This window comes from Uloborus diversus, chromosome 1 (genome assembly GCF_026930045.1).
Source record: "Uloborus diversus isolate 005 chromosome 1, Udiv.v.3.1, whole genome shotgun sequence".
Classification (NCBI taxonomy): domain Eukaryota; kingdom Metazoa; phylum Arthropoda; class Arachnida; order Araneae; family Uloboridae; genus Uloborus; species Uloborus diversus.
In genome coordinates this window covers 114,239,761-114,450,492 of record NC_072731.1, presented here as the reverse complement: position 1 = coordinate 114,450,492, position 210,732 = coordinate 114,239,761, and the positions used below count along the sequence as shown (strand labels likewise).

At 34.7% G+C, this 210,732-nt stretch overlaps 2 protein-coding genes across 4 annotated transcripts; both read left to right on the top strand.

Annotated features, from left to right (window-relative positions):
* Positions 1–16,812: 16,812 nt before the first annotated feature.
* On the top strand, positions 16,813–127,973 carry LOC129217366 (Na(+)/citrate cotransporter-like). Of its 3 annotated transcripts, XM_054851656.1 has the most exons (13): positions 16,813–16,944; positions 20,289–20,438; positions 20,896–21,011; positions 52,296–52,444; positions 65,868–65,946; positions 71,109–71,246; positions 75,177–75,296; positions 75,374–75,448; positions 81,633–81,740; positions 97,660–97,837; positions 103,494–103,655; positions 106,866–107,003; positions 127,750–127,973. In XM_054851656.1, exons 1-13 carry the CDS (start codon positions 16,831–16,833, stop codon positions 127,948–127,950), a joined length of 1,728 nt encoding a protein of 575 aa, XP_054707631.1. In that variant the 5' UTR covers positions 16,813–16,830; the 3' UTR covers positions 127,951–127,973. The 3 variants fall into 3 exon arrangements, with proteins under 3 accessions (XP_054707631.1, XP_054707647.1, XP_054707639.1); XM_054851672.1 differs by lacking the exon at positions 71,109–71,246; XM_054851664.1 differs by lacking the exon at positions 81,633–81,740.
* A 13,444-nt stretch (positions 127,974–141,417) lies between these two features.
* On the top strand, positions 141,418–195,886 carry LOC129217346 (Na(+)/citrate cotransporter-like). The gene is made up of 13 exons (XM_054851633.1): positions 141,418–141,544; positions 160,469–160,618; positions 170,001–170,116; positions 174,128–174,276; positions 175,187–175,265; positions 180,084–180,221; positions 181,090–181,209; positions 181,283–181,363; positions 183,208–183,315; positions 184,689–184,866; positions 189,575–189,736; positions 191,096–191,233; positions 195,075–195,886. Exons 1-13 carry the CDS (start codon positions 141,431–141,433, stop codon positions 195,273–195,275), a joined length of 1,734 nt encoding a protein of 577 aa, XP_054707608.1. The 5' UTR covers positions 141,418–141,430; the 3' UTR covers positions 195,276–195,886.
* Positions 195,887–210,732: the final 14,846 nt, after the last annotated feature.

The following is a 210,732-nucleotide window of genomic DNA, read 5'->3' as shown; positions in this document are numbered from 1 at the left end:
AAAGTAGTGCGGAAAACGAAAAAGATCGAAGTAGTATAACATTTTCTTCTTGTACTAAGCTGATTGTTAGTATATGCAGTATTAGTAAAATCGAAGTAAGCAATGTAGGGCCCACGAGAGACTATGTGAGCCTAGTTGGAAACTAGGGCCCCGGCTCGGAATTAGAGTAATATAAATTTTATGTTTTACGGAGGAGGGAGCCTGCCGACCAAATTCACAAGGGGTCATCTTTGGCTTTCGGCGGCACTAAAGCAATTAACAAAAAACTTCTAAAATACTGAATTCGTGATAAAATAGTTTGCAAGATATACACGTGAGTTACAAAAGTTTATCTCAAGTAATGCGTTACAGAAACGTGATAACCATGATTTTTACATTTTTAATACAGAGTGTAGCTAGGAGCTGCTTTTTTCAACGTGATAACCATGATTTTTACATTTTTAATACAGAGTGTAGCTAGGAGCTGCTTTTTTCACATTTTGGCCTTTCCCTTCTACCCTCGCATTTGTTGATAATTTCAAAATTCAAGGTTTGTAACGACATTTTTCTAAGTTTTTCAGGTTTTCAAGCGCTTGAAAATGAAATTTATTTTTTCAAGTAGCACTTTTCATTGTCTTGGGAACGATTCATGCAGGTTTTTGAGAGTCCCTGTGCTCGACGCTGAAGTGGGGGGGGGAGGGGTGAAATGGGTGAATTTTACGGAAATGAAAAATGACATTCCAAAACGGGTGCTGTTTTCAAAACATTTGGCTGAGAATTCTAATTGTATAAATCCTTGAAAAAGTAGTTAACCTCTGGTGGTAAATGAAATAAATATTAGACACACGTGTTCATAGACTTGATCTAGACGTTTCTGTCAGCCAAGTGGGATAAGAAAAAACAACAGAAATAACAGGCATAAAAGACTTGACTTTCTTTAATAAAGTTCATTTGATATACTGCCACACGAAATCAGAGATATATGAGTGGTAGATAAAATGATGGACACTTGCGGTTAAATCATGCACGCATAAATCAGAATCGGGAAAGATATCGGATGGAAGCCAGGCAACAAACTGAAATAAGGTTCGAACGGGATGTGTTAGATTGCTCTTGTAGCCCAATAAATTTAGTATTTTTTGCACCACAAATTTATAATTAAGAAATATTTTCAGAATTAGTTCCTCATAGCATGTAAATTCTAAAAAGTCCCCTAAGATCCCATGTGAGCTTTCATCCAAAGTGGCGGACCAAAGATGGCCGCCTAATACTTTTTGTTTTCCTTATAACTTGGTCAAAAATTAAGATTTTTCAGTTCTAAAAAAACCTGCATGCTCTAAAAATAATTCTGTTTCGATAAATACCCTAAAATAACCAATAAAAAAGTTCAAACAATTGTTTTGACTTAAAAAGCTAAAATTTCTATTTTATACGTAATATGCAGCAGAACAAAAAAAGCTACTAAAATAAAGAATTTTTTATGGTATTCTTTTCAAAATATGAACTGCAAAATGATTGATACATTCCATTTATTGAATAATCAAGTAGTTTTTATTCCATTTCTGAAAGAAATCTTGCTATTTCTAGCTTTTTAATGAGAATATGATAAGAGAAGAAAAGTGACCATGAATTTTCAAAACAGTTGCAGAATATCATTTATTTAGTACTTTAAAAACTGACATACAATATCTTTTCGAAAAGCATGTAAAATATGTAAAGAGAAGATAGTAATGTCGGTAAAAATATAGAGAAAAAAAAGCATCAACATTCAATATCATCATCCTCATCTTCGAAAAACTGTGCACAGAAGTTGAATTTTTACATGTTTCAAATAAGCAATGCATGCAAAACTTGGAACATTAAAGGTCTGCGTTTTCATTGGTATCTAGATCACAGTCTCACATAAATACTGTTGATTTGTAGTCACAAAACATTAAATGCGGAATTCCTTTGTAAGCTTCGGGAAGTGACAAAAGCGTTGTGAACAGTTCACCTCCTTTCATAACATATCCCCATTTAATTGGATTCATGTTTTTCTTAAGCCACTGTTATACTATTGGATAAACACAAAATGGATGCTGTGAAGCAACAACACTTGTGGGTGGAAGAGTTGCCAAGCTTTAAATTTTGAAGAAAGAATTTTGGTTACTTAATTATTATAGCGGTTGTATCTTAAGATATCTAGAGAATTAAGTGTTATTCCCACCAAAAAGATGTTTCAGCAACACTTCTACAATTTGGATAACCTTTTCTGGATGGATCAAGCTGAAAAAATTACTGTGAGATCAGAGAAAGCAGTTTGAGATTTTCCTTTAGCAACTTGAAAGCTTAAGATTTACCCTTTCTGAATATAGCTGACGTGGAGTCGGAGTCACATCCTGATGCTGCGTGAAGCAAAAGAAGAGGATCCTTGAAGGGACCCAAGACTTCTTGTGCTTTCAAGATATTGTACCATTTTTCTTTGTATTAAATTGGTTTGGGGGTAAAGAATACAGTGATGTTCCAGACATACCTCTTTTACTTAGAATCGAGAGCAGATCTTTATCAGTGCCTATTACTGCGACTGGTCTGGAGCTGTTCTGGCATGTTTTTATCGTAACTGAGCAATTTAATACATTGGCTTTGTTGTACAATACTTCTACAACAGTCATTCTTCCTAATCGGGAGTATTCCATCATAATTTGAATTAATCTCGATTTTTTCTCAGAATTCCGCAAAAAGTTAGTTTATAAAGTCGTTCCCACTACATTTTCTTCAAAAAGCAGTAGTCTCAGACATTTTCGACATCACTCTTCTTTGTTTCTTCCCAATGTTAATTAGTAATGCATCAGCGTATCCATTAAAAACCACTGCTTCACAACTTATGCTTGCGGTGTATTTCATGTGCTTCTGCTTTGTTAAAATATTTTAAAAGTTAAACTGCGATTTACAATGTTAAAATCAATGTTTTGCTTCCTGATTTTAACAACAACAGAACTGCTGCTAAAATTCTGCTACGAGTATAATTTTGCATGTCAATGGAAACTTGGATAAGAATTCTGCTGAAGAAAATAACTAGGGCTCGACCGATGGCATTTTTTGGCCGATGGGCCGATGCCGATTGTTGGCCGATTGTTCAAAGACGGCCGATGGCCGATTGTTTTCCTCCAAATGGCCGATTGCCGATGGCCGATGCCGTTGGCCGATGGCAAAAAAAAAAAAAATTAACAGAAATAAATTGATAAGACTGTCAGGGATTTAAAGGATCATTGATTCATTTCACTTTACTTCCTTTCTACGAATAAGGAATTGTAATCATAAAAAAAATCAGATTTCGACCTAAATTTCTATTTTACAATCACCCAGTTTACACTTCACAAGTTTTTTCGCCACATCTGTACTTGCACATGTACCTAAGAACATGTAGATGACCGAAATATTCATTTTGAACGCCTCCTTAGCTAATTATCGCAATTTCTCTTGTGATGTCTTCATGCGCGTAAACTAGTGTCACTCAAAAACGTTATGAAATAGTAAGTTGAAAACTCATACGTACGTAGTGTGATCTAAAAGTTCGAGGACAAGTTGTATAAAACCTTACCCTGGATAGTTCACATCACTGAAGTACAGCTATCTACAAAATAGTCACCTTGAACGACTCTGCACTGCCAACGTACGTATAGCTTTTAGAAGGACACCTTGAAGACATTTATCGCAAACTCCTGCAAGGCATCTTGCGCTGTTGCTTTAACTTCATCGTGGGGATGAAGGCGACTTTCATGTTGAGGATGCACGGTTCGATTGGTCAATACTCTGATATAACAAACAAATACCATAACGTTTCGTCGGACTCAGCTCCGTGTGACTTTTACCTGTTCCCAGCAAAAAAAAAAAACGTTTGCATGAACGCCGCTTTTTTACCCTACTTTCCCAGAAAAGTCAGAAAAAGAAGAAAAAAGCATTAAAGAAGGTTTAATGCATCTTAAAAATATCGCGAAAAACAAAAAAAAAAAAAGGTCAAAAATAAATAAAATAATTAAATAGATATCGAAAAATTAAAAATTGGAAAGTAGGGCATTGAGATGGGGGAAAATATCTGTCGGTCTGTCTCCCCCCCCCCCTTAATAACTTTTGAATGAATTGTCCGATTCGAATAAACTTTTTCTTGTTCGAAAGATCTCGGCGAGGACACCTCATTCCCAGATTTCGCTTTTTGATTTGAACTATTTTGTGTTCAATTTTGAACAGTTCAAAAAAAAATTAACATTAGCGCCTACGGGGAAATCGAAGGCAATTCCGAACTGTGAGGCGAATTTGCTTCAAACAAACTTTGTAGGAAAAAGCGTTTGATGAAAAACTTGTATATAAAATATCTTTTTGATTTGAACAGTTTTCCGTTCAATTTTGAACAGTTCAAATTCCTTAACATTAGTGCCTACGGGGAAACTGAAAGTCAATGTAGATTCCGTACTTGAAGGCGGATTTTTTTCAAGAAATTTTGTTAGAAATAGCTCTTGACGCCAAACTCCAGATCCCGACTCCGAGAATTTAGGGGCACCTGACTCCGAATCCGATTCCTGTGCCCGACTATTAATCGGACTCCTACTCTGACTTTGTAGCTTTGGCAAAAATTTATACACGGAGGGCAAATGACTGACTCCGACTCTTGGATATTCGTCTCCGACTCCTTTATCCCACAATGAGATTGACTCCGACTCCGACTCCGCAGTTATGGTTTTAACTGTGAAATAATTATTGTTGATATGACTTGTTTTTATTTTCTCGCTTACGTTTTAGTTTAGGTATTCAGTTTTCGGTGAATAAACTCGAAGTCATTTATGTTTCTACATAAAGATATGCGCAGACGATTTTTTATTTATTTATTTATTTTTTTATTTATTTTTTTTTTTTTTGACAATGAAAAGTATTTTTTAAGTTGACATTTTATTGTTTTATTTATTTTGGTAAGTGCATTAATTCATTTAAAAAAATATTTTTGGCAACAGGGGAAAAAGAAACGATTTTTTTTTTTGATATGGTGTATTTATTTTAATTATTATTATTATTATTATTATTTTTTTTTTTTTTGGTTTTGAAAGCTGTTAAAGATATTTTTTTTAATGGAAAAAAGTGTATTATCTGCTTTGTTTAAAAGGTGCTGCTATTTTATTTGTTCGATTTTTTTTTCTTTTTTTTACGCATCTAATTTTTTTAGATGAGTGAGGAATATTTTATTCCAAGAAATCAGCTTAAAATATTAAAAAAATATGTTTGAAACAATTTGCGATTTTAGCTATTTTTGAGAATATTGATCAGGTACTAGAAAGTAGTATAGGTATACGGGAAAGTATGCTCGTATAGTTCTAGACAGAACTTCTTGTTCTGTCAGGAGGAGATAAAGCAGCATCACAGAAGGTAGCGAAAAATGACTTCCAGGAGTGTTTCCAAAAGTTATATGAACACTGGCAGAAGTACATAGTCCCTCAAACTGACCTTTTGAAGGTGGATGTGCTTCGGGAATGTGAACTATTCTGTAGAAGGTTTTATATAGCTTGTCCCCCGAACTTTTGTATCGTACCACATACAATCTGTAGTTATGCTTCTCCTTTTCAGACTGCTGTATGATGGAAAACGAAGAACAACAGCCAAAAAAAAAAAAAAAAAAAAAGACTATTTAATAAATAGTAGTTTTTTTTTCTTAATTGAACATATAACTAAGATTTCAGTAATATCTTAATAACGTATGGATTTAGGTACACTAAACATAGTTAAAAAACATTAAATTATGTTGTTTAATCATTCAAAAAAGAAATTAAGAATAAAACTATGAAACCGTCAACAAATTACGCAATTCAAGTGTAAAGATTGCACGTAGACATTTTTTAGTCATCAAGTTAAACAAAAAAGGTAACAGATAAATTACAATATTAAATCATAATAGGAATATTTTTATACTTATTTAAAATTTATGAATAGAAAAGTTTGCATTTTTGATAAAAGCTATAACAGTGATAAATTTTGCGGAAAAAATAAATAGCCATGAAAAAAGCGAGGTTTTTAAAACGCAGCTACAATAAAGAAATTCAATATTTGCACCAAGTTAATAACTGAATACATATACTACTTGATGTGATGTTTGCACACGCAGTATTAAACAATTTGATTGTTTAATCTTTTCTGAAGCACTACAAACAAGTTCTAATTGAATTTTTCAATTTAACAATAATTTTCTGATATTTGAAAAATTGCATAATAGAGAGCCCTTAAAACTTTTCTATAACATCTTATAAAAAATATGATAAAAACTTATTCATTCATTTTATATAAATACATAAAAATAGTTACTTACAACAGAAAAAAAATCGATCGCTAATAATGGTGCAAAAAAGATGGCGCATTGCGAAATATAGGTGAAACAAGGATAAGAAATACGCAAAATGAAATTTCTTGACCAAAATAAATAATCGCCAAATATTTAAGAAATGCTTGAAACGACGAGGGTGGGTTAGGGGGTCACCCTCTGATTGTGGAGTAACTCACAACATTAAACTTCGCGCGCGGCTCCAACTTTGGCCTCATTTTTTACTACCGATACCACCAATGCCTCGGAAGAGTTTTTGAATCTACTTCAGCACTTCTGAAGAAAAAATTCAAAAGTCCCTTTGATTTCCGAATTAAGTCACCATTCAAAACGTCTTTAATCAATTTCTTACATAAATGCTCTAAATTCTTCCTAAACAATAGAAATAGCTTGAAAAAAAATCTCTAATTCTATGAATGGTGTTAGTTTTAAACAACTCAGAAGTATAACTAGAGTTTAATTTCAGAAATTGAGGGAGTGGGAGGAGGGGCACTCAAGTGTGCTCAAGTACAAAAAATAGTCGTAAAAAATAGACTATTTTTTGCATTAATAATCATAAACATTGATCAGAAAACCCCTTTTAAAACTTGCACCCGAGTTTGATTTGACGTGCAGTGGCAGATTTAAAATATAGCAAATCTTGCAATTGCACGAGAGGCCCCGTAACCATAGGGGCACTTTAGGAGTTACAAAAATGGTTCTTATGATAAATGTTTTACAACTTCTGTGATAGAGAAATAGATCCCCAAGATGTATTTTAACGGGTCTTAAACTTGTCGCTCAGCAGAAGCGATACAGAAAAGACTGCATTACTGTGATTCATATTACAAATATCGAAAAATTAAAAATTACCATCAGCTCAACGGGAATCTAACAAAATGAAACAAAACCGGTTTCGCCATCTCATATTTGTTTCCATAGTCTCCAATTCGGCAATATATCACCAAATGATCGTCAATTTGAGACGCTATATTAATTTTGTATTGAAATAAGTAATTAATAGCCACAGAAAATGAATAAATAGGCTTTTTAGAACACCCGATGGAAAACAAAAAGGGAAGTGCACAACTGGAACGTACATACACCCCACATTTATGCCTTCTACAGCTTACCAATTTTGAGTTATAACTATAAGAGATACATACGTACATCTAGCCGAAAGAAATAACGCAATGATTAACTTGTTTGGTAACCTGAATGCAGTATTAAAAACTCTTTCAGCGGTGACTAAAATAGAAATTCATACTGAAGTTTAAGTAAACAATTTTATATGAAAACAATAACTCAATTTACTTTGTATAAAAAAGTAAAACAGCAAAGGTCCTTTTTTTTCCCTAAAACATCGGCCAATTCCATCGGCTTTTTGATGTTTTTTAAGGCCGATGGGCCGATGTTTCCTGCAAGTTAGCATCGGCTGCCGATGCCGATGACGATGACTTAATTGTTGAACCATCGGCGCCGATGCATCGGCCAGGCCGATGCATCGGTCGAGTCCTAAAAATAACCCCATTTAAACAATATTTTTCGAGCCAGATTTGAGCCCAAATCCTTACTCTTATTAGAACGCTGCTTTATCCGACGGATCCAATGTGTGTCCTCGCTCTCGGTTGTGAAGTAATGTGCAATAAAAGCAGGAAAAAAAAAAACAGCTTTTTTGACAAAAAAAAGGAAAAAACATAAAAGCAATATTCAGACCGTGGACTCAATTTTCGTCATTAGCAGATACCATAAACTTTAAAATAAGGAGTAAATCATGGAATGTGATATAGGAATAAATACGATCTCGTGTAGCGACAGAAAAACAGGCTAGAGGAATCATATATAAGATGTTCAATAATATTATCAGGGTATATCCGAGTGCTCTTCCCAGAAATATTTTATCAGAATCCAAGCCATAAATGCGAAATTTTAGACAGTGCTTGGAGATATCAGAGTAAGAAAAGATTCGGGGACCTCAGGAACTTACTCAAAGTCCTAAAAATGGAATTTTAGGTGATGCTTAAGGAGGGGGCAGGGCTGTTTTTCGTGAGTTTGTGCACGGGCGTACTCCTAGATGTTTCTTGAAATCAAAGTCCTTGCGTAATTCTAGACCATTTTTGATGGCGATAGGAGAAGACGCAGGGTTCGGAGACTTTTTCAAAGTTAAAGTTTCAAAATTGCGCTTCTAGGCTAGGTTTGATAGCTAAGTTAAAGGGATTAAGTTCGGAACCACTCTTCCTCTTCCTTTTTTAACAATGTCTCCATCTTTTTTATTTGATTAAATTATTGATAAAAATGTTCTGAGAAACTCTACATTAGCTTTTCTTTTCCAAAATTATTTGACTGCTTTGATTTTCCCATAATGAAACTTTTAATTTCCAGCCTTATATATTTTTATTTGTTTAAAATACTAGCGTTTGAAAAACTTTCAACATTTGGAATTTATATGGTTCTCTTTTCAGCGATACTTGTTCACTTCCTTGTGTTTTAAATGTCATCCCTCCTGAATATCACTGTGAAATTCTTGTTTAATTTCGCTTTTTATATTTAAACACTACTGGTGTGACTAGTCATGACATTTTTAAAGTCTCGCCTACTCTATTTCAACTTTTTCTCTGTTTGAAGCGTGTTTTGGCGGCACATACATTTTTCCTTGCTTAACTGCGCTTTCCACTATATTTTTATTTAAGAAAAAAAAAAAAAACAAGATAGAAGCGTAATTATGTCAGCGGCCCCTATGAAGTTTTATTTCTTCACCAATTCATTTTTTATTTGAATGAAGCTTGGTTAAAAAAAATCTTCGAAACATTTGTTTCAGCGGCCGTTAGTTTGGTAAATCATAATGCCTTGCTTGCCATGGATGTTCCTAAATAATATTAAAGATTGCATTTGCTTTCAAAATTTCGCCGAAAAAAAACCCTTTTTGAAACTTTTATTTCATTTGTTCACTTATTATTTCTATTCAATTTTCTTAAGATCGTGAAAGTTTCCTTTCTGTTCTTTTTTTTTTTTAATCATGAAATTGATGAGGCATTAAAATTGAATCCTTGTTTCTCTTATTACTCTATGAATTTCAGTGACTAAAAGTAGTACTTTGACTGAAGGAAACAACCCCATTGATAAAAGTTTGCTGAATGAGGTTTCAATCAATAGTGTTTTGTAATTAACTTCGAATTTATATCATCCCAGAAGATGTAGGTAAGCGGGGGACGGGGGTGATCTAAAGCCAGAGTTAATACCCTCCTCCTTCTCCTGCCTGTGAACCCTCGAAATTATGCGCCTTTTTTTTTTTTTTTTTTTTTTGTGCCTTCTATTTTTTTTTTCTTTGCGTTCACAAACTTGTGCAATTATCGCTCTTTTTTTTTTTTTCTTTAAACTCGCAAACCTGAAACACGCGTGGGGACAGGGGGACAATTATGACACCCCGATATTTTAGAAACATACTGAAATTAGGCATTTTTGCTCGCATTGTGTTGTTTTTTCCCAAAAAAAAACCTTTGCTCCCCCCCCCCCCCGCAAAATTTTTAAATTTCGGGCCTGTTCCCAATCGTACATTTTTAATTAAATTCTAGTATTCGTTGTAAAATATACACTATATTACGAGTGAAAGGACTGGCAATTGTTAACGTAAATTCCTATCTCCCTATAATCCCCATCAGGGTCAAAAGGGGCAATGAATGACCCTCTCAAGTTTTGAGAAATGAATGTATTTACAGACGGGGGAGCGTGTTTTTTTTTTTTTGCTATTCCATATAATTTATAGAGCAGAAATAATTTGCATGTAAGTGAGCATGTAAAATTAGAAATGAGGGCTGCTTGCCATATATCATCAATCTTAGAACTGTTGTAACCAAAAAGGAAACCCCAGGCTATATTCAATAAAAAGTTTGAAAATTATTTGCAAAGCTTTCAAATAAATAAATAAATAAATAAATAAATAAATAAAGGAAATAAAAAAATATATTAAAAATTACTCATTAATATTTAAAAAAATCATTATCTGTTTTCTGTGCGAAGTTTAAATTTTTTATTGCGCGTAATTTTTGATATGATATTTAAATAACAATAAGAAATGCCACCTTTGTAATACTATGTTTATTCAGCAATTTTTCTCTTCATTCCTTCTTCTTTTGAAATTAAAATCTTTGTCAAATGACACACACCCGATAATGAGGCTATAAATCACGTATTCAGATACCAAAGCGTCAACATGAAAGAATGGAAACAAAAATAGGGGAGCCCAGTGGCGCCCTCTTTGTTGCCATGGGTTTCAGCGATTGCCACGGCCCGTAAGTATTCAGTGGGGCCATGATTGAAACAATCACTTATCTGCTTCCCAAACGCTGTCATAAAATATTATCTAATTAATGAAATTACTGCATTTTAAGTGATGCAACAATGAAATAATGCCCTCTCGCAAGCTACCGCACGAGTTTCATTGTTGGTGACGTCAGTGATGCTGGGCTATATTTGGAAAAAAGGCAGAGACAGCAAGGAATAATAAATGATCTTAAGGTCAAAATGATAGGCAGAATACAGAGCGAGAACTGCGTCGGCTCAGTAGGATGTAGGACCACCGCGGACAGCGATACACGAAGAATGCGGATGGTGTCCAGAGGGATGGCTCTCCATTCCCTTTCAACCATTTGCCACAGTTCGTCTTCTGAACGAGGCAGGGACCGAGTCTGCAAACGCCGTCCAATCACATCCCACACAGATTCGATTGGTGACAGGTCAGGAGAGTATGGTGGCCAGGGAAGCATCTGTGTGCCTTGGAGAGCATGTTGGTAGATGTAAGCACTGTTCGGTCGGGCATTATCCTGCTGAAAAATTGCATTAGGTAGCCCTTGAAGGTAAGGGATTGCCACCGGCCGCAGCACATTATCCAAGTATCGTTGGGCCGTCATAGTGCCCTGAATATGAACTAGAGTTGATATGGAATTGTGCGCAATTGCGCCCCAAACCATTGTGAAATGATTCTGGTTGGCACGGGAAGATTCAGGATATCTGGCACCTGCTGCAGAATCGAGGAACATTGTGGGTCTGCTACAGCTTGTCGGTGGATGCGTCGATCCACGCGTTCTGACGTCTCTCTGGCTGCCCCCTGCAGCCCTCAATCTTACCACATTTCATTGTTCCAACCATCTTCGGCACAGCCGATGCACCGTGCTCTCATCCATGTGGGTATCAGCTGCGATTTGACGTACGGACCAACCTCCCCTTCTTAGTCCGATCACCATACCCTTCGTAAAATCGTCTATCTGCTGGAAGTGCCTTCGTTGACGGCGGCCTGGCATTCTCTCGTGTTACACGTATCCTTCAAGACAAAAACCAAATTTCTTCGATAATTCTCTAGTCAGAAATAACGACACGAATATTACCCATTCTGCAAGTTCCTTCCCTTATATCTTACTTCACGTGCTTCGGAGAGCTGCGCATTTCACATCATTTACATAACTCAGTGATGTACGTCTACTCTAAAATTTGCATTAATTTCTGAACACTCCTTCTTGTTGTTGTATTTTCAATGTCGTGCAGTGTATGTATGAGGATTGATGATTGATTCTTTCGACTAGATTTCTACAGAATAAATCAAGGGGTTCACAGAAGGAAATTTGAAAATTGGAGAGCCATGAGCCTTTTGCGAAGGGTGCCACGGTTGAATTGTTTCACAGTGATAAATCGTTTACGCTACGATAAAATAATCAACAAGTTTTGTAGGGCTCGACCGATGGCATTTTTTGGCCGATGGGCCGATGCCGATTGTTGGCCGATTGTTCAAAGATGGCCGATGGCCGATTGTTTTCCTCCAAATGGCCGATTGCCGATGGCCGATGGCCGATGCCGTTGGCCGATGGCAAAAAAAAAAAAAAAAATCAAACAGAAATAAATTGATAAAATTGCCAGGGATTTAAAGGATCATTGATTCCTTTCACTTTACTTCCTTTCAACGAATAAGGAATTGTAATCACAAAAAAAGAAAAAAAAATCAGATTTTGACCTAAATTTCTATTTTACGATCACACAATTTAAACTTCACAAGTTTTTTCGGCACATCTGTACATGCATATGTACCTAAGAACATGTAGATGACCGAAATATCCATTTTGAACGCCTTCTCAGCTAATTATCGCAAATTCTCTTGTGATGTCTTCATGCGCGTAATATTACGTCACTCAAAAACGTTATGAAATAGTAAGTTAAAAACTCATACGTACGTAGTATGATCTAAAAGTTAGAGGACAAGTTGTATAAAACCTTGAAAAGTTCACATTACCGAAGCACATCTATCTACAAAATAGTCACCTTGGACGACTATGCACTTCTGCCAACGTTCGTATAGCTTTTAGAAATAATCCTGGATGACATTTTTCGCAACCTCCTGTAAAGCCTCTTGCGCTGCTGCTTTAACTTCAACGTGGGGAAGAAGGCGACTTTCATGCTGAGGATGCACGGTTCGATTGGTCAGTACTCTGATATGACAAACAATTAACATAACGTTTCGTCGGACTTAGCTCCGAGTGACTTTTACCTGTTCTCAGCAAAAAAAAAAAAAAAACATTTGCATGGACGCCGCTTTCTTCCGTCAGGAGAAGATAAAGCAGCATCATAGAAGGTAGCGAAAAATGGCTTCCAGGAGAGTTTCCAAAAGTTATATGAACACTGGCAGAAGTACATAGTCCCTCAAGGTAACCTTTTGAAGGTGGATGTGCTTCTGTAATGTGAACTATTCTAGTTAAGGTTTTATACAGCTTGTCCCCGAACTTTTGGATCGTACTACGTACAATCTGTATAGGGTGTAGTTATGCTTCTCCTTTTTTGACTGCTGTATGATGAAAGAGAAAGAACAACAGTCAAAAAAAAAAAAAAAAAAATAAGAAAGAAAGAAAAAAGGAAAAAAAAAACAAAGAGACTGTTTAATAACCAATTGATTTGTTTTTTGTTTTTTTTAATTGAACATATAACTAAGATTTCAATAATATTGTAATGATGTATGGATTTAGGTCCACTAAACATAGTTTAAAAACATTAAATTATGTTGTTAAATCATTCAAAAGAAAAATTAAGAATAAAACTATGAAACCGTCAACAAATTACGCAATTAAATTGGAAAGATTGCACGTAGGCATTTTTTAGTCATCAAATTAACCAAATAAGGTAATATATAAATTACAATACTAAATCATAATAGGAATTTTTATACTTATTTAAAATTTATGAACAGAAAATTTTGCATTTTTCAAAAAATTAAAACAGTGAAAAATTTTGCTGGAAAAAAAATAGCCAAGAAAAGAGCGAGGCTCTTAAAATGCAGCTACAATAAACAAACTCAATATTTACACCAAGTTAATAACTGAATATATATACTACTTGATCTGATGTTGGCACACATAATACTGAACAATTTGATTATTTAATCTTTTATGAAGCTTTACAAACAAGTTCAAATTAAATTGTTCAATTTAACAATATTTTTTTGAAATTTTAAAAATTGCATAATAGAAAATCCTTGAAACTTTTGTATAAAAAACGAAAATAACTTATTCATTGATTTTATATAAATGCATAAAAATAGTTTCTTACCACAGAAAAAAAATCAATCGCTATAACAAAAAAGATGGCGCATTACAAAATGGGGGGGGGGGGAGGTCACCCTCTGATTTTGCAGTAACTCACACTTCGGCCCCAACCTCGGCCTAATTTGTTTAGTACAGAACCGCTAAAATCAACCCCTCGGAAGAGTTTATGAATCTATTTCAGCACTTCCGAAAAAAAAAATTCAAAAATCCCTTTCTTTTTCCGAATTATATCACCTTTCAAAACGTCTTTAATCGATTTCTTACATTAATGCTCTAAATTCTGTCTAAACAATAGATAAAGTTTGAAAAAAAAAATCTCTAATTTTATGAATGGTGTTAGTTTTAAACAACTCGAAAGTACAACTAGAGTTTAATTTCAGAAATTGAGGGAGTGGGAGGAGGGGCACGCAAGTGTTCTCGGAAATTTAAAAAATAGTCGTAAAAAATAGAAATCAAAATAATCATAAACATTGAGAATAAACCCTTTCAAAAGTGGCACCCAAGTTTGTTTTGACGTGCAGTGGCGGATTTAAAATACAGCAAATGTTGCAATTGCACGAGAGGCCCCATAACCATAGGGGCACCGTAGGAGTTACAAAAATGCAAATGATAAATGTTTTACAACTTCTGTGATAGAGAAATAGGGACCCAAAATGTATTTCGACAGGCCCCAAACTTGTAATTCCGCCGAAGCAATACAGAAAAAGACTGCATTACTGTGATTTATATTACAAATATCGAAAAATTAAAAATTACCGTCGGCTCAACGGGAATCTAACAAAATGACACAAAAACCGGTTTCGCCATCTCATATTTGTTTCCATGATCTCCGATTCGGCAATATATCACCAAATGACGGCAATATATCACCAATATATCACCAAATCAGTCTGAGACGCTATATTAGTTTTGCATTGAAATAAGTAATTAATAGCCACAAAAAATGAGTAAACAGGCTTTTCACAACACCCGATCGAAAACAAAAAGGGAAGTGCACAACTGGAACGTACGCACACCCCACATGCGAAAACTTATCCTTCTACAGTTTACTATTTTGGAGATACATACTTATGAGAGATACATACATCCAGCAGCAAGAAACAACGCAATAATTAACTTGTTTGGTACCAGAATGCGGTATTAAAAACTCTTTCAGGGGTGACTAAAATAGAAATCCATACTGAAATTTAGTAAACAATTTTATATGAAAACAACCTTTACTTTGTATTAAAAGGCAAAACATCATAAGTCTTTTTTTTTTCAAAAACATCGACCAATTCCATCGGCTTTTCGATGTTTTTAAGGGGTGTTTTATGGGCCGATGTTTGATGCAATTTAGCATCGGCCGCCGATGCTAATGCCGATGGCTCAATTGTTGAACCATCGGCGCCGATGCATCGGTCGAGTCCTAAAATTTTGATCAAATCACACTTGTATTAATGGCTAACAACAAAACGAACAAAATCATTACAAAAACCTCAAAAATTGCATTATTATTACCTTTTTTTTTTCCACCTGAAGCAGGTTTTTCGACCTTTTTTGTTCTTCATGAGGAAAGAAGAGCAAAACAACCTATGTGATTTATATACAAGGTGTCCATAACTAAACAACACTATTTTAAAGTTGTCTAGCTACGAAACTGAATAGCAAAACTTCAAATTTCCAGACTACTTATTCCCATATTTAAGATTGATAAGACATTAAAATATCACTGCGGTATGCACTGTAAATAATCTTTGTGATAGCTGTACGAGTGAAAATTGTTCATAACATCTATAATTTTACTATAGGCATACTTTAAACATTTTATTTTTTCTATTTATATGATTCTTTTTACCTGATTTAGAAAATCACCAGTCACAATAGGACGGATGCTAATTTCTTCTCCATTTCTATTCCTGTGAGGACTCTCCTCTTCTCTATTTGGTGGCGCTATTTTCGCGCCTTCTCTAAGTGTAGTAACTTCTATGCTGTGCTTCCTGAACGCAGAGCAGCGCCATGTTTAATACTGTAAATACGTGTATATTCCAATAAAGTTAATTGGTGCTTCTATCATAAGTCTGCTATTAAGTAACATTGTCGCTGCAATTATATGACGATCCATTCCATTCCATTCTGTATAAACAAGAAACCAAACGAATAGGGCCCTATTCGCAACTTCAATAAACTACAGAGGGCGCTGCAGCAACTGTCTAATGACGGATGAAAAAGGTAACAAACAAATGCCGTAACTTATAACTTGCTTTGACGCTTAGTGAACGGCAGTAATTTTTCATAGTGTTTGTGGGAAGCTTTCTTTTTTATTCTTCTGAAATTACATTACACTATAAACTGTCTGAAACCTGTAATTTACCCCAAAGAAAACACGTGGAATGGAATGCTTTACCCTTTTCTTTAGTATTGTTTATCACCGCAAAGTAGCGTATTCGAGGTCTGGAGTTGCAAATCCCAATTCGCGATTGCTAAAAACATAACTGGAATTCAAAACGTCAAAATTCAAATGAATGCCATTGACTGGATGTTGGATTTTTTTTTTTTTTTTTTTTTTTTTTGTTTTTTAAATTTATTTCTTTTATTTTTATTTGAGGAAATGAAAAATAGCGCTCCAAAACAGGTGCTATTTTGAAACAATGTTGCTGAGAATTCTAAATGTATCATTAAGTAAAAAATAAGGTGAAGTCTGGTGGTAAATAAAAGAAATAATAAGCATAAAAGAATTTCTTTAATAAAATTCATTTGATAAACTGCCACACGAAATCAGAGAAACATGAAAGAAAGATAAAGACGGCCCGCTTGCGTTAAATCATTCGCACATAAATCAGACGCGGAAAAGATATGGGAGGAGGCAACTTACCTGAAATAAAGTTCAAATGCGATGTGTAGACTTTTGCTCTTGTGTACGTTTTCTGTCTTGCGCATTTCGGTGGAGACAAGTTGAATCGTTTGCTCGCGATGTCCTGCCGCTGCCTCCGATTCTGCCGCAGGATAAACGCCAGGCTCTGTATCTATGTCCTGAGCATCCTCCTCCCGTTTGTCCTGTCTCCTTTAGCGGCCTCGGCTCACAAGGCAAGTTAGTTTCACTTCATTCCGTGTCTCCCGTTTCGAAAGTATACAAATAATAATAATAATAATAATAATAATAATAATAATAATAATAAATAAAATATCGCGAACGTTTCCATGCACTTTTTTTTTCTTTAAAAAAACGGGAAAATAGATTTAAGTAGAGTATAACTTCGATTTAACGATACCCGATTTAACGATTTTTTCAATTTTATGATACATTTCACGGGTCCGAATTTAACTGCACTGCACGCATATGCTCCTCGATTTAAAGATATCCTTAATTTAACAAAACTTTTTCCAGCCTCTTGGCAATCGTTGAATCGGAGTTATACTGTATGTTGATGAAGGGGTGAACTAAATGGTCCGTATGAGTAAAGAGAGGTACAGCAGAATCCAGATATCTTCACACGAAGAACCTGTTGCGTACCCATTCCAGTAAAAACTCGTCCACTTTTCGTTCCGCATTTGGTCGAGTTTCCCGGACTGTATTGCACCTTAATAGTAAGCCCGTAGAAATAAATACACTTCTGTTCGTGAAAATTGCAACACCATGAAGGAAGCATCGTAGTTGAATGAAATTTAATACACAGTTGAGTGGTAATGGTACAAATAAATGATTACATTTTCAAACCAAACAAGCAAAAAAAAAAGAGATGGAAATTAGTATTTTGTGTGGCCTTCACGCGCCGCTATAAGAGCTGCTACATGACTAGGCATGGAGTGAAACAAAGTTTAAATATATCTGCCTGCGGAAGAGTATTCAATATTGTTTGCATGCGCAACCAAAGTTCGTCTGTCGAAGCAACAGGACGAGGATCACGAGCGGGACGCCGCCCAACAAAATCCCACACATGCTCAATCGGTGACATATCCGGGGAATATGCAGGCCAAGGAAGAAGCTGTACCTGCTGCGAATCAAGGTCGGATTTGACACTCCTGGCGACATGTGGACGGGCATTATCCTGTGGAACACAGCTCCTGGCAATCCTTGCAGGAAAGGAATAGCTTCGGGCTGTAAAATTTCGTTTATGGGGTACTGTTCAAATTGCCCATAATTCGTAGCAATTGTGATCGTCCATGATATGCTATGGCACCCTAGACCATAATTCTGGGTGTTCGTCCACTGTTTCGTTTGATAATGCACTCCGGAATGTGCCGTTCACCGGCATAGCGCCTGACACGAATTCGGCCATCATGGTGTCACAATTGTAGCGGGATTCGTCAGAAAAGACTACCTGCTGCCAACCAGCACGCCAGTTCCTATGCAAATTGGTCCATTGTAGCCGCAAGCGGTGATGTTTTGCGTGAGAGGAATCCTGTATAAAGGAATCCTTACGCGCAGCACACGCAGCAGCAGATGTCTCCGAATTGATTAAGCACGCAATGAAACACCTGTAGCTGTTGACCACTGTGCTGCGAATTGTTTAGAAGAAGCTGTGCGGTCTGTCAGCGCCATTCGCACCAGGTGTCCGTCATCGCGAGCTGACTTCACATTTCGGGGTCCACTCCTGGATTTCCGAGCTGTTCGACCCTCGTCCGTCCACTGCTTCCAAACACGCATGATTGTGCTGCTCTTACGCTGCACACGAGCGGCTACTGCATGATAAGACAATCCAGCTTCACGAAGGACGACGATTCTGCCCCGTTCAAACTCCGAAATTTGCTAAAATTTCGCTTTCCTTCGTTGAAGAGCATAGTAAAGATTCAGTTAACGTTTACTCTAGCATATAATCACCGATAATCGTACACGCCTCGCTTCAGGCGTCTATTTACATTTGGTTCGACCTGGCGTTCAGAGGGCGCTGCTCAGCATACGCACACGCTACCGGTCTGCAATTCTCATCATTTGCATATCATGCCCTACTTTACATTTCATGCAATTTTCAGCTCAATCTCGTAAGTCCTTCGTGGTGTTGCAATTTTCACAAACAGGTGTGTAAAATGCCGACAAGAGTCATTTATGATTACAGAAATTGCCCCGCTCATAGAAGCTGTATCATTTGTTCTCATTGAGGATTGGCTCACAATAAAAAATCAATTGCCCTGTCCAGTTCAGCCTTTTAGTTCAGATCAACTCTGTACTCCAGAACCAGACTAGCGTAAGTCCAAAAATCGTGATTTTCCGTTTATTAGTGCATGTATGTAGAATCCTATTCCGCATCGAGCCAATTGAACGTATTCCTAAAAAGAATCCTTTCTTATAATTTCCCATTGTCAAAAGAGCGCGAGTTCAATCCGTGGTATGCACCAAGCGACCGTTTTTCCGCTCTCTTGTCCTGTAGCAATTTTGTGACTTACGATAGTCTGACTCTGAGGTACAGAACTGTCAAATCAGTGATTCCTAAACTGTGTGCCGTGACCATCCGGGGTACCGCGAAGTTTTAGCAATAGTGAAATTCTGCAATAATTTAACAACTAATTTGAAACGTATTAATTGTAAAACGTTTGTAATATTTCGTGGATCCTCAGCATTATAAATAGAAGGGGGCCAGATTGACAGAAGGGTCACAAGATCCAGGCGAGCCATCGAAGATCATCCACGTATGCTAATGGTGACTAGTGCACGTTAAAACTGTAGTGGTCCAAGTCCTCAAGTTCCCATTCCAAACCAATCGCTGTGGAGATAATGGATAAGGGTTGGCTCGGCTTCTAGTCTAGATAAAAAATACGGAACTGTCTTCAAAGTCCTATCTAACCGGTAAAACCCCGTTGTGGTAGGCGTGGAGGACCTTTAGTTTCTCTATGTATTAAAAAAAAAAAACCCTTCAAAGAAACTGTCAAACTCTATCTGTGGCGGACTTGTAACCAAGCGACCCCATAATACAGACTTGAAATTTGGCATAGAATTACTTCGAGCTCGGGGGTTTGCGCCGCGGAGTTTTTATTTTTCATTTCGACTTATTTTGTAATTTTTTTTAAAGCTAGAATCTCACACATCATGTTTTCCTTGTAAGTGAACCTGTCTTATGGAACCTCTTCCTTATAAAAAAAATTTCCAGGACGGGGGAGAAGAGGAGAGATTTTGTTAGAACTTGGGCTGTGAACAACGTTCTTCGTGATAATAAATAAAAGTTCTGTCAAAAAAAAAAAAAAAACTCCTGTAAATAGAACTTTAACTTTGTTGTACACATTTACTATAGTAAACAAATATACGTAAATACAACCAGTTACTTTATGATTTCTTCAAAATACAGAAACCCCAACCATTGTGGTACAACATTCAAGAAAACAACTGCATCATAATAGTTTCTGAACTTTTTATATTTTCCATCACTAGAAGGTTTTCTATTCGCAAACGAGTTCTCGCTGTATTTTTGCTAAGTAGCTAAATGTTTTCATTTCAGGAATCAAAATGCAGTTATGTTACGATTCTGGTTGCTTCTTATTGGCTGTTGGAGCCGGTTCCGGTAGCAGTCACAGCCCTACTTCCTGTCGTCCTATTCCCCCTTCTTGGAGTTGCCAGCTCGGCACAAGTATGCTCAAATTACATGAAGGTAAGTCTTGACATCGATACAGTTATGACGACAAAGCAGCCCGAGTCGATGAGATGTAACTGGATATTTTCTTAAAAATCAAGTTTTTTTGTACCACTGAAGTTTGAGGATGCTTCATTAAGTATTTTCCTAGGTACCCATGAAAAGTCAAGATACAATTCAATCCTTCTCGCAGAATGTTCTATCTATCCAGCCTACTCGGTAACTAGAGACCCGTCTATTGGGGGGGTAATGGCTCGGAAACGGAGTAGTATAAATTTGACAAGTTTTATGATGGGGAATGGGGCCTGGCGACCAAACTTGACACTGGGTAACGACTTGGCTCTTGATGACCCTGTATTTATCTTCCTAAAAATGATATGTTAATTACAAATAAAAATATTTAATTTCCAGACGCAAGTTTTTGTTCCTCATATTGAAAATAAAATTAATAAATGTTTACTCTTTTATTTTGAAGGAACCTTTTTTGATGTTTATTGGGGGCTTCATTGTTGCTATTGCTGTTGAAGAGTGCAAGCTACATGAAAGAATAGCCTTAAAAGTGCTGTTATTGATTGGAACAGAAATTAAATGGTACGTTTGAAAATATTCTGAATGGTTTTATAAAATGGTTCATTTATTCGTACTAAAGTTCAAACCCAGTAAAAGTAAAAAACCCAGTAGTCGAAAATCGACCATAATCATAACTGAAACTTTGTGGAAAACGTATATAGTCCAGTCATATTATACAAAAAAAAGGGGGGGGGGGCTAAAATCGCAAAGCATGATGTAGTTCTGATTTTTTAATATGTTGTTTGGGTCAGTTAGGCTAGTGTAAATCTAAGTTTGCGGTTTTGACTTTTTTTTTTAGTATTTCCTTTTTAACTCCTAAACTATCAGCCTTTTGATACTAAATGTGAGTATCCGTTTTAAAGCACATTAAGTTTTGAACAATTTAAGCTCAAATGGCGTTCTGTACGACTAATAGTTTAGGAGATATCGTACTTCAAAAATTGGCCATTTTTGGCGAAAAATGGAAAAAAATATGCTTTGATCACATTCCACGCCAAATATGGACATGAACTCCAACTCTAATTGAAAAAAATTGGGTACATTGTTACAGAATATTTAATTGGTTTTTATTTAAGCGAAAAGAGAAGTCTGTAGATTCTAATGCGTGTTTATATAAATAAGTGTGCTGGCAAAACACGGAGGTTATAGAAAACTTAAATAGGTCAATAATTGACAGTCCTAGGCAAGTAACGCAAGCATTCCATCCCCTACGTATGTATGGCTTTAACATTGATGAATTTTCGGCCGTATTTCATTTTCAACTTGAAAGTTACCTACCGAGTTTTATTTTGAATGGAGAATAATTTTGTTATCCGACGAATTTGTGATGAGATTTAATTATCCCAAGATGGACGAGCAGAGAAACAAAGAATAAATGAAAATGAAAGTTTACTCATTCTTTTTGCAAAAGCAAATGAAACTGTCCAAGTTCATCATATCAAACGTAAAGCTTTAGCGGGAAACCCAGAATGAAAAATGTACCTCCTGTACACTTTAAGCGCAATATTGTCGAAAGTTTATACTTATTGAAAAAATCAATCAAGCAGAAAGTATGGAAAATAAGGATGCACCTAGAAATTTTAACCAAAATGCTTCCACTTTTTCACTTAGCAAGTCTCGATTTCTACGCAAAAAATGCTCGCCTTCATTTACAAGTGATATGAACAAAAGGAATTCAAAGGATTTTTATGTACACTTTAAGAAACTTCACGGTTATTTTCGCTTAGTTTGTGAGCATACTTGTGTAATGAATAAACTGGTTCTAATGAAACTAAAGGAGAGCCTGAAAGAACTAACCTATAGTTGTAACACATTAAACAATTCAGCAGTAGGGTGGGTCGAAAAAAGGATATTTTCGAGAAGCAACTTCTAATAGCGAAAAAAAGTTGTGTACTGCTATCCTAAACATGGGAAAAATAATTAAAAAAATTTGTATTTGTGTCTTCAGATCACGCATTGGCAGCAAAGTTTGAAAAAAAGGTAAAAAATGGTCAATTTTCAAATATTTTTATAAAAATCCAAATGATCAAAATTTTTGTTCTAATTCCGTTTAAATGCTTCCTTTTAATAGTTTTGTTAATATATCTTTGAAAATATTTACAATCCTTTACAGTTTTTAGTTCACGCGTAAACCGCAAAGTTACGTGAAATCAACCAAAAACCGACGTTTTTAGCATTCTTTGTATATTGCAGTATTTCTTCTTTTAGATCCCAGTTATGTATTTTTTTTTACTGTAAATGTGCGCTATACAGTTCTTTGCTGGAACTACAATTATATTGCGTTGCATTAATAACTCAGAACCCGACTTATTGAGAAGACTTGTACATTTGTAAAGTAGCTTTCATAATAACTATATGATTGTAAACACATTTCTACGTTTCGATCAAGGTGTGAAGTTGGACTTAGGACTCAGTTTTGGCACCGATGTTTGAAAAATATAAAGGTTTTCATATAAATCCATCTCTTCCGTCAAATACCTTAAATGAATTTCTGCAGATTCACTGAACACACACAAGCCATTCCACTGTCAGTGTGTGATATGGGAATTTTAAGAATACATACATAAGCAAACGTATGGTTTCTAGAAAGAATAAAATATCCTTACTTTTCAAACCATCGCTGAAGGGGATAAAGTAAGCACGTTGACCTGTCTACTAACTGCTGTAGTTCGAAGCTTCAAATCGTAATATTAAAAGAAGAAATTCCCTTATCGCTTTAGAAGTGTCTCTTGATTGGTAGTCTTTTGCGCTGTATAGATACCCTACTATAATTCAACTCCTTTACATTTCGCCTTTTGTGCATTGCCATGACCAATAACAATCTCTCAAAAATAACAAAGCAAGCATTTCTTTGAATCACCGGATCCACGATGTTTGGAAGATTACCACACAACTGACTTGTAGATTTTGCAAGTTTAAATAAGTGTAAAGGTCCATGTTTTACGGAAGTTTATTTACGAGTGCTTTCATTCCATTAGTAGATTAGTTTAAACAGAGCCGTGTCCAAGGGGAGGGTTTTAGGGGTTAAACCCCTCCCATTGAAATAAAAAAATCAATGAATCATTAAACGATTTTCTAAAATGTATTTTAAGTTTTAATTAATTTTAGAGTTAAACTCTGATACAGTATTCACCCTCTTTAATATTTCCCCATGTTTAACAATTACCATTTTCCTCAATTGTAGGATTCCCAAGCCTCTTCGCTTCTAAGTGCTTGAAAAAATGGAATGGCTGGAGAGTCCGGCAATGCTGTAAGAATGCAGGGGAAAATTATTTAAAAAAATATTAGACAATGACGTAGCCCCCCCTCCCCCCCCCCCCAAAAATAGGGGCAGGGAAAATGGTTACTTTGCTTACTGTTAGGTTTTTTTATGGTACACCTTTAGTGTTGGATGAATTAGTCGTTTCACACATTAGAAAAATGTTTCTATGCGAAACAGCAATTTCTTTTAAATAAAATTTTTATTTTCATTAAATTCCTGTTCAATGTTATTTGATGGAAAAACAAAAGAAAAAAAAAGAAAGAAAGAAACTAGCATTAGGTGGCATAAAAGAAATATGTGATTTTACAAAATGTTCAACTGTACAAATAAGATTTCATTTTAAAAAAAAACGTATAAAAGAAAAAAAAAAGCCTTGTTATCGAACTAAAATGAACTATTCAACACGCGTAGTTAGTTTTCCTTTAACAACGTAAGTTACAAACGTAAAAAGTTTCAACCCCTTCCTTTATGAAATCCTGGACACGGGCCTGAGTTTAAATATTATACAGCCCCAACACTCCGTTACCAAACGTTAACGAAAGTTAATGACTAAAACGTCTTAGTTTTTTTTTTTTTTTTTTTTGTGGGAGCGAGACTTAAGTCACATTTTCCTTTCTGTATTACATTTACAATATTCATCAAATACTTTTGCTCGCTTTTTAAGTCAGCTTTCAAAATTTCGATTTCTTCCGACCGAGTTCTTTCTAAGTTAATATTATTTAATTTTACTAAAACAGTTGATGCTTTACCAATAAATCAGTGAATGTTCCTCTTTGCACTCCGGCTGTGTGGAATAGGTTATTAAACTGGCTGGTGAGTCGGTAGGTAGGATGTTTTGGGATGAGACAAGGTATGGAATAATGTGAAAACCTTTACGCTCGCGATCCTCAATGCAAAAATTGTGTCACAAGTTCTACTTCAAACCTTGATCGAAACGTAGAAACTCGTTTAACACCAAATAGTTATTACAGTTTTAAGTTACTTTACAAATGTATGAGTCCTGTCAATAACCATTCTTCTTATGGGAACCGCAGGTTGGAACACCAAGTGAAATCACCAACTTGGGGTGGATTCTGGGTTGTTAATGCAACATAATATAAATGCAGTTCCAGCAAAGAGCTGCGTAGCGCACATTTACAGTAAAAACTACATAACTGGGATCTAAAAGAAGAAACACTGCAAAATACAAAATAAACTATAAACGTAGATTTTTGGTTGGTTTCACGTAACTTTGCTGCTTATACGCGAACTAAAAACTGTAAAGGAATATAAATATTTTCAAAGATATACAAAAGACTATTGAAAGGAAGCATTTAAACGGAATTAGAACAAAAATTTTGAATATTTGGATTTTTATAAAAATGTTTGAAAATTGACCGTCTTTTACCTTTTTTTTTCGAACTTTGCTGCTAATGCGCGATCTGAAGACATAAATATTAATTTTATTTATTCTTTCCCCCATGCTTAGGATGGCAATACACAACTTTTTTTTGCTATTAGAAGTTGCTTCTCGATAATTTTCTTTTTTCGGCCCACCCTATTCAGCAGTGTGCTTTTTAGGTGAGTTTAATGAATTATGTTCATTTAAAACTTTATTGGAAAACCTGGAACGACTCAGGGATGTTTTTACTGTCTTCGGATGCATCAGAACAATTGCGCGCTAACGCAATATGAATATGTACAATTTCTCAACTTCAGAGTGCTCCTGAGGAAACGCTTTTCCAAATCGTGTAATAAGCGACACCTCAATGACGAGTTGCTCCCTAGGTTTGGGCTTGAGGACATTGAAGATATAAACAACTAGAGAAACTGATTGAAACATTATCCGAACCGCCATCGAAAAAAGTACATCTCAACAGATCGTAATCGATGATGAAAAGGATGTGGATCTCCTTTTTTTTTTCTTTTCTTTTCTTTTTTTGTTGCTTTTGTCTCAAACAGACAAAAAATTTTCTTCGAGAAAAGTGCCAAAGTCCAGTTAATTTGTATTCAGTTTTATACATTTTTTTTCAACCGAGGAGAAATGGAATAACTTTTAGATTCGTACTTTTTCTTCACGCAGTTAGTGGATGAGATACCACATCTTCCCATGTCTGGCAAAGAAAAGAAAAACTGCGCAGGGTTTTTCAAACGAACTGGTATAAGGTTGACCAGGCCACCATAGCTTTCCTTCCTGAAGTGAGTTCCGACGCTTTAGCCGAAGCTGTAGAGATGGAGCCAAGGCCGTATCCAGAAATTTTTTTCGGGAGGGGCCCGGATTAGCACATTGCCCTAACACACACACACACACACACATATAGTATATATAGACACTACAAACGCATAAAATTGTTAACATAGAAGACTTTTTGTCTCGATTTTAATGATTCCACTGTTTGGACGTAGTTATTTTAATTTCTTATTATTTTTCTTATTCACCTTGTAGTGGTAAGGACAACAGTAGATTGTCCCTTTCAGTGTTGCCAGATGGTCAAATCCAGATTTCCCCAATTCCCTTCCAACTTTTCCCCAAAAAGCGATGTTTTCTATCAAAATTCCCCAAATTCTAAAATTATTTTTCCCCTAATATTTTCATAAAATGAATCGACTTCCCGTAATATTTTTGTCTCTCTGAAATTTTTTTTTCTTCCCCAAATAGCCAAATTTTCTTACAAAATTCCCCAACTCCCCCCCCCCATTTTCGCTTTTTTTTTCTGTCTTAATCTTTACTTTTCTTTACTAATAATAAAGCTGAAAGTCTCTCTGTCTGGATCTCTGTGACTTGCATAGCGCCTAGACCGTTCGGCCGATTTTCATGAAATTTGGCAAAGAATTAGTTTGTAGCATGGGGGTGTGCACCTTTAAGCGATTTTTCAAAAATTCGAATTTGTTCTTTTTATCTTCCAATTTTAAGAACATTTTCCCGAGCAAAATTATTATAAGATGGACAAAAAATTACCAAGTTATCATAAGGTGTAACAGTAACGTGGGCAAGCCAATTGGTGAGAAATTCATCATGCATTATTTTGTAAATATACAGGGGAAACAAAAGACCTTTTAATTTTCTACTACGGGCAAAGCCGTGCGGTGCCACCAGTCATAAATACAAGCGCCTGACCGAGAGATAAGAAATAACCAAAAATTTTTTTTCTACTCGCATTTTGTACTCTACTTCTGTATGTACATTTAAACTATGATTTTTGTATATATTTATCTATGAACGTTCTTCATCACTTATTTTTACCTGTTTCACGTATCAAATAGTTACTCACGCAGAACACTAATGCGAATTCTGTAGCATAATATTCCACATAATACGAAATGCGAATTCCATAAAGTTGAGCAAATCTTAATCAATGCTGTTTGATACAAACAATGTAACTACTACTTCTTGACACGAATTTAAATACGAAAAAAACTCTTTTTTCCCCCGAGGTTTTTTTCCCCCAGCTTTTCCCCAAGAAAAAAATTTTTCCCCGAAGAATTCCCCTCAAAATCCATTTCCCCAAAATTTCCCCAGAGAGCACCAGATTTCCCAAAAGGGGAAATTTCCCCCAATCTGGCAACACTGGTCCCCTTTAAGTCGGTTGTAGAACATCCATAGTTTCAGGGGTTCCGGGGGTTTTCCCCCGAGAAATTTTCGAAAAAAAGAAATCTGTATTTTGAGGCCTTATATTAGGTAAAAAACTAGGCAAACAAAGTCTTTTAAAAGTCATACATTCTTTTGCAAATCAAGATCAAACAAAATAAAAATTGCTTGCTCTACAAATCATGGAACTTATGGACAGAGAGGAAAAACGAGAGGAGAAAAGAGAAGCACTTCGTCATATGCGCATATCGGTTTTTAGTGAAGTTTGTTTTTGATCACTCCCCCTAACCCCATTTTTTCCCCTTAAATGCCCTACAGTATGAAAATTGTACAAAATAGTTTAAAAGAAATGGTGTAGACATTCAGAAAATAAGAATGGAAGAGTAATATTCTGGCCATTTGGACAATTCATACTTTATTTTCTTGATAAGATACAAAATTGAAGAACTTTTCCAGGAATTTCAAAAACTTAAATAATTTTCAAAGACTATCGAACAGTTGAAATTACTTGAAGCTCTTTATTTACACTTTTCAAAAGTTGATTGCACAGTCTTACAAAATGATTATAACTTTGTAAGACACACCCGTTTTAAGTTAAAATTAAATGCCACGAAATATTTCTCGAAACAAACTTTTTTTTTTCAATCAGAAGTAGTGCAGAAAATGAAAGAGAGTATTGTAAGTGTTATTTTTTTCTCATACTAAAAGTATTAACAGTATGCAGTAGAAGTAAGAAAAAAAAAACAAGCAATAACAAAAGAACTTCCATGATACTGAATTCGGCATTAAATAAATGCAAGACAAGAAAAATATCAGTCACAAAAATGATCTTGAAAATTATGCTACAAAAACACGAGAATCGTGATTTTTGCTTTTTTACTCAGGATGTATCAAAAAGCTAGCTGAATTTGGCACGTCTTGGTCACAAGATACTCGCCTAATCGGAAACTAGGGGCCCAGCCTTTGGGTAGTCCCCGGCTCGAAATCAGTACAGTGTAAGTTTAATAAGAGTTTTAGGGGGAGGAGGGCAGGGTCGTGCACAGAGGGGAGAAGGGACACCTGTTGGCCCGGGCCCGAGCTTAAATGGGGCCCAATATTTTTAAACCTAGGGTTGAAAATATGTGGGTAAACAATATGGAGGGGGCCCGAAAAAGCATTTGTGACAGCCCCAAAATTTCTGTGCACGCCCCTGGAGGAGGAAGACCCCCCCCCCCCCTTACGAAGAGCCTGCTTTAACCTTGGACTGCCCTGAATTGAATTGGGAAAGAGAGCAGGAAGTCCTAATTAAAGGTCTAAATTTCAAGTGTGCCTTGCAGCTAATGAGAACTAGAACTGCTTTTTCTGTATTTCTGCAAAATATTATTTTGAATAGTAGCAAAATTAAGAATTAAAAAAAACTTTGTTCTTTTCTGACATTAGGAATTTAAAAAAAAAGAAAACCTTCTTCTGTTTTACGGTACAAAACATTTCGGGTTTCGGGGGGGGGGGGCGGGCCCGTCAGCCCCCCCCCCTGGATGGAGCTGGTTGCTCTGTATGGAAATGAGGCATCCCCCGATATTCTGCGACAATATTCAGTTCCACCTGTTCCTCAAAGCTGCATGTAATGCATCTGTGAACCGCCTTTGCCAGTCTTCAGCCAAAGCAGTAGCTTTATTCCATTCGTATCACAGGTACCGACAAGTAAAAAAATGTTTGGCAGAGGAGAAGGATGCCACAGAGCGGAGTTGGTCGAAGATCCACATAAATCTTCCAGACTTTGTGGACGGTTATATAATGCTCCTAGATGTCCTCGATTCTGCGGAAAACCTATTAAAAAGCAAATCCTTTAGGAATTTGCAAAAGAAATCAATAAAACCCCATCTTTTAGGCGAATTGCAAATACTTTATTTTATCAATTATATTATACTTTATTTTCTTAGTTTACTTCTCACAGAATACAGAACTAGAACTCCCACGTTGTTTAGACGACCTTAAAGTACTGCCAGACTGCCCCGGACATGAAAAAAATCAATAAAAAAAAAAAAACTTGGGAATGTTTTTAGTGTCTTAATTTTGCTCTTACAGAATAAAGAAATATCACTTCCAGACTGTTTGGATGGCTATAAAACAACTAACTCCCTACGGCCTCGAACTTGTGAAAAACCAACCAAAAAACCCGTTGTTTTGGCATTAAAAAAATCATTCAAAACACCCATTCTTTAGGCTACTTGCAATTACTTCAGTGTCTTATTTTAACTTTTACAGAACGAAGAAATAGTACTCCCTGACTGCTTGGATTATTACAAAACACGCCCATACGGCCTTGAATTTCTGAAAAATCAACCAAAAACCCTAACCTTTTGTCACCCTTGTTATTATTTTAGTGCTTTATTTTATCTCTTACAGATTAAAGAAATTCTCTTTCAGACTGATTGAAAGGTTATTAAACACCCCCATGCGGCTTAGCGAGTTTGCGAAAAAAAATAGCACTTGCGAATTTCTCAGTTTATCTGTAACAAAAGGCAGAAATTGCACTTCCAGACGGTTTGAACGGTTATGAAACACTACCAAACAGTCCCGAGTTATCGAAAAATAAACCGAAACCTTCGAGTAATTGTAGTTTTTCAATTTAACTTTTACAGAATACAGACATTGCACGCCTATGCTGTTTGGCGGTTGTAAGACATACCACATTAACACTAATATGCTTTTAATTATATACACAAAAAATATGTTTTATGATCTCATAAATATTTAGACTACATTCATTGATTAATGTTAAAAATTTGTATAACAGTTCAAGACGCATGTGACTGCTTTAAATTTGACCTGACACGAGTAAAGGTGTTTAGGAATCAAAAATGTCCTTTTCGTTGATGTCTTGTACAATAAAAGTGTGACGATGCCGGCCCGCTGGAACTCCGATGGTTTACTGAGCGTTTTGCAACAATTTATTTCTTCCATCATTCATATTTCTGATCACCCAAAAATTGTTTTGTATTCTGTAAGAGCTAAAGTAAGAAACTCTCCAATGTCTCCAACTTACCTAGACAAGACTTACCTACAACAAGACTTTTTTTTTTTTTTCCCGAGTGATTTTTTTTTTTTTTTTTTTGTAAGTGTTCAGAGGATGTTTTTTTCGAGCCATTATGGGTATGGGGGGAGGGTATGTTTTAAGCACCCAAATAGTCTGCTTGTAAGAGCGAAAATAAGACACTAAAATAAGTTCAATGGGGTTTTTCAAAGATTTTTGCAAGTTCGAGGCGGTTTGGGAGTACTTTACATCCGATCAAATAGTCAGAGAGTGCAATTTCTGCATTCTGTAAGAGCTAAACTGAGAAACTAAAATATTTCCAATTTGCCTGAAGCATGGATTTTTATTTATTTATTTATTTATTTTTGTTGTAAGTGTCCAAAGTATGGGGTTTTTTTTTTTTTTTTGGTTGATTTTTTGGAAGTTCGAGGGGGGGCCGCATGGGGGTGTTTTATAATCATTCAAACAGACAGGAAATGCTATTTCTATCTTCTGTAAGACTTAAAATAAGGAACTGAAATAAATGCAAGGAGCCTAAAGAATGGGTTTTTTGAATGATTTTTTAAAAATCCAAACGGACGGGTTTTTGGTTGGTTTTAGAGAAGTTCGAGATCGTAGAGAGTCGTTTTATAGCCATCCAAACAATCTGGGAGTGATATTTCTGCATTCTGTAAGAGCGAAAATAAGACACTAAAAACATTCTCAAGTTTTTTTTGTTTTTTTTTTAATTGATTTTTTTCATGTCCGGGACAGTCTGGCAATACTTTAAGGCCGTCTAAACAACGTGGGAGTTCTAGTTCTGTATTCTGTAAGAAGTAAACTAAGGAACTAAAATATTTTCAATTCGCCTAAAGGATTGGTTTTTTGATTGATTTTTGCAAGTGCCAAAAGGTCTGGTTTTGTCGGTGATTTTTCGAAAGTTTAAGGCAGTCTGGAAGTATTTTTGAACCGTCCAAACTGTCTGGGAGTCCAATTTTCGCATTCTGTAAGAACAAAACAGATAAAATAAAGTATTTTCAATTTGCTAAAGGATGAGTTTCTTGATTGATTTTTTTGCAAATGCATAAAGGATTCGTTTTTAAATTTGGTTTTCGCAAGTTAGAGGACGTCTGGGAGCAATTTATAATTGTTCAAACAGTTTGGGAGTGGAATTTCTGCATTGTGTGGGAGCTAAATTGGTGAAATAAAGTATTAGCAATTTGCTTAAATGGTGGGGGTTTTATTGAGTTTTTTTTGCTAATTTCTAAAAGATTTGCTTTTTAAAGGTTTTTCGAAAGTTCGAGGACATCTAGGAGCATTATAAAACCGTTCACACAGTCTGGGAACGTTACATATGTATTTTCTAAGAGCTAAACTGATAACATAAAGTGTTTCCATTTTGCTGAAAAGATGTTTATTTTTGCCCTCATCAGGATCCAAAATCAGAGATTTAAACAGTTCCAAGGTGCATAGAGGATAGATTGTTTTCGCTACTACGTAACTTCAACTAGCCGCGTAGTAGCAAAATAACTGCAAACGGCCTTGCAGACTCTCGATTCCAGATTCCCGAACATTCAAATAGTTCAATTTTTCCAGTTTCTAAGTACCTAAAATACCTTCCCAAAATATGTCACCAGCTCTTGAGCTATTAAGTGGAGTTAATTTTTAAGATATGTTTCACGATTACGTTCATAAAGCTAACAGTTTCAACCTTTTGAAATCATTTTGTTTTTTTCTTTTGTCCATATCTCTCTTATTCTAATGGAAAGTGCTTTGTTCTGAAAATCTTTTGTTAAAAAATATTATCTATTCAGAATCAAACTCGGTAGATAACCTTCCAGTCGAAAAACGAAATACAGCCGAAAATTCATCAAAGTGAAAGGCATAGATAAGTAGGGAAGGAAAGTCTGCGTTACCCGCTTACGACGGTCAGCTATTGGCCTATTTAATTTTTTTTTATATAACCGCACTGTTTTAACAGCGTACATAGCTTATATAGATGCACATTAAAGTCTTATTATATCATTTTTTGCCCCCCTTTTTTTTAGAATAGGATCTTCCACATTGTCTTGAAAAGTGTTTTGTCTCATTTCTTCAAAAATCGAATTTTCCGATTAAGTGTTTGTTTTGCGATTGTAAAAGAACTATTGAGTCTACAGACTTCGTTTTTTGGCATAAATGAAAGCCAATTAAATGTACTGTAACACTGTAACATTATGTCCAGTTTTTTTCAATTAGAGTGGGAATTGATGTCTATGTTTGGCGTGGAATGTGATCAAATCATATTTTTTCATTTTTCGCCAAAAATGGACACTCTTTGAAGTACGATATCTCCTATTAGTCATACAGAACACTACTTTAGCTTAAATTGTTCAAAATTTAATGTGTTTTAAAACGGGTTATCACATTTAGTATCAAAAGTTGTATAGTTTAGAAGTTAGAAAGGAAAAACTAAAAAAAGTCAAAACTGCAAACTTAGTTTTACATTACCCTAACTAACTACTAATCCCAACAACATATTAAAAAATCAGAGCTACATCACACTTTGCGATTTTAATGTCTAATATAACTGGACTAATATGAATTTTCATCGTTCCAATATTTTTATTTCTACTGTTATACATTTATTCATTGCACATCCAGGATCAAGCTTTTTTTTTTTTAATGTACTACTTTCAATACAAAACAGTATTTTTTTTTTTTTTTTTTCAATTTTGCTTTTTGTATGTTATTCTCAAAATTTAAGATTGAAAAGGGATAATTTCGACATTCGGGAAATTGGCGCAGTAGTAAAATTCTTGTCGTGAATAATTTTATTTTGGTTTCCCTGTTGCATTGTGGTAGCCCTATGCAAAAAGATACACAGGGAATCGTATTTCCAAGGCTTTCACTGGATACGCGTCTTATCAGGCTCAGTTATTTCTCAAAAGATCAAAGGCGCCGACTTGCCCACAAGAGAGCGCTGTAGTATAACCGGGGAAACTTTGTTTACATTAGTAAACCAATTATTTCTGCAGTTAAAAGTGATGTTTTTTTTAATCTTTGAAGTAAAAGTTCATCCCTGAAGCACATTATGTCTTATTGAATAAAAGTGAATGAATACCATTTGCACTTTTCGGCATTACGACTAAAATTTTTTAAGATATTTAATGTAAGTAAACTTCGAGAAGGGTTCAAATATTACTCTTCCTCCGAATTGAAAAAAAAAAAAAAATGTCTAGGAAGGAACTCTTGTAGTTTATAAGATATGCTATAGCTTTATTGCATATTTAAAGGAGGTATTTAATGGCGCAATCGTTAAGATTTCGACAATATTCGTTTTATTCTGACAATATCGGTAAGAATCCAATGCATTTTCTCTTACGATATTTTTCCTTTATAGGTATGTCTAAGGCCCATATATATATACGAGCCAGCGCATCAGCTTAAGATCAGCCATTTTGGATCGGAGCGCGTGTTTGAGTGGTTGCCTTTTCTGGCGAGTAATCGCGTTTGGTGATTGTTCACGCGAGCGATTATTAACGGCACGTTAATTGTTTATTAAATAAAGTATTACTTTCAGCAAATTTGGCGAAACCCAAAACTTTGCTATGGTAACAGCAGCGCAACAATGAAAAATCCGATCTAAAATGGCTAAACTTAAGCTGATGCGTCGGCCTGTCTATATAGCGGCTCTAGGTATGTCACTTCGCTTGGTGAGTTGTTTTCTCTCTAACTTGGCGAAAACTGAAAAATTACACTTACATCATCGCCGGCGAAATTCGAAAAATTAGGTTTACATCGCCATTATGTTTGCTTATCTTTTCCAATTTTACAAATTTAGAGATACTTTTAATTTATGACTCGGTCTATTCAGTCAGCTGATTATGTAACATAATAATGGAGAATTTAAAATGAATTTGGCGAAATATTTTAACAAGATTTTCATATTATTTAAGCGTTTGTTATTTATGTGGTGGATATAATTTTACTTTGTATTAATTAAAGATCCACAAAAAAAGACAAAATAATGTATAATTTTCTAAATAAATTAATTAGGCCATCAAAAAGCATCCAAAGCTTTATTCGGAACTCCAGCGCACGAATACGCTACCTTGCGGTGATTTACAAAACTGCAAATGAAACTAAAACATTGCCACGTTGCGTTCCACGTGTGTCTGTTGACGTAAACACAGGCAGTTTGTTCTGAGTATTTATTAACGCAATCGATGTGTCTTAGTTTGCTTTCAGCTACAGAAATTAATTCGTCCCTTAGTAGTATTCTCGAGCTCCTCAAAATAATGTTAGTTTTCATTATTTCCTTAATAATTGGTGAAAGCGAAAATTCTGGATTAACAAACTTGGATAACGTTATACAAGGTAAAAAATTTTATTGTTTTGTATGAATTTGTAAGAATATGGGTTTTTTTTTTAATCTTAAATTAATTAAACTTACCATATTTTACAGCAGCATTTAGTTGGAATGGACAGTATGCAAAATATTTTCTTGAATATATTATCGTAGAATAAAATGAATAACCGAGAAAGAATTTACTTTATTCCTTTTATTCTCAGCTGAAAGGTTTCGCCAAATTTGTTCAGGGTTATAGTTTTAGTATAGTGCGAGCAAAGTAGCCTTGGCGAGATTTCGCGTTTTTAGTTAAACCATTTTTAATTTTTATCATGAGTGGAATAAAATGGTAGTAAGATTACAGAATTCGATAAGTGAAAAGAAATAATGGTCAATCAACTGAAAAGAAAACTACCACCATATATCCGTGAGAATTTTGTTGATGATTTGCATAACATGACACAATTAAATCGTAACTCAGAAATTATAAAAATCGAAACAGAAAATTTTTAAATTAACCGATTCGGGAATTTGAGAGAAATAACTCAGCTACAAATGGAAAATAATAAGCGCTAGCCAAGCAAGGCAAAAAAGTATCATCTTCTTTCGATAACAATTTGTAATGTCATATTGAATTTTCTAGCATTAATTGTTATTCTTGTCGGGCCACAATTATTATTTAGTTTTATCAAGAATTGATAAATATCGAATTCAACACCGTGGAAATAGCTGCTTAGAACTACGAACTACGTAGTTTGCATTAATCTTTGACGTTTAGTAATGCTTCTTGAATTCTCATTTCTTTCTACGTAGGCCAGAATATCCATAAGACTTTGAAAATTAATTTAAAAAGAATAAAGCGAAAAAATCATACGTACGAACAAAAATCACAACACTTTTAGCATTTTCTTCGTTACCATGTGCGTTTGTTTTAGTTTTTAAGTCCGCCATTAGACAGTGGCTTCAGTGCCCCCTATAGTTCGTTGGAGTTGCGAATTACACATATTTTTATTGCATACGTATTTATTGAAAGTTAAAATAATCCTCCCAAATGACAATAAAAGTTTCAGTAAAAGGTAAAATAATTCGCTAAGAAACTAGATTAGACAACAATAAAAGCTCCATTTTATTGAAATAAAAAGACCAAACATGGCGACAACAATTAAAATGAAAAATAATCGCCAAGATAAAAAAAAAAAAATATCTATACATAATCCATTGGCGTCACAAAATTTGGCAACATTTCATTTCCTGCCTTTTAATATTCACATTAAAATCTGGGGGGAATTATCTGGACGTGGAACATGCCAACTTGTCGAAACCTTTTTCTATTGCTAATTGCTACCGCCATTGTATGGTCTTCTAGCATTTTGATTGAACTTTCATTGTTTTTAAATTAATTGATATTACTTGGCTGATTATTTTTCAATTTAACGAGTCTCGTCGAATAAGTTATTTTGCTTAAAATGTTTACACTAAATTTTAAACATCAACAGCATTGTTGTCTTGTCGACAACGTTTGACTATTTTGGCAAAATATTTTAAAACGCGCTAAATGTTTCACGTCTGTTAACTCCTCCATTTATTTTTACAACACAACGATGTTCTTTTTTTCATTAAATTTCCTCATAATGCTTAAGTATTTGAATACCATTTATATTTTTAACGGTTTTTCATTTATTTATTATTGTTGTTGTTATTGTTATTTCGTTTCATTTATTTTTTAAAAAAGCAAAAGTTTAATTCCAACAAAATTTTGAGGGAAATTTTTAACCGTTTTTCTAAATACTGAAAAGTAGGTTTATAAAAATCTTTTATGAAAAGTTGCCATCTTTTGATTTTTTGAAATTTTTATTGGCATGTTTTCCCTGGTGAATTCATTATTGGTTCAACTTAAAACTTTTTTTTTTTTACCTTTAAATGATTTAAATTTCTTGTTTTTTAACATTCAACGTATTCCTTTATGATATGAATTGTAATGCATTCTGATCATAAGGACATATACTATCAGTTTTATACCAAATCAGTTAACCAAAATTTTACTAACACACATTTCCAAACAGCGGTAGAATTACGGTAACCGGGTCGCGGTGATAAATATTTCATTCTGGCAACCCGCTACCTTACCTTGGCGACGAAGCAATTTTGGTAACCCTACACCAAAGCTGATTTGCTATTCGTTTGGCCAATCAACCATTTCAGAATTCACCTTTACAAAATTGTAATTTATTTGTCCAATAAATCTTTTTTTTTTAATTCCATAGAATAATATTTTAAATTTTCTCAAAGATGATTTTTTTCCGAAAATTGGCAACATATTGTATTTTTTCAAATTTTAGATCTTCGAAACATTTTATAAAATTTTACATCGCAAAATGTTTGTCACTTTCAACTCTTTTAAGTTACAGATTTAAAAATGAGTTATTCATACCTTTTGGATACGTTTTTGGAATGTGTTCGCAGTAGGTTATTTCCTTCATGTTTTATTTTTCTATCTTAAATTTAAAATTTATTAATTATCGTAATCACTTATTCAGTAAGTTAGAATTACAATTTTAGTTATGATAACGTTCTCCGAATGGAAATTTTGATGTGATTTAACTTATTTAGTAGATTGTTTTAAGTCTTAATTAAACAGTAAGTATATTTAATGGTTTTTTCTCAGATTATTTCCTACTAATGTCGTATTTTATTCAACTTTTATTGTTGTGAAATTTCAGTAAAAATTTATGTTTCATTTTAATGCTCCTTAAGAAATTAAACATGTTGATAGAAAGTGTAACACCATACAGTGGCTCCCAAAAGTGTTCGTACACTTTAAAATTTTTTAGTAAAAGCAAAATAACGCAAAACGGAATTCGAATATGAAGTCCAATATTTTTTCACATCATTCCTATGTCATTCTAAATAAAACCCTATAGTTTTTTCAAAATACTGACGGATCTTCTTTTTGAAATGGGTCAAAAAACGAAGAGACAGAAAAATAATATGCCACAAAAGTCATCGTACACTCAAATATTTTCGAATAAATTCATGATTAAAATTATGATACATGTCGTTCTTTTTGTTATTATTTTTGCATTGTGTTAACCCTTAAGAGTTATTTGGCTTTAATTTTTTGTTTATTTATTCCTTAATATTGTGCTTATTGCTTTAAAATGGCTGGTATTCGTAAAAAAAACCAGAAACACCATTCGAAATTTGAATTTTTTTCCCTACAGTGGAGGTAAATTGGTTTGAAATGTCTGTAAATTAAATTACTCGATTCTATAGTAAAGTACTTGATAAAATGCTTTAAAAAAAAAGAATCGGACCGAAAGCAAGGCAATAAAAGGTCAACCGGCAAAGTTGACAGAGCATGATCGGAGATTTACAGTTAAAAAATTTATGAAAAATACACATTTGAGTGCTGTAACAGTTTCTACAGAATTTAATGAAAAAACTTACATTTAATTTTCATCTAAAATTGTTCGCTAAGTTCTCTGATTGACTGGATTAAATGGGAACTCTTCCCGCAGAAATTTCTTGTTCGGCCGAAAAACGAAAGCTTACGCTTTTTGTCGCAAAATAAATGATAAATAAGCTCCAAAGCGTTTTGGAATAACGTCTTACTTACAGATGAAATTAAATTCAACATTTTTGGTTAAATTGTTGTATAATTGTCAATGGAAGAAAAAATGAGGAACTTGATCTTCAGAACTTAGTTGGATCAGTTTATCAGAACGGTGAAGGGGTTCTTGTGCGAGTGTGCATATCAGCATCAGGACTTGGTAGTTTGAATTTTTTGATGAAATAATAAATTATGTTGTTCATTTAAATATTTTAAAAACCAATTTTAAACTCTTAGCCAAAAATTTGGTTATCGGAAACTACTTTATTTTTTATCAAGATAGCGATAAGAAGCATACGGTTTTCAACGTTTGCGTCTACTGCCTCAAAAATTGTCCAAAATTTTAGAGAATACCCCTTTAATCTCCAGATTTGAACTCAATGTAGCATATTTAGAGATTTCCTGAGGCTAGATTACGAAAATACGGCTGTGAAACGAAAATAGAGCTAGAAACAGTAACACTCGAAGTGTGGTTGAACATTTACTCAGAAATTACGCAAAAAAAAGAAAGAATGAAATCTATTCCCAGACGTTTAAAAGGTGTTGTTGATACTGCATGATACTCAAATAATAACTTACTAAAAAGTTAAATTATTCAATAATACATAGAAATTTTTTAAAGTGTACGAAGACTTTTGTGAGATAAAATTTCCGGCACTTTTTGGTTTTTGATTTAAAAAAAATTAAGTTTAAATATTTTTTAAAAAAATTTCATGTAGTTTTGTTGAAAATTGATCATAGATCTTATAATTAAATACCTATACCGAAATAATAATTCCAACCAATGGATAGGGTCCTATTTCATTGAAAGTCGTAGGTGTACGAACACTTTTGGGAGCCACTGTATACACGTCATGAACCTTTTCGTTCACATATATCATAATATTTTATTTCCTTTCCTACAGAAAAAAAAAATGAGTTCAATATTACTGCAATGGGAACGTAAAGAGCAGTATCAGCAAATTTTTATTAATTTTTTTTTTTTTTTTTTTTTTGCATTTCCGTCATGGGTTGTACTTTAGCTTTCTTGTACAAACTTGCTTATGCTTTCCATTGAAAAAACAAAAGGATCAAATTCCATCATTTCGCTATTGTTAGTGCAAAACCCTAAACACGTTTCTTTTTTATGCTTCAAATATTCATCTCTGTAGATACTCCGCTTTATCTTCCCACGTTTTAGTTAACATCTTGAAAAAAGTTACCTCTCATTTGTCTTTTCCACAACCATTATTTCAAAGTAAGAAAAATAATATAATTCTGTTAAAAGAATTCGCAACTCCAACGAACTGTAGGGGGCACTGAAGTCACTGTCTAATGGCGGAATTGAAAACTAAAACAAACGCACATGGTAACGAAGAAAATACTAAAAGTGTTGTGATTTTTGTTCGTACGTATGATTTTTTCGCTTTATTCTTTTTAAATTAATTTTCAAAGTCTTGTGGATATTCTGGCCCACGTAGAAAGAAATGAGAATTCAAGAAGCATTACTAAACGTCAAAGATTAATGCAAACTACGTAGTTCGTAAGATAAATAAATACCTTTGTGCTGAATAGTAAAGTCAGAACAAACAACGTAAGTAGAAGCACAAATTTGTAAATTACAGCAGACACGTGTTTCGGCGTTACAGGGAACGCCTTTTTCAATGCAAAAAATAAAGCTCATTATTTTTTGCATTGAAAAAGGCGTTCCCTGTAACGCCGAAACACGTGTCTGCTGTAATTTACAAATTTGTGCTTCTACTTACGTTGTTTGTTCTGACTTTACGTAGTTCGTAGTTCTAAGCAGCTATTTCCATGATGTTGAATTCGATATTTATCAATTCTTGATAAAACTAAATAATAATTGTGGCCTGACAAGAACAACAATTAATGCTAGAAAATTCAATATGACATTACAAATTATTATCGAAAGAAGATGATACTTCTTTGCCTTGCTTGGCTAGCGCTTATTTTTTTTCCATTTGTAGCTGAGTTATTTCTCTCGAATTCCCGAATCGGTTCATTTAAAAATTTTCTGTTTCGATTTTTCTAATTTCTGAGTTACGATTTAATTGTGTCATGTTATGCAAATCATCAACAAAATTTTTACGGATATATGGTGGTAGTTTTCTTTTCAGTTGATTGACCATTATTTCTTTTCAGTTGATTGACCATTATTTCTTTTCACTTATCGAATTCTGTAATCTTACTACCTTTTTATTCCACTCATGATAAAAATTAAAAATGGTTTAACTAAAAACGCGAAATCTCGCCAAGGCTACTTTGCTCGCACAATACCAAAACTATAACCCTAAACAAATTTGGCGAAACCTTTCAGCTGAGAATAAAAGGAATAATGTAAATTCTTTCTAGGTTAAACATTTTTCATTTTGTTCTACGATAATAAATCCAAGAAAATATTTTGCATACTGTCCATTCCAACTAAATGCTGCTGTAAAATATGATTAGTTAAATTAATTTAAGATTAAAAAAAACTCATATTCTTACAAATTCATACAAAACAATAAAAAATTTTACCTGGTATAACGTTATCCAATTTTGTTAATCCAGAGTTTTCTTGTTTACGCGTCCACCATTTAATACTTTTTTGAAAGAAATAAGGAAAACTAACATTATTTTGAGAAGCTCGAGAATACTCTTAAGTGACGAATTAATTTCTGTAGCTGAAAGCAAACTAAGACACATCGATTGCGTTAATAAATACTCAGAACAAACTGCCTGTGTTTACGTCAACAGACACACATGGAACTAAAACGTGGCAATGTTTTAGTTCCATCGGCAGTTTTGTAAATCACCGCAAGGTAGCGTATTCGAGCGCTGGAGTTCCGAATAGGCTTGGTCATTTGTTTCTTTCCTTATTTTGCAATATTTTAAAAGGAAAAAAGAATTTTACTACTTTTTTTTTTCTTTACGATTGCAATCAGAGAAAGAAAAAGGTTAATAAACAGTTGTAGTTACCAAGGTGATAGTTTGAACAATCCGAAGTTCCGCCCCTTCTCTTTGGGTGAACTCTCATTGGATGATTTCTTTTGTTTACATTGCAGTACTTTGTTTACATTGAGTCGTAGGTGCGAAATTTGGCAGTTTTTGAAAAAATACGCCAACGCTACCCGGTTACCGTAATTCTACCCCTAATTGTATATATTAAGGCTTTAAAGTTACATTTCTCAAAAAATTTTGAAAATGTTTCATTGCAAAAAGGGGGATATTTCGATAATTGGGAACCTGGCACGGTCATCTTATTTTTGGCGTAACTAATTTTATTTTGGTAACCCTGCTGATTCATGGTAACCCTATGTGAATAGATGTGTCTGGTCTCTTTGTTTAGATTTGCAAAGAAAAATACCTCTCGCGCACGCGCTAGAGCCAAAATTTGACGCCAATGAAGAAAGATCGCCAGATTCCCAATTATCGAAATATCCCCGCAAAAAGTAGAATAAGTTATCAAACTTTTTCTATTAAAATAAGAACTTTTTCCATTAAATTAGAGAAACATCTTCCTCAGCTTATATTCATAAGATTTTGTTTTAAAACTTATCATTATTACTTTTTCTTTTTGAAAACATGATTTCATATTTCTTTACTTTTTGCCTGAAATATCTTTTCAGACATTTTTCTTGAGGAGGAAAAACTCCACCTTTAAATTAAATTTAACACTTCAGAACTCAATTTTGAATTCTCACTTTAAAAATAAAACAACCTGATTTGTATATAAATAATAATTACTACAAACTTCAACAGATGTCACTGAAGTTTGAACGGGTTTTTTGTTTGATTGATTGATTTCAGACTACAACGTTTATTGAAATGACAGAGCCTGATAGAAACACGTATCAAGTGAAGCCTTGGTATTTCCCAACTAGGAAAAACATTTCTCTCGCAGAGATTGGTGTCAAAAATATAACGCCAATGGATAAAGAGCGCCAATTTCCCAATTATCAAAATCTTCCAGAATGAAATGGTTCAGCAAAAACCTGTTAATGCTTCAAAATTCTGTCTAAACAATATTTATAACAAATTTACTATGACTGAGTAAGTTGCCTTGACCTTCGCCGTAAGAAATATAAAATTTCAAACTATTAAATTAACAAACTCTATTTGCAGCAACTCGTAATTTTGTTGATTCGAATACACTGGATGTCACACTATTCGAACAATTTTTTAAAAAGTTCGACTTTGTGATTGGTTTTTGGCTAAGGGCTGTCCTTATCAGAATGTCACAGTTTTTTTCAACATGTTGGATCCCCTCCCACCCTTTTTCGAAAAGTGTCACACTTCACCATATCCTCTTTGTCTAATGCACGCTGTTTTTTGTGAATATATTCGTAGTTAAAAAAAAGCGTGATGTCACATTTTCTTGTCTCCCATTGTGTGTCGCCCTTGATATTTCTTCCCTCTCCCTTGTCACAAACTGTAAAAATTTCACGAACGCCTCTCCCCTTTTAAAGCGTGACATCGTTTGTGGATATCCCCTTATAGCAAATGCAGATAACTGTGAGAATGCTGAGAACTGAGAACTATGCTCTTTGAAATTGAAGACTTGTCCCAAAAAAATGTTAAATTAACTCTTGGAATCAAAATTTTTTTCTTTATAACAGGTCCTGATAATACTTCACGGTTAATCGTTTGCGATGTAAGCAATAGATTAAATTTTAAGTCGCGAAAACATAATCAAAAGAGAAATATTTTACATGCTCAGGAATAGTCACAAGCATTAATAATTAAAACGAATGCAAGAATTTTATTCCAATTCAAAAGATTTTTAAAAAATGAACTTTCACTTACTTTAAATTGCTTTCAGTTGTTTTTCTAGTCAATTAAGGTCCTCCGAATTTCTGAACGTATAAGGGGGGGGGGACGTCGAGGGATCTTAGGGGGTGATTTCTACTAACTTTTGCAACCATACCAAGTTGAAGCATTGACATGAATTTGTCATCTAGGAAGAGCAATTTAAAAAATCAATTAAAACTTTACGTTTCACGCTACTTATGACTCGCATAAACAATGAAAAAGAAGCAAATTTAAAAATTATGAGTTTTGCTAATTAAAAAATTTAATATGAGCACCACACTACTTCCTTCTACGTTTATTAAAAAATAATTCGAAAACAAAGGACGATATTGGAATAAAATAAAAGTTATGTTTATTGTGAAACCCATAGAAATCATGTACAGAAACTTGGAAACTAGTAACAAAAATTGCCCATAGGTGGCGATGCACGCTGTAACTGTAATAAAAGTCCCCATAAATAGTGCTGCTAAGGGTTTGGACTATAGTGCCTAGAAGGGGTAGTGTTGTGATCGAAGCGGAAACCGTAGCACCAAAACGGAGGAAACAACTAGGTGGCGCTGATGTCCCCGTCGGCGTCAGAACTACGCCATTCCTCGCATCGTAGCATCGTTATTTATTTTGTAGATTTACAACAAATCTTATCAATCAGGGAAAAAACAATACAAAATGTTTATTCGGAAAATATATTTCACCTAATATATTGATAAACTGAGATAAAATTTAAAAAAAATGCTGTTAATGAAAAACTTTTGATACATAATTTCTGTTTTCGTTGTGTGCGTCTTTCATCATTTTCGGTGTATCAACAAAACAAAAATAGTTATGATATTTCCAATTTATTTTTGTTAAAATTTGGCAAAGATGTTTTCTCTTTTTTTTTTTTTTTTGCAATTTGTTTTTATGAAACTCACTCCAAAAAAAAAATAATAATAATAAATGCTAAAAATATAACTTCATAATTCGGAAAGCTCGAAAGTGTTCACAATTTTTTAAGCATGCAGTTCCTTTAATTCCATTAGTGAATTCAAGATGAAAAAACAGAACAATATTAATAATGTAGTTATAGTAATACATATCTATATCTACAAATTAGTTTTTTGAGAATTAATGCTTCAAAATGTTTTCAGGCAAAAAATTTAGAAAATTAATAATAAGGAACCTATATTTTGATTTATATAGCAGTTATTCAGTTTTGCTCCTTTTTTCTTTTAACATCAAGCATAAAGCATAAGTTAATTTTGGATAGCTTATTAAAGAACATAGTTACCTGGAAATTTAAAACAATATACACAGAAAATGAAACTACACTTTCTGCAGCAAATGCATTAATACACTAATTTGATGTAATGAAAATTAAGTAATTGATTTTATTTTTGAAGTTCATTGTAGTCATAACATTTGATTTGAAATAAATGAAAGGATCATCTATAATTGAAACTGAAAATATTTTAACCACTGTGAAAAAAAAAAAAAAAAATTTGATAAATGAAACAAATATTCTTATCTTAAATGCTTTATTAAGACAACATGAAACATTTTCAAAAGGAACAATAAAACAATTAAAAGGAAGGCATAAATTCACCCTGCTCAACCCAATGAAATATGCATAACAAAGCTTTAAAATGAAATGAACTACGACACTTGACTTTAATATTACTTAGACTCAGGGGCGTGCTTAGAATTTTAGCAGCCCTGAGCAAAATTTGTTTCAATAGTCGATAAACAATCATTTCTGTTATCTATTTATTCTCTCATAAAACATAACATATTTCATTATCATACACTACAACCCACTGTAGTGTATCACCCAGCTGTATAAGTTAGTTCGAGATTTTAAAAAGTAATTACAAAGTTAATGTAAAAAAATATGACCAAAATATGGTTGCAAAGAAAATTTTTGGAATCCGAAAGAGGTTTAATTGACTTGAAACGAAAAAAGTATCATCCTTTGGAGTACAAAAAAGCGTAACTTTGTTTTTATTACTTTTGTATCCACTCGTACAACCAGGAACAAAGCATGTCCTATCGCTTTTCTTCTTTTTATTATTTGTAGCCATGAAGAAGCAAATATTAGTTCTGAAACAACAGTGCTTTCCGCAACAATAACGATTTTAAACACTTTGTTCAGGATCAACAATGGGAATTCAAGATAAATAAACAACGCCGGCGAGAGCTCGCGCGCCCTCTCGCGGTTGCCTCTTTTTAAGTGCGATATTTTTAACATTAGCTCAATGGCCGATCGCAACACTACCCCTTCTAGGCACTATAGTTTGGACGATTATTTCTAGCGTAAATGCAAGAAGCTCTGAAAAGTTTAGTTACACTGCAATACTGCTGAAACGCCCAACCGCTTCGCAGCAGTATTTATGGGGATTTATATTGCAATTTCAGTGTACAGCGGCATCTGTTGACCATTTTTTGTTACTAATTTCCAAGTTTCTGTTCATGATTTTTATGGGTTTCACAAAAACGTATCGTTTATTTTATTCCAATATCGTCCTTTGCTTTCGAGATATTTAATTCTGTTATCAGGGAGTCCTTCGTTGGACACTCTGCATAAACATACAAAATCCGCTCTCTCTCTCTCTTTATAATATAGTATACCGGGTGATAGGACCAACTTCAAAAATGAATAATTCGAAAACGAAAAAGGATGAAAAGATGCGGTTTGCACTAAACGAATGGAAAGGAAGCCGGGTTTTGTTTAGCAACGAAACAAAAATAATTCTGGTAGTCGAAGCTAATATGCATCGAAATGCTGTCCATAGTTGAGAAAGCCCGTTTAGCTAAACTGTATTATAGGAACTATTACAAAATAAGAGCTATAGTGCCATCTGTTGGTCGAAAACAGAACAATTTTTGTTTCGTTGCCACAGAAAACCCGACTTCTTTTCGATTCGTTTAGTGCAAACCGAATCTTTTTATCATCATTTGTTTTCGAATTATTCATTTATAAAGATGGTCCTGATTTTTGGATCACCCTGTAAATTAGGATTAGTAATATAATTATCATTTTATCCATTATTGTTTACTTTTTTTACATCAACTTTGTTATTTGTTTCCACAGTTTCAAAAAAAAAAATGTCCATTTTGTGAAAAGGACAAAAATTTTTTTTTTCTTGTTTCATTTTTATTATTATGTACTATCACTGCTGGTGTTGTTGTTTAAAGTTCGCTTTCTGTTTATTCGAAGTATTTCTCTCTGTTTCAATGAACTATTGACTGCACAATTTTTTTTTTTTTTTTTTTTGAACTTGTCACACCCATTTAACTTTATATAAATAACCTATACATCTGCTTCAAATTCCTTTTCATATTTCTCATGTTACATCTAATAATAATTTTACATTGCAAAAAAAATAATAAAAAAAATGCTGTTATAGGTACATAGATCCATTTCAGATTATGCAGGATATTTCACATCAATTATCTTAATATATAAAATTGGAGTTTGGTAAATTTGTTCCCTAAGTTCTCAGAAACTACCCGGCAGATTTGGCTGAAACTTTCACCGTTTGTTCTTTTTGGTACTGGGGAGGTTTGTAGATCAGTTCGATAAAAATCCGATTGATAGTTCTTTTTTTATTCTAATTTGTCCAAATTTTCGCATAAATGCCCCAATATGACGGTTAAAAAATACGTGCACATGTTAAAATTATGTGTCCATCGAAAGCGCTTATTTTTCTGCTAAAGATGGCATCTGTTAGAAAGTTCTAAGTTGTATGAAAAACGAGTTATGGGCTTTTTTTGTTCCATGTTCGAAGGCTTTCCTCAACCCAATTCATTATTTAGTGTATCATCTCAACTCCCAGTTCATAGTTAGAATTGTTGAATGTTTTTGTGTTTCGTCTGACTGTTTGGGCTTTTCTCAATCAAATCTTAAAGTAACGTTTTTTCCCCAAGATTGGCTAATAATAACTAGATTTGGTTGATTATTTTTCATTTAAACGGAGCTTTAGTGTAATTAATGGTTTTTTTTTTAATTATTTGTGCTGATTGGATTTTTTAATCATTATCCAATCTAACAGCAGAAACCTCGCCAAAATTTATGCAGAAAGATTTCAGTAGCGGATGCATTTGGCAGTTTTTTCAACTGTCACGGTTTTTGAAGTCAAAGACTACGTAATAATGTTTGTCAGCTTTCACCATGTAAACAAAATATCGTCAATCAAAGAATCTTTAAAAAATTTTTTTACTGTAAAATAATCCAGCAACTAAATTAGGCAAATCCGTAAACAACACAAAAACTTCCATTAATGTGACTTTGTGCACAAATTCAAACCATCGCCAAATTTTACTACTTATTTTGGAAACATTACGGATGAAATTGTTTAGCGCCATTTTATGGTGACCAAAAGTATCTTAGCATATGGCGACAATATCTCTTTAACAAAAATTAGTAACATACCGTTTTACAAAGTAAGGAGGGAGAGCATTATCCAAGGTATCCCAAAACGATTTCCACAATAATTGAAATTTTCCAAAATAACTAAAGCAAGTTTAAGGGGATCACGGGCACGCGGCTACATTTTTTTTAAAACAGTTCGTTCTTCAATAGATATACAGAGAAGGTAAGACTCAATGTAAAAAAAAAAAGTATTAACTGATAAATCTTTTTAAACATGTGAAGTTTAATTTCATATTTCGAGAATTCTTCAAATTTGTATACACTTAAATTTTGTGTTTTCGTTTCTAAATGAATACTATTTTGCTCTTTTTACTTACTGCTACTTTAGTTTTATAAGTAAGGAAGAAGCTAGATTTTAAGTCACGTCAAAAGGGTGTAATTTAAGTTCTTTCACTTAAAACAGAAAACAAATACAAGTAACGATTGTTTCTGATAATTATTGCTAACCCAGGCAACGCCGGGTATTTTTGCTAGTAGCATTTAAAAGACAATAACTCCAGTAGTTACGGTTGCAATTAACGGAGATAATAAATATTCCATAAGTTTTTTTGTCTTCAGTTATAACCTTAAAAAAATTGAAAGTCCGCGATTGGATGGACATCTGTTTGTTACACAATAAAAGGGGCCCAATTTAATGCATTTTTAATTTAAAAAATAAATGAAGCTTTGTATAATCATTCTAAAAATTGCAACTATTGAAAACTTTAACTTCCAAATTGAATTTCTAAGGTTGTATGCATCTTAGGATGTTTACAATAAAGTACGGAGTGAAAATTTCTTAAAAGAAAAAAATATTTTAATCTCTGTTTAGGAATTTGTTCTCCCTTTTGCATGGAGGGTAAAAGCACGAATCGGAGTCGGAGACGGAGTCGGTGGTTTTAAAATCCCGGAGTTGGAGTCGGAGTCGATCATTTTCCCTTCTACTCCGCAGCCCTGATGCATATGTGTGTGCATGCTCGAATTTTATCATTCGGTAAAATTGGGATTTCATTCGGCAAATTGAAAACTTTCCCCTTCCCAAAAATATTAGTTCTCTCCCCACCATTTCACATAAATTCAATAAGACCAATAATATTTTCAATTCGTTAATAAATATAAGAAATGTGTGTTCTTGAACCAAATGAGAATAAACATTTTTCAGTTTCGTTTGTATTTATTCTTTTTTTCAAAACAGCTTTAATTTTAATAGAATTTATTCCAAACCACTAGGAGAATGTACAACAAACATAATTTACACATTTAATAAAAGAAAGAAACCCTAGATTTTTTTAAAAGAAAATTTGAAGCCTTAAAAAAAATTGTATCATACAAGGAAAGCAAAGCAAATACAAAAACCATTGCTAACCTGAAATTGGCTAAAAAAACACGACCGTTTACGTATAGGCAAAATAAAAGTGTACTATATATTCGCTAATTAAGGCCTCCCAGTATTTTGTTCAAATAAAACTTTTTTATGCTTATATTATTTATTGTGATATGAATACATATTTGGCCTAAGAAAAACGATACACTTCAAACTATACATGATAAAATGTCGCCCCTCTCCGAAAAAAAAAAAAAATGGAATCATCCGACGTAGAACGTCTGCCACCACCGCTCCGTGGTATATAAATTGTGAATATAAGTCTTAAGCTAACTCAATGAATCGGAATAAAATAGCACGCCACGGGTGAAATCCCCCCCCCCCTTTTTTTTCTTTGAGAATTAAGGATTATATTATTTTCCCCTCTAGCTCTTTTTCTTGCGATATATTTTTTACATCTATTTTTTTTATAAAAACAATATTCTATATTATGATCAATTGTTAAATAATCATAGTGTAAGACGTGACACCGCCAACTAGATTTAAAATAAAAGAAAAGAAAAATGTTAAACCAACCGTGAAATAAACACGAAATCATTAATTACCATTAAAAGTCCCATTGAAATATCAAATAAGAAAAATAGGAGGAAATATGGCGACGACTTTTCTATTTTCGCTGAAGTAAATAGAAAAGAATCACTAAATCAAAAGACGTTCTTGTCGGTAATGTACCCAGAATTGTACGTTCACAAGTTAGAAAAGGAGATTTTTTTTTCATAAACGTTCGTCAGTGTGGCTCTTCAATAGGAGGTCACTGAGATTTCCCAAAAATTTTCTTATTCGGAAAATTTTGACTGCCGATTCAAAATATTTGAAGACAATTTTGCAATATTACAGTTATTGTTTACCTTCTACAGGATATCATTTTTGAGCTATGCGAAATCCGTACATACGCACATACATACGTACACACAGACGTCACGAGAAGACTCGTGGTAACTAACTCGGGGATTGTCAAAACAGACATTTTGGGGGTCCATACGTTCTAAAGTACATATTTACATGCGGTTGGGCCGAGAAAACCACTCAACATTCATTCGGGTGTGAGCAAAGTGGAAATTTAGGGCGAAATTTGAGAGGATTTTTTTTTTTTTTTTTTTTTGATTACATTATTTCCTTCACTACGTAAAAAGAAATAAAAACGCTTTCAATTCTTTTTTTTTCTAGTGATGTAGGTGGTTGGTGCTTCGAAACTTTGTGGAAAACTCGTTTGTGGTTTTTTTTTCCCCTGCGGGCTTTCCAATAGTATCAAACCGAAAAAATTGGACCATCCGTCCGCGTAGTAAGAGTCATTTAGGATGAAAATGTGTTTTAATTTATATCTCCGTTAATCGGCATTTGTTTTCAAAAATTTTAATTGATAACACTAAAGCTCAGCAACAGCTAGGATAGACCGTGGCACGTTTACGCAGCGCCCTTTTTTGAAAACAGGTTACAACTGGAGAGCCAGCAGTCATAACAGATTGAAGCTGCTCCCTAGCAAATATCCTCACAAGTTTTTGAGCATCATTCGAGTTTCGGTCGAGCATGCAGAAAGAATAATCTGTTTTCTACCAAGTCGAGAAAATTTTGAGTTGAACGTTTTGTAGCTTATTGTGAATAAATAATACTTAGTTAAGAAAGAAAAAATATATAAAAATTAGCAGAATTTTATCCTTCATTGAGAATTGTGTTTGTATGAACTAAAGGGCTTATTAAATATTTTTGCACGTTAAAAATAAATCCAAACTTGGAGACGGGACAAGTTTACGCGTTGACGTTTGAGCACCTTTATACGCACGTTCTTACTGTGTCTTACTTCTAAACGTGAACTGACGCTTTTTTTGCGCCAAACTATCTCAAAACTTTTTAGAATTTTCAGGCTATTTAGTTTTGAAAATCACCATTTAATTTTTAATTGAGTTACAAATTCGTATCTTATAGCTTACAATCATGTAGTGCTGTCTTCATGCTCATTAAGCTTTTACTTTATACACTATTCAGTCTGCAATAAATTTGCTTTATTTTAACGATGGTAAGACATTATGTTCAAAAAACTACCAGAACCAAGTTAGGTGTCAAAATAAATATGCGCAAACGTGCCCCGTGTCCGTGGCACGTTTACGTCGTAACCGACTTGGACGCAAAAATAATTTTTTTAACGGTTAAAAACACAAACTGAGCAGCAACCGAATATACCAATTTCGACTCCATTAACTGCTTCATAAAACCTCATTGTCTAAAATTTCCTAAGTTAAAACATAAAATTTAAGAAATTCATTGAAAAAATCAGCGTAAACGTGTCTCGATCTACCCTACTGAACAAAAATAGAATGAAGAAAATCGGTTGAGAAACAGAGGAGAAAATGATTTTGAAAGAATTCCCTGCACACACACACACACATATATAAAAAATAAGGTTGAGCAGTCAAGTGATGACTTTTTTGACATCCACTTTTGTTTTTCATGATCCATTACTGAAACGACACTTTTTTGAAGTGAAGGATGATGTAGTTTTTGGATGACAGACATATTCATGAAGCTCTATCATTTTTCTTGGCAGCGAAACGAATCTATTGTTCTAAAATTTGTAATCGGTATAAACAACCAAGCTACGCTAAAGTTGGTAGTAAAATTCGCAAAACATTTAATCTAATGGCTTCTAAATTTTTTATTCTTGCGCCCCCACCCCCCCTTTCATGCAAAATTTGCATTGTTTCTCCCGTTCAATTTCTGTAGCAATCTGATTTCATAATTGCTAGCCTTGTGCAGCGCCACCGAGAACCAAAGGTCTTGCCAGTTTGGTCGCCGCACCTCCTCTCCCCACAACACTTATAAAACATATACTACACCGATTCCCAGCCAGGCCCCGGTAGACTAAGCTAATTCCCAGCTAACTACAATGAACGATGATCAAAAACATTTGTTGTTTTATGTGACAAAAGATACAGAACTTCGCACAAAAATATTTATTTGTTAATATCAATCGTATTTGAAAGTCAAAAATTACAATTATTATTTCAAGTTTCAAAAGCAATCTAAAAAAGAAAATGTAATTGTTATGATTGGACACAGCTAACCCAATATTATTGGTTGAACGACGACTGGACTTATTTCTAGTGTTTGACTTTGAAAACTCTCAATTATAAAACAAGAAGGGTTTTTTTTTTCTAATTAAATTTACCTTTATATGTACTTCTGTCAAGCAGAAAAAGCTGTTTGGATTGCATATATTTTTTAATGCTTAACCCTTTACATGTTCCCAGAAACACAGAGCTGTTAAGAAATCCTATTTTTTTTCATTAAAAAAAATAATAAATTTTTCCATTTTTTTCCAATTTTTCCCGAAAAAAAACGGTAAAAAAACCGGTTTTTTCCCACCACTTTAAAATTTCCGGAAATTTTACATCTCTACGTAGGAATAAGAGATTGAGAAACACTCACCTATATCAATTTAGTGTGTGTACAAATTTGAGATCTATAATATTTTTTTTTACTCGCAGGCTATTGCTCGGATTCATGTTAACAACTATGTTCCTGTCAATGTGGTTAAATAACTTAGCAACAACACTGTTGATGGTGCCAATCGTTGAAGCGGTTATTGGGGAAATTGATATCAAGAACGACCACCTAGCTTTTAGTGATAATAACGGTGACTATGCAATTCTTATGATTCATATCGAAATTTATAATCTATCTATGCCCCTACCCCATCTATATACATACAGTTTCCGATCATGGTAACATGTAGCCCAGAAACTTCGGAGATTTCAAAGATCCTAACTCCATTTATGTGTTCTGTACTTTGATGTTCATTTACAAAATGCAAACACAAAAGAGTAAGCTAGGCATTGGTTCCATAAAAAAAATCATTTATAATAGTAATATTGCTGAAAATATCACATTTCTCATTAAGAAAGAGGAAGACAGGCCCGCAAAATCTCCAATAGAATAAGGAAGTAATTCAATATTTTCAACAGTCCCTCTAAAAATTTCCCATCAGAATAAAACAACAGTTCAAAAATAAACTCAAGAGTTTCTTAAAACCACTATTAGAATAAGGACAACAGTCCCTTGAATTCACTTTTAGAATGGGAGACAAATCTTTAAAACTCCATGTAGACAAGGTTACCTAAGATTTCTATTAGAGTCAAGGACAACTAGCTTAAAATACGCACGTAATCGCGCATGCAGTCCTGTAACGTAAATAATTTGAAAATTTCATTTTTGTAAGTCAAATGTAAAACAAGAATCTTGTGTATTTTATTAGTATAGCTGTGTGCTGATGTCAATTAAGGCAAGCTCTGTGAAAAATGGTTTTTGAGCATGTATCCAAATTAGTTTAGAATTCACGATTTGCATAGAGGAAAATCGAAATTTCGATCGATATAAAAAAATTAAATATTCAAGAATCTCTTCTCAAAATTACAGAATCAATGTCCACATTTTGCTCAAAAATGTAATAATTAAGAAAAATTTGAAAAAAAAAAAAAGATTCGACTTCAAAACTGCAGATCGACGTTGCTTAAAAAAATTAAAAGTAATTTTATTAAAATATACCATCGACAACACTGTTAAAATGTATTTTTTGAAGTTGGCGTAAAAGGAAAAGAAAATTCATGTGGAACCATACTTCGTTCATATTTTCCCACTCAAAGTTAAGAGCGAAATATTTATACCGTTACACAAATATGCTGTCATCAATGTATGTATGCGAGTAACATTGAAGCACCTGGGCCCGTTTAAATTTATAATGGGATTGTTTCCTTCAGTCAAAAGTACTACTTTTCGTCACTGAATGAGCAAAAACAATAAGATGGACCCAGAAAATACTTTCATTTTCTCATCATTTAATTTTTAATTAATTCTTTAAATGTCCGATTTTTCAAGCAAGACGTGGTCTTTATGACGTCACAAATGATGTACTTTAGTCAGTGGCGCACCCACGGGGGAAGGGGGGCTAAGGGGCTTAAGCCCCTCCCAGAAGCATGAAGACGAACTCCCTTGACCAAAGAAAGATAAAAATTACGTTTTTTTTTCTCTTGAATTCTGGAAATTTACCAAGAGAGAGCACACAATCCGAAACCCCCATCCTAATTTCATCAAAGGTAAGTTTAATTTTTACCGGATAAGAACTGCCAAATTCCTAACGTCACGAAAAATTGGTTGAAAACCGCGCGTTATGAAAGACTTCGATTTTGAATATTTTTCTAGCGTTGAACTCTTTCTCTTTACTAATATCACCAATGCTAACCTACAATTGCGTTTTTCCTTATTCATTTCTAAAACATTTCCAGAGAGGGTTCTGAACCTTTACATTCACCTAGAATTGCTAAAGATAGCCTAAAGTTGTATGATAAAACCTCAACTTCAGAAATTTTCAGGGGAGATCCCAACCCATTCTGGTAATCGAAGTTACTGAAAAGTAGACAACGAGAGAGAGATTTTGAAAGCAATTTAGCAATTTGTCTAGGGGAAGGTCTTCCCCCCCCCCTTCCCACCTCTTATCTTCCCTTAACTTCCCAAAAATTTCGTTTTCAAAGCTTGAGAAGCATTTTCGGGACAGTTCTCTCGAAACGCACACCTCCATCTGTTCTTTGATGTCACTAAGCACTTCCCTAAAATTGCGTTTTTTGGGACTTGTAATGCATTGTAGACTTGGTTCCCCCCCCCCGGGGGAAGGCCTTTTGAAACTTTATTGATTTTGCCTTTCACTTCACTTTTCGTAGTTTCTTGTGAAACTTCTAGCCCCTCCCAGAAAAAAGACATGAGTGCGCCCCTGACTTTGGTGCATTCCACTGGCGCCCTGAATGTTTACGCTTCTATCACATTTCCAGGTTATGATAATTCAGAAGCGAATTAAATATTGAGCTCTGCGCTTGCTATCAACCATATCGTTGCCACTACATATCAGTAAAGAAGAGAATTAAATATTGCGCTCTGCGCTAATGGCATCAAGTGAATGGCATTTCATCACTTGTGATGTCATGTGCGAAAGCGTAAAAAATGAAACTGAATCTGCGTATCAATAAAAATAATTTTTAAAAAATACTTAACTTTATCAAATTATTTTAAAAATGGTTAAATTCTATGTTTTTAAGCATGCTCTTTAAAAAAAAAAAAAAAAAAAAAACTTTTAAAATTTCGGAAACTACTCCATTGTAGCTGAATTATGGCTACGAATAATTTATCAATCGTTTTTGCACCAACTTCAAAGATTATGTTGTTGGCTCTGTATCTTGAAAACTGGAAATAATCGAAACTTTTTACGGTGTTTTTCGTGAGTGTTACCTACCGAGTTTGACTTTTTAGACAATATTTTTGAACAAATGACTTAAAAAACTTCCTATTAGAATAAGAGAGATCTGAACAAAAGAAAGAAAACAGAATGATTTCAAAAGGGGGAAACTGTTAACATGTTAGTTTATCATGAAAACGTATCCTAAAAATTATCTTCACTTAATGTCTTGGTTTTTATGAAGTCCTTCATGGGTACGATCGTGCTCCTGAATTGAAAAAAAGGAGGTAGTGACGGGCCGATTTTTTTCATTTTATTATTTTTCTTTTTTTTTTTTCATTTTTGTCGATTAGAATGGCAAAGATGTTGTCAGAAATATCTTCAAATGGCAGATTGCACAAATCTGAGCAGCTAAGACCAGCTCTGCAACAAACAGCATACTTCCACATATGCCTTCATTCACAAACATGAGAGAAATCTGAAAAGGACGGGTGAGGCTGGTTCGTTTAATGTTGTGATTGGAGGTGACGAACTAATTTCAAGATTTAAGTTGGTCTCCTCCGCCAACCGTTTGTTTTCTCGACGGTTCCTTAAATACGAATGGGGGGCCTCCGTGGCTCTGTGGTAGAAGCTTCGTCTTCTAAGCCGGAGGTTGTGAGTTCAATTCCCGCCGGTGCCCTGGGGGTTATTTCCCACTCTTGTATTGTACATCCTTCTTGCGTATGCCCGGAGGCAAGGCGCCTGGCACGCAGTCCTCTATGTATGTGAAGCAGTTAAGCTTCTAAATAAATAAATAAAATACGAATGGAATGAAACTACTCTTTTGGTTAAAGACTAGGACTGGGCGATATACCGTCATATATCGATATATATCTACTACCGCAATAACGATGTTTAGATTTCTATCCGTCCGATATATCGTTTGAAAAGAAAATACGAGACTTAATTTCGGAGAAATTAAAATACTGACTAAAAATACATAATCTTGCATAGCTCTGTGTGATGGGTGAGTGTTTAAAATTTGATATTTTCTGCATTCTTCAAACAGTTATTTAATTTTTGATTATAGTAAAAGAGAAAAATTCACAAAACCGCCGAAGGTAAATGTGGGCCCTGTCAGTTTGGTCTACGGATTTCCTCCCCCTTTAAAGTTTTCAAAACTTATACTACTACCATTCAGAACGGGGTCCTTCCAATGACCCGCGCTCTCTTTCTGACAAAGCTGAAGCTGACATGGCCTCTCCTAGGCCCATAGAAGTGAACGTGCATCGGTTAAGAAAGCATCCTAATGCAACAATTAAAAATTAATCAATTGAGGTATCCACAAGATTCATAGTTCAAATTAAACATAAACCATTGATATTGCGCTGAATAAAGTGTTTAAGGAAAATACTGAAGAAAATTATTTTTTATTTATTTTTTTTAATGAAAAACGAAATCTCACTAGAGGGAGCGCAACTCATCTTTTTCAGTTCAGAACGAATATAACTTTAATTCCGAAATAACGAGGTAAAATATTAACGGCCTTCATAGCACACGGCACCATTGAAACGATCTGACGAAATCTCACTTCGCTGGCAACCCCGAATAGAACGAAACTGAAACTTCTTAATTTCGCCAGGCACTCGGCGCATACGAGTTGACGGAACTTCTGGGATGCATGCGCGAAAATAGGGTTTTTATGTAAGCTCTACGCAATAACGGATTTGAAGCCATAATTATTGTAGCAAAGCGAATCCGAGCATACTTACGGTTTTACGTTACTGTTGCAGTTTATTGCAGCTCTTATGTTTGGTATTTTTTGGCTTCAGTTTAATAGTCGTTATCAAATACCGGAATTGAAAACGTGAAGAAATTTTCGTATTCGTTTTCCGGTGAAATTGCTTGTGAAATAATGACATTGATGAGATAATTGATTTACCGAAGATTATGGATTTTGGATTGAATCTGATGAAGAAAAATTAATTGCATTTTTAAAATAAATGTTAAAATATGTGTGTATCGTTAAAAAACAATAGTTTCAAATGTAATATATATTTTAATTAAGCAAATGACGATGTTATTAATGCAAATTCACAGTTTACGTCAGATTTTTGCCAAATATGGCAGAGAGGTCCTTTGATGCTCAAAAATTCACATTGGGCAGTTTTCGTTCGCAATCGAAACCCCCTCCCCCTCCCACCGGGGATTTCCTTTGACAAATCCTCAGTTTTCGTCGGATCTTTGCCAAATTTGGCACAGCGGTTTTTTTTATGCTTAAGAATTTTCATAGGGAGTTTTTCGCTTACCTATGAGGGAGGGAGGGGTGCGAAAACACCCCACGGAGGTTTTCCTTATGCAAGTCCAGTTTACGACGGACTTCTGCAAAATTTTGCATAGAGATTCCTTGATACTCAAGAATTCACATATAGGGCAGTTTTCGTTCGCGATCCGACCTTCCCCTCCCTCCCACGGGATTTCTTTATACAAATCCAATTTTCGTCGGATCTTTGCCAAATTTGGCACAGCGGTTCTTTGATTGTCAGGAATTGTCATAGGGGTTTTCGCCTACCTATGAGGGAAGAGGGGAGGGGGAAAATACATCCCACGAGGGCTTTTCCTTATGCAAATCCAGTTTTCGTCGGATTTTTTTCCCAAACATGGCGCAGTTGTCCTTTGATGCTCAGGAATTCCCATAAGTTTTCTTTCATCAAAATGGGGTGTATGGGGACCACCTTGGGTGGTTTTACTAGAAAATCCAAAATGATTACGAAAAAATCCAATGATGCCTAAATTTAAATTTTGAGTCACAAAATTGTGCTTTCTATACATTGACGGGAAATGTTTGCTACTTTTTTCCCCCTTCTTTTTTAATCCTGATTGCTAAACATGTGTCACTAGACGAAACTTCTATTTTCGAGGTAGACCGTGCAAAGTCGGGTAATGCAGCTAGTGATATATAAATTAAAGGTATATTTTATAGTTTTGTGTGCTTAATGGGTGTATGGTGTGATAGTTTCCGAAATTTAGATCTGCATTCTTTAAGGATTTGTTATTAGTATTTTACTTAATGTTACTCAACTAAGAAGTAAAAAGTCTTAAAGCAAGAGCTATTAAATGACGAAAAATAAATTATTTAAGACGTCAATATGAAATATAGTTCAAAGTGCATTCAAATTATTGAGACTGCTCAAATTGAAAGATTTAGACAAAATATTGAATTGAATATTTAAAACTTTTTCGTTGCAAAGTACTTTTGTCATGCATTGATCTATGCCATTTGCACGCACTCACCCCCCCCCCCCCAAGAAATTTTGAGTTAGAGAAATAATTGCATTTATTATATTTGGAAATGTTTTTTGTTGTTTTTCGATATAATATGCTCTGAACCTTTGCAGTCCCCCCCCCCCCCTCTCCAAGAATATATCGATATATCGAAAATATCAATGTTGGAGAGCGATATATCGCGGAATTAAAATTCTGATACGCCCAGTCCTATTAAAGACTAAAAAAGAAGGTTCACAGTTGCATTAAATGCTACTTTGACGAACAGGTGGAACTGAATACTGTCGAGGAATATCGGTGGATACCTCATTTCCATACAGAGTAACTAGCTTTGCTGTATATAAGTGGACCATCTGCACAGATTCGGCTTAAGCTTCGTGACTGATTTCAGGAAGTAAAAGTGTGAAGTGGGGGAGTGTGGTCAACCTAACACCAGTTCGTTTGAAAAACACCGCACTTTTTTTTTTTAGCCAGACATGGGAAGATGTGGTATCACATCCTCTAACTGCGTCAAGAAAGAGTACTAAGAGCTATTCTATTTTTCTTCGGTTGAAAAAAAGAATTATAAAGCTGAATATAAATTAACCGGAATTTGGCATTTTTATGGAAGGAAATATTTTGAATGCTTGAGACAAAAACAGCAAAAAAAAAAAAAAAAAAAAAAAAACAAGTAGATCCACAGCCTCTCCATCAACGATCTGTTGAGATGTACCTTATTGGATGGCGGTTCGGATAATGTTGTAATCTGGTTCTTTTTTTTTTCTTTTTTCAATGCCTTCAAGTCCAAACCTAGGGAGCAACTCGTTATTGGTTTGTCATTTATTACATGATTTGGAAAACCGTTTCTTCTGGAGCACTCTGATGCTGAGAAGTCAAATATAATCATATTGCTCTAGCTCGCAGTTGTTCTGTAGTATCCAAAGATAGTACAATCGCCCCAGAGTCATTCCATTTCTTCAATAAAGTTTAACATGAACACAATTCATTAAACTCACTGAAAAAGCACGCAGCTGAATTGTTTAATGTGTTACAACTAGGGATTAGTTCTTTCAGGCTATCCATTTGGTTCATTAGACAAACATGCTCACAAACAAGGCAAACATTTATTGATTCACAAATACCGTGATGTTTCTTTCAGTGTACATAAAAAAATATTTTGAATACATTCCTTCAGATCTGTTGTAAATATAGATAAGCATTTTTTTGCTTGGAAAATCGAGACCTGCTGTTAAAAAAAAATATATAAGGAAGCATTTTTGATTAATGTTTCCAGGTGTATCCTTATTTTCCATTCTTTCTGCTTGAATGATTTTTCTATAAGTATAGTCATTCCATAATATTGCACATAAAGTGTACAAGGAGGCCTTTTCATTGTAGTTTTCCCGCTGAAGCTTTACGTTTCATACGATGAAATTCGACAGTTTCATTTTCTTCGGCAAAAAGAATGAGTGAACTCACATTTTCATTTTTTCTTTGTTTCTCTGCTCGCCCGCCTTCGGATAATTGACTCTCAATACAAATTCGTCTGACATCAAAAATATTCTCCATTCAAAATAAAACTCGGTAGGTTACTTTCCAGTCGAAAAATGGAATGCAGCCGAAAATTCATCAATGTGAAAGGTATAGATACGTAGGCAAAGGAATGCTTGCGTTACCTGCATAAGGCTGTCAACTATTGGCCTATTTTTTTCTTCTTAGTAACCGGCGTGTCCCCCCCCCCCCCAACAGAGATAACTTATTTAAATACACTATGTCGACATGGTGAGTATTAAAAGTGACATCTATGGCAAAACATCGATGGTATTGATACATCGACCAAAAAACATCGGTGTTTCCAGACATCGATCTTTTTAACAGTGTATGACATACATTTTTGAATATACTACACTAATTTAAGCAATACGAAAGAATACGTACCTGACGAATATATTGAAAATACTGAACCTCAAATCATGAATATAATTATATAAGAATAATTTCGCAACATCTTGGTATTATAGTAGAACAAAAATTGATAATAAGACAAGCACCGATTCATACAAACTAGTTATAGTAATAAGGAAATATTTTCAAATTGAATAAAACTAAAAGTAAATTTACATCAAAAAAGAATCTAAGAAAAAATGTATCGTAGCACTTACCGTCAGTTGAATGATGATAAAAAGTTGTGCTAATTATTTTAAAAATACAAAATTAATTCTAACAATTATTTTTAAGAGCTAGAAATATGTGTTATACTGTTAGTTAATAATTAAACACAAATTGTAAGTAATGGAGGGACGACTTGTTGGGGGAAATCGATAAGTAACCCCGAATATCGGCGTTGACAGTTTGGAGAATTAATTTTAAATTGAAAAAAAAAAAAAAAAAAAAAAAAACGTCTTCAAAAACACCAAGGAACTAAAAAGAAAAAAAAAAAAAAACCTATTACACTTACATACTACTTACATACTATTTCTTACCCAAACTAGAAATGAAATTTATTTTACTATTCCAGTACAAAAATCAAATAAACACCCAATTATGAAATAAAGACTGATTTTAATTACTATACGATGAATTATTTTCAATACCGAACTAATTATATATGATCTCTTATTTTTAGTAACCTTTTGAGGTCGGTTCCTCCTATAAACTACTACCTAACGTAACTGAGAGCCCACTGAATCCTGAATTAAACACTAATTTAACTAAACACGAAATTAGTCTTTAAAACTAAACCTACTCAGTAAGTAGTAGTTTAAAAGAGGCCCCGACTTCAAAAGGTTATTAAAAATAAGAGATCGTATATAATTAGTTCGGTATTGAAAATAATTCATCGTATAGTAATTAAAATCAGTGTTTATTTCATAATTGGGTGTTTAGTTTAGTTGTTTTAATACTGGAATTGTAAAGTAAGTTTCATTTCTAGTTTTGGGTAGGAAATAGTATGTAAGTGTAATCGGTTATTTATTTTCTTTTTAGTTCCTTGGTGTTTTCTGAAGGCAGTTTTTTTTTATTTAAAAAAAAAATTATTTCTTGCTTTTTAGTGGCGTAAATATAAAATAGGTTCGTAGGGTAGAGTATGTGGTACATGACGTTGAGGCCTTCCTTACGCGCATGTCGAGTAAGAAAACGTCGAGCTCATGAGTCTGAAAACAACTAATAAGATGAGCACGAATGTGAAGAAAAAATTTGTCTTCATTATTAGTTCGACTTTATCAAAGTTTGCTTTCCGAAGGCAAATGCACGAGTCACTAAAGAAACAACAGAAATCGCTTTAAGTTTAAAATTGTAAAATTGTAAATTTTAAAATTGTCTCACTGTAAATTGTAAATTATATTTCACAATAATACGTATCACACAACTCTCGATAAAGCTGTCATAGATTTAGGAAAATAAAACTTTGTGGAAGGACGAGTATACGTAAGCTCTCAGCATAGTCAAGGATGTAATAGCTCAATCTGATTTAGAACCCTTTAAACTTTTAACTAAACCTCACAATGAACGAGCATTAGCAGAAATGCAACAATTGATGCATCTCATTTCTAATAAAGTATCGACTGTATTCAGTATTTTAAATGTTTACGGTTTCTCAAACTACAAATAAACTGTAAATTGCAAGTCGTGAAATTGTAAATTATAAATTGTAACATTGTAAAATTGTAAATTGTAATTTATGTTTCACAATAATGCGTGTCATGTAGCTTGTGATAAAAGTCGCATGCCCCCAATTATAGATGAAGATTAAAAAATTCCACTAGAATGGATTTTATGTTTCCTTCAGAGAATCCATGATTCAAAATGTTCATTATGATTACTCTTAATAATAATGTTTTTTATTACTTTCTTTCACTATGGGTAAAGAAAGCATACCTCTGTTTTATGGCATTTTTTTTAACAAAGGGTTTTATATTTAATCGTTCGTGAGGGAAATTACATGAAATTTATTACATTTTAAACATAATTTTTCTCTAAAGAACAAATAGGGTAAATCAAAGATTTGGAACCTTAGAGTTTAGTTTAGATCACCGCGTATCTACTAAACAAAAAAAAAAAAAAAAAAAAAATCATAAAAACAGGTTCACTAAGTGAGTCTATATACAAAGTTAATAAAGTACAAATCGCTTTAAACCTGCGTATGATATTTGAAGAGTTCCCTCAATTTCATCAAACCCGAACTTGATTGTCCGCCAGTGAAGTATACCGTTTCAAAAAAAAAAAAAAAAGAATTCTCCCAATCGGTAAAGGCAGGGGCGTGCACAGAAATTTTGGGGACCGTAACAAATGACTTTTCCGGGCCCCTCTCCATATTGTTCACCCCTATAATTCAACACTAGAATTAAATATATTGGGCCGCCTTCATTCTCAGGCTCGGGCCAACAGATGTTATTTCTCACCCCCCCCCCCTTCCTGTGCACGCCCCTCGGTACAGGTGTCTTCGAGTATTTATAGAAGATTGTACAAAGAAAAAAACTGATCCGACGAGTTCAGAACCTCCTCCTCCTTTTTTTGAAGCCTGCTAATTAGTATAACCTTAATTTCAAATTAAACCAGTTCGGCATTGTGAAATAGTAAATCTAGAATACTGGTCAAACTTGTTAAATCAAACACCAGGTACAACACATTATTAACGAATATAAGTTAAATCATCGGGGGAGAGGTGTCCTCTAAATACACAACTCCTGCGTATACGACGCGCACTTCTAATAAACAACATGAAGTATTCAGAGAGTTAGTCTGACACCACTGCAACTGAACTTTAAATGATAAAGTATTTGCGAGTAACAATTCTATGTAATTTTTTTGCAAAGCATCGTTTTTCGCTGCTAATAAAAGACGTCTTCTTATTTGCGAATTAATTACTGCTTATTATCCGTATTATCCGGATTTTCGTTTTTTCATGTATCACCTTTGGTCCTAGTTAGTCCCGATAAATAAGGTCGTACTGTAAATGGAAATAATCTGGAAAGAAGCTCACTGAAAACCTGTGTAATGTTAATATGTTTAAGATTTGTGTTATTTTAAAAAAGGTTAATAGAAAGAGTTTTGATATTAAGCACATTAGGTACCTGCTTTTCTATTAAATGTTTTTCAGATGTATACTATATTCTAGAAATCGGGAACGTGCATCCTTTATAAAAATTAGCTCTTGTAATCTTACTACCATTATATGTGCGAAAGTTTGTCTGTATGGATGTATGGATGTTTGTTACTCTTTCACGCAAAAACTACTGAACGGATTTTGATGAAACTTTACAATAATATAGCTTATGCATCAGAATAACACATAGGGTAGTTTTCGTCCCGTTATGGGGGGCAAAACCCCTTAGGGGTGCAATAAAACACAATTTTCGTATAAATTCTCTAATATGGGGATGAAAAAATACTTGCACATATTTATATTACATGTCCATCGAAAGCTCTGATTTTTCTGCTAAAGATGGCACCTGTTCGAAATTTCTAAGTACAGTCGGACCTCCATATATCGAAGTAGCAAATTGCCGGAAAAAAATTCGATATATAGAAATTTCGATATAGTTATAGAAATGATCTTATTTTATCATAAAAGTATCCTAAAACATTAAAATTAAAGCTAATTTTCGTGCATGAAACCCAATTTCTAATTTATACGAGCATCGGATTAAACGAAAGTTAATAACTGAAAAATTAACAGAAATTACATTTTTGTGCCTTCATACATCTTCATTCTTCGGCAGTTCAACTTGATTCGCAACATGAGGGGATTTTCGTTTTGACAATATAATCGGGAGAAAAGTAAAAAATCAATGCACTTAACTTGAATGATTTTTACTGAAGCTGAAAAGATTAGGAATGATAATCAACAGACAAAAAGGATAACTTGAAACTGATTTTACAGTGTTACTGGTTACAACTAAGATTTGAAATAAACTTGAGGGAATTTAAGAACTCCAGAACGAAACAACGACCTATCTACACACCCCTCAAACCCAGATTTCTTATGAGTTTCTTAGCAACCTTTAGTGAACATAATTTTCTCCCCTAACCTTCATTTCTCATCAGACAAACAGTCTAAAGTGGAAAAAAAAAATCTACGAATGCCTCGAAAAAATTTCGATATATAGAGATTTTTTCGATATATAGAAACAATTTTTCTATGTAATGAACATTGAAATTTGCTGAGATTTCGATATATAGAAAATTTCGATATGTGGAAGTTCGATATATGGAGGCTCGACTGTAGAATAAAAAACGAGTTATGAGCTTTTTAGTTCCATGTTCGAAGGCTTTCTTCAACTCAATACAGTATTTAGTGTATCATATCAACTCCCTGTCAATAGCGACAATTGTTGTATTGTTGACTATCTTTGCTTTTCGTGACTGTTCAAGGCTTTTCTCAAGTCAAATCTTGAAGTAAGATTTTTGCACAAGATTGGCAAATAATACATGGATTTGGCTGATTATTTTCCATTTTAATGCAACTTTGACGCAATTAATGCATTTTTTTAAAATTTATTTGTGTTGACTGGGTATTTAATCGATCATCAGGAATCTAGCCAAACTTTTTTTGTGGAATCAGTTTAATAGCTAAGGCATTTGGCAATTTTTTCAACTGTCGCTGTTTGTGAAGCTAAAGAGTACGCAATACTGTTTCTTGGTTTTCACGGGTGGTCAACTTTACTGTAGTTAATAAAACAACTGCTCAATGGGCGTTAGATTAATCAAGTTGTAATAAATATACGCATTCTGACACCAAGCAGCTTGAAACATTTTCTTTTTACTTATTTTTTTTCAACAAAAAGGTTCAAACACTTGATGGTTTATTGAAATTTTTTAACTTTTCAATTTACAAAGTTTGAACAGAACGACGTCTGTCGGGTCCTCTAGTAATTAATATTAAACTATGAAGATTGCGACAGTTTAAAGTGTGTTGCAAATAAAATTATGACAAAGACAAGTTGATAATCTCTTCGTTTCGAGCTATTGTTGAATACTGTTATTTTTCTTACGAATTTCTTCATAGTAGTATAATAAAAATACTTTTAAAAAATAATTGAAAACATTACTGTTTTATTGCTTTAATTTGAAGTAGTAATTTCAAAATCGTATCTCGATATATAGTTTTTAAAAAAATAGTAACTTCAAAGAAATTGTTGAATAGTAGTAGTTTTTTTTAAATATCTATTATGTTGATTAATTTTTGTTGCCATGGTTACAAATTGTTTGCGTTTATTCAAGTTTTAACTTAGCAGATTTTTCTTTTAAAATGGTAGGGAGGAGTATAAAATTACGTTTTTTACAGCAAAATTATCAAAATAGATGAACTTAAAAAGCAAAACTTCGTCAAAATACAAAATTTTCAGATTATTAATTTCCATCATTTAAGATTGTCTAAGTAATAAAAATGCATAAGCTTATACGAACAAAAAGAAATGTTATTCTAGCCTTTTAGCTATCATCAATCCACGTAAAAAATGCTCTTAAAGCAGTCATTTAAATTTTGAAAAACGTTATCCGAACGAAATTAGAATGTTTCTGAAATTGAAGCTTTAAGAGATATTTGTTTTTCTTTTAACATTCACAAAATAACAGTGTAAATTACACTTTTCAGGCACAACTATCCTTCCCGAAAGAAAGCAAACGGATGATCCAGGGGAAGATAATTTTCTTTCGAAAATGTCTTTACAGCAGTATGTAATGTATTTTTTCTATCAAATTAATCCACTTCTTTTTTGTTATTGAAATTCTAATTTTTAAAAATAATACATTTCACAATTATTCTAATGGAGAGGATGAGAGAGATTACCCCCTCCCCCTCCCCTCCTTTTGGAATCGCTAGAAAAGCTCCGAGAAGACATGCCACTTTTTCATTGTCACGTGACAAATCTTCGTAATGTCTTTCACCTAATTACTCATTGGACAAACTGCTTATTATAAAGGGACTAATTGTGTCAAGCCGAGTTATGGAAATGAGTCACCCCGTGACAGGTGACCTAGCGGTCCTCACCCGTCCATCTCCGATTTTCATGAAATTTTACAGACATGTTCCACGTCTTTTGAAACCGAGAGGGGTGAAAAATCTGCTCCTATTTTCAATTTCTGGTACAACCTGATACAAAACGGCTTAATTCGCAATTTTTGAGCCAAACTGCGCCAACTACTTTACAACCCAAAAACATTTATTACAAGAAAAAATAGCAGTTGCACTCATTTTTTGTCAGTGAAAACTAAAAAGGAGCAAATAAGTAAAAGAAAGGGGCAAAGAATTCTTTTTATTCGCCGAAAATTGCGTGCTGTATTTTAAGTTCCAATCCTTTTGCATACTGTTAAGTTTTTCAAGTTATTTTAACCTATGTTACTTTAAATTGGCTTATTTCATTTCTTATTTTAGTAATTATTTCATGTTTTGAATTAAATTGAGAGGTATTTGTAATTTAATTCTGTATGTGCGGAAAAGATGTTTTAAAAAGAGTTCATAAAAATATTAAAATTTATTGTAAAAAAATGCATTTTAGCAGTATAATCTACCACACATACATGCATGCATCCATTTCTTTTAAAATACTTTTTAAAAAAAAAGTAGTTTCTTTAGCACATTGTCTACTCCACGGTCCTCCGTACCTACCACTGTTTGCGGTTTAACCGGTTAGATGAGACCCTGAAGACAGCTCTGATTTTTTGATCCGGACCAGAAACCGACAAATCCCTGGTCGAGCATCCCCAGAGGTATCGTTTCACTTGGAGGACTTTGTGACCACAAGCATATTTAACGTTCCCCAGTCACCATTAATGAAGACGGTGGATCTTCGATCCGGCTGGGATCGAAGATCCCGGGACCCTCTGGTCACTAGCCCGATGCCTTACCGATCAGGCCTCCGCGGCCCACACATTATCTACTGGCTGCAATGCATACCTGCATCCATTTCTTTTAAATTATAAAACAAAATATAGTTTATTTAGCACACTATCTACCGAATACGACTGATGTTTAGTAAGAAAAGTTCCTCTGGTACCGGATGAAGTTCGAACTAACCAAAAGTAGCACATCGACATGGGTGAAGTTAAATAAAATACAAATATGTGGTCACGGCAGGTAATGTGTAAATTGAAATACAAAGCGGCAATGTGGGGTCTACCTTTTGCCCTTTTCCCCCGTGAGGAATCTTTATTATTACTATTATTATTATTATTATTATTATTATTATTATTATTATTATTATGGTATTCGGCGGCAGCACTAAATTTGCGATTAGACTAAAATTGTAATACCTGGGGGCGTGCACGGAAGCCGGCTGGCCGCATTAAGAAAGGCTATGCAACGGAGATACTGAAGTTTTATTTATTGATGTCTGTTAGTTATGTTTTAAGCTTGACCAGGGAGAGATGGCGGATGACCTTGAAGCGGAAACACCAGTTGTATCATTTGTAAAGCTTGATCGTGGAGGGATGGCGGATGACGTTGAAGCAGAAACATCATTTATAATAGGCTGTTTGTTATTATTTTGTAATAAATAGGATCAGCGAGAACGACTCTTATTACCTACTGATTCTACCAATAAACAAATGATAAAATTGATGTTTTTGCTTTAAAGTTATCAGCCATCTTTTCGGGGTCAAGCTTTAGTAAGTTGTTATTTTTTTTGTAATAGATAGGATCATGGAGAACGCGCCTCTTACTACTGTCTACCTCTGAGAAGTTGAGCTATGGCAACCCTTCTATTGGCGAGAAAATCCTGTACCGCTTGCTACTTCTTACCTGAATTATATTGTTCGCTAAATGGGCAATAACACTGCAAACTAAATCCGTAAGTTCTTAAGTTAGTTCCTCACCCCTATTTCAACAAATGGAATCGTTTAATCGATCGGGCAGCGGAGCTGAACTTGCCAGAGGTGAACAGTACTCGGCGCTTTCTGACTGATTCGACCTATTACAAATGATGTTTCCGTTTCAAGGTCATAAAGCATCTCTCCGTCAGGGAAGAGCGTAGGAAAATCTCAATACCAAAAGCACTTTGATTCAAAAGAAAAAAAAAAGAAAGAAAGAAAGAGAGAAAAAATCTCCCACACTCACATCTCAAGAATTAGGTAGTGTAGACTGACTTAAAGTGTTTAATAAGATCTACTATAACTCCTACTGTCTGCATTGCTCGGTCTACCCCCAAAATAAAGTTATAACAAGTCATCATTTGCTCAGAAATCAGGAAAAATAAATAAATAAATAAAATTTCCGACCAATGTATATAAAAGAGAAATTTTAAGACTCAAAATTTAAATTCTTTGGTGTTTTTCTCTCTTTCCACGTTGACAGCAGCGTGTATTTAATGAATTAAACTCGGAAAAAATTTCAGAAAAATAGTTAAAACTTCGGCCAAAAGTGGTTTTAAAACAAACATACATCAACTAATCAGAATTTTGTCAATCTATTGTGTTCCCCAAAAGCTATTAAAACTGATAGAAAGTGCAGACGATATTTAAAAAGCATTATTTCTGAATATATTTTAAAAGTTTTCACTCATTTTTGCACAAATAACTGATTAGTGATTACGAAACAGACGATATTTTAAAAGAGAGATAACCTTCACTCTTTTTCTTTTTCTTTTTTTTTTTTTTTGAGCAATCACGATTGCTTATTGTTCTCACTTGACCGTTTTTGAGGTCGGTGCCTTTTTCAGGTTGGACCAGGGATACCAGGACCACCACCCACCAGCCTCCTGCAGTCGCGGCTCCGAGCACTGCCTCCTGGAATCTGTTTCTCCTGGTCGATGGCGTCCCTACACGCGTGCTCATACACACATACACGCACACGCATACACATACATGCATACACTCATACACACATGCATACACACATACACTCATTCATACACACATACACGCACACACACACATACATACACACAAGCCTTTACACACATACAAACACGCCTACGTGCATACACACAGGTCTACGCACACACACAAGCCTACACATGCATGCACGCGCGCCTACACATACATGCCTGCACACGGACATACAACTATACACACGTAACCGCCCAGGAGGAGGGCTAGGCTTGGGGGGACAGGAGCTGTTTCTGGAAACAATGGCCCCCAGTGAGTAGGACCCTGTCCCAATTCGTGATTGCAAGAAACATAATTTAAATTCAAAATTTCAGAATTAAAGTTTTTTTTTTTTTTAATTCTTTTTGCTTGTTATTTATTAATTTTCTTTGCGAAAGTATCGTCTGTTACGAACCAAAATTTAAACTTTATTTAATTTAAATTCCGTGAATAGAAACCGCAGACGAACTTCAAAAATGAATTGCAGCTTCGTTTCAGAAAATAAAATGAATTGAAAATGAAGAATTAGGGGATGTTCTAATTATCCCTTGAACTTCGGATAGAGGTCACATTGTGCAGCTGTTTAAGGGCTTTAACATGCTACAAGAATCGAGCAAGTATGACTTATTTTCTCTTCGATTCGCAAATTTATGATTTTCTTTAAAATTGGAATAAAAATCTTGGAATACTTTTGTCTAGATGGACTTTTTGTCTAGATAAAAGGCACTCAATGTTCTGTTCGGAATCCCTGATAACGTGTATGCAAAGTTTCATGATGATTGCCTGAGTAAAGCTTGACCACGAAGAGATGGCGGATGACCTTGAAGCGGAAATCATTTGTACCACTTGTGATAGGTAAAATCAGTCAGAAAACGCCAAGTATAGAAAGAGACGCATTCTCGCTGATCCTATCGAATACAAAACTTGAACAAACAACCTATTGCAAATGATAAATGATGTTTCCACTTCAAGATCATCCGCCATCTCTCCGTGGTCAAACTTTAGTTAAGGCGTGTAAACATAACAGACAGACAAACAGACTTTCGCATTAAAATATTAGTACGGATAAGGATTATAAAATGAAGGGTTATGTTTCAGTTTCCAGTTAATTTGCCATCTCTCCGTGGCGCAACTAAAGGGTGTTTTTTTTAGAGGTATAGAACTTTAGGTTCAAATAAAACACCGTTAAGTGATATAAATCGCCATGAATTTGGCTTAATTCGAAAGATGATTTTTTGCCATTTTTATTTAAATGTGATTTCTGGTATATGGCCACTTTCGGCTGGCTTGGAGAACGTCTAATCGGAAAGTCGAATTTTCTATCACTTTTTGCAGCATTGGGGGCCGTATGTGAGTGATATGAGGCGAATGTTCTTGTCCAAGGCGTCAATCGTCTGTTGCTTATCGGTGTAGACCAGAGACTTCACACAGCCCCACAAAAAATAGTCCAGCGTAGTTAAATCGCATGATCTCGCAGACCAATTCCGGGTCCATTAAGCGAAATTATTCGTTCACTGAAAGTTTCTTTCAATAAATCAATTGTGACACGCGCTGTGTGGCGTGTTGCACCGTCCTGTTGTCTATTCATGATGAAATGGCAAGCCAAAATAAACACGAAACAAGTGACAACTATCAAAATGATCCACAGATCAAACAGTGTTCCCGACTTAAAGTTCTATACCTCTAAAAAACACCCTTTATTACTGTTTTTGTATACTGGATGCTTTATTTAGTTTTGTTTTTTGAGGTGCTCTGTAGAGCGCATCATTTATATGAGATAATCTTTGAGTAGTACAGTTTAAGTACTTGCCCCAAACACTTTGTTGTCTCGAAGAACATCCATTTCAATGTACATTTTACTCTTTTCCCGCACTGAATTAAACCTGTTTTGTGAATCCATGCTCGAAGAAAAAAAGTTGTACTGATGTCGTTTCTAAGCAGAACTAATAAAGAACGCTATTTACACCTTCAGTCTCTGGGTTAATTTCCAAATCTTACATATTATTTATGCTTGTTTCCTTTCTTTGTTTAGAGAGCGAAAGAACTCCGCTGATGCTTCAACTATAAAAGTCACACTGCTTTTGAGTGTGTGTTATGCTGCGAATATAGGAGGAACTGGCTCCCTTTCTGGTGCATCGGCAAACATAGTCCTCAAAGGACTAATGGAAGAGTAAGCATTGTTACTCTCTTTAAATTACAATGCTCAAAACAATTAGGGGAGCAATGGAGCAATCACGCAAAAGTGAAGAAACTGTTGGGAGGTAGCCTTGCAAAGGCATATAATGGAGTAGACACTTGTATTAAGATGTAGTACAGCAAAAAAGAAGCAGAAAACATTTGACTGGGAACTTTACTCCTCAAGAACAGTGAAACGAACATGAAATTATACCTCTCCAACATCGTCTGCAACAGTTCTTTGTGTTTGCCCGGATTCCAGTCCCCCGATAAAAAGTCAAGCCATGGAATCCTGTAAATTACGGTGTCGTGGCATTTTCCAATCAAAAAAAAAAACAATGAACGGTTGAATTTTAAAGCTCAGACAGTGAAAAAATGAGCTTCTGTTAAATCACAATTTTTGAACTTGTATCTTTTTTTCTGGTTTTCGACGACAGAAACGTTGATTTGCTTCCAAAGTTTACGTTATATTCTGATGTTTCCTGGAAATATGGAGGCATTAGTGGAAATTAGTTTCCGAAATAATGTTTTTTTTTTTTTTTTTCCAATTTTGCTAAAACCATGTGCTCTCCTAATTTTTTTGAGCAGTGTATTAGGATTCCTTGGGCTAAACAGAAACATGAGGATTACGACAATTGGATTTTTAGAGCTAAACTGAGTGACGACTAATCTGGAGGATATAGGGACGACATGAAAGTTTGAGGTATTTTTTAACGATTGCTAAGTTGACACCATTGCTTGAAGATAGCATTGGAATTTTTTTTTTTATTTTAAATCAAATCTTACATTTTCCTACCCGGGCAGAAATTTAAAGACGAAACAAGTGGCTTCTACTATTTTGTCATGTTGAGCGATTCTAAAAACACACGGTTATGAATTTTGTGCCTTTTATGTTGTTTTTGGTGTGCAACATTAGTATTTCCATTTGCGATAGACACATCGCACTCTAAGAGTAAATGGCAACCACATAGCTTATACCACTTCCTATTTTTTAGGAAAACAATACAACGATTTTGTTGGAAATAACACTTTTATGTGTGTATTACAAAAATTTAGATTGTGATTTTTTTAAAGGGTTTTTTAAAAATTGTTTTGAAAACAACTGGAAGTTGCAATACGGCCCATGAACCACTGGTTGGATATCACTGCTAAGGAACTATTTAAGCCTCTAACGTCCCTTCCTCCATTATTTCATAGAAATTCAATTAGATCAATAGCATTAGCAATTCATTATGAAACATAAATAGTGTTCGTTCTTGCCTCACTGAAAGAGTACAATTTTCTGTTCTATATTTATAGCAAATTATTTTTGTTTCACAAGGGCATTAATTTAAAAATTTTTGATTAGAAAAACCAGAAAAGTATGTATGAAAGAAACATAGTTTACGCATTTACTAAAAGAAAGAAACCATAACTTTATAAGAAAACGTAAAATAAAAATTAAAGCATTACAAAGATTCTATTATGATTAGAAAATTAAAAAATGTCGAGGAATATGGGGCAAAGTGAAATAGTTAAGATAACCTACCTTTTTTAAAAAGAATGAATTGAAAATTTTAATTGAATAAGTACCGTTGTGTTTGAAAAGTAAAATAAGATCTAATAATGCTTTTTTACACAAAATTTTCATATTACAACAGACACGTGTTTCGGGAATTCAAACAACCCCCTTTTCATTGCAATGAAGTGTAAGCTTTAGGATGAAAAGTCATCCGAGAAAAGCAACACCGTGAAATAGATCATGGGTTCTCATCTTTTTTCCTCTCGCGGCACCCTTTGAAGATTTAGAATTTTCCAACGGCACCCTAGTCCATCTCAATTATGTAAACAACTAATAAGTCGCTATTTTCAGGTTCCCCCCCCCCCACACACACACCTGCGCACCGTTTCTGTACATATATGGAGCGTGTGCAGCACAAGATCATATCGTTCTCCCAAACACTCCGTTGGTTTTTATATTATAAGGGCAAGTGGTAAAAAGGTAAACTATGGTCCTATTATTGTACTGCACTCTATTTTTCTAGATTATCAAATCTCTGGAAAAAAAATGATGGTGCACAACGATTTTCTTTTTGAATTTGTCAACTACATACTTTAGTTTCAAGAACAGTATGCTAACTTTTTTTATTCTAATTAAACTTCAGGGAACCATGTAGAAAACAAAATTTACCTTAAATAATAAGATCAGTTGGTTTAACATCACCCTTCGTAACAACTTTTGCTACACTGTTACACTGTTGCCTGGTAGTTAAAAATGGCTTGTTGATAACGCTTTTTCGCCAGTAAGGCTTTTTGATGACGATAAAAGAGGATGTAGTGAATTTTTGTAATACTGTATCAAAAAATGGAGGATTACACTGGTCAACCGGGCATTATTTGGCGCACTCACTAACATATATATTGATGCGCGGCACCCCTCCCCTCTTCCTACGGCACCCCAGGGTGCCGCGGCACCCAGTTTGAAAACCCCTGAAATGGAAGACACTTTTAATAGTAAAAAATTTGAACAAACAAAGAAAAATGAAACGTTAGAACCGAAATGTATTACATAATTATACCGTTTAGAAATAAATTTCCGGAAAATTCAATAAACAAGTAATTTTGTCATATAAATAAAATTACTTATGAATAAATTAGGAAACAATTTACTATCAAGAAAAATTATGCCATGAAGCAATCGTAACATTTAGAGAAAGGTAGAAATACAATGAAGGAAAAATAATGGAAATTAGTTGATCACAAAACGAAACATGCTAGCCGAATATGAAAAAATAAAAATAAGAAAATTTTCAGACAAATAACTAGAATAGAGAATGACATGAAAATGCCCTTTAAGTCAAATCTCGATTACTCGAAGCTTTAACTCGAATATTTTTTTATCTCGAAGTTTTCATTGGGTCCCAAACTCTGGAGACTAGTAAAAACTCGAACTACCAATAACTCGAACGTTTTAAGCGGTCCCTTGGGACTTTGAGTTATCGAGATTTGACTGTATAACAAAAATAGTGATCAGAACTAGTTATAGAAATGGAAGCCAAACGAAGAAAAATACGGTATTGCAGTAAGATCGTTAACTAAAATAAACCGTTTTTTCAGAGGACAGATACCCAATAATCAAGAACTGAGGAATTTGGGGATTTTTGAATCATTCGATGAAAGTTGAAAGTAAAAGAGTGATTCAAGTTATACACTATGTTGAGCAATGCATAGACCTATTTACTTTTGGTTTTTCACATAATTTTGATGATCTTTCAAGCGAAATTTTAAAGAATATCGGGTCTGTCCAATGTATGCAAGACCATAATTGCAATTAATTTTGTAAATTTTACAACAATTAAGAGGATGAAAAGAATCTTTAAGAGAGAAGAACAAAAGTTTATTTCTGAGAATTAATGCGATCTGAAAAGTAAACAAAGGAGTGACACAACAACTAAACTCGTAGTGTTAAGATTAGAACCAGTTCGCGAAAAAAAAAATTACCGGTCCTCACAGATTTTTTTCTTTCAAGCTAAAAAGATTTCCTTACTAAAAAGACATAAAATAATAATGTCCTTCACGACATTTTCTGATTTACCAAAAATGTTTATTTTATAATTATTGCAATAATTACTGTCTTTACCCTCAAATATTTTTTGTGACAGATCTTTAATACCAAATTCAATCCATCTCTTATTATTAGTATTGCCCTGTAAAAAAAGGAGGGGGGGGGGACCTCACCAGTTCGCAAATTATTTTCACGGTTCCCGAGTCGATTTTTTTAAAGGGAAAGAAAACCACGCCTATCCGCAAATTTTTTTCAAAAACTTTTCCCTGTCAGTTAGTCAAAAAAGGTTGAGAAATGCTGCATTAAGCGACTTTAGAAGTGGAGGGAGTACTTGTTATCGAAAGTCTTTTCCTGGTCTACCGCATTTTTCATTCATTTCAGGCTTTATCCAGACAGTGACGATATAACTTTTGCTACATGGATGATGTACAACATTCCAGGAATGGTTCTCTGCGTTCTGATCGGATATGTGTACCTTTGGCTGGTGTACATACGATTCTCGTGCGTTAACTTTTTATTTGGTATCACTAAATTTTATCAATAAGTGGTCCACCCGTTAAATTCTTTTCTCATTTCAGAAAACATAATTTTGCATCTGAGAGCAAAATAAAGGACATCATTTCAAAACGCTACTCCGATTTAGGATCTCTGACGTAAGTCATCCATTTTCAACTTTTTTTAAACTGCAATTTTATTTTCAATTTTTGCTATGGAAAAATGAGCCATTCTGACTCTTGAACATCATTTAAAGCATTTTAGCTTTCCCGTTCCGCTGAAAAAAAAAATCTTACAAATCGGTGGTTTTCAACGACTCAAACCAAAGGCTGGCTTTTCTCTCATAAATTCTCGTAAATACTTTCTGGGCTACAACCGCAGAGTAAACATTAGAATAGAAGAAGTTTATGTTTACCCTTTCTTCCGCCAGCACGAAGCTGGTTTTAAACACGTGACGGGCACCAATTGTTGAAAAGCAAAGCATATATTTCTTAGTTGTTTTAAGATAAAAGGCTTTCTAATTGTCGTGTATTTGGATGTAAATAAAAATCGTTCAAAGGAGAATAAATTACATTTCATGAGTAAACACTTTAATACTATTATAACTTATTAAAACCGTACAAACAGTAGTGTAGTAGTTTGACGTTGGCCTCTTACTCCCAAAAGCGCAGGTTCGTACCTGGCTCCAATCAATGACTTTTCAAAATGAAGAAAGTCGCAGCGACTTCGATTACTCGCTGGGCTTTGAGTACTCTCTTCCACAATTAAACTCATAGTGCAGTTTCGCATCGAAGAAAGCACAAATGCCTTCATCTGGTGGAAAAACTTGGTGACAAAATTTTCATGGCAATTGCATCCACGGATAATGGTGCTACATGAAAGTACGGATGCTATACCAGAAGATCACAGCACTAGGTCTGCAAAAGGTAAAGCCTCTATAAAGCACCCCTGTTTGAAAGAAAGAAGCTGATTAAGCAACAAAAGTGAAATGTGCCATGCATCAGTAAATTTCAGTTTTACTGGTATCATTGAGAAAACGCTTGCTTTCTTGTCAAGAAACATTTAATGTTACTAAAATCAATAATTTTAACTGAGCATCTGTGTTATTTTTAATCTCATAAAATATTTGCATACGAATTCTTATCTTCACCTAGAGTGTAATTCTGTGACCAAGGTTGGATCCAGCGTCTGGATTTGAAGGGGGTTCATAAGTGTCACTTTTGTGCAGAAAAAGAGGGGTCATGGGCGAAGTTCTCGTGACAGAGGTTCCCGAAACTCAGTTTTAGGTTATCTTTGGTCAATTAAGGGCGGGGGAGGGGGACATGACACCCCATGACCTCCTCTCTGGATCCGCGCCAGCCAGTGGCTTCAATAATTATTCTCGATGAAACCTAGTTGGGATTCCCTTCTCACTCGAATTAACCTACATATTAATATCATATTTCTGTTCATATACAGTGCTGGTAAAAAAATTGCATCACCCTCGCATTTTCACAACAATGGGATATGTGAGAAGTTTTGATCGACCGATTAACGATGAATGTATGCGAAATTCTGCAAAACTTATGAAATAAACATTTAACAGCAGGAATCCGATAATTGTTTACTTTATTTATGGAAATACATGGCCAAACCCGTAACCAGTACAATGCACGTTGCCAAGTGGACGACGAAAAAGTAAGTAGAGGTTTTAATTGTAACACTCTTTCTGTTCATAAAAAAAGTAATATGGAAATGTTTAAACATCATAAAATATAACCTAATGTTTTGTTGGTCCGCCTCTAGCTTTAATGACAGCTTGACATCTACGGGGCATTGAACGGATGAGTGATTGAATGTATTCTTTACTGGGTTCATGGTGCCAGACACGAATTATTGATTCCCGGAATTTTGCAAGTGATGTTGGCTTATGTTTCATCACTTCTACACCCATTCTATTCCAACAATTTTCGATCGCATTTAGATCGGGGCTGTTTCCGAGCCAAGGCAAGCTGCTGATCCCATGCTCATTTTTCCATTTTTGAACCTGTGTGTGAGTTTAGAGAAAACAAATTACTTAACCCCATGTCAATTTAAGTCTAATGGCAGGATAAAGGTTTTTAAATTGTTACTTACCACTTTTGCCCTATGACACGGAGCAGAATCTTCCTGGAAAATGACGTTTGGAACTGAAGTAAAGTGATCCCGGATAATAGGAAGTATTTTCTCCTCCCAAATGCCAATATACACCTGAGCGTTTACTGTTCCTTGCACAAAGTGAAGCCCACCAACTCCTTGATCAGAAATACATCCCCAAATCATCTGGGATACGGGATGCTTGACTGTGTTGAATGCAGTCGGGATGATATTCCTCTTCTTTGTGGTGTCTGAGTGCTGTCCGTCGGACCCATACAGATTGAATTTGAACTCGTCAGAAAACACAACTGATTTCCATTGATCAACAGTTTACAGTTGGTAAGCTTTTTCCCAGTTAAGACGCTGTTTCCTCAATTTTTTTTTTTTTTGGGTCAACAATGGCTTCTTTCGTGGTTGACGTACCACCAAACCCGCACCACACAGTCGTTTTCGTACAGTAGACGTGGATGCGTGAACACCCGATTCGTTTTCCCATGCTGTTCCAAGGTCTGTGGAAGATGATTGCCTTTTCCGAAGATTGAGTCGGATCAAATACCTGTGCTGCGCTGCAATGGATATTTGTGGACGCCCACTGCCACTCTTTCTTAATGTGCTTCCGGTGCTCTTTAGCTTATTCAGTAATCGAGCAACAGTCGATTGCGAACAGCTTATTTTTTTTTTTTGCTATGGAATGTGCCGACAATCTTTCTTTGTCCAGTGCAACGGCAACACTCTATCTTTGTGGTGTCAGTTGAACGTATTTCGACATACACTGGTGTGCAAAAATTAAGGACGAGACGGTTTTTTCAATATAACTTTGTACAAAAGCTTTCCAAATCAACACATTTAATACCGTAAGATCCCCAATACTTAAGGACATGTGCAATGTAAGCAACACTTACTAAAAGAGAAATCAGAGGGATAAAAAGAAGCTTTATTGAAAAAGTAGCATGGAGCGCAATGCGACTGAAAGCTGAAACATCCCTGTGATGGGTGTCCAGCAAGAAGCATCCGGTCTTTAGTAGGGGATATGATCTCCCCCGACTGCTAGGCAGGTTTCACAGCGTCTGCTCATGCTGAGAATGAGGCTGTCAATGAGTTGTTGAGGCATTGCTGCCCATTCGTCTTGCAGCGCGAATCGAAGCTCCCGAATCGTTACTGGTGGTAAGGTACGAGCTGCCAAGCGTCTGCCTAGAAAATCCCACACATGCTCGATGGGAATGAGATCCGGAGATCGTGCCGGCTAATCCATACGTTCAATACCTCACTCTCTAAGAGCTTTTCGGCACCTACTGTGCGATGACATGGTGCATTGTCGTCCATGAAAAGTAACTGCGGACCCATAGCACCTCTAAAAAGACGCACATAAGGAAGAAGAATCTCGTTACAATAACGGGTCCCGTTGACTGAACCTGCGTCGAAGATGTGAAGGTTTATACGACTACCAAGCATGATGCCTCCCCAAACGAGAACACCGCGACCTCCATACCTGTCTCTTTCAATGATGTTCGAGGGATGATTGCGGCTTCCCCGCTCTCTCCAAATGAGTATGCGATGAGAATCGCTACTCAGACTAAATCTGCTCTTATCTATAAAGAGTACTCGTCCCCATTCATTGTTTCTCCGATTCCGGTGTTCCCGGCACCACAGAGAACGCCTTCTCCGTGGGCAGGCGTTAGAGATACACACCGTATAGGGCGTCGTGCAAACAGACCACCACCGTGCAGTCTTCTGGCCACGGTAAAACGCGATATCGGTCGTCCAGTCGCCTGTGTCTGGCGATTTCTCCCGCTGTCTGCTGCCTGTTTCTTCTGGCCTGTAAAACAATATACCGGTCATCTGCGGGTGTGGTTCCTCGTGGACGACCACTACTGAACGCCCGGATAGCTGTTCCTGTAGTTTGAAATTGTCTCCAAAGTCGTAAAACGATGCTGTGAGCAATTCCGAACTCTGCAGCCACACTTGTCACACTGCGGCCTTCCTCCAACTTCCCAATGATTTGACCTCGGGTAAAAGCATCAAGATGTCGTCTAACAGATTGATTATTCGCCATTTCTCGCTGAGGCAGCAACTCGGTGTAATTTTAACTGCTATACAGCGTGCAATCTCTTTGCCAGAAATACTGATCTTACACCGACAACATGCTTTATACTACTCAGACACTCCCCCATTACGTCTGCCTGCATATCGACGCATGTGCTACCGTACATCACCTTACTTAATCTCCTGATTGGTCTTTCTGTCCGCTCTGCCTCTTCGTTCAGCTGATATGCTAATTTTTCGACTTCGTCCTTAATTTTTGCACATCAGTGTACTGCAACACTTAAGGCCAGATCGTAAATGAATGCGTCGAACGTTCATCTGTTTTTTTTTTTATATATATATACAGTTAGAAGGATGATGCAATCTTACTCAATAGAGCTTGTGTTATGTACCGATGCCAATTCTTGTTATATGATGCAAGAACCGTTAAATATTTCATAATTACTTATAAAAATGCTAAAAATATTTGAATTTCGCGGGTGATGCATTTTTTTTTTTTTTTTTACCACCACTGTAACGTGATCATTCTGTTACACCTGCAACACGTACAAATTATTGTTTTTCGAGCCCAAAGAAAGTTTTTTGAAAGTGTATACTTCACAGAGGCGGACTGGCAAAGTTTGCCCAGTCAGCAAAAGAATATTTTGGTCCACCCCTGTAAATTAAAAAAGTAACACTAAACAGTACCGGATCTCGATTCTTCCGAGTCAAGCAAAAACATTCAACTACCACTAGTTCTTATTTTTCACTAATTTGGAAATATATTGATACTATACTATTTTTAACACAAATTAGAATGAAAAAGATAACTAAAATTTTAGCCGTAATTTAATTAGGAGAGTTTCATATTAGATTCACACTAATCATTAAAATAGCTCATTGTTTGCACAATTAACAAAATTACTGCTTTGATATTAAATTGACCTCTGTTTTCAAACACTAAAATTTTTTTTTTTCCGTGAACCGTGAACATTGTATTTTTCGATTTTTCGTATTTATGAATAAAATAATTGGAATTTAGCTGTTCCATTGTTTATGGTTTCTTCTAGTAGGCAACACTTTAATGTAAGAATAAAAAGAAAAGAAAACAAAAGGTTTTGAAATTCAAAAATATTATCGTTCAAAAGTTACACAATCTGGAGAATGACCCTTAAGTTTCTAAATCAAGTTTTAAAGTTCTAAAAAAAGAAAACTGAAACGTAAAATAAAGCTAACATATTTCATATTATGATTAGGGGCACTCCGAACGTAAATTTAGGTATGGGGGGATTGCTCAATTTTGCCAAATAAACTCGGCATTTTACCCAATGTATGCACACATACCTACAAGTAAAAGAAAAGGCATTAGGCAAAAGTTAAAAAATTGCCGTAGCGTAATATCTCGGTAATACTGTCTGCAAATTTCCCGGATCGTCGGATAAAATTTGCAGAGAAAGGGAAATTGTTGTAGGTTACAGTAACCTCCCGTGACCTCTAATAGGGGAGATCCTGATCGTGATGCACAATGGTTCCGTATATTCGAGTGTATAATTATTAAAAGTCAGTTAGGAATGAAGAGAATGAAGTGCAAATATCTACGTAAAAATGTCACACCCGTGCAAACTGATTGATCACATATTTGATGATGCAGAGAGAGCATTAGATAACGAATTTTAATTGGAAAGAGTAATATATAAAAAATTAAAAATGGTGTTTTCAAGTCAATACGAAATTCGGCATCTGCTATTTTCGTCATAATTTTCGTTCTACTGAGAGATTTTTTTATTTGGTTTGTTTCAAAATGCCCCCAATAATTCAAATTAAAAAAAAAAAAGTCATATACAAAACATCGATTTTTTAACCCCTTAAAAGGTACCTAACCCCTTAACAGATTGGAATTGAAAGCTCCGCATCAAAAGTGGTTACGATTTTCATACACTTTCACAAATACTAATTTGCATAAATAATTCCTACAAATACTGTTAAAAATTTAAAAAAAAAAGGGAAGAACCCAATGCAAAATATTGTGAGAACGGTCCAAATTTAATTTGCAAGACATTAAAAGCATCATTTACAATGAGTTGCTTTAAAATTTATTTCGGACCCCTTTGACCCATTCCTTAAACCCCCTTGGTACGTTTTTTTTTTTTTTTTTTTTTTGAATTTATTTACCAGATGTCTGATTTTTGAAATTTTTCATTTAAGGTCTCATGAAGCTCAAGTTCTGGTTTTATTTGTCATTTTAGTTATCCTGTGGGTTTTCCGAGACCCAAAATTCATAACCGGCTGGGCAGACGCCATGCAACCCGAAACGTAAGCAAAAGCATAAAACAGCTCATCTATAATTCATACCGTTGAGTAATTCCATGTCAAGTGACCTAGGGGTCCCGGTCGACCATCTTCGATTTGGATGAAATTTTATAGAGGTGTAGAGATGCCTTTGAAACGAACCTATGCAAATTTTCAGATTCCTAGATCCAAATCTTGAGGATCTAGAGTCTCCCATAAAAGTGATCCAAAATGGCGGATCAGCTTTTTGTGACAAATTGACATTTTTACACTAAGTTGGCAGAGAATTTTAACACACTGGAATCCTGAAATTTTAGGAGCTTAAAGTACAATAGGCTCTTAATACTTTCAAATATTTTTGGGGATTCGAGCTCATTATATTTTTATAGCACGCATGGAAACTTGTGAAAAAGCGCGTCCGGGAAATTTTTTCCTGGATTTTAGTTTGTCATAAAATCTGAACAAAATTAATTCAAAGGCTCACACTTCGTGATTATATTGTAAAAATACTTGTTTTTAATGGGTTAGAGCTTAAATATCCATTTTCTGAAAGATATTGTCATCCGAAGTGGCTATCAAAACCGTTCAAGTGAAAAATAGCTGACTTTCAAAACGCTGTAGCTCAAGTTTGTCACCTCGCATATTTTTTTCGTTAATACCATTAGAAAGAACAGATTTTTTCTTTTCGAAACAAGTTTTTTCTTTAATGGTGTTCTTTCGAATTTGGGTAAAAACATGAGCTTGAAATTCTGTCTGTTGTAACGAATTTCCATGTTTAAACTCACATTATGAGAATTTTATATCACACTGGAAGCCTGAAATTTTAGATTTGAAAGTACTTTTGGTTGTCAATACGTTCTGGTATTTTTATGAATTTGAGTTCATTACCTTTTGTGCAACATGCATGCAAAGTCGCAAGAAAAACGCAGTGGAGAAGCTATTTTCAATATACATGTTTTTAATGGATTATAGTCGTAACGCGTAAATATTGATTTTCTGAAAGATATTGGCATCCAAAATCGATCACTTGAAAAATAGCCTATTTTTAATGCGCTGTAACTGAAGTTTGTCACTGTGTATCTTCTTTTCGTTGGTACCATTAGAAAGAACATATTCTTTTCCTATAAAAATAGTTTCTTTTCCGATGGTGTTCTTTCAGATAAGCGTAAAAAATGAGCTTGAAATACTATTTGTCGTTGGCAAGAAAATCGAGTTCTACCATAAATAAAGAATGATGAATGCCGTGGAAACCGAGTAATAGAGATTTTGCAACTGTTATTAGCCAGAAATAGTTTTTTAATTCTCTTTTAAGAAGTTTTTCTTGCAAATGAATTATGATAGAAAAAGAAAATTATATTGTTTTGTCTGATGTATCAGTATACTTCCAAAACAGGGTATTTTTCTGTTTCTGTCATATTTAATTTGCAAAAGATTTCTTGAAAGAGAATCAAAAAACTATTTCTGACTAAAAACAGTTGCCAAATTCCTACTTAGTCGGTTTCCTCGGCATTCACCATTCTCTTATTTATTGTAGAACGAGATTTTTCTCGCTAACGACAAATGGTATTTTAAGCTCATGTTTTACGCTTATCTGAAAGAACACAATCGGAATGAGAAACTATTTTTATAGAAAAAAATATGTTCTTTCTAATGTCACCAACGAAAAGAAGATGCAAAGTGACAAACTTTAGCTACAGCGCATTTTTAATGTGATCGATTTTGAGAGCCACTTTGGATGTCAATATCCTTTAGAAAATCAATATTCACGCTCTACAACTATAACCCATTGAAAACATGTATATTGACAATAGAATTACTAAGTACGAGCTTTTAAATTATTTTTATTCAAAATTTATGACATTCTGAAATCCAGGAAAAAGTTTCTCCACTGCGTTTTTCTAGCGACTTTGCATGCGTGTTGCACAAAAGTTAATGAACTCAAATTCATAAAAATACTAGAACGTACTGATAACCAAAAGTACTTTGAAATTCTAAAATTTCAGGCTTCCAGTGAGATAAAATTTCTCGCAATGTGAGTTTAAACATGGTTACAACAGACAGAATTTCAAGTAGGGCTCGACCGATGGCAGTTTTTGGCCGATGGGCCGATGCCGATTGTTCAAAGATGGACGATGGCCGATAGCCGATTGCCGATGGCCGATGGCCGATGCCGTTGGCCGATGGCAAAAAAAAAAATCTAACGAAAGTAAATTGCTAAGATTGCTAGGGATTTAAAAGATCCCTCATTCATTTCACTTTACTTTCTTTCTACAAATAGGGAATTGTAATCATTAAAAAAAAAATCAGATTTCGACCTAAATTTCTATTTCACGACCACCCAATTTAAACTTCACAAGTTTTTTCGGCACATCTGTACATTCATATGCACCTAAGAACATACAGATGACCGAAATATCCATTTTGAACACCTCCTCAGCTAATTATCGCAAGTTCTCTTGTGATGTCTTCATGCGCGTTGTCTTGCGTCACTCAAAAACGTTATGAAATAGTAAGTTGAAAACTCATACGTACGTAGTATGATCTAAAAGTTCGAGGACAATCTATAAAACCTTTTCCTGAATAGTTCACATTACCGAAGCACATCTATCTACAAAATAGTCACCTTGAACGACTATGCACTTCTGCCAATGTTCGTATAGCATTTAGAAACACTCCTGGCAGCCATTTTTCGCAACCTCCTGTAAGGCCTCTTGCACTGCTGCTTTAACTTCATTGTGGGGAAGAAGGCGACTTTCATGTTGAGGATGCACGGTTCGATTGTTCAATACTCTGATATGACAAACAAATAACGTAACGTTTTCGTCGGACTTAGCTCCGTATGACTTTTGCCTGTTCTCAACAAAAAAACATTTGCATGGACGCCGCTTTCTTCCGTCAGGAGAAGATAAAGCTGCATCACAGAAGGTTGCGAAAAATAGCTTCCAGGAGTGTTACCAAAAGTTATATGAACATTGGCAGAAGTACATAGTCGCTCAAGGTGATCCATTGAAGGTGGATGTGCTTCGATAATGTGAACTATTCTGGGTAAGGTTTTATACAGCTTGTTCCCGAACATTTGGATCGTACCACGTACAATCTGTATAGGATGTAATTATGCTTCTCCTGTTTTGATTGCTGTATGATGAAAGAGAAAGAACAACAGTCGAAAAAAGTAAGGAAAAAATGGAAGAAAAACAAAGACACTGTTAAATAACCAATTGATTTATTATTATTTTTTTTTAACTGAGCACATAACTAAAATTTCAGTTATAATGTAATAATGTATGGATTTAGATACACTATGCATAGTTAAAAAGTTTTAAATTACGTTGTTTAATTATTCAAAATAATAATAATAATAATAATAATATGAAAAACCGTCGTCAAATTACGCAATTAAAGTGAAAAGATTGCAAGTAGACATTTTTTTAGTGATCAAATTAAACAAAAAGGGTAACAGATAAGTTACAATATTAAATCATAATAGGAATATTTTTATACTTATTTAAAATATATGAATAGAAAAGTTTGCATTTTTTAGAAAAGCTATAACAGTGACACAACTTTTTTTGCTGAAAAAAGAAATTATATTCCGAATTATGTCACCATTCAAAACGTCTTTAATAAATTTCTTACATTAATGCTCCAAATTCTTCCTAAACAATAGATAAAATTTGAAAAAAAAAAAAAATTTCTAATTTTATGAATAGCGTTAGTTTTAAACGACTCGGAAGTACAACGAGAAATTAATTTCATAAATAGAGGGACTGGGAAGGGGCACGCAAGTGTTCTCGGAAATACAAAAAATAATGGTAAAAAATTGACTTCAAAATAATCATAAACATTGAGCAGAAAAACCCTTTTAAAACTTGCACACCGAGGTGGCGGATTTAAAATATAGAAAATGTTGCAATTGCGCAAGAGGACCCATAACCATAGGGGCACCGTTGGAGTTACAAAAATGCTTATGATAAATGTTTTATCATAAGTTTCTCTGTCATGTTCCGTGACAGAGAAATAGGACCCCAAAATCTATTTCGACGGGCTCCAAACTTGTAACACCGCCGAACCGATACAGAAAACACTGCATTACTGTGACTCATATTACAAATATCGAAAAATTAAAAATTACCGTCGGTTCAATGGGAATGTAACAAAATGAAACAAAAGCCGGTTTCGCTATCTCATATTTATTTCCAAGTTAGTCTCCAATTCAGCAATATATCACCAAATGATCGCCATATTAGTCTTGCATTGAAATAAGTAATTAATAGCCACAACAAAAACTAGTAAATAGGCTTTTTAGAACACCAAATCGAAAACAAAAAGGGAAGTGCACAACTGGAACGTACGCACACCCCACATGCGAAATTTTAACCTTCTACCGCTTACTATTTTTGAGTTATGACTTATGAGAGATAAAAATAATGGTATGATATTCTGGAAGTATTTTGAAATTGGTTCAGGGAAAGAAGTTATGTATAGCAATTTGAAATTTAAATTCAGTTTTCAAATAATTCGCCCATTTAGTTCAGAAAAAAAGCGACAGAAATCAGAGCCAGAAATATGTATGTATTGGCTGAAAATTCGTAAGTTTACATTTTTATCCTGCAGATAACTTTACTTGCATATTTGAAACTACCTATGAATTATCAATTCATATAGCAAGAGGCGAGTACAAAATTCCTAAACTTCTCTTAGGAATGAATAAAGCTAAATATATATTTGCAAAAAGATAATAGAGACTACAAATAAAAAAAGCTATCCAATTATCAACTCTTCTGAAAGTGCTACTGCATTTTGAGTATCTATGCAATGTTTTCAAGTCAGGTTTTACAATATGGGTGGACACTAAAGCCAAGAAAAAAAAAAGAAAAAGTAACGCCGCGAAACCAAATTAAAAAGCAGTTTCTTCTTGAGGCTTTAACAAAGGGGGGAAAAAGGAAATAAATGAACAGCTCATGATGTAGTAACAAGAAGTTCCGTCTAGAACTAAACGAGCCTACTTTCCCGTATACCATACTACTTTCTAGTACCTGATCAATATTCTCAAAAATAGCTAAAATCGCAAAATGTGTCAAACATATTTTTTTAATATCTTTAGCTGATTTCTAGGAATAAAATATTCCTCACTCATCTAAAAAAAAAAAAAAAGACAAAGAAATAAAATAGCATCACCTTTTAAACAAAGCAGCTATTACACATTTTTCCATTAAAAAAAATTCTTTAGCAGCTTTCAAAACGAAAAAATAATAATTAAAATTAATAAGTTCATTAAAATAAACACATCATATCAAAAAAAAAAATCGTTTCTTTTTCCCCTGTTGCCAAAAATAATGTTTTAAATGAATTAATGCAATTACCAAAATAAATAAAAACAATAAAATGTTAACTTAAAGAAATAATTTTATTTGTCAAAAAAAAAAAAAAAAAATTGTCTGCGCATATCTTTATGTAGAAACATAAATGACTTCGAGTCTATTCGAGCTAACTGAATACCTAAATTAAAACTTTAGCGTGAAAATAAAAACAAGTCATATCAACAATAAGTATTTCACAGTTAAAACCATAGCTGCGGAGTCGAAGTCGGAGTCAATTTCATTTTTGGATAAAGGAGTCGGAGTCGAATATCCAAGAATTGGAGTCAGTCATTTGTCCTCCGTGAATTTTTGCCAAAATTAGAAGTCAGAGTTGAAGTCGAGGAGTCGAAGTCCAATTAATTGTCGGGCACAGGAGTCGGAGTCGGAGTCAGGTGCCCCAAAATTCTTGGAGTCGAAGTCTGGAGTTTGGCGTCAAGAGCTATTTTCAGCTATTTTGTTTGAAGTAAATCCGCCATCAAGTACGGAATCTACATTGACTTTCAATTTCCCTGTAGGCACTAATGTTAAGGATTTGAACTGTTCAAAATTGAACGGAAAATTGTTCAAATCAAAAAGATATTTTATATACAAGTTTTTCATCAAAAGCTTTTTCCTACAAAGTTTGAAGCAAATTCGCCTCACAGTTCAGAATTGCCTTGAATTTCCCCATAGGCACTAATGTTAAGTTTTTTTTTTGAACTGTTCAAAATTGAACAAAAAATACTTCAAATCAAAAAGTGAAATATGGGAATGAGGTTTCCTCGTCGAGATCTTTCGAACAAAAAAAAGATTAAGATAAATAAATACCTTTGTGCTGCAGTAAAGTAAGACAAAACAACGTTAGAAGAAGCACAAATTTGCAAATTACAGCAGACACGTGTTTCGGCGTTACAGGGAACGCCTTTTTCAATGCAAAAAATAATGAGCTTATGGATGAAAAAACATCCAACAAAAGCCAAATGTCTTTTCATCCATAAGCTCATTATTTTTTGCATTGAAAAAGGCGTTCCCTGTAACGCCGAAACACGTGTCTGCTGTAATTTGCAAATTTGTGCTTCTTTTAACGTTGTTTTGTCTTACTTTACTAAAAAAAAGATTGTTTGAATCAGACTATTTATTCAAAAGTTATTAGGAGGGGACAGACAGACAGACCGACGGATCGACAGACAGACCGGCAGACATTTTCCCCCATCTCAATACCCTACTTTCCAATTTTTAATTTTTCGAAATTTATTGAATTATTTTATTTATTTTTGACTTTTTTTTATTTTCGCGATATTTTCAAGATGCATTTAAGCCTTCTTTCATGCTTTTGAGCAATCACGATTGCTTATTGTTCTCACTTGACTGTTTTGATATCCTTTGATTTTATTTTCCCACCGCCACCCTCTGCAGCATCACCGTCGACCGGGTCCTCACGATGCTGCTCCTATAGCGAAAGCCGTCTCCAGGTTGCATCCATGTCCTACACACACGCGCATACATACACAACTACACACACATGCACGCACACACACACACACACAAACACATACACACACATACCCCTACACACATACACACAACTACCCACACATTCATGCCTGCACACAGACACAAACACATATGCCTACACACACATACACATACCCCCCCCCCCTCACACACACACACACATTCATATACTCAACTACCCACACACTTATGCCAGCACACATACACATACCCCTCCACACACAAACACACATACCCCCCACACACACAAACACACACGCCTATATACACACACACGTGATTGCGAAAAACATAATTTGAATTCAAGAGCTCAAAATTCAAATTAATTTTTTTCCCCCTTCTTTTTAGCCTACTTTCCCAGTAAAAGTCAGAAAAAGAAGAAAAAAGCATGAAAGAAGGCTCAATGCATCTTAAAAATATCGTGAAAAACAAAAAAAATGTCAAAAATAATTAAAATAATTAAATAAGTATCGAAAAATTAAAAATTGGAAAGTAGGGTATTGAGATGGGGAAAAATGTCTGTCGGTCTGTCTGTCGGTCCGTCGGTCTGTCGGTCTGTCGGTCTGTCTGTCTGTCCCCCCCTAATAACTTGTGAATGAATAGTCCGATTCGAAAAAACTTTTTTTAGTTCGAAAAATCTCAGCGAGGACATCTCATTCCCATATTTTACTTTTTGATTTCAACTATTTTTTGTTCAATTTTGAACAGTTCAAAAAACCTTAACATTAGCGTCTACGGGGAAATTCAAGGCAATTCAGAACTGTGAGGCGAATTTGCTTCAAACAAACTTTGTAGGAAAAAGCTTTTGATGAAAAACTTGTAGGTAAAATATCTTTTTGATTTGAACAATTTTCCCTTCAATTTTGAACAGTTCAAATCCTTTAACAATAGCGCTTACGGGGAAACTGAAAGTCAATGTAGATTCTGTACTTGAAGGCGGATTTACTTCAAACAAATTTTGTTGGAAATAAGTCTTGACGCCAAACTCCAGAGTTCGACTCCGAGAATTTAGGGACACTTGACTCCGACTCCGACTCCTGTGCCCGACAATTAATCGGACTCCGACTCCCCGACTTCGACTCTGACTTCGTAGCTTTGGCAAAAATTTACACACGGAGGACAAATCACTGACTCCGATTCTTAAATATTCGACTCCGACTCCTTTATCTCAAAATGAGATTGACTTCGACTCCGACTCCGCAGCTATGGTTTTAACTGTGAAATAATTATTGTTGATATGACTTGTTCTTATTTTTACGCTAAAGTTTCAATTTAGGTACTCAGTTTTTGGCGAATAAACTCGAAGTCATTTATGTTTCTGCATGACGATAGATATGCGCAGACGATTTTTTTTTCTTTTTTGCCAATGAAAATTATTTTTTTCAGTTGACATTTTATTGTTTTTTTTTTTTTTGGTAAGTGCATTAATTCATTTAAAAAAAAGTTTTTGGCAACAGGGGAAAAAGACGATTTTTTTTTTTTTTTTTTTTGATATGATGTATTTATTTTAATGAGCTTATTAATTTTAATTACTATTTTTTCGTTTTGAAAGCTGTTAAAGATTTTTTTTAATGGAAAAAAGTGTATTAGCTGCTTTGTTTAAAAGTTGCTGCTATTTTGTTTGTTCTTTTTTTTTCTTTTTTTTTACGCATCTAATTTTTTTAGATGAGTGAGGAATATTTTATTCCAAGAAATCAGCTTAAAGTATTTTAAAATATGTTTGAAAAAATTTGCAACTTTAGCTATTTTTGAGAATATTGATAAGGTACTAGAAAGTAGTATGGGCACACGGGAAAGTAGGCTCGTCGAGTTCTAGACAGAACTTCTTGTTTTTTTTTTGGATATGATGTATTTATTTTAATAAGCTTATTAATTTTAATTATTATTTTTTCGTTTTGAAAGCTGTTAAAGAATTTTTTTAAAGGGAAAAAAGTGTATTGGCTGCTTTGTTTAAAAGGTGCTGCTTTTTTTTTTTTCTTTTTTTTTTACGCATCTAATTTTTTTAGATGTGTGAGGAATACTTTATTCCTAGAAATTAGCAAAAATATGTTTGAAACAATTTGCGGTTTTAGCTATTTTTGAGAATATTGATCAGGTACTAGAAAGTAGTATGGATGTACGGGAAAGTAGGCTCGTATGGTTCTAGACGGAACTTCTTGTTCTTACTTTTACTGGGAAAGTAGGCTAAAAATGATGAGATGTTAAGCTGTTCAGGGTAAGAAAAAGTTTTAGCGCAGAAGAATATTTAACACAAGAACAGGTTCTGTAATATCTTAGCAGAATGAAAGGGAAGGCAAAATATTTTGATGCTGAAATGATGATGGTAATGAACTTTTACATTTCACAATTGAAGAAAATGAAATTGCTAAAAAGGAAAATATCACGGACGAAATACACCTTTTTGCAGAAGCTGAAAAGTAATTATTCCTCCATTCATTTTATGACTTTGCGCCTAAATATAAAAGTTGTAAATGATCTCGTGCAATATCAAATGTGTCACAGAACACTATCATATCAATTTATATTGCAAACAAAATTATGAAAATACAGCACTTTAGGCAAATAACCACGCAACCCAAGCAAAAAACCACGATGACAGAAATAGGATAAGTTATTTTTTCTATATTCTGCTCTTTTTCTTTTCTTTTCTTTGTTTTAATTTTAAAACATTGGAAATTCAATTTCCTGAGTATTATTGTTTTATTTTAAACTAGCGGTACCCGCACGGCTTTGCCCGTAATAGAAAAATTAAAAGGTCTTTTGGTTCGCCTGTATATTTACAAATAAAGTATGGTGAATTTTCTCGCCAATTGGCGTGTATCCATCTTACGTTTTCACGTTATAATAATTTCGTATCTCGCCAATTGGCTTGTGCCCATGTTACGATTCCACGTTATGATAATTTCGTAATTTACTCGTCCTTCTTATGATATTTTTGTTCTTAAAATTGGAATAGAAAAAGAACCACATCGAATTTGCGAAAAAATCGCTTCGAGGTGCACCCCCCATGCTACAAACTAACTTTGTGCCAGATTTCATGAAAATCGGCCGAACGATCTAGGCGCTATGCGCGTCGCAGAGATCCAGACATCCTCCGGACAGACTTTCAGCTTTATTATTCGTAAAGATTTATACACTTCTGATATTTCGGATTTATTTACAATGTAGTGTTAAGTATACAAAAAGCAAGAAACAAAAAAAGAATTTTGTTTTGCTGCTAATTATGTTAATGAAGTCAATATCGATGTAAATTTTAGAAGTTATATCAATAATGTTTTAAAATATATTTTGTCAAGAACAAAAACTAATTTATTTTACATTCATTTCTATTTGAATGTTAAAAATGTAATAGTTCAAAAAATAAGTAGATTTAAGAAGAAAAAAGTCTTGAGAACAAAGTTTCAATATATATATATATATATATATATATATATATATATATATATATATATATATATATATATATATATATATATATATATATATATATATATATATATATAATATTTCTTTTCCAGAAACTATCTGGTACTTATCCGTTCAAAGTTCCGTGCTAAAAACACATTCATTAGTCCTTAGATGGAACTAGTGTGTTTGATTTTTAAAAAAAGTTTTCAATACAATAACAATGAAAATGTTGACTAAATCACTTTGCAATTAAATATACAAAATTTAAATATTATTAATGTCTTATGTTAAATTTAATGAATTTCAAAAATATCATATATTTGTCCCAGAATAATAAAATATCAATTTATATTGCAAACTACATTATTAAAATTCTAGTAATTCAGGCAAATAGCATGAAGAAGCAAAAAAGCCATGACGACAAAAATAGGCAAAGTTATTAATTTTTAAAAAAACATTTAAAGCATTTCGCCTCAATGGAATTTACTGTTTTGGTAAGACGAATAATAATAGGGCACTACAGGGCAAAAAAAATATTTAAATATGTTGTTTGCGCAATGAGTTACTACAGTTTTGAATATCAGGAAAAGGCCTATTTCGTCCTAATTTATCTAAAAGCACATTAAACTTGCCTAAGTTAATTATGCATTTTTTTAAAGTGCATATACATTCCTTTCAAGCGACAGTACTTTTCCACTGGCAACTGAAAGGTGCAATCTGGTTTTAGACCTGAAAAATGCTAAAAAACGTCAAAAATGCCACTTTTTTTGTGACCTTCATTGATCTTGCGGCAACAACTTAACACAAATTTATCATTCATTTTGTAAAGTTTGAACCTTCTACCCTTCATACATAAAAAAAATTTGGAGGCAAATTGTTCTCAGCAACAATTGTGGCTCATATCAATTTCCATGTCTTAAAAATTCGCTCAATTTTGCTGCCGCACGTTGATTTTTAGGGGCCCATAAAAACTGAACAACTCAACTTCAGAACAAAAATTTCTGGATTTGGGCTTTTAACAAGATAAGTAATAACTTCGAATTTTTTGGGGGAAATCTGAGATGGCATGAATCACAAGCGTGACATTCTCTCACATTCTTGCTCTTAAGTACAAGTATTTTTACAATGTAATCTCGGAGTAAGAGCCTTTGAATTGTTTTTGTTCAGATTTTATGAAACTAAAATCCAGGAAAAAATTTCCCCGCCGCGCTTTTTCACAAGATTACATGCGTGCTATAAAAAATCTAATGAGCTCAAATTCCCAAAAATACTTGAAAGTATTAAACAGCCTATTGTACTTTAAGCTCCTAAAATTTCAGGCTTCTAGTGTGTTAAAATTCTCTGCAAACTTAGTGCAAAAATGGAAAGTTGTCATAAAAAGCAGATACGCCATTTTAGATCACTTTTATGGGAGACTCTAGATCCTCAGAATTTGGATTTAGGAAGCTGAAAATTTGCATAGGTTCATTTTAAAGGCATCTCTACATCTCTATAAAATTTATCCAAATCGGAGATGGTCGAGTGGGGACGATTTGAAAAATTAGGTCAGTTGACGCGGAATGACTCCGTTAGTTTTTATGTTATAAAAATTGTTTAAAAGTCATAATTTAGAATTTAGACTATGCTGACTTATAACATGCTTTATTTCTATGAAATTAAGAGGGCTGGAAATTGTGCATATATAACGTCGTTTTTTTCAAAGAAATAATTTTTCACTAAGAATTTATTTTCCATCTATAAACGTTATTACCCCCGTTATCAGCATCCTTTTGCCATCTACTGTGCAGATTTCCAATCCCTAATCGATAAAAATAAACTGGCTTTGGAGCAAAATATCTGGAGTTGCAGTTGTGGATATTAGCCAAATTTTCAGGTTATTTTTCACTTAAAAAGTGGCAGTAGCGGAAGGAGCAAAAGGAAATCAGGTGGAGGCAATATCAGGCGAGTATACTTTAAATATTATCAACAGAAAAGGCTTGGTTCTGGAACATGATTGTGTAAGACCAGACTGTTAAAGACAAACCCTGGAAAAAAGTAATTGATGACTGTGGTTGCCAGTTACTGTGTAACAACACCACGAATATTTTGATCAAGATTCAAAATGACATTTCCAGATTTTTCGGTGAAAACCAATTCATTTTTATGAATCCAGAATTTAAAAATTTGTACACGACTAGGCAAAAAGTAGTTAATGACCTGAAAAATTGCATCATTGACCAAAAAGGAAACTTTTCATTAGACGAATGATCTGCTTCATGATGTTGTCATCGCATTGTTGTGTTGCTTTATTTCGAAATTTGATAGAAAGCTATTAAAATTGTTTTTGTTATTTTCAATTACGTTTTTCTGATTAAAAAGACGGAGACAGGTAAACTGCATGGGCATCAACAGGTATGCTACCCAAGGAGGGGATTGGAGCCGGCTTTCTTTCTTCTATATGTATGTACATATGTACATATGAGGCAGCGAGAAGCAAAGGGATGCAAGTGGCAAAATTAAAAAATTTTAGATAACCAGAACAAATGGTAGGTGAACCCTTCCTCTGTCTTGGGGCAAGAGATGGTACTAGTAGCCCTGGTAGGTTCTGGTATACAGCTGCATTTAGAAAAACATGTCAATGAAAGCCTACCTAGGATCTGATCTTTAAACGCGTTTTACTCAAAACTTCAAAATGTCCACTTGCATCCCTTTGCTTCTCACTGCCTCATATGAGACGTGAATGTCCTTCTTAACGAATGCATTAGTTAAAAACGAGCTGATGTGTGCATCACATGACTTCCTTTTACTCCAATTTAATGTCATTTCCTCATTACTGGCAATTTTAATGTGATTCAATTGTTTACTCTCTAAATATCACCAACAATGGCTAAATTAAAATCATTTTTTTTTTAAATCGCCAAATTTGTCGCCAAGTTGGTGTCAAAACTTGGCGACTAAAAGACTGCCGATATATCGCCAAGTGTCCGCCAAATTATAACATCACTTGAGTTTACATCGAAATTAACAATGATTTCTCCCCAAAAAGGAGCAAAAGACCCCTTTAGAAACACCCGAATGCTATCAAAAGGGGAGGTGCACAGCTAGACCCCACTAGGAGTCTACGTACCAAATTTCAACTTTTTAAGACTTACCGTTCTTGAGTTATACAACATATATACGCACATACATACATACGTACAAACAGACGTCACGAGAAAATTCGTTGTAATTAACTCGGGAATCGTCATTATGGATATTTCGCGTGTCTATACGTTCTTAGGCACTTATCCACGTGTGGTCGAGTGGAAAAAAAAAAAGCCTCAGTATTCATTCGGGGGTGAGTAAAATGGAAATTAAGGTCGACTTTTGAGTGAAATTTTTTTCTCGAATACAATACTTCCTTTTTTGTAAAAAGAAGTAAAAAATAATGATGGTCGAAATGCAATGTATAATTTCATTTAGCCAAAAACCAATTATTATTAGGGTTTTGCAGTTTTTCATTAATGCTTTTGGGAGGTTTAGGTAACGAGTGCGAGGTCACGTATAATTTAAAAATAGTGTAACATTTTTTGATGGCAGCCCCAGTCTGCCAAGTATCGCCTCACTAATGGAAGTCTTAGCCTGAATATTTCACACACACAAACTTGAAATACTGTTAATAAATATTTATTTTCGTGCGGAAGTTGAATGTGTGAGAAACAATGCTGTGACACCCAAAATTTGCAAAATAAAATGCGTGCTCAAATATATATATATATATATATATATATATATATATATATATATATATATATATATATATATATATATATATATATATATATATATATATATATATATATATATATATATATATATATATATATATATATATATATATATATATATATATATATATATATATATATATATATATGTATGTATGTATACGCCCTCTAGCTCTTTTTCTTGCGAGGTTTCTCTTTTTTTAATTTTTTTTAATGCATTTTTCAAATTCTATAATAAAAAAAAGAAACGTCTTTAATTTTGTTTTTGTTTTTTTTAATCAGTCGAAATACCGCCCCCTGGCTGCTGCGCCCTGCCCTTGGCGAGAGCCACTCCTGCCAACCCCTAGTTGCACTACTGATTTTACATTGCATTATGTGACAAATTGCATTATGAACACGGTACATTGAATTTCAGGAAAACAAATATTGATTTAAGTAGTTTTATAACACTTTCATTTCCCTATGTATTTATGACCACTTTACCCCATGGTGTGGGGGACAGTGGTCATAGCATGGGGTAAAGTGGTCATAGTTAAAAATAGATGCGAAACCATTACAAATAACCCTAATTGTATATTTCGGTAATTTTTTAGTATATACACGAGTATATTCGGGTATATACGAGTATATACGTGTCGTGTAAGCATGAGTAAACATGTTCATGTATGAGCAGATGCATGTACACATCAGATACATGCATGCACGTGCCTACTCAAGTATATACGTGTATACTGCCGTGTGTGGGTAAACGGCAGTATTTGCAGAAATGAGTTTTCGACACATTTGAAGAAATGTGTGGTGGATTGATTCAATAGTAACAATAGAAAAATGTTGGTATTAGGCGTATTTTTCTGGCTTTTTTGTCAGCGGAAACTAAATTAACAGTCTTGTATAGTAAAGATAACGTACAATAGATGACAAAAATGCAGCTTATGCTATTATTTTTAGCCATAATAACGTGAAAAATATAACAAACTTTATTTATTTTTTAAAATTTTGTTATCACTATTCTACAAAAAAAGAAAGAAAGAAAAAGAAAAAAAGGAAAAATATTCCTTGTTCCAGTAAAACGGAAGAATTAGATTTTTTTTTTCAATATATGATGTATGTCGGGGAGGGGAGAGGTGCACCAATTAAAGTTCCAGTGTCCTCAAAAATTATAGTCGAGACCTGCTCTAAATAGCTCTTTTCTTTTATAAACAATTGGTCGAAGCTAAAAGGTCTTAGCTACGAGTTCTTACTACTATTGTAAAACAAAAATGAAAATGCGGTAGGTCCCCCTGTATCTGTTAAAGGTTAAATTCTTCTCTGCATTGTTACGATTGCCCTCAGTTTTCGTCAAAGCTTCTAAATGTAAAACAATTTTATTTCCAAATTTGTTTTTTAATTTTCAATTTTCTTTCCCTTGGTCCTCAATGTGTTTCTGTCTTTATGTCTCATTTCTGCATTCTGGGAAAAGAGCTCTTTTACTTCAATATGGCCCCACTGGATGGCGCTGACTCTTTAAGGGCCTTGACAATTTATGAATTTACTGTGTTAAACTGATGCAACTATGGTCTGTTTTTGAAATTCTCAAAAAATTTGAAACTTCATAAGTCGCCCATTTTGATCGCAAGAGGCGCTGAAACCAATCCTGTGTATCCACCAATCAATGGCAACGTTGATGGAAAACAGGGATTGCCTGTAGCGTCCTCTTTGTTGCCATTGGTTTCAGCGATTGTGACGGCCTATAAGAATTAAGTGCGGCCATGCTTCAACGTATCTTGTCTCGACTTCATTTGTGCATCACGAAGATCGCAAATTTATGCAGTGATGTGACGAATGGGTTGTCCTACTCCAAAACACGAGAGTTTAAAATATTTTGAAAATTTGGTGTCGCTCTTTGCTTTTTCTTGCATTGAAATAACGTTGAGTTTTTTCTTCCTATGAGTACAGTAAAATTGGTGACTCAGTTCCTGCCATTGGGATAGCATTTCTCATGTTTTTCCTTCCATCGCGCATCGGAGATTGGAACAGTCCCAGGATTCTAGAATGGAAAACAGCTCAGGTGAAAGTCCCTTGGGGAGTGCTTATTCTAGTTGGTGGAGGGTTTGCATTGGCTGATACTGCACAGGTAAGTAATACCGATACACAAGTTGCTTTCACATGATGCTTTTGTAGCTTGCTCGTAATCTGCTTATCATCACATTCCGTTTATTTATCGGTTATATGCAAATTTACTTGCCTCCTGATTTCAACTGGAGTTTTTCCGAGTTCCTACAGTGTGACTCTGGTTAGTTGAGCTATGACCTTAACGATGTTTACCGCTTTTAAAGGTTAGCAGGGAAGGGTAAAGTTCAGCTGTCAGGAGATGGCACTTGTCCACGACTTATTTTGGAAGCGTCCATTTTTATAGATGGGAGATATGCAGAGGAAAATTGAAGGATGGAATTTCCTATGTGGTACTGGTTCTTGACCTTAGAGCGTCTCCCTGGAATTTAAAAAATCAGCCAAAGAGGTAAAACATTTCAGTTTTGTACGGTCAAGGCATAAGTCTCATTGGACAGGGTTGCAATAAAGACTGCAGAGCTTGTCATTTTTACCTTTTCGCTAACTCAATGCAGTTATTGCTGCACTGTAACCATTTCAGGTCTAAATAGTCACATAACGAAAATATGTTAGCAGTTCAATTTTTTTTTTCTTTTTCAATTCAACTGATTCCAAAAATATTAGCTATTAAACTTTAAAGCTGCGTACTTTATTTTTAAAACCCGACACACAAAGGAAGGGGGTTATAAGTTTGACGTGTCAGTGTATCTGTATGTCTGTCTGTAACATTCTAGTGCTTAAACGGATGGACCGATTTTGAAAAAAAAAAAAAGTTCGAAAGGAGAGTTGATCAAGAGTGTTCTTAGCTATATTGAGTCTTTGATTGACATTAATTAACGAAGATAGTAATTAAAAACCTCTAAAAGGTTTTTCGCGATTTTTGCAGTGAAAACATAGTCAACATTTTAAAAATTTAATACCAAAATAAAGAGAATTTTTGTCCGCGTCTGATAGAATGTGTTTGAAACTCTACATTTTTCACGGAATTCGAATTATAACGTTTTTTAAAGCAGATTTTAATAACGGCTAAGCCTTTATTCATGCGATTGATAACCGAATTCATTGTTGGCCGACTAGAAATTAAAAGCAACGATTTAAAATTTTTATCTGTTGCCAGTTTCTATTTGTTAACAAATAAAACACTTGTTATTGATTTTTAACAGTATAAAGCTTTTGAAAGGATTTTCAATTTTCCCTCTTGATTTTACAGTTGCAACTCAGTCGGAGTTTTTTTAAATTTTTAATTTTATAGTTGTATTTTTTTTTTTTTTTTTTTTTTTTTGTAATAAAAATAAACATCAACAAATTTCAATCCACAAGCGATACTTTAAGAATCAAATTATTTCATTCAAGATATTTATAGCAATTTCAATTGAAATCTTTACCTATAAATAAAACATAGAATATTTAGTTATGTATAGTTATATATTATATATGTATATGTATGTATGTATGTCTCTGTACAAATTCACAGTTTACGTCGGATCTCGCCCTTACGTCGGATTTCTGAAAGTGGTTTCGAACCCTCTGACCCCAAAACTAATCAGGATTCATCAGTGAGCACCATCTTTTGCCTATCAGTGACATCCCACATTGCTCTGGCTTCGCACCATTGCAGAGTTGCCATGTTTTGGTGTTAAAGAGAGTACATGAAAAGGGCACACGTACTGCAGATTTATTTACAAGATGTTTAGAAATGGTTCGGGGAACAACTACTACCCCTACATCTGCTTGTATGGTGAAACGAGCGACTGTGAGATCCACGAGCGCTTGCCGCACGATCCTTCCATTCTCTCTCCTCGTGGTCTTCCTGGTCACGGAACAGACCCGGTTTTTTGCACGTGGGTACCATCTCGTGTCCACTGCCTCCAACAGTTTCTAACGGAACACTCTGAACGATTCACCTGGCAGCAGCACGATTCGTCGACCAGCCTGCAATTTTCTGGCCGATGATCAAACCTCTCTCAAACTCGCTTAACTGTGAGAAACGCTTTCTAACTCGTCTACCTGGCATCCTTCACTCATTAAGGTTCTCCGACTATCCGGATGTAATCGTAACATTTATAAACCTTACATTATGCACTGGTTTATCTAGCACCTTTCTCCCGATTTCACCGGTGCTGTAGGGTAAACGGTCATGCGCATTGACACCAATCTTGGATAATTTGCATATCAGATGTTACTCTTCTTATATGCAAAATTTCGCGATTGTACCTTTCTCCTTTCTTGGGGAGCTATTTTCAATGTTACTGAGTATACATATCTGAATGACATATGTACACGTCATAAATAATACTTGAAAAGCTTAACATAATAATGACGACGGCAATGGCCACCACCTTGATTTCTGAATTCGATTTCTTTGAGGGATATGACAGTTCATAAACTTCTGAAATACACTTGGCAATTTTAATCATTCTGTCTCTCCTAACACACATGATAATGCGTATAGGTACTTTGAGGTAAATTCTGAGAAGAAGCACCAAAAGTGTAATTGAGTCATAGTTGGATGATTCAAGGCAAAATCAGTACACCATAAGCGATTAAAGTAAAATAACAAGTAGCACAAATGTCACAAAACCAAAGAATCACTACGAGAATTGATGTTAGCGAATGTTGATTGAGAAGCTTCCTGCAGTTGTAACTCAAAACTCCATGTAAATAAAACGAAAAAAAAAAAAAAACGGTAGAAATGTTTTTTCGACATAGTATAGTTTTTCTACGAAGATGTTTTCACTAAGTCGTTTTAATTTACTATTCTATTTTAAAAATTTACTTTTTTTATACACCGTTAGTTAACAGAAAACTTAAACAATGTTCGCTGCAAATTTCAAGCTATAAAGCAGAACCTTTAAATACTGTTTTGCATTAATCTGTTGCTATGCTTAAATATTATCAGCCTGTATTATAGAAGAGAAAAAAAATTAAATAAACATTCTGATTTTGAATGAGGGAAAATGCTTTAAACTACTTTTAAATTTTAGTGTTTCATTGATCAGAATATGTTATCAAAAGCTTTTCAAATGTTTTTCATAGTTGCTTGAATAATAATCTTTTGAATACTGACACACAACACAGCATAGAACGTAAAGTTAGCTATTCAATCATTACGGTAACAATGCATTTGTACACGCAATGAATTACATTAATTTCAATAGATATTCACTAAGTAATCAATTTTGGATGAAGTTGTTACTACGGGTAATTACGAAAGCGTTTTTAAAGAGAGTTTATCTCTCCAAGCAATATTCCAAAACAAACAAAAGCAGAGTTTTTGTGCGGGGATGGATTTTTATGTGACACTTTCACGGAAATGCACGGGAATAAGAAAAACAAATGAATAAATAAAAAATAAAAACAAGTAACATATATTACTTTAAAATATTTTTGTGCTTGGAACTGCAGAACAATTACGAAAATGTGGGCGACATTACTCACAATCACTCAACAAAATATTTATTGTTGTTTTAGCATATATTAACGCATTGGTTACCAATTAATCGTAAAAGGGTATGCAGATGCTACCTCACCAACATATCATTTTCAATACAAAAATATATATAATAACAATTGATGTCAGTAAAAAAAAACAGCAAACACCACTGCTATTTCATTCGGGTTTTAGCGCCCATACTAAGAACATAGATTCAGGCTGTCCACTGTTGCTGTGGAATTGGCAAGCGGCTAGCTAAGACGAGTCGATCTGAATGAGTGGGACAAAAGGAAAGCTTTGATGCGCGTTTCGCGTTTACTTCAAAATGACTGAACTTAATTTAGAGGCTAACACACATCTGCAAAAGCTGTCATCCGAAAACTAGTAGGTGCCTCCGTTTCCGCCTATAAACTAGATGTTCGCCTTTCTATCTCATCAGTGGTCGTCATGGTTTACAGGACATTAAAGAATATATTATAAATAACTTTTCGCAACATTTCTCCACAAAGAATGTGGTTGTTCCTTTCAGTCGAAAGCACTACTTTTGGTCACTGAAATTGATAGAATGAGCAAAAAAAAAAAAAAAAAGTCTAGGAGCAAGGAAAAAACTTTTATTTTCCCAGTAAGTTATTTTTTATCCAGTTTTAAATTACGTCCGATTTTGAAAATAAGGCGTGGTCTTTATGACGTCACAAGTGACGTACTTTGGCGCGCTACTCCATTGGAGTGATGAATGTTGATTCATTCTTTTTAAAAAAAAGGTTGCCCTTAAACAGTAAGAATAATAGCAATCACAAAGCGAATTTTGAATGAAGGCTTTTCTAAAGCAAACATGAAGTTCATTAGTATTATTGCTCTATTATATTTTTTTATCAAATGCCAAAATATTGCTCTGCGCCAAGGGCGGATACAAGGGAGGGGCGATGGGGGCGATCGCCCCCTCCTTGAGCCGAGAAACTTGTACTTTCTTCAAGTATATTTTCAATATTAAAGTTCCAACAACGCAATTTTACATAATCTTCATTGGTGTTAGAAGAAAAGGAGCTAGCTATTCCCCGGAAATCTCCCAGAATCGAAGTTTTGAAAACGCAATCGTAGCCCATCTCTTATTACTCTGGGGATAGGGACTAGAACTTTCAATGAGATTTTTTTTGAAATTGAAGTTTTAAAATCTCATTTTTAGACGATCTTAGATGATAATTAGGGATAGGTTTAAAGGCTCACCCTGAATGTGTTTTAAAAGAAACACAATTATAGGACGCCTTTGTTTACATAAGGGTAAGCGATGAGGTTCAGTACACTCCTTTGAAAGTTTTAAGAGATTGAAGTTCCAAAGAGTGAACAGTAAAAAGCAATCGCCCCCTCCTTGAACATTTTCTGGATCCGCCCTTGCTCTGCGCTAATGACATCAGGTGCTTATTTAAGATTGGACTAGGGTTTCACAAACTTCTTCGCTAGAGTACCCCTTTCACATACCAATATTCAGTGCAGACCCCTGTCATTAGAAGGAATATTTACCGGCCATTTGTATCTAGTTGAACTTAATTAAATTAACCATTACTAAGGATAGAGGAGAAATTCACTATTTAGCAAAGCAGGAGATAGGTAATTTACCGTGCTTTATTCGTTGTGCTAAGTTAATGGAAGCAGTTTTGTACGCTTCTGATCACAAGTGATGAAAAGCCATTCACTGATGCCATTATCGCAGAGCGCAATATTTGATTCTCTTCTGAATTATCATAACATGGAAACGCGGTAGACAGCAAGCGTAAGCATTCAGCGCGCCAGTGGATTACTTGCAAAGTTCATCACTTGTGACGTCATAAAGACCACGTCTTGCTTGAAAAATCGGCCATTTTCAAAAATTAATTAACTAAATGTTTTGAAGCTAAACGATTTTCCTCTTTCCTTTTTTTTTTTTGCTCATTCTATCAGCTTTAGTGACTAAAAGTAGTACTTGTGCCTAATGGAAACAACCCCATTGGTCCAACGTTTTCCGTTTCAAACGTGAGTGGCGTTGTGCCCGCGGGCACGAATACTATTCATCAACAATAAATATATAACAAAAAGAGTGAATGTTTGGCGTACTTGTAATAACGTTCTTTCCATCATAATTTAAGAATTATTCTCCATGTGAACAAACATAACATTAAAATGAAAACAATCCTTTGAATTCGATCCAGATAAACAAAAAGTTCGAATGCACTTCTTGATTTCTTTCGTACTAATATATTCTTTATTTGCTTAGAAATCTGGTCTTTCGAAGCTACTTGGTGAAAACCTGATGTTCTTGGCTGTTCTGCCTCCAGGAGCGATGGTAGTGGTCGTCTGCCTCGTTACTGCTATGATAACTGAAATAATTACAAATGTGACATCTGTCACGGTTCTTCTGCCAATTTTTAGTCAAGTGGTGAGTTTGTCTCTAAACCCCAATAAATTAGTTTCAGTTTTTCAAATCATATTGTAGTAATATTTTCTTATGTACTGTCGTTAACTTCATTGATTCTCCATTAAATCGCTTTGTACACAGAGACGCCGGCAGGGGTTTATACTTGCCCCCTCCCTAGTTTTTGAAAAAAAAATTGATTTTTATAATTAAAAAAAAAGAATGAATATTTATTTTATATCTTTAAACGAGCAATTCTTGTGGGTATGCATATATTTCTTATCTCGGAAACGGCTCTAACGATCTGGATGAAATTTTGGATTTAATTGTAGTTTTGCATTCTAAGTTCATCTACATCAGTCTTTTTTCTGTAAAACGCGATTTTTTTACAAAAAACAGTTTTTTAATATAAAGTCAAATTAAGCCTTGAAGTTAACTGTGAGTTGACGCATCAGGCAGACGATTTGCAACCACAACAATGTAAATTTGTCTCTTCTCGCTTTAAAAGGGCCGTGGTAGCCCGATCGGTAGACTGTCGGATTCGGGGCCGGAGGGTCCTGAGTTTGAACCTCGATGTTCGAAGACCCACCGTCGTCATTAAAGGGGACTGGGCGACGTTAAATATGCTCGTAGTCTCAATGTCCTCCAAGTGAAACGATACCTCTGGGGTTGCTAGCACCAGGTAGCTATTAGCTCCTAGTCTAGTTCTAAATTCTCATTAACTGTTCGATCCGGTGATGGTGCTGCCATCTATCGGTATAAAAAAATAATGGAGGCAAGACACTTAGTATGCAGTCCTCGACATAAATACAGTTGTAGTCAGTTGTGACTCGGAATCGAAATCGAAATCGAAATTCTCGCTTTAAAATTTTATACTTGATTAGGGTTGCCAGGTTTGGCGGATATTGGCCACTTTGGCTAATTTCAAACACACTTGGCTAAAAACAAATTAAAAAGCATTATGTAAGTCGATGTAAGGCTTTTTTTCTTTTTTAAGTGAAACTATTGCTTGACCATCCTATTTTATTTTATTTTATTTATTTATTTTCTTTTTACACTTCAAATAGTTTAACATGCTTTTTAAATCACGCATCTAAATTTTATTTCGAAGAAGTGTATGTCTAGAGATTGTTTATGTTTTGTTAAGACAGTTGTTATCATTTGTTGGAATGGTTTGTGGATCATCAGTTTTGATGGATATCATGCTGTATGTAGCATTTTCTGACGTAAAAACTAAAAGTACTTATTCAAAAAAAAAAAATCTCGCTTGGGATAAAATCGTGAAACGCATCATAGTATGAAAGGAAGTATTCGGTTAAAAACCGATTTCACCATAGCAAAACTAAGGTCAAAATATTTTAATTACTGACAAGAAAATTGTATAGTGGAAACAAACGTAACAGATAGTTTAAAGCAAAATATTGATTTAATTACATTCAGAATCTTCTTTGTTTGGTACTTTAGTGTTATAAGAAGGTCGAGTACGTAATATTTCGTTAACGTGAAGCTTTTCAAGTATATTTGGAAAAGTATTGAACCTTAAAAAAAAACAATTTGACAAAAAATAACTCTTTTAAAGCCGAGCGAGGCTCGGTCGTCCAGGTACAACTTCATAAGTTGAATTAAATTCATTTGAGAACAAAGGACAAACTACAAAGTACATTAGGAAAAATATTAAACTCATGTTGGGTGCTGGCAGGGGGGAGGGGGTGGGAGGGTGCACCTTCCTACCATGGCTTTCAAAAATAAAATTTAAGTGATTAAGAAGGGACTAATTACAAGATCCTTTAAAATATAGAAAATACATCACGAATCTTACTAATCTTATGTTTATGACCGCGAGTGCCAGTAAGGGTGCAAAGGGTGAATTCTCATGTCCCTTGGCTTTTAAAAATCAAATGAAGTTAATCGAATAGTTACAAAATACAACATGAAAAAATATTAATTTCAAGTTAGTGTACAAAAGTGCCAACAGGGGCTGCAAGAGGGTGCCTTATCAGCCTCTGGTCTTAAAAAACAAAATAATATCTTTTAAAAATACTATTAATTTTTGACTTTTTTAATGTCAATTTCTTAGAATTTTAAAAATAACTATTGATTTGCAATTGGCGAAATTAAAAATTCCTTTTTAAAATACAAAAGAAGTGAAAATACATTTCCGAATTCGCTTAAAAATAAATAAATAAATTTGGCACCATCTCATCGAATTTGGTGCCGATACTGAGAAGAAAAATTAAGCGTCAGCTTGACGACAGTTGATGAGTTTAACATAAAGCCCTGTACCAAAACGTGGACGAGATTCTTATCTTTTCTTTTTGGTAAAACTGCCTTTTCAGTATCAATTCGCATCAAAATGGTCGGTGTGTGGGTATTGAAACATTCCCTTCCTCTCTCTAAGGTACTTTTTTTTATGTAGTACTTTATTTTTGTTCCTTTCACACTCCATTTAGATTTTGTCATTGCAATTTCAAACTTCAGGCATCAGAAACCAAGAAAAACATTAAATTTCTTTAATTTTGAAAGTGCCATTAATAGTTATTATACTTTAGAGATCTAGTAGAGGGGTATCGTTCATGAACGGATCTAAAAGATCAACTCCTTTAAAAAGAACGGATCTCCTAAAACATAAACGGCCGTTCTTTTACACGGCGAATAGTTTGGAATTTAGAACACTGTACTTATGAATCTAAATAAAATATTTATTAATATATTATTAATCAAATATTAATAATATAATGAAAATATTATTATATTTTTTATATTATTAGTTATGAATCTAAATAATATATATTTTGAACAAAATATTCTAAATCTAGATAAAATATTTTGTTGATTAAACCTTTTTTTTTTTTTTTGGGCATATTTTCTTGCTTTTAGGTTATTTAAGCTACTTTTCCTTAAAAAATATTATTGATCATATATTCGATGTGCGTAAGTAACTCTCTCGGCGAGACTACCAACAAATTTTTGAAATGAACGAGTTCAATGTGCGAGCAAAAGACCATCTGATGAACGGATCATTAAAAAGAGTGACATTGCCCTTGCCTAAGGTGTAGGGGTAAAATAATGCAAACATCCATGAAAAAGAAAAGAACTGAATTTAAAAGAAATAATTTGACGTACGTACTTGGGGTACATGCATCCATTTTTCAGTGAATTTTTTATACAATTTTTAAAGAAAAATGTTCTAATAGAACCAATAGACAATAGTTTAACAGTGTCATACTCTTGCAGGCTGTTTCTATAGGGGTTAATCCATTGTTCCTGATGCTACCAATCACTCTTGCCGCTTCATACGCTTTCATGCTTCCTGTTGCCACCCCTCCTAATGCCATTGCATTCGAAAGTGGGAATATGAAGACCCTTGACATGGTGAGTGAAAAGTTTAGTGTCTCGCAAAAGATAAATCAATAGTAGATAAAAATTTGTATGGTCAGTTGGAGTAACGGAAGACAGAAATTCAATATTTCATCTTGGAATCCTTCTCTTCTTTTTGGATGCTTTGAGATATAAAACTTTGGGCAACATATCGTATCCAAGACTACACTCTCCAAAAGTAATCGGTTATGAAAAATTCTACTTTGTGACTTTTTGATAGCGAATGAATAATTCATGTGTGCTTTCACCACCGAGACTAGGAAGTATTGTCGGACCACGAACAAGTGACTCTTGCAGGGCATAAAACTGGTTAGTAAAAGTCAGTATTTTAAAAATTGGTCAGTATTTTTCGAATTTAGTCAGTAAAGTCAGTTTTTTTTTTTTTTTGCAAATTTACCAATTAAATAATTTTAAGATAATATTCACGGTGAAGTTTGTTTTCATTTTCTAATTAACTTTTAAAAAAATACCAAAAAACAATAAATTGCTATTATTGCAGCACAATATCGCCAACCTGGTAGTCTGTTTTACTTGATAAAAATATTTGCTCTTCTTTTATTGGATTGATATCAACTAGTTTTATGGAAAAAACAGTTACCCCCTCCCCCCCTCGTTCGATAGTGGGTACATTCTTAGAAACATTTTCCTGTTTTTGCCCAAGGTACAAGGTAATTTGAAGATTTTTTCAAGCAGTAAGGTATACGATCGTCAAAAACAACCCTGTTGTAAAAACCTCCCCGCCAAGAAAACCCTTAACTTTTCCGCACAAAAAAGGCCTTAACACATCCTAAACCCAAAAACCCCCACCCTTAAAAAGTTATGATATCTAGTTTGCTCGCCAAGTATCTGCCAAACTATCATCCTCCCTCTTCTCCTCTTTCATCACACCTACTTCCATTAGAACCTCCTCCCACCTTCAACTCCTCAGAAATATGGATAGATCCTTTAAATTGTTTATATTGTTTGGCGGGAAGCTTTTTGCTCACCAAGCAACCACTTGATTTTAAAAGTTAAGGGTTTTCTTGGTGGGGAAATTTTTATAACAGGGTTGTTTTTGATGAGATATCACAACTTTTGCGTTGGTATTATTACTTTGTCTATATTTTTAGAATTGAGAACTTCAACTTCGAAAATTTTCAATTGAAACAACACTTTTGTGTTTTTAACGAACAATAATGGCAAGCCAAATTTTACGTCAAGTTAAACTTCTGATCATTAAGAATAAGATTCTATGTTCGTTTTGCGAGAATTGGGCCGTTTACATTTATTGTAATCCTTTTATCCTCTCTGTTGCAAAGAAAACTTCTTGGATAGTAAAATATTATATTTTAAATTACATTGTTTCTAGTATTTTACAACTTCGCAATAAATTCTGTTAGTTTCTTTATTTGACGGATTATTCAACATTTTCATGAAGGTTTTTTTTTTTTTAATGTTTTACAGCTTGCGGGCTATTTTAATTTAGCTTTTCACTTTTTATTTAATGACTTTTTTCTTAAATCGTGGATTATTTTGCGTTTTATGGGATAATTTTAACTGTTGGGTGATTTATCTTTCTTTTGATGGACGTCTTTGTCTTGTTAAATTCCTAGTTTCGTTTAGAAGTTCATTAAAAAGACGAAATTAGGCATGTTATTACCAAGCCAATAAAAAACTAATCTATTAAATATTTTGAATTTGAATGTGTCAGAAGATCTATTCAACTGTACTCGACGTCAAATCGCGGATATCCCAAATTTGCCACAGCGAGTCTGTTAACAAACTACTGCAAAACACGGATATTCACACACGTATTTCATATATTTTCAATTCATAATGTGTTATGTTTGTGAAAAATGCATTGATTTAAAAAATAAGCAAAGCAATAAAAAAAGTGCTATTTTTTACTTCTTTACTTATAATAAAGCTGAAAGTCTCTCTGTCTGGATGTCTGTAGGATGTCTGTGACGCGATTAGCGCCTAGACTGTTCGGCCGATTTTCATGAAATTTGCTACAAAGTTAGTTTGTAGCATGAGGGTGTGCACCTCGAAGCGATTTTTTGAAAATTCGATTTTGTTCTTTTTCTATACCGATTTTAAGAAAAGTTTTCCGAGCAAATTGTCACAACGTGGAATAGTAAATTACGAAACCATCATAACGTGGAACCGTAATATGGGCGAGACATTTAACATAACCAATTGTTGAGACATTAATCATCCATTATTTGTTAATGTACAGGCGAACCAAATGACCTTTTAATTTTCTACTACGGGCAAAGTCGTGCGGGTGCCACTAGTTTAATTATAAAAATAGATGTATCATTTGGGGGAGGAGGGGATAGCATTCTAATCTCATTCATTAATTTGTTTCTCTGCTTAAATATAAACAAACAGCATGGAATCTTAAATCAGAAAGCCCGTCCGCGCACATGCGCAGTCGCTGTGGCAAATTAATGATATCCGCGATTTAACGTCTAATTGGAACGGTTGGATCTGTTTTATTAGTCTTGATTGAATTTCATTTGCAAAGACAACTTTTGCATAACTGTTAGATCATAGATCTGTCTAGCCTTGCAATTGATGTCAGAGATGAACAAACCCTACAAGCTGAGAGTAAGTACACATGAATTTAGGGGAAATTAGTGATTTTCAAACTTAATTACTCTGGCCCATGCTATCCCTGGGGTTTGAATTTTCGTATATGTCCTCAATGCCCTCCATCCAAGAACATGTATACAAAAAATCATTACAATAGCCCCCGGGGGCTGTGACAGAACCCTGGGGAGGTGCAATTTGGGGGGTAAAAACGAGAGGGGAGGGGGAATGGTACTTTTACGAAAAACTGTGTGTGACTAACGTAACGTGACTAACGTAACCATCGAATAACAAACAATGAATGCATATTAAAAACTTTTTGTAATTAATCTCTTGCTCTTATATTACTTTTACATTTTTTAGGAACCTTCTTTGTGTTGCATTATGGTTCTTTCTTTACTTTTTTTTCTATATTAGTGTAAGAAATTGAATGGAAGGATTCAGTTCAATTAACTCAATTTGAATGTGCGAAAAAAAAAAAATAAACAAATAAAAAAACTGCTTTTACAAACTGAATAACATCATTCAGGGCTAATTAAATCCTAAATATCTCTCTTTAAAAAAATTAACTTTATGCAAGTTGATAGTTTCACCGAATTCTAGTATTCTGCAGATACAGTGGCTCCCAAAAGTGTTCGTACACCTACGACTTTCAGCAAAATTGGCCCCTATCCATTGGTTAGAATTAATATTTCGGAATAGGTATTTAATTATAAGATGTATGCTCATTTTTTTACAAAACTACATGAAAAGTTTTAAAAAAATATTAAAACCTAATTTTTTTTAAATTAAAAAAAAACCAAAAAGTGCCGGAAATTTTATCTCACAAAAGTCTTCGTACACTTAAAAAAATGTCTATATATTATTGAATAATCTAACTTTTTATTAAGTTATTATTTAGTAGAATATCATGCAGTATCAACAACACCTTTTAAACGCCTGAGAATAAATTTTATTCTTTTTTCTTTCATTGCTTTGCGTAATTTCTGAGTAAGTGTTCAAACACACTTTGAGTCTTACTGTTTCTAGCTCTATTTTCGTTTCAAAGCCGTATTTTCATAATCTAGCCACCAGATGTCTCTAAATATGTTGCATTAAGTTCAAATCTGCAGATTGAAGGGGTATTTTCTAAACTTTAGGACAATTTTCGAGGCACTAGACTCAAACGTTGAAAATCGTGTGCTTCTTATCGTTATCTTGATTAAAAAAAAACAAAGTTGAACCAATTTTTTGGCTAAAAATTCAAAATTGGGTTTTAAAAATATTTAAAGGAACAGCATGATTCATTATTTTACCAAAAAATTACAAACTACCAAGTCCTGATGCTGATATGCACCCTCACACTATAACACCTTCACCGTCCTGTTTAACTGACTGATCCATCTAAGTTCTTAAGATTAAGTCCCAATTTTTTTCTTCTTCTACTTACAGTTATACAACAATTCAACCAAAAATGTTGAATTCATTTTTATCTGTAAGTAAGACGTAATTGTTAAACGTTTTGAGTTTATTTATCATCGATTTTGTGACGAAAAGCGTAAGCTTTGTGTTTTTCGCACGACCAAGAAAATTTCTGCGGGAAGAGGTTCCATTTAATCTAGCTAATCAGAGAACTCGGTGAACAATTTTAGGTGAAAATTAAATGTAAAATTTTCCATTTAACTCTGCAGAAACATTTACAGCACTCAAATGTGTATTGTTCGTAATTTTTTTACTTTAAATCTCCGATTACGTTTTGTTAACTTTGCCAGTTGACCTTTTCTTACCTTGTTTTCGGTTCGAGTCTTTTCTTTAAAGCATTTTATCTAGCACTTTACTATGGAATGGTATAACTTATCAAATTTTGAAACATTTCAAACCAATTTACCGCTACCGTGAGGGAAAAAATTAAATTTCAAATGTTTGATGTTTTTTACGAATATCAGAATTTTTTTTAAAAAAAGCACAATATTAAGGAATAAATAGACAAAAAATTAAAATCAAATGACTTTTAAGGGTCAACACAATGCAAAAATATTAAATAAACGGCATATGATAATTTTAATCATGAATTTATTCGCAAATATTTGAGTGTACGATGACTTTTGTGGCGTGTTATTTCACTGTCTCTACGTTTTTTGACCCATTTCAAAAAGAAGATTCGTCAATATTTTGAAAAAACTACTGGGTTGTATTTAAAATGACATAGGAATGATGTGAAAAAATATTGAACTTCATATTCGAATTTAGTTTTGCATTATTTTGGTTTTACTAAAAAATTTCAAAGTGTACGAACACTTTTGGGAGCCACTGTATACAAGTTATCGTCATAAGAAACTCCTAGTACTTTTCAATGGTATATTATTTTTTAAGGGTTACTGATTCATCGAACGAATAGTGTTGGGCATCCTTTTGAATTAAAATGTAATATTGAAAAAAAATATTCGAATGTTTTTGCAGAATGCATTGTAATTCCAGATATCAGCGCAAATGTTTGAATTTCTAAATGATCATTTTTGCATTTTCTGAAATATATGGCAGCAGCACTTATTGTCACTGCATCATGTAACATCTTCAAATGCTTTCCCCCAACGAGCAGCCATTACTTCATTTTAATAATAGGTGGAGATGTATTTTCTAAAAAATAGAGACGTTCTCCTTTGTTAAGACTGTATTTCTATTATCTTAATGTTTAAGCTTGGATTCTTGTGTTGAATGCACATTCAGCAGAGTACTCATTTTGTTTTAGTCACATTTTTTCTTTTTTAATAATTTTTTAAATTGGAAGAATCTTTTTAAAGACTTTTAAAAAGTATTTTTCTAAGTAAACAGAAGGTCTAAAGTGCAATATTACTGGTATTTTTCACCCTTTATACTTCTAATCAATATAGAATGCCTACATATTCAAAATTGTTCATGAAAATGCACATTAAATTAAATAAGTTTTAAATATTAGCAGTCATTTTTAAAATGTTACGTTAGTCACAGCTCAAATGTTACGTTAGTCACACTTATTGTTTTATATCTACTAATACTAAAATAAATATTTTGCACTTTTTAAGTAGATATGACACTGATGTAAGAAAATAAAAAGTGCTGTTTGGTTCAATCATCTGGTTTAGTTTTTAAGCAGAAACTAATACATTTTCGTGACTAACGTAACGTTAATATTTTCAGTGAAATAAGCAAACTAATTAAAATACTCATCTTATAATGTATGCAAAAAGAACAGTCAATTTTATTCGGCCAACATCTTATCATTTAGAATAAACATAGTTCTTTTAAAAATTTGCAAAACATTTTGCATTACACAAGAAAACGTAGACACATGTTTTTTGCACATGCTAAGCCTTTTCTACAACCTCAAACGTTTGAATCAGAAGAAAAACACCAAATGAAATTTTTGCAAACTGTTACTGGATTTATGTACTAGAAAGTATGCTGAATGAAATGATAGGTCACAATTAAGGCTCTGTGGAAAAAAAAAATTCTGAAGTTGAGGTTGACATTTCTATGGAATGACCCTAAAACATATTATCATATTATCACACCATGGCGCGAGTTTCATTGTTGAAACTTGCAGGTTGCTCGATCATTGGCTATCATATAGTGTATCAAATAGTGTATCTTACTACTATTATAAATGTGAAAGTTTGTCTGTATGTGGATGTTTGTTACTCTTTCACGCAAAAACTACTGAATGGATTTTGATCAAACTTTACAATAATGTAGCTTATGCATCATAATAACACATAGGGCAATTTTCATCCCGTTATGGGGGGGGAACCCCCCATGGGGGCGATAAAATACAATTTTCGTTTAAATTCTTTAATATGGGGATGAAAAAATACTTGCACATATTAGCATTATATGTCCATCGAAAGCTTTGATTTTTCTGCTGAAGATGGCACCTGTTTGAAATTTCTAAGTAGAATAAAAAACAGGTTATGAGCTTTTTGGTTTCATGTTCGAAGGCTTTCCTCAACTCAATACAATACTTAGTGTATCATCTCAACTCCCTGTTGATAGTGAAAATTGTTGTATTGTTGACTATTTTTGCTTTCCGTCTGACTCCTGTCTGACTTTTCTCAAGTTAAATCTTAAATTAAGATTTTTGCCCAAGATAGGCAAATAATACATGGAATTGGCTGATTATTTTCCAGTTTAAAACAACTTTGAGGCAATTAATGGTTTTTTTTAAAATTAATTTGTGTTGACTGGGTATTTGATCGACCAGCAGGGATCTCGCCAAACTTTTTTTGCGGAATCATTTCAATAGCTAAGGCATTTGGCAATTTTTTCAATTGCAGCTGTTTTTGAAGCTAAAGACCACGCAATACTGTTTCTCGGTTTTCACCATGTAACCAAAATATCGCCATTTCTTTAATATTTTTTTCTTTAAATCAGTTGTTAATATGTAAAATAATCCATCAACTAAATTAAGCAAATCCATAAACAGCACAAACTTGCACACAATTTCTAACTATTGCCAAATTTTACTACTTATTTTGGAAACATTTGGGGTAGCATCATTTTATGGTCACCAGCAGTATCTCAGTATTTGGCGACATTATCTCTTCGATGAAAATGAGTAACACACAGTTTTACAAAGTAGGGAGGGGGAGCCTTATCCAAAACGATTACCGCAAATTTGGTAATATTTTTAATCGCAGTAAGGGATTACGGGCGGCTACATTTTTTAAAAGTTCTCTCCAATAGCAATATAGGGAAGATTTTAGAATATGTTCAAAAAAAAAAAAAAAAGGAATAAATCTTTTTAAACATGTGAAGTTTAAATTCATATTTTGGAAATTCCTCAAATTTGTTTATGATCAAATGTCGTTTTTTCGTTCCTAAAAGAGTACTATTTTGTTCTTCTTACTTAGTGCCATTTTACTTTTATGGGTAAGGAAGAAGCTTGATTTTTAATCACGTCAAAGCGGTGTGTTTTGAGTTATTTCAGTTACAGAAAAAAACGAATAAAATTAGCAGTAGTTTCTCATACAGACCCAGGCAACGCCGGTTATTTTTTTTCTGTGTGCAATAATATTTTAACTAAGTAAAGAAAGTTATTAAATAGAGTCTGCCCCCTTCCCCCAATTACTGTCGAAAAATATTTATTTTTAGCCAGGAACGGCCAAATACATGCAAAGCATTTTCTTTATAGCATCTTCTTTTCGGAATGAAAAATCATGTCCTATGAATATATAGATTGAGCAAACATTTTACACAGTTTTATAAACTAGGCAAGTCTCTGGCGAATGCATGGTACTGTGGTTCTTTGTGATAAATAATGGATTAGGATTTATTATTTTACATTTTACGCTGCTTTTAATTGCAAAAATAGAAATTGAAATTATACAAGACGACATTTTAAAAACTCACTCGATAGGCAGAGTTATAGCGCGGTCGGGATGAGTTCTCAAAAATTCTTTCGCTATAGCCATTGTAAAAGTTGCATTAAAATGTAAAAATTTCGCCAAATTAATTTTGGTAAAAAGATCATTAAATACTATGTATAAGGTATTGAATTTAAAATTAATCCGCCAAATTAGTGAAACAACACGCTCATATAACATAAACTATTAAAACGTAAATTAGTTCGCGAAATCCATTTTTTATCTCCAGTCTCACCAGGTGACTACGTTAGCGCATTGCCGAATTATTCTTAATTTTTATGACACTTTTAATTTCCTTTTTTTCTTTTTTGTGTGTTTTTAAGGATTAAGGACGATGATTAGGATTTTGCGGAATTAATGTCCCTACTTTAATGATGACAATGGAGAACATTGCTCTTTCTTTCTTTTTTTCTCTTTTTTTTTAAATTTGTTTTTTATGCTATCGGACCTGTTCTGATGAAGATTTTTCGAATCAATCACGACGGAGATCTTCACAGGGAAATGTTATTTGAAAACGTTGACATCACCATTCTCATAGAGACTTTAGGGCAGAGATGGGCAGATTCGTATTCGTAAATCCGAATCCGAATTTGATTCACAGTACCTTAACGTGTCAATCCGAATACGAATACATTCGTATTCACAAGTGTGAATCCGAATACGAAATTCGGATTCATACCTATGAATCCGAATCCGAATCTATTCAGATTCAGACCTATGAATCCGAATCATTTCTGATTTACATCTGTGAATACGAATCCATTTGGATTCACACTTGGATTCACTGAAAAATTCAATTCAAAAGCCCAATATAAATAAATAAATGTCTGTCTGTACCTCGCTACAGGTCGAGTTTTCGGTGTTAGTGAATTTCTGAAGAAAAGTAACGATGTTGTTATGGGTCCAAAAATTTTAAAAGTGGAATTCTACCAAAGTCATGTAAATTGAAACTTGATTTGTTTATATAATTTTACCGCAGATAATTTATCTCAATTTCACAACTTTAAAATATAATGAATATACAGTGATTGATGTTACAACCGTTGACTACTGCGAAAACGTTCTTGTTTGTACCAAAGAGTTCCATAATAGAGTAGAGGAACGACTCGTATACTTCTTTCATTGACCGCCATGACCAAGCACGGATACCGGTTTGAGAGAGATTAGAGTGGCAAGAACGGTAGTTTCGTTATGAAACGTAAAGAAATTCAAGCGGCAATAAATGTTTTTTACTGCTTCAAATTGCTGATATTTTTCCTCAAATGCAATTTCAAATGGAAATAACGATGGAATCTGCTGGGAATTTTTGTCAAATGATTTGAGGTTAAACTGTATAAAAAGTTTTAATGAATGATGTATAAAAACGTAATGCAATGACAGAATACAGTGATTTTCAACAGATAAATCGGGAAATTTTTAATCAGTACTCAAGAACAACAAAAAACTCTGCATATTTTATCAAACAGATTATAAAATAGTGTTTAAATTGTTGGATCTTACTTCATAACAGGGTTGATAAAAATCAGGATTTTTAAAAATATATACATAAAAACTCGGATATTTTTGATTTAAACAGAATTTTTGAAATTTAAATTTATTGAAATATAGTATTTGATATTAACAAGTTAAAATGCCCAAGTTAGATGTTAAATTAGATAATTCTTTTCCCATATATGGTTAAAAATTCATAAAATCTAAGTTTGAGTAATTCAGAAATCAGTAAAAAATAATTACACATCTGAGCTTGATAAAATCTTGCTACAATATAAAGTCCCATATCCATATGGGTGTATTTCCTAGACATTTTTTAACAATCAAAATAAATAACACCTTTCTTTTTTTCTAAGGAAAAAAAAAGGAAATAATATGAAAGTTCATAAACTGAGAAAGAATAAAAATAGCGCAGAACATTGAATTATTTTCCTTTTTTTTTGAAAAATAACACCTGAAATAAAATGCACGAAGAAAAAAAGAAAACCATATGCTTCTTGTATTTTAAATATTTAAATAAAACTCATCAAGGACTGAAAAGAAGACTGTTTTTTAGAATTCTTATCTTATAAAACGCATGCGTATTTTTTTTTTCTCGCTGTTTTGACTTACTGTAAGTTGAGGAGGATTGTATGTTTATTTTTTAGTGAATAAGTAAATAGCTTAACTAGGGTGGTTCAAAAATACATGCAAAAAGAAGTTTCTAATAGATAACAGGAAAACCCTCAATATTTTTAGACTTGTGGATAGTAATATGACTTCTTATTTCAACCGAAAGAGAGTGCTCAACTCCCTCCCCCAAACATCGTAAGTATGGGGAGGGGCGTTAAAAATTACATTGAACTGAAATAACAATGCTACATATTATAATATACAAAAGTAATATTATACATTGCAAAAAAAATTATTTGCAAAAACACAGCTGGAGAAATTAAATGTTTCCAAATTTGTGACATTTTCCATGCTACGACTGATGTTAAATTGAGCACCCTCTTAAAATATAAGTAAGAAACTAAAACTTTTACAGCATAATACTATTAGTAAGTCTGGAAAAAAAAAATAGGATGTGCCCTGGACTCTAGCTAAAAAAAAAGGTTTTTTGAACCACTCTAAGCTTAACTCTTAATAGGTACGTATCCAATTTAATTTATTATTTTTAATTTCATTGAAAGGTAATCTCGTTTCATATATATATACTAGCAAGTTTTTTCTTTTTAATGTTAATTGCTACTATGCTTCTTTTATATTTTTCTTCAGTTTCAATTACATTTATTTAATAACAATATGAATTTTTTTTTGTTTCTTTTAGTAAGATTACTTATTATTCCGAGGACAATTCTTTGAATTCGGAATGCGAACCTTTTCAGAAATTGCGATTTTCGCTTAGATCAGCACCAAGTGGTGATTTTTTCAAGCCGGTGAGTGATAATGCCGATGCTATTTCCCTAGAGAGAGCCTCTCATAGATCTATTCAAGCTTTATGTTTAAAATGTGATGCGAATGTTCCCTCAAAAACTAAAGAAGTTCAGGTGAACATTTTGAATACTTCAAATTTAATACGCCATTTACAGCGATACCACTCCACTGATACTGTGGAAGAATTCAAAGCTAGTCTTATATCTGCTAGAGAAGAATTCGTTATCACGAACCCTCTAGAGAGGTCCCTAACTTGGGAGAAGGAACATTTTTTTTTTTTTGGTTTTATTTTTAAAGGGACAAATCTACACACTTATACCTTGTCTTGAAGGGACGTAGTAAGACACATCCTGAAAATAGAATACTTCGTTCGAATGGAAAACGTATGATTAATATGCTACTAGAGGTAAAAGTTCAAAACTGTCCCAAGTATGGGCACTTGACTGTACGAAAAATTAGCGAAAACGTTTAGTGTTCATGACCACACAACCATGATTTTTAACTTTTTATGGATTTCTAAAACTTGGGTCCAGTAGTATTCGACTTGGGGCTCCAAATAGTAGGAAGTTCATTTTCGGGTCAATTACTTAGTTTGACGCCAATAAATATACATCCAAAAACTCGCTAACACCCAAAACTCGAACTGTAGCGAGGTACAAAGAAACATTTATTTATTTAATAGCTGTACCCGACGCGCGTTGCTACGCCAACAAAAAAATACATCATTATACTGATTTTCATGACAATCGGTTGAACGGGGCAGAAGTTGCTACTCTGCAATGCCACCTGGTGGCGAGTGGCTTCAATGAGCATATTATGCACCTTCTCCGTGGAAAAATACATATATATAGCAATTTTCATAATAATCGGCCCAGGTATCAAGTGAAGCCGTGACTATATACTCAAATTTTTTACTCACGCAGTTTGCAAGATCACTCAATCGCTAAAAATATCAAATAGAAAAAGTTTTAAGTCCACCCGTTGCATGAAAAGCCATAAAACAATAAAGAAAGAATTTATTTGTTCAAACTCAAGAAAAATGGCAACAGCTAACTTCTTATCAATGAGATCTTTCACGCGAATTAATTTCTGCAGCCGATAATTTTATTCGTATTTATCCAATGGATTGTGACTTAAATTGGAATAAAAAAGGAACTATCGATCGGATTTTTTTTCGAACTGGTTTATAAACATTCCCAGTACCAAAAATAACAAACGGTGAAAGTTTCAGCCAAATCTGCCGGGTAGTTTTTGAGTTCATGGATGACATACAGACAAACATTCATTTATATATATATAGATATTGGCCTTTTAAATTGAACTTTTCAGTGAATCCAAGTGTGAATCCAAATGGATTCGTATTCATAGATGTGAATCAGGAATGATTTGGATTCATAGGTCTGAATCCGAATAGATTCGGATTCGGATTCATAGGTATGAATCCGAATTTCGTATTCGGATTCACACTAGGAAACATGAATCTATTCGAATTCACACTTGTGAATAAGAATGTATTCGTATTCGGATTGACACGTTAAGGTGCTGTGAATCTAATTCGGATTCGGATTTACGAATACGAATCTGCCCATCCCTGCTTTAGGGAACGTTTCTCTTTCCGAAATAAGAAGTTTTTTTTTTTTTTTTTTTTTTTTTTTTTGTACTATTGTCCTCATTTAAAAGGGAACTTAAAAAAAAACTGTTGTGCTTACTCTAATTTTTAATGGTATTTTTACTGTGAACTTTTTGGTATTTTAATCAGGACCGTTTAAGTTGTTTAGAAACAGTTGATTTCTTTCTGATGGAAGTTTTAAAGGTTTGGTGTTCTCATTTTAAAGGGACATTATTATAATCAGGATGTGTAGTGACCGTTGGGCCCATTTTGGCACGATTTGTCCGGTAAGAAGCTATACAACAATTTAGATAGTCGGTGTAGCGCTGGACATCATTTGAAGGAGATCGGGATGATAATGGAAATGTTTGACTTTATTTAAGAATTGTTGACTTCACTCGAATTGGAATTTTTGAGAATTACCCAAACTAACTTCTTTGCAACGTTTTCCTGATTAATGTTGTGTGATTTTTTGGGTGTCTTCCCAGTTTCGCCAACATTCCACTTACCCCCCCCCCCCTCCCCCGATTTTTAGTTTTAATCATACCTTTTGAAATATTAAAGTGGGGAGGCCATTTGAAGTGTCGGGGAAACTGGGGACAAACCATTTTTTGGTAACTATTTGACCTCTGCTTCTGTTGACCATTAACTTCAATCGATTGAAAAAAAACTACATCAACATGAGCGAAGCCGCGGGTAAAAGCTAGTAATTTATATATTTTTTCGCTTTGTATTTTCTGACCTCAGAATTTTTCTGAAATTTGTTTTCCACTGAGTTTTCAGAGAAGAAGAGTGAATAAAAAAAACTGCTTTCAATCACTTAATAATATTTGAAACAGTTGCAAGATCTTTTAATTTATTTTCCTAGTTTCAGAAAAGTTTTATTCATTATACAATAAATATATGAATTAAACTAAACTTTCTGTCAAAATTTGTACCAAATTAGCTGTACATTATGTTGCTGCATATTACAAACAAAGCTAGTATCTATTTCAATAAGTATGATTATTTTTTTGTTACGCCAAAGTTTGTTAATTTTTTAAATTTTAGTCAGTATATGGTCAGTATTTAGTCAGTATTGGTCAGTATTTTATAATTTTTGGTCAGTAAAGTCAATATTTTTGATCCTCCAAACAGTTTTACCCCCTGCTCTTGTCAATTATTTGAGGAAACGAGTCCATTCCTTAAAAGTCCATTCCTATTTTTGAGATTTAGCTGCCAGAGCTGCAAGTATACTGTTCTATAATAGTGTCCCTTTCGATGATATTAAAAACGCCATCGTTGTAAGCCTTAACACGTATTGGCAGCGCGGACCTGGAATTCAGAAATCCAAAATAAATTGCATTCGATCCAGCCCTCCACTAGAGGTTTCGGGTCATTACAAATCACCAAGATAGAACAAGCCTTATTAGCTCAACTTCGCATTGGACATACCAGATTCACCCATAAATATCTCTTATGTCATGAACCATTTCCAACATGCATTACATGTGATGTAAATCAGACAGTGTTGCACATTTTTTGCAACTGTCCAAATTTTAATCAAATACGTTTTAAATATTTTAATAATTTTAGCCCATCTTTGCATGAGTTGCTGGGGGAGTCACCCCATTGCAATTTGTACTCCTTCCTCCAGGAAATTGGATTCTCCTTTTTAATTTAGTGTTTGTCTCGTCAATATGTGAATATTGTTTCGTCCATTTTGTCTTTACCTTCAAATTGTTTAAATGTTTTTAACGTTTATATGTTTTTATCGGCTGCCCTTTTTTAATACTAGTACTTGAAGTTTTTTCTTCTTACTTCTTCAAAATATTATTACTTTTACTTACTTGACTTTGTTCTTGAATGAAAAATAAATAGTATATAATAAAATATTGTTTGGCGCAGTATAGCCCTCAAGCGCTCTTGCGCCATAAAAATCAAATCAACCAACTTATTTTCGAGTTTAGCAACATGTTGACGATATGAAAAAAAATGTACTCTCACTATATTTTCGCCATGTTATTATTTAGACCTGAAAGGTTTAAGTTGCAGTAATAACTGCATTGATTTGGCGAAAAAGTAAAAATGACTAGCATCGAATTCTGTACTGCAAATTTAATCTCGCCAATTTTCAATTGAAATTAATTATAGAGGTCGTTGTCACCTCTGACTAGGGCTCGACCGATGGCATTTTTTGGCCGATGGGCCGATGCCGATTGTTGGCCGATTGTTCAAAAATGGCCGATGGCCGATGGCCGATTGTTTTCCTCCAAATGGCCGATTGCCGATGGCCGATGGCCGATGCCATTGGCCGATGTCAAAAAAAAAAAAAAATCTAACAAAAATAAACTGATAAAGGATCTTAAAGGATCATTGATTCATTTCACTTTACTTCTTTTATACGAATAAGGAACTGTAATCACAAAAAAAAAAAAAAATCAAAAAAATCAGATTTTGACCTAAATTTCAATTTTTTGATCACCCAATTTAAATTTCACACGTTTTTTCGGCACATCTGTCCATGCATATGTACCTAACAACATATAGATGACCGAAATATCCATTTTGAACGCCTCCTTAATTAATTATCGCAAATTCTCTTGTGATGTCTTCATGCGCGTAAACTTGCGTCACTCAAAAACGTTATGAAATAGTAAATTCAAAACTCATACGTACGTAGTATGATCTAAAAGTTCGAGGACAAATTGTATATAACCTTACCCTGAATAGTTCACAATACCGAAGTACATCTATCTACAAAATAGTCACCTTGAAGGACTAGGCACTTCTGCCAACGTTCGTTTAGCTTTTAGAAGGACTCCTGGAAGACATTTATTACAACCTCCTGTAAGGTCTCTTGCGCTGCTGCTTTAACTTCATCGTGGGGAAGAAGGCGACTTTCATGTTGAGAATGCACGGTTCGATTGGTCAATACTCTGATATGACAAACAAATAACATAACGTTTCGTCGGACTTTGCTCCGTGTGACTTTTACCTGTCCCGAGCAGAAAAACATTTGCATGGACGCCGCTTTCTTCCGTCAGGAGATGACAAAACTGTATCACAGAAGGTAGCGAAAAATGGCTTCCAGGAGTGCTTCCAAAAGTTATATGATACTGGCAGAAGTACATAGTCTCTCAAGGTGACCTTTTGATAGGGGATGTACTTCGGTAATGTTAACTATTTTGGGTAAGGTTTTATACAGCTTGTCCCCCGAACTTTTGGATCTTTGGATCGTACTACGTACAATCTGTATAGGGTGTAGTTATGCTTCTCCTTTTTTGACTGCTGTATGATGGAAGACAAAGAACAAGAGCAAAAAAAAAAAAAAAGAAAGAAAAAATAAATAAAGGAAGAAAAGCAAAGAGTGTTTAATAACCAATTGATTTGTTTTTAATTGAACATATAACTGATTTCAGTAATATTATAATAATGTATCGATTTAGGTACACTAAACATAGTTAAAAAGCATTAAATTATGTTGTTTAATCATTCAAAAAAATTAAGAATAAAACTATGAAACCGTCAACAAATTACGCAATTAAAGTGTAAAGATTGCACAAGACATTTTTAGCCATCAAATTAAACAAAAAGGTAACAGATGAATCACAATATTAAATCATAATAGGAATATTTTTATATTTATTTAAAATTTATGAACGGAAAAGTTTACATTTTTCATAAAAGCTATAACAGTGACATAAATTTTGCGAAAAAAAGAAATAGCCATGAAAAGAGCGAGGTTCTTAAAACGCATTCATAATAAATAAACTCAATATTTACACCAACTTAGTAGCTGAATATATATACTACTTGATCTGATGTTTGCACACGTAATATTGAACAATTTGATTGTTTAATCTCTTAGGAAGCATTACACACATGTTCAAATTAAATTTTTCAATTTAACAATAATTTTCTGAAATTTAAAAAATTGCATGATAGAAAATGCTTGAAACTTTTCTTAACATATTATTAATAATATAATGGAAGCGAAAATAACTTATTCATTGATTTTATATAAATACATAAAAATAGCTACTTACAACAGAAAAAAAATCGATCGCTATTAATGATTCAAAAAAGATGACGCATTACGAAATATAGGTGAAACAAGTATAAGAAATATGCAAAATTATATTTCTTGACCAAAATAAATAATCGCTAAATATTTAAAAAATGCTTGAGACGACGAGGGCGGGTTAGGGGGTCACCCTCTGACTTTGGAGTAACTCACAACATTAAACTTCGGCCTCATTTTTTTAGTACAGAACCGCTACCATCAACGTCTCGGAAGAGTTTCTGAATCTACTTCAGCACTTCTGAAGAAAAAATTTAAAAGTTCTTTTGATTTCCGAATTATGTCACCATTCAAAACGTCTTTAATCAATTTCTTACATCAATGCTCTAAATTCTTCCTAAACAGTAGATAAAGTTTGAAAAAAAATCTCTAATTTTATGAATGGTGTTAGTTTTAAACAACTCAGCAGAACAACTAGGGTTTAATTTCAGAAATTGATGGATTTGGAGGCGGGGCACGCAAGTAATCTCGGAAATACAAAAAATGATCGTAAAAAATAGAGTTCAAAATAATCATAAACATTGAGCAGAAAAACCTTCTTTAAACTTGCACATGAGTTTGTTTTGACGTGCAGTGGCGTATTTAAAATATAGCAAATGTTCCAATTGCACGAGAGGCCCCATAACCGTAGGAGTTACAAAAATGCTTATGATAAATGTTTTACAACTTTTGTGATAGAGAAATAGGGCCCCAAAATGTATTTCGACGGGCCTCAAACTTGTAACTCCGCCGAAGCGATACAGAAAAGATTGCATTACTGTGATTCATATTACAAATATCGAAAAATTAAAAATTACCGTCGGTTCTACGGGAATGTAATAAAATGACACAAAAACCGGTTTCGCAATTTCATATTTGTTTCCATAGTCTCCAATTCGGCAATATATCACCAAATGATTGTCAGTCTGAGACGCTATATTAGTTTTGCATTGAAATAAGTAATTAATAGCCACAAAAATGAGTAAATAGGCTTTTTAGAACACCCGATCGAATACAAAAAGGGAAGTGCACAACTGGAACGTACGCATACCCCACATGCGAAAATTTAGCCATACAGCTTACCATTTTTAAGTTATGACTTATGAGAGATACTTACGTACATCCAGCCGCAAGAAACAACGCAACAATTAACTTGTTTGGTACCTGAATGCAGTATTAAAAACTCTTTCAAAGGGTGACTAAAATAGAAATTCATACTGAAATTTAAGTAAGCAATTTTATATGAAAACAGTAACTTCCTTTACTTTGTATTAAAAAGTAAAACAACAATTGTCCTTTTTTTTTTCAAAAACATCGGCCAATTCCATCGGCTTTTCCATGTTTTTTAAGGCCGATGGGCCGATGTTTCCTGCAAGTTAGCATCGGCCGCCGATGCCGATGCCGATGGCTAAATTATTGAACCATCGGCGCCGATGCATCGGCCAGGCCGATGCATCGGTCGAGTCCTACCTCTGACTAATGCCTGCTGAAAGAAGTAAAACCAAGACCCACCAACTTACGTAGGATGTGAGCTGTCCATTGAGACATCTGCCTTGATCGCACGAAATTAAAATGCTTTACCTCTTTGACTAATTTCTTAAATTCCAAGGTGACGTTTTTAAGCTCTAGAATATGTGACGCATTACAAATTCCGTTCTTCAACTTTCCTCTTCATACCGCACCTTCACGAAATGGGACAACTCTGAAGGATCCAAGGTCCAACTTTTCATTCAGACTTTAAATGGAAACATCCCATTTTCCCCCTGAGGTTGATGTAGGTAGGTAATCGTACTATACACAATTAGTTTAGAAACTTAAGAAGTTCTACACTGTTAAAACTACAGGTTGCATTCGGCACCTTTCAGGTGTGAAACGCTTGTTCACCAGCGGCACCTAATACGGAGCCGAAATTGCACCTCTAGCTAGGGTGAAAAACAGGCACCTTTTAAAAAATAGGCAGCCGGGGTGAAAAGAAGGAGCCTTCGGAGAGAGAAATAGCACCCTTACTGTAGATCCTCCTCCCCCTCCCCCGTATTGCCGTATTGTGTGCGTTTTTGAATACAGTTGTGTTTTGATTCATGATAGTCTACGTTTTGCACACTTTTCACATTGCATGAATTCAGTACTGGAAATGATTAAAACTTGCAATTACAGCATTTGATCATATTTCAGAGTTTTCAACATAGTTAAGAAGTGCTCATTGCTTTAATTCACCTGATCGTTTTCTACATCAGTGTTTCTCAACCTCTTTTAACCCACGGGTCGGTAAAAGCAAATGATAAACATTGCGGACCTGTGAAATTTTTATCCTTTTCTTAAAAATAAATAAAATAAATAATAATAATTATAATAACTCTCGGGGCGGTAAAAAAAATTGTGAAAAAAATTCTGCGTACTGATGAGTTTTTTTTTTTTTTTTTTTTTTTACAAAGTAATATTAAAAATGAATAAAACAATAAATATCTACAGACTTTATTTGGTATCATAGAGTTGACACAAATATATTTAAAGTTAAAGACGAGTAATTATTTGAATAATCATAGTTAAGTTAATGATCATTTGTGAGAAATAACCGCACCGAAAGTAAAGTGTAGAGGTACTTATGAATTATTTACATAAAGAGCCAAAAATATTCTGGGATATTAAAGTTACGGAAAAACAAATTCGTTTCTCAAACGTTCAAAATTTCAATCAAAATAAAAAAATAAAATGCACATGAAATTTTTCGACAGTTTAAAAATGTAAAGAAATTCCTAACGCTATCGAAATATTAACCGCTAACAGGAAATGATTCAAATACTTGAGCGAAAAAGCAAAAGAAAAAGCTAGACGGAGAGAGATTTCTTTTTTATTTTTTGAGCTCGCTGTTGTGTAGTAATCTTCGAAGCACAAGAATCATTTTTATTTAGATTCTCACTTGTTGATTATTGATAATCTTATTGCGGTTATTATTTTGGTGATTAAATGTTGCTTATCGAGTACACAAGAAAATAATGATGTATATATATTTAGTAGCGTTTTGAATGATGGAAATTTCACGACAGTAACGGTAAACTGAAAATCAACAACTAACGGTACTACGGTACCGTAACGGACTAACGGTAACTGAAAAGCTTTAAACGTACTTTTAAATATGTTTGAAAGTCCTAAAAGCTACAAAGTCATCAAAAGCTGTACTTACTTGTTATTTTAAAGAATTATCCTAGAAAAGTTGAGATTTAATCCAATAGTGTACTTCATTCAATGTGAAGCCACGCATAGATGCAACCTATCATTCATCCGCCATATTGAAGTGGTTGAATGGTGAATGTATGCCGGAAGCGCATGCTCCAGCAAGTCATTTTGCGATTGCTTGCTGTTTTGGCACCCCGTCTACGATTGTCTGCTGTTTTCGCACCCCTGCTCTACTTCCTGGCTAGTATGGCACCCTTGGGCACCATGCTTTCACCTTAGGGGGAATATATTCACTCGTCTAGAACCTCTGGTTATAACAGTGTACGCCAACAAAATATATTCAATCCATGGCCCGAAGGCCGCATGCTACCAGCTAAATCATCCAATCGTAGTCTAAAATCATTTAAAGAGAAAAATCATAACAAAAAAAAATTTTCAAAATCTTATTTGTTCCCATTTAACCCAGAGTACAGTATGTATGGGATAAATGGAAACACTTCAAATGCACACCAAAAATAGTTAGGAAGGTGAAATTACTAAAATAACGTTTTTAGCAACTTATCACATGACAAGCAAAACTAGTTCAAACCAGTTACTTAAAGACAACGGGAGGTCGCTGTGAACATCCCTCACAGAGAGCTAGCTTCCTTACATATGACTTGAGTCCACTGTTGTAGTTGTGAAACAATATTTGGAGGGACTGACCAAAAAGGAAACTTGGTTTGAAACCAATTTGCATTAATTGTACAATAAGTACTGCCTGAGTCTTAAACAGTACTGCGACTCAATTATGATAACAATGAATATGGATATTAAATTCCTCATCCCACCCGATTCGACATCTTACTTTCCTCTAATCTATAATTTTAGGAATCTTGTTGCATAAAATGCTAATTAAGATGCCATTCTGCATTCAAACATTTCGATATTCTTGCAAACAAATCAAATTTCATGAAATTTTGTTTTTGAAATCATTAATTTGCATAAGAATGCATAAATGCATTCATGTGTGTATGTGCTTGTATGTTTAAAAAATATTTACTCTTTTAATTTTAGGCTAAACCTGGACTAGCTATGAATCTAATTTGCTGTGCGGTGCAACTTTTCATGATTAACACGCTTGGAGCTGCCATGTTCAACCTTAGAGAATTCCCTGATTGGGCAAACAGAACTCAAGTTTTCGTTGAGAGTGTCTCAAATTCAGTACATAATAGCACTTTCTTAAATATGACTCTTCCAAGCGTGAATAATCTGTGATGCTATTAGAATAAAACATAACATGTAACAAAATTGTTATTCATGTAGTCTATAGTAAACGAAGACCAATATAAGGGTGGGGGAAAAACATGTAGTTTTTAAAATTGGTACGCACGTACAGCTTCAAGTCCAAGTTAAAAAAAAAAAAAATAATTATATGCTTTTTGCAGAGTCCTAAAAATAAAGGGGAAAAAATAGAGTTTTTCAAAAACTCGTGAACTTTGAGACGTAATATCCCCCACCTATCATAGCCGTAACAAAAATAAAAACAGGATTTTAAAAATAGTTCTACGCTCTTTAAATTAATAATTGATGATTTTGCTAGAAAATAAAATATGTTTTAAAATACAGTCGACTCTCGATAACTCGTAGCCTTATAGATCGAATATTCCTTTATCTCGAAGTTTTTATTCGGTCTCAAAATAATTCAGTGTATTCAATACAATGTTGTCTTAATATCTCGAATGTACTCCTTTTAAGTCGATGTTTTCACTAGAGTTTTGTTTCCAATTTTTGCTTAAAAATGCAGCCAAAATAAGAAAAAAAATAAAAGCTTTTTTTTCCTTTAAGGGGTCATTCATTAATTACGTAAGGATGGTTTTGGCAATTTTCGATCCCCCCTCCCCCATGTAAGGGTACGTAAGATTTTTCAAACCCCTCCCCCTTATTCTTACGTAAGATTCCATTTCGTTTTTCAAAATAATAAAATAACGAATGTTACATCACTGGAATCGTTATTAAGTTCACTGTTATTGAATTAAACCTTTTTGTGTAAAGAAATATTTACCAAAAAAAATAAAGAGATAAAAAAAAGCTCATCCTAATACGTTTTTTACCTTTCAGACACAAATGAAGTTTAATGCCTGCCTCACTACTTGACCGCACAATTTCTGATATAAAATATCGACTTGGAAAATATTACGTAAGAATGAGTTTGAGTCCCCCCCCCCCAGTGGAGATTTTTCTAACCCCCTCCCCTCAGAACTCTTACGTAATTAATGAATGGCCCCCTAACACATTGCTTTGCTTATCAGTTTGTGTGAGAGGATAATTTCTTTACAATTTCAATAAATGCACACAGTGTTGTAAGATTACATGAGAAGTAGTCGATTGGGCTCCTTTTTCCCGTGGCTGACGACCTAAAATTTTATTGCTGGTTAATCTTTGAGAGACTGAAAATTCTGGGAGAAGTAGACTTCATTTTCTGGATGAGTCAAATAATCTACTTTCTCCGCTTGAGCTCAACTTATTTCTCCTACTTCAAAAAATGATGCAGTCTAGTGTTGTTAATCTACATATCACATAGACGAAATAATCTGTGAACCTGAGTAACATTGATTCAGTGGTAGCACTACATGAAAAAACAAGAGGAAAAGCTTCTCAATGTTATCCCAAAACAAATCCTGAAAAGAAGTGGGAAAAAGTAGAATAAAAAGCGCGCTGTAAGCCTATAAAAAGTCCTTTGCATAAAAACTGCTGTAAAATATTTGCTAACATGATGGTGGAAGATATGTTAAAAACTGTTGTAAAATATTTACTAACACGATAGCGGGAGATGTATTTCAATATTGAAAGGAATATTCGAAGAAATATTTTTTCCTTTCCTCTCGATCTGTTATCGCGTTGACTTTTCAACAGACAGAAAATGAAATGTTCGATAAGGGAGTGTTTATATTTACAGTACATATTTTATTCCCTTAATTGGATTTTATCAGAAAAATATCTACTGGCAGACAATTATTTGTCAAATATGTTTTTGTTGCAACACTATGCTACGGAAAATACATCGATTTTTATCTAAAATTTCGAAACAGTAAGTAGGCTTCGTTGTACCGGTCTCAACTATTTTAATACCATTAATATTTTGTATTTTAATTTATTGACAAACAGAGGGCTGCAAGTCTCTTATGAAATCTCGTAGTTCCATAATATTGCCGAAATCGTAGTTCAGAAAGTGTTACCTCAGCAATGCTGAGTAACTTTCAAAAGTCTACATTTTTTTTTTTTTTTTTCGGTTTTTATGAAGATTGGAACAATAAATTGAATTCCTTTCCTCAACTAAGCTCTTTCAGTTCACAATTATTTATATTTTCTTTATTTTTTGTTTAAAAAAAATAAAAAACTCTGTTTGCATTTTTTCTAACAAAAAATCCAGGGTACGTTGGTCCACTTTTCGAAGACCACAAAAACTAAAACATTTAAAAGGATTAGAAAAAAAAATATATATATTCTAGCAATAGCAGCAGTGAAGTTGAAGAAGGCCAAAATGTTTCTGCTGGTTCTTGCGCAAATACCATGCCCCCTCCCACCCCCCACCCCCAACACCTAGGGCGCACCCTCTCTAAATATCGCGAAGATCCCCATAAGCAAGAGCCCCCAAAAATGAGAAAAATACCCCTCAAAACACCCCCTAGAAATTTCAATGGTGACTGCGCCATGACCCCCTTTCCCCCCTTAGGTGGGAACCCCTGGTTCTGATATAAATAGCGGTGAAGTAAAAATTGGTCAGTTTGATACATATTTGGTTTTATTAAATACGTTATATTGGTCTTTTAAACTCCATGTTTTTCATTTTAAACACAAAAGAAAATTACGTTAGTCGCAATATTGCATCATACTTATGAATCATACTTATCATTAAAATTGTAACAGATGTGGTTTGCACAGTGCATAACAACGCACCTCGGGTCGGGTATACAAGGTTCTGTTAAAAAATTAATCTAAAAAGTTAATGAATTGAACATTTTAATCTGGGATGGGATGATGAGAAATATTTAATAGGGGAGGGGGACTTATGGTTTTAAATTGAACTGCTCATTTAATTTTTTGATGAGATAGAAAATGACAAGTAAAAAAGCGGTCCCACGTGCTCTGACTCCCAGCTATTAATCAGTAGATGTAAGGTTAGTTTCTATGTTGACCACTTTAGCAAGTATTTATTCTGTTTTTTGAGCAATCACGATTGCTTATTGCTATCATTTGACTGTTTTTGGCGTCCTATCATTTTATCTTCCCGCCAGCACCCTCCGCACCATCACCGTCGACCGGCTCCACACGATGCTGCTCCTCTAGCGATAGCCGTCTCCAGGTTGCATCAATGTCCTACACACACACGCATACATACACAACTACACACACACACGTACATACACACCACCACACACACATACACACACACAAACACATACACACACATACACCTACACATACACACACAAGCACATACACACACGCACACATACAGACACCTACACATACACCTACACACACACACACAAACACATACACACATATACCTACACATACACACACGCATACATACAGACATCTACACATACACCTACACACACACAAACACATACACACACAACTACCAACACATTCATGCCTGCACACAGACACAAACACACCACGCCTACATACACATATACATACCCCTACACACAAACATACATACCCCCCACACATAAACACACACGCCTACATACACACACTCGTGATTGCGAAAAACATACTTTGAATTCGAGATGTCAAAATTCAAATTTTTTTTTGAGCAATCACGATTGCTTATTGCTTTCATTTGACTGTTTTTGAGGTCCTTTGATTTTTCCCACCGCCACCCTCTGCACCATCACCGTCGACCGGGTCCTCACGCTGCTGCTCCTCTAGCGAAAGCCGTCTCCAGGTTGCATCCATGTCCTACACACACGTGCATACATACACAACTACACACACACACAAACACACATACATACAGACACTTACACATATACACACACAAAAACCTACACACACACACACACACAAAACTACCCACACTTTCATGCCTGCACACAGACACAAACACACATGCCTACATACACATACTCCATACACACAAACACACATATCCCCCCCCCCCCCACACACACTCGTGATTGCGAAAAACATAATTTGAATTCAAGATGTCAAAATTCATTTTTTTTTTTTTTTTTTTTTTTTTGAGCAATCACGATTGTTTATTGTTCTCACTTGACCGGCTTTGATGTTTGGTTCCTTTTTCAACTTGGACCAGCATCACCGCCCACCGCCTCTGCAGGCGCGGTTCTGGGCACTGCTTCCTGGAATTCGTTTCTCCTGGTCGATGGCGTCCATGTCGTACACACACGCGCGCTCATACACACACACATACACACACGCTCATACACACAAGCCTTAAGACACATACACACACACCTACGTACATACACAAAGGTCTACGCACACACACAAGCCTACACATGCACGCACGCGCGCCTACACATACACACACGCCTGCACGCACACACACAACTATACACACGTAACCGCCCAGGAGGAGGGGTAGGCTTGGGTGGGACAGGAGCTATTTTTAGAAACAATAGCCCCCAATGCGTAAGGCCCTGTCGCAGCTCGTGATTGCGAAAAACATAATTTGAATTCAAGATGTCAAAGTTCAAATTATTTATTTATTATTATTATTTTATTTTATTTTGAGCAATCACGATTGCTTATTGCTTTCATTTGACCGTCCTTGATGTTGTGGTTCCTTTTCAAGCTTGGATCAGGCACACCAGCACCACCGGCCGCTGTCCTCTGCAGGTGCGGCTGTCCCCCGGTCCTGAGTTATTCGCTTCTCCTGGTCGGAGGCGTCCATGTCCTACACACAGGGCCGGATTAGCCATAGAGCAGAAGTAGCAAATGCTACGGGCCCCGCGCTTCTGGGGGCCCCGCGCCGTAAGAAAATTCCAAAAAAAAGAAAAAGAAAACTACTTTCCGTACTTTAACCCGTTGAAATTTCTCTCTACCTTTCTCTTTTTATTTATATTTAGCTTTTCTAAATGCTCATGTAAATTAAAAATCTTATTTTTTCGATAGATTGCTTTCCAGAAATTTCTCCCAACTGAAATCCTAAAAACGCAATTTTAGTTGATCTTTCTTAGTGGAAGGAGAAAAAGCTCCGTTGGGTCAGAAAAGTTTCAAAACTGACCTAAAAATTACAATTTTAGGTAAAGTTTGGAGAACGGAGAATTGGGTATTATCTGGATTTTTTTTTTTTTCTTTTTTCAAAATGAAGTCAATTTTGAGGTATCTTAGGAAATATAAGGGAGTTAGAGTCCTAAAACTTTCAGCTATTCAGGCCTTAAAAAAGAAAAGAAAAGAAAGAAAGAAAGTTTTAGTTGTTTCATAACAATAGAGGAAAGGGGAAGGGGTTCTTTCCTGAAATTGTGCTCAAAACTGAAGTCAATTTCAGGCTATCTTTGGGAGGAAAGGGTTTGAGGGATCAACCCATGGTATAGCTGAAAACGAAATTTCAAGCTATGTGGGAAGATTAGAGAAAGGGATGAGGGTTTGAACTCCCCCAGAAATAATTCTGACTTCAAGTTTCAAACCGTGGTTTTAGATTATCACTGGAGACGTTATTGGGGGGGGGGGCGGGGGGGGATACGGATTTGCTTCGCAAAATGTTAGAAACTGAAATCTTCAAAACGCAGGCTTTCTTGTTCTAACTTGAGGTAAAGAGTGATGCTTTGGAGCCTTTTCCCCCGAATGTTGAGAAGCTATGGAAGTAGGTGGGTATTCTCCTTTTGAATTTTTTTGAAATTAAAAAAAAAAAATTAAGGGTTTTCTCCAGAATTTTTCGGGATTCAGGCTCTAAAATCTCAAATTTAAGCAATTTTTGTTGATAGCAGGAGAAGGAGGATGCTGAAATTCTTAAAGCACAAATCCTAAAACCACATTTTAAGGCTCACTTTGGTGATGTTATAGACAAGAGAGGAAAAAGGGTTACCATCCAGAAATTGTTTAAAAGTGCTTTTTTCTTGAAGCTTTCGAAATTGAGTCCTGGAAAGGTAATTATTAGTCATCCTAAACCCTTTTTGGTTACTTAACTTAATGTCAATTTATCACCCTCAAAATTTTCCGCCCGTGACACGACCCGTAGATCCGGCACTGTAAACAACAATGAGCAAAATTAAGAGATCATGGTAGAAGAAAAGAAAAAGATTCTGAGACTTCACACTTATGCTGAGCGAAATAAATGAATTGTTAAGAGAATATTATTTTTTGATGAACTAAAATAATTATGTGTTGAAGAAAGACTTTAAATATCGTTTTAAATTTGTTCCTCTGAGTGGGAGGGAGCTAAAAAGCTGCCACTCATGCCCCGAACCTAACCCCTTTCTTTTGCATCACCAAAGATAGCCGAAAACGTTTTTTATTCGAACTTGAAATTCAGAAAAATTCAGGAAGAAAATTGTTTAACATAATCGAAAACCCGCTAAAACTGCTTTCTGGAACTTCAGTTTCGAAAAATTTTCATGGGTGTAATCTCGAGCCCGATCCCGTCCTATAACGTCTTCTAATAAAGTGGCCTACAAATGCGTATTTTGGACTATAATTTCGAAAAACTTTAATGGGAGTATACCTCTCCCCCTCCAACATTGTTAACATTGATCTAAAATGTACTTTTAAGACTTAAACTTCGAAAATTTTCCGGGTTGCCTCGGAGAGTGCCTGAACCCCATCCCATACCGAAACGTAACCCGCGATGGCTTATCTATCACGTTTTCAACAACTTCACTTTCGAGAAATTTCCAGGGTATGGCTTTCGCTAACTCCGCCCCAAAATCACCAAAGAACGTAAAAAAACACCATTTCAGAGTGTATAATTTCAAGAATTTTTGCTTAAAATTGTGTTTTTAGATTAATAACATAATAAATTCACAAATTTTCCAATGGGACCTCCTTGAACATCACTCTTTCCTCTCTCTACAACATCATTAAGGATAATCTACAGTTTTATTTAAGAGACTTCAATTTTAAAAAACTGCCTAAAAAGTCGCTGTGAACCCAAATTTTTTCCTTTGATCTTACCTAAAATAGGATGCAATCGCATTCTTGACTACAGTTTCTCCAAATAATGGCATCCGAATCTTCTCTTCCTAATATGATCAGGGGTCGTTAGAATTGAGTTTTTAGAATTGAAATATCGAAAATTTTCCGGGGGTAAGCCCCCGAACCCCCTTCCTTTTATATCGTCCAAAAAATGCATTTTTGGAATTAAAGTTAAAGACATGTAGTAACGGGAAGACGAGGGGCAATATAAGGGGATCATAACCATCGTAAAGCTCTAAAACTATATCCACATTTATGCATTCATGCATGTTATAAGTACACCTCCCGTCTCCATGAAGAAGTGCTATATTGTTTACTATATCATTCGAAAACGAGGGCCCCTTGGAAACATTTGCTACGGGCCCCGCGCTGGCGTAATCCGGCCCTGCCTACACATACGCACGCTCACACACATACAAACACACGACTTCACACACATACACTCACACACGCCTACGTGCATACACACAGGTCTACCCACACACACAAGCCTACACACACACAAGCCTACACACACACACAAGCCTACACACACACACAAACCTACACACACACACAACTATGACACGTAACCGCCAAGAAGAAGGGCAGGCTTGGGGGGACAGGAGCCGTTTCTAGAAACAATAACTCCAATGAGTAGGATTCTGTCGCAGTTCGTGATTGCGAAACACATAATTTAAATTCAAAATTTTGGAATTCAAATTAATTTTTTTTAAACTTTTTTTTTTGAGCAATCACGATTGCTAATTGTTTTCACTGGACCGTCCTTGAATTCCGGTTCCTTTTTCAACCCCACCGTCCTCTGCAAGCGCGGCTCCCTCCCGGTAGCTGCTTCTCCTGGGCGGTGGCGTTCATGTCCTACACGCACGCACGCACATACACCATACACACTCACACGCACACGGGTGCCTTTAGTCTACATAAACACAACTAGACACACGTACCGCCCAAGAGGAGGAACAGGCTTGGAGGGACAGGAACCGTTTCTAGAAACAAGTGAGTGGGGTAGTAACCAATGAGTAGGGTCCTGTCGCAACTCGTGATTGCTAAAAACATAATTTGAATTCAAATTTCAGAATTCTAATTAATTTTCTTTTTTTTTTTTCTTTTCTTCTAAGCAATTGCAGTTTGTTTTCATTTGGCCGTTGAATAAAAAGTGGTTTTTTCCACATTATATAAGAACTTTTTCATGCGTTGAAAATATGTTCTACAGATCATTCTAAAATCAATTCTTGTGAACACGGGGTTATAGTAGGCTCGCCAGACGTCCCGGATTTCAAGCAAAATCCCGGTGTACCGGCCGGATTACTTTTGGTCCCGGAAAAAGATAAATTTGATTAGATGATCAAAAAAGTCTAAAAATAATTAACTGTGAAGGATTATTTTGGATAATTATCCTTTGTCATTTGAAACATAGACTAGTAAAATTAATATTGCATCAGCTTGTGAGAATTTGTACAACAACATTAAAACCAAAAAAGAGTCTCTAAAAGAAAGTCCTAGTGAATGAAAAATACATGTAAATATTGTTCAAGTTTCTATTCCTCATTCAAAGTATTTCTTCTTACTGAAGTAACAAACAAATATTAACGTGTAAGAAATAAAATGTTTAAATTTATCTGCTTGTGTCATTCATTATTACCCCTGGTTTAGGCTCAAAATGAGTACTTATTCTTAGCATTGAGAATGAACTACACTCTAAAACACGATAAAAATCAGCCAGGGGTGTGTTTCCTTCACGGGTGTTTCTAATCTGAAGTTTCCAAAAAATTTAAGCTGACAACACATTCTAAAACCGAAAAATTATTTAAAAAAAAAAAACTTTTAAAATGTTTATTTTCAATAGTTTTTATTAGTGTATTTCAAAAGTTTTTACGGGGGGGGGGGGGGGGGGGGGGGGGGGGTCCGGTGTCCCGGTTGAACATTTCAGAAATCTGGCAAGCCTAAGTTATAGTATGTTTTACTAAGATAACTTAAAGCAAAAAGTCTTGAAAAACTCACAGCAGTATCAGTCCTAATTCCTGGCCTAACTTTTAGAGCAATGTACCATTTTATGTTCCTGTTGTGAGAACTTCTTTGTTTTAGCAGGTGTTGTATATGACTTTATCTCTGTCTTTTTCTTGTGAAAACATATTTTAAACTAACTTATAGACTAAACTTGATTATTGCAAACCATTATATGAAGAACATTCAAGTAAAATTATTAAATTTTGAATTTTTTTTATAACGAATTCTTTTTTTTTTGCAAGTTAGTTCTAAGGGCACTTGTGAAACACAGCATCTAATAGCTCATGTGAACAATATCCCCCTGTATTGTTAAATGTTAGTGCAGAATATTATAAGTGTTAAAAATGTGTAAATGTTTATTTTTTTCTATAAACAGTTTGTGAATTTATTGTTAATTATTATTATCATTATTATTATTAGATAGTTTTTTATTTAGCAATAAGTTACCGCCCCTGAGCCAGAGCTGAGTCAGAACTACATCCAATATACCTGACAACCCGATCACCACATCCAGAGACTGCAATTTCTTTCTTATTAGAACTCTTCAGTCAGGATTAGTAAATAACCGAGCTGGAGGCAGATGTCATATCATTAAAGCTAAGAGTGCCAGCAAACTGGTACATAAAGTAAATTTATGTCACCAGTATCCGCATGGTGCGGTTCGAGACGTGAATTGAAAGCAAAGCTTGGGTATTTAGCAATAAGTTGCAGCCCCTAAGCCAGGGCTAAGGCATAACTACATGTAATTTACCAGACAGCCCAGGCTGTCTGGTATATTGTATGTAGTTCAATGAGGGGTAGTTGCAATGAGATGACATCCACCTCCAGCTCGGTTATTCACTAATCCAGACTGCTAAGTTCAAATAAGAACGAAACTGCAGTCTCTGGATATGATAACCGGGCTGTCTGCTATGTTACATGTAGTTCTGGGGGGGGGGGGCTTAGCCCTTGCTTATGGGTAGGTAACTTACTGCTAAATACCCCAGTTTTGCTTTCAATTCATGAGTCGAACCGCATCATGCTGCGGACACTCGCTGGTGAGATAAATTGACTTTATCTACACTGTAAAAAAAATCCGTTAAATTTACGGAAAAAAACTGTCAGCCAGGACGCCAGTTTTCTTCCGTTTATTTTACAGAAATCTTCCGTATTTTTATTATTTATTCAAGCTGATTTATTATTTTATGAAGATTAAAAAATGAAACTATGCTTTCATAAATACATTTCAATATTTACTATACTACTACGAAATACATGTATACAAAGGTACATTTCCGAATATGCCTCAGTAACAGATGACAAAAAAACATAATAATAAAATATTGATTAGGATGCAATGAAATGGAAGTTGCAAACGATTTAAGACTTACTCGCTTTAAATAAATATAAGATCAAAAACTCGAGCACGAGAACCAAAATCCAAACACGCGGGCGAAATTTCGAAGATTCGAAGAAAAACAAAGTATTACCGGTTCCAGATTCAAAAAAACAGAGAAATCCTGTATTTTATTAAGAACAGTTTTTTTTCTGTAAAAAATACGGATAACTTCTTCAAAATTTACAGTTTTTTTTTACAGTGTAGTTTGTTGGCATTTTGAACTTCAATGAGATTACATCTGCCTCCAGCTCGGTTATTCACTCTGCCAATGCTTTTCAACTGGTGTGCCTCGGCACACTGATGTGCCAGTACAAGGTCCTTACATTGTTAAAACTACAGGATGCATTCGGCATCTTTCAGGGAAGAAACGCTTGTTCACCAGCGGCATCTAATACGGAGCCGAAATGGCACCTCTAAATAGGATGGAAAACAGGCACCTTTTAAAAAATAGGCAGCCGGAGTGAAAAACAGTAAATACTAAAGACGGTAAAAACCATGCTAACCCTGCCTCGAAGTAAGTCCGGTTGATTTATAGAAAAGCTTAATAGACAATCCATTTCAGTTCATAGGAGCATTTTCCACACCTGTAAAGATTGTTGCAAAGACAACATAGAAGTTTTGAAAGACAGCAGATTTCCTTCGAGCTGTTGGAGTCAAAATAAGTACTGCGAAATTTGATAATGACTCGAACCTGGAATTGTCTACTTTGAGATATGTTATTTGCTCCTCTGCATTGTAATAACCAGGCTATTGAAAAACAAAATTGAAATGTTTTAGAATGATACGTAAACACACACTACAGAAGCTCCTGAACTTAGAAAAAACACTCTCTATGTACACTAGGGTGGATCGAAAAAAATTGTTTTCCGAATTTCAAATCGGCAAGGATGAGAAAAGTTGTCCACAAGGACTAAACAATTGCATGTGAAATTTCAAATTGGTCAGATAATATCTTCATGCTCCGCAAGGCGGTCAAAGTTCGTAAATTGAGCCCAAAAATGCATTTTTTCTCCTTTACGAAAACATTTATTTTTAAAAACTTTTCAAATCGGTCAGGGTGAAAAAGGGTATCTAATGCGGTGAAATACTCTAATGTAAATTTACATTACACTCCGATAGAATTTTCATGCACCTCATGGCGGTTGAAATTCGCAAATCAAGCCCATAAATCACGGGACGCAGGAGCGTCTCTGCCTCCAAGAAAACCAAACGTCAGCAGCCAACAAAAGCAAATCCACCGCCAAGAAAGACGAAAGAAAAAACGCGACTAAGGAACAGTTTACACGACAGAACAAGTTGGGGTTTTTCTGGATTTTCACCCCTCTGTATCTCAGCCCCATGAAGACCCCCGGAGTTGATTTTTGGTATACCCAATCTCTAGTGGCCCCTGACGACATAAACCGAAATACAATCCCCAGGACCATCAGGGGGAGGAGAAATTCAATTTAGAATATCGCTGTTCAAAAAAGTTTTCGCTTTCTTTGAAAGGGCTACAGCCTAGACGAAAAGACGAATCAAGCTGAAATTTTGCACACACATTTCTTGTGCCCTACTGATGTGCCTTTTGACTCCCCTCCCCCTACCCCCTCGTTTTTACCCCCCAAATTGTACCTTCCCGGGGTTCTGTCACAGCCCCCCCCCCAGGGGCTGTGGTAATGATTTTTTGTATACGTATTCTTCGGGGGGCCATTGAGTACATATACAAAAATTCAACCCCCAGGGACATCAAGGGCTGGAGTAATTAAAGTTTGAAAATCACTAATTTCCCCTAAATTCTTATGTACTGACTCTCAGCTCATAGGGTTTGCTAATCTCTGACTGCAATTGCAAGGCTAAAACAGATCTAAGATCTAACAGTTAGTCAAAAGTTGGCTTAGAAAATGAAATTCAATCAAGATCAATAAAACAGATCCAACAGTTGCAACTAGACGTTACACCGCGGATATCACAAATTTGCCACAGCGACTGCGCATGCGCGCGGATCATTTGGGCTTTCTGTTTTAAGATTCTATGTTTGTTTATATTTAAATATTTAAGCATAGAAACAAATTAATGAATGAAATTAGAATACAGTCCCCCCCCCCCCCCCCCCCCAGTTTCGCTGATACGAAAATTCCTTCCTTCCTGTTTTTCAGTTTTGATATATTTCAGGGGAAAGAATTCTTAAATGTCAGTGAAACTAGGGTTAAATATTAGAATATTTTGCGTGACCTATTATATGAAACTGTACGTTTATGCATATGATACATCTTAACTTTATAATTGAAAGCGAAAAACAGCACTTATTTATTGTTTTGCTTATTTTCTAAATTAATGCCTTTTTTACAAACATAACACATTATGAATTGAAAATATATGAAATATGGGTGTGACATCATTTGTGCTGTAGTAGTACCCAATTACTTCTTCATTGTCAATCAGGACTGTCGAATTCATTTCGGAAAGAGGAAGTGAGCGATCCTTTCGAGTCAGTTTGATGTTTGTAAACGGCAAGTGTTTCACTTTTTGCCGTGAAGGTGCGTGTTTGAAATTCTATAACTTTTGATTGGTTGAATTAAATTTAACAAAATAGCATATCAAATTGAAGGAAATTTAAAGCTCTACAACTTTGTCCTTCACAAGTTTTTTTTTGAATACTGATCCTGGGAGGCAGTAAGAGCAAATGTATGACAAAAAAGAGAGATTTTTCCGAAAATTGTCGATTTTTAATGATGGGTACCTGGAAAATTATTGGAAATTTGACAAATATGTGAAGAAACAGTTTTATAGAAACTTTATTTAGCTTCAATTTTCATTTTGAACACATTTTTTTCCACCGTTTCCGACATGCATTAAAAAAACCCAAAATTTGCTTCCACCTCTCTCCCACCTTTAGTTCACTCCCCAGGGGCGGAGACTTTCAGAAAGTTTACTTACTAACTACCCCTTACAATATTCTGAAGCCAAAAGTTATCGCATATTCCATGCACGCTACAATATGTTCATTGACTGGACTATTTCCATCGCTCGTTCTGACGTCACATGAATGACACAACTTAGTGGGAAAAAAAAAAGAGAAATCTTTCAGATGGAGACAATCTATGATCAATCAAACTAAAATAGGGTTCAAAGAGCATTCTTCCGGTTTTTTGGCTCCATTTTCGTGCTACGTTCTCTCTGCGATCGGCAGGGAAACCTATTCTCACGATCTCTTCGCTCGTGATGTCCGGCAGCTGTCTCCGATTCTGCCGCAGGATTAACGTTAGGCTCTGCATCTATGTCCTCAGCATCCTCCTCCCGTTTGCCCTGTCTCCATTAGCGGCCTCGACCCACAAGGCAAGTAAGTCTCGCTTCATTCCGTGTCTCACGTTCCAAATTCTACAAAAAAAAAAAAAAAAAAATAGGAACGTTTGTTCTGTCCTTCTGCAAATTCATAAAACAGGAAAGGAGGAAGCTTGGAAGATAGTAATTACAATTGCTTGAGTAGGGTAGCTCTTGGGCCATACCCAGTAGGGCATGTCATGCTTTTGTGGGGAAAAAAATACACAAGGGAGACTATGGATACTTGATCCCAGGGAATACATGATCCCACAGCCAAAAATGTATTAAAATCATTAAGTAGAGATTTGAAACCTGACAATTATGTTAAAGTTATACTTGTACATAAAAACTGGCAACACTTTGTTTTTTTCAACCATTTTGTTTTAGCTCAAGAAATGATTGTCTGAATGTGTCAAGGGGAAACTTTTTTTTATGAAGGCATTCTGAAGTTTACATTATCCGTTATATAAAGCTTAAAAAAGTACCGAAGTAGTATAGACAGTCTTTAATAATTGAGACATATTTTTAGCAAATTGCCACTAGTTGTTAATAATAGAACAAGTATGTTTGAAAATCTCGTATTAGGGATACATGATCCCAGGGATCAAGTATCCATATGACAATGTAAGCACAATGAAAACAATATAACTGTTTACTTAGCTGACATTAACTATAAACATTCAAAACCATGTAACCATAATAAAATTTATCATGGTATGAGTGATTTAAACAATCACTGCAGTAAATATGCTAAACAATTAAAATATCAGTTCGCACTTGTAACCCACATAACACATCAAACATGTAAACATAAACTAACTCTACAGATGAATTATGCTCTGATCAACCAAATGAACTAAAACTAGTGTAAATAGATGTCAAATCTTTGTTTGAATGAAAAAAAAAGATTCTGCTATAGTTTGACTTGCAACAAAAAAGTGAGTTGCCCATAATGAAGACCCATTAGGATAGGAAGTTGGATTTCTAGAGTTTGAAATAAATTTTCTATAGCGAAAATTTAATAAATACGCTTAATCAATCCATTTTCCTAGAAAAATTGACAAAATGAAGCTGCACACATCCAGTTGGGTTGAGCGGAACTTTAAGAACTACAACAAACGAATCGTTTGCATTTGACTTTTCAGGTTTTGAAAACATGTGCTAGGTTTTCTTTTCTTTATTATGAATACACTGATATTTATAGTTTTCTTTCCTCTTTTTAAAAATTAATTCAATTGAAAAAGCTCTTAACTTTATTATTGCAATACAAAAAGCAAATTAGTTTATTTTTGTGCTTGTCATCCTATTTTTCTTATTTGTTGTGATTTTAGCTTCATTACGCTACTTAAAAAAAACGTTAATTTTTATTTATAATATATATATATATATATATATATATATATATATATATATATATATATATATATATATATATATATATATAATATATATATATATAGAGAGAGAGAGAGAGAGAGAGAGAGAGAGAGAGAGAGAGAGAGACTACACAACTATATTAGAGAATAAGTAAGTGATCAAAAGCATTATAAGTTCATTACAATTATGAACATTATTTTTACAAATATCCTAGCAGAATATAAAACAATGTTATTTTGTGTTCACATTATTATAATCTAATAAAGAAAATCAGAAATAGTGTTATTTTTTAGAAACATTATGTAGAAAACTAAAATCCATAAATAAATTGCAGATCTAATGAAAAGTCTATGTATTTCCTCAGTGGGATCAAGTGTCCCCCATGAAGGGATTGTGTATCCCTTGATGTGGGGATACATGATCCCTTAATGATATTATTGAAAAAAAAATATTTTACCAAAACTATATGTTTAATTTCAACTAAAAAAATACTGTCAGATAAAGGAGAAAATACCTTTGTTCACGTATTTAAAATAATAATAATAATAATAATAATATTAAATTGATAATTTGCAGCAGAGAAAAAAATTGAAAACTAAAGTGGGGATCAAGTATCCCCAGTCTCCCTTATAAACATTGACTTGCATATTTTAATGTATTTGCACATGGGATAATTTCTGGTGCTATTTTTTTTAATATTAAGGCATGTACCGGGAAAGCTTAATTAAAAATGCTCGATAATGCTCATATTAGCCATACTGCTTGTGACCTTTTTCTTAAATGTCCTACACATACATTTATAATCAAATTAAATCCTTTACGTAATAAGTAAGAAGGACGATAAATGTAAACAAAGAATACTTTAGCTACTGCTAGTAGTACAGTACCAATAGTTTACGATAATTCGAAACATTTGGACAGCAGGGTTGGCAGCAAAATGAATATTTTCGTTAAGCAATATATGACAGCAAACGAAAGTTGTGTTTTTGCATCCTAAATGTGTGCTTCTTCTTTTATAGTCCAGGAATATTATTTTTCGCAATAAATGTGCACTACGTAGCTCTTTGTTGAAAATGCAAAAATATTTTAGTGCCGCCACAAGGAGGTGGCTGCACTTCATAATCCACCCTGCTTTTCCCACAGTGTTGCCAGATGGTCAAATCTAGATTTCCCCAATTCCCTTCCAAATTTTCCCCCAAAAGCGATGTTTTCTATCAAAATTCCCCAAACTCAAAAATTATTTTTCCACTATTTTTTTTTTCATAAAATTAATCAACTTCCTCTGATATTTTTGTCTCTTGAAAAATTTTTTTTTCCCCAAGTAGCCAAATTTTCTTATAAAATTCTCCAACTTTTTTTTTCCCTCTCATTTTCGCTTTTTTTTTTTTTTTTTGTCTTTATCCTTTTTTATCTTTACTAATAATAAAGCTGAAAGTCTCTCTCTCTGTCAGGATCTCTGTGACGCGCATAGCACCTAGATCGTTCGACTGATTTTCATGAAATTTGGCAAAGAATCAGTTTGCAGCACGAGGGTGTGCACCTTTAAGCGATTTTTCGAAAATTCGATTTTGCTCTTTTTCTACTCCAATTTCAAGAACATTTTCCCGAGCAAAATTATCATAAGATGGACGACTAAATTACCAAGTTATCATAATGTGGAATCGTAACGTGGGCAAGCCAATTGGCGAGAAATTCATCATGCATTATTTGTAAACATACAGGGGAAACAAAATACCTTTTAATTTTTCTACTACGGGCAAAGCCGTGCAGGTGCTACTCGTCATAATTAAAGGGTGTCCCAAAATTAACGCAAGATTTTAATTTGCCACAATTTTTGCTGTGAATTGTTGGCAGCCACGGAAAAAGAACAATTTGACAGCTGGGAGTTTAGGGTTAGTAAAAATGGAGTGTTATGCTATTATACAACCAGCGAAACAATTCAATCACTGCATAAGGAATTTCCTGTTCGTGTACTCTCTCGTTTCGGTGATAAGAATTGTACCCTAGATCGTGTGATTTTACATCATTAGACTTAACTAACCCCTCAACTCAACTAACCCCTATGGGGTCATTTGAAGTCAAACGTCTATGTCAGCAATCCCACAACCACCTGCGCATTACCTAATTGCGATATCGAGCGCCAATAACAGTAAACTGCTTGACCCGCCCAAACTTTCATTATTTTTCAAATAATTGTTCGATAATGAAAACGCATTATAGAATCGAAAACGCTCCATTTGTAATAACCCTAGACCCTCAGTTGCCAAATTGTTCTTTTTTCAAGATTGCCCACAATTTATTGCAGAAATGGCGGCAAATTCAAATTTTGCGTTAATTTTGGGACACCCTTTACAAGCGATTGACCGAGAGATAAGAAATAGCCAAATTTTTTTTCTACTCGCATTTACTACTCTGCTTCTGTATGTGCATTTAAACTATGATTTTTGTATATATTTATCCAAGAACATTCTTCATCACACTTATTTTTGCCTGTTTCACGTATCAACTAGTAACTCACGCAAAACTATTAATGCAAATTCTGTAGCATAATATTCCACATAATACGAAATGTGAATTCCATAAAGTTGAGCAAAGCTAAACCAACGCTGTTTGATACAAAAAATGTAACTACCAGATGTCAAGAAGCAAATTTAATCACAATTTTTTTCCCCAGGTTTTCCCCAAGAAAAATTTTTTTTCCCAAAGAAGTCCCCTCAAAAGCCATTTCCCAAAAATTTCCCCAGAAAGCACCAGATTTCCCCAAAATGGGGAATTTTCCCCCCAATCTGGCAGCACTGCTTTCCCATCCCCCCCAACCGAAAAGGATAATCACTGCTGGATTTATATATTCTTGTAATATAATTTACATTTACCCTTACAATTTTCATCCAATTTCTGAGTTTGAATAAAGGTTAGAAGTTGGACTTATGACTCAGTTTTGGCATTGATGACCGTGAGTATAAAGTTGTTCTTATAGAGTGCTGGTAAAAAAAAAAAATGCATCACCGTCGCATTTTCACAACAATGGGATTATGTGAGAAGTTTTGATCGATCGATTAACGATGAATGTATGTGAAATTTAATTCTGCAAAACTTGTGAAATAAACATTTAACAGCAGGAATCCGATAATTGTTTTCGTAGATTTGGGCTGTTTCCTGGCTAAGGCAAACTGCTGACCCCATGCTCATTTTTCCATTTCTGAACCTGCGTGTGAGTTTAGAGAAAAAAAAAAAATATTTAACCCCATTTCAATTTAAGTCTAATGGCAGGATAAAGGTTTTTAAATTGTTACTTACCAATTTTGCCCTACGGCACGGAGCAGAATCATCCTGGAAAATGACTTTTGGAACTGAAGTAACGTGATCCCGGAGAGTAGGAAGCAATTTCTCCTCCAAAATGCCAATATACTAATGACCGTTTACTGTTCCTTGCACAAAGTGAAGCCCACCACAACTCCTTGATCAGAAATACATCCTCAAATCATCTGGGATACGGGATCCTTGACTGTGTGTTGCATGCAGTCGGGATGATTATTCCTCTCCTTTGCGGCGCGGGTGATGCATTTTTTTTTACCACCACTATAAATCCATCTCGTGCCCTGAAATGCATTTCTGCAGATTCACTGACCAGTGACCAAATTCCGCAGTCCTTTCAACAACCTGAGGGTGATGCAGGTATTTTAAGACTGCATACTTAAGAATATATACTTTCAGTACTTCAAGAAGTGTCAAAAAATCCTTGTCTTTCACGTTATCATCGACAGAGAGGAAAGTGAACAAGTTGAACACTCAATTTTATTCTTGTAGTTCGAAGCTTCAAAACTTGATATTGGTGGAACAAATTCTCTAAGAGCTATAAAATTGTTTCCTAATGGTTAATCCTTTGCCTCGTATGCCCTTCTTTAATCCAACTCCCTTACATTTTGACGGTTGTCCACTGCCATGACCAGTTACAAGTTCTCAAAAATTGGCGAAGTAGCCATCCCTTGAATCATAGCACACTTTAACGAACGTTAATGAGTGAAATGTCATGGATTTTTGACAGCAAGATCATAGTCTCATTTTCCTGTCTGTGTTTCAATGACATCGTCAAACAGGTAGTTTTGCTAAAATTTTAGCTCAGTGTTTAAAACTTCGGTTTCTTCCGATCGAGTTCTGTCTAAGTGAATAGCAATTTTTCAAAATCAGTTGAAGCGATAATCAATAATTTAATGAAAGTTCTCATTTTGTACACCGGCTGTTGAAAGGGTTATGAAACTGGTTAGTACATTTATATTTAGGGAAGAAGAAAGATATGAATTTACATGAAAAACTTTATACTCGCCATCATCAATGCTAAAACTGAGTCATAAGTCAAACTTCAAACTTGTGCTCAAAATATCTTCAAAATCATCAAGCAGTTGTAAATACATAAATAACGTGTCTGGGTGGATGGTAAGGGCAAGATGGAACACGAAATGCAGCCACGGGGATCTGGTGGATTCTGGGTTGTCAATGTAACAAAATGTAATTGCACTTCCAAAAGGAGTTGTATGATTCCCATATATTGTGAAGAAATATATAACTAATTGAACTACAAAATAGAAATGCTGCCAAGGGGGGTTGTGGGGGTGCTACCCCTCCCCCCCCCCCCATTTTTCAGAAGTGGGGCCGCCTATTTAATTTTAGCGATGCAAAAAACGAAGATAACGGGAAACTCTTCGTTGTTTTAAAAAAAATATAATAATTACAACTGAACAATTGAAATAATAGTGACAAAAACCATTTTTTCTGTAAAATTTGAATAGAAAATGTAGTCTTAAAATACAATTTAAGAACATCCATGAAACTCTTTTATTAAGATAATCTAAGTAAGGGCCACGGAAATGTATGCTTCAAACATTTTTAGCGCAAAAAAAAAGCATTCAGATGAACTAGGCCGTATTCAAAATGAACTAGGCCGCAGAGTGGGTAGGTCTGGCTAGTCGGAAACGATGGGCTCGGCTCAAATTAAAGTATTGTGCATAGAGTAAAATTAGTATAATGGAAGGGAGGAACCGGCGACAAAACTAACATGGTGCACGCTTTGTCTCTCAGCGGCCCAAGTTATACAAAACCATGGTTCTTCAGTTAAAAAAAAAAGATAAATAAATAGGATAGCTTTAATGGGGCCACCGAAACTTTCCAGTGTGTAATTGTTTTGATGAAAAATATGTCCTGCAAATCATTGTTAAGTGGAGAAAAATGTATGGGGTCGCCGAAATATATTTCAAATAGAAAAAACAAAAACAAAAAACAGTTAATGCAGAGAGAGATTCAAAGTATTGCAATGAATACTCACACTAGACGTTCTAAGTTCCGGGTTCGAATCCCGGCTCGGGCATGGACGTACTTTCTCTCTCCTGTCCTTGTCCTTTCTTTGTGTGAATGTGTTGTGAATGGTTGCCTACCCTATAAACGGATTCTTATGGCATGTGTGTATTATAGAAGTCGGACTTCACACCAAATTACGGTACATTTGGGAAAAGTGAAGTAGCGCAACCCAAATTGCCAACGTCGCTGGCACACGACAACAACAACAACTAGACGTTCTAAATGTTTGAATGTAAATATTGTAAGTTTATCAAAGCTTGATTAAGTGTTTCAGGAGGCATATTTAAAATAAAATGAAGTGGAATAAAGACCTGAGGTATCGCAGAAAATTACTATATCAGTTCAAAATGTTAAAGGTTCTTTTTCTGGGGCCACAGACGCTTGTATTTCAAGGAAACAAAAATATTACGCTGGAAATTGAAAGTTTTACTATGGAAAATCCGAGCAAAAAATCGTTTTCGGCAAAGGAAACTTGAAAGTCATGCCACAATATTTTTATCAATAATTAACCTTTAAAATGAAGATAAGGATATAGCCAAACTGAGGGAAGAGCGGGGAACTCCAAACCTTTCTTTTTACGCCCTCAAAGCCAACCTGGAAGTGAGTTTTTAAAGCTTAGGTTTTGAAAAAATTCCGGGAAAACGTTCTCAAACCCCACCCCGGCCTAACGTCATTAAAGATGGCCTACACATGAGTATTTCAGACTGCAATTTCGAAAAACCATGAGAGTGCTCTCAACGTAACCCCCGATAAAAGCCCTCTCAATTACTCATTCATCATCATTCAAGATTGAATAAATTTCGCCCCTTTTGGACTTAAATTTGAAAAAACTCACTGAGGTCTCCCAAACCTGTCCTCTTCCTAATATTACCGAAGTTCCTCAAAAATTTCATTGTTTAAGGCTTCAATTCAGAAAATTTTTCGGGGGAGATCTCCCAAACTCCTAGTCCTCGAACAGTATTGAAAATCGCCTACAATTACGTTAATTGAATTTCAATTTTTCAATTTTGAAAATTTGCTAGGGGAGGACTCCGAATCTCTCCACCCATTAACATTACCAAAAATTTTCTAAAACTGCGCTTTCTACAGATCGAAAATTTTTCGACAGAATGCTCCTCTCTCTCTCTTTAGCAACACCATCGAAAAAGGTCTTAAATCTTGCTTTTAGTGGCTCAATTACGAAACATTTCTGGGCGCGGGACCCTTCAAAACGCCCCCCCCCCCTTTCGTTGAAAGTTGGCTTAAATTACGTTTTCGGAGCTTGAATTTCAAGAAACTGAAGGTGCACATTTTAACAAAAAGCCTAAAACCGCGTTTTTATGGCTTCAAATTCAAAATATTTCGGGGGGATGCCCCCCGCATCTCTCTTCTCCTTAATATTACCATACATCGTCTAAAACTGCATTTTTCGAACTACAATTTACAAAATTTTTCCGTGGGAGCGCCCACGGACCCCTCTTTATCTGTCACAGTCAGAAAAAATCCACAATTGCGTGCTTGGAGTTTGAATTTTGGAAAATTATCGGGGGATGACCCCGATTCTCCTCCTCCCCTAACATCACCATAAATTGTCTAAAGCTGCGTTTTTTAAATAACAATCTTGAAAAATTCGCGGGGGAGAACCCCCGGACCCCCTCTTTCTCCTGAACATAATCATCAGTTGTAACGTACAATTCTGTTTTGAGAACTTAAATTTAGAAAAATTATCGGGAGAGGCTTTCCTGGACCTCCTCTCCCCTTCCTATCCAACTTAAAATATAGTCTAAAACTGTGTTTTGTATCTTCAATTTTTAAAAAATTCCAGGAGGTAATTCTCTGACACCCTCTATTTCTGATTGAATATTATCCTTTAATATGGCTATCCCTACTAAATCAGAAGCTGAATCTTCTCTCTCTCTCTTTCTGTATATTGGAACATGCGTTTGAAACAATTAAGGGACCGCCAAATGCGTAAAAGAGATTTTGGACCTCGCTACGGCCCTGATACTGCCATGTGCAAAAAGAGCTTTTAATTTTTTTTTTTTTTTTTTTTTTTGAAAAATAACAGTCGATTTTTGTTTTCATTTAAAGAAACTTCACGGTTTATGTGTGAACTAAAAACTGTAAAGTATTGTAACTAATCATAAAGACACGCGAAAAGAGTGTTATAGGGAAGCATTTGAAAGGTATTAGAGCAAAAGTTTTAAACGTTTGTTTTTTTACTTTTTTTGAAAAAAAAAAGAACTGATGTGTGCATTACATGATTTCCTTTTACGCCAATTCATTGATAAATGCGTTGGAGTAAGCAAAGAAACGCTTTAAATATTTTTACCCCAAGTTTGTTGCAAACTGAAGCAAAAAAACGTTTAATGCAGATTAATTTTCCCATTATTGGACATTTTAATGTGATTCAATGATTAACTCTCTAAATGTAGCCAATAGTGGCCAAAATGAAACCAGATTAAAAAACTGCCAAATGTGTCGCCAAGTTGGCGAAAAAACTTTTCGATCAAAAGCTTAGAGACAGATCGCCAAGTGTTTGCCAAATTATAACACCACTTGAGTTTGCATTAAAATTAACAATTATCCCCCCCCCCCACCCCAAAGAGGAGTACAAGCCCCCTTTGAAACATCCGATTGCAACCAAAAGGTGCACAACTACACCCCACTAGGAGTCTACGCACCAAATTTCAACTTTCTAGAACATAGAGGTTTTTGAGAGGTAAGTTGTGTTTTCCCGGTAGTTAAAACAGCTTTCCCAAATCTTCAAACATGCAGTTTTATGACATACCCTAATATTCAGTGCTGTGTTGGGATAAATATTTGCGAAAATGCAATTTTTTTAGGATAACTGATTGACAGAGATAGATTGACAGACGTTTAGATGATAAAAAGGTCAATTTAGAGTACCGTTTCCAGCTTTATCTTTAAAAGCAGAAATTTATTCTAAATAAAAGTTGCTTTGAACCAATTGCATTAAACTAGTGTTATTTTTACAACGATAGATGAAACATTTCAAGGAATTGCTTCCTCCCCCCCCCCCCCCCTTCAGAACTTCCAATACCTAACATCTAATAAACAAGCCACACACAATGTGTCCTACACACACAGCAGGGCTGCGTTCGGAAACGATCCACCGGTTACACCGCGTGGTTAGCCCGGTGTGGTTATGACGTATTTGGAATTTCTCTAGGAATTCCGGTAGAACAGCTGTGTTTCCGAACGCTCGTGGTTAAACCGCGGTAGTTCTAGTTCAGCAGCAAACGACACTCCAATCAAAGCTAACTTTCATGAAAAGGCAAGTCACGTGCGTTACGATCAAAACATGAAACACGACCGGATTGGCCAACACAGACTTTGTGACGTTTGTGATCTCGCTAACCGCTTCCAGACAGCGGTGCCACAGGTTGCTACCAAGTCGACCGCCAGAAAACAACCGCAGTGTTTCCGAACGCGGTTAAGTGACGTCACCGGTTCCACCGCAAGCGTTTCCGAACGCTTGCGGTTGCACCGAGGCGACCGATCCGCGTTTCCGAATGCACCCCAAGTGTTCTTAAACTCTACCGTTTATACGTCACCGTTTGAAAGATTAAAATTTTCTCATCCATTTCTTTTATGCGCTATATACTGATATTGTGGACACTGCGTTGCACTCCTCGTCTCTCTCTCGACGGCTCCCACTTTAGGAACCCCTGATTAACAACATAAAGTGGGTACCGAACATGATCAGACAAAGTGTCAATCAATAACATCAATGCTCGGGCCACGGTTTCAGTCCAAGCAGCAGATCGAGTTTGTGGTTTAGGAAAAGGTCATTATTAAAAATATTAGCATACAAATCTGAAGAAGGGTGAGGGGGTGGCATAAGTGATTTGGGCACAAATAGCAGGTTTTGGACTCTCCCACGCTATTTTCTCGCAAAACGCAGTTTTAGGATATATTAGGTTGCATTTAGGTGATGGGGGAGTCATGAACCCTATCACTCACTTGGATCCGCACTTGGGCCCATATTTGGGACTGGGCCAAGTTTTATAGGTTAAACCCTCTCATTACAGAAAAAATAACAAAAAGAAAAATGAAGAAAATGTTCGTTTTCCTTAAGTTAATTTTATTGTTAATGCTTGCTCAAAGAGCTCTTTTTTAAATACTGTTTTGTATAATTTTCGGCAATTTGCGATTATTCCTTCTTTTTAAACAGTTACAGGCTCCATTAAAAAAAAAAGTATTTACCGACTGAAATCGTATATTTGAAAGCTATGGACGAAGAAATCGCCGGAAGTTCTGATTACTAAGTATCCATTGCAGAAATATTGCTTCTTATAAAGAGGTATGTTACCGAAGCCGCAAAAATTTGCTTATTATACCGTAAAAAACGGCTACTTTGGCCCTAGGGTCCTTCTTTGGCCCAAATGGAGAAAAAGATACAACGTCCTCTGTCAACCTTCAGGGCGCAATTTTTTCAACGTATTTTGGCAGAGCATCCCCAAGCACTCAATTATGTGTGCCAAGCAGTTCTATACCTCTGCTCAAGAAGCAACACTATTGATTCTGCGTTCCTTGTGCTAAAATGTGCCTTCATAACCTCTCAGACTTCTCCATGTAGAAGCAGTTCTACATTAGCTAAGAGTTTTTTAAGTAGTACCTATTTATGCGCTCTATTTAATACTCTATGCCGTTGTGTAGTTGTACTTCTCATTTCTGTTTAGGTTTTTTTTTTTTTTTTTTTTTAAATTTTACAACGATAACATATCTCTTAACCTAAAAATTGCGGCCAAATTTAGCCCAGCATAAAAAAATCCACCAGAGAGATTTGGAAAATTAAGGAATAGCTAAAATTAAGAATCTAAACAGGAAAATCGCAAGAGAAAACCTGGAATTCTCAGCAACGGCTAAAGAGCGAGATTACAGACTCAATTCAACAAGGCTCAGTTACATGGCTCTCATTATTGAAGATGAAGAGGAATTAAAAGTTACAGGAGGTTTAGAAAAAGGTTTACCCAGTTGCATCTACTTCTTACAAATAGTGTTAAATTTGTTGGAAAGTTTACGGATTTTATTATTGTAGAATAGAATGAGCTCAGATTTCCAAAGATAGCTATTCATGCGAGAGAAGAAAGAGCGAATTTTGAGAGCATGGAGCGCACCAAAACGTTTTGGAAGTGACCGAAATTTAAGATCCTTTGTTTTACGAATGCTGTTATCTTAATAAAATTATTCAACCTCCAAAACTGATGAAAAGATGACTGCTCTCCATCAATAATTTCTGAGACAATAAGTAGGTATGCACACATATATTTTTTTTTTTTTTTTTAAATTCCTTAAAATAAATATGTGTGACTCAAACCTCTTGTAAAAAATGTATTTTTATTTCAAAAAAATAGTTTTTCCAATGAAAAGCTATTGTAACGGATTCAGTGCGACTTCCACTTTCTTGAAATGAAGACACAGTTCTTGATAAAAACACAGGAAATTTATTTACACTATGTACAGGAAAAATCGTCAACAACTGCTAAATTATTCATCAGCAATTAAGCAATTATCACACAACACCGTAAACTCAACGTTTACACACGCATTTACTTCCAAATACGAAAACAACACAGCGAAATGCCTCGCAATAAACAGAGCAAATACGCTCTCAGTTCGAAATCTCAATCGAAACTCACTTTTTATCCATCGCTAACGGTTTAAATACACACCGAAAAGAAATCTCTCAAATATTCCACACGCTTCTGGAACATAGTAGACCGTTATCAAATTTTATCAATGAACAAAAAGGAAATGGGGGGATCGTATACTTTAGCCATATGAAAAGGGGTTGTATATTCATTCCGGGAAACTATTTACAGGTTACGTTACTACAATAATTACTATTTACAGGATTTGTAACATTGCCCCCTTCCTAAGGACTGCACGTCCCGGGCAGTACAATCCCCAGAAAGGGTGCCAAACTTCTATCACAAGTTTACAAATATACACATTAATTAATAACCAATAATGCATAGGAAACACAATAATAACAAGAAATATTACTAAACATTAAAAGCAAAAATTATCTACAACTTTTATGTTATCAACCATGGTTGTTTACGTAATACTCATGAACTATGGCCATAGTATGGGGCTAACCGATCATAATGTACAACCCTAGGTTTTGCATTAGGTGATTTTGGGATCCTCATTACGACGTCATTTAGTCGGTTAAGGACTTTGTAGGGTCCATCCCAATGCGACTGCAATTTGGGTGACAGACCTTTCCGTCGGATGGGATTCCATAACCAAACCTTGTCGCCTTCGTTGAATTCATGTCCAGTAGACCTTGTGTCGTATCGGGTCTTCATCTTCTCCGCCGCGATGTTGATTCGCTCTCGTGCGAAGTTATGAACGTCTTCCAACCGGGCCTGGAGATCCTGGATGTACTCCTCAGGCGATGCAGGCGCATCCGGAGGACGACCGAAGACGAGATCACAAGGTAGCCGAAGCTCTCGTCCGAAGAGCATCTGAGATGGGGCATATCCGGTAGTCTCGTGGACAGCACTGCGGTAGGCCAGCAGGAACAAAGGTAGCTTCTTGTCCCAATCCTGTTGATTTCTGGAGACCATAAGTGAGAGATTATTCAGGATTGTGCGGTTAAATCTCTCCACCATACCGTCCGATTGTGGGTGTAGTGGTGTTGTCCTAGTTTTCTCAATTCCGAGAATTTGACATAGGCCCTTAAACACAGCAGAGATGAAATTCCTCCCTTGATCGGAATGAATCTGCAAAGGTGTATCTCGAGATCCAATGTTGGACTAGAGTCTTTGCTACGGTGGTAGCCTCTTGATCTGGAATGGGATATGCTTCCGGCCATTTGGTGAAGTAGTCGATGGAAACAAGAATGTATTTGTTCCCATCAGCAGTTCTTGGTAGAGGACCCAGGATGTCGATCCCAATTCGTTCGAAAGGAGCTCCAACGTTGTACAGATGCAGCTTCCCTCTGCTTCTTTTCTTCGGTCCTTTACGAGCAGAACAGGCGTCACAAGAATGGCACCACTTCTCCACGTCATCCTTCGCCTTGCTCCAGAAGAAGCGCTCCCGAACTTTATTGAGGGTTTTCAATACACCAAAATATCCTCCAGTCGCACTACTATGTATTTCTTTCAGAACATCTGAAATCCTTGATCGGGGAAGTAGTAACTGCCACCTAGACGTTTTGCCGTCATCAGATTCCCATTTTCGGTACAGTACGCCGTTCCGTAAATGGAGTTAATTCCATAAAGCCCAGTATCTTTTTGTTGCAGGACTAAAGATGGAAACGTCCTGCCAGCTAGGTCGCCGACTGTCACTCTCCATGAACTCCAAAATTGGTTTTATGTCGGGGTCTTCAAATTGATCTTTTCGAACTTGGTCGTCACTCCATGGATCAGGTTCTGAAGATGTTGGAGTCACTGTCACCTGATAGGCAGTAGGGCTAGTCGTTCCATACTGTTTCTCGATTCGGGAACAATAATTGCAGTTCTCTGGACAGGGTCTCCTTGATAAAGCGTCTGCATTACCGTGAGACAACCCTTTTCGGTGCTTGATCTCCATGTCATATTCCTGGAGCCGCTGTATCCACCTGGCTATCTAGCCTTCTGGATTCCTGAAGTTCAAAAGCCAAGTTAACGAGGCATGATCTGTCCGAAGCAGAAACTTTCGGCCGTAGAGGTAATGATGGAAGTGTTCTACAGCTTTCACTATGGCCATTAACTCCTTTCTGGTGACGCAGTAATTTCGCTCCGACTTTGATAAGCATTTGCTCCAGTAAGCGATGACATGTTCATTGCCGTCAATTTCTTGGGATAAAACAGCTCCGATGCCCTCGTGGCTCGCATCAGTGTCCAGGATGAAGGATTTTTCAGGCTGAGGGTTGGCGAGGATAGGCGTTGATGTTAAAGCCTCCTTCAGTCGTAGAAATGCATCTTCGCATTCTTTGGACCATTCAAACTTTTGCTTACTCTCCGTCAGCTTATGCAAAGGTCGTGCAATGTTGGAAAAACCCTTTACAAACTTCCTGTAGTACGTGCAGAGCCCCAGGAAACTTCGCAGCTGATGGATGTTTTCGGGACGACTCCAACTCTTGACCGCAGATACCTTTTCTGGATCGGTTTGTACACCTTCAGAAGAGATGATGTGACCAAGGTAGTTCACTTCCCGGCGGAACAAATTACATTTGGACGGGCTTAACTTCAGATTGGCTTCCTTAAGCTTTTGCAGCACCTTCCTAAGGTTTGCCAGATGTTCTTCGAAACTGCGTCCCACGATGATGATATCGTCTAAGTAGACCAGACAGGATTCGTAGGAAAGTCCTCTTAACACTGTCTCCATAAGACGCTCGAACGTAGCTGGTGCATTGCAGAGGCCGAAGGGCATCACTTTAAACTGCCATAAGCTATGTCCAGTTGTAAACGCTGTCTTCTCTCGGTCATCAGGGTGTATCTCAACCTGCCAGTAGCCGCTCTTCAAGTCCAGGGTCGAAAACCACTTGTGTCCGGAAAGAGTGCCCAAGGTGTCGTCTATCCGTGGAAGAGGGTAGCTGTCTTTCTTGGTGATTTCATTCAGCCGTCGGTAATCGACACAAAATCTGGTGGAGCCATCTTTCTTTCGGACCAAGACGATGGGAGAGGCCCAAGGACTGGATAACGGTTCGATTACATCATTCTCCTTCATCTCTTTCAGGAGGGTCTCAACCTCTTCCTTCTTGGCGAACGGTAGTCGTCTTGGATGCTGTTTAATAGGGGGGTGTTCTCCAGTGTAGATCCTATGTTGCGTTAAATTCGTACGGCCAACATCCTCCGATGTAGATGAAAACAGATGCTTGAAGTCATCCACCAATTGTTCCGCAGCAGTTCTTTGATCTTTCGATAAGGGTGCACTCCCAATTAACTTCGATGTCAAGGACTCCGAAGACACAGTCTCGTGGGAATTGATTCTTCTAATGATGCAGTTTACTGGAGTACAAGTTGCCAGCACTTCACCTTTCCGGATATTCCTTGGCCTTTCACTCACGTTGACGACTCGCACAGGAATTACATCTTTAGAAAGGTCCACCAGCGTAGATGCTACCAGCACTCCTTTTGGGCTATTGCTTAAGTTGGGGTATTCAATGAGTCCAAATCGAAAACTATTGCTTTCTTCAATGGAGCCAGGTATTAATGATTCTGACCTTGAGGGAATTGATAAATATGTTTGGGCTATTATTTGATGAGCGGATTTTACTTCACTTTCTGCGGGGAAAACGGCTATGTCTTCTCTCATCGAGTGCAGCTCATTTGTCTTGAAGTCGAGGATGAAGTCATACTTCTTTAAAAAGTCCAATCCGAGAATGAAGGGGTCTGTGATAGCAGCAACGAATGCCGTATGATGGTAAGTGGCATTTCCAAACACAATTTCTAAGTTTACTTTACCTTCAATCTCGATCTTGTCACCTGTCACAGTTTGGAGGGTAACGCAGGGCGGCGTCCATAGAATGTTGAGTCCAAATTGACAAGCCACATCTGTTCTAATGATTGTAACATTGGCTCCAGTGTCAATAATCAGTTCGCAGGGAAACCTGTTTACGTATGCGTAAACAAACAGTCCATTACTGCCGCCACTCGTCGATGAAATCTGGAAAACTTTAAGATGGGGCTCATTCAATTTGGCGACCTCCGCCCCGCGAGATTGCCATGGCTTAGTTTTCCTGGACCTGAGAGGGAGAGGTGCTCTTCCCTCCGGTTTCTTGGCGAGCTTCACAATTTCTTCGCAAGTGACCCTCGCCGCCACATTTCCAGCACTTAAGTGGTTGTCGATTTTGGTCCTTGGGAGCCGAAATCCTTTTGAGGGTTCCTGCAATTTCTTTTATTTGCTTTTCCAATTCAGCAAAGCGTGACGAAATCGGATCAGGCTCATCAGTTTTCACGCCGCGGATTGAATGGCGATCCTTGCGGGTTGCTTGCTGGGCGGCCTCCAACTTCATCGCATACACAACAGCAGAATTCAGGTCTTTGACATCCGCCATCCGTAGAGCTTTCTGGATTTCCGGATCTCGAACCCCGTCGATGTAGTAGTTGAGTGCCAGGTTGTCTCGAACATCCGCAGGACAGTCGCAAAAAGCAAGATGAGACAGTCTCTCGACGTCAGCCGCTAGCTCTTACAGGGTTTCCCCGGTTTTCTGGAAACGGGACTTCAACTGGAGTCGGCTGAAATCTTTCTGGCACTTCTCACCGAAGCGAAGCTCCAACGCAGATGTGAGGGCGGCGAAATCCAGGCGCTGGCTGTCCGGAAGGGTCTGGAGAATGTCCGCTGCGTCACCTCTCAGGGATGCTGCAAGATGACAGGCCTTGGTAGCAGAGTCCCATCCGTTCGCTTCCGCCACTATCATGAATTGGGTCTTGTACATCTGCCACGAACTTTTCCCATCAAATGTGGCCAGTTTAATGGACGGTCGAGCAACAGATGTGGGAGCGCCAAACTGTACAGAGCTGCTTTCCGCGGTCGCCAATCTCCTTTGCACGTCCTTAATTATTTCTTCCTTAAATGAAGTCAATTTCTTGTCTTCTTCTTCCAACTTATTTTCCATATTGGCTATGCGCTCTTCCACAGTATCAAATTTTTCTTCCAGAGCATCGACTTTATCTCCCATGGCGAGTTAGTTGATTCTCCATCATGGTTTTCATTGACGTTAGGTCACTTTTCATTTCATCGTGAATTGTAGTAATTTTAGCAGTTAAATCACTATTTAACAGTTCTTGGTTAGTCGCTAATTCATTTTTCAATTGTTCTTGATTTGCAGTAAAACTTGCAGTCAAATCACTTTTCACAGAGGTGATTGCGTCAAGAAGTTGTTTTAATTGTTCATCCATTGCGCGAGTAATCATCATAAAAACAAAGTCCAAATTTAAAAAGTCTTTATGAAAAAAATGTCCAAAGTCACACTTACTCCAAGAAAGTCCAGAAGTAGCCCCACGTTGGGCGCCAAATTGTAACGGATTCGGTGCGACTTCCACTTTCTTGAAATGAAGACACAGTTCTTGATAAAAACACAGGAAATTTATTTACACTATGTACAGGAAAGATCGTCAACAACTGCTAAATTATTCATCAGCAATTAAGCAATTATCACACAACACCGTAAACTCAACGTTTACACACGCATTTACTTCCAAATACGAAAACAACACAGCGAAATGCCTCGCAATAAACAGAGCAAATACGCTCTCAGTTCGAAATCTCAATCGAAACTCACTTTTTATCCATCGCTAACGGTTTATATACACACCGAAAAGAAATCTCTCAAATATTCCACACGCTTCTGGAACATAGTAGACCGTTATCAAATTTTATCAATGAACAAAAAGGAAATAGGGGGTTGGTATACTTTAGCCATATGAAAAGGGGTTGTATATTCATTACGGGAAACTATTTACAGGTTACGTTACTACAATAATTACTATTTACAGGATTTGTAACACTATTTATTTGAAGATGCGTGTTTCCAATGAACACGCGTCTTTATTTGGCTCTAGTTAGTTCTACAATGATTTTAAATAAGGAAAAACACTTTAGGCCAAAGTAACCCAAACGCAAGGGTAACATTGGCCCAAATAAAAAACAAGAATAAAGGGTAAAAATACTAGGAAATAAACTGATCACTATTCAAAAATTAAATTGATAGATCCCTAGTTTGGTAAAACAAGTTTCCACAGCTTGGAAATATGAATAGTTACAAAATATTTGTGTGAGAAAAAAATGAGAAAAGTTCCAAAATCTGAGCCAAATTAGCCCGTGCGTACGGTACTGAATTTACGCACCATTTCGAGCTCTACAAGAGGTATTTTCGCCCTTTCCAAGAATACTTAACTGACCTTTTGAGGTTTGAACGTCAAGTCCGTCACTGACGCAAAAATAAGAACTTTTTATTGCAACTAAAATTAAGTGTACAGCTAAGAGTTTTTGTTCAAAATTTTGAAACTTTGAGGCCATTCTTCTCACAAAAGATATTGTTTGATTTGAAGAAAAAAAAAATCTTCTGTTATTTCCATGAGGATTGCCCATTTTTCGCAGGTATTACATTTTGTTCCGGAAAAAAAAAATGGATGCGAAACGAGGCACTATAGGGCACAACCAATACCATCGCAGGCGGTTAGTACTTTATTGTTTATTGTTGTAATGTGTTTAACTTATACTTCACAGTATGATCGTCATGCATGAGTTAAATGGTTTTTATTTCAGGAATCAAAATGTACTTTCGTCATGATTCTGGTAGCTTGTTATTGGCTCTTCGAACCTGTTCCAGTAGCGGTCACGGCCTTGCTTCCAGTCGTGCTGTTCCCGACTCTAGGAATTGTCAGTTCGACAGAAATATGCACAAACTACATAAAGGTAAGAGAGATTTAGACATTTGTAAGGGAAAATGTTGAAATCCTTTTTGTGGAAATTTAAATCAAGATTATTCAAAATAACAAAGGGGCAAATCAAACCTGATAGCGTTGTAATGCTGTGATAAGTATCAGTGTATAGCCTTCAAAGTAATGCATACCATTAAGAAGAGATAAAATGGAGAGAGTGAAAAGACTTTCACTCGTGAACAAAGATGCCAAGTCACGTGATAACTTTTAAAGCAAAGCATTGGAAGAAATCAGGTTTCTTTTGCTAGTTTCACGCAAAACATGTCAGCCATTCGTCGTAGTTCGTCGTAGTGAGGCGAAGAAACCAAGTCACATGACTTGGTTTCTTCGCCTCAGCTTTTACTAAGCAAATGATTGGACTTGCTGCCTTCATTTATAATTTCCTGCTTTAAGGTGCATACAACTGTTTCGAGAAATCCTGGGATGTCCTTTGTAGGACACTCAAACCTGTTTTTGTGCGGACTTTTCTTTTTTTTTTTTTTTTTCGGTGTATGAAAATTTCAATCAAAATGGGACTCAATTGACGAAATGATTTGTAAAACGTGTGCGAGGTAGGTATAGCCGCCACCCTCTTCCAAAGATTAAATTTATATTCCTTAATAAATATATCTTAACTGGTATCCGATTTCTGACGTTTAACAAGTATTACTAATGTATTTATTACTCATGTAGCAAATCAGTAAATTAAATGTATTTTGCTACGAAAATAGTTGAATTATTTAATTTAGTATTAAAAATCTTTTGCTAATAAATAACTTTATTTTAGTCATTAAAGTTATTTTTTTTTAATATTTCAGTTTTGAAATATATTTATTGTTCAATTCAAGGGGAATTGAAGATAAAAATCCTCCCCACCCCTCACCCCCTCCGACGATTCGGTTTATATTCCTTATTAAATATATCGTAACTGGTGTCCGATTTCTGAAGTTTGACAAGTATTCTAAATTAATATTTCATGACACCGTCAGTTAAATTTACAGTTATGGCACTACTAATTAACAGATTTCGTCTTTTTTTTTTTTTTTTTTTTTTGTGTACTATGCTCCCCGATTACTAGAAGACGCCTGGAACGATTAGGAAAATTCTTTTTCTTTTTGAAACGGTGTATTTCTCCCTGTCGTCTAATGGTCAGCAAGATTGGGTATGATGGATTCAAGAGAAATCGAGGGAACTCTTCAAAATGTTGCGCTTTGTTGTTCGTAAATTCATAGCGTGTCACTTAGTGAAACGATTTTTTTGGGTTTTTTTTGTTTAATGGATACCGGTAGTCTAACTGAGGTCCCAAACCTTTGCTTCACCATATTTGTTCTTTAGAAAAGAGTTATGGAAAAAAACAGTAAATCTCATTTAATTCCCTTATTAAATGAGTAAATATGAAAACAATTATTAAAGAAAGTGCCCCATAAAACAAAGGTACTTTGTTTACTCAATGCTAAAGAAAGTACCATAAAACATTAATATTAATCAGGGGTGTCTACTTAGAGGCTGGGGAGGAGGGTGTTTTGAGGGAAGGGCCGTCGAGAAGGGGGGGGCAAGCCTATGCATTGCGTAGGGGCCCGTGAGAGATTGAGGGGTCCGCGAAGCGGGTCTAAGAAAAGGAAAATAATTTCCAGCTCCCTATTTTTTAGAAAATTTTTTAGTTTGAAGGAACTCTTTTTCCTACAGTTTCCACAGAAGTGAGGTAAGTGAAAGTGATCAAGTTCGAAGTGAGAATTCAATTTGTCCTTCTTCATAATCCCCTATCGACTCCATCAACCAAAAATGAATAAGATTTTTTTTTCTTTGCGTGAATTCAAAGGCTAAAAAAACGTTTCTTTTTGAAAGCTAAGCAGAACTTTAGTAAAATGAACAAGAGGCAAAAAAATAAAAAAAAATAAAAAAGACTAAAAATAAGCGCTTGTATTTTCAGCGTTCGAAACTCAAAACATAGGCGGAGCAGTTCGAAGAAAAAATTTCAAAATATGCATTGCTTTGAGTTTTAAATTACGTGATACAAACGAAAACTAATTCTGGTGTTGTTTCTAGAGTAAAAACGGTCGCCCAATGGGGAGCATTTTGAAAGAAGCATTCCTCATAAAAGTGTATAGAACGTCCTTACATGTCTAAAAGGGGAACTCATATGTCACTGTATTGATTAGAATCAGTGCTGGATTTACCCATAAACTTAGCATATATAGGTCCCCCGCTTCTTTGGGGGCACCCAATTCATCTCTTTCTCACTGTCGATTAATATCAGCAACTTATCGAACCAAGAGCAGTTTTTATTTTGCACTGCCTTCATTTGCAAAAGAGTGAAAGTTTAAAAAAGTTTTTGTTATACTATTTTTTCTTGATGTTTTTGTATTTACAATATCCAATCACCCCGTATAAAGCCTCAAATTGCAGAAGTTTTTAATGTGTTTTTCAAAGATTTTCCCGGGGAAAAATCCTCGGACCCCCTAAAAATGGAATTATTCTACCCTGAACTCAAAGAAGATTCCTGCATCACTCTCTTGATACCCCTCCTTCTAAAAGGTTAAACTAAAGAAATAGACAGCGGATTTTTTTAACATACACATGGACGAAAAAACATATAGTGGGGGGACAAAAACTTAAAAAATGACGTATTTTGGTGTTGACGTAAAGTCGTCCGAGCTACAAGAAGGGTCCCCATAACTGAAATAACGTAGGACCCCGTTAAGTCTAAACCCTGCCCGGTAGCAGATAAGCTACCTTTAATCCTGTTCGGGCATAGGGACATTTCTAGCCCACTGATTGGTAGTTCTGGATGTCAATCAAAGTTTCGACGCCATTGTACTCTTATTCAGTCTCAAACACTATATTTCCAGCTTAAACTGTCCACTGAATAGAATTTGTGTCTAAGAACAAGATCTGTAACTGAAAATTCAATTTAGCTAACGAAAATATCTTTGTTATTCCCAAGAAATTCAATCTCTTATGACACAAATTATAATGTTCAATTTAACAACGATTTTACAAGCAAATACTGGTGGCGCCAACTCTTAGAGAATACGAAAAACATCACATTTAAGGATGTTATTTGAATTTTAATGAGAATATATTTTTTACGATGTGTCAGTGTAAATTACTTTGTAACTTACTAAGTAAACTATTCATATATTTTTTTCATTCTGGATAATATTCAATTTTATTCTTAAAAATAAGTAGTTTCAAGATATTTCTTTGTAATGAAATCATTGACAGTAAAAACAACAAATATTTAATAATTGTCGACGTAAGTCCTTACTTGTTGATTGCTTACGTAATGTAAAATAAGTAATTTAAAATGTTTCCATTTTAATTCTTACAATTTTCACAATCATGTTTTTCCCAAGAAATTCAACTTTTTATCACACAAATTATAGTGTTCAATTTAACAACGATTTTGCAAGCAAATACAGGTGGCGCAATCTCTTAGAGAATACGAAAAACATCACATTTAAGGATGTTATTTGAATTTTAATGAGAATATATTTTTAAACATGTCTCAGTGTAAATTGCGTGGTAACTTACTCTGTAAATCTTCAATTTTTTTCACATGGTTCATAATATACTTGTTTTTTTTTTTTAATTGAAAACAAGTAATTTTTAGATATTTCTATGTGATAAAATCACTGCCAGTTAAAAAAGCCAATATTTTATAATTACTGACTTTAGCCCTCACTTGGTGATTGCTTACGTAGAGGAGGTTATTTAAAAAATTTTCATTTTCATTCTTACAATCTTTAAAATCACATAAATGAGTCTGAAATTACTGGTTATTATTATAATTAGAGAGAAAACCTTGCAGGTAACGAAAAGATTTTTAGTTAAAAAAATAATTCATAAAAAGATGACATTTTTTTTAAATTTCTGTACTTATTCTGTCGGCATATTTTGGGTCATCAATGCACATTTTGGTGAAATCAAAATTTTTAGTTTCACTGATATATTTAAGTTATATGCGGTTGGTTTTTGATCAATCTATAACTTGCGGTCAGAATAATGAACTTATCCGACATAATTCGAGCAAAGAAGAAAAAAGCATGAAACCCTGGTTTCGAAAACCACGTATAATTTTTTTATTTCATTCATATGTCCATGTGAAAAATTATTTATGTAGTTTAAATCGTTTAATCGCTTTGAATAGTTTATTTTAACTTTTTCTTCAAAACTGAGAACAAACGAAATTAGAAAAATTTTGACGATCAAGAGTTTCTTTTCATTTTCGGTACACCAACCTCCTGATTCCAAAACTCATTTCCTACAATCTTCGAAATTACGATCATCACTACTGTGTAATAGTATTTCATGACTTATAACTTCATTGATAAATAAAAATGAAAACTTTTATTTTTGAATTCAGACATAACTGTTTTTGCATTAATTAAAAAAGAGGCCACCATGTAGGTTTTTTTTTTCATAAAATAACATGCCAATTATTAATTTGGTCTTATGAAGAATGCAATTCATTAAAATCAGAAGAGACATTTTCGTCTAAAATAAACTCGATAAAATTTTCAAACGTCCGGAAAGTTACAAAATTTTGTTTTTACAAAATAGTTGTTAATGAACTAAAATTTGTTAATGAAATAAATAAGTACAGAAGTTTAAAAATGTGTTGACTACTTCTTTTTTACATTTAAACACTTTCCTTAACAAGTAGAGATTCCTTTCAAATTATCGTAAGTAATAATTTGAATAAATGAAAATGAAGGAATTGAAATTAATGTGTATTAATATTACATTTTTGTGTATGAATTAAAATGAGAACACTTTGAATTACTGAGTTTATCTACGTAAGGAATCGCTAAGGTAGCTAAAGGATAAAGTCAGTAGTTATGAAATATTCACAGTTTGAATAACAGGCTTTAAATTTAAATATCAACTATTTCATTACAAAGATATAAAATTAATAACTTCTTATAATAAAAATTTAAATATTATGAAGAACACGAAAGGGAATTCAAAATTATCTGCGTAAGCTACGAACTATTTTACATTGATGCGTACTAAACATTGATTCAACAACTAATAGGAAAACAGTTAACATGTGTGACTTTTAAAAAGAAAAGCTTCCTTTTTCATTTTCAACTAAAGTTAAGAGTCATGAAATACTATTACGCAGTGATGATCGTAATTTCGAAGGTCCCAGAAAATGGGCTTGTAATTAGCAGGATGATGTAAAAAAAGAATTTAAAAGGTTCAATTTTTACTGAGAAAGATTCGTTTGTCCTCAGTTTTTAAGACGAATTTAAAATAAACTAAAAAAGCTACTGAACTGTTAACTACATAAAATAATTTTTTACATCGATATTTGAATGAAATGAAAAAAAAATAACGTGGTTTTTTAGGACCAGAAATTCATGGGGTTTTTTGTTTGAATTATGTATCGGGTAATTAAGTTGATTATTCTTATCGCAAATTATATATGGATCAAATGCCAACCGGATGTAGTTTAAAAATATGTGTAAATTTTCTTTTTTAATTTTACCAAAATATGTATTAATGACACAAAATACGCTGACAGAATATGCAGAAATTTAAAAATCTGTAGGTTTTTTTTATGTAAGAAATCTTCTCGTTAACAGCAGGGTTTTCAATTATAATGATATGCAGTAATTTGAGACTGATTTGTATGATTGTGAAAATTGTAAGAATTAAAATGAAAACATTTTAAATTACTTATTTTACATTACGTAAGCAATCAACAAGTAAGGACTTACGTCGACAGTTATTAAATATTTGTTGTTTTTACTGTCAATGATTTCATTACAATGAAATATCTTGAAACTACTTATTTTTAAGAATAAAATTGAATATTATCCAGAATGAAAAAAATATATGAATAGTTTACTTAGTAAGTTACAAAGTAATTTACACTGACACATCGTAAAAAATATATTCTCATTAAAATTCAAATAACATCCTTAAATGTGATGTTTTTCGTATTCTCTAAGAGTTGGCGCCACCAGTATTTGCTTGTAAAATCGTTGTTAAATTGAACATTATAATTTGTGTCATAAGAGATTGAATTTCTTGGGAATAACAAAGATATTTTCGTTAACTACATTGAATTTTCACTTACAGATCTTATTCTTAGACACAAATTCTATTCAGTGGGTAGTTTAAGCTAGAAATATAGTGTTTGAGATTGAATAAGAGTACAATGGTGTCGGAACTTTGATTGACATCCAGAACAACCAATCAGTGGGCTAGAAATGTCCCTATGCCCGAACAGGAGTAAAGGTAGCTTATATGCTGCCCGGTATACAAAAGTCTCTTTTAAAAATTATTTCAAAGTTTGGATTAAGAAACATCGTAAATCAATTTTCATTGAGAAAAATACTTTCAGTAAAAAAAAACCTTTTCAGTAGATTCACTGACAATATTTAGGATATTTATGTGAAAACGGAGCCTACAAAGAGGAGGTAAAGTAAAAGTAAAAAGTTAGCGGCCCTGAAGAAAATTGCATAGGGGCCCATAAGTCCTATCGACGGCCCTGTTTGAGGGATATTCTCCTTCTTTAGGGGGTTCTTGCTTTGATGGAGTCTTCAACGGTCTTTGGGGGAGGGGTGTTATTTAAATATCGCCCCTGTATTAATCATTAGTAGTCATATCACAAATTTTGAATAAAAATTTCTCTGAAGCAAACTGGAAATTCATTTAGTATCATTGCTCTAGTAGTATTTTGATCTCTTCATACGTACAACATCACAGTAGATACTGTGTTTCTAGCGTGGTGTTTATCTATCTATAAAGGAGCCAAGTAAAGAGAAAAGTGACTTTTATTACGAGTTACGTGACACGTATTATTGTGAAATGTAAATTAGTTTGGGAAACCATTAACATTTAAAGTTTTTAGTGCCAATCGTATAAAATGTTATGCGCATTAGAGTTCTTTTTTTTTTTACCGACTTCAAAAAAGACGTTCTCAATTCGTTGGACTTTTTTATGTGTGTCCCCCTATAACTCAAACACGAACAAACCAATTTCGAAAATTCTTTTTCTTTTTGTTTGAAAAGGTACACTACCCAGGTGATCCTATGGTCATCAGGTCAGCATCTGAAGTTGGAACCCTTAAAAAATCAAGAAAATTTTTCAAATTTTATGGGCAAAATTAAAGCGATTTCTGTTGTTTTTTTTAGTGTCTTGTGCATTTGCTTTTGGAAACATACTTTGATAAAATCGAACTGATGCTGAAAACAATTTTCTTTGTGAATAATTGCGCATTTGAAAAAGCCTTTCTTCACAGTCTTCTGAAGTCTCCGAGACGCGCCGTGCTGTGTGTATTTCTTTCTCTACTGTGCTCATCGTAGCTGCTTTTGGACTCTTGTACTCGACGCGTTCTTACTCGAGATATACGTAAGGAAAGCCTCTCTGTCATGTACAGAGGAAGGCCTCTGTCATGTACAGAGGAAGGCCTCTGTCATGTCTACCTAACGTAACTCACAACCCACTGAATCCTGAGTTGAAGACTAATTTAACTAAACGCGAAATTAATTTTTAAAACTAAACCTACTCAGTTACGTTAAGTAGTAGTTTATAGGAGGCCCCGACTTCAAATGGTTATTAAAAATTAAGAGATCGTATAAATTAGTTAGGTATTAAAATAATTCATAGTATAGTAATTAAAATCAGTGCTTATTTAACAATTGGGTGTTCAGTTTAGTTGATTTTTGTACCGGAATTGTAAAATAAATTTGATTTATTAGTTTGGATAGGAAATCGTACGTAAGTATGACCAATTATGTTTTACTTTTTAGTTCCTCTTTATTTTTTGATGACCAACTCCGAATCTTGAAATTATAAAAATTCATCTCCCAACTCCGACTCCACAGCCTTAACTAAAACCCCTTCGTTCATTTCATTCAATTTATCTTTGTCAGACAGTATTCTGAATATTGTCATTCAAAAATAATCGAAACTGTCCATTAAACTTGAACGCTCCAATGAGACTGGCGTTGACATGGCGTAGAGCTGAATGTTGAAAACCTTTCACAAATGAAATACAAAATCAAAGAAAACATTGAAGTGAAAATTTGCCCATAGTCGGTACATTTTAATCCTATGACTACAGGTTATAATATTTTGCTTCAATTTCAACTAATTCAAGTTTTTATTTTGAAACTAGAAAGTCGCTCTTCAAGGTATATGACGGGTGAAAATTGCTTCTACTCTTCCATATTTGAACGAAGCGATTGCCTGTTTGGTGATATTCCGATAATTGATATTTTAACTCTAACTCTATTGGACTAACCCTAAACTCCAGTAGATAGCGTTCATTGTTGACTATTGTTCCATTTCTTTATTCCCCTAAAATGATCACAATAACGTCTTTCCCTGCATGTTAAACATTACAAAAAAATATTATCAAATTATCATGCCGTGGCGCGAGTTTCATTGTTGAAACTCGCGGGTTACTCGATCATTGGCTACCCTCATATAAATAATAGCCGATGATCGAGTAACCCGCGTGATTCAATAATGAAACTCGCGTCCCGGCAAGATAATTTGATTTGCATTTGTGTGTTGGTAATGTTTAACATGCAGGGAAAGGTTTTATCGTTACAAGGCTGAACTGGATCCGGTAACTTAACTTTTACCGGTAAGACTGTATCATCTCAGGAGAATGAAGAAACGAAAAAAAATGGTTAGCAATGAACGCTACCTACTGGAGTTACGGTTACAATTTCAACTACGAAAATATCACCAAAGAGGCAGTGGCTCCGTTCAAATGCAGAAGCAATTTTCACCCGTCATACCTTGATGAGCGATTTTCTAACTATATATATATTAGGATTTAAAATTAAATTAAACTAATGAGTTATTACGGGCATCATTATTTGTTCAGATAGAAAGACCATTAATTTGAATTTAAATTATGTGGGTTTAAACATTTGAGTTATATATAAGTTTCATTGTTGTAATTATATTTGTTGAAGAGAGCTCTTGGGTTCATCTCATTTCACCTTGTATAATTGTTGTGAAAATTTTACTTCTATCGTATGTAGTCCGTGTAGGGTTCGTAAGGGTACCAAGTGATCCTCAGAGGTGAAAGGGTTGAGAACCACTGCTCTTGGTTTACTTTGGAAAATTACGAAAACGTTATAGATTTTCCCCTCATAAATGATTTTCCAGTGAATCAATACGGTTACAAGAAGATACTTTCGGGATTTTTTTCTGACGATTAAAAACGAATAAGAAGAATCGGCGCATCGAATATAAAGTTATGGATATTTTTTTTAATTTTAAGTTGTAACCTGATAATCTCTTCCATTAATAACTCCATTTCAATCGTTTATAACTTTCCACTTTAATATACCTTTCTCTCCTTACTATTAAGTAAATTCAAAAGCTTATTATTTTTCCTTTAGGAACCTTTTATGATGTTTATTGGAGGACTGATAGTTGCAATCGCAGTTGAAGATTGCAGGCTACATGAAAGAATAGCATTAAAAGTACTGCTGATGATTGGAACTGAACTAAAATGGTATGTTTTACAATTGTTGATTGTTTCCTTCAACCAATCTAATAAGCAGTCAACAAGGGTAGTTCTGGTCAGCAGCTAGGGGAAGTTGTCCAAAACGGGGACGTCGGATCAAATGGGGAGGTTGTGGTTTTAGTTGAAAGGCGCTGCCTACAGCGCCAATGATATGTATACTGTTGAACCTGGAAGCCATTACGGCATTCTGAGTTCGTTGTCGTTGTGATACGGACAAACAGTGTTGATTTAAGTGAAGTTGAAATTTTTGTGTTTATATTTTACGATTTATAACTGTATTTTCATTTCATTTAGAGCAAAATTGGTTGTAAAACTAAACTAGGTAAGCATACTACTACATCCATTGTGTGTTCAACATTATTTTACATATTTTATTTGAATGGTTACTCAACCTCAAATCTGTTTTAATCCATGTGTTTTGTACAGTTGCATTGTCGGGCAAAACGGGGACATTTCAGGTAGCTCAAAATGGGGACGTCCCCATTTTGGACGACAAAAAGTATGAATGTAACTCTTTTACGCAGCAAATTTATTTGTATTTTTCGGGAAATTTTTAATGGTATTTTTGAGTTTTCTACCTTTTGTTGAAGGGAGGGAGTAGTTACAAATTTATTTGACACTCAGAAACACAATATGACAGACTTACTTTATATTCATGATATTGTAGAAACGTTTTTAGATTATTGTCTCATTTAACTTTATTTTTAGGTGTGTTAAAGTATAAACAAAGCTCAAACATTTTGACAGACTAGGTAGGCTACATGCCGTTTTGGGTGTAGGGCTCGAGTAGGCTTAATTTTTAGTGGTCTTTCTGCGGAAAACAAACCGACCAGCCTGTTTATTTTCAGACCATGATATGGTGCGCTACAAAAGAAAGACAGACAGACAAAGCTGGTCTAACGAGAGCATGATTGAAACTTTTCAGGCGGTTCTTGATGGAAAAATGGGATACAGGCGTGCTTCTGCAAATTTCAATGTGTACCGCAAACAACGCTTGAGAGACGTGTGAAAAATACTCGGGAAAAAGGTTTGTTGTCAGGAAGTGCTGCTGAAAATGGACTTGGTAGATATAAGAGTGTTTTTTCAAATGAGCAAGAAGAACTGGTTAAATATATATTACAAATGGAGAAGAAAGGCTCTTTGGATTGAGAATGACTGATTTGAGACACCTAGCACATGAACTGGCCGAAGTAAATGGCATTGAAAATAGCTTCGACAGGGATAAGAAAGTCACTGGAAAGGACCGGCTCTACGGATTTCTTAGACGAAATCAAAGGATTTCTTTGCGAGTTCGGCGGAAAGAGAAACACTTATAACAGCAGAAACCTGTATGAGTGCTGCAGGAAACTTTATGCCAACCATGTTTGTCTTTCCAAGGAAAAGGGAGAATCCAGCTCTAATGGACGATACTCTTCCAGGATCGTTTTCTTACTTTCATGAAAGCGGATGGATTACAAAAGAGAGTTTCCTGTTTTTTTTTCACTCACTTTGCAGAGTTTTCCAATCCAACATCTGAAAAACCTGTTCTTCTGATCCTAGATGGGCATAGGTCACATGCAAAAAGCATAGAGCTAATTATTAATCTTGCACGAGAAAAAAAACGTTATTTTACTATGCTTTCCTCCTCACACGACCCACCGACTCCAGCCACTTGACGTCACATTTATGGGCCCACTAAGCACATATTACGAACAGGAAGTAAGGAGGTGGTTAATTAACCACCCTGGCCGTGTAGTAACCATTGCACAAGTTGGAAAACTATACAGTGCTGCGTTTCAAAGAGCAGCATTAGTACAAACTGCTATAAAAGGTTTTGAAAAAAACGGTATTTTTCCATTTATTCGTTCCCTGATCACCTATTTGCACCAGCTGAGACCACAGATAGATCTTTTGTCTGTAACCCTCAACAGATAGTACCTGCTAATGAAATAACTATGGGCTCTTCTACGGTTCCAACAGACAGTATCTATTTTTGGAGATACTGGTGAAGCATGTACAGTATATAGGTATACCAAAGATTTACCTATAGTGCCTCTTGTTCAACACTCAGTCTCTTCTTCTGGTGTTGCTACTGACAAAGCTACAGTGTTTGAGCCACAACAAACAGTTCAGACGCCTGGAACTTCTAGTGATAAACCTTCGACATCCTTTAGTGTTTCACCAAGTAATCTCATGCCTCCACCACAGGAAAAGAAAAGGATTATGAAGAAAAAAGAAATTATTTAGAGATCAATCTCAAATGATTGACAATAAGAACAAGACTGAACAGAGAAAAAGAAGGGAACAAAATAATGATGTAGGGTCAAAGAAAAATAAAGTTGGAAAAAAGCCTGAGTGTTCTTCTTCCTTTGAAGAAGATGATAGTTCTGGGGAGGCTTGCATTTTTTGTAACGAACTGTACTCAGATTCTAAAGGAAAAGAGGGCTGGATCCAATGTTCAAGGTGTTTAGGTTGGGTCCATGAAACGTGTTCGAATGCTGAAGAAGAAGACGGCGCTTTTGAATGTGATTTCTGAAAAATTGGCACAACTCTCCGCTAGAAAGGTCAAATTTTACTAGTCTATTACGAGTCAAATAGTATTATTAATGACATTTATTTAGGATTATTGTTATAAAAATATTTTTAATGATCTATATCACAGACTATCTAGATCTAATATGAAGATCTCTTTGCATGTACCCTACTGTATTTTCATTTATATGGCAAAGTTTTTGTAAAGAAAACCTCGAAAGGTTAATTTGTGTTTTAAAATTAATTACACGGTTAAAAAAATTTAAAAATCAAATTTTGCACTGTTTTTTATGGTAGCCCCATTTTAGCTGAATAGTCTTTCAAAACGGGGACTTGTGCACTTTTTAATGTTTAATCTTTATTATAAAAATAATTAAATTTTTGTCAATGCTCAACGTAATTTTTGGTAGTATTAGACATGTCTAAGCTTTTAAGCAGTAAATCTCTATTACAGTGAAATCTGTGTAAATTGACCATTTGCGGTGCACTTCTTTAATGGTTAACTTAAACAGGTGGTCAATTTACGGAGGTTGATTTATACGATATAAGGCTAATACCGTGTCTGAAAAAAGCGGTCATCATAGACAGGTGGTCTACTTACAAGGAGGTCAACTTCACAGGTTTTACTGTGTTTGAAAATAAGTAATTTTTTTATAACGAAAGAAGCATAAGCGTCCCTATTTTGGACAACTTTGCCTTAGTAAGTGTTCTCTGTCCACCCTGGACATCCGGTAAAGAGGGCACACGTCATCAGCAGCTATACCGATGCGGTGGAGTTGGACCTGCACTTAACCGAGGCGAAAACTTGATTCTTTTGCGCATGCGCGCCCGAGCTAAATTGACGTCGTGAATGACCACGCCGGAATCCACTTGACTTTGATTTCAGTGTTTTAGTCATGCCGGTTGTCATGACGCAGAGGATCTCTCGAGATATCCCGTCGACGTCCCGGTAGACAAACACTCCCATTATTTCCCGATGCTTTCAATTTTTTTTTGGGGGGGGGAGGGGGGTTATACTATAAAAAGTTGAAGAAAACTTTGTCCCTTCTTACCTGCTAATATTGCCGGACCAAAAAATACTGTGACCTCCCAAAAATGTCCTTGTTCCGAAAATGTTGTCCGACGGTTCGGCAAAATTGCAATCATTCGGCGAAATATGGATCCCCTTTCATCAAATTGAGAATTTCCGCCTTCCCAAAAATCTAAGCTCGGGGCGCCCCTAATTCTGCGACAGTGGACACGCTACAACGTGCATGGCGTCTGTTTGAATACAGTTGTGGTATTGCTCTGGCGTCAGGAGAAGGGAGGAAAACATCCTAAGAGTGATTTAAGTTTATTTAAAAAAAAAAAAAATTTACCATTTTTACTTTGGGGAAAAATACGTTGGAAACATCACCCCTCTTTTTGAACCACCCTGTAATTCGAGTTACCTATACAATGCGTGAGCACAAATTCGAACATGCGATCAATTTATCTTTCTACTTACAGGCTGATGTTCGGGTTCATGTTGACAACTATGTTCCTGTCGATGTGGATTAGCAACACGGCAACAACAGCGATGATGGTACCGATCATTGAAGCGGTTATCGGGAAAATTGCTCTCAAGAGCGACAACTTAGCTCTTGATGACAACAAAGGCACGTGGCTATGCAATTTCTATCCTTCAACAGTAGAACTTGCTGATTTTTTATAACTCTTATAACAAGCATTTGATTTACATTTATGACACATATTTATGAATCAAAATATATTTTAATAGAAAGCTGAAAAACAACGATGAGAAGGCTGAATTAACGTTGCTGGCTCACCATTCATTGTTGCATTGTGTAATTGCAAACATTAACGTAATAAAGATCAGTATCCATATATTTACATAATGTAAAGCAGAAAAGAATCATATTAACTCAAACAATAAACATTAAACAACTATGAAGTCGAACTAGAAAATCGCCCGTCAAGGTATGCTTCTACATTTGAACGAAGCAATTGCCTGTTTGATGATATTTTGATAGTTGAAATTTTAACCCTAACTCCAGTGGATTAACCCTAAGCTCCAGTAGATATAACACCGCTCTAGCGTGGTGTTAGCAGACAGCGTTAAATGTTGACCACATTTTCGCTTTTTCACTCTCCCGAAATTACCGTTTTACCAGTAAAACAGTTAAATTACCGGATCCAGTTCAGCCTTGTCAAAATAAAGCAAATACTTGCATGTCAAACATTGCCAGAAAATATTGTCAAATTATCATGCTATGGCGCGAGTTTCATTGTTGTTGCCATCAGCGTTACTTGATCAGTGAATTGGCTGATCGGATACAATAGTATGAGGATACTTTTAGACATGAACAGATTTTAGAAATGCTTAAAGCACTAAGTAACCGAATATCTTACCTTTGAATTAAAAAAACTCACGTTTTTGAAATAATTATTTACAATTGAAGATATGTTATTAGACCAAAATTAAATATTTTTTAAGAACAAAAATATAGCTCTTATTCTTTTTTTAACATTCAAAAAATAATAGAAAATAAAAAAAATGTTTTTCAGACAAAATTTCTCTTACCGAAAGCAAACAAGTGGAAGAACCAGAAGACGATAACTTTCTTACAAAAACATCCTTAGAACAGTACGTACTTGCTTGTATTTTTCTTTAGCAGTTAATAATTTTCTGCAATTATACATAAATAACGCCATCAATTAGCGCATGGCCGCAAAACCAACGTTGGTTTTGTGACCAACCAACGAAATTTTGTGGTAGTCAACGAAATTCATAATCTTGACTAATATTAAAGCTTGAATAATATATAAGTGTTGATTACAAAACAAACGTGGGTTTTGTGACGAATACTTCGTCAAACGTTTACATCATAAATTTCGATGTTGTAGCACATTATCAACGAAATGAGCCCAACGCGGGGGTTCTAAAACTTATTCAGTTCACGTACCCCGTTTAGTGAATTTTCGAGTATGCGTACCTCCAACAAGAATACATTACTTTTACTGTTAAAGTTTAATTGCGAATATGTAGTAATTTGGATCAAAAACAAGAAATTTTGCTTTCATGGACATTTTACGACGAAATTTTTTTTTGCATTTAACATCAGGAAAAGAAATAGTGAGAACAGCTTGGCTGCATTTTTGTTTACAAAGTTCATGACCATTTGACCTCTGCAATGGTGAAATATAGCAGTATATAAACTCCATTCTCAATATTAAACTTCTTCCTAAACTTGTTCTTCACATAAATAAAACTTTTTAACACAATCTCGCAGAATTAAGTGGTCTCAACCGCAGAACGTACTTCACATCAATGTTTGCTATAGTTTTTTTGAATTTATTTGTCAATAACAGTCCAGAAGTTATTTAAAAAAACATTCCAATGTACTTTGGTATCCATATAGGATCATACGACGAACTGAGGAGATTTGTCCCATAGGGAGATTTGACCCATGATGATATTTTCCATGAAAAGGATATTTAGGGAAAATTTTAGTCATATTATTGGTTGACCAATCACACAACCGTATTTTGAAGGGACAACCCATTTCAGAAGGTCATTGTCAGTGGTTTTCAAGAAATTCAGTGTTAAATGATACTGCATCTTAAAAGTAAAGTTTGAAGATTTTGGAATTTTTTAGATTTTAACCTCCAGTTTTGGGGGAAATGAATTTTAAAACTAAGCATGCTTTAGTTACTTTTCTAACTATCTATTGATGTACAGTAGTTTTATATAACTTTAATCTAAGATGCTAAAAATTTAAGGTAAACAAAAGAAAGCTAACTAGGGAGCTTTGACCCAAGCTAAGTAGGGAGACTTGACGCAAAGACCAATTTGATAATTTTGTTTAATTTGGTGTTTTTTTGATGAATTTTTATTTTTGAATGGATAAAACATTGTCATTCTGGCCTGTTTATATATATATATATATATATATATATATATATATATATATATATATATATATATATATATATATATATATATATATATATATATATATATATATATATATATATATATATATTTATTTATTTATTTATTTATTTATTTATTTATTTATTTATTTATTTATATATATATATATATATATATATATATATTTACTAGAGGACCCGACAGACGTTGTTCTGTTCAAACTTTGTAAATTGAAAAGTTAAAAAATTTCAATAAACTGTCAAGTGTTTGAACCGTTTTGTTGAAAAAAAAAATATGTAAAAAGAAAATGTTTTAAGCTGCTTGATGTCAGAATGCGTATATTTATTACAACTTGATTTATCTAATGTCCACTGAGCAGTTGTTTTATTAACTATAATATTCTTTCTCCCATACTTGATGATTTGCTCCTTCAGCCATACTCAAAGGATAAAAAGCGTCCTCAGGTATTAAATGTAAAAAACTAACTACCCATCTAGAACATACGGAAAATCCCGCTGCAGCATCCCCCATATGAAAAAGAATAAAACAATCGAAAGGGTATCGTTTAAAAAAAATGATAAAGGTAAAAACAGTTCTCTGAATAAGCAAAAATCACTCATCCCTCCGCCCCCTTCCCTGCATCCTGATGTAAAATGCACAAATTCTTCAATTATGACTAAACACTCTTTAAAAACAAAAAACAATTCTTTGAAGTTTGAAATATTTCGCGGAAAAAAATACAATAAATTACATTAACAGTAGTTTTAAAATGTATACAAATGATCACGCAACTCTATTGTGTATAGTCAAAGTCGCCAAGCCACCACGTTACTGTAATCCAGCCGATCAGTGAGCGACGCTAACTCCGACCGATTAGCGGTCCGATCTTTTGAACGAAAACTTTTAAAACTTAATTTCTTGCCTATTATGTTCTTTCGAGCAAAGATAAAGATCTTCCACTGCACGTATCTTTTGTGCATAGAACTACCCTGTTGTAATTTATGCGGACGAAAATAAAATTTGTTTCGTCTTTAAATTAGATCATCTTTTCCTTTAATAATGTACTGATTAGTTTGATAATCCTTAAAGTATTCTTGACATTGGTGCCAAAATTCAGATGGATTTGAGTCAAGAAACAAATGTTGCTGGGTACGGTACTTTCTGATTTCTGATCATTTGGTTAGGAAAACCTGAAGCACCGATCCGGTCACATGGTACAACTACGACGACAGAACACACGTTTTGCGTGAACCTTTCAGTACTTTACTTTAAAATATATCACAGGACCTAAAATCGTTGCTTTCAAGAAATGAAGCCTTTACTCTCTCTCTCAACGTTTTATCTGTTCTCAATTGACATATCACAGTAGGAAATTTCATTACAAAAAGCAGATCTGGCTTTCTTATTGTCGTTTGGCAACGGATTAAATATTTATTTCAATTCTCGCTCAACAATAGGATAAAATAAATATTAATCATTTGGGAGATATAACCATCCAATGTTTAAATTAATTAATTAATTAACAAAACGTTTCCGATTCGATCCATCGCGCTTCAAAACCATGCTTGCCAACCCTTAATTACACACAAAAAATTTGATCAAAATCGGTCCAGCCGTTTAAAAGCCTTATTGTGACGAACGTCCGCACAGAAGATTTTTATATAATAAGATATATATATATATATATATATATATATATATATATATATATATATATATATATATATATATATATATATATATATATATATATATAATTTTAATGAATAACTATAATATACAGGGTGTTCCATTTTAACCTACAAGACCTCTATTTTCGCAACCTTTAACCCTAGATGCATACTTCAAATTGCAAAAATATTCAAAATCAGATGCAGAGATAAGATATTGAAAGCTTGAAGCGAGAATAATAATGAGTCAAAAAATACAAAATTTAACTTTTTATACGGGCCCTAGGTCCCCTTACTCATATTTAGGGCAATAGTCTTCATTGAAAGATATTATTAACACAAAAAAGAGAACATTTTGTATATTAGCTTCAAGTATCACTTATTAAAACCAGGGGCGGACTGGGTCTCACAAGAGGGTGCTAACCTTGGACTCCAAAGAGCACAAAAAAAAAGTGCAAAAAGAAAAAAAAATGCAAAAAAAAAGAGGGAGAAAAAAAAGAATAAAAAAAGAAAGGAAAAAAGAAAGGAAAAAAACGTTGGTACACATAAGGAAGTTGCACCAAAAAATAAAAAAAAGTTTTTTTTTAAATAAAAAAGATGTTTATGCATGAGGGTGCATAGGCGGAAGGGCGCATCGGCCCGCGGGCCGGCGGGCCAGTCCGCCCCTGATTAAAACAGAAAACACCATCAAACCTGCGTTTTTGATCTGTGATTCTGCTTACATTCATGACGGGGTCACGTCTCCCTAGCTGTTAGCTCTAAAGACATTTGACCCTTTGCAGACCTGATGAATATACTTTTTTGCACCATTTCTACTTAGAATTATGCAACTGTTTTTAGTCACAATAATGTGTAAAATGTCAAACTATTTAGGAATATTTTTTATTTCTTTCTAACTATTCTTCAAAAAAAAAAAGGGAAATGCAAACCAAAAATTGAGTCAAGTCTCAGTAGTTTCCCCTACTCAAATTTCCGCCGCAATTATCTTACAGCATTACCATTACATTATGATTCTACATATGTTTTGGTAGTTCATCGCGTACTCTTACAGACTTTCGCAACTTCAACGGTTGAGAACCATTGAATTTGACGACATAGCTAATTAAAAGTGTGTAAACAGTGATCGCGTATCACACAAGCTAAAAGTTTTATAACTCGCCAAGTTTAGTTCATACTTGACAACTTGGAAATTTCAAATTCAAGCTGGTAACGGAACGAAGGGCATAGCGCCGGCAATTTCGAAACAGCTCTACCAATAGCCCCTATATATATATCGGCTATTTATATAGCAGTTTTAGCTCTCCCGGTAGATAAATGATGCACTATGCCCCCCCCCCTCACACAGCCTTGCTCGTATTGCTCATTAGAGTCGTTTCCATCAACCCCACGTCGTTGTAAACGGCCCTAGGCACGAAATTAACTATTAGTTAAATTAGATGAAGCAACTGATATTAATGACTAAGAATTATCAGCCAATCTTTCTTTTGTTACCGTTTTAGAAAATTAGAGCTTCCCTAACGTATGATACACATCCGTCATTTCGGATTTTTCCAGGGAGGAGCAAAGGGGGGTATACTGAAAGAAAATTTTGTCGGAGAATAGCAGAAACCATGTTACTTTGATGTAAAATCATTAATTTTTCGAAGTTGGGGAGGGGCAATTGGCTCTTCTAAATGCTTGCCTGGTATAGTAAATTAATAACGTAGACAACTGATCTTAACGTCAGGGTCGATTAAAAATTTTGAGAAGACCAGCAATTCATCCATTGCACCCTGAGTCATGTCTTATTTTTGAAAATCGTTGTTTCACGTCCATTTCTATACCAGAGAAATAATAATGTTTTGTTTTCTCGATTTAGGGAGAAGAAAAACGACACTGATATTTCAACTATAAAGATAGCTCTGCTTTTGAGCGTCTGTTACGCTGCTAATATAGGAGGAACCGGTACTCTCACCGGTACAGGGCCAAATCTAGTCTTTAAAGGATTAATGGAAGAGTATGTATACTTCAATTTTTGTAATATTTATCTTCGTGCGTCCAGTTTTATTCTTTGATTTCGAGAGAAAAATTAACAGCAGAAGTCGAGAAGTCTTCCATTGCAGTTAAAATATTCACTTTGAAGTAGTGATGTTGTCGAGGGGAGATGCAGGACGGCGGCGAATTACCTTTTTAATTTTAAACTTTCGTCCTCCTATTTTTTAAAAATTTCAACTCAGGTATCCCCTCCCCCCACTTTTTTATTTCATTAACTCTTGCTCGTATCTCTAAATGTCCCCCTTCCCCACGTTTGCACCCCTTCCCCCCCCCCCCCCCCCCCCCCCCCAAAGACTACACCACTGGTTTGATTATATCTGAATCAACATCTTAACGAGTTTGACATCTATAATTCTTTTCTGTTAACAGACATTTCTGTAAAGGATACAGATTCCTATCAGGCAATCCAAAAAGTAAGTTCTGTTAAGCAACACGAAAAATGGAAACAATCATTTAGTACTAACCTTAGTGAACTACAGGGCCGACGAAAGACCATGTCAGCTTAGTCGCAAACTAAGAGTCCGGGCCGGACTTGGAGTAGTATAAGGTTTACATGTTTTATAGTGGCAGGAGGGCCTGGAGACCAAATTAAAAAGGAACAGGTCTCGGCTCTTGGTGGCCCTAATGAAGTAATAAACTACAATGATCCTGCTATTTTTCAACAAAGGCACCACTCTTGTTTCGGTCGATTCTTGGTTGCGAAAACTTCAATTTGTCAGAAACAAACTGAAGGTTTTTTTTTTTTTTTTCGGACCCTTTCAAAGATGTTTAGATTTGAGGCCTCATTAATTAATTCGTTTTTTAATTAATTCGTTTTTCACTCATTTCAGACTTCATCCGGATAGTGACGAAATAAATTTCGCTACGTGGATGATGTATAACATTCCGGGAATGGTTCTCTGCGTTCTGATCGGATGGACGTATATTTGGCTGGTGTATATCCGGTTTTCGTAAGTTCACATTTTATTTGATATCACCGCGAAATTGCAACAATAAGTGGTCTAAATTTTCTTGTCATTTCAGAAAACAATCGCAGAATATTGCATCCAAAAGCAGTATAAAAGATATCATTTCGAAGCGCTATGCCGATTTAGGATCTTTGAGGTAAATTTCTTATTCTTTGACTCTTTTGTAAAACCACCTTTTTTCGGTATTTAATTGCCATAAAAAGAAGTATGTGAAGTGTGATAGAAAATTAATATAACGCCTAGAAAACGTAAAAGCAAGCACTAAATGAATTAATTTTGAGAGACGCGCACTTCACTGAAAAATATTTATGAACAAAACGTAAAACTGCTGTTAAAAAACTGGTTTTCATGCATGTATTTCAGAGACGAACAACATCGTCTTCGAAGAAGCATATGAAAACGAAATTAACTCACCTACAAACTTTAAAACACTTCTGTTTTATTGTTTATTTCTTTGTTGCCAGATTCTTTGGTACATGAGTCTGGTCATTACCGTCAAAACACAAATCTTCCGTGCTGAATCGATTGCTAGATGTTACGTCATCATCTTGAGGCGACTTTCTTTTCACTACGATTTATCTTAACCAGCTCGTTATTATGTGTTTTACCTCTTGAAACCAACTTGTCTGGTTCGGTATCAGCTTTATATTAGTACATGGCGATCATTCTAAAATATTTTCCTATTATTATTAAGTTATCGGCTGCTTTGAAAACAAAAAAGATAAAAAAAATAAAATTCGCTATCCAAATAGACTATAGAAGCCAGTGCAATCTCTGACCAATGGCTGCTGAAAGAGGTAAAAAAAAACCTGCAAAATCGTAGGATATGACCTGTCGAATAGGACATCTGCCTTGTCCGCGCAAAAGTGAAATGTTATACCTCTTTAGGGCTGTTCATGTATGATGTCCTTCCCACTTTCAACAAATTTGACCCCTCCCCTCTCCCTCTGTCACAAAGTGTCACACCTAAACCTACCCTCTCCTCTTTCCTTGTAGCGTGTCAAGCTAATTTTCATAAACATATTCTTATGCGTGATGTCACACTTCTTGCTGCCTCCTCCCTCACCCTTGTTGCAAACTGTCGCAATTTCACGACCCCCCCCCCCCTGCCTTATTTAAAGGTGACATCATTTGCAAACGCCACTTTTGGCTAACTTCTTAAATCACATCGAGGTGGCGTATTCAAACTCTAGAATGGGGTCGTTTCCAAAATTTTAAAAGTATTTTTTTCTGAGAGAGCATGCTTAAAAATATAGGATCTGACCATTTTTTAAATAATTTGTTCAAGTTTAATATTTTTAAAAAATTACTTAAATCTGTGAGTTTTCATTGTTTACGTTTTTGTCGTGTGACGTCACAAGTGATGAAATGCCATTCAGTATGGCCATTTTCACGGAGAAAAATATTTAATTCGCATCTTTACTCACGTGTATTGGCAACGATATGGTTGATAGCAAGCGTAGAGCGCAATATTTAATTCGCTTCTTGATTATCATAACGTGGAAACGTGGTAGAAAGATGCACCAAATTGCATCATTTGTGACGTCATAAAGACCACGCCTTTTTTTCAAAATCGGACATTTTAAAAAATTAGTTAAAAAATAACTGTTGGGAAAATGGATGTATTTTCTGGGTCTTTTTTCTTTTTACTCATTCCATCAATTTCAGTGACTAAAAGTACTACTTTTGACTGAAGGAAACAACCCCATTGTGAAGTATGGTTGAATTAAAACATGTTTTAACTCAATTTCCAGTTAATTTAATTTGCAGTCTCATCAGAATGAGTAACATTGCGCTAATCATATTTGGCTGAGAAATTTAAACCCCTTTCCGACCAACACCATACTAGAAACATGTTTTTAGTTTGATGTTGTTCTGACACTGTAAAGATATAATCGTTGAATTTGAGTAACTACCGTAATTTTTAATGTATTTGGATTTGTTTCCCACATTCCTTACTTTTTGAACTTTTCATTCAAGGTCGCATGAAGCACAGGTTCTGGTTTTGTTTGTTATTTTGGTTGTTTTGTGGATTTTCCGGGATCCGAAATTTATAACCGGCTGGGCAGGAGCCATGCGCTCCGACACGTAAGTAAAAATATAAAATAGCTTTTTATAATATCTCACATTATAGTTAGTTTAAAAAAAATGTTTTTCGGTATAAATTCAGACCATAGACGTAGTTTTAAATACATAAATTACATATTAACTACGTATAGTGATACTACATCTATGATTCAGATTGTGGATTCATATCATGCTTATTACTTTGTTTTTATTATTAGTTTCTCGAAAGTTTAAAATTTATATATGGCGCATGTTTTCAGTTCACTTTCTGCATTGCGTAGATATCACTTCTTAGATACATCGTTTTGTTGAAAATTACACTTATTTGACAGCTCATTTCGTCACATGGTGCATTTTGAGTGCATTTCATTACTGATTAGAAATTACTAATTAAATAAGGCCTGCCATTTAGAGTGGACCAGAAAAAGCAATAGCCTGACTTCATGTTGGCTTTGAAACACATAATCCATTTCTGTATTTTTGTACAAATTTTGTTATTTATTTTTAAATATGAAAAAAAGTGGATTTTACCTCACGCAAACCGATAAGAACTGATTACAAATCCTCTTATCTCTATATAGATAAAATTTTAATTTCATTTATTTATTTGATTCAACCTAAAAGAGAAACAACAAGCAGTGTATGTGCGTAGTATTTATGAACGCCGAATTTGGTAATTATTTTGTTATCCGTTTTAAAAGGCTTTTCACTTTTTGTTTCAAATTAATGGGGAGGCTCTTCAAAGATGCTATTTTGAGAAAGACACACTTGACCGTTACTAGTTGGAAGCCCATAACAAGTCATTTGCTCTAGTATTCGCAGATGATTTGTCAACTAAATCAAATTATCAAAATGATCAGTCAAACAAAACGTAAGTGTTGATCAGAAGGATTAATGCACTCGTCATTGATTGAAATGTTCTATTGATCATATGAACACAAGAAATAATTTATTATCTTCCAAGCTTTTTACATTGGTCGTACATGTCGGCAATGAGTTTGTTGGGCAAACTTTCAGGCCAACGGAAATATTTCTCCTCCTAAATGATGTATTTACTACACTTAGATGATGATAAAATGCATTATATATATTTCCTTCTTTAAAGATTTTGTTTTCTGTTTTATTCATGATTCTTTCGGTAACTGCAGTAAGATTACATCAAACTGAAAAATCATCAATTGCAGTCATTTATGTGGTAGACCAAACTGCCATTTTACCTATCGATTAACATCCTAATATTGAAAGAAAAGATTGAAACCATTTGAGAACTGTGCCAAAAAGGATTCCACTTTTCCCACTTGGGGAAATCTCACCTCAGTTATTACTCCGATTTCTGTAATTAGCCAGTGCATTTTAAATGATTACTAATGTGTTTCTTTTGCTCGCGAGTACAGCAAAATTGGTGACTCCGTTCCTGCCATCGGGATTGCCTTTCTCATGTTCCTCCTCCCGTCGAACATCCGGGACTGGAGCAGTCGTCCGATTCTGGAATGGAAAACAGCTCAGGCGAAGCTTCCGTGGGGAGTGATTATTCTAGCTGGTGGAGGATTCGCCCTGGCTGATGCTGCACAAGTAAGCAATACCGATACATACAGTATAATAATATGACGCACGTGCTGTGACTAGCATATGGTTGGCATTTTTCTTTAACGTGGGAGCTTTTCGGCATCCGTCCTTGCCAACGCACGAGAACTGATGGACGTTCATCAAGGGACACTTGGTAGACGTCCACCCTTTTCTCCAACAGAAGGATAACCAGTTTAACCATCGAGAGATGGTTGGCACTACCAGTCCTCTCTTACTCCGCAATTGAGACACGAGGCTGAAGGGGAGAGAAGTTTTCTCCAGAAATTATCCAATGGCAGATACACAGGAGTTCCGGACCCGTCACATCCGAGTATTGTGGTGCACTAATCTGGAAATGAATAGGTGATTGTAGTTTCATTGGAACAAAATGCGTAAAAGTTATTCCAGTATTTTAAAAAATAAATAAATAACATGCAATATGTTGTGCATTTATGTTATAGCCACTTTTACCTATAGTGACAGATGTTGTTCGGACGACAGGGGTTGTTATAACGAACGTCGACTGTATTAATAGTGCTCAAGAATAAAAAATATTTCCTCTATCTATCATGTAATTTACAATATCGATAATTTTGAAGTGCATACACTGTTAAAACTACAGGTTGCGTTTGGCACCTTTCAGGGGTAAACGCTTGTTGACCAGCGGCACCCTTAGCAAGGGTGAAAAACTGGCTCCCTTCACCCAACGTGCACCGTAGGTGAAAGATGATACCCTAGGTGAGAAAAATGGCACCTTTATTGCTTCCTATAGAGATCCCCCCCCCCCCCCGTGTTGTGTCCGTTTTTGAATACAATTGTGTTTTATTTATTTTGATTTACATATACGAAGGCATTTGATCACATTTCAACTTTCGAACATAGTTTAGAAGTGTTCATGACTTTAATTTGTCTGTTCGTGCACTAACTTTCTTATATTTACACTTGGATTGCTCAATAATCAATATGTTGTTGACAACTTTTACTGCATGATCCGTACTGAAAATGAACAGGGAAGATATTTATCAATCATTTGCCGAAACAACCAGAAATATTAGGTAACATTAGATTAGAATCATGGAAAAATAAAAGCGTTTCATAAACACGTAAAATTTTAATCGAGCGTAACATATCAATACTTATTATAAGATTCGATATTTGAGTATCCTTATGCGTACAAGATAAATACTAATTTAAAAGCACTTCTTTCCAATGTCAAGTTTTCTGTCAGATTAAAAATAAAAACGAGTCGATAACTACATTCGCGTCATGCAATAACGCCTAAGAAAGATACGTTAACCAAAACACGATGTGAAACTCATGAGTCAAACACTGAGTGAGAGATTTCTTTTCAGGCGGGTTTTTTTTCCCTCCGCCTTTGCTGCTCTATTCGTTTCCACTACATAGTCATTTCATTGAGAAAAAATAGATATTGGTTAATAGGCTGGTCACGTCGATGCATTTTTGTTCCGGAATTAGCTATTCAATTATCAGCTGATTTAAACGTTTTTATTTTTAATGTTGTTGTTGTTCAAGATAGTACTGATAGATAGTTTTAGGTAATAGTTTTGCAGGATATAAATAGCAAGATATTAAATACTTAATAAGGTAAACGGAACAATAAGCAGTTGTCAACATACTTTAAACACTTTAAATATGTTCGAAAGCTCTAAGAGCTACAATATGATCAAATGCCTTTAATTACGCGAGATTTTGAAGATTAATCCACGAAATTTTCAGTTTTGTACTTCATTCAATGTGAAAGTAAATTTCGTTGCTACTTCCTTCGTTCGCCATTCAAACTGAAGTTGTCGTTGGACGATAAGTCAGAGCGCATGCGCAATGAGTCGCTCTCTTATTGAATCACTTTTGTTAACGTCGTTCACCCACCGAGGAACCCAAAAACACCTTGACGACACTTCCTAGCCTCCGTTGCACCTTGAGGCACCGTTTTTTCGTCCTAGGGTGAAATTCTTTACCCCTGTGACACTCCTGGTTTTAACAGTGTATTATTGACACTTACTATGCGTTGTTTCCACTTTAGAATTTAATTTTTTCCCATTTTGAATTTAAAATTTAATTTTTTCCCATTTTGAATTTAAAATTTAATTTTTTTCCATTTTGAACTAAAAATTTAACATTTTTCCTCGCACAATTTGGACAATAAAACTTCATGTATTGATTATCACTTTAAAAAAAAAATCTGCGTCACGGGACGCTCGGCAGAAGTGATAATTTTCATAGGATTAAATTATTATCATTATTTAATCCTATGAAAGTAACAATTGGCTTATGGTACCTATAATAAGCATAGGAAATTTTTGCATTGCATGTTATCTAAAAATCTTGCAAAGACTTTCAAGTACAGTTCCGTGACATGCAAAATTAACATTAAAATTTCCGGTTAAAATTAAAGGAATTGTATAATAATTTTCATTAACTAAAGCAGAACCTTCTTGTTTATAATTTAAAAACTGTTCATGAATAAATTGAATAATACTTAAAATACTTTTGTTTGGAGGTATATAGATGTTGGCAATAATAATTTATTGCTTTGCTTCATTGAGACATTCCACTATACACCTTTCACCAATATCGTTTTATGTAACCAAATTAAAGCTTGTAGCATTATTAACATGTAATCCTATATTTGGAGTGACAATAGTACTTATGCAATCAAGATCATTCTGATAAACTGCTACGCCTCCTACTCTTATATTTTGACGCTTTAACTGCACAATACTTTTAAAAGATGGAATAGTTTTAGTATAATCATTTTCAATCCAGACTTCCATTTGAATAGCCTTGAAATAATGATTTGTAAATAAATATTGAACGTTTGAATACGTAAGAAAGAGAGAAAGGTGCTTGCTGGTTAGATTTTTATTTAAAAAAATTTTGAAAAAAGAAAAAGAAAAAAAAAAAGAACTGACTTCAAAATTGCTCTAAATGAAAAATAATTTTATTTTTTGATCACCATTCAAACTACTTTTAAACCTAAGTTTTGATGTCAGGGCAAGAACAATAGATTAAATGACGCGTCGTTTCTGTATTTCGTTTACCAGAAAAAACACTCAAACTTACGAAACATTTTAGATTTTACTCAGTGATGAACAAATTAAATGTTTATTTATTATTTTTGTTTTCTCGGCCGTCCCCAACCCCCGCGTTGCGGAATCTGCAGGGATGAAGTTCGTTTAAAATATCTACACCTTATCACAATTCAAAACCCTAAATGAAGCGAGATATTTTTAGAAAAACTAATCGCAAAAATGTTTTCGTTTTGAAAATAAATTTAAAGATTAAATGCTGTTTTGTATATATATATTGTTAACAATGTTATTGGTATTACATTGTATTATTAAACTCACCTTTCGTTAGGAGATTGCGTTATGTTGCGACGATCATCCATCTTCTGCCATTTTCATTACTTTTTCTACTTTCACTTAACGCTTACGGCTGATCTAAAGAGTAAAGAAACAAAATTTCCCCGGCCATGCGCGCTTCTGTCGTATGAGCGAAAGAAAGGAATGCCAGACGAGAGTTGCGCCGTTACGCGCGTTATGTCACAAATTGATTTACACTCCCATAAGAAGTTACCACTTCAAATATAAGAACTGATACCGTAATCCATGACCATTTCATTTCAGCATCCAACACTATCCATTTTATTATCTATATACCGTATGAGCTCAAATTAACCTGTTTTTTGTACATATTCATAGTAATTCTCTTAGATTATGAAGAACTACTTACAACACATTTCCTTAATAATTCACTTAACACACTTAAAGTATAGTGATATTCTGAAATGTATTATTATCACGAAAGAAATTCTAAAATTTACGTTTAATTTCGGTGTAAAGTTGTCGTTCCTCTGAATAAAGCTATCTACAGGGTGTCCAGCAAAGGACTCCTTGGTTTCAAAATTAAATATCTCTAAAACGAAGGACGATAGTGGAGTAAAATAAACGGTATGTTTATTGTGAAACCCATAAACTCATATACAGGAACTTTTTAATTAGTTTTAAAAATTGCCAACAGGTGGCGCTTCACCCTGTAATTGCAATAGAAGTCTCCATTTAGCCTCTCAGATATGCTTACATATGCACTAAAAATTATCGTCCAACCTCTTCGCAGCACTATTTATGGAGACTATTGCTATAACAGCGTGCTGAGCCACCTGTTGGCAATTTTTTAAACTAATTTCCAAATTCCTGTGTATGATTTTTATGGGTTTCACAATAAACATACCGTTTATTTTATTCCAATATCGTCCTTTGTTTTTGAGATATTTAATTTTTAAACCAGGGAGTCCTTTGCTGGACACCCTGTACTTTCCACTTCATAAGCTTGATGGTGATTCTTTTATTTAACACGCACAAGCAAAGGATTAATGCAAAACATCTTCCTCTTTCACACGCATTGCAGATGATCCAAAACGGAAATGAGATGCCTTGCAAAATGCAGATGATGAAATAGCGCTGTGCTTTAAATTTCTTGCCGAGTCTTTAAATTTGGCGATTTTTCTTGTGATTTCGGAAAACTTTAAGACCCCATATCTCGAAAACGAGGGAGCGAGGGCACACAGTTCATAAGTCAAAAAAAAGTCTATGCTCTTTCGAATGCGATCATTTTGAACTTTTTTCATGATTACTGAAGTCGTGTAGTTCCCTGGTAAGTAGCTAAGATAGATTAAATTTCTGTATTCATTTAGAAATCAGGTCTTTCGCAACTTCTTGGAGAAAAGCTGTCGTCCTTGGCTGTTCTGTCTCCAGGAGCGATAGCAGCGATCGTCTGTTTCATGACGGCTATGATGACAGAAATAGTTACGAACACGACATCCGCCACCATTCTTCTTCCAGTTTTTAGCCAAATGGTGAGTCTCACTCTGAACCACAGAGATTACATCTCAATGAAATTTCGTTTCTTAGTTTTATAGCAAAACTGTACCATAGCAACTAGTTCGTCGTTTATTTAGCCCTCATTTGCTGCCAAAATGCGAAAACTAGTGGATTCTTTCACACAAATTAAACGAGTGAAATTGATATTTTTAGACATAAAATGTTCATGTTCAGTCAAAGCACTATGTAGTGGAACCTATAAATTTTTTTTTTGAAATCGATAATAACAGTTACTATAGTCACTGGTAAATCGGGGGGCACAGTTAAAAAAAGGTTGGGGTGCTGAAAGGGCCCCCAAGAACCATTGGCACAGGGGGCGCCCTTAGAAATTTGATTTTTCTTTGTTTTTAGTACTTTTTTTCTTTGCAAAAATGTAAAAAAAAATTTTTTCTCCTGCCATTAATGAATAGGTTATTAAAAATGTCAAATTTTAATAACTCTAAATCTGTACTAAAATCGGTTTCCATGGGGAAAATATCTGAGCCCTTCCTTAGAATTTTGCATGTAGGCGCTCATGCCAAGAACTATTCCTTTAAAAAAAATTGCCAATCCTAGCATGTCTTAGTATATTGTTCTCCTTGAGTGTATTTTCAAGGGAGGCCTATCCTGCCTGACCTTTCTAGAAAATAAATGCGCTCTTATCCCCTAGATAAATGTGCCCTTCTTTGTATTTATATGAAAACAGTCTTTCTTTCTTGGATTGTAAAGAAGATCGTGAAAATTGTTGAAAATTGCGTTTTCAAAAGTTCAATTTCAGAAAATTTCCGGGAGTAACCACGATTTCCAATATTCCTTGGAGATAACCTAAATACTAAATGTGACTTGAATTTAGAAAAAAAATTGGGAGGGAACATTCTCTAAAATTCCCCAAAAAATGCAATTTTTGACTTCAATTTTGAAAATATCTCCTCATCCAGTATCCCCCCCCCCCTCTCCCCGAACCAAAATTTTCCCCCACCTCGGAAAAATGGAATTTTCGGCGGTGATTTAAAGCACCGTTTTGTATGTTAACAATGAGAAATATGAGTAAGGGAATAAGGGGAGAAATATATGTAGGAATATGAAGGATGGAGGAGGAACCCCGAAAAAGTCATTCGCGACGGGCCCCAAAATTTCTGTGAAAGCTCCTGCTCATGATCCCACATGGGTACCATAACAATGGGTTCAGACTAAAAAAAAAAAGGACTGCAATAAAAAAAAAGAAAAATGATTCAAAATTGTTTTTGTATTCCTATTGACAAAAATGAGGTGATCATTCAAAACAATGTATTTTTATTTTTATTTTTTTTGCAAAGAGTACGATTTCATAATGTAAAACTAAAATTTATTTGCAGGCTATTTCTATTGGAGTAAATCCATTGTTTTTGATGCTACCAGTCACTGTTGTTTGTTCATACGCTTTCATGCTTCCTGTTGCAACTCCTCCCAATGCCATTGCATTCGAAAGTGGTAATATGAAGACTGTCGACATGGTGAGTATTAGAGGTGACATCGGTGGCAAAACATCGATGGTATTGATACATCGACCAAAAAACATCCGATGTTTCCTAAATTCTGATTCCTGATCTTTTTATTAATGTATAACATATATTTTTGAATTTTCTACAACAATTTAAGCAATACAAAAGAATACGTCCTAGACGAATATATTGAAAATACTGAACCTCAAATCATGAATATAATTTAATAAGAATAATTTCGCAACATCTTGGTATTATAGTAGGTCAAAAATTGATAATATAAGGCAATCACTGATTAATACAAACTAGTTATAGTGATAAGGAAATATTTTCAAACAGAATGAAACTAAAAGTAAATTTACATCAAAAAAGAATTAAGAAAAAATGTATCATAGCACTTAAGTCAGTTAAATGCTGAGAAAAGGTTGTACCAATTATTTTTTAAAAAAATTTCTAACAATTATTTTTAAGAGCAAGAAATATGCGTTGTACTGTTAGTTAATAATTAAACACAAATTGTAAGTAATAGAGGGACGACTTGTTGGTGGAAATCGATAAGTAACCCCAAATATTGGCGATGACAGTTAGGAGAAAAAGAAGTTTGTTTACTTTGTCCCCCAGAAGAGCCTTTCTCTTTTCGCAGACTATCCCACCAGTAAGAAAAATATCTCTTTCCGATGGAACAGAAGTTGCCATCACTATCCAATACTTTAAAGCAACTCTTATCAACTCTGAATTTTTAAAGTTATAATTTTCACCGTATAGGATTTTCTTTAGTTTAAGAAGTGGAGCCTTGAAACAGACTGCAAGTTCTGCACCAGACTACCAGTGTCATTTTCTTCTAATAGCTTTGACCACTTCCTCACTCTCTAGTTAATCTTCTACTATCTTATAGTGATATTCCCAAAAATCATCCTCTACACAGAAAAATTAATCTTATAAAATGGGTGCAAAAAAATGATTTTTTTTTTTTTTTTGGCAACTTTACAAGTAAAGTTAATTACCTAGCAAGAAAATTAGAACACATTTTATCATAATTTTCAATTAATATGCAAAAACATCAACATCGAAACCAAAACATTGATAGTCCTAAAACATTAAAAGTAAAACTTCGATGTTTCAACAAAAACATCGATGTTTTACTCCTGGGGGAGGGGGGGGGGGCTTGGAACGCATCCCTCGCGTAAGTCGGGACTCGACTGTATAACATATTCCCAGGGGAGAGTTTTGAACTTCATGCTTTTGCCTAATGTCTTTGAAGATGGTCTTAAATTACGTTTTTAGGACTTCAATTCCGAAAAAATTTCGGGGGAACATCAATGAAGATCCCCTAACATTGCGTGTTTGAAGATTCATTATCGAAAAGTTGAGAGACAGCTCCCGACGCCATCTCTTCCCTTAATGCTATCAAAGATAGTAAACAATCACTTTTTCAAGACTCTTAATTTCGAACAATTTCCGGTTGAAAGTTCCGAACCCCTTTCCTCCTTCCAACGTAATAAAAGATGGCCTACAATTGAAGGTAATTCAGGACTTTACCTTCGAAAAATTTCCGGAGAAGAGCACCCAAGTCCTTCTTTCCTCATCTTTCAAACATCATTCAAAGATCGATGAAAACTGCGTTTTTGGCACTTCTACATCGTAACGTTCCTGCGGAAAAGTTCTGAACTACATGTCTTGTGCTATGTCGTCAAAGATGTCTTCAATTGCGTTTTTAGGACTTCCAATTCTGAAATTTTTTTCGGGGGAAAGCCCCCGAAATCCCTTGACTTTAGCATCATTATAGATTTCTAAAATTGCTTTTCTGCAGCTCTTATATCAAAACGCAATCCAGAACCGGATCTAAGGGGGGGGGGCAAGCCGGGGGTTTTGCAGCGGGCGGCAACTTCAGGGGGGCGGCAAATTCGAGTGATGCCTCCAACAAAAAAAAGAGGTTTTTTTTCAAAGAAATTCTAGAAAGTACTCCATGTGCTACATATTAAAAATATGAATATAGAAAAAAAAAGAAAAGAAAGTAATGCAAAAGTAAACAAAGAAAATTTAACTTTACAGATACGATGAAAATTGTGTAGGTGGAATTTCTTGCGTTCTCGTTTATTTTGCTGACAGTTGAAATTGACGTATAATAGAGTCATTTATAAAAACAGCTGCATATTTTACAAAAGAAGTCAATAAAACGGGACAGCGAGTAGCAAGCGACTCTCTATTAAAGTACACAAGCGTTTTTAGGGGTCACGGAGGAGATTAGTAAGCACTTTTGGTGGGAGTGAACTGAAACATATGCATTAACCATTCAGTAAAGTTAAATAAAAATCTACAAAATATTGTTTCCTCGTTGATCAATTGACTTCTAATGTAAGCATCGTGCTACTACTTATGGCGGCATATTTTAGGAGGCCCCCCCCCCCTCTTTTCTTTTCACAATCTGAAATACTTCAGATTTGTGCACTTCGAGTTGAAATTTTGAAACCCCCAATCGCTTATTTCATTAATATCACAATAAATCACCTAAAACTGTTTTTCGAATAACAATCTTGAAAAATTTCCCCTGCCACCCACTCCCCCTGGACATCACTGAATATAACGTGCAGTTGTGTTTGTTTGTACTAAATTCAAGTAATATGACTCCCTGCTAAACCAGAAGCTCTTTCTTCTCTCTCTCTACATATTGAAACATGCGTTTGAAACAATTAAGGGGTTGAAAAATGCGTACCTCCCCCCCCCCCTCTGCCCAGTTTTTTGACCTAGCGACGGAACTGTGCATCCCTTCAAATGCTATGGAGTAACCCCCAAGAAAGAGTCTCCAGAATAAGATAAAATCCTTGTAGAATTAACTCCCCTGAAAATTTCAACAATTTCATGGCTGTGCCATGAACCCCCCGAAGGCACCCTTTTGAAATCTAGCATTTCCTTTCAGTAACTACTTGTATTCCTTATTCAATATATGCTGTGATTTTGAGGGTGACATTTCCCTTGCAGCGAAAAAGCAATTACGGTATATCTCCGTTTTAACAAAAAATAAATAATTCATAATAAAATTTTTAGTAAAAATTAATTTTTAATCAAACTATATCGCACTTTACAGTTTATTAAAAATTGGAAAATGCAACTTGATAGAAAAATTTAAAGCTAGATGGATGTGTGCGCTGGGGGAGGGGTGCGGCATTTTGAAGTTTTGCCCCACCTCGGAAAATTCGTAGATCCGGCACTGACGCAACTGGAGAGATTTTCTTAATCTCATCCTTTTCCTTCAAGCCACCAAAGATGGCAAACACTTGTATTTTTGAAAATATATCCTAAAATTTCCAAACTTTTTCGGAGAGGATCCTTCAAACTTCTCTTCCTCCTACTAACCACCAAAGAGCGTTTAAAAATGCATTCCGAACAAATATTTTTGGGTGAATGCCCACCAGTGGCGTAGCTAGACCCGACTTTCGGGGGGGGGGGGGGTACTTCTTTTATATATATATATATATATATATATATATATATATATATATATATATATATATATAATTGCTTGGAATTTTTTCCTTTTCTTCTTTTTTTTTTCTTTCTCTTCTCTCTTCTTTTTCTCTTTTTTTTTGAGACTAACTTTTGGGGGGGGGTTGTCCCCCCCCCCGCCTTAGCTACGCCCCTGATGCCCACTAAACACTCTTACACTTATGCACAAATATTAAACTTTTTAAAATTTTATTTTCATTATTCCCTTCAACCTCCATATATTGCATTAGTCATTCGTCCATCCCAAAAGGGTCGTCTGGATCAACTACTGCCTACCCTCTATACAAAACAATATTACTTTTCATTTAATATGAGATTTCTGTATAGATAATTTTTCTTTTCCTTTTAGGCTAAACCTGGACTAGTAATGAATCTAGTATGCTGTGCAGTTCAACTTTTCATGCTTAACACACTTGGAGTGGCCATGTTTAACCTCAATGAGTTTCCAAATTGGGCAAATAACAGTCAAATTTCAATGGACAGTGATTTAATTTCTAAATACAATAACACTTTCACAAATATGACTTCTCAAAGTACGAATATTTCATGATGCAATGAAGAAATAGTTGATTATTATATCAAAATAAACTCACCACCAAACAGTTGTCAACGACCTTGAGAGTCGCGGATCTGAACAAAATTCTAGTTATGTTGACCAATCTGAAGAAGAGATGAACCCAGGTAAAGCGGTTTCCCAGCATAGGCCCTAGTTCGGCTGCCCAAGTTTCCACTTTGGCTCAAGAAATACAATGTTGTTTTCGTTGGAACTTGAAGCTTTGGCAAAATTTCTGCTATCACAACACATTTGGCGTCTTTTGTCAATACAATCAAGGCTAACTTGATAATGCTGATCGAGTTTAGCTTTGGTACAACAAAGGGGAGAGAATTTCTTCTATATTGTGAATATACTCAATAAGTACATACTGAAATGCAATAGCAAGAAAAGGGTAAAAACAGGTTAAGTTCAAAGGAAACATATTTCTAGTGCTTTTGGCATTTCTAGGAGACATAGCAACTTTGGACCTCTATTGCAGCCAAATTAGGACTTATGCAGTCAAACCGCTTCACCAAGATTCAAAACTATAACAAACTGACCTAAATCCAGAATTTTTTTCCAGATCCGTGACCCTCGAGGCCATTCCATTTGGTAGTCAGTGAGAAATAAAGCGTCTGTTTTATCTATAAAGAATACCATTTTTCTACAGTTTGATATATCATACACTCAAATATACCCCACCAACATAATTTTTTTTTTTTTTGCAAGTGTTAATTTAGTAATGTATATGCAGTTTTGTAACAATGCAGTCCAAGCTCGCTATCATGTCCCCTTTGGGGCTGTCAACAAAGTGTCATCATAGCCGAAGCAACGTCAAAACCGGAATAGTTTAAAAATTCATAAACATCAATTTATAACGAAATTAGATTTTTTGAAGAAATTAACAATTTGACATTTTTAATTTGATTTAACTAATGCAGTTTTGAATTATTGATGGTGTAACGTACCAGACCATAAATAATAAAAATAAACTTTTATTTGTCTGAAGCAATTTCATACAGCTATGTACAATTAATTTACAAAGATTGTAAATGCAGAAACATTATCATGCAGGGACTTGGTTGGTTTAGAGGGCGCTAGAGTTGCTGGGGAGTGTTTTTGCTGCTCCTGAGATAAGTGATTTTTTACTGTAATTGTTTATTTTACTACTTTAGTTTCAGTATTTTTATTGTATTTTATCATATAATTAAGTATTCTTGTGCTTTTAAGTCTTATTTTTGATTTACTTGCTTTCTTAAAGTGTTTTTCTATTCTGTGTAGCTAAGCCTAAATTGTGCTGATTTCTTGTTGTTAAGCCTGAGTGCTCTGTTTAGGGTGTAACGTGTTTATTTTAATTTACTGCTTGTCTTAGGATTTAGTAATATTTGTATCTTTTACTTCCAATGCTTTCTAATTCCAATAATTAGCATTATTTCTCCAATTTTGTATTTTTGTATTGACTTTTTAAGTGTACCATTTTGAGCTAGAATGGGAGTTATATGCATAATGAAGGAGGTTAAAAGCGGTAAAGGGGACAAGTGCATTTCTTGTGACCTAAGTCAGATGTTCTGCTTGTTTAAGGGGAAGGATGAGTCTGAGAAGGATTTCATTTGCACAATTGTGTTGTTGAGAGTTAGGATGCTTACTTTGGAGGGTGAGTTAGCATTAGGCTGTAGGCGTGTAGATGGGGTAAACACTCCAGAGGGAAAGGGGGAAGTTAGCAAAAAGGAGGTTGGCATTAGCTGTGTGTTAGATAGTGGGAATATTCCAGAATTAAAGGAGGAAGTTAGTAAAAAGGATGTGGGCATTAGCTGTGTGTTAGATAGTGGGAAAATTCCAGAGGTAAAGGGGAAAGTTATTGCTGAGGCGACTGACTGGGAAACAAAGGGTATAATTTTGGGAGATTCAATGGTGCGTGAGGTGGGAAACTCAATAGGCAGAGTTAGACGTAAGGTGGCTAGATGTTTGCCAAGGGCACGGGTGAGAGATGTAAATAGGGTTGCTGAAAAGAAGGGGGTATTTAATAAAGAGGATGTAGTTACTTTGTGGGTGGGAACTAACGATGTAGGCCACAGTAACAAGGATGAGTTTACAAAGGAATGGGATTCCCTGTTGGACAAAGCAACCAACTGTTCGGCAAATGTCCAAGTGGTTGGTTTGCTTCCCAGGTATGGAGTGCATAGAAGTTGGTTAAACCAACGGGCTAGGTGTATGGACCTGGTGCTCAAGGAAATTTGCGTTAAGCGTAGTATCAGGTTTATTGATGTGTGGAGTAAATGTAAATGAGATTGGATTGCTAGGGATGGCCTGCATCTGAGCTCTACAGGGGTCAAAATGGTTAGTGGTTTGGTTTTAGAGGCTTCAGAATCAAAAAACTAAGTTGGAATGGGGGGCATAGTTTAAGATGCAGAATTCGAAAGGGTACTAACTATTGGGATTTTAGTAGAAACGGAAATAGGGTGGCTAATAAGAGAAAAGATTTTAACAGTTGGGATTCAAACAATCGTGCAGCATTAAATAAAAGTAAGATAGGCTTACTTAAGGTTTTTTATACAAATGCTCGTAGTATTAGGAACAAGATGGAAGAATTGAAAAGCATAATTATAGACGAGAGGTTGGATATTTATTATTGGAGTTACCGAGACATGGGCTGCCGAAAGTGATGATGATTTATTATCTATTGCTGGGTACAATTTGTTTAGACAAGATAGAGTAGGTAAAAGAGGTGGTGGGGTTTTATTTTATGTCAGAGACACTTTAATTTGCAATGAATTGGTAATTAATGATAAACCTAATGAGATTGATATGATTTGGCTGGAGTTGATTAGTAATGAGGGCAAAAAACTACGTTTAGGGAATATTTATAGGCCACCCAACTTAAGTCAGGGTCAAGACGAACAGATGTTTAGTATTATTAGTGACATTTCTAGCAAGGGGTCAGTCATCATAATGGGAGATTTTAATTTTCCAGGAATTGATTGGAATAATTTTTACCATAGTAATAGCAGAGAAGAGGAATTTTTGAAAGTAATCGGTGACTGTTTCTTAGGTCAAATTGTAACTCAGGGTACTCGACAGGACGCAATTTTGGATATAGTTTTCTGCGACATGGAAGGATCTGTTCAGGGGTTATGTGTAGGGGAACACATTGGAGATAGTGACCACAACAGTATTAGGTTTGGGATTAAATTTGATATGCACAAAGTAGAGAATTTTAGGTTTGTGCCCAATTTCAGAAATACCGACTTTGTGGCACTTCGGCAGAGTTTGAAAGCAGTTTTTTCTTCTGAATTGGACAATAGCGATGTGAATCTTCAGTGGGCAGAGTTTAAGGATAATCTAGCGAATACGGTCAGTGATCATGTTCCTTTTAGGAGAAAGGGTGTCAACACTAAAATTTGGCCAATGTGGTTCTCCAGGGAAACTAAAGACGCTCTAAATTACAAGCAAGCTGCTTTTCATAGGTTTAGAGAAACAGGTCACAGTGCAGATAGGCTCCAATATTGTAAGACAAGGTGTAAATTTAAGTATTTGGTACGGATTCAGAAAAGAGAGTTGGAGCAAAGACTGGCAGATAACATAAACAGGAATCCAAAGAGGTTTTTTTTGCATACGCTAATTCGGGGAAAGTTCGAAATAGTCATATTGGGCCACTGGTTGATTGATGAGCACGGAATTTTAATTCAGGACGATAGTGATATTGCTAATGTTCTTAATAACTTTTTTTCGAGTGTTTTTAACGATAACTGTATCTCAACAGTTGACACCAACAAGACACAAGCTATAGTACAACTTGAGGACTTTGTATTTTCCAGGGATGACGTTTTAATTCATTTGAAAAAAATTAAAGAGACTAAGGCTCCGGGGCCAGATAATATTTATCCGAAAATTTTAGTTGAATGTGCAGAGGAATTAGCAGATGTAATCGCAAACATTTTCAATGCTTCTTATAATTCGGGGACAGTGCCAGAGGACTGGAAGCTGGCTAACATTACACCGCTCTTCAAGAAAGGGTCTAAAGGGAGTGCGGGAAATTACAGACCTGTGAGTCTAACTTCGGTGGTTTGCAAAATTTTTGAAACATCGATGAAAATTTAAGATCGTAAATTTTCTAGAGACTAATAATCTATTGACTAGTTTTCAGTACGGATTCAGGAAAGGTAAATCTTGTGCAACTAATTTATTACATTTCTATGACCAAAGTTACCATGGCTTTGGACAATAAGAAGCCTGTAGATGTTGTTTACATTGATTTTCGAAAAGCTTTCGATAAGGTACCACATGTTGCTCTACTTAGCAGATATAGGAATAGGAGGGAAAACTTTCATTTGGGTAAAAAACTGGCTGATCGGAAGGAAACAAAGAGTAGTTGTAAGGGGAAATTATTCTAATTGGAGTGAGGTCTTAAGCGGGGTTCCTCAAGGATCAGTGTTAGGGCCTGTTTTGTTCATTGTCTTTATGAACGATATTCACAAAAATATTTCTGGGAACATGAATTGTTTTGCTGATGTTGTCAAAGTTATGGGGACTATAGAAAATGAAGAACAAGCAAATCAGCTGCAAGAGGATCTAGATCATATTACGGAGTGGGCTGATAAATGGGGTATGGCTGTTAATGTTGGGAAATGTCAAGTACTACATTTAGGGCATGGAAATAAGTGTACAAGTTATTATTTGCAAGGTTCAGTCATTAGTCAGGCAGACAAAATTACTGATCTGGGGGTCTTAATAAGTCAGGATTTAAAGTTTAGCCAACAGTGCAGCATTGCTAGCAACAAAGCCAATAAGATGCTTGGGTTTATCAATAGATCTATTTCAAATAAATCTAAAGAAGTTCTTCTATATAACTTCTATATAAGTTCCCTTATATAGAAGTTTGGTAAGACCCCATTTGGAGTATGCTGTTCAGTTTTGGTCTCCTTATCTTAAGAAAGACATTAATGTATTGGAAAGGGTTCAAAGGCAGGCTACAAGGCTAATAAGTGGACTTTCCCACTTAGATTGATTCCAGGCTTAGAAGGCTAAAAATGTACAGTCTTGAGCAAAGAAGAGACCGAGGGGAAATGATTCAGCTGTTTAAATTTATTAAAACGAAAGATGTTACGGGGCTAAAGTTTAGCACTGAAAACAGGACAAGGGGTCATTGTTTTAAGCTATTTAAATCTCAGGCTAACATGGATATTAGGAAAAATTATTATTTTAGCAGGGTAGTGGAACCTTGGAACAGCTTACCGGAAGAGGTGGTAATGAGCAATGGAGTAGACAGTTTTAAGAGGGCCATTGATCTTCACTGGGGATTGTAAATTGACTAGGACCAGTCTAGTTGGGCCCAGAGCCTGTTGCTGGTCGTCACTTTTGTATTTGTATTATCCACAGAGGACTAACTTCGTTGGCAGTTCAAGCTATATATTGGCTTTACAAACCAAACTTTGGAACATTGCGTTCCCGAGAGAATTTCGGACCTCAGTCCCGGCTCGTGGCGTAACCATCTCTGCCTCCAGAAGCTTTTCAGATCCCCAAAGAAAACTTCGATTCTCACCACAGGGTGGTCTGTGCTCCGAGACAAAAGGGGAGGAGCGGCGCCGTAGTGACCGCAACTTTTGCGTAATCTTGAAGGGGATCTTGTGTAAGACCGTGGGACAACTGCAGTGGTTGCGTGTGGTCTCCAAGAATGACCCCCTAACAAGACGTAATCGTTGTGGGAGGCCGAAAAGAACCATTGAGACCTCACAGTGGGTACAACTAAAATTATAAGGGAAAAAAAATTTATCATTACTTTGACCACTAAACCCCTTTTGAAAGTGGAAAAACATTTTCTAATTCTTTTTCCCACATTAAAATTGTGTGTTACTTCTCATTCTAATGAGGGGCTCTTATCCCTTCCTTCTTCTCTCATGGGAGGAGCTTGCAGTGACCACCTACTGCTTTAGGTAGCTATGGTCTTCTGCTGCTTCTCTGCTGGCCCAGTATTAAAATCTACCTGCTTTGCATTCCTTTCTATCGTCCCTCTTATCAAAGCCTGAAATCTAACTTCCATCCACCATTCTTGAGGTGGCAACCCACTATAACACAAGTCTCTTACACACGGACGTGAACAGAAATTTTGGGGCCCGTCACATGTGACTTTTACGCCGCCCCCTTCCATATTGTTTCCCTTTACGTCCCTACATATATTTGATCCCTCATTTTAAAAATCTCGGGCCCCTTCAGGCTAAGCACAGGCCAACAGGTGTCCCTTCTGCCTCCTTGTGCAAGTTCCAGCTCTTCTCTTGTCAGAGTCGGAAATTCTTACAACAAACTGTTCCAGATGTTTTAATTATTTTACTGAAAATATTTCAATTGCAAAGAAAAACTCGATCCAGTCTGAGTAGCTCAAAGTGTCTTCGAAATCAGAGTTTTACCATTAAGCACTGTAGTAAAATCCGGAGGCATTAACATTAAGATTATATGGCATAAGTTCTGGGCTTTGAAAAAGTGATGTGACATCCGGAGTGTGTGAAATTCGGGTGTCGCAATAAAGAGGTTTGACTGTGCATTTTTTAGGGTATGCTGTGTTTATGAACTTTTGTGCAGCAACATGAAATTTAACTTTGGGTACAAAAGAGAAAGAAAAGGAAATCAAGTAAAAAGCTTTCAAATTTATTTACAAGAAACATAAAACACAATGCTTACTAAATAAAGAAAACAAGTAGCTCGAAATGTACACAGATAGAAGTATCACATTTCTGTGATTTGCTACTTATAGGTATACAGGAAATCTTACATACATAAATATATTTCATATTTTTCAGTCTTATTGAACAATGATAAATGAATAAAAGCAAGAACTGAGCAACTCATTTCCAGTACATAATAACTTGAGCAAATATCACAACACTATTATCAAGTAAGCACAACACTCAAATTAAAATCGTAAAGTCATGCAGTCAATAACAAGAGTGGGATTAAATATTTTTTAATTATTTGCTGTTAAAAAAAACATATCTAGATATTTTAGATAAATTTTTTAAAAAAAATAATGGTATTCTGATTTCAAGAAAAAGAGTTTACATGCATAGTTAGATCAAAAATTAAATTTAAATGAGACTGTATCATAGCAAAAAAAAGGGTCTAAAAATAAAATAAAGCCCAGTCACATTTGCGTTTATTTTATTTTCTTTGATGACTTCAATAAAATTCCATTTGATGAAATATCTTTTTAATATAACTTATTTGAAACCAGAAAATGCTTTAAAATTGGAATAAATGCCTAATAAAAATATCACAATTGTGCATTATTTGGTTTTATATCAAAACCACAAATTTCTATTTAAATATAAAATACATGCAATTAATGTTTATTTTATTCTTATTTCATTTTTAATAGGGAAAATTCATTTTTATAAGTCAATTTGTATAACATTTCACCACTATGGATGTTACACTCACACAAATGCAAACATTTCACATTTGAAACAGCAGTTTTGGGTAAATTTTTGCCCATGTCTTGCTTTGTTTCTTCTAAAAGTATAAATATATAAAATATATTACTTGAACATTCTTCAGATTTTTCACGAATATATATATTTTTATATTTCATTAGCTGTTATAAAATTAATTTGAAGCATACATAAAAATTTAAAAGAAACATGCCTGCGTAAAAATTATGTTGCTAATTCACAATGTACAATACTAAATTAAAACTGCAGCACTGAACCTCTTCAACTCAAGAACCTGCTAATTCAAACACAACTGAGACATGAAGTCAACATCATTGACTATATTTCTCCTAGAAAGTGGAAAGCACATTTTTTTCCACTGACTATATCTTACAAGTTGTTTTTAGCATGTGCATGTGTGGTAGCATTGTTACAGACTCTTTAGTATAAAAAGTATGGACAATCTACATAAATATGTACATGAAAAAAAAGATTTAAGACCTTACTTTTTTTCCTAGCAAGTAAAAATCATGTTTTACTTACTTTGAATAACATCTTATATGAAGAGATAACTGTATTCTAAACAGAGGTTAACCCTCTCGCTGCACATCATACAATTTCCATGGACAACGAAGTAGTAAAATTCACGTAATGCGCGATTTCTACAGGGATGCTTTTTTCCCCCGTCTATTTAACTGTGCAACACGCTTTTTCCCCGTTCAGTTTCATTTTGGCTTTTTTGAGATGTTTAATTGTTTACTTAGATGTGGGCTAACAGATGGAGTTAGCTGTCCACATTTCTGAGAGCTATGCAACAATTTGAACTTTTTTACAGCATTTTGCTTGTGCTCATCAAAGCTCAAAGATGACTGGCAAAAAAAAATAAATTTGACACAAAATATATGTAGATTTGAAATATGTAATTAAAAAAAAATATGCAACTTTTGAACCTATTCTGATTTTAAAAAAATATGCAGCGAGAGGGTTAAGGGGTTCCTTGGCGTTTTCCCTAACAAAATCAAGCATGCATGTATTATAGAATCAAGTCTCCTAATAAGACACAAACTGATTACAAAGGTGCATAAAATGGAAGGAAGGAAGAGGGACGGAATAGGCACTGGCACTGAAACTTTTTGTAAAAAAGGGGATATGTTTTCTATGGAACAACCCTACATTTTCTTAAAGGAAATTTTTTTTAAAAATAAAGTATTAAAAATATACATTAATAATTTCACATTAGTACCTACCAATTGTATACAATCCGCAATGTTTTTGAGACATCCTAATGCCCATACACAACCGAGAATCTTTCTGAAATGTTATTTAACTACCAATGAGAATTTTTCAGAAATAAAAAACAGGATATTGTTCCACTTTTTTGATGTGCAGTATCAAGGTACATACTTGAGTAAAGATGAAACTTTTTCATTCAAGTTTCTAAAATTGGTTTTTGTTTGGGTTTTTACTTTTAATTGCATTGAAACAATTTTAGTCAGGAAACCATGAAATGAACTCAAAATGTTCTGTGTTAATTTCTGGATGGCTCTTAATCTAATGCAATATTAATAATGCAGAAAAATGTACAATTCATGTGTTAAGACCATAAGTCAACATATTTAGGATAAAATAGAAAATTAAAAGCCAATAGTTAAAATTATAAAATTGTTTACATAAAATTTCGTTGAAGCAAAACAAAAAGTTTTCCTTTTGACAAAATGTACAATAATAAACATCAGATTAAAAAAAATAATTACCAATGTACCACATTGTGGACTTAATCTGTACGAAAAAACTGTATAAAGCTGTATGGGTTAACAGCACTTCTAGAATTTCTTTAAAAAATAATAACAAGTTAATTGCTTGGTTTAAAAAAAAAAGCAGAATTTGACAATCAATGTAGATATATACATAATTACTGTTTCTTAAAATCATAAAAAACCTAACTAGTTCTCAAATGAAACTGAAATAACTTTCGTCAATGCATTTTGTGAGAAATATGTCTTCAAAGAATTGCTATCACAGTAAAACAAATGTCTTTGTAGACTGGTCAAAAAGCATTTAATTTTTTCTCCCTCACCTGCATAAAACTATAGCGAAAATAACTCTTAAAAGAAATCACAAATTATTATCAAAATATAAAGAGGGTTCATTTATAGAAGTCAGAAATTGAAAATTCAAAATAATGAAATGAAAAACATACATAAAAAATAACACATGATTATCAGATCATAAAAAAAGGAGTGATAATAGGCAGTGAGCTAATGTGATCCACTTAATGCATCTTGGTAATAAGGAAAAATGCCAGACAAAAATGCATAAACCGAAAAAAAAATAAACGTTTATAATTTATGAACAAAATTAAGCATGACAGACTAATTTTTACTGTTTCGCACAACAGTCTAATACTTATTACTAAATGTACAGTAAGAGACCCTAAATAATTATCAATATTACGTTTCATAAAATGGATGCATGTTTCAATTGTGATACTATACTATGATGAGCAAAGACTGACAATATTTTTTAAATCTTAGGAGGCAGGGAAAATTTTTAGGCAACAGACATTATTTCTCAGGGTTTAAAGGAAAATTTAGTGCCACATGGCTTCTGAAAAAACTAATCCTCTTCACAGCATTTTTTTAGTTGCCAGGGCGGCTTGGAACGAGGGATTTGTCACAACCCTGATATTAATAATGAAACTTTCACTGCAACTAGAAAAACATATTCATCTAAAAGATTTTACAAATATTTGAAATATTACTAAACTACCGAGGAAAGTTTTTCATTATCAATCACATTATTTTTTTCTTTTAAAAAATCTGAAATCAGGAATAAAATATTTATAAATCATACATGCAGTCTTGTTCATATTTTAATTTAAAAAAAAAAAGCACCAATAGATTTACTGGTGTGTAAATAAGCCAACATCTTTCAAGATTAAAAAAGCTTTCAGGACTTGCGCTAAGAGAAGGGACGGTGTTCTGGAGGGGGGTACTCCATAACATTTGAGGCCTTACAGGTAGTGGGCACCATAGAATATGCTAGAAAATATTTATTTGTCATATTACAAATTTTAAAGTATTGTGGGAGAAAGGGAGGTTTACTATAGTTTAAAAAAAATACAGTATTTTTTTTATATGAATGACATTTTGCTCTTGTTAATATTAGAAAGCAATTTTATTCTGATAAACTTTCAAAATTAAATTATTTTTTCCCTCAAGATTCATTAAATTTCTTAATAGTTTCCAAAACAGAAAAAAAAAAAAAAAAAAGAAAAAACGATGTTAAAACTTGAAAAAATCCAACAGATTTCTTGATTATCCTTTTAAATCGTTCCAAAAGAACAATAAATTCAATAGCAATTCAAAAATGGGAGGGGGAGGGAGATATTTTTCTATCTCTTATCTAATTAGTTATCTCTTTACAAAATTTTTATTTTGCAGTACTGTTAGTCCCGGTTAATCGAATGTCATTAGTTCCAAGAAATTTAAATGAATTATGCGGGGTATTTGACTAACCAGGGAAATTTTCTTTACCTTTCTAAATGGACAACATTTGTCTTAAAACGGAATAGTTAATCAATAGCTATATAAAGGAAATAATAAATGATATTGGCAAAAGGTTTTTAAAATAAGTTAAAGAACAAAATAGTTCAATAATTTGTATATATATTGCAAGTACGTATGAAAATTGTAAAAAGTAACTTACAACTTGAATTATGAAATCTGTTTCGGTACCTTTTTGCAGTACATTCATTTTTGAAAAGTTCCAATATAGTGGGATTGCTTGCTTAAGGTCTTTTGGGAACATTTTTCTGACTCCATTTTCCCCCTCCTAGTTTATCGTGTTTTGCATTTACTTTTCTGTCAATTTATTATCTTTTAAAATGTGCATATTTATTTATGTTATTTATCTAATGTTTTATCTCTTTTTTTGTGATGGCAAAAATAAAAGACATTTGATAGAACATTGGAAATGTTTTGACGGAATATGAATGTTTTCCGTGCCCGTTGTCGCAGGAAAAAATTACTTTATATTAGTTTGTCAATAATTGTTTGTACTTTATTTATTCAAAAATTTTCTCCGCAAGAATATTTGTGAAAGCTCATCTATATTATTCGATTATCCAGGGAAACTATTTGATTGAGAGGGGACATTGAGTCTATGGGGAAGATTCAGTTCCAGAAGCGATGTATTTGTTTACCTGTTACCTGATTAAGGGGGGCTGACAGTATTTACTTATTATTTACTTGACATTTTTCCTTTTAACGGTTTTTTACAACATACTAAACATACACATTCTTTTCTTAACAACTTTTACGGGAAGTAAACTAAAATGAAGCTAACTTTGCTATGAAATAGGTTTTCACTCCTGTCCAATAAAATATTAGCAAATGATTCTTATCAAGAAATGCAGACTTTAACAAGTTGTAAAAATTAGGCACTTTTTCTTTTTACATTCTACGAAGTTCATAAGGAAAAAGGGGGGAAAATAATGATGCTGATTTTTTCTTGAAATGAATTATTTGGTAATTAAAAAAAATATCGAATTAACAGACTTAATTTTGAAAACAAAACTGACAAATACTGTCTTAGTTGAAGAATACTGACCAGTTTCTTGCCCTGAAGAATGGGTTAATACTTGCGGGTCACATTTTTGCAGCCAAATATTTATGCAAAGTTTTTTTTATTTCCTTCAAATACTAGTGACAAACAGGACAATTCAAAATTGACTGTGTTTAATCCTTTTTACCCTGACATATTATAATTGCAACCTGCACTCACTGCTAATGGATTTTAACCCAGAGAATATAATAAAATTATGGATGCTGCACAATGGATAATTTTGTAAAAAGTGTAAGTTTTAAACAGCAAATTTTGTCTTTGTGAAAAGTCATTTTCTTGAGTAAAAAATGATATCTAGAGTAAGAGGGAGACTACAAATTAGATTGAAAGAGATATAGAGAAAGATGGAATTTTAAGCATCAACTGGATGAAAAAGCAGTGAGTAAAGTAACCAAAACTGAAATGAGGACCAGGGTTTTAAAAAGGCTGTAGTGTGAATGGTGATAATGAACTTTAAGACACAGATAATTTCACAGCATAAAACAAAAACAATTTTTTCTTCAAACCCATTTGGGACAATAACTTACTGCATTTGCCTCAAAAATTGCTGATGTGTCGGTATTCATGCTTTATAAAAAATACTGAACATTGCATATATAGAATTCATTAAATAAGAGATATGGTAACAGCACATCTGAAATCCTGTAGACTTCACACAACAAAATAAAATACTAGTTTTCTACGGAAATACTATTGTATCATTTACATGTTTTTCAACAAACATGCTCATTGTGTTAAAAAGCAAAGAGCTTCAAGAAACTCCATTTTTGTGTTTGGAAAGCACACATTTCATTAAAAATACCCTTCACAATATATTCGTTAAAGGCACATCATGAAACCTGCATAGAGATTAATATACACACTTCCCTATTTCTCAGCAGATTTCAACAGTAAAATAAATTAATAAATAATATACATGGGTCATTCCATAGGAATATTAATCCGAGAAAAAATTTAATTAGAAAAATGAGTCTAGTTCTGTCTCCCTTTTCAGTCTTTTTAATAAATTTTTAAAAGACTTAACTAATTTCATGAAATTTTGAAAAAATGATCATATCTTATAGCAGTGACCTCCAACCTTTCCATATTTTTCAATGAAAAAGAAACCATCTAAACTTTCATAACAATCAACTTTCATGAAGTTTTTATATTATAATTTATTCAACAGACAACAGAACAAAATTTTTTAATTTTTCCAAATTGTTCTTGTAGAGTTACACATATATTGCAGTACAATGTTTTTGTTAATTTCACATGTATTGCAAGTCATATAATTACTCACATGGACGGGGCAGACTGGCCAGGTCGGCTTGTCGGGGACCCCCGACTAGGCCAACCCTACAAGTGGGCCACTTCAAGCAATTTTTTTTATTGAAGTTAATACATTTAAATTCACACCTAACATTTTTTAAAGTATCATAATAAAAAATGAACAAAAAAAAACCAAACAAGTAATTTGTTGACTATGTGAAGAAAGCGCTTGAAAGCAGGTTTTTTTTCCATCCTAAGCAGGGACCAAAGTAAAGAGCCGAAGTCCACACGTGCAAATGCTTTCCTTGCTTATCAACTTTCTCTCTAGTTTTTAGAGCTCTAGGGGCAATGACTTCCACATTGAGGAAACGGGAGGAGGCTAGAGAAATTGGGGTCCGACGAGGCCAAAAGTCCGGGCCGAAAAAGAGCTTTAAAAACTTATATTTGTACATCTATTAACAAAAATTAAAGGGGCCTGCCCCATTATACAAAAAGCGGCCTCGACCCTGCAATAAATAAGGGGGCTATACTTTGGGGTGTTGATACATCGTCGACCCAGAGCAACATTTAGATACCTTGGTGTTATTTCTGGGATTAAATATTTTAATGTTGCTCTGAGGCAACGACATAAGCAGGGGCATTAACAAAGGGGGAGGGGACACCTTTGGCCCGGTTCCGAGCCTAAAGGGGACAGATTTTTTAAATGAGAAGTGAAATAAATATAGGGACGTAGGGCTAACCAAGATGGAGGGGGGCTTGTAAAAGTCATTTGTGATGGGCCCCAAAATTTCTGTGCACGCTAGCCCCTGGCATTTACTGGCTGTGATAGATTCAACTAAATGCTGTCAGTTGGCAATTGATTTATTTCATTGGTCTATTGTAAATTATCGCTATACGAGCATATTCATCTCAGAATCGCATACAGGAAAGCAAGTCAGGAGTACGATGAGCTGAATCTGAAACAGGGAAAAATGTCGACTTAGAAGGGAGATCTCCTGATCATAGGCGGATTTAGGACCAAGTTGGACGGGGGGGGGGGGGGTGCAAGATTTTTTTTTTGAGCAACATTAGTAGTAATCAGGTCTCTAAGGTAATTCAGGTATGGTACGAGGTCTTTTTTTATAGTCCTAAAGTCACCAACGATAGACTTAGATCTACAATTGAGGACTTGGATGCAAGAGAGAGAACTAATTACGTCTGAACTTTTCCCCTTTTTTTAAAAAATTCATTTTTGCCTATGGAGAATATAAATGTTCCAATTGGTGCAACAAGACCCAAATGTAAGGTCAAGCCTATGCTTCCTAGTGAATGATGTGAGAAAGATATTAGCCTTTCTATCGGACATTAACGTTATTTGTCGGTCTTACCAAAAACGAGTGAGTCTGGACTTGCTTCTTGCATCAAGGCCCTCATTTGTGTTTAGATTCAAGTATTGAAAACTTGCCAATGTCTTTGAACCTTCGCCATTAACTTAACGTAATGGCGAACTTAAGATAACTTAAAATTTCACGTATAAAAATTTCCGTGGGAGAGCTCCTAGTATATTATAAGATTATGTTCTTAAAATTTCAATGTTGAAAAATTCCGAAAAAGAGTCACCAGATTCCCTGTAATAACTAAATGTAGTTTAAAATTGGGCCGAGTATACTTCAGTTTTTAAATGCTTACAAATGAGATCACTGAGCCTCCTACTCTCTCAAAAGTGCCAAAAATAGTTTTGCGTTTTTTAATAGTTCAATGTCAAACAGGGGCGTAGCTAAGGGGGGGGTTTTGGGGACAAAACCCCCCCCCCGAAAAGTTAGTCTCAAAAAAAAAAAAAAAAAAGAGAAAGAAGAGAGAAGAGAAAGAAAAAAAAAGGAAGAAAAGGAAAAAATTCCAAGCGATTATACATACATATATATATATATATATATATATATATATATATATATATATATATATATATATATATATTATATATAATATATATATATAATATATATATATATAATATATATATATATATATATATATATATATATATATATATATATATATATATATAAAAGAAGTAACCCCCCCCCCCCGAAAGTCGGGTCTAGCTACGCCACTGATGTCAAAACATTTTCATAGAGAGCTCCCGATACTTCTGTGTTCCATTAATTTTAGCAAGGGTAACCTAAAATTGCAATTCTGAA

Bases quoted from the DNA above. Each gene is read 5' to 3' on its own strand.
- LOC129217366 (XM_054851656.1), top strand. From the start codon at position 16,831: ATGTCCTGCCGCTGCCTCCGATTCTGCCGCAGGATAAACGCCAGGCTC. The intron at 16,945-20,288 runs GCAAGTTAGTTT...TTTTCATTTCAG, and splicing joins TAGCGGCCTCGGCTCACAAG to GAATCAAAATGCAGTTATGT. The intron at 75,297-75,373 runs GTGCGTTAACTT...TTCTCATTTCAG, and splicing joins CTGGTGTACATACGATTCTC to AAAACATAATTTTGCATCTG.
- LOC129217346 (XM_054851633.1), top strand. From the start codon at position 141,431: ATGTCCGGCAGCTGTCTCCGATTCTGCCGCAGGATTAACGTTAGGCTC. The intron at 175,266-180,083 runs GTACGTACTTGC...TTCTCGATTTAG, and splicing joins ACAAAAACATCCTTAGAACA to GGAGAAGAAAAACGACACTG. The intron at 181,364-183,207 runs GTAAATTTCTTA...TTTTCATTCAAG, and splicing joins GCCGATTTAGGATCTTTGAG to GTCGCATGAAGCACAGGTTC.